This window comes from Oncorhynchus nerka, linkage group LG3 (genome assembly GCF_034236695.1).
Source record: "Oncorhynchus nerka isolate Pitt River linkage group LG3, Oner_Uvic_2.0, whole genome shotgun sequence".
NCBI lineage: Eukaryota > Metazoa > Chordata > Actinopteri > Salmoniformes > Salmonidae > Oncorhynchus > Oncorhynchus nerka.
This window is the reverse complement of record NC_088398.1, coordinates 36,602,659-36,869,251: the sequence shown is the minus strand read 5'-3', so window position 1 is coordinate 36,869,251 and position 266,593 is coordinate 36,602,659. Positions and strand designations below refer to the sequence as shown.

The window sequence follows — 266,593 nt, the reverse complement described above, 5'->3', positions numbered from 1 at the left end:
TACAAAAAAATAGTTAAATGATGTGGTTATTTGGTTTAGCCATGGAAAAAGGAAGAAACCTTCACGCTAGCAATGATTGCCTGAGATAATGGATGGGTTGGACAAGCTGAGAGATGAGTTCGGATTGGTCTGCAATGTAGCATGCTTCTGTCTATAACATGAGCTATTCAGTATGTGTAGATAGTCCTTGCTACTGTAGCTTTTTTGAAAGATATCATGGAGAACTGAAAAGGTGTTGCTACTGCTGTCAACATTGCTGCCCTAAATTTAACCTTTTAAGGATGTTGCGAATTTTCTTAGCTTTTTGTTAAAAATCGCGCAACATTTCAGCGCCCTGCTATTCATACCAGGAATATAGTACATGCATATGATTAGTGTTTGTGGATAGAAAACACTCAGATGTTTCCAAAACTGTTTAAATCACGCCTGTGGCATTTACAGAACGTGCGTTTCATCGAATAGTGCATGAAAATCTGTTCACTGAAAATGGAAAAATATATTCTTCCGCGACGACAGGCAATTGTTAAAAGCGAACAGAATTACATAGAGCTGAGTTTATTGGCTACAGCTTCCCCATGTGGTCTAGAGTCACGTCATTTGTTGCGCAATTGATTCTTGGTCTAACCGAAACAAGGGAACTCCTTTCCTACTGTCCCCGCCCAGATTTTGGTTCGACTTTTTCAAGACAGCAATTTTTCCACAGACAAGCTAATCTTTTCACATCGCCTCCTGAGGATTTTTATCGCTTATTAACGTGTACTAATACCTAAAGTTGCATTACAAAAGTATTTCGAAGTGTTTTGTGAAAGTTTATCGTCGACTTTTTGAATTTTAAAAAATGACGTTACGTTATGAAACGCTGTTTTTTTTCCGTTGATCACACAGTCTACATATAACGATATCTAGGCTATATATGGACCGATTTAATCGAAAAAAATACCCAATAGTGATTATGGGACATCTAGGAGTGCCAACAAAGAAGATGGTCAAAGGTAATGAATGTTTTCTATTTTATTGTGCGGTTTGTGTAGCGCCGAATATGCTAATTATTTTGTTTACGTCCCCTGCGGGTCTTTTGTGGTGTTACATGCTATCAGATAATAGCTTCTCATGCGTTCCCCGAAAAGCATTTTACAAATCTGACTTGGTCGATAGATTCACAACGAGTGTAGCTTTAATTCAGTATATTGTATGTCAATTTTAATGAAAGTTTGAGGTTTATCAACCTCTATGGTGGCGCTCTTGAGCATTTCTGCTGATTGTGGTCCCCACTTCGGTACCACGTCCTCAACAAGTTTTAACAGGCGCTGTCAACAAAAATCAGTGGGAAAAGTTGTGATGGACTACTTTCTGGAGAACGATCATGCCATCTGACTGAATGGGGAAATCCCTGATTTAGGTAAAAACGTTTTCATTGAACCAGACATTGTAGAATCTTCTGATGACATGGATTGGAGAAGAAATAGGGATCAGGAGTGTTATTATCACATAAAAGGTTGCCAGAGTTTTGAAATCAGTGGAATGCCCGGTGGAAGCAGAGTATGATTGCAAATGCAGACGGAGTCGAAAGGAGAACACAGAAGGCTGTTATATAAAACGCTGTCTCAGGATTACATCTTCAAAATAAGGACAACCATGGCATCCATCACAAAGAGGGAGAAGTGTTCATTCATGTATACGGTTAAGAGTCTAGCTACATTTTTCTAATTTTGTCAGAAAGTCACTCTCATTGCAAGTTAAAGCATACTGTTAGCTAACATGGAACCTAGTATGTGTATGATCTCGGTAGTAATATTATTTGGATCTAAGAAAACCATTTGCATTGCTAGTTATAGGCTAATGTTAGCTAGCTAGCTAACATGGAAACTAGTTGGTTAGCTTTAGCTACCTGCAGATGCATGTATGGTGGCTAGCTATCACAATCAGTTGGTATTATTAGTAGTATGGGTTGGGATTATGGTTAAGTGTTTAGCTAGCATGTCTAAACAAAAGACTCCACTATGCAAGTAAAACTAAGAAGATGATTGTGGACTTCAGGAAACAGCAGAGGGAACACCCCCTATCCACATTGATGGAACAGTAGTGGAGAGGGTAGTAAGTTTTAAGTTCCTCGGCGTACACATCACAGACAAACTGAATTGGTCCACCCACACAGACAGCATCGTGAAGAAGGCGCAACAGCGCCTCTTCAACCTCAGGAGGCTGAAGAAATTTGGCTTGTCACCAAAAGCACTCAAACTTCTACAGATGCACAATCGAGAGCATCCTGTCGGGCTGTATCACCGCCTGGTACGGCAACTGCTCCGCCCACAACCGTAAGGCTCTCCAGAGGGTAGTGAGGTCTGCACAACGCATCACCGGGGGCAAACTACCTGCCCTCCAGGACACCTACACGATGTCACAGGAAGGCCATAAAGATCATCAAGGACAACAACCACCCGAGCCACTGCCTGTTCACCCAGCTATCATCCAGAAGTCGAGGTCAGTACAGGTGCATCAAAGCTGGGACCGAGAGACTGAAAAACAGCTTCTATCTCAAGGCCATCAGACTGTTAAACAGCCACCACTAACATTGAGTGGCTGCTGCCAACACAGTGACTCAACACCAGCCACTTTAATAATGGGAATTGATGGGAAATGATGTAAAATATATCACTAGCCACTTTAAACAATGCTACCTAATATAATGTTTAAAAAACCCTACATTATTCATTTCATATGTATATACTGTACTCTATATCATCTACTGCATCTTTATGTAATACAAGTATCACTAGCCACTTTAACTATGCCACTTTGTTTACATACTCATCTGATATGTATATACTGCACTCAATACCATCTACTGTATCTTGCCTATGCTGCTCTGTACCATCACTCACTCATATATCTTTATGTACATATGCTTATCCCCTTACACTTGTGTCTATAAGGTAGTAATTTTGGAATTGTTAGCTAGATTACTTGTTGGTTATTACTGCATTGTCGGAACTAGAAGCACAAGCATTTCGCTACACTCGCATTAACATCTGCTAACCATGTGTATGTGACAAATAACATTTGATATGATTTGACATCTAGTGGAAGCTGTAAGAATTGCAATCTGGGAGCTGGATTTGGACATGACCCTATACGTTCCATTGGAAGAGCATGAGCTCTCAAAAAATAAAAATTCAATTCGGTTTTTCTTTGGATTTTCTCCAAATTTTAACATTTCTACGAACTTCAAAGTGTTTTCTATCCAATATAACCAATTATGTGCATATCCTGGATTCTGGGCCTGAGTAACAGGCAGTTGACTTTGGGCACGTTAGTCAGACAGGAAGTGGAGAAAAATAGACCCTAGCCTTTTGACCCCCTTCATCTTTTATCCGTACATCTCCATGTGATGTGGCAAGTCCACGAGCTAGCTGCCTGTGTTCGAGAGATGTGGAAGACATATTCCTCGTTCGTCATCTTTTCCCTGCTCCAGGGCAGCAGGCACCGCTGACTGATAAGAATGAGGCATAGGCTGCTTATTGAATAACGCAGCCATTGCTTGTGGCTAAGCACGCTTGTGATCTTTCAAATTAAATTGATGGATCATGACAGCATGTGGCAAAACTAGCGACAAGGCTGCTATTGACAGAGCCGACGTTGGATTTAACAAATGTCAGGAATGGCTGTCAGGATTAACCCTCCCCCTGCTTTACCACCATATGTGAAAAGGCAGGGATTCAGTGCAGAAATAACCTATTTTATTGCCTGCATTTGATCCTTCTTTTGGGGGAGAAGAAGATGAAACTACATATACTTGTCCATGCATTTCATAGATCAAGGAATGAAGGACATTCCAAAAATGCAGATTTTGGACATTGAGAATAAAGAGTGTGATACCTGCAATACTTAGTGTGGTACTGAATATGCTCTGAAGAATAAGAAAAAATGGATAAGAATAAGAAAAATCTGTCTAATGAGACGCAGAGACCTTCTTCTTGAACCACAGACACAAGTCTAGAGATCAATTAACTGTCATTAACAAATTATCCTCTTAGTAACCCACTGTTGAGCATTTATAAAGATTGCTACTTTTGATGAGACTTGACACATACCCTTTGAGTGTTCGTGTTTGAAAACTATTTAGGAATCTGCTTTAACCATTTTTAAGCAATACACTAAATGCTTTGCTTTGTTATAAAAGTCCTATGCAGTGAACTTTATGTTGAAGTACATATGAAAATTAAGCTTTTTCTGATACCACAGATATCTAGCACATACTTTTACTAATTCATACATTTTGTTTTTATATCATCAATTAAATACTGCAGATAATATCTAATATTAACAAATTGCCCTTCTGGCTTTGATGAATATCACCTACTAATATTGCAATTAACATTAATGAAGTCAGGGAGCGAGGCCTCATCTAATCTAATTTAGTCCATTGTTTTATGTCTCTATAATACAGTACAAATAAGGAATTATTGAACAGTGGAACTTTAAAATAAGATAATGGAGACAGAACTGTCACTAGGCACTCGTGACTATAGAAATATAATTATTAGAATGTGAATAACCAATTCAGGCCAATATGCCATAATGGGTGATGTAGCAGCCAGAAATAAAGGGAATTAAATGTATATGCTTTTGACCATTATTCCTTTAATATGCTTTGACCTCTAGGGGGCTGCAGACCTCAGGCTGAGAACCAATGATCCAGAGGTACTTTCCACAATCTATTCCTTGAAGGATGTGTCAAGTGTGTGCAAGTTATTTTCAATTACGGCATTTGGATAGATACAAAGGTAACAGCTATTTCCGAGGCCATATCATCATAACCCTATTTATATCACACACACACAGTCCTTCCTGTCACTGTACATCTTTATTTTTTTCATTACAGACACTCTGGGGAATAAACAAAGTTCAAGTATAATACTATGTGGATTGCCTACCAATACCAACAGTACATCTTGATTCACTCTTTTCTGGCAAAGTGCAGCCGGTACTTTGTAAATGGATATTTAAGTAGTCCAATTCCCAACCCTAATGAAGATGGTTTGGCACAACCTCCCTTTTAGCATCAATTGAAAGAGGGGGGTGCAGCCTTTGCTAGGACAACAGGCCTGGGAGGAAAGGAGCACCGCCGCACGTCTTTCTACTGCCTCGACACGATTAAAGGGAATGAAAAATCCATGGGCCCTCGTTAGATTGATTTACAGGTGGCTAATGAGCATATATTTAAAACTCGTCTCTCGTTATCCCTTCTGGACAGCCTCCAGGAGAGATATAGAGACGTGGGGAGCCCACCGGGATACTCCCGCCATGGCTAGTGCCAAGGGCACTCAGTATCAGCAGCAGTATGGCAGTGAGGAGGATTTATAAACATGGCACAATAAGGATGGCCACATGAACGAACACAAACGTTTACTAGAGAAAACTACATTACTTTCTATAGAATTCTGTAGTAAACTGTAGTACACTGGAGAATACTATACTACACACTGTACAGTGCCTTGCAAAAGTAAACATCCCCCCCTTGGCATTTTTCCTATTTTGTGGTCTTCTTAAAAATTAAACTCGTTTTTGACAGTATGTGGAGCAAAACATGGAGGAATTTATGAGGGAGGAACTCCCTTAAACTTGTATTCCATAGGCTGGGATCTGCACTACGCAGCTGTTGCAAGAGTACATGTTTTACTGTCTGTCCACTGGTTGCAAAAAAAAAATGATTGATAGAAATCTTAAACCTCTTCAATTCAACAATTTCTGGGATAAAATTAGGGCTGTCACCAACCCCAAAAAATAGTGGTCCACCAAGGGTCGTCTGATTGTTTAAACAAGTATTTTTCTATATAGTCACATCCTATGTGTCCTAAATGTAAATGTAAATGTAACATCCTATGTGTTTTTAATCAACTCAACTGTATGCCTTGAGCCTGTCTGATTTTTTTAGGCACACAGTTTGATTAAATAATTAAGACAGACAAATGACTAGAGAGAGTCTGACCACAATTGATTTGATTGTGCCAGGCTCAGAAATGACAGCGAGTGACTGTGTGACTAGCACCGTTTGTCTCTCTCCTCCCTGCTGCAGTAACCACCACAAAACATCAACCGTGTTTATCGCAATGTCCGTGTTGCTGAAGCTGCAACATAATAATTACAGCCATGACTGAAAAGTTCAGTTACCGAAATCCCTGATATGTTTAGGAAATCCCTTCCTTATTCCCTCAAGCCTTGCTCTCTTTACGTGACACATGTATGCATCGCATAATCACATCAATAAATTTGTAATAACCAACTCAGAAAACCATAACGCATGAGAGCAAAATGGAAAAAAGGGTGTGACAAATAAACTTGAAACGGGGGAATGTTTACTGGTTGCTCAGGAGGTAATAATACATTTGACTAGTTGTGGAAAATACTGAAGATCGGGAAAAAGGTGTGACAAACAGGTGCTGTTAGATTACTATAGATTAATATAATTTTTCTGATTGTTTGGAACAATGCAAATAACACTAAATAAATTAGAAGCATATCAGAAAGTCTTGTGACATTTTTTTGTCAACCTTTATTACAGCAAAGACTAAAAACAGTCACATTCATTGGTGAATGCAATTGCCGAAATGGAACCGTATATTTATTGTTTTTGGGATAGGGGGCAGCATTTTCACATTTGGATGAATAGCGTGCCCAGAGTGAACTGCCTCCTACTCTGTCCCAGATGCTAATATATGCAAACAATAGAACTCATATGGCAGGTGAAAACCTGAGAAAAATCCAACCAGGAAGTGGGAAATCTGAGGTTTGTAGTTTTTCAAAGCTTGGCCTACCGAATACACAGTGGGATATGGATAAAGTTGCACTTCCAACGGCTTCCAGTAGATGTCAACCGTCTTTAGAAACTGGTTTAAGGATTCTCCTATAAAGGAGGGGCTCCTGAGACCTGTTTGAGTCAGGTTTGTGATGATCACTCCCGACAGAGTTACCTCTCGTTCCAGTGCTTTTCTTCAGACATAGGAATTTTCCGGTTGAATCATTATTGATGTTTTATGTTAAAAACATCCTAAAGATTGATTCCATACATCGTTTGACTTGTTTCTACTATAACGGAACTTTTCGAGTTTGTTTCTGGACGACGTGCCTGTGCCTCATGAAGATGGATTACTGGGCTGAACATGCTAACAACAAGTGACTATTTGGACATAACTGATGGACTTTATGGAACAAATGGGAGACTTTATGGGAGTGCCTTCTGATGAAGATTAAGGGTAAGTGAATATTTATGGTGTTATTTCTAACTTCTGTTGACTCCAAAATGGCAGATATTTCTCTGGCTGGATTGGGCTCTGAGCGCTGTTCTCAGATTATGCTTTTTCCGTAAAGTTTTTTCGAAATCTGACACAGCGGTTGCATTAAGGAGATGTCTATCTTTAATTCTGTGAATAACAGTTATCTTTTATCAATGTTTATTTTGAGTATTTCTGCAAAATCACTGGATATTTTGGAGTCAAAACATTACTGCACGTAACGCGCCAATGTAAACTGAGATTTTTGGATATAATTATGCACATTATCGAACAAAACATACATGTATTGTGTAACATGATGTCCTATGAGTGTCATCTGATGAAGATCATCAAAGGTTAGTGATTCATTTTATCTATATTTCTGCTTTTTGTGACTCCTATCTTTGGCTGGAATAATTTGTGTTTTTTGGACTTGGCTATGACCTAACATAATCATATGTTGTGCTTTTGCTGTAAAGCTTTTTTGAAATCGGACACAATGGGTAGATTAACAAGATGTTTATCTTTCATTTGCTGTATTGGACTTGTTAATGTGTGAAAGTTACATATTTCAAAAAAACAATTTTGAATATCGCGCAATGCCTTTTCAGCGGAATGCTGTCGAGGGATTCCGCTATCGGAACTCCTGCCCTAGAAAGGTTAAGAGGCTCCTCTGTCCTCCACTCGTTACCTGTATTAATGGCACCTGTTTGAACTTCTTATCAGTATAAAAGACACCTGTCCACAACCTCAAACAGTCACACTCCAAACTCCACTATGGCCAAGACCAAAGACCTGTCAAAGGACACCATAAACAAAATTGTAGACCTGCACCAGGCTGGGAAGACTGAATCTGCAATAGGTAAGCAGCTTGGTTTGAAGAAATCAACTGTGGGAGCAATTATTAGGAAATGGAAGACATACAAGACCACTGATAATCTCCCTCGATCTGGGGCTCCATGCAAGATCTCACCTCGTGGGGTCAAAATGATCACAAGAACGGTGAGCAAAAATAGCAGAACCACATGGGGGGACCCAGTGAATGACCTGCAGAGAGCTGGGACCAAAGTAACAAAGCCTACCATCAGTAATACACTACGCCGCCAGGGACTCAAATCCTGCAGTGCCAGACGTGTCCCCCTGCTTAAGCCAGTACATGTCCAGGCCCGTCTGAAGTTTGCTAGAAAGCATTTGGATGATCCAGAAGAAGATTGGGAGAATGTCAGATGAAACCAAAATAGAACTTTTTGGTAAAAACTCAACTCGTCGTATTTGGAGGACAAAGAATGCTGAGTTGCATCCAAAGAACACCATACCTACTGTGAAGCATGGGGGTGGAAACATCATGCTTTGGGGCTGTTTGTCTATAAAGGGACAAGGACGACTGATCCGTGTAAAGGAAAGAATGAATGGGGCCATGTATCGTGAGATTTTGAGTGAAAACCTCCTTCCATCAGCAAGGGCATTGAAGACGAAACGTGGCTGGGTCTTTCAGCATGACAATGATCCCAAACACACCGCCCGGGCAACGGAGTGGCTTCGTAGGAAGCATTTCAAGGTCCTGGAGTGGCCTAGCCAGTCTCCAGATCTCAACCCCATAGAAAATCTTTGGAGGGAGTTGAAAGTCTGTTGCCCAGCAACAGCCCCAAAACATCACTGCTCTAGTGGAGATCTGCATGGAGGAATGGGCCAAAATACCAGCAACAGTGTGTGAAAACCTTGTGAAGACTTACAGAAAGCAGTTGACCTCTGTCATTGCCAACAAAGGGTATATAACAAAGTATTGAGAAACTTTTGTTATTGACCAAATACTTATTTTCCACCATAATTTGCCAAAAAATTCATTAAAAATCCTACAATGTGATTTTCTGGATTTGTTTCTCTCTCATTTTGTCTGTCATAGTTGAAGTGTACCTATGATGAAAATTACAGGCCTCTCATCTTTTTGCGTGGGAGAACTTGCACAATTGGTGGCTGACTAAATACTTTTTTGCCCCACTGTATATGGTGGAGTCAATTAAGGTTGGATATGAGCCAGGTACTTGGAATGTACTGAGCAAAGGAAAGGCAATCACATGGTTGTGGTCACTGATAAGGGTGGAGAGCTGTGGATTAGTGAGGAATGGAGGCCGAGGTCAGGTCACATTAAGGGAGAAGGAACAGTTTATTACCCACATCACTTGACATATTTATTGCTTTGCAAGAAGTTATGTTTAGAGGGAAGGAAGAAACTTTTGGGGTATATATATGCCATATATGCCTTCTGTTCAGCTGTCTGAACTTGGTTGGAGCTTTAATAATTGTCTGTGAGTTTTCCAATGCCTAGCAAAGAAGGACAGCTATTGGTAGATGGGTATAAATAAAAAGACAGACATTGAATATCCCTTTGAGCATGGTGAAGTTATTAATTAGACTTTGGATGGTGTATCAATACACTCAGTCACCACAAAGATACAGGCGTCCTTCCTAACTCAGTTGCGAGATGGGAAAGAAACTGCTCAGGGATTTCTCCATGAGGCAATGGTGACTTTAAAACAGTGACAGAGTTTTAATGGGTGTGATAGGAGACAACTGAGGATTGATCAACAACATCGTTTATCCACAATACTAACATAATTGACAGAGTGAAAGAAGGAAGCCTGTACAAAATAAAGATATTCCAAAACATGCATCCTGTTTGCAACAATGCAAAATTTGGCAAAGCAATTCACTTTTTGTCCTGAATACAAAGTTTTATGTTTGGGGCAAATCCAATAACAAACATTACTGAGTACACCTCTCTGTATTTTTAAGCATATTGGTGGCTGCATCATGTTATGAGTGTGCTTGTAATTGTTAAGGACTTTGGAGTTTTTCAGGATAAAAAATAAACAGAATGAAGCTAAGCACTCACAAACTCCTAGAGGAAAACCTGGTTCAGTCTGCTTTCCACCAGACACTGGACGATTAATTCACCTTTCAGCAGGTCAATAGCCTAAAACACTAGGCCAAATCTACACTGGAGTTGCTTACCAAGAAGACTGAACATTTCTGAGTGGCCGAGTTGCAGTTATTACTTAAATCTACTTGAAAATCTATGGCTAGACCTGGAAATGGTTGTCTAGCAATGATTTAGAAGAAAAAGAAACGCACACCTATTAAGACGAGGTGCTGGCTAGCGGAGTAGAAAACTTGAAAATAAAATAAAAGAGAGCCGCACACTCTAGGAACTCAGATACAAAAATGTAATTACCAACGTTTCGACAGCCAAGCTGTCTTCATCAGGGTCTAGCAATGATTAACAACCAGTTTGACAGAGTTTGAAGACTTTTGAAAATAGCCATGGGTAAAGGTTTCACAATCTAGGTGTGGAAAGCTCTTATAGACTTAAACAGAAAGACTCACAGCTGTAATCACTGCCAAAAGTGCTTGTACAAAGTATCAACTCAGGGGTGTGCATACCTATGTAAATTAGATATGTATTTTATTTTCAATAGATTTGCAAACATTTCAAAAAACATGTTTTCACTGTGTCATTATTGGGTATTGTGTGTAGATATGGGTGAGACATTTAAAAAAAAAACATTTTCAATTCGGGATGTAACACAAAATCTGGAATAAGTCAAGGGGAATGAATATCTGCACTAATTACAGTGCCTTCATAAAGTATTCATACCCCTCGACTTATTCCACCATACATTCCACCATACCAGATTTAAATACTGTCAAAAATATTGTCGGAGGGAATTATAATTGATTGTCATAGCCCCAAAAAGAAATGTTGATTACATAACTTTTTTCACATGGTGGGGTGTGATAATTTTCTGATATCAAAATGGGATCGAAGGCCTGAAAGATTTGGAACACCTATCCTAACGGCAAAGTCCAGTACAGTGTAATGACCTCTATCACCTCCTAGTTTCTCACATTTATATAGTGTAGTCCCCTCTTCATTGTTCCATATGGTGTCTGACTACATTGTGACCTCTCTCCCCTACTCTAGTTACTAGAGATGCTTCACGGCCACAGCGAAGAACATAAGCGCTGCCGGTGGGCCCACTTTGTCCTCTAGAACCTGGACCTGCTAACTGAGTTCACCATCATGCTGCTCATTTTCATCTTTGAAGACCAGATCCTTTTTGACTTTGGCTTCTAGCGGTGGAGGGTGGGAAGAAAGAGGGAAGGGAAATATGGGGTCATGTGTCAGTACTTGTGCTTCTTGGCCTTAAAAATATATATTTTTTGGTTCTGTGGTGTTCCAGTCTCCCGTATGCATGGTGATCGAGCTCTCATTCATGATCACCGTACCTCCATTCCATAAATCAGAAGCAGTGGCTTATACAATTCTCATGATCATGCAGTCAGATGATGTTTACACTTTTACTCTCCCCTCCCTCCCTGTTTGGTTTCCTTTCTCTATCCCATGCTGCTTCTGTTTCTGGTGAGCCAAACTGGGGCATGATGCAGCTTAGATGCTGTACTGAAGGGATACCTCAATGGGAGTCTCCCATCAACAAACACCTATCTAGTTGATCGTAAAACTATTGCTAAGGCCACCTTCCTTTAGGAGACTATTCTACGCAAGTAACACTTTTAATACTCTCCCCATTCCTCTGAAAACTGTCATAGGAAACGAAAAGGCATGTCACTGTCCAATTGGTCTCGAAATACATTTGTCAACAAGATAAGTTCACATATTGCCGGCTCGCATCAGTATCAGCAGATACGTCCCACTGCATTGGAGCTTCTCTCTCAGATAATGGACAGGCAGAGTTCGTCACCGGTCTGTGTAAGATAGATGAAATGGCTGACTCCCAACCTGGAGAACTCAGCCCCAGACTGCTACACACCAGCTCAGAGAGGCAGTTATCACGGCCCAGCAGCCCTATGCTCATCCATCATAACCCAGTGCAGTGTGTCATCATTGACGTCCCCCCTCCCTAATAATGTGGTGTGTCCCATTATCCAAACTTAGTGCACCTGTGCCGCCTTCCTATTGCCCCCATCAATGTCTATCGTTTCACGCCGTGGCGGGTGACAGTCTCAGGCGACTGTGGTGGCTTGCCCAAATCACACACTGTGATAGTAGAGGTGCTAACTAGTCCATAGAGTCGCAAATTGGGAACCACTGCAGCACACCGGATGTGGAGGACCTGGTCTGGCATGGTTACACGTGGTCTGTGGTTGTGAGGCCCGTTGGATGTACTATCAAATTCAATAAAACATTGGAGGCGGCTTATGGTAGAGAAATGAACATTAAATTCTGGTGGACAGTCCTGCAGTCAGCATTCCAATTGCACAATCCAATCTCTCAAAACGTGAGCCATCGTGCTCTGTGACAAAACTGCACATTCTAGTCATTTGATGGTCCCCAGCACAAGGTGCACCTGTGTAATCACCATGATGTTTAATCATCTTTTTTATATGCCACACCTGTCAGGTGAATGGATTATCTTGGTAAAGGAGAAATGCTCACTAACAGGGATGTAAACAAATTTGTGCACAAAATTTGGGAGGAATAAGTTGTTTGTGCATATGGAAAATGTGGGTTTTATTTCAGCTCATGAAACATGGGAACAACACTTTACATGTTGCGTTTATATTGTTGTTCAGTATTTGTAGTAATGTATTAGTCTAACTGTATGGTCATTATAGTACTGCATATGACAGTTAATAGCAATATTAGTACACACAGGTAGCCGTACCCAATGACTATATATACCAAAGTATGTTGGCACACCTTCAAATGACTGGATTCGGCTATTTCATCCACACCCGTTGCTAACAGGTATATACAATCGAGCACAGAGCAAGCAATCTCCATAGACAAACATTGATAGTAGAATGGCTTTACTGAAGAGTTGATAAATTGTTAAATCATTTCTGCCCTGCTAGAGCTGCCCCGGTCAACTGTAAGTGCTATTATTGTGAAGTGGAAACATCTAGGAAACAACGGCTCAGTCGCCACGTAGTAGGCCACATAAGCTCGGACTGCTGAGCAGGTAGAAATAGTTCTGCCTCTGGAAGAAACATCAGCACAATAAGTGTTTGTTGGGATCTTCATAAAATGTGTTTCCATGGCCGAGCAGCCACACACAAGCCTAAGATCACCATGCGCAATGCCAAGCGTCGGCTGGGGTGGCGTACGCATTTGACTCTACAGCAGTGGAAACGCGTTCACTGGAGTGATGAATCACGCTTCACCATCTGGCAGTCCGACGGATGAATCTGGGTTTGACGGATGCCAGGGGAACGCTACTTGCCCGAATGCATAATTCCAACAGTAAAGTTTGGTGGAGGAAGAATAATGGTCTCGGGCTGTTTTTCATGGTCCGGGCTAGGGCACTTAGTTCCAGTGAAGGGATATTTTTACGTTACAGCATACCATGACATTCTAGACGATTCTGTGCTTCCAACTTGGTGGCAACATTTTAGGGAAGGCCCTTTCTTCTTTCAGCAAGACTCTACCCCCATGCACAAAGCAAAGTCCAAACTAAATGGTTTCTCGACAATGGAGGCAGTCCATGCTGCAGTGTTCCAACATCTAGTGGAAAGCCTTCCCAGAAGAGTGGAGGCTGTTATAGCAGCAAAGGGGACCAACTCTATATTAATGCCCATGATTTTGTAATGAGATGTTCGACGAGCAGGTGTGTACATCCTTTTGGTCATGTAGTGTATGAATGGACAAAGCCATCGATTACGTGACACCATCCATTCCTATGTGAAGACACAATAGCGCATTGAAGCCAAGTTAAGTAGGTTAAGATGGTGTCTCATGAGCTGCATTTACACAGGCAACCCATTTCTGATATTAGTAAGATGGCACCGACAGAATTGGCAGCTCTGTTTCTAGTTTCTAAGCAACATTGCAGTCTTATTATTATTATTTTTTGTATCAGTTCTTACATTATTAGCACATAAAGTTTTTTGTGTTATTACATACAGCCGGAAGTAACCTTTGGATATCAGAGCGGGGGTAACTCACGAGCATTTTGAGCAGATATACGACTTTCCCGAATTGGATCCTTTGTTCAAACCGCCCAAGGCAATTGAACTTATGCCAGAGGCTGCTCCAAGACGCTGTAACGGTGGGTGAGTGATGGGTGTGGAGTCAGACGCAGAGAGCAAAAGTAAACGGTAAAAAACGCTTTAATGTCCTCTACAAAGTAACAGGTCCAAACATGGGTGAAGCCCTAAACACAGGTGCAAATAAACCCAAAACCTTAGTTACAAAACCTGGACAGCGAAAACCCAAAAGACAACAATAACCACAAACGTAACAATAACAACAAGCCCGCACAAACACCAGCGGGCTAAACGAACTTAAATAACACCCATCCCAAAACCCCAACAAGGAACAGGTGAAAACAATTAGACAAAAACAAACGAAAAAGAAAAAGGGATTGGTGGCAGCTAGTAGACCGGCGACGACGACAGCCGAGCGCCACCCGAACAGGAAGGGGAGCCACCTTCGGTGGTATTCGTGACAGACGCCGCCAGAGGAGAAGAGATATTCGGACTAGACTTCTAGTCCGACTCAAGAGAATTGCACACCATCCACCTCTTCCAAGTATATTACTCTGTGATGTTCAGTCTCTGGACAATAAAGTAGACAAGCTCAGGGCGAGGAGCTACTTCCAGAAGGACTGTAAAATACTATTTTTCACATTGTACCAGTCCATACAGCCAGCTGGGTTCTCAGTACATTGCTCAGACACGAACAAAGAACCCTCTGGGAAGAAGAAAGGCAATGGTGTATGATTCATGATTAACAACTCATGGTGTGATTGTGATAACATACAGGAACTCAAGACCTTTTGTTCACTGACCGAGAATACCTCACAATCAAATGCCGACCGTATTACCTCTTACCTCGCTTATAGTTACACCTGGGTATATTCCCCCTAAAGCATATACCACGAAGGCCCTCAAGGAACTACACTGGACTTTGTGCAAACTGGAAACCACATATTTTAATGGATTTATTGTAGCTGGAGACTTTAGCAAAGCAAATATGCGACCCGTTTCATGAAACTAGGCGTATGTCTCAGGTTTTAGTTTTTTTTTTAAATACATGTTTTTTTTTTTGCAGAAATGCCTTCTTGAACATGTCAACTTTCAGGTGCCTTAATACGGCTAGACGTTCCGCTAGCGGAACACCTCGACAACTTCTGGTGAAATTGCAGAGCACAAAATTCAATTATTAGAAATATTTAACTTTCATAAAATCACAAGTGCAATACATCAAAATAAAGCTTAACTTCTTGTTAATCCAGCTGCTGTGTCAGATTTCAAAAAGGCGTTCTGGCGAAAGCAAACCATGTGATTATCTGAGGATAGCGGCCCATCATACAAATGCATGACAAACATATTTTAACCAGGGAGGTGCGACACGAAAGTCAGAAATAGCGATATAAAAAATGCCTTACCTTTGATCTTCTTCTGTTGGCACTTCCCACATCACAAATTGGCCTTTTGTTCGATAATGTCCTTCTTTATATCCGTAAAAACTCAGTTTAGCTGGTGCGCTTCAGTTTCCCTCCGTCAAAATGCATACAAAATGAATACCAAACATTACTAATAAACTTTTCCAAGTCAAACGACGTTTATAATCAAACAAGAGGTATCCTCCTACGCAAATTAACGATAACATTTAAGACGGAGAATCGTTATTGTCTTTATCGGAGATAAACAAGAAAGAAGGCACTTTCCTCCACGCTCTTGGAAACACTACAGCCAAAATGGGAGCAACCTAGAAAAACTACAATTTCTGGCTCATTTTTCCAAAAACCATACTGAAACTCTTTCTAAAGACTGTTGACATCTAGTGGAAGCCCTAGGAACTGCAATTTGGGAGGAATTGGGCTTATAATTATAGTACTAGCCATTGAAAACAGTGGTAAGGTGAAATTATTTTTGGGGGGATGGCTTGTCCTCTGGGTTTCGCCTGCCATATCAGTTCTGTTATACTCACAGACACAATTTTAACAGTTTTAGAGTGTTTTCTATCCATATCTAACAATTATATGCATATCCTAGCTTCTGGGCCTGAATAACAGGCAGTTTACTTTGGGCATTCTTTTCATGCGGATGTGAAAATACTGCCCCCTAGCCCAAAGAGGTTAAACAAACTTGAATGAAATCTTTAAATACGAATAAAATGGTTAAATTATGAGCCTAGTCGGTTTAGCTAAAGAAAAAGTGAGCAACCTTCCTGCTAGCCATGATTGGCTGAGATAATAAGTGGGCTGGACATACTGAGAGATGAGTTTGGATTGGTCTGCTATATAGCACACTTCTATTTGAGCTGGTCAGTATGTCTAGGTAATCCCGTCTAACACAGATTTTTTTTTTTAAATGTATCGTTAACGAAAACTGCATAAGTTTTGCTCTCCACTTTTTGGAGGACAGAGTTTTGAAATCAGTGGAAATCGAGTATGATAGCTAAGGACATGGAGAAAACACTTGTCGCTGGATTACATCTTCAAACTAAGGGAAACCATGGCACCCGATAGGAGATACGGGTAAGATAGTCTACTTAGCTACATTTTCAGATATGACACATTTCTAATTTTGACAGAAAGTGGTTTCATTTCAAGTTAACCTCTTGCTCCTACCCGACACGCAGGCGTCCCATCTAGACATCTGGAAATGCAAATGCGCTACGCTAAATGCTAATAGCACTCGTTAAAACTCAAACGTTCATTAAAATACACATGCAGGGTACTGAATTAAAGCTACACTCGTTGTGAATCCAGGCAACAAGTCAGATTTTTAAAATGCTTTTCGGCGAAAGCATGAGAAGCTATTATCTGATAGCATGTAACACCCCAAAAGACCTGCAGGGGACGTAAACAAAATAATTAGCATAGTCGGCGCTACACAAAACGCACAAATAAATTATAAAACATTCATTACCTTTGACCATCTTCTTTGTTGGCACTCCTAGATGTCCCATAAACATCACTATTGGGTATTTTTTTCGATTAAATCGGTCCATATATAGCCTAGATATCGATCTATGAAGACTGTGTGATCAAGGAAAAAAATAGCGTTTTATAACGTAATGTTATTTTTTTTAATAAAAAAAGTAGACGATAAACTTTCACAAAACACTTCGAAATACTTTTGTAATGCAACTTTAGGTATTAGTAAACGTTAATAAGCGATCAAATTGATCACGAGGCGATGTATATTCTATAGCTGTACGTCTGGAAATAATGTCCGGGTAAATCTCAACCAAAATATCCGGTCAGAGACCGGAAGAAATACGCTGCCTCGTGTCCGTTTGACCAAGAAACAAATCATAGGCAAATGACAAGACTGTTGACATTGTGTGGAAGCTGTAGGTATTGCAACCTCAGCCCCATTTAATGTGGTTCACGTTTATCAATGGGTATAAGTGGCGCATGGATATATTTTCCCATTTTCAGTGATCAGATTTTCCTGCACTTTTCGAAGAAAAGCACGTTCTGTTATAGTCAGAGCTGTGATTTAACCAGTTTTATAAACGTCTGAGTGTTTTCTATCCACACATACTAATCATATGCATATACTATATTCCTGGCATGAGTAGCAGGGCGCTGAAATGTTGCGCGATTTTTAACAGAATGTTCGAAAAAGTAGGGGGTAGGAGTAACAGGTCAAAGTGTATTATTAGCTAGCTAGCTAATGTTAACTGGCTGGCTCGCTAGGTAACGCTACGTGTGTGATCTTATTATTCGTATCTCAGAGCCATTTGCTTGGCTAGCTATAGCCTAAAGTTATTTAGCTAACATTGAACCTGGTTGGTCAGCTACCTGCAGATTCATGCAGGGTAATAAAGTCATGAGTAGGGATAATGGTTTACTGTTTAGCTAGCTAGCTAATGTTAGCTGGCTGGCTCAGTAGCTAACGTTACGTGTATGATCTTATTATTCATATTTCGGAGCCATTTGCTTGGTTAGCTATAGCCTAATGTTAGCTAGCTAACATTGAACCTGGATGGTTAGCTACCTGCAGATTCATGCAGGGTAGTAACATGATGAGTTGGGATAATGGTACATTGTTTACCTAGCTAGCTAGCTAATGTAAATTCCATCTGGCCATCTACTCCGACTTTAGAACACTCTTGTCTGAGTGTATCATTGCACAGAATAACTGATGAATTTAAGAACGTACAACACACATTGAATATTGCCAGTGTCAGTAAATGTCTGCAAAGAAAGCATAATTCAAATGCTGCCAGCAGCACAGTTACAATCACCAACGCTCTGGATAACATGAAAACAGCCTATCCAGCTCTGCTAGGGTGAGTAAAATCATCAGAGTGGGGTGTTCTCTCATTTGTCTAGAAGTAGCTAGCCAATGTTAGCCAGTTAGCTTGGGTGCTTGACTGCTGTTGTGAGGTCAGAAAGTTCCGATCAACTCTACTCATCGGCCAGAGCATCCAGTGTGCGCTCCGAGAGCGAAACACTCTGAATTTACGAATGGACAATCTGACAGTACAGTTGCAGTCACCAACGCTCTGGATAACATAACAGCATACTCTGCTAGGACGAGTAATATTCAGTGAGCTGTTCTCTCATTTGTGTCTGGAAGTAGCTAGCAAGTTAGCTTGGGTGATTGACTGCTGTTAATAAATAACGCTCGAATCAACCCTTATAGAGATTCTTCTTTTTCAGTGGGGTTTATCGGCGGTTGGTCTTAAAAAAAGATAACAACATATTTGAGACTATATCTAATGACATTCTACTCAATATACACTTTAGACTAATTTCCTGTATCCCCTTCTCCCTCACACTAGATCTCAGCCTCTTTCTTTCCCTCTGATACTGCCCACACTGTAGCAATACATGCTCCACGCTCTCTGTTTCCTGACAATAATCATACTTCCATGTTGGATGCTTTCCTATCACATTTATGGACTTATTCAACTGGCTGTGTCCCACTCTTAATCTTGTAAAAATACCCTCCTCTCTTCTGTCCCTTCCTGCCGTCCTCCACTCCTCGACATTCCTCTGTACTTTAAATAAATGCCTGCCCTTATTATCCCTATTCCCCCTTAAAGAGATTGCTGGGGCTAAAGCTCAAGGTGTGAACAATGCTGAATGTGTGTAGATGAAGGTCTCTCCAGTAGCAGTACCAAAACATTCAAATGCCTTTTTCTCAAAAGTGAGTTTACAAATGTATCAACTTTCAAAGCAGAATTACTTTCCCATGGTTCCTCAACTGTAGTGCATGATATACAATTTTGTAGCTCTGAGTCTTAACTTTTATCCAATGTAAAAAAAAACACTTTACAATTTTGCAACAGACCGATTTGAGTTGATTGGTCACAGATGAGGAAAACTGAGATACTTTCCAGGTTGCCTCTGAGAATAACATTGACATATCATCTATTTATACTTCCTGATGATGTATGTTTCCACTGTGACTAGAAAAACCTAACCAAACCAAAAACCGTAGATAGATTCGCACAAAACTGAAAGTGCTAACCACCGCATTTATAACCACTGCATTTAACCACGGCAAGGTTACTGGGAATATGGTTGAATACAAACATTGCAGTTATGCCCTTCGTCAGGCAATCAAAGAGGCAAAACGTCACTACAGAGACAAAGTGGAGTCACAATTCAACGGCTCAGACACGAGACGTATATGGCAGGGACTCCAGACAATCACAGATTACAAAGGGAACACCAGTCACGCCAGACCCATATCAAACATCTCCAATCGAAAATCAAATCTAGAGTCGGCTTTCTATTCCGCAACAAAGCCTCCTTCACTCACGCTGCCAAGCTTACCCTAGTAAAACTGACTTTCCTACCGATCCTCGATTTCGGCGATGTCATCTACAAAATTGCTTCCAACACTCTTCTCAGCAAACTGGATGCAGTTTATCACAGTGCCATCCGTTTTGTCACTAAAGCACCTTATACTACCCACCACTGCGACTTGTATGCTCTAGTCGGCTGGCCCTCGCTACATATTCGTCGCCAGATCCACTGGCTCCAGGTCATCTACAAGGCCATGCTAGGCAAAGCTCCGCCTTATCTTAGCTCACTGGTCACGATGGCAACACCCATCCGTAGCACGCGCTCCAGCAGGTGTATCTCATTGATCATCCCTAAAGCCAACACCTCATTCGGCCGCCTTTCGTTCCAGTACTCTGCTGCCTGTGACTGGAACGAATTGCAAAAATCACTGAAGTTGGAGACTTTTATCTCCCTCACCAACTTCAAACATCAGCTATCTGAGCAGCTAACCGATCGCTGCAGCTGTACATAATCTATTGGTAAATAGCCCACCCATTTTCACCTACCTCATCCCCACAGTTTTTTATTTATTTACTTTTCTGCTCTTTTGCACACCAATATCTCTACCTGTACATGATCATCTGATCATTTATCACTCCAGTCTTAATCTGCAATATTGTAATTATTCGCCTACCTCCTCATGCCTTTTGCACACATTGTATATAGACTCCCCTTTTTTCTCTACTGTGTTATTGACTTGTTAATTGTTTACTCCATGTGTAACTCTGTGTTGTCTGTTCACACTGCTATGCTTTATCTTGGCCAGGTCGCAGTTGCAAATGAGAACCTGTTCTCAACTAGCCTACCTGGTTAAATAAAGGTGAAATAAAAAAAAAAAAAATGGACACCGATGTCTTGCTTCCGAACAAGCTAAACACCTAAACTTCCTGATGGGCCGACCCCAAGTGATGAAGGTAGGAAACAAGCCCAGCACTATGCTGATCCTCAACACAGGGGCCCAACAAAGGTGCGTGCTCAGCCCCGTCCTGTACTCCTTTTTCACCCATGACTGAGTGGCAACGCACGCACGCAATCATCATGTTTGCAGACAACAAAACAGTAGTAGGCCTGATTACCAACACTGATGAAACAGCCTAAACAGAGGTGAGGGCACTGGCGGAGTGGTGCCAGGAAATTAACCTCTCCCTCAACATCAACAAAATGAAGGAGCTGATCGTGGACTTCAGAGGGAGACAGCCCCCATCCACAATCGACAGGGCCACGGTGGAGAAGGTGAAAAGTTCCTCGGTGTACAATTCAATGTCAATCTGAAATGGTCAACCCACACCTTAGGAGGCTGAATAAATTTGGCCTGGCCACTAAGACCCTCACAAAATTTAACAGATTCACAATTGAGAGCATCCTGTCGGGATGTTTCATCACCTGGTACAACAACTGCACCATCCGCAACCGCAGGGCTCTCCAGAGGATGGTGGTCTGACCAACGCATCACCGGGTGCACACTGCCTGCCCTTCAGGACACCTACAGCACCCACTGTCCCAGGAAGGCCAAAAAGATAATCAAGGACATCAACCACCCAAGCCACGGCCTGTTCATCCCGCTATTATCCAGAAGGTGAGATCAGTACAGGTGCATCGAGACAGAGACTGAAAAGCTTCTATCTCAAGGCCATCAGCCTGTTAAATAGCCATCACAAGCCGGACTCTACTCAGTACTTTGCCCTGAACTTAGTCACTGTCACGCGGTTACTCAACCCTGCACCTAAAAGGCTGCTGCTGCCCTATTTACATAGACATGGTATCACTAGTCACTTTAATAATGTTTACATACTGTGTACCTACTCATTTCATATGTACTGTATATACTGTATTCTAGTCAATGCCATCCTATTCAACTATTGCTGAAAATATACCCTATTCTATCCTATGTATTCTACAGATAAAGTTGAAGTCAGAAGTTTACATACACCTTAGCCAAATACATTTAAACTCAGTTTTTCACAATTCCTGACATTTAATCTTTGTAAAAATGTCCTGTCTTAGGTCAGCTGGAATCACCACTTTATTTTAAGAATGTGAAATGTCAGAATATTAGTAGAGTGATTTATTTCAGCTTTAATTTCTTTCAGAAATTTACATAGACTCAATTAGTATTTGCTAGCATTGCCTTTAAATTGTTTAACTTGGGTCAAATGTTTCGGGTAGCCTTCCACAAGCGTCCCACAATAGGTTGGGTGAATTTTGGCCCATTCCTCCTGACAGAGCTATCAGGGCTTTGTGATGGCCACTCCAATACCTTGACTTTGTTGTCCTTAAGCCATTTTTCAACAACTTTGCAAGTATGTTTGGGGTCATTGTCAATTTGGAAGACCCATTTGCGACCAAGCTTTAACTTCCTGACTGATGTCTTGAGATGTTGCTTCAATATATCCACATCATTTTCCCTACTCATGATGCCATCTATTTTGTGAAGTGCACCAGCCCGTCCTGCAGCAAAGCACCCCCACAACATGATGCTGCCACCCCTGTGCTTCATTGTTGGGATGGTGTTCTTCGGCCTGCAAGCCTCGCCCTTTTTCCTCCAAACATCAAGATGGTCATTATGGAAAAACAATTATATTTTTGTTTCACCAGAGGACATTTCCCCAAAAAGTACGATCTTTGTCCCCATGTGTGGTTACAAACCATAGTCTGGCTTTTTTATGAAGGTTTTAGAGCAGTGGCTTCTTCCTTTCTGAGCGGCTTTCAGGTTGTCGATATAGGACTCGTTTTACTGTGGATATTGATACTCTTGTACTTGTTTTCTCCAGCCTCTTCATAAAGGTCCTTTGCTGTTGTTCTGGGATTGATTTGCATTTTTCGCACCAAAGTACGTTCATCTCTAGAACACAGAACACGTCTCCTTCCTGGGCGGTATGACGGCTGTGTGGTTCCATGGTGTTTATACTTGCGAACTATTGTTTGTACAGATGAACGTGGTACCTTCAGGCGTTTGGAAATTGCTGAACCAGACTTGTGGAGGTCTACAATTTTTTTTCTGAGGTCTTGGCTGATTTCTTTTGATTTTCCCATGATGGGAATGTGCCAGTCTTGAAGGTAAGCCTTGAAATAAATCCACCGGTACACCTCCAACTGAGGTAAACAATTGTTGGAAAAAATACTTGTGTCATGCACAAAGTAGATGTCCTAACCGACTTGCCAAAACTATAGTTTGTTTTCAATAAATTTGTGGAGTGGTTGAAAAATGAGTTTTAATGACTCCAACCTAAGTGCTTGCAAACTTCTGACTTCAACTGAATACTAAACACTATCCACATACTGTACATAATGTCTAAACATCCCATCACACATATATATATTTATATACAGTATATACAGTACCAGACAAAAATGTTGACACACCTATTCATTCAAGGGTTTTTCTTAATTTTTTATTAGCAGAACATTTACAGAAAATTAGGATCCCCCATTATAGTGAATGGAAAAATTGCAATCTTCATGTAAATATAAAATTGCAATCTTTGTGTAAATATATATTTTTTAAAATAAATAATTATGGTACCAATACTTGCTTCTAATACAACAGATGTACTGCATGTCCTTGAACTTTAAAATTGCACACAGAATAAGTTCAGGATAATTGTGTTGCTAATGGCAGCCTGCAGTACCCCATTCGACATTCAACTTGAGTAACTCAAGGAGAGGGGACAGCAATGAGCTGGTCTGCAACGTCACTTCCTGGTAGATCAAACTGCCCATGTTATGTCTCTAAGGTTGCATTTACACAGGCAGCCCAATTCAGATCTTTTTTTGAGGTAGTTACCTGGAATGCATTTCAATTAACAGGTGTGCCTTGTTAAAAGTACATTTGTGGAAATGATTTCCTTCTTAATGCATTTGAGACAATCAGTTGTGTTTTGACAAGGTAGGGGTGGTATACAGAAGATAGCCCTATTTGGTAAAAGACCAAGTCCATATTATGGCAAGAACAGCTCAAATAAGCAAAGAGAAATGACAGTCCATCATTACTTTAAGACATGAAGATCAGTCAATCCGGAACATTTCAATAACTTTTTTTTTTTTTTCAAGTGCAGTCGCAAAAACCATCAAGCGCTATGATGAAACTGACACTCATGAGGACTGCCAGAGGAAAGGAAGACCCAGAGTTACCTATGCTGCAGATAAGTTCATTAGAGTTACCAAGCCTCAGAAATTGCAGCACAAATAAATGCTTCAGAGTTCAAGTAACACACATCTCAACATCAGCTGTTCAGAGGAGATTGCGTGAATCAGACCTTCATGGTCGAAATGCTGCAAAGTAACCTCTACTAAAGGACACCAATAATAAGAAGTGACTTGCTTGGGCCAAGAAATGCAAGCAATAGACATTAGACCGATGGAAATTTGTCCTTTGGTCTGATGAGTTCAAATTTTAGATTTTTGGTTCCAACCGCTGTGTCATTGTGAGATGCAGAGTAGGTGAACGGAGGATTTCCGCATGTGTGGTTCCCACCGTTAAGCATGGAGCAGGTGGTGTGATGGTATGGGGGTGATTTGCTGGTGACACTGTCTGTGATTCATTTAGAATTCAAGGCACACTTAATCAATATGGCTACCACAGCATTTCCCATCTGGTGTGCGTTTAGTGGGACCATCATTTGTTTTTTAACAGGACAATGACCCAAAATACACCTCCAGGCTGTGTAAGGACTATTTGAACAAGCAGGAGAGTGATGGAGTGTTGGAAAAGCATTCCAAGTGAAGCTGGTTGAGAGAATGCCAAGAGTGTGCAAACTGTCATCAAGGCAAAGGGTGGCTACTTTGAAGAATCTCAAATATATTTAGATTTGTTTAACCTTGTTGGTTACTATATGATTCCATATGTGTTATTTCATAGTTTTGATGTCTTCGGTATTATTCTACAATGTAGAAAATTGTACGAATAAAGAAAAACCCTTGAATGATTAGGTGTGTCCAAACTTTTGACTGGTACTATATTATTTATACTCCGGACTCCGACATTGGTCCACCTAATATTTATATATTTCTTAATTCCATTATTTTACTTTTAGACCTGTGTGTATTGTTGTGAGTTGTTAGATATTAGTTTGACCAATCAAATCAACTTTGAAAAAGATCTGATGTGAAAAGATCTAATGTGATTGGTCAAAAGACCAATTAGTCGGAGAAAAGATCAGAATTGTGTAAATGCAACCTTAGGGACATAACATGGGCAGTTTGAGCTACCAGGAAGTGACGTTGCAAACTAGTTGCAAAATTGCTGCCACCTCTCATTGAGTTACTCAAGTCAAAGGCAGAATGGGTTACTGCAGGCTGCCATTATCTTTCTCTTGTGTGTGATTTTTAAAAGAATCAGTTCAAGGACATACAGTGCATCTGGTGCATTAGAAGCAATTATTGGTTCCATGATTGTTTTCGAAAAATTGTTTTATTTACATGAAGATTTTTCCATTCACTATAATGGGGGGATCCTATTTTCTGCTAACATCTTCTGCCATACTGAGGTCGGCTTTAAACCTTTTAGTCCCAGGGTCCTTAGATTACTGATAAGCTTTGTGGGCACTATGGTGTTGAACGCTGGGCTGTAGTCAATGAACAGCATTGGTGTTCCTTTTGTCCAGGTGGGAAAGGGCAGTGTGGAGTGCGATTGAGATTACGTCATCTGTGGATCTGTTGGGGCGGTATGCGAATTGGAGTGGGTCTAGGGTTTCCGGCATGATGGTGTTGATGTGAGCCAAGTCATTTTTTAAGATTATTACTAATTTCACGTGATTGGCGATTCATTTATGTTTGTCTCTCATTAGAATAGATAGACTAGAAATGTTTTAACAATTTCATTTTTAATGTGAAATTATCCCTGTTGCACACAACAATTTTCCCTTCATCCCTTGTCACAACGGGAGTTATGGTTGATTTACATTTTTTTTTTTTTTTTTTTTACTTCAACCCTGTTACTGTAATTGGCACCTACTATAGTATATTTTCTTAATTTAAACTCTTGAGATTGGAAAACATGTTTTTTTATGGATTTGAACTGTTTTTTTGTTACCAAATTACCTTAGCAAAAAAGGCACTCTAGTGGTGAAATGACCCATCTCTGATCACATTTGATTCTGCAGCGCTGCCCTCAGAACAAGATAGAATAAGAACAATCTGTGTTTGTATCTGTCATTGGAGAATTTGAAACAAAATTTGATTAGTTTAAAGAAGGTTTTGTTGCTCTAAAATGTTGCTCTATGTACAGATACATCATAGAAATTAAGAATTATTGTGAAAATGTAATGGGAATCATTGTTGGCAGACTAATCAAAATGTTGAAACACTCAGCTGTTGTGCAATCAGCTGTGTCGAATTTAAAGATTTTAAGGCTGATGTTCAATTATGTAATACAAGGCTATGGAAACATGCAAAGGTTCAATGTCCAGTGCTTGTGGGTATAGAGGCGCTGCATCTGAGGTTTTGGGCTCATCCTCATCACTTGTGCTTTTGTATATGCTTCCGTAGCCCATCAAAGTAAAATATCATTACAAATTATTCTCAGCAATACATTCATGAAGCACTGTGTGGGAAAAGAAAACAAGCCAGAGAACATCCTTTTCATAACTCTTCTTACATAAAACTGGATAAATAGTAGATGCAAAACAGAGCATAGGGGAAGTCTATGCATTGAGCTGGCAAAGCAGCGCCACCCCTCGTCTGATCCAGTGCTCGGCGGGCACGTCCGAGTTGAGCGCCATGGCGATTACGTAGTTGGTGGAGTGGCCAGTGGTGGAGAGTGTGCCGCGGCGCTCGCCAGTCTTGTAGACGGGGGAGAGGTAGCACATACGCTGGGGGATGTCCTGCCTTTTGATGGGTTTCAGCCACATCTGGGGTGCAGGAGAGGGAAGAATGGATGGAGGATAAGAATGGAGAGAGAGGGTACAGGCAGAGAAGGGGATGATGTCCACATGAGGATTAGGCAAGAGGACAATGACGAGGAGAAAAGACAAGGGGGATAATGGTTTTAGGAAATGGAATGGAGAATGGATGTGAGGAAGAAAGTTGGGACAACATCAGAGAATTAAACAATTAAAACAGTTGGAAATTTGGTGACATAACATTTGATACAATAGTAGTGAGAGAGTGAGTCCCTCAGGTACATTAGCAGGTCTGGTAAAACAAAAAGGGATAAACTGGAACACTCAACTTCTCACAAAAGTGAGTTTGTGAAATCCTCATCCAATTTGATAGCAGGAGCTGCTGGATAGATTTGCATTTCAAATCTGACAGTGTTGTGTTTTCCCTCACAAATAAACACATTTTTAATAAAGTTCCGCTGTTGTCAAAACAAATTTTTGATAATAAGATTTCCCTGAAATGTCTGAATATTAAAAAGAAAATGCTTGTGCATTATTCAACAGCCGGCATTGTGAGGGCAAAGAAGAAGAGGGGGGGAAAAACAACTGAGAAAACGTACAAAGCAATCAGTTATACTTTGTCTGGGAGCTTCTTGCAGGAATCTGCCACTAGCAATCTATTTTAATGTCTTACTTAATACACTATTCATACACCATATCAAGTTGTAATTAAGAACCTCGCTAGAAAACTAGGGGAGGATAAGAGAGGACAAACTTTGTTATTCCGCTTGCCATGTTTGGGCTGAAATTGATGCGGCTGGGTGAGGCCCTGAGATAGAGCTTTGAACACAAAGCTGGGAACAATCTCCTGGGTTGAACAACGGAGCAGAATTTTTTTATTCTTCCGTTTGTTGTTGATTGTACTCTCCTTGGCACCTACAGGGTATTGTAGTCTGATAAAAAGAGCTGCCTCATAGGAGGTAAGACACAGAATATAGCTAGAATCTGCTCAGTTTTACTACAGTTGGGTCCACTGATACATGGGAAGATATTATCCCTCTCTCTCTATGCCCGGTGGAATTAATGGGAAAATAATACATTAATCTTTATCCTCTGAAACCACTGTGAGGCTTACGTAAGTATAACGCTATGCATCGAGGGAAGATGGAGACATTGTCATGACATGAAATGGAAACCCAGTAGATACTGAATAATTTGGAACAAACATCATCATCAGGATCTTAACACTTAGGCCAGGATTCAAACACACTGCACTGTACCACAAAAAGCTTAACTAAATCATTCTCTCTACTATTATTCTAACATTTCACATTCTTAAAACAAAGTGGTGATCCAAACGGACCTAAGACAGGGAAGTGTTACTAGGATTAAACGTCAGGAATTGTGAAAAACTGAGTTTAAATGTATTTGGGTCAGGTGTATGTAAACTTATGACTTTAACTGTATTTTACCCTATGACAGTGTTAGTATTCAACAAATTATTGTTCATGTATACCCTTTAATCATAAATCATTAGAAAGCTTAGATTCACAGCTATCCATCAGACACATGTTCAGATCTAATTAAGTTGGTGCCGAAAGACATGGCAGCTCTGCTTCTAGTTCCTAAGCAACCTTGCAGTATTTTTTTTATTATTTTGTGTTATTTCTTACACTATTAGCCCAAAACGTTTTTTTGTGTTATTACATATAGCCGGGAAATAACTTTTTATTTTATTTTACACCCGTTTCTCCCCATTTTCGAGGGGTATCCAATTGCTTGTAGTTACTATCTTGTCTCATCGCTACAACTCCCGTACGGGCTCGGGAGAGATGAAGGTCGAAAGCCATGCGTCATCCGAAACACAACCCAACCAAGCCGTACTGCTTCTTTAACACAGTGCGCATCCAACCCGGAAGCCAGCTGCACCAATGTGTCGGAGGAAACACCGTGCACCTGGCAACCTGGTTAGCGTGCACTGCCCCCGGCCCGCCACAGAAATCGCTGGTGCGCGATGAGACAAGGATACCCCTACCTGCCAAACCCTCCCTAACCCGGACGACGCTAGGCCAATTGTGCGTCGCCCCACGGACCTCCCGGTCGCGGCCGGCTGCGACAGAGCCTGGGCGCAAATCCAGAGTCTCTGGTGGCACAGCTAGCACCTAGACCACTGAGCCACCCGGGAGGCCAAAATAACTTTTGGAAATTAGAGCGGCAGTAACTGACTAGCATTCTGACCAGGAGTATGACTTTCCTGAATTGGATCCTTTGTTCGTACCTCCCAAGGCAATTGAACTTATCCCAGAGGCTACTCTAAGATGGCTCCGTCTGAGAAGAAGTATTTGGAGTGGACTTTAAGTTTGACTCAGGAGGCGTGCACACCATCTACAGCAGGGGTGTCAAAGTCAAATGGACGGAGGGCCAAATAAAAAAATCAGCTACAAGACGAGGGCCGGACTGTTCGAATGTTCATTGAAAATTTTTAAATGACGCATATAGTCTAGTGAACCTAATTGAACCTACTGAAAACCTAACAAATATATTACAATATGATCAGATAAATAAAGCAATATTTTCTTATGGCTCTGTCAGTAATCTTTAATTTTCAACAGACACAAAAGACAAATTTCCTTTATATAAATATCCCCATAACATGAACATTAAATGAAAGAAACCGGTATTCAAGGCACCATCAGTAGACTATATTTTCTATTTTAGCAAAAGTGGGCTAAATTTACTTCAAAGAAAAAACAATAATAGCAATTTTCTATCATCCACTCAACTGAAATATTTTTAAAATATAATTGGATTGAAATACAAAAAAAAAATAAAGTGCAAAAATCTATTAATCAAAAACAACACTTTGTTTAAGGAGAAGTAACATGCAGTGAAAACAAATATTAAATTTTAACTTTTAAACTTGAACTGAGTAAAAACTCTAAATATGTGATTGCACAGTAATGTTCACTTGTTTGAGGTTGAGGGTGATACTTGGTGGTGTCCCATCTTTTCCACAAGTTCATCAATGTTCGGGGTAAGGCTCTGAGCTGAAGAAATCCTCAGAATTGAGTGGAGGTGTTCAGCAGTAAGTCGACTTCTGTGTGATGTTTTGTTCAGGTTCATCAAAGAAAACAGTTGTTCACACAGGTATGTGCTGCCAAACATAGACAACGTTTGAGCAGCCTGGATGCGCAGCTGGGGCATTGTGCCGGGAGGAAACGGGCGAACTCCGCAGCACCCACTGCCGCATATTTTGCCCTCAGTGCATCATTGCATTGGAGGTCAATCAACTCCATTTGGAGGTTTGGTGGTGAGCTTTCCACGTCAACAGCAAATGGGTTACCGAGCAGTTCCAACCTGCTTTTTTGTGCTTCAAAGTCAGCAAATCGGCGTCGAAAGTCAGCGGCAAGCATACCTATTTTATCAGCCAACTGTGTGCTCGGGAACGCACTGGTAGAGAGCTTCTCTTTCATGGTCTGGCAGCTGGGAAAGTGGCTCAAATTTTCTTTCCGCATCTGCGTCTCCCACAGAGTCAGTTTGGTTTTAAATGCCTTCACTGTACTGTACATATCAGAGATGACACGATCCCGACCCTGCAGCTGCAAGTTTATTGCATTCAGATGACTCGTAATGTCACACAGAAAAGCCATTTCACACAGAAACATTTCGTCTCGGAGTTGTGTTGTGTCTTTCCCTTTGCTGTCCAAGAACAGACAAATCTCCTCACGAAGCTCGAAACATCTTTGAAGCACCTTTCCCTGGCTTAGCCATCGCACCTCTGTGTGATAAGGCAAATCACCATGCTCCGTTTCTAACTCCGTCAGAAATGCCTTGAACTGGCGGTGATTCAAACCTTTGGCTCTGATAAAGTTAACTGTGCGCGTGATGATGCTCATTACATGCTCCATTTTCAAGGCTTTACCGCACAACGCTTCCTGGTGTATGATACAATGATAAGCTGTCAGCTCACCTGTCGCGTTTTCCTCTTGCATCTTTTCCCGTATCTTCGCCACCAGTCCGCTCCTGTGTCCACACATCGCAGGTGCTCCGTCGGTTGTCAAACCCACGAGTTTTTCCCAAGGCAGCTCATCTCATTTACACATCTTGACACCTCTTCATACAAATCATGCCCCGTAGTTGTGCCATGCATAGGACGTAAAGCCAAAAACTCCTCTGTCACGCTTTAGGTTGGAGTCCACTCCGCGGATGAAAATTGACAACTGGGCAATGTCAGAAATGTCGGTGCTCTCATCCACAGCCAAGGAATATGCAATAAAATCTTTTCCCTTTTTCACAAGCTGCTCTTTTAGATTGATGGACAACTGGTCTACTCTCTCGGCAATGGTGTTTCTGCTCAGACTCACATTTAAAAGAGTTGCCTTTTTTCTGGGCAAACTTCGTCACAAACTTTAATCATGCAGTTTTTGATGAAATCCCCTCCGTAAATGGCCGGGCTGATTTAGCGATCTCTTCTGCCAAAATAAAACTGGCCTTGACAGCAGCCTGGCCTTGTGATTTGGCTTTTTTGAACAGAGCCTGTCGAGATTTGAGGCCTCGTTTTAATTCCTCTGCCTTTTGTAGCCTTTGTTCCATGTCCATATTCTTGTTTTTGTCCGCGTGTTTCGTTTCATAATGTCGTCTCAGATTATACTCTTTCAGTACCGCCACACTTTCTCCACACAGAAGACACACAGGTTTTCCAGCTACCTTCGTGAACATATACTCCGACTCCCACCTTGTTTGAAACCCCCGGTTCTCAGTATCCACCTTCCGTTTTGCCATTTTTGATGGGTATCTGAAAGTTAATTTTACTGTGATGCTGACGACTGCTGTGCCAATAAATATTGAAATGAAGCAGCCTACTGCTCGGTGCGTCACCTTTGCATTGTGGGAAATGTAGTATTGGTGCGTGTAAAAGATCTGCGGGCTGCCGGCTTGCTGCGGGCCGGTTCTAATAATAAATCAAGATCATCCCAGGGGCCGTAAAAAACCTTCTTGCGGGCCGGATGTGGCCCGCGGGCCTTGACTCTGACATATGTGATCTACAGCTTCCGAGTATATTACTCGCTAAAGTTCAGTCCCTGGACAGTAAAGTAGACGAGCTCAGGGAGAGGATCTCCTTCCATAGAGACATCAGGGACTGTAGCATACTCTGTTCACAGAATCATGGCTCTCTCCGGATATACTGTCCCTGTCCATACAGCCAGTTGGGTACCCATTAGTACATAGCGCAGACAAGAATAAAAAACTCTCTGGGAAGAAGAAAGGCGTGGTGTATGTTTCATGATTAACTACTCGTGATTGTAATAACATACCGGAACTCAAGTCCTTTTGTTCACCCAACCTAGAAGACCTCACAATCAAATGCCGACCATAATTCCCTTGGGAGGTACTATCTTCGGTTATAGTCACAGCCGTGTATATTCCCCCTCAAGCCGATACCACAATGGACCTCAAGGAACTACACTGGACTTTGTGCAAACTGGAAACCACATATCCTGAGGCAGTATTTATTATATCTGGGGACATTAACAAAGCAAATATGAGGACAAAGCTACCCAAATTCTATAAACACATTTCCTGTAGTACTCGTGCTTCAAAAACTCTCGTACACTGTTCCTCTCCCTTCTGGGATGGCTACAGGGCCCACCCCCGCCCTCCCTTCGGGAATAAAATCACGACTCCATTCTTCACCTAACTTCCTATAGGCAAAAACTCAAACAGGAAGTACCTGTGCTAAGGTCTATTCAACATTGGTACGACCAATCGTACTCCATGCTTCAAGATGGTTTTGATCAAGCAGACTGGGATATGTTCAGGGTTGTCTCTGAGAATAACATTTACGTATACACTGACACAGTGACTGAGTTCATCAGGAAGTGAGTAGGGGATGTTGTTCCCACTGTGACAAAAAACGTGGATAGATGGCAGCATTCGCAAAAAACTGAAAGTGCAAACCACCGCATTTACCATGGCAAGGTGACTGGGAATATGGTTGAATACAATCAGTGCAGTTATACCCTCCAGAAGGCAATCAAACAGACAAAACGTAAGTACAGAGACAAAAATGAGTGCAATTCAATGGCTCAGACATATGTGGCAGGGACTCCAGAAAATCATGGATTACAAAGGGAAAGACAGCCACGTTGCGGAAAAAGCAGTCTTGCTCCCGGACAAGCTAAACACCTTTGCCCGCTTTGACGATAACTCAGTTCCACTGACGCAGGCCACTCACGAGGACGGTAGAATGTGAGTAAGGCATTTAATAAGCATGTTAACCCTCACAGGGCTGCTGGCCCAGATGGCATCCCTAGCCATGTCCTCAGAGCATGCACAGACCAGCTGGCTATCCCAGTCTGCTGTCCCCACTTGCTTCAAGAAGTCCACCATTGTTCCTGTACCCAAGAAAGCAAAGGTAACTGAACTAAATTGCCATGTAGCACTCACTTCTGTCACCATGAAGTGCTTTGAGAGAATAGTTAAGGATCATATCACCTGCACCTTACCTGACCACCCTAGACCCACTTCAATTTGCATACGGCCTCAATAGATCCACAGACGAAGCAATTGCCATAGCACTGCACACTGTCCTACCCCACCTGGACAAGAGTAATACCTACGTAAGAATGCTGTTCATTTACTACAGATCAGCCTTTAAGACCATTGTACCCTCCAAGCTGATCATTAATCACAGGGCCCTGGGTCTGAACCCTGCCCTGTACAACTGAGTCCTGGACTTCCTGACTGGCCGCCCGCAGATGGTGGCGGTAGGAAACAACATCTCCACTAGGCTGATCCTCAACACAGGGGCCCCACAATAACCTGTCAATGTCAACAAAATGAAGGAGCTGATCGTGGACTTCAGGAGATAGCAGAGGCAGCATGCCCCCATCCATATTGATGGGGCCACAGTGGACAAAGTGAAGCTTGGTCCACCCACACAGTGCCTCTTCAACTTCAGGAGGCTGAAGAATTTTGGCTTAGCTCCTAAGACCCTCACAAACTTAATTAACGACATCAACCATCCGAGACACGGCCTGTTCATCCCGCTATCATCCAGAAGGCGAGGTCAGTACAGGTGCATCAAAGCTGGTACCGAGATACTGAAAAACAGCTTCTATCTCAAGGCCATCAGACTGTTAAATAGCCCTCACTAGCCGGCCTCCACCAAGTACCCTGGCAGGTAGGAGCGTAGGGCCAGTAACCGAAAGGTTGCTGGAACGAATCCCCAAGCTGACAAGTCAAAAATCTGTAGTTCACCCCCTGAGCAAGGCAGTTAACCCACTGTTCCCCGGGCGCAGATGATGTGGATGTCGATTAAGACTGCCCCCTGCACCTCCCTGATTCAGAGGATGCGGAAGACACATTTCAGTTAAATGCATTCAGTTGTACAACTGACTAGTTATCTCCCTTTCCCCTTAACTTACTCACTGTCACTAGCCGACCACCACCCGGTTACTCAACCCTGCATCTTTGAGGCTGCTGCCCTATGTACATAGACATGGAATCACTGGTTACTTTAACAATGTTTACACACTTTTACTAATTTCATTTGTATATACTGTTTTCTAGCCAATGCCATCCTATTCAACTATTGCTGTATATATACAGATATACTAAATATTCTATCCACATCCTGTCCATAATATCTATACATCCCATCACATATATATATTCCGGACATTGCTTGTCCTAAAATGTATATATTTCTAATTTCCATTCTTTTACTTTTAGATCTGTGTGTATTGCTGTGAATTGTTAGATATTACTGCAATGCTGGAGCTAGGAACACAAGCATTTCACTACATCCACAATAACATCTGCTAAATATGTGTATGCGACCAATAAAATTTGATTTAATTCTACACATTTTCAGGTTAAGAGAACTTTCACCTTTGACCTCTTGGGTGCATATCAGAATTACCTGTATACATTACTTTAAAAAGGAAACCTAGATATATTTGAAACGTTGACAAGTGTTTCTGAAAGTTCATGAAATTACCTTTCAAATTATATATAATATGTAACTTATATATAAGGTTTTCATCAAGGATCTTGCTGTACATTATTCTGTTAATCTATCCCTCGATCCTGACTAGTCTCCCAAGTCCCGCCCGCTGAAAAACATCCCCACAGCATGATGCTGCCACCACCATGCTTCACTGTAGGGATGGTGCAAAGATTCCTCCAGATGTGACACTTGGCATTCAGGCCAAAGAATTCATCAGACCAGAGAATCTTGTTTCTCATGGTCTGAGAGTCCTTTGGGTGCCATTTGTCAAACTCCAAGCGGGCTGTCATGGACCTTTTACTGAAGAGAGGATTCCGTCTGGCCACTACCATAAAGGTCTGATTGTTGGAGTGCTGCAGAGATAGTTGAGATAACAGTCCAAATCATGTTTTTCATGAAATATGATGATATTTGGATGAAACCAGATCGAAGTATGAAAAATAACTGTTGCTTCTTCATTGATAAAGTTTTATCATAGAGTTACTGGTTCCCACTCCCATGTCAAACACTTGGATTCAGGAGGTGGGATTAATAAAGGAATAGGGTGACATCACCATACATTATAATACACCAATGGTAGCATTATATTTGCTTATTTGCTAATGTCAGAGAAGGCATGATTGCAAAAGGGCATAGTTTATATAGCTAGATAGCTACTCTACTGGTGACAAAATGTTACTGTGTCAGCAGATATCATTAAACGTTTACAATATTAATCTATGTTTCCCCTTCAATCTGTGTCTGGTGTTACTGCTTAGCAAGGTCTTCAGCCAGGTCTTCAGCCAGCATGGAACAAAAAGGGTGAAAGGGTCATTTTAAATAATTTCACCATTCAAATAATATAAAACGTAGCCACTGACTAGTGGTAGTTAGATAACCTTAGGCATTCCAAGTGTCTATCATCCCATCTGGCAGTGCCTGTCTTTACGGCATCAAGCCAGCTATGTTTGCCAGCTACCCTAGTTGAAAATATTTTGCTGCGTTCCCTGTCCTTGTCGACAACAACTCCATTCAGATTAAACAACAGCCTACCACTTTTGTTGGTCAACAATAACAACAAATGACATGCATGAAACATGTGCAGGCAAAACGGTATGTCTTTTATGTGGCACACATTATAAAAACTACATTCAAAGTTTGTTGTTTTATTAAATTAAGAATTTATAACATCATGGCATATCCCTGTGTCACGCCCTGACCTTAGAGAGACTTTTTATTCTCTATTTTGGTTAGGTCAGGGTGCCAGCTCCCTGCACTTACCGTGCTAAGGTTGTCATCTCTCCAGGAGATGTTGTGCCAGCACTATGTTCCAGACATCCAGTGCGCCTCCACAGCCCAGTACGTCCTGTGCCGGCTCCACGCACCAGGCCTCCTGTGCGTCTCCCCAGCCCGGTTCGTCCTGTGCCAGCTTCACGCTCCAGGCCTCCTGTGTGTCTCCCCAGCACGGTACGCCCTGTGCCAGCTCCACGCTCCAGGCCTCCAGCGACAGTCTGCAGTCCAGAGCCTCCAGCGACAGTCTGCAGTCCAGAGCCTCCAGCAATAGTCGGCGGTCCGGAGCCTCCAGCGACGGTTCCCAGTCCGGAGCCTCCAGCGACGGTTCCCAGTCCGGAGCCTCCAGCGATGATCCATGGCCCGGAGCCGCCAGCGATGATCCATGGCCCGGAGCCGCCAGCGACGATCCATGGGTTCCCAGTCCAGAGCCTTCTGCGAGGGTTCCCAGTCCAGAGTCTTCAGCGATGGTTCCCAATCCGGACTCCCCGGCGACGATCTACGGTCCGGTTCCTCCGGCGACGATCCACGGTCCGGTTCCACATAAGCGGAGGGATCCGTGAGCGTAGCGGGGTCTACATCCCGAACCGGAGCGCCGCCGAGGCTAGATGCCCTTCCGGACCCTCCCCTATAGAGTCAGGTTTTGCGGCCTGAGTCCGCACCTTTGGAGGGGGGATACCGTCACGCCCTGACCTTAGAGCCTTTTTATTTTTTATTTTGGTTAGGTTAGGGTGTGACTAGGGTGGGTACTCTAGTTTTTTTTATTTCTATGTTGGCCTGGTATGGTTCCCAATCAGAGGCAACTGTCTATCGTTGTCTCTGATTGGGGATCATATTTAGGCAGCCTTTTCCCACTGGGTTTTGTGGGATCTTGTCTATGTATAGTTGCCTGCGAGCAATACATTAGCTTCATGTTTCATTTTGCACTTTATTGTTTTCTGTGAGTTTCATTTAAATAAACATGTGGAACTCTACGCACGCTGCGCCTTGGTCCGACAATCTTTACATCAACGATTGTGACACCCTGCGTGTAGCAATGTCATATAGATCATTCATTTAATTGAGAGAAAGCCTTTTCATTGTTAAAATAGGCCTATGATTTCTTCTCCTAAAAAATCTATACTCTTCCAAGAATGAGAATATTAACGTCCGTTCGAATATTTGAAAAACCGTGCCCATCCCTAATGCATTTACATTAGTATAAAAGGATACGTAAAATCTGATTTTTGATTTGTCATTATGGTTCATAATGGTAATGTCTTTGATGACCCTAAAACATTTGAAGTTAATAGGCCATTGTGAAATAGATTTAAACAGGATTTAAATGAACAAGTCAAATCTGAAATCCTTGAGGCAAATTTGTTCAGCATGAAGAAATGGACATACATACAATGTTGCTATAGGTGAAACGTGGCAATAGATACAGTTGAAGTCGGAAGTTTACATACACTTAGGTTGGAGTCATTAAAACTCGTTTTTCAACCACTCCACAAAGTTCTTGTTAACAAACTATAGTTTTGGCAAGTCAGTTAGGACATCTACTTTGTGCATGACACAAGTATTTTTTCCAACAATTGTTAACAGATTATTTCACTTATAATTCACTGTATCACAATTCCAGTGGGTCAGAAGTTGACATACACTTAAATTGACTGTGCTTCTAAACAGCTTAGAAAAAAACTGAAAATGATGTCACGGCTTTTGAAGGTTCTGATAGACTAATTGACATCATTTGAGTCAATTGGAGGTGTACCTGTGGATGTATTTCAAAGCCTACCTTCAAACTCAGTGCCTCTTTGCTTGACATCATGGAAAAATCAAAAGAAATCAGCCATGACCTAAAAAAAAAGTGTAGACCTCCACAAGTCTGGTTCATCCTTGGGAGAAATTTCCAAACGCCTGAAGGTACCACGTTCATCTGCACAAACATAGTACGCAAGTATAAACACCATGGGACAACACAGCCGTCATACCGCTCAGGAAGGAGACATGTTCTGTCTCCTAGATATTAACGTACTTTGGTGCAAAAAGTGCAAATCAATCTCAGAACAACAGCAAAGGACCTTGTGAAGATGTTGGAGGAAACGGATACAAAGTATCAATATCCACAGTAAAACGAGTTCTGTATCGACATAACCTGAAAGGCCGCTCAGCAAGGAAGAAGCCACTGATCCAAAACCACCATAAAAAAGCCAGACTACGGTTTGCAACTGGACATGGGTACAAAAATCGTACTTTTTGGAGAAATGTCCTCTGGTCGGATGAAACAAAAAATAGAAGAACACCATCCCAACCGTGAAGCACGGGGGTGGCAGCATCATGTTGTGGGGGTGCTTTGCTGCAGGAGGGACTGGTGCACTTCACACAATAGATGGCTTCATGAGGCAGGAAAATTATGTGGACATATTGAAGCAACATCTCAAGACATCAGTCAGGAAGTTAAAGCTTGGTCGCAAATGGGTCTTCCAAATGGACAATGACCCCAAGCATACTTCCAAAGTTGTGGCAAAATGGCTTATGGACAACAAAGTCAAGGTATTGGAGAGGCCATCACAAAGCCTTGACCTCAATCTTATAGAAAATGTCTGGGCAGAACTGAAAAGGCGTATGTGAGCAAGGAGGCCTACAAACCAGACTCAGTTTCACCAGCTCTGTCAGGAGGAATGGGCCAAAATTCACCCAACTTATTGTGGGAAGCTTGTGGAAGGCTACCAGAAACGTTTGACCCAAGTTAAACAATTTAAAGGCAATGCCAGCAAATACTAATTGAGTGTACGTAAACTTCTGACCCACTGGGAATGTGATGAAAGAAATAAAAGCTGAAATAAATCTTTCTACTATTATTCTGACATTTCACATTCTTAAAATAAAGTGGTGATCCTAACTGACCAAAGACAGGGAATTTTTACTAGGATTAAATGTCAGGAATTGTGAAAAACGGAGTTTAAATGTATTTGACTAAGGTGTATGTAAACTTCCAACTTCAACTCTATGAGGGTTTACATTAGACTGCTTATAACACTGAACCTATAGGTCAATCGGCACTATTCTTTTTGACCAAGTTACTCATGGCCTCTAGTTTCTGTGTGCCAAATTAGAAAAAAAGTTACCAGTATATTCTTGAGTTATTTGACTGTCAAATAAAAAAAAATCTAAGAATAACAATAGGTTTTGCTTCGCTGTGAACCACTAAAAATAGTTTAAGATGATCTTTCACCCAGGAATGACAAGTCATTTGGCGGCAGGGTAGCCTAGTGGTTAGAGTGTTGGACTAGTAACCGGAAGGTTGCAAGTTCAAATCCCTGAGCTGACAAGGTACAAATCTGTCGTTCTGCCCCTGAACAGGCAGTTAACCCACTGTTCCTAGGCAGCCATTGAAAATAAGAATTTGTTCTTAACTGACTTGCCTAGTTAAATAAAGGTAAAATAAATAAATGTTTGTTGCAAATTTGCATGTCTATTGCTTAAGGTGTAAGTTGTGAGCTTGTGATGAGTCACTCACCACAGGCATGGCGTCATGTAGCACTTTGGGGTAGGACTCAGCCAAGAGCTTGGTCTTTCTGTCCCAACGTGCACAGTCAAGGTAGAGCCCATAAATGTACACACCTGAGAAACACACATACAATCAGATACATGATACCTAGCACGATACCTAGCACACCACCTGTTGACGCACGCACACACACACCAGAGTACAATTTCAGCATGATGCACAGAGTACAATTTTAATATTGTACTCGAGTGTAACTGTGTCCTCCAATCTTGAAGCCAGTAGCATCATGGCAAACTGATGAAAGAGCAGCAGGGGACTGATGGAGAGGTTGCAGTACAACATGATACAAAATGTTTTGAACACATTTCTAACAAATTCAATGGCTTATTTCACATGAATTTAAATAATTTCCTTTGAGAGGGTGATGCAGGGCTGGGGACAGAGGGGAGCGTCCCTCTTTCTCTCTCCGTATCGATTTATTTTCTCTCTTATTCTCCAATCATTACCTTCCTCCCTTTCTTTCCATACTCTCTCTCTAGTCTCTTGCTACCCACCATTCGCGCTAACCTTTACCTTTCAGACTCTCTCTCCATCACCTTTCTCTCTCCCTTCCCACTTGCTCTCTCTAAAACTGCTCTGGATGTGATCAGGACAAACTGGAAAAGCAGGATTTTGGCTCAGGAATAGGTCAGTTTCAATGAATGGAGGAGTGTGTCAGAAAAGCAGGAATTCCTGATTAATCAGGAGAAATCACATCCCTCATCTCTTTCTCTACTTCACCCTTTTACTTCTCCCCGCCCTCTCTCACCCTACCATCCCTCCACCCTCTGTCTGTCTCACCGTCTTCGGGGGGCTGGCGATACTCCTTGTCATCCAGCACCTCAAAGTCGAAGCCCAGCAAGTCGATGGGGATGGTGTGTTTGCGGGCATAGTTCTGTTGGCCTCCCGTCAGGAAGGCCTGGGTGAAGAAGAAGCCTGACATCCAGAATACTGCCGGAGTCCCGTGTTCATACCAGTCCTGCAGAGGGATGAATGGAGCACAGCACAAAGGCTTAATGCAAAGGCAAACTAAGGTCGGCGGCAATTAAAGGTTGATACTTTGCAAGTGCAGTATGAAAGTTTACCTACCCCCTCATGAGGTAAAGGTTTTCTGTAAAAAACAATAAAGGCAGACTGAAGGTCAGAAACAGCCTTGTCAACAGGAGCAACACACTATCCAACAGTCACCCCCTGCTAATAGTCAAAGTTTAAAGTACACTACTTGACCAAAAGTATGTGGACATGGACATGTGCTCGTCGAAATCTCAATCTGTCACCCTCTGATCTGTTTCACCTGTCCTTGTTCTCGTCTCCACCCCCCTCCAGGTGTTCCCCATTATCCCATGTGTATTTATATCTGTGTTTTCTGTCTCTGTTGCTAGTTATTCTTGTTTGTTCAAGCCTACCAGCATTTTGTCTCAGCTCCTAATTTTCCCTAATCTCTCTTTTTCTCGTCCTCCTGGTTTTTGACTTTTGCTTGTCTGTACCCGCCAGCATGACCTGAGCCTGCCGGCAGTCCTGTACCTTTGCTCCACCTCTGGATTACCGACCTCTGCCTGACCTGACCCTGCCTGCCGTCCTGTACCTTGGCCTCTGCTCTGGATTATCGAGCCCTGCCTGCCTTGACCTGTCGTTTGCCTGCCCCGTGGTTACAATTAACACTTGCACTTGGGTCTTACCTTGAAACCTGATACATTACCACCGTCACTGGAACTAAGGGGCCTAGCCCAAACCATGAAAAACAGCCCTAGACCATTATTCCTCCTCCACCAAACTTTACAGTATGTATTAGGACAGGTAGCATTCTCCTGGAATCCGCCAAACCCAGATTCGTCAGTCAGCCTGCCAAATGGTGACGAGTGATTTATCACTCCAGAGCATGCGTTTCCAACGCTCCAGAGTCCAATGGCAGTGAGCTTAAAACCACTCCAGCGGATGCTTGACATTGTGCATGGTGATCTTAGGCTTGTGTGCGGCTGCTCGGCCATGGACAGCTCCCGGCGAACAGTTATTGTAATGAAGTTGGGAACTCGGTAGTGAAATGCTTACTTACACGCCCTTAACCAACAATGCAGTTGGTAAGAGATAAGAGCAGCAGCAAAATAACATTAGCCGGGCTATATACAGGGGATACCGGTAGCGTCAATGTGCAGGGGCACCGGTGTTGGGGTAATATGTACATGTAGGAAGAGTTATTAAAGTGACTATGCATAGATAATAATAGAGAGTAGCAGCAGCGTAGGGGGGAGGGGGTTCATGCAAATAGTCATTTGATTAGATGTTCAGGAGTTTTATGGCTTTGGGTAGAAGCTGTTTAGAAGCCTCTTGGACCTAGACTTGTCGCTCCAGTACCGCTTGTCATGCGGTTGCAGAGAGAACAATCTATGGCTAGGGTGGCTGGAGTCTTCCTGACAATTTTTAGGGTCTTCCTCTGACACCGCCTGGTATAGAGGTCCTGGATGGCAGAAAGCTTGGCCCCAGGGAAGTACTGGGTCGTACCCACCACCCTCTGTAGTGCCTTGCGGTCGGAGGCTGAGCAGTTGCCATACCAGGCGGTGAAAAGGCGGGCAGAACACGTCCCCATTAATATTGATGGGGCTGTATTGGAGCAGGTCGAGAGTTTCAATTTCCTTGGTGTCCATATCACCAATGAACTGTCGTGGTCCAACCACACCAAGACAGTCGTGAAGAGGGCACAACAAAACCTTTTGATCCTCAAAAGGTTCTACAGCTGCACCATCAAGAGCATTGCTTCACTGCCTGATATGGCAACTGCTTGACATCTGACCGTAAGGTGCTACAGAGGGTAGTGCGAATGGCCCAGTACATCACTGGCGCAACGCTTCCTGCCATCCAGGACCTATACAATAGGCGGTGTCATGACGTTGGCCTGTTGGGGGACGTTTATGACCCCCATAAATACCTTTGCCCTTTTCTTTCTCTCTACTTTATAGAGTTGACTATTGTAAAGCCTTTGTAACGTAGAGAATCTGGTAACGTCGAAAGGTGGGAAACGTAACCATACCTCGGTAATCCAACCAATTGAAAATATGCGTTGGTACTTAATGAATATGATCTCAGATCAGTTGTTGTCTGAGACATTATGACTGATGACAGGATGACAAACTGTATCTTGGAAAGTCGTCACATTATAGTTATCAGATTCACATGGAATTGTTGTGCAATTTAAATGTTTAAATATGAAACTATTTGTGAAAAAATTAAATGTAATTTTAGCTTCTTTACATGAGAGAACGGTTTGTCATAGAGAAACTCTGCTCACTCAGAGGCCCCGCCCAAGTGAACAGACTTTGGTTGTAAACTATGAAACATACCCTTCTTTTACCACTATATGAACCCGTTGACGAAAATTAAACTTTCTGTTCCGAGGACGTGAGGACGACGGTCCTACGTTAAAAGGGCTCAGATAATAACGAAATTAGCATCGTGTTCAAAGTGACGATCGACACACCGAAAGGATGAATTTTGACCAGCCAGAATATAGCACAAGCCTAAAAGTATGACAAACTTGGTATGAACTTTGAACTCTTCACTCCAGAAGTGATACCTCCTAACCGTTGAGTTAGCAGCAGCCGCTGTAAATGTGGGCTAGGAAAGGACGGACGGCGTATCCAGTCTAACACACACAACGATACTACAACGTAACCAGTTTACCACCAGAGACTTTCTTCAGAGGACAAGAGATCCCTGCTGGGCAACCCGGCCTCTCATCTACGACCAACCTATTGAAGCGCAGCTCAGAGTAAATATTCCTTGCATTTCTTTTTCCAAATTGGCGGTTATTTAAAATGCATAAGATTCTGTATTTACGACAGCATAGCTTCTCCCTTTGTTACTCAGTCTTCCCGCTCTTTCATTCAACACCCAACCCCCTCTCTTTGTGTAACCAGCCGTCATATCTGTTCTGTCCGCTAGGGAATATTTTCCTTTATGACATAATTTGTAATCAATGTACGATCCATTCTGTGTAGATGTAATTCTGTGTGATTATTTAGGTATTTAGTAAATAAAAAATGTAACCAAATGTTGTATTGCTGATTCAACTTGTTAGTCAGGGTTCGTGAAGATAACCAAGAATTTACAACTTTCAGATGAGACTGAATAAAGTGACGATTAAATATTGACTGCTACTGATGTGAAAGATTACTAGGCCTTTAAGAGTTTGTTCGGAAGATAACAGCTCTATAAACATTATTTTGTGGTGCCCCGACATTCTAGTTAATTACATTTACCTGATTAGCTTAATCAGGTAATATTAATTACAGAGAAATTATTTTATAGAATAGCATGTCATATCACTTAATCCGGAATAGCCAAAGACATGACAGCGGTGTCAGAGGAAAGCCCATAAAATTGTCAGAGACTCCAGTCACCCAAGTTATAGACTGTTTTCTCTGCAACCACACGGCAAGCAGTACTGGAGCGCCAAGTTAAGGACCAAAAGGCTCCTCAACAGCTTCTGGCTCCTCAACCTCCAACCTCCAAGCATTAAGCCGGCTGAACAATTAATAAAATCGCCACTGGACAATTTACATTGACCCCCCCCTCCCTTTTAGTACACTGCTGCGACTTGTTGTTTATTATCTATGCATAGTCACTTCACCCCCATCTACACGCACAAATGACCTCAACTAACTTGTACCCCCGCACACTGTAGCAGTAGTAGTGCCCCTTGTATATAGCCTCGTTATTGTTATTCTTATTGAGTTACTTTTTATTATTATTTTTGTCATGAGTGAACAGGGAGTACAGGAGGGGACTGAGCTTGTACCCCTGAGGGGCCCCCGTGTTGAGGATCAGTGTGGCCGATGTGTTGTTACCTACCCTTACCACCTGGGGGCGACCCGTCAGGATGTCCAGCATCCAGTTGCAGAGGGAGGTGTTTAGTCCCAGGGTTCTTAGCTTAGTGATGAGCTTTGAGGGCACTATGGTGTTGAATGCTGAGCTGTAGTGAATGAATAGCATTCTCACATAGGTGTTCCTTTTGTCCAGGTGGGAAAGGGCAGTGTGGAGTGAAATAGAGATCGCATCATCTGTGGATCTGCTGGGGCGTTATGCGAATTGGAGTGGGTCTAGGGTTTCTGGGATAATGGTGTTGATGTGAGCCATAATCAGCCTTTCAAAGCATTTCATGGCTACAGACGTGAGTGCCTGTCGTTAGTCATTTAAGCAGGTTACCTTAGTGTTATTGGGCATAAGGACTATGGTAGTCTGCTTGAAACATATTGGTATTAAAGACACAGACAGGGAGAGGTTGAAAATGTCAGTGAAGACACTTGCCTGTTGGTCAGCGCATGCTTAGAGTACACAGCCTTGCGGCCTTGTGACTGTTGACCGGTTTAAAGGTCTTACTCACATTGGCTGCGGAGAGCGTGATCACAGTCGTCTGGAACAGCTGACGCTCTCATGCATGTTTCAGTGTTACTTGTCTTGAAGCGAGCATATAAGTTATTTAGCGCATCTGGTAGGCTCGTGTCACTGGGTAGCTCTTGGCTGTGACTCCCTTTGTGGTCTGTAATAGTTTGCAAGCCCTGCCACAACTGACGAGCGAGGGGCCATTGTAGTACGATTCGATCTTATTCCTGTATTGGAGCTTTGCCTGTTCGATAGCTTGTCAGAGGGCATAGCTGGATTTCTTATAAGCGTCCGGATTGGTGTCCCGCTCCTTGAAAGTGGCAGCTTGGTGCGGATGTTGCCTGTAATCCATGGCTTCTGGTTAGGATATGTAGGTACGGTCACTGTGGGGACAGCGTCGTCGATGCACTTATTGATGATGCCCATGACTGAGGTGGTATACTCCTCAATGACATTTGACGAATCCCGGAACATATTCAAAGGCTGTGCTAACAAAACAGTCCTATAGCGTAGCATTCATGTAATTTGACCACTTCTGTATTGAGCAAGTCACTGGTACTTCCTGCTTTAGTTTTAGCTTGTAAGCAGGAATCAGGAGGATAAAATGATGGTAAGATATGCCAAATGGAGGGTGAGGGAGAGCTTTGTATGTGTCTCTGTGTGAGGAGTAAAGGTGGTCTAGAGTTTGTAGAAATGAGGTAAAAAGGATTTAAGTTTCCCTGCATTAAAGTCCCCGGCCACTAGGAGCGCCGTTTCTTGTTTGCTCATGGCCTTATACAGCTCGTTGAGTGCGGTCTTAGTGCCAGCGTCGGTTTGTGGTGGTAAATAGACGGCTATGAAAAATATAGATGAAAAATATATTGGTAGTTAGTGTGGTCTACAGCTTAACATGAGGTACTCAAATCAAATCAAATTTTATTTGTCACATACACATGGTTAGCAGATGTTAATGCGAGTGTAGCGAAATGCTTGTGCTTCTAGTTCCGACAATGCAGTAATAACCAACGAGTAATCTAACAATTCCAAAACTACTACCTTATACACACAAGTGTAAAGGGGTAAAGAATATGTACATAAAGATATATGAATGAGTGACGGTACAGAGCGGCATAGGCAAGATGCAGTAGATGGTATTGAGTACAGTATATACATATGAGATGAGTATGTAAACAAAGTGGCATAGTTTAAAGTGGCTAGTGATACATGTATTACATAAAGATGCAGTAGATGATATAGAGTACAATATATACGTATACATATGAGATGAATAATGTAGGGTATGTAAACATTATATTAAGTAGCATTGTTTAAAGTGGCTATTGATATAGTTTACATCAATTCCCATCAATTCCCATTATTAAAGTGGCTGGAGTTGAGTCAGTGTGTTGGCAGCAGCCACTCAATGTTAGTGGTGGCTGTTTAACAGTCTGATGGCCTTGAGATAGAAGCTGTTTTTCAGACTCTCGGTCCCAGCTTTGATGCACCTGTACTGACCTCGCCTTCTGGATGATAGCGGGGTGAACAGGGGGGTGTTCCCTCTGCTGTTTCCTGAAGTCCACAATCATCTCCTTAGTTTTGTTGACGTTGAGTGTGAGGTTATTTTCCTGACACCACACTCAGGGCCCTCACCTCCTCCCTGTAGGCCGTCTCGTCGTTGTTGGTAATCAAGCCTACCACTGTTGTGCCGTCCGCAAACTTGATGATTGAGTTGGAGGCGTGCGTGGACACGCAGTCGTGGGTGAACAGGGAGTACAGGAGAGGGCTCAGAACGCACCCTTGTGGGGCCCCAGTGTTGAGGATCAGCGGGGTGGAGATGTTGTTACCTACCCTCACCACCTGGGGGCGGCCCGTCAGGAAGTCCAGTACCCAGTTGCACAGGGCGGGGTCGAGACCCAGGGTCTCGAGCTTGATGACGAGTTTGGAGGGTACTATGGTGTTAAATGCCGAGCTGTAGTCGATGAACAGCATTCTCACATAGGTATTCCTCTTGTCCAGATGGGTTAGGGCAGTGTGCAGTGTGGTTGAGATTGCATCGTCTGTGGACCTATTTGGGCGGTAAGCGAATTGGAGTGGGTCTAGGGTGTCAGGTAGGGTGGAGGTGATATGGTACTTGACAAGATATTACAGTTTTTAATGTCCCGTTGGTAGGCTGGTCTCGGATGGAGCTCATCCAAAAGTTCTGATTTCCAGAAGCTCTTTTCGGTCATAAGAGACGGTAGCATCGACATGATGTACAAAATAAGTAACAACAATGAGAGAAAAAAATAAGTGGTTAGGAGCCCTTAAAATGGCAGCCATCCCTCCGGCGCCATTCTTCACTACCTAGGGGAAACTTCACATGGAGCATGTACCTGTAGGAACTTCAGTCTATCCAGGAAGTCATTGACGTAGCTGCCCAGGGGTTTGAGGCTGGGGTAGGACTTCTTTATCCACATGCCAGGGATACGACCTTTCAGAATGCTGTTCACCACCTCCTCCAGCTCACCAGACATCACCACCAGGCCCTGACACACACACACACACACACACGAGGTATAGCAATACATTGCAGATATTTAATTTTTTATTGAACTTGGCAAGTCAGTTAAGAACAAATTCTTATTTACAATGATAGCACCGCCCTATGGGACTCCCAATCACGGCCAGTTGTGATACAGTCTGGATTCAAACCAGGGTGTCTATAGTGACACCTCTAGCACTGAGATGCCTTGCCTTAGACCGCTGCGCCACTCGGGAGTTATAATGGGCTAGCCTAAATAATACATAAATCATAATACCCATACATACCCATACATACTGTATACACAAAGCGAAACACTAATTTCTTAAAGTCCTATGTACAGTAGGTATGCTGAACAGTGAACACTATAGCCCATCTCAGATCCAGGAGGAAGAGAGTCCCAGACTGGAGTGTAGCAGCCAGGAAGAGATCCAGGCTTGTCCGTTTAGAACATCTCTCCAGAGATGTGACAGCCAAATAACGGGTACTTGAGAAAGGCTACGCAAGAGGCTCCACTCCACTCAAATCACTGTCATCTCCCGATAACCCTACTCATCATCCCGTTCCTGCTTTAACCCCACAGGACTGGAGCTTCATCTGAATAGTCGACTCGCTAAGACAGGCACTTAGTTCAAAACCCCTACCAAACAGATTATAAGGGTAACACACTCAGTGTGGGAAGTCTACAGTGACAGAACCCTAAGGAGGCTCCCTAGAGCTAGTGTTTGTCTCTGAAGCGATTACTAGGGCCCACTTAGACACAGAGGGTGCCCTCTCGAGTACCGACCTCAGTGCTGAGGCATTCACACAGAGTAGGATCTAGGCAGAGATGAGTCCAGCGCTTGAATAGAAGACTGAAGAACACTAAATGTGTTCTCTCATGGGATGTATTGGCTCCATTGTTTATATTTTTCTTGTTTACGTTTATGTTGTTGGATTAGGCTTTGAGGGTATAGATCATGGAGTATGAGAGTCGCTTTAATCTAGTGAATTTATCATTTGAGCAACTTTAGTCGACAGGAATCGAATGCTTTTGAGCCCAGCTCTGCTTTTCAGTGGGGTAAAACAGTGGCTAGCCCTTCGCATTCAAAATATACTTCTCATCAAGTCCATTTGAACCAGCGCACTTAGAACAAGCCGTATTCATGGGTTGCACCTCCATCACTCAGTCGCATCATGCCACTGTTATGAAGATTCTAAATTCCGACGTCTCTGCCATCGTGACTCCCAAAATTATTGTTTTGTCTAAATTAGTGTCTTAAAAATACGATGACATTGCTAAAGTAGACAAATAATTAGTAGGAAACATTATGATGTCGCCAAATCTATTGGCTAGCAATGCTAACATCGTTAACTAATGTTAATTAATTAGCTAGAAATGCTAAAGTTAACTAACGTTAAGTCCAGTACTCTCCCCTCACACTTAGCTAGTTAGCTAACGTTATACTACATCTAAAAGCTCTTTCTCGCAAGTCAGTTTTTTCGTCCGAATACTTCGAAAGCATGAGAATGGCCGCTGCAGCAGCGTTTGTGACGTTATGTAGATTATCCGGAAAAGTGGGGGAGAAAAAGCATCAGACTTGGTGCATCAAAATCGGAGTCTATCTTTTTCGGAATTCGGAAAAGTCAGGTTGCAAGTCACATCATCTCAGTCAAATTGAAGCTGCTTTTGTCATATGTTCGAGAATTCTAAACTCACCCTGTCATCTGCTGCGTTAGATTAATTCACTAATTATTTGTCTATCCAATCATTTGGTTATTGTCAGGGGTGCAACTGGGGACTAATCACTGGGGACGGGGAGGTCATGTCACCCCACATCCTGAAATTGCACTTTTGTACCCCCGGTTTTATCATTGCAATGTGATACAAAAAGCGTCAACGGTGCGCTTTAGGATGCAGATGCCTCAGAGTGGTTGGGTGGCTGTTTGAAGTTTTTGGCCAGATTTAGGACCATGCGGACACCACAGAGCAGGCAAACAGGCTGTGTGAAAGGCAAAGCTTCTGTAAGGCTGGCTGAACCAGCACGGGAGAGTTGAACTGATGAAGCTGTAATAATAATAATAATAATAGCTGTAATAATAGTAATAATAGCCACCTTTATATCGCTATCTAACAGCTGTTGTTTGTATGGAAATGTTTTGTAGCCTTTGTTTTGTCCAGTTTCAATAGAAGTAAATTAATCTGGCTAGCTTTCGCAAGTTGATGAACCATTAGAAAGAGAACTGGCCAAAAGTTTGCTAAAGTTAGCTTTTCGTTTTTCCTCAATCACACTAGATCTGAATGAAATGATGAAACCAGCAGCCAAAAGATATCATTTTTGTTCAGTGCAATGCGAGTTTATATTAGTCAATATAGCAATGTAACATTATTGAACTGTCAGCTTCCCTAGCTAATTACCTACTTTTCACACAAACACAGCAATAAACAGCTAATCAGGCTTCACTGTCATGGTGCACAGTCAGTACACAACACATTATGCTCATCATGTCTTAGCAGGATCAGTTGGTGACAGGTGTCTTAAAGCTACAGTCTGGGATCTGGTAATAATGGTAATTTAAATGATTGAACCACTAATTCTATTCTTTGATAATATAATGTATAAATGAACACCAAGGTCATTTTTTGTCATGCCTCATCTTAGGAGGATTAGATGGTGACAGGGGTCTCAGCAGGGTCAAGCAGCCAAGAAGGACAATTCCTGAGGTGCTGAGGTGATTTTTTGCAGATACAACAATATATTCTCTGTGCAGCAAACACTGGACAAGCCAGATGCTTCAAGATTGAAACTATTTTTAAGGTAGCCTGACAAACCTCAAGTTGATTTCCAAACTGTATCAAGATAGAGGCTTTTCCCAATATCTCAAAACATGTAAAAATCCAAATGTGAGGAAGACCTGGTAGAAGCTATTGATGACGATGAATGGATACAGATACCGTATGTTTGAATGCCCAGTCATGTTCATATAATCTCAGACATAAATTACTGCAGTTTAAGACCATCCATACAACGTACTATATGACAGGGAAACTGAATTACATGCACTCAGAAATGTAATTCCTCTGCTGGAGGTGTAAAACATAAACAGGGATATATTTGCATATGTTATGGTCTTGTGAAGGCTAGCTGAATTCTGGCAAAGAGGATCTCAGTAACTCCCTTCTCCCTTTTTTTGTTTGCTTGAAAATGTTGATATTGGAGACTTATCAGAAGAAACTGTGTAACCTAGCGTTTACAGGGGCTAAGAAATGCATTGCCATTAATTGGAAGGTTGGTTATCCTCCCACAATGTCACAATGGATGGCAGAAATGTCAAGTTAAAGTATATTTGATTTATTACAAGATTATGGCTATACTGTAACTGTCATATGGTCTTGATGCCTTATATGGAATACTGTACAACAAAAGGAGTCTGTATTGAAAACATGGCCATTTCAGGGGAGAAACCTATTTAGGCAATCCCTAGCTGCTGGGCTGCTCAGTCACTCTGGCCTTAGCCTAACACACCTGAAACCAATAATGACTGTTTGACAAAGATCCTGAAGCTGAGTGCAGTGTTTTGGTTTGGGGTGCTGCAGGGCGTTGGACCCCTAGGGGCAGGACTGGGCGTTCCAGCTACCTTATGTGCAAGTAAAAAGGGGTCAACAGTACTATTACACCTATGATATGAATTACAGTGCCCTCAGTAATATTGGGAAAGTGAAGGATTTTCTCTTCTTTTGGCTCTATACTCCAAAAGTTTGGATTTTAAAACAAACAATGACTATGAAGTTAAAGTATAGACTGCCAGCTTTCAGTTGAGGGTATTCATCCATATCAGGTGAACCGTTTAGAAATTACAGCACTTTTTGAACATTGTCCTCCATTTTAGGGGAGCAAAAGTATTGGGAAAAATTCACTTGTATGTGCATTAGGTAGTAAAAAGTATTTGGTCCCACATTCATAGCATGTAATGACTACACCAATCTTGTAACTACAAATTTGTTGGATGCATTTGCTGTTTGTTTTGATTGTGTTTCAGATTATTTTGTGCCCAATAGAAATTAATAGTAAATAATTCAGAATAATTATGAGTGAGAAAGTTAGACGCATGAATATCAAACCAAGACATGCCAACCTCTCACCATTACACTAACAGCGGAGCATTTTTTTGGGGGGGGTATGATATTTGTGCGTATATAAGTGTTCACTAATCATTACTCACGATTCATTCAGGATTATCATAATCATGGTAACATCCACATTCATGTAGAAGTGTTTACAATAAGAGTGTCCAATATTAGATTGGGTAGAAATGCTGGAAATGAGCTTTAGATGCCCAGAAATTCTGAGGGAGGACCCCCCGACAGGTTATGTCCCCCCCACTTCTAAAACCAAAGTTGCACCCTTGATTATTGTTATTGTAAAGTCAATCTGACTACATCACAATGATGACAAAGGGTTTTCCTACAAATTATTTGCTTCCTTTGAAATGTCATTGCGCTTCCAAGACACATTTATGTACTTTATCAAATTGTATTTGTCACATGCTTCGTAAACAACAGGTGTAGACGAAGAGTGAAATGCTTACTTACGTGCTCTTTCCAACAATGTAGAAAAAATATAATAAAAAAAGAATAACTTGAGGAATATATCCACAATGAGTAATGATAACTTGGCTATATACACAGGGTACCAGTACCGAGTCAATGTGCAGGGGTACGAGGTAATTGAGGGAGATATGTACATATAGGAAGGGGTAAAGTGACTGAGCAACAGGATATATATAATTAGCAGTAGTGTATGTGATGAGTCAAAATAGTTAGTGAAAAAAGGGGGTCTTTGGAGATAACCAAATAGCTACCCGGATGAACTATTTAACAGTTTTATGGATTGTGGGTAGAAGCTGTTCAGGGTTCTGTTTGTTCCAGATTTAGTGCATCGGTACCACTTGCCATGTGGTAGCAGAGAGAACAGTCTATGATTTGGATGGCTTCAGTCTTTGACAATTTTTTGGGCCTTCCTCTGACACCGCCTGGTATAGGCGTCCTGGATGAAAGGGAGCTCGGCCCCAGTGATGTACTGGGCCGTATAAATTACACTCTGTAGTGCCTTGCGGACAGATGGCAAGCAGTTGCAATGCCAAGCGGTGATGCAGCTAGTCAAGATGCTCTCAATGGTGCAGCTGTAGTTCTGTTTGAGGATTTGAGGGTCCGTGCCAAATCTTTTCAGCCCCCTGATGGGGAAGAGGCATTGTCGTGTCTTCTTCACAACTGTGTTGGTATGTGTTGTCCTTAGTGACATGGACACCGAGGAACACCGAGGAATTTGAAGCCCTCGACCCGTTGTCCTGGCACACACTGCGAGGTCACTGATCTCCTCCCTATAGGCATCAGAAAACTTAATGATGGTGTTGATTTCGTGCGGGCAATGCAGTCGTGGGTGAACAGGGATTACAGGAGGGGACTAAGCACTAATCCCTAAGGGGCCCCCATGTTAAGGGTCAGCTTGGCAGACATGTTACCTACCCTCACCACCTGGGGGTGGCCCGTCCAGGATCCAGTTATAGAGGGAGGTGTTCAGTCCCAGGGATTTGAGCTTAGTGATGAGATTGAAGGGCACTATGGTGCTGAGCTGTAGCCTAGTGGTTATGAGCATTGGGTCAGTAACTGAAAGGTCAGTGGTTTGAATCCCTGAGCCAACTAGATATAAACATCTGTTGATGTGCCCTTGAGTAATGCCAGCATCCTGGAGTCGCCTCTTCACTGTTGACGTTGAGACACGTGTTTTGCGGGTACTATATTTAATGAAGCTGCCAGTTGAGGACTTGTGAGGTGTCTGTTTCTCAAAGTAGACACTCTAATGTACTTGTCCTCTTGCTCAGTTGTGCACCGGGGCCTCCCACTCTTTCTATCCTTGTTAGAGACAGTTTGCGCTGTTCTGTGAAGGGAGTAGTACACAGCGTTGTACGAGATCTTCAGTTTCTTGGCAATTTCTCGCATGGAATAGCCTTCATTTCTCAGAAAAAGAATAGACTGACGAGTTTCAGAAGAAAGTTATTTGTTTCTGGCCATTTTGAGCCTATAATCGAACCCACAAATGATGCTCCAGATACTCAACTCGTCTAAAAAAGGACAGTTTTATTGCTTCTTTAATCAGAACAACAGTTTTCAGCTGTGCTAACATAATTGCTAAATTATTTTCTAATGATCAATTAGCCTTTAAAATGATCAACTTGGAGTAGCTAACACAACGTGCCATAGGAGCGATGGTTGCTGATAATGGGCCTCTGTACGCCTATATAGATATCAATAAAAAAATATATGTTAAAAAAATCAGCTGTTTCCAGCTACAAGTCATTTACAACATTAACCTCTCGGGTAGGGGGCAGTATTTTCACGTACGGATGAAAAGCGTGGCCAAAGTAAACTGCCTGTTACTCAGGCCCAGAAGCTAGGATATGCATTTAATTGGTAGACCTGGACAGAAAACACTCTAATGTTTCTAAAACTGTAAAAAGTATGTCTATGAGCATAACAGAACTGATATGGCAGGCGAAACCCCGTGGACAAATCACCCCCCCCCTCCCAAAAAATTCAGCCTACCACAGATTTCAATGGCTGTCACTTTTATTATCAGGTGAAATTCTCCCAGATTGCAGTTCCTAGGGATTCCACAAGAAATTTTTGTTTTTCTAGATGGCTCCAATTTTGGTTGTAGTGTTTCCAAAAACGTGGAAGCGAGCACGTTCTTTGGTATTTTTCTCCGGTAAAGACAATAACGATTATCTGTCTTGCATTTTATCGTTTATTTACATATTAGGGTACCTAAGGTTTGATTATAAACGTTGTTTGACTTGTTTGCAAAAGTTTATTAGTAACGTTCGGGATTCATTTTGTATGCATTTTGATGGAGGGAAACTGGGTGCGCCAGCTAAACTTTTTATGGATATAAATAAGGACATTATCGAACAAAAGGACCATTTGTGATGTATCTGGGACCTTTTGGAGTGCCAACAGAAGAAGAAGATCTTCAAAGGTAAGGCATTTATTATATATATATATATTATAGCGCTATTTCTGTCTTTCGTGGCGCACTTGCCTGGTTGAAATATGTTTTTCATGCTTTTGTATGCAGGAAGCTGTCCTCAGATAATCGTATGGTGTGCTTTCGCCGTAAAGCCTTTTTGAAATCTGACACAGCGGCTGGATTAACAAGAAGTTAAGCTTTATTTTGATGTATTACACAAGTTAAATATTTATCATTCTGTAGTTTGGATTTCGCACTATGCATCTGGTTTAGAGGAAAAGCATAGAGGCAAAGCCTGAAAATCGGATGCTACCGGTTTATTTTGACCCTGCTCAAGTGTTTCTTTTACGCCTGTACATTAGGTTAATGTTCTCCTTACTTTGATGGCTTTCTGGATGTTGATGCAGGAGTCTCGGATGATCCTGAGCAGGTTGTTGAAGCGGCCCATCTCCTGCACCAGCACTGTGTTCATGCTCTGGTTGTAGCTGGTGGGGAAGCGGCGCATGGATGCCTCAATGTCAAAGTCGGATGGCAGCTTGCTGAGGACGTCTGCAGCCACGTCATACACCATGTCGTCTGATGACTTGGCGTCACCCCCTGAGGAACGTGACTGACAGGAGACAGAGAAGTTAGTGTGCGCGAGTTTGGACAACAAATACAATTGTGTGCTACTTAGTGGCATGTTGAAGGTGAAAAAAAAACATTTCAATTTTTTATTTTACCAGTGTTAGTCTCTTCCCAAGGCCCTATCATGAAAATCCAACTATAACCTTCAACAACTCAAGATTATTCTGACTACACACAGGTACTGCATCAACTTATCCGTACTTACTCTTGTTTCTCCCTTAAGTCTAAGCCCTGTGCTTTACTTATCTGTAATGCTCACTGAGGTCCAAGGCCTCAGCGGTACTTACTGTTAACTCTCCCTGCAAACACAAACACACACACACAGGTTTGGTTACCAACAAGTGTCATCATGAAATTTCAAATCCCTTTCTTGCATAAGTCTGGAGTGCCAGGGAAACAAATAAAAAACAATTCCCTCAACTTTTCAAAGTAATTCATTCTAAAGAATGGTTATTTTCCCGCTTGCCATATTTACTCACTGGTAGCGCTGTCACGACCCAGCGGTAATGGATAATCATTAGATGATAGTTGGGGTTACAGTAGGAATGACAAATAGCTGCTTCATTCCACATGGAGCATCTTCCTGTTTATTGGTCATTCAGAGTAATGGTCCCGTATTCGCTGCTAATAAAGTTCACACTTGACTGCAACTATTATTAATCTTAGTGAAGACGATAAGTATGAATCAAGATTAGGCTTCATTGAGTCCTAATTGTACATTCTTTTTTTTTTTAAGTAGCGGAGCCTTGGCTGAGACCATTTTCCTAATATTTGAGTTGCATTCTCTCACTTTTGCCCTCAGAACAGCAGAACTGCATGGTGTCGAAAGGATTCGGGCCCATTTGGCTGCCTAATTTTCAGCAAAGCTAAACAATTATTATTTTTTTAACTCCAGCTGTAGATTCTAGAAATATCTCAATTTCTGTCACCCCATTGGGTTTGATGTTCACTCCTTTAGAGTTCTACTGTGAGTGGTTGTGATAGATGTAAGCTAAGCTTCTACGAGCTAGTAACTTGGGCCGACTCAAAGAGAGCTTTCATGGAGTATGAGACGTGAGTGTCACACCCTGATCTGTTTCACCTGTCCTTGTTATTGTCTCCACCCCCTCCAGGTGTCGCAGATTTTTCCCAGTGTATTTATCCCTGTGTTTCCAGTCTCTCTGTGCCAGTTCACCTTGTATGTTTCCAAGTCAACCAGCAGTTTTCCTGTTCTCCTGCTTTTTTCATTTCTCCTATTTCTAGTCCTCACAGTTTTGACCCTTGCCTGTTTCTGGACTTTGTACCCTCCTGCCTGACCATTCTGCCTGCCTTGACCACAAGCCTGTCTGCCACTCTGTACCTCCTGAACTCTGATCTGGTTTCGACCTTTTGCCTGTCCACAACCATTCTCTTGCCTACTCCTTTTGGATTAATAAACATAGTAAGACTCCAATCTTATGGCTCCTGTGTCTGCATCTGGGCCTCGCCTTGGGTCATGATAGTGGGATCACAGAGTTTCTCCAAAGCCAGTGATTGTCACACCATGTTATCATACTCCGTCAAAGGCAGACAATGCATCGCATTTACACGAAAGGGAGTTTAGTTTTTTGGAGGGAGATATCGCTGTCCAAATAACTTTTCTTTCTAATTAATATTGCATGGTACAGTTTAATGGAAGGTAATCAAATATTAAAGTCTGGCAAAGATACTGATAAAACAGGTAAGATGTGTGTGTGTGCATATGCATGCGTACATGGAAACATGCCATGATAATAAATGACGTACAAAGATTTGGGACATCTGGGATAGGTGACAAGAAGGTGTGCTTTGCTTTGGTTTATGATGTACCTCCAAATTCACTGCCAACGGAAAGAAAGGGCTGTGTTAACTTTAGCCACTGTTTCAATAGATCCCAAGCCAAAACACCCTGCTATTGAGCGTCACTCTACATATGACTTGAGTGAGTTCACAGTTGTATGGAGGTGGACCATATGGCAAGCACTTTTCTCTAAGTAGCTGTCAGAAAACCTATACTGTCATTTGAAAATGGCTGTAAGAGAGCATGGCATATAACACTGCCATGAGGATGCCATGGTAGGACATGGCAGATTAGGACAACAATCATGGCACATCTGAAAACTGGGATTCACTGTGCCAAAATGTTGGTGAGCTTACTTTGTATTCCATATCTTTGCATGCCTATAGTACAAATCAAGTGTGTGTGTATAATATGTGTGTGTGTAAAGGCACTACAATGATCTATTGTGGTGAGTTTGCTGGCCATACCTGTGTGAGCAGAATGCTATCGAAGAGAAGCTGCGTCTCGGACTGGTCCTTGGTGATATCAGCGTTGGCGTTCATACCAAAAATCTCAGGAGACGGATTCAGAGGCAGAGCCTTGGTGTAGTCTATGTAACTGTTATACTGCAGAAGGGGGGAGGGGGGTAGATTGGTGACATTTAGAATAATGACTATGTAAATGAAAGTTCATGAATAAAATATGGGGTTTAGGAAAATGCCAAATAAAATTGTGCATATATTATAATTGTTCTCACAAATAAATTAAATGACACGACTGGCAGTGGGCGCCGTGTCTCGTTAATGATTTAAAGGTACCTCCAAAAGTGAACTTTCTTGAACAAGTTAATGTTAACTACTTAAATCACCTCAACTGACTTTCTTGACTTCTCTGTCTCTTTACATCTATAGTTCGCCAGAGCTAGACCATTTAATGTGTAGTTCCATAGTATTTGATGCCTTCATGTTGACTGTTCCTCAATCTCACATCATAATATTTGTTCTTTACTCATTAACAAATATCACTTTGATTTATTTTACCTTTATTTAAAGAGGCAAATCAGTTAAGAACAAATTCTTATTTTCAATGACAGCCTAGGAACAGTGGGTTAACTGCCTTGTTCAGGAGCAGATTTTTACCTTGTGAACTCGGGGATTCGCTCTTGCAAAGTTTCAGTTACTAGTCCAACGCTCTAACCACTAGGCTACCTGCCACCCCAATGGACAAATATCATATTTAATAAGGGAAGACAAAATACATCATAACTGAAATTAATGAATACGTAATGTGTCTTCGCATTATATTAAGTGGAAGCAATGTACATGTTTCATGCACAGATGGGCATGAATAATACATATGAACATGCCTGTGTCAATTAATCCCAGAGTTATATCCGATCTTTCTCAGATCTTAAAGGTACAGTTCACCTCTACTTCAGGGCTCTCCAACACTATTCCTGGATGCTACCCTCAGTAGGTTTCATTCCAACCCTAGTTGTAACTAACCTGATTCAGATTATCAACCAGTTAATTATTAGAATCAGGTGCACTAGATTACGGTTGGAAAACCTATAGGATGGTAGCTCTCCAGGAACAGGGTTGGAGAACCCTGCTCTACTTTCAAGTAAATGTTTTGATATTGGGGTGCAACATCCCTTTAGTTTCAACCATAGAATAAACAGCTTTGCGATTTAGGCGAACAGTCCATTTCATTGGACCAGGGCTTCCCCGAGAAAGTGATTCCGATCTCAATGGGACTCACCTGGATGAATAAACTAGAAAAGGACATTTCCTAAAGAAAATGTGACGTTTAAAACTTAAAACGTTTTGGAGCTAGAGCGATTGGAATAATGGGAATAATAACTATGTGGAATTTTTTGTGTTCTTGCTTTCACAAAGTACACAAATACAGTGGGGCAAAAAAGTATTTAGTCAGCCACCAATTGTGGTGTCCTTTGACAGCTCTTTGGTCTTGGCCATAGTGGAGTTTGGAGTGTAACTGTTTGAGGTTGTGGAACAGGTCTCTTTTATACTGATAACATGTTCAAACAGGTGCCATTAATACAGGTAACGAGTGGAGGACAGAGGAGCCTCTTAACCTGTTGCGACGAGCAATCCCGTATCCGGGATCCTATTTATAGCCTCAAGCTCATTACCATAACGCAACGTTAACTATTCATGAAAATCGCAAATGAAATGAAATAAATAAATTAGCTCTCAAGCTTAGCCTTTTGTTAACAACACTCATCTCAGATTTTGAAAATATGCTTTTGAACCATAGCTAAACAAGCATTTGTGTAAGAGTATTGATAGCCTAGCATAGCATTAAGCCTGGCATTCAGAAAGCAACATTTTCACAAAAACAAGAAAAGCATTCAAATAATATAATTTACCTTTGAAGAACTTCAGAACTTCAAATGTTAAGTTTTTCCAAAAATATTATTTGTGTAGACAAATCGCTCCGTTTTGTTCATCACGTTTGGGTAAGAAAAAAAACGGAAATTAAGTCATTACAACGCAAACTTTTTTCCAAATTAACTCCATAATATCGACAGAAACATGGCAAACGTTGTTTAGAATCAATCCTCAAGGTGTTTTTCACATATCTATCGATGATAAATCATTCGTGGCAGTTTGGTTTCTCCTCTGAAGAAATGGAACGCGCATGGACCTGGAGATTACGCAATAATTTTGACGCAGGACACCGGGCGGACACCTGGTAAATGTAGTCTCTTATGGTCAATCTTCCAATGATATGCCTACAAATACGTCACAATGCTGCAGACACCTTGGGGAAACGACAGAAAGTGCAGGCTCATTCCTGGCGCATTCACAGCCATATAAAGAGACATTGGAACACAGCGCCTTCAGAATCTGGGGCATTTCCTGTATGAAACTTCATCTTGGTTTTGCCTGTAGCATTAGTTCTGGGGCACTCACAGATAATATCTATGCAGTTTTGGAAACGTCAGAGTTTTTTCTTTCCAAAGCTGTAAATTACATGCATAGTCGAGCATCTTTTCATGACAAAATATCTTGTTTAAAACGGGAACGTTTTTTATCCAAAAATTTAAAGAGCGCCCCCTATCTCGAAGAAGTTAAAGAAGTTACAGGTCTGTGAGAGCCAGAAATCTTGCTTGTTTGTAGGTGACCAAATACTTATTTTCCACCATAATTTGCAAATAAATTCATTAAACATCCTACAATGTGATTTTCTGGATTTATTTTTCTCATTTTGTCTGTCATAATTGAAGTGTACCTATGATGAGAATTACAGGCCTCTCTCATCTTTTTAAGTGGGAGAACTTGCACAATTGGTGGCTGACTAAATACTTTTTTGCCCCACTGTACATTTCAACCATATGATAAGTTGTTCCTTACGTCTCCTTCCGGTGGTGAGTAATACAGGCCGCTGGGGTCAAACTTGTAGTCAGGGTCTTGAATCTTGGGGGTGTAGAAGATCGTCAGGATGGTGCGCAGCGTCCGCCGGTCCCAGTCATCCGTCACGCGGCCACCGTAGTTACATTCACCAGTCATGTAGTGGATGGCTTCAAAGGGCACTTCCTGTGTAGGGTGGACAGAGGGAGTCATGAGCGGTCTGAAATTTAACCATATCCCCTATATAGTGCACTACTTTTGACCAGGGGATGCATATGTCTGTGTAGGGTGGGCATAGGGATTCATGAGCTACATCCAAAATGGCACCCTATCTGTTCCCTTCATAGTGCACTACTTTTGACCAAGGCCCACATAAGGACAACAGTTGTGCTCTATATATGGAATAGGGTGCCATTTCAGATGCTAACATTCATTCCCAATGGGATGACATTTAGATATGGGTCAGTGTCAACTCAATGCAGTGTGTTTGAAGGTATTTAAAGAAGCACTGAATTATTCAAATTCAGTCCCTCAATGAAAACATCTCCTTTCAGCTGGTGACAAAACAGCACTGATAAAGTGATATAGTTGCACAAGTGACAGTGGAGGTTGAATAGAACTTTAAAGTTTGGGAGAAATGTAAAGGTAGACAGGGGGAAACCACTGTCCATGGCATTGTGGATGAAAATTTCCCCTGCAACTGTTGCAGGTGGCTCTTTGGTTATAAGGGAAAATGTCAGCATATTCAAAGATGCCTCTTGATCAGTTTCTTCACAACTTGTTTTGTTGGAAGGGGGTTGAGAAGGGCAACGGAGTACTTTCTGTGGTTTTTAAATGTCAAGGGGGTTTTGAATCGGGCTGATGAGACTCGAGTGCAGCAAAAGCACTTGTAAATGTCAGTTGGTACCCACATGTACACTTACTGTAGATATAGATCATATTGGAATGAGTGAGAGAACTAAAAGTATTCTAAAATTGCTTAAAACATTTTTTCCCCCTCATCAATCTACACAAAATACCCCATAATGAAAAGCAACATTAGTTTTTTTTATTTATTTAGCCAAAAAGAAAAGAAAGGAAATATCATATTTACATAAGTATTCAGACCCTTTCCTCAGTACTTTGTTGAAGCACCTTTGGTAGCGATTACAGCTTAGAGTCTTCTTGGGTATGACGCTACAAGCTTGGTACACCTGTATTTGGGGAGTTTCTCCCATTATTCTCTGCAGATCCTCTCAAGCTCTGTCAGGTTGGATAGGGAGCATCACTGCACAGCCACTTACAGGTCTCTCCAGAGATGTTAGATAGGGTTCAAGTCTGCGCTCTGGCTGGGCCACTCAAGGACATTCAGAGACTTTTCCCAAAGCCACTCCTGCGTTGTCTTTGCTGTGTGCCTGCCTCAACACAACTCTGTTTTGGAGCTCTAAATAAAAACATCTAATCAAATAAAATTTGATTTGTCACATGCAACGAATACAACAGGTGTACCCTTACAGTGAAATGCTTACTTACAAACCCTTAACCAACAAAGTGTTAAGTATTTACTAAATAAACTGAAGTAAACAATGAATGAATAAAAATAAGGAAATAGACAAATTTAAAATAATTAAAAAGAAACAATAAAATGAAAGTAACAAGGCTATTTAAAGGGGGTATCGGTACAGAGTCAATGTGCGGGGGCACAGGTTAGTCAAGCTAATTGAGGTAATAAGTACATGTTGGTCGAGGTAAAGTGAGTATGCATAGATAATAAACAGAGAAAAGCAGCAGCGTAAAAACGCAATTAGTCCGGGTAGCCTTTTGGTTAGCTGTTCAGGAGTCTTATGCCTTGGGGGTAGAAGCTGTTAAGAAGCATTTTGGACCTAGACTTGGAGCTCTGCCATGCAGTAACAGAGAAAAGTCTATGGTGGCTGGAGTCTTTGACAATTTCTTGGGCCTTCTTGGGTCTTCTTCTGACACAGTCTGGTATAGAGGTCCTGGATGGCAGGAAGCTTGGCCCCGGTGATGTACCGGGCTGAAGCACTACCCTCTGTAGTGCCTTGCGGTCGGAGGCCAAGCAGTTGCCATACCAGGCGGTGATGCAACTAGTCAGAATGCTCTCGATGGTGCAGTTGTACAACTTTTTGAGGATCTGAGGACCCACGCCAAATCTTTTCAGTCTCCTGAGCGGGAATAGGCATTGTCGTGCCCTCTTCACGACTGTCTTGGTGTGTTTTGACCTTTCGTTGGTAATGTGGACAACAAAGAACTTGAAGCTCTCAACCTTCAGCCCAGTCGATGAAAATGGGGCGTTCTCGGCCCTCCTTTTCCTGTAGTCCATGTTCATTTCCTTTGTCTTGATCACGTTGAGGGAGAGGTTTCACCACACTGTCTGGTCTCTGGCCTCCTCCCTATAGGCTGTCTCATTGTTGTCGGTGATCAGGCCCACCACTGTTGTGTTGTCGGCAAACTTAATGATTGTGTTGGAGTCGTGTTTTGCCATGCAGTCATGGGTGAACAGGGAGTACAGGAGGGGACTGAGCATGCACCCCTGAGGGGCCCCCATGTTGAGGATCACCGTGGCAGATGTGTTGTTACTCTTACTACCTGGGGGCAGCCCATTAGGAAGTCAAGGATCCAGTTGCAGAGGGAGGTATTTAGTCCCAGGGTCCTTCACTTAATGATGAGCTTCGAGAGCACTATGGTGTTGAATTCTTTTTGTCCAGGTGGGAAAGGGTAGTGTGGAGTGTAATAGAGATTACGTCATCTGTGGATCTGTTGGGGCAGTATGCAAATTGAAGTGGGTCTAGGGTTTCTGGGATAAGGGTGTTGATGTGAGCCATGACCAGCCTTTCAAAGCACTTCATGACAACAGAGTGCTACGGGTCGGTAGTCATTTAGGCAGGTTACCTTGGTGTTCTTGGGCACTGTGACTATGGTGGTCTGTTTGAAACATGTTAGTATTACAGACAGTCAGGGACAGGTTGAAAATGTCAGTGAAGACAATTGCCAGTTGCTCAGCGTATGCTCAAAGTACACGTCCTGGTAATCCGTCTGGCCCTTTGGCCTTGTGAATGTTGACCTGTTTAAAGGTCTTATTCACATGGGCTACGGAGAGCGCGATCACGCAGTCGTCCGAAACAGCTGGTGATCTCATGCAGGCTTGCCTCGGAGGACGCATATAAGTCATTTAGCTCGATTGGTAGGCTCGTGTCACTAGGCAGCTCACGGCTGTTCTTCATTTTGTAGTCTGTAGTAGTTTGCAAGCCCTGCCACATCCGATGAGTGTCAGAGCCAGTGTAGCAGGATTCAATCTTAGTCCTGTATTGACACTTTGTCCATTTGATGGTTCATCGGAGGGCATTTCTTATAAGCGTCCGGGTTAGAGTCCCGCTCCTTGAAAGCAGTAGCTCTACCCTTTAGCTCAGTGAGGATGTTTCCTGTAATCCATGGCTTCTGGTTGGGGTATGAATGTACGGTCACTATGGGGGTGACGTCATCGATGCACTTATTGATGAAGTTAGTGACTGATGTGGTGTACTCGGAAGAACTCCCGGAACATATTCAAGACTGTTCTAGTAAAACAATCCTGTGGCTTAAAATCTGCATCATCTGACCACTTCCGTATTGAGTGAGTCACTGGTATTTCCTGCTTTAGTTTTGGCTTGTAAGCAGGAATCAGGACGATAGAGATATGGTCAGATTTCCCAAATGGAGGGCGAGGGAGAGCTTTGTATGCCTCTCTGTGTGTGGAGTAAAGGTTGTCTAGAGTTTTTTTTCTCGCTCTGGTTGCACATGTACCATGCTGGTAAAAATAAGGTCAAACTGATTTAAGTTTCCCTTCATTAAAGTCCCCGGCCACTAGGAGCGCCGCCTCTGGATGAACATTTTCATATTTGCTTATGGCCTTATACAGCTCGTTGAGTGCGGTCTTAGTGTCAGCATCGGTTTGTGGTGGTAAATAGACAGCTATGAAAAATATAGATGTAAAATCTCTTGGTAGATAGTGTGGTCTACAGCTTATCATGAGACACTCTACCTCAGGCGAGCAGAACCTTGAGACCTCATTAATATTTGATTTCGTGCACCAGCTGTTACTGACAAATATAGACAGACCACGACCCCTTGTATTACCCGGAGGCAGCTGTTCCCTCTTGCTGATGCATGGAAAACCCAGCCAGTTGTATGTCATTGTTCAGCCATGACTCGTGAAACATAAGATATTAGAGTTTTTAATGACCCGTTAGTAGGATAGTCTTGACCGGAGCTCATCCAGTTAATTATTCAATGATTGCACGTTGGCTAATAGGACTGATGGTAGAGGCGGTCACACACTCGCTGTCGGATTCTAACAAGGCACTCCGACCTACAACCCCTATATTTCTCTTCTTCATACGAATGGCAGGGATTTGAGCCTTGTCTGTTGTCTGAAGTAAATCCTTTGCATCTGACACATTAAATAAAAAAATCTTCCAGTACGAGATGAGCAATCACTGTTCTAATAGCCAGAAGCTCTTTTCAGTCATAAGAGATGGTGGCAGAAACATTACGTACAAAATAAATTCCAAATAAGGCGAAAAAACTCACACAATAGCAGAATTGGTTAGGAGTCCGTAAAATGGAAGCCATCTCTGGTACCACTCTTCCTCTACGGACAATTCCGTCGACCTCATGGCTTGGTTTTTGCTCTGACATGCACTGTCAACTGTGGGACCTTATATAGACAGGTGTGTGTCATGTCCAATCAAAAAATTTAATTTACCACAGGTGGCCTCCAATCAAGTTGTAGAAACACCTCAAGGATGATCAATGGAAACAGGGTGCACCTAAGCTCAACTTCAAGTCTCATAGCAAAGGGTCTGAATACTTATTTAAATAAGGTATTTATGTTTTTAATTTTTAATACATTTGCAAACATTTCTAAAAACCTATTTTCACTGTCATTATGGGGTATTGCGTGTAGATTGCAATTATATATTTGTTTTATACATTTTAGAATAAGGCTGTAACATAACAAAATGTGGAAAAAGTCAAGGGGTCTGAATAGTTTCCAAAGACACTGTATAAGGAATAGTAGTGACGTAGTCGAGTCACTAAACCTCGAGTCCGTGTCGAGTCCCAAGTCCCCCTGTGCTCCTGTCCGAGTCAACATCCGAGTACCCAATGGTCGAGTCACGATTCCATATGGCTGAAGTCTGAGTCCCAGTGCTCGAGTCCTGGTCCAAGTGCTTAAGTCTGATTCACAGGGTCAACATTAACTCAAAATGTAGTGATTTACCCAGTCAAATTTAGTGTAGTGGCAAGATGAATTATTTAGTCAATATGGTTCATGAATGTAAAATGCAGACCGCCAATGCACGATACAAAGAACAAAATGTAGCACAGGTAATAAGGGTTATACCTTTGAATGGTCAGGGCTAGAAACAAGCTGTTTTCTTCGTAGAAAAGAAAGAGACGTGTCAGAACCTGGCTATGGAATGCAATTGGGAAAGTGGGAGGGTTGAGCAAGACAACGTACTTAAAGACAACCTACTTTTCTAAGAGAGACAAACATAGCTATACTGTTGTTTTACGAGTAAACTCAATGGTATTGTTTTTTAATTTAGTAAAGCAGCTTGTGTTTCTTAACCAGGCAAAGGGTAGTTAAACTAAAGGCTGGTGACTGGTTAGCTACGGGAAACAAAAGCGCCGCCTTCACGACATGTATGATCAGAGGCGGAGCCGGAGCGCATCCTGCCTGCATGTCTGCCCACACTCATCGCTTGTTGCCCCGCAGCTCACCAGCTGGTGTAGGCTGTGTGTGCGAGTCCAAGAATCCGAGTCCAAGTCTGTGTCACCAACGGTCAAGAAGGCGAGTATGAGTCCAAGTCACCAACGCTCAAGTCTAAGTCGAGTCACAAGTCATGAAACGAGTCATGAAAACTGGACCTCGAGTCTGAGTCCTGGACACGAGTACTAGAACACTGGAGAATAGGGTGCCATTTGGGAAGCAGCCAATAATGTATATGAGAGAGAGACAAGAAACACAACCCACACATTAGGTTGACACTGACTATTTAATGTGGTTGACAATTACTTTTTCCACAAATATTGTGCATTTTATCAGAATCTCCCACAAGTCTTCAAATGGGTTGAGATCTGGTGACAGAGACGGCCATGGCATATGGTTTACATCATTTTCATGCTCATCAAACCATTCAATGATCACTGCCATCCTATGGGGACATAGCCATGGTAGCGAAAATAATGACCTCAAGCATGATGGGATGTTAATTGCTTAATTAAGTCTGGAACCACACCTGTGTGGAGGCACCTGCTTCCAATATACTTTGTATCCATTATTTTAGCAGTTACCTGTAGCCGGGGTCAATATGTTTTCAAAATGGACATCCGGAACTACAACAGGGAACTAACCAATATTTTAAAAAGACATAAAAATACATGCCAGGGGGTCAGCTTGATACATTTTTGCACTTTGACAATAGAGGACAGTTGTTAAACGTATTGCTAAATTCAATTCGTAGAAATAATAAATTAGGGCCAATAACACAAAAGTATGTGTGTGTGCATTACACACATGTTTATGTGTGTGCATTTTTATTGCGAGTCATGAAACTCTGTGTGTGTGTTTGTGTGGTGTATGTAGTGTATAGTATGTACCTCATACTGCTCCAGGAACATATGGAGCTGCTGGACAGAGATCCTCAGGTCGGTTTCATTGAACTCATATGGAATGTTCCAGCCCATGGGACCAAACTTCTTCCTCTCCTGGATCAACGCGTGGAAGAAGCACAGGCCATACAGCAGCCTCTTAAACACACCCTGTGAGAGACACACAAACACACATTTACATCACTAGATCATCTTTCTACATCATTATAGATTTAGAGGGGCAATCTGACATACAAATATGTACTGTAGATATATATATATACACACACACACACACACATAGGCAGACAGACACATCCACAGGCAGACACACACCGGCTTGCTGCTGCTGGAGAAGAACTCGGGGTCGGAGATGGGGTCCATGAGGAAGGAGCGGGCGATGTTGGCGCGAAGGCCTTTTGGCGCCTCATTGGTCATCTTCACCCCGTTCTGAAGCACTGCCACAGGGAAGGTGGGTGAGGGGTAGCTGGTCAGCCACAGACGGAAGTCTGGATGGGTGGTGTCAGGGTTCAGCTCCTAACAGAGGCACACAGGGTAGAGATATTGGGGTATACTAAACAGACAAATGTTTATCAGTGTATTATACCCCTTATACTGTAAAGCTATTATTGGGGACTCTGACTTAAAGAGGCAATCAGCAGTTGCTACATCAATTTTTGGATGTATGTACTCATTGATTCTTGAAGAATATAACTTAGAAAATGACTCATGAGCTTAGTTCAACAGTCGTACCCCATCAAAGCCCAAAATATAAGCTTGTTTTACTCCAATGTTTGTAAACAAAGCAAATGTAAACAAACTATTTAACCTCAAACCATGGTTAAAGCTATAATTTAGAAAGAAAAAAAAATACCTCTACAACTTCCTTCATACTGCATGCAGAATGATATCCACGAGTTCATCTGACTCTGCGTAAGTAGAAAAACGGAAAACGGAATCTCGCAGTATCCCTTTAGGATCTATGTATTTAGACAACCAGAACTGTTTTGGCATTCCAGGACCAGAGTTGCCAGTAGCACCAGTAGTAGTACACCATTGTATTTGGTGAGTATCCCCCATTTTGATATTTCACAATCTAGGGACTTTTCAAGTTGTGTTAGTTGTATTTACAGGGTACACATGGTATACACCGTCCAATGAAATACTCACTTGAAGGTTCCTTCACAACAATGCAACAACAAAAATAAATCAAATATAAGAATATGAACGTAAATGGCTCAGTAGAATAAAATAAACATTTAAGCATGATTATAATACAGGAAACCACAATTTATATTCCAAGTGTTTAAATTGTGCAGTGTTTAGCAATAACAATAAGTCTGGTAGCAGCAGTTGTAATGTGTTTGAAGGATGAATGTATTTGTGTGTGTATGAGTGAATGTCTTTTTTTTCTACCCCCTTTTCTCCCTAATTTGGTGATATCCAATTGGTAGTTACAGTCTTGTCTAGTCGCTGCAACACCCGTTGCGAAGGTCGAGGCCGTGCGTCCCCCGAAACACAACCCAACCATGCCGCACTGCTTCTTGACACAATGTCCACTTAACCCGGAAGCCAGTTGCACCAATGTGTTGAAGAAAACACTGTGCACCTGGTGACCGTGTTAGCGTGCACTGCACCTGGCCCGCCACAGGAGTCACTAGTGCGAGATGGGAAAAGGACATCCCTACCGGCCAAACCCTCCCCTTTACCCCGACGACCCTGGGCCAACTGTGCACCGCCCCATGGGTCTCCTGGTCGATGATGGCTGCGACAGAGCCTGGACTTGAATCCAGAATCTCTAGTGGCACAGCTAGCACTGCACCACTCGGGAGGCCCTGTGAGTGTATGTCTGTGTGGGTGTGTGCATGTGAGCTAATGTGCGGAGAGTCAGTGCAGGTGGTCAGTCCAGTTCAAGTGTTCAGCAGTCTGATGACTTGTTGATAGAAACGGTCTCTGAGCCTGTTGGTATCAGACCTCATGCTCTAATACCGCCTGCCCAACGGTAAGGGAGTGAACAGCTCGTAGCTTAGGTGTGTGGGGTCCTTGATGTTGCTAAGGGCTTTCTTAAGGCACTGTTTTGAGTAGATTGCCTAGATGGGTGGGATCACGGTCCCAGTGATATACTGAGCCGTCTTCACCACCTACCCTGCCTTGCAGTCGTGGATAGAGCAATTTTCTTACCAGAACATGATGCAACCGGTCAGGACACTCTCGATGGTGCAGCGGTAGTATTTGACGAGGACCGGGGGTGACATGCCGAATTTCCTTTGATGCCTTAGGAAGTAGATACGCTGTTGCGCCTTCTTGCCAAGTGTGGTGTTGTTGGTCCATGTCAAGTCCTCTGTGACATGGACACCAAGGAACTTAAAACTGCTGACTCTGTTTACTGCAGTCCTGTTTGTGTGGATCGGGTAATGTTCCCTCTTGGAGTCAATAGTCAAATCCTTTGTTTAGCTGACGTTGAGGGAGAGGTTTTTCTCCTGGCACCACAATGCCAGTTCACTTACCTCCACCCTATAGGCTGACTCATCGTTGTTGGTTGTCAGGCCTACAACTGTGGTGTCATCAGCAAACTTGATGACGGAGTTGGTGTCGTGCAAAGCTACGCAGTCGTGGGGAAACAGGGAGTACAGCAGAGTGCTGATGACACACTGCTGGGGGGCCCCAGTGTTAAGAGTCAGTGTGGAGGAGGTGTTGTTGTCAATCCTCACAGCCTACTACATCCCATCAGGAAGTCCAGTTGCAGAGGATGGTGTCTAGACCCTGAAGATGGTGTCTAGACCCTTGGCTCTGAGCTTGGGGTTGAGCTTTGAAGGAACAATAGTGTTGAATGCTAAAATGTAGTTAGGGCCGGCTCTAGCCATTTGGGGGCCCTAAGCAAGATTTGGTTGGGCTACCTAATTTTCGGGCTACCCAAGAGGAAATGCCAGCATTACAGAGGCAAGGGGGAGGGATTCTGGTGAGATTAAGACGTAGGGAAAACCGGCCATTTCTTCTCTCCATTCTACTGGCCACTTGATAACAAGAAGGATGATCTCCAATCAACACGTCTCCAACGCCACCAGAGGTGAAAAAGTCCTAGACCACTGTTATCCTACCCACAAGCAAGCATACAAGGCCCTCCCTCGTCCGCCATCGGATCATGACGCCGTACTCCTGCTTCCTATTTACAAGCTGAAACTCAAACAGGAAGTACTCGTGACTCGCTTGGTTAAGAAATGGTCACCAGAAACAAAGATTATGCTACAGGACTGCTTTGCTAGAGCTGATTTGAATATACTTTGAGACTCAGTCGTTAACATTGACGAGCTAACCACCTCCGTCACCGGCTTCATTAGAACATGTATCGGCGAGGGGGGGGGGCGCAATGTGCAATTGACGTGTTTTCCATTTGCTCCCGCAGTATTCTTAAAGTTGATTTATTTTCAAATATTAGTTTGGTGATCCCTTTCCGTAATACACAAGACTACTGTGCTTTCAAATGACAGCATGTCAACAACCAAAAACACGACTTTGAGAAAACCCGGCCTACAAGACCCATTTTTATCATCACCCTCTCCTGAGTCTGAGGGCCGGATACTAGCATTTTACCCAGAGGTGCGGCTTTACCTGGTTGCGCTGAAATGAACATTCTTGAGGCCATCAAGCTACTATGCTCTGAGATAGTTTAAATGAAAACGGAGGTAGTTGGAACGATTGAGGCCTGAATACAAGGGGTTTCTGAGACTTTAAAAGCAGATTTAACTATCCTGCGAAACAAGACAGCGCCAGCCATCACATCACTCAAAACAACAACAGAGTTACACATGATGAAGATTGCACCACTGGTGACCTCCGCCACCAGTGTCTCCGACCTGACTACCTCCCTGGAGGCTGACGTAAAACGCCTGACTGCGGATCTGAAAGAGCTGTGTGAGCTTAGAGGGATTTTCTTGCCGCAATAGTCTGAGACTGGTATCAATTCCAGAGTCAGCGGAAATGCCTCGCCGATTTCATCTGCTGAAGGATGTTCTCGCCATGGATGAGAAGCCCCTGATTGACCGTGCCCACTGGTCACTGTGCCCAAAGCCCCGGGACGGTGAGAGGCACCGTGACCTCATTCTTCGAGTGCACTTCTTCCATGAGAAGATGGAGATTCTCCAATGAGCCCGCAATACCACTCTGAGCTTTCAAGGACAGAGCTACCAGGACTTCTTCCCCACTGTGTCTTTCGTGCAGGCCAAACGACTACTATGGTACCATCCAGGTGTGAAGTATGGACTGCGATTGCCGGCCCGTCTATGACTTTCTCATGATGGAAAAGACTACACCGTTGATTCTCCAGAGGAGGGTATGGCTCACATTCAACGCCACATCAAGAAGTATTGAACTTGCTCATTGATCAGCAACTGTTGCTTGCTAACAGTGGATAGTAAGTAAGTAGCCCACCTGTGGTATAACTATCTTTAGTTATAACTGTACTCTTCCTGTATAGTTCGGGAGTTGGTGAACCCACTCAGGCTTATTTGATGTGATCAAATGTTTTGGTCACCCAGTGTGCTTGCCTTAAAAGCCTTCAGTCATTTTTATTTCCTTTTATTAATGGTTTATGTCATTCCTTTGTTTCAATGCTATCTCATTGACCTATTGAGTTTGTTTCCATATTGTCTCAATGACACAAACAATTTTGGGATATTTGTTTACCCCATCCATTTGTCTCGACCCAGTAAACAGTAAATGTTCCGAGTTTTTGGGGAGTCTTCAATTCAATGTTGAATGTTTTTAACGTCATTTATACACGGCAAACTTTCAACGTTGCACAGACATAGTTTTGTGGTCTTGACTGCACATTGCCCAACTTGTTTTGGGTCGTTTCACGACGATTTGCTTACCTCAAATGAGAGGTTTTGGCTGAGTGTCTTGATACATTTTCTCTCTCAATACCTGTTATAAGACTGGGAATATAATTTTATACATGTGGTGCTTTCCTAATTTTATTTGCACATGGGATTCACCTTTATTTTTTCCTCTTATTTTTGCTGCTTGATTCACCAAAACAGAACACTACTTTAAAGGGCGGGACTGTGGGTTTGGGTTTAACACCACAATCTCACAGATATACTGTGCGAAGAAAACTTTTAAAACAATTCTATTTAGGCTTGTACTTGGTTTGGGAAGGTATTGTCTGGGGTGGGGGGAGGAAGGAGATTGAATTGTTGAGTTCTAATGTCACTCTTTTTTGTTTTCCAAGTAAACAGCAAAAAAAGAAACGTCCCTTTTCCAGGACCCTGTCTTTCAAAGATAATTAATAAAAATACAAATAACTCCACAGATCTTCATTGTAAATGGTTTAAACACTGTTCCCATGCTTGTTCAACGAACCATAGATAATTAATGAACATGCACCTGTGGAACGTCCTTAAGACACTAACAGCTTACAGACGGTAGGCAATTAAGGTCACAGTTATGAAAACTTAGGATACTAAAGAGACCTTTCTACTGACTCTGAAAAACACCAAAAGAAAGATGTCCAAGGTCCCTGCTCATCTGCGTGAACGTGCCTTAGGCATGCTGCAAGGAGGCATTAAGACTGCAGATGTGGCCAGGGCAATAAATTGCAATGTCCGTACTGTGAGACATCTAGGACAGCGCTACAGGGAGACAGGAAGGACAGCTGATCGCCCTCGCAGTGGCAGACCACATGTAACAACACCTGCACAAGATCGGTACATCCGAACATCACACCTGCGGGACAGGTACATGATGGCAACAACAACTGCCAGAGTTACACCAGGAACGCACAATCCTTCCATCAGTGCTCAGTATGTCCGCAATAGGCTGGACTGAGGTCTTGTAGGCCTGATGTAAGGCAGGTCCTCACCAGACACCAGCGGCAACAATGTTTGCCTATGGGTACAAAAGCACCATCGCTGGACCAGACAGGACTGGCAAAAAAGTGCTCTTCACTGATGAGTCGCGGTTTTGTCTCACCCGTGGTGATGGTCGGATTCGCGTTTATCGTTGAAGGAATGAGTGTTACACCAAGGCCTGTACTCTGGAGCGGGATCAATTTGGAGGCGGAGGGTACGTCATGGTCTGGGGCGGTGTGTCACAGCATCATCGGACTGAGATTGTTGTCATTGCAGGCAATCTCAACGCTGTGCGTTACAGGGAAGACATCCTCCTCCCTCATGTGGTACCCTTCCTGCAGGCTCATCCTGACATGACCCTCCAGCATGGCAATGCCACCAGCCATACTTCTCGTTCTGTGCGTGATTTTCTGCAAGACAGGAATGTCAGTGTTCTGCCATGGCCAGCGAAGAGCACGGATCTCAATCCCACTGAGTACATCTGGGACCTGTTGGATCGGCGGGTGAGGACTAGGGCCATTCCCCCCAGAAAAGTCTGGGAACTTGCAGGTGCCTTGGTGGAAGCGTGGGGTAACATTACACAGCAAGAACCGGCAAATCTGCTGCAGTCCATGAGGAGAAGATGCACTGCAGTACTTAATGCAGCTGGTGGCCACACCAGATACTGACTGTTACTTTTGATTTTGACCACCCTTTTGTTCAGGGGCACATTATTCCATTTCTGTTAGTCACATGTCTGTGGAACCTCTTCAGTTTATGTCTCAGTTGTTGAATCTTGTTATGTTATTTACACATGTTAAGTTTGCTGAAAATAAATGCAGTTGACAGTGAGATGACGTTTCTTTTTTTGCTGAGTTTCTCTTACACAGTACATTATTACCCTGAGACAAGTTATCCTGGGTCTTTTGTGTATTCATTGCTTTTCCACTCTATGCTCTAATGACAGCGTTGTATAATGCTCAGGGTGGCCGAAATAATACCATCAAGGACGTTTTGTGGCACATCAAAGGCGCTAACAACCCTGTGAAATGTAAGAGGGCGCTGACACATTTAAAGGGTTTGAATGCAAATTTAGCATTTCTACATAAGACTCATTTGAGGACTGGTGAGTTGGTCAACTATTTCATAGTAAATCAAGAGGTGCTGCCATTTTGGTTGATAGATCTACTCCCTTTATAGCTTCTGAGGCTATTCCTGATCCTAAGGGACGATACGTCATAGGAACTGTTAAACTGTTTTCTATCCCTCTTGTTTTGGCTAGTGTTTATGCTCCCAATTGGGATGATTCAAGTTCCATTTCTACCTTTTTATCTGTTATACCCAATTTAGATTGCCATTTGTTGATTTTAGGGGGTGATTTCAACTACAATATCCCCAGTTCTTGACTAGCACTCACTACAGTCACATCTAAGTGTGCCCTGTTCAAGATTTTCTTCAGAAATATGCTGTGTGTGAGGCCTGACATTTCCTCCACCCTACAGATAGACAGTATTCCTTTTTTTATTTTTTTATTTCATCAAATGTACTCCTGCATTGATTACCTATTTTTGGACAAAAAACTTCTGCCTAACCTTCAGAGGTGTACTTATGAGAGTATTGTTATTTCTGACCATTCACCATTAGTGCTTGAGCTAGAGTTTCCCCAGCAACCTATGTGTTGTCAATGGCGTCTTAACTCCATTTTCCTCTCAGAGAAGTAGTGCGTCATTTTTATTTCTAGAAATGTATTAAACCCCACCTATGTCCTGCACTTCCACATGGGAGTCCCTCAAAGCATACCTGAGTATGCTTGGGGTCATTGTCCATTTGGAAGACAACATTTGCGACCAAGATTTAACTTCAGACTGATGTCTTGAGATGTTGCTTCAATATAGCCACATCATGATGCCATCTATTTTGTGCACTAGTCCCTCCTCCAACAAAGCACCCCCACAACATGATGCTGCCACCCCCGTGCATCATGGTTGGGATGGTGTTCAAGCCTCCCATTTTTCCTCCAAACATAACAATGGTCATTATGGCCAAACAGTTCTATTTTTGTTTCATCCAACCAGAGGACATTTCTCCAAAAAGTACGATCTTTGTCCCCATGTGCAGTTGCAAACCGTAGTCAGGCTCTTTTATGGCTGTTTTGGAGCAGTGGCTTCTTCCTTGCTGAGCGGCCTTTCAGGTTATGTCGAAAGAGGACTCGTTTTACTGTGGATATAGATACTTTTTTACCTGTTTCCTATTCATATTCACAAGGTCCTTTGCTGTTGTTCTGGGATGGATTTGCACTTTTCGCACCAAAGTACGTAAATCTCTAGGAGACAGAACGCGTTTCCTTCCTGAGCAGTATGACGGCAGCGTGGTCCCATGGTGTTTATACTTGCGTACTATTGTTTGTACAGATGAACGTGGTACCTTCAGGTGTTTGGAAATTGCTCCCAAGGATGAACCAAACTTGGTCTTGACTGATTTATTTTCATTTTCCTATGATGTCAAGCAAAGAGGCACTGAGTTTGAAGGTAGGCCTTGAAATACATCCACAGGTACTCCTCCAATTGATGCAAATTATGTCAATTAGCCTATCAGAAGCTTCTGACGCTATGACATACTTTTCTGGAATTTTCCAAGCTGTTTATAGGCATAGTCAACTTAGTGTTTGTAAACTTCTGTTCCACTGGAATTGTGATACAGTGAATTATAAGTGAAATAATCTTTCTGTAAAAAATGACTTGTGTCATGCTCAAAGTAGATGTCCTAACATACTTGCCAAAACTATAGTTTGTGAACAATAAATGTGTGGAGTGGTTGAAAAACAAGTTAATGACTCCAACCTAAGTGTATGTAAACTTCCGACTTCAACTGTAATTCACAAATGATAGGCTAATATTGTCACCCATCAGACTATTCTTGATTTAACCTCGTCTTTATATATACTAAATAATATATGTGTGAAATTTGTTTTTATTTAGAATGGACCATTATCATGCACCTGTCTCGAAACAGAGGCAGCGGGAAAAAATACATCTAATCTATTCACTTCAATAGCGAATGTCGGACGATTTTCCCATGGTTCATTTTCATGCCAGCCAGGTAGGCTATACTCCAGTTGTAAAGATAAACAAAGTGCTTAATATTAGGAAAATTGAGAAATAAATATAGTAGGCCTAGCCTATAAAAAGCTAATGGGATCCTCCTCTTTTTAGTGGAGGCCATCACTGTTTTCTAGCGAGAAATGTTGCTGTTTTAGGGTTGAGTGAATAGCGATGGAAATGGCATCTTACGTAGATCTGGTAGAGCGGTAAGTTGGTCAGCACAGACTCTGAGGAAGTGGCCAGATGTGCCATGTATGCCGGAAGCTTTATGAAGAGTCTTCCTCAAATCAGTCTAAGGTCACGAAAGCAGCTGGTCGTCCAAATTTGCGAGAGACTTCCTGGATGGTTAAGTATTGTCTGCCTCGAAGCAAGCATATAATGTGTTAAGCTTGTCTGGGAGGGAGACTTCGGTGGGCACCACACAGCTGGATTTGCCTTTGTAGTCCGTGATAGTCTGTAGTCCTTGCCACATGCGTCGAGAGTCTGAGTTGTCATTCATTGACATACATTTGAGTCTGTCTATTTTTGCCTAATGGATTCACGGAGATCGTACCTACTTGCCTTGTACGCCACCGAATCATCGCGGTTCATTGTACTAACATTGAATGCTGCAGTACGGTCTCTCAGCATGGTACGGATTTCTCCCTTCATCCATGGTCTTTGGTTGGGGTACTGTATGTCCGGATTGCTATTGTGGGTACAACATCATCAACAAATTTCCTAATGCAACCTGTGACTGACGATGTATATTCCTCAATGTTGATGTATGAGTCCTGGGTGGATAAATCGTTGAACATATTCCAATCAGTATACTCAAAACAGTCCTGCAGCATTGAAGGGAAAAACTGGTTAAGTGCCTCTGTAATCCCCACACCAAACTAACCAACTAAATGATTATTATAATATTGAGACTTGAGGTGTGTCATCACAGTGCAAGCTGCCCTCTGACCTCACACACTCTCTCCATAGTGGACATCCATGAGGTGGCCAGGTGACAGTTCTGTAGGACCACCCAGGTGCCCTCCTTCACACCCGTCTCAATCAAGCTCATGGCGATGGGGCCCTGGCCCTGGCCCAGAGACAGAGAGCTCAACTTGTTTCCACTGAAGCCCTGGGGAACACACAGAGACACACGCACACACATGCAGACAGACGCACGCACGCACGCACGCGCACACACACACACACACACACACACACACACACGTGTCAACAGGATGCTTTAAAAGGTGAATCCCAAAGATTGAGTGACAAACGTACCATTAATTGCCGGGCTCGGTAGAGACGAAGGTCGAAAGCCATGCGTCCTCCGAAACACAACCCAACCAAGCCGCACTGCTTCTTAACACAGCGCGCATTCAACCCGGGAGCCAGCCGCACCAATGTGCCGGAGGAAACACCGTGCACCTGGTGACCTGGTTAGCGTGCACTGCGGCCCGCCACAGGAGTCGCTAGTGCGCGATGAGACAAGGATATCCCTACCGGCCAAGCCCTCCCTAGGCCAATTGTGCGTCGCCCCATGGACCTCCCGGTCACGGCCGGCTGCGACAGATTCTGGGCTCGAACCCAGAGTCTCTGGTGGCACTGTGCCACCCGGGAGGCATGACTTGAAACATTTAAGGATATTTTAACCTTGTAGAAATCTACAAGCTTTATCAATCTGTGATCTATCTACTCTGCGTGTCTACTCTTGTCTTTTCTGTAAAACATCTATATCAACAAGACCAGCTAGGGACAAGCAATACCACAACAATTGTCATTTAAGCTAAACCTAGGTAAAAATGTGCCAATGGAGTGGCAATGAGTGGCATGATGGCACAAACAGACTGGTACCCAGGCTTATCCATACCTGCTCATCACCAAACTTGAGTAAGGCGGCCATGGGGTCAGAACCGGGGGAGAGGATGAAGATGAGGGGGGCGCAGCAGTGACTGTCCCCAAATGCTTTCCCCAGGTTGAAGGGGGGCGCCTCGATGAACTGACGCCCCAGACTGTCCGATACAAACTCCTGCACCATGGGAATGACCTGGGAGGCAGGGGGGTGAAGAATGTGGATTTGACTCTGTGTGTGTGTGTGTGTGTGTGTGTGTGTGTGTGTGTGTGTGCACGTGTGGTAACTCACCTTGTCTGGTCTAAGACAGCGTATAACCAGCATCTTCTGAAACTGTCCAAGGTTCTGCTGCCACTCTGCTGGGAAAGGTGTGTGGTGGGGAGTCTGCACATGAGCACATGCACACACATTATTATTAACAATATCACATACTCACTACATACAAAGATATTTGAATGATGGTTTAATAATAACTAATCCCCTTTTTTCTCTAAACTACAGCATTGAAATAAAAACTTTAAAAAGCTTGCTTCACACACTCATATTCTTCACTTTTTACCAACTAGCCTAATTCTTCTTTACAACATTAAGACAAACCAGGAAGAACTCCCTAGAACACAACTGAATTCCAACAAACCCCATGGGGCGGCAGGGTAGCCTAGTGGTTAGAGCGTTGGACTAGTAACCGAAAGGTTGCAAGTTCGAATCCCCGAGCTGACAAGGTACATATCTGTCGTTCTGCCCCTGAACAGGCAGTTAACTCACTGTTCCTAGGCCGTCATTGAAAATAAGAATTTGTTCTTAACTGACTTGCCTAGTAAAAAAAAAATATATATACTCTCTATGTCCCCTATCCTCCAGGCCGGCTCAGTCCTCCCCTCCCGCTCCGTGGCTCGACGACTCATTGCGAGCTCACAGAACATTTCCGAGCGGAAATGGAGGAAAACTCGCCTCCCTGCGGACCTGGCATCCTTTCACTCCCTCCTCTCTACATTTTCCTCTTCTGTCGCTGCTGCTAAAGCCACTTTCTACCACTCTAAATTCCAAGCATCTGCCTCTAACCCTAGGAAGCTCTTTGCCACCTTCTCCTTCCTCCTGAATCCTCCTCCCCCTCCTCCCCCCTCCTCCCTCTCTGCAGATGACTTCGTCAACCATTTTGAAAAGAAGGTCGACGACATCCGATCCTCGTTTGCTAAGTCAAACGACACCGCTGGTTCTGCTCACACTGCCCTACCCTGTGCTCTGACCTCTTTCTCCCCTCTCTCTCCAGATGAAATCTCGCGTCTTGTGACGGACGGCCGCCCAACAACCTGCCCGCTTGACCCTATCCCCTCCTCTCTTCTCCAGACCATTTCCGGAGACCTTCTCCCTTACCTCACCTCAACTCATCCCTGACCGCTGGCTACGTCCCTTCCGTCTTCAAGAGAGCGAGAGTTGCACCCCTTCTGAAAAAACCTACACTCGATCCCTCCGATGTCAACAACTACAGACCAGTATCCCTTCTTTCTTTTCTCTCCAAAACCCTTGAACGTGCCGTCCTTGGCCAGCTCTCCCGCTATCTCTCTCAGAATGACCTTCTTGATCCAAATCAGTCAGGTTTCAAGACTAGTCATTCAACTGAGACTGCTCTTCTCTGTATCACGGAGGCGCTCCGCACTGCTAAAGCTAACTCTCTCTCCTCTGCTCTCATCCTTCTAGACCTATCGGCTGCCTTCGATACTGTGAACCATCAGATCCTCCTCTCCACCCTCTCCCGAGTTGGGCATCTCCGGCGCGGCCCACGCTTGGATTGCGTCCTACCTGACAGGTCGCTCCTACCAGGTGGCGTGGCGAGAATCCGTCTCCTCACCACGTGCTCTCACCACTGGTGTCCCCCAGGGCTCTGTTCTAGGCCCTCTCCTATTCTCGCTATACACCAAGTCACTTGGCTCTGTCATAACCTCACATGGTCTCTCCTATCATTGCTATGCAGACGACACACAATTAATCTTCTCCTTTCCCCCTTCTGATGACCAGGTGGCGAATCGCATCTCTGCATGTCTGGCAGACATATCAGTGTGGATGACGGATCACCACCTCAAGCTGAACCTCGGCAAGACGGAGCTGCTCTTCCTCCCGGGGAAGGACTGCCCGTTCCATGATCTCGCCATCACGGTTGACAACTCCACTGTGTCCTCCTCCCAGAGCGCTAAGAACCTTGGCGTGATCCTGGACAACACCCTGTCGTTCTCAACTAACATCAAGGCGGTGGTCCGTTCCTGTAGGTTCATGCTCTACAACATCCGCAGAGTACGACCCTGCCTCACACAGGAAGCGGCGCAGGTTCTAATCCAGGCACTTGTCATCTCCCGTCTGGATTACTGCAACTCGCTGTTGGCTGGGCTCCCTGCCTGTGCCATTAAACCCCTACAACTCATCCAGAACGCCGCAGCCCGTCTGGTGTTCAACCTTCCCAAGTTCTCTCACGTCACCCGCTCCTCCGCTCTCTCCACTGGCTTCCAGTTGAAGCTCGCATCCGCTACAAGACCATGGTGCTTGCCTACGGAGCTGTGAGGGGAACGGCACCTCAGTACCTCCAGGCTCTGATCAGGCCCTCCACCCAAACAAGGGCACTGCGTTCATCCACCTCTGGCCTGCTCGCCTCCCTACCACTGAGGAAGTACAGTTCCCGCTCAGCCCAGTCAAAACTGTTCGCTGCTCTGGCCCCCCAATGGTGGAACAAACTCCCTCACGACGCCAGGACAGCGGAGTCAATCACCACCTTCCGGAGACACCTGAAACCCCACCTCTTTAAGGAATACCTAGGATAGGATAAAGTAATCCTTCTCACCCCCCCCCCTTAAAAGATTTAGATGCACTATTGTAAAGTGGCTGCTCCACTGGATGTCATAAGGTGAATGCACCAATTTGTAAGTCGCTCTGGATAAGAGCGTCTGCTAAATGACTTAAATGTTAAATGTATATATAAAAAATGTCCAGGGACAGCTTTGTGAAAAAAAAAGTGGGGTGTTGAAAGTGGAATTACTTACATAGTGCACTTCTTTTGAGTAGAGCTCAATGGGAGCATAGTGTTTCCTTCCAAATGTCTAAACCACAGTAGCCAAACGACGCAAGCCTCACAGGCTGTTTATATAACTAAACTTGAGCTTTAATACTCTCCTTAATAATGAGGGAATTCATGGCCATTTGCATTCATCAGACGCAAATATGGAGGGGATTGCATTTACGCGGTGCCCATAATCAGGTTATCCCCAAGTATAATGGAGACGCTTTGGCATCACATTTGTTTTAGGTACGTGGGTGTATGTTTGTGTGTGTGTGCGTGCGTGCGTGTGTGTTGGGAGTTCTTTATTGACCTGTAGCGAGATTAATCAAATGTAATTAAGTGGTAAGAGAAGCAATCTGGGATGTGCAGCGGGGCCAGCCGATGTATTTGGTTAATGCGTGGAACCGCTGCGCCGGGTAGGGAGAGAGATGGTGTGAGTGAGGAGGAATAATCCCCGGATACTTTTGAACAAATTTTACATCAGACGTCTGAGAGTTATATTGAGTAAGGATCTGTCCACAGAGGTAGGTACCTTCACTGTCTGTGGCTGAAACCTATTTAAAGTTAAAGGAAAGTTAATTGTATTGGATGTGTGTGTTTGTTTGTGTTCGTGTGTGTGCATGTGTGCTCTTGTCTGCCTACCTGTCTGTGTGTGTGTGTGTGTATCTACAGACCACATAATGAACCATAAAAATCAGATTATATTTTATTGCAATGCTACAGTAACACACCGGACTATCGTACACCTCCTTCCAGGCGTCTTTCATTCGGGACATGTCCTTGCGCAGGCCCTTGAAGCAGTCCATCTCATCGAGGCGGCAGAGCTCATCCCAAGCCTTCTTGGGGAGCCATGTGCAAGGGTTGGCGTGGGGATTGTCCAGGCCCACGCCACCTGTTAGCAGGAAGCGCCACTCGCTCTCATCCACCTGGTGTGGAGGATTGGGTGGAGAGGGGGGGGAAGACAAAGGGTCAATCTGGAGCATTGCTGGGAATGTGAGGCTTTGGGATCCTGGGAGAGCTAAGACCCATATGGTCCTGACTGGAAATATATATATATTTTTTATTTCACCTTTATTTAACCAGGTCGGCCAGTTGAGAACAAGTTCTCATTTACAACTGTGACCTTGCCGTGTGTGTGTGTGTGTGTGTGTGTGTGTGTGTGAGTATTGATGATATTAGTCAAGAGAAGTTGTTGATGGAGAAAGAAATATGTGGTTATGCATTAATAATACATTGCAGTGACGGTGTGATAATGCTATGGGAAAGCTGTGGCCATATACAGTGGGGCAAAAAAGTATTTAGTCAGCCACCAATTGTGCAAGTTCTCCCACTTAAAAAGATGAGAGAGGCCTGTAATTTTCATGATAGGTACACTTCAACTATGACAGACAAAATGAGAGAAAAAAAATTGTAGGATTTTTAATGAATTTATTTGCAAATTATGTTGGAAAATAATTATTTGGTCAATAACAAAAGTTTCTCAGTACTTTGTTATAGACCCTTTGTTGGCAATGACAGAGGTCAAACGTTTTCTGTAAGTCTTCACAAGGTTTTCACACACTGTTGCTAGTATTTTGGCCCATTCCTCCATGCAGATCTCCTCTAGAGCAGTGATGTTTTGGGGCTGTTGTTGGGCAACACAGACTTTCAACTCCCTCCAAAGATTTTCTATGGGGTTGAGATCTGGAGACTGGCTAAGCCACTCCAGGACCTTGAAATGCTTCTTACGAAGCCACTCCTTCGTTGCCCGGGCGGTGTGTGTGGGATCATTGTCATGCTGAAAGACCCAGCCACGTTTCATCTTCAATACCCTTGCTGATGGAAGGAGGTTTTCACTCAAAATTTCACGATACATGGCCCCATTCATTCTTTCCTTTACACGGATCAGTCGTCCTGGTCCCTTTGCAGAAAAACAGCCCCAAAGCATGATGTTTCCACCCCCATGCTTCACAGTAGGTATGGTGTTCTTTGGATGCAACTCAGCATTCTTTGTCCTCCAAACACGACGAGTTGAGTTTTTACCAAAAAGTTATATTTTGGTTTCATCTGACCATATGACATTCTCCCAATCTTCTTCTGGATCATCCAAATGCTCTCTAGCAAACTTCAGACGGGCCTGGACATGTACTGGCTTAAGCAGGGAGACACGTCTGGCACTGCAGGATTTGAGTCCCTGGCGGCGTAGTGTGTTACTGATGGTAGGCTTTGTTACTTTGGTCCCAGCTCTCTGCAGGTCATTCACTAGGTCCCCCCGTGTGGTTCTGGGATTTTTGCTCACCGTTCTTGTGATCATTTTGACCCCACGGGGTGAGATCTTGCGTGGAGCCCCAGATCGAGGGAGATTATCAGTGGTCTTGTATGTCTTCCATTTCCTAATAATTGCTCCCACAGTTGATGTCTTCAAACCAAGCTGCTTACCTATTGCAGATTCAGTCTTCCCAGCCTGGTGCAGGTCGCTCTGGATAAGAGCGTCTGCTAAATGACTTAAATGTAATGTAAAATGTATACAATTTTGTTTCTGGTGTCCTTTGACAGCTCTTTGGTCTTGGCCATAGTGGAGTTTGGAGTGTGACTGTTTGAGGTTGTGGACAGGTGTCTTTTATACTGATAAGAAGTTCAAACAGGTGCCATTAATACAGGTAACGAGTGGAGGACAGAGAAGCCTCTTAAAGAAGAAGTTACAGGTCTGTGAGAGGCAGAAATCTTGCTTGTTTGTAGGTGACCAAATACTTATTTTCCACCATAATTTGCAAATAAATTCATTTAAAATTCTACAATGTGATTTTCTGGATTTTTCTCCCTCATTTTGCCTGTCATAGTTGAAGTGTACCTATGATGAAAATGACAGGCCTCTCATATTTTTAAGTGGGGGAACTTGCACAATTGGTGGCTGACTAAATACTTTTTTTGCCCCACTGTACAATACATCAAACATAAACCAATTCATACACAGAGGTTCTGTGTTCATGTCTATGGTTCTGACAATATTTTGAGAACGTTGTTGTAAAGGTAACCCACCAACTTGTCGTGCATGAGCAGGTTGACATTGAGGCAGAAGGAGAAGAGCAGCTTGTCTTTCTCAAATAGCGAGCGGCACACATTGACGTAGAGAGAGTAGGTGAAATGGTCCCTCAGAATCTGCAACCTGGGGTAAAAACAATAACAAAGATTTGATTAATGCCTAGGTTTTGGTCTTTGTCGACTAAACTTTTATTGAAAGTGTTGATTTTCTTAAATGTGTTGCAAAATGTAAAATAAAGCTTAAGAAGTAAAATTTCATTCATGTTGATCTAATCACTTTGGTAATACATTATGTGACAGTAGCATAAACTACAGGCTAACAATAATAAGTGATGTAGCTTATAGAGCATTTCATTACTACCTAGAATCTAGAACCGCTTGCAAACCCCCCAAAAACAGGCACAACAACTTATAAAAAAATGGAAAGCGAATGGTGTCTAGTCAGCTTCAGGTAGAAGCAGTTTAGAAAGGCATGTCTCTGCTTTGGATTGAGCGGAGAGAGAGGAATCGATGGTTTGGCAGGGAGAAAGTCAGTCTGACAGATAGGCCAGGAGCTCTTCTTCAGGACATCTTGCCATCTATATGCACTATGGTGCAGACCTAGAATAACTATAGTTTTAACAGTAACACATTTTCCGGTTGAACAACTAGTTTAAATATTTTTTTAAAGATATATTTTACTTCTTTATTCACTTCCCCTAACCTTGACACCCCTCCCGTAATTGGTTTAAACTAATGGACAACAATACTTAGACTTCTACTTCCAGTTTATATATACTATATACATTTCTCATAGATTCTACAGATTGTAAACTAAAGATTTTTTGCTAATAGTATTATTAATTGGAACGGAAATGGCACTACACCAAACTGGAAGTCTTCTGACTAGCTTGGAACACTGCAGTATCGAAGAGCCCTCACAGCTGCTCGATCATCCTATTTTTCCAATTTAATTGAGAACATTAAGAACAATCCAAACTGTATTTTTGATAAGGTCACAAAGCTAACTAAAAAGCAGCATTCCCCAAGAGAGGATGGCTTTCAATTCAGCTGTCACACCCTGACCTTAGAGATCCTTATTTATTCTCTATGTTTGGTTAGGTCAGGGTGTGACTCAGGTGGGAAAATCTATGTTTTCTATTTCTCTGTTGTTTTGCCGATCAGTCTATCGTTGTCTTTGATTGGGGATCATATATAAGTTGTGATTTTCCGTATGGGTTTTGTGGGGTGTTATTTTCTGTTTAGTGTCTGTGCTTGACGTAACTGTTTGCTTTCGTTTTTTAAATTTGTTATTTTTGTTTGAGTGTTTCTTGAAAATAAATATCATGAACACTTTCCACGATGCGCTTTGGTTCACTCTTCCTTCCACCGACGAGAGCCGTTACATCAGCAGTGATAAATTCATGAACTTCTTTCAGGAAAAGATCATGATCATTAGAAAGAAAAGTACGGACTCTTCTTTAAATCTGCATATTCCTCCAAAACTCAGTTGTCCTGAGTCTGCACAGGACCTAGGATCAAGGGAGCCACTCAAGTGTTTTATTACTATATCTCATAACACAATGATGAAAATAATCATGGCCTCTAAACCTTCAAGCGGCATACTGGACCCTATTCCAACTAAACCACTGAAAGAGCTGCTTCCTGTGCTTGGCCCTCCTATGTTGAACATAATAAACGGCTCTCTATCCACCGGATGTGTACCAAACTCACTAAAGGTGGCAGTAATAAAGCCTATCTTGAAAAAGACAAACCTTGACCCAGAAAATATAAAAAACTAATCAGCCTATGTCGAATCTTCCCATTCCTCTCAATTTTCTTTTCTGAAGACAAACAATGTATACGAAACGCTTCAGTTTGGTTTTAGACCCCATCATAGCACTGAGACTGCACTTGTGAAGGTGGTAAATTACCTTTTAATGGCGTCAGACCGAGGCTCTGCATCTGTCCTCATGCTCCTAGACCTTAGTGCTGCTTTTGATACCATCGATCACCACATTCTTTTGGAGAGATTGGAAACCCAAATTGGTCTACATGGACAAGTTCTGGCCTGGTTTAGATCTTATCTGTCGGAAAGATATCAGTTTGTCTCTGTGGATGGTTTGGCCTCTGACAAATCAACTGTCAATTTCGGTGTTCCTCAAGGTTCCATTTTAGGACCACTATTGTTTTCACTATGTACATGTACACATACATGTCATTCAATAATTTCATCCAAACTGCCGTCAACAAGCCAGGCACTAAAATAGAACTTACATTTACATTTACATTTAAGTCATTTAGCAGACGCTCTTATCCAGAGCGACTTGGTTCTATTATTGATTGATGCTTGACGTGCTGCAAGTTCCGACTCTCCCATCTCCTCATTGTTTTTTAAGAGTATATACCCACGTAGATGATTGAAAGCTGAACCGAGGTCCTCACTCCAGTCCAGTTGGTGCTGGTAATGCACCTTGAAGTTGGTTGCCAACCGCCATATAAAGTCCACAGAAGAAGAAGACTGAAGGAGGAGATATCACTAGAAGCAAATTCAAGTAATCGCCTTTGAGTGTGAATTATATTATTATGCATACTGGATGGACTGGTTACCTTATGCTACCCTCCAACATTTCTACCCATGAATCTGGGGGAGAACATATAGGTGATACGTTAAAAGAAAAAATATGTATTAACCCCTCCCCCTCTTCAGAGAAAAACTATATTTGTTTTCCAGCTTTCCAGCTACGTATACTGTGGCAGACGGTAGGGAGAGGTGAGGGAGTGGTAATTGAGGAAAGATATCTTGCAGATAGCTGGCTCCACCCCCAAGCCTTATATGGACTTCCTGCCTCAACAAGGAAAGGCTGTGACAGGGAGTGCATGGGGATAAAGGAGGAAGCAGCCTGCACAAAAAGGCAGAGGTTGAGACGAGAGGTACGAAGAGTGAGAGAAATGGAGGGCTAAAACTGTGTGATTGCCCATTGTGACCTGGACTGTTGGATGACCGGAGTGTGAAGATTAACCCCTGGAAAACGGAACGGACAAAGAGAGCGGCTTGTGGAATGTGAGGTGATTGGTGAATTCTCCCTTCTTTCCATGTGTACGAAAATCCATAATAAACTTCCCCTTTGCATTCTATTTGTGCTACTGGTGCCTGTTTTATTGAACTTGGTGATGTGGAAACCCCACACCCATGATCTTACTACAATACATACAATTTTACATACATGATACTTTTATATAAAGGAGTCACAAAACAATCATACATTATCAAACATAAGCTCTTTATTCCCAACCCTAAGTCACTCTCAGCCCATCCCACCTATCACCACAGAACACACTCGTTTGGTTTCCATGTGCCATATATTTTTCAATTGTGCTGTGATGTTTTACATACATTTTTAACCTTTCTAATCTCATAGTATCCACAGATTGTGAGCTAAAGATGAACACCTTTCCTAGGAGTATGATTATATAATTTATTGACTGACTATGGCTTTCCAAATCGCCCAACACTGCTATTTGTAAGGGTAATTTTAAGTGCATGTTGTGGATTTTTTACTTTAAAAAATAAAATTAAAATAACATTCCTGAACCTGTGACCAGAAACAAGCTACATAGATCATTTATTCTGGTATTGCCCCTATTGGTTCTGTCTCTTCACAGCAAAATCTACAGAACTGAGATTGTTGTATACCCCATATATATATCATTCTGTTAGTGGCAATAATTTTATATAATTTAAATTGAAGTGTTGAATCAAGTGTAGTTTTTCTGTACCAGTTCATAAACCATGTGCCATGGAATTGGTAAATCAAATCTCTTCTCATTTATTTTGCAACCTGTATGGCATAGCTGTCAACATATTTCTCCTCAAATTAAACTGATTTGTCTTTTTATGCCTGTTCCTTTCAGCCAATTTGTATCTTTAATATATGTCAGGCAAACAAGTCCCCTACCGTCTCCCTTTTCCACTTGCCTGCCGCAATCAGTTGGTTGTAAATTTGGATTGAGTAGACATTCCCATATATTTTAATAGCTACATATGGGACATAACTCCTCCGTTTATATTCATATCATTAATAAATATAATTTTAAAAAGTAACTTTTTTCCATAATTTTTTTATTAATCAGTATATTTGAGTTTAACCATAGCATTTGTATATTTTCTGGAGGATAAAACTGAAATTGTAACTAGCTTTGTATGGATTGCTTAAGGGCAATACTTTAATTAAACAAAATTTCATTTTCAATTAGTCAGAAATTAGGTTGTAATCTGTAGAAAGGCAAAAATGCAATTTTTGAAGAAAGGATGAGCCTTAATAATCTACTGGAGAACCATTTTGGGTTTAAGTATAATTTATGTATGAGGTTTAACGCTTTAATATTTAATAATTTTAGGCCCCCCAAACTCATATTCATTATATACATAGGCATGCTTAATGTCTCTGGCTTAGCATTCCAAATAAAATGTAACATTTTTTGCTCATATGATTTTAAAAAATGAGTCATCTGGAGTAGGCAGTGCCATGAGTAAGTAAGTAAACTGTGATAGGACCAAAGAGTTCATCAATGTGATTTTTACATAAAAATGTACCTCTCCATGGTTGCAAAATCTTGTCTATGTTTGCTAACTTTCTATTGAAATTGATTGTGGTAAGTTCATTTATATTTTCGGAGATGTGAATACCAAGTATGTCTACTTCACCTTCCACCCATTTAACCTTTCTAGTGCAGGCGTTCCCTCTAGCGGAACCCCTCGACAACATTCCGCTGAAAAGGTGGCGCGCGAATTAAAAAAATATTTTTTAGAAATATGTAACTTTCACACATTAACAAGTCCAAATGAAAGATAAACATCTTGTTAATCTACCCATCGTGTCCGATTTCAAAATTGCTTTACAGCGAAAGCACAACATATGATTATGTTAGGTCATAGCCAAGTCCAAAATAGGAGTCACAAAATGCAGAAATATAGATCAAATGAATCACTAACCGTTGATGATCTTTATCAGATGACACTCATAGGACATCATGTTACACAATACATGTATGTTTTGTTCGATAATGTGCATATTTATATCCAAAAATCTCAGTTTACATTGGCGCATTACGTGCAGTAATGTTTTGATTCCAAAACATCCAGTGATTTTGCAGAAATACTCATAATAAACATTGATAAAAGTTATTCTGTTATTCACAGAATTAAAGATAGACTTCTCCTTAATGCAACCGTTGTGTCAGATTTTTTTTTTAAATTACGGATAAGGCATATTCTGAGAACGGCGCTCAGAGTCCAATCCAGCCAGAGAAATATCGGCGATTTTGTAGTCAACAGAAGTTAGAAACAACACTATAAATATTAACTTACCTTTGATGATCTTCATCAGAAGGCACTCCCAGGAATCTCAGTTTGACAATAAATGACTAATTTGTTCCATAAAGTCCATAGTTTATGTCCAAATAGCCACTTGTTGTTAGCATGTTCAGCACTTCGTCCAGACAAAAACTCGAAAAGGTCCGTTACAGGTCGCAGAAACAAGTCAAACGATGTATGGAATCAATCTTTAGGATGTTTTTAACATAAAATATCAATAAGCTTCCAACCGGAGAATTCCTATGTCTGAAGAAAAGCACTCACGAGCATGAGACACTCTGCCAGATCACTGACTCAAACAGGTCTCATGAGCCCCTCCTTTATAGTAGAATCCTCAAACCAGTTTCTAAAGACGGTTGACATCTAGTGGAAGCCGCGGGAAGTGCAACTTGACTCCATAGACACTGTGTATTCGGTAGGCCAAGCTTTGAAAAACTACAAACCTCAGATATCCCACTTCCATGTTGGATTTTTCTCAGGTTTTCACCTGCCATATGAGTTCTGTCATTCAAACAGTTTTAGAAACTTCATAGTGTTTTCTATCCAATACTAATAATAATATGCATATATTAGCATCTGCGACAGAGTAGGAGGCAGTTCACTCTGGGCACGCTATTCATTCAAAAGTGAAAATGCTGCCCCTCATACCAAAAAGGTTAATTGGTAAGCTAAAAGGTAGTGTAAACACTATTTTTTTACGGTCCAATACATAGTACGGTACACTTGTCATAATTAGGTTTTAATCCAGAGGCTAGAAGTGATCAAGATCTTTAATGAGAATGTGCAGCGATCCAGATTGCGGACTTAAGAGTCAAAAAATAGAGTTATCGGCATACATTGACATTTTTGTTTTTATCCCCTGGATTTCTATCACATTGATGGTCTCGTTGGATCGAATTATAATAGCTAGCATTTCAATGGCCATAATACATAGACATGGAAACAACGGACAGCTTTGTTTAACTCCTCACAAAAGCTAAATACTTTCTGAGAATTAACGATTATTTATTGTTTTACATCTGGGGTTGCTGTACATAACTTTAACCCATTGTATGACTCACCAAAATGAAAGTAATCCAGGCATTTATATATCAATTCTAGTCATACTTTATCAAAAGCCTTTTAAAAATCTGCTATGAAGACCAGGCCTGGTATCTTTGATGTTTCATAATGTTCAATTGTTTTAAGTAACTGTCGTATATTATCTTCAATATATCAAAGTAAGAAACCTGTCTGATCAGGATGAACAATATCTGGTAAAACCTTTTTTATTCTATGTTCTACGCATTTTGGCAGGTTTTCGCATCACAACATTGAAATGTAAGAGGCCTCCACTTTATACATACCACCTGGGTCCTGTTTTAGTAGTAATGAAATAAGAACTTCTTGTGGAGTACCTGAAAGTCTACCATTTGTATAATAGCAATTAAAACATGCTAATAATTGATCTTTGAGTACATCAAAAAAGGTCTGATACACCTCTACTGGTATACCGTCAAGCCCTGGTGTTTTTCCAGACTGAACATTTTTTAATGCATCAAAAAGTTCCTCTTCTGTAAATTGGCCTTCACACGGGTCTTTCTGTAAATGTCTTAATTTTACATTATTATTATTACTATTAGGAAAGAAATCCTAACATTTAACATCATTCAGTGGAAATGGAGGAGACTGAAAATAAAACATGATTAAAATATTTTGCTTTCAAAATATAATTTGGGGAACCATGGATGACTCCATCATTTGTAACGAGTTTCTGTAAATTATGAGCTTTGGTTGCGAATGGTATGCACTTTGAACTCTTATTCACGACAGAAGTGATACCTCCTAGCCATTGAGTTAGCGACCGCAGCTGCAAACGCAGGTTAGGAAGGAAAAGACAGAGTATCCCATCTACCACACAACGACGTTACTACAACTTATCCAAGTGACCACCAGAGACATTCTTCAAAAGGACAGAGAACTTGGTTTGGCAACACGGCCTTCCATCTACCACCAACCTACTGAAGCGCAGCTCAGAATAAATATTTATTGCATTTTCCTTTTCCAAATGGGCGGTAATTTAGAATGCATAATATAATGTATTCCCACTCTTTCACTCAAACCCCGCCCAGCATCGAATTTCAATGTGAAGGTGACGACCTACACTCCGGAAGGATGCATTTCGACTATACCAGCCAGAATATAGCATGAGCATATAGCATGGCAACTTGGTATGAACTTTGAACCCTTATTCACTAACATGCTGACCAGACCAGACACGTCGCGTGCGCGAGCGTTGCAAATTAAATTTAGAAATCGATGTTATTCAATTATTGCACCCACTGCTCGTGCGCGCCAATGAGTGTCTGCGACACCAAGGACTAAAATAGAACTCATTCCTATTTCTGACGCAGATCGCGCTGAAAGTCCTGCCTCTCCCATCTCCTCATTGGTTTATAGAAGTAGATACCCACGTGCCATCTCCTAATTGGTTATACCCACGAGGGTGACTGAAAGACAAACTGTTTTGCCGGTAGTTGTGAAAGTACAATGAAAGTTTAGATGCGATCACCATATAAGTTAAACGATGAAAAAGCCTTGAAGGAGGAGAGATGACTAGAAACGATTCGGTTGGCCATTTTATGTGTAGATTAATTGTCGGAGTAGTGCATGGTCCTTGTGCATTTCAGGTAAAATAACAACTCAATGTTTATATCCCAGGACAACTTAGCTAACAACAGCAAGCCAGCTAAATAGGACAAATTAACGTTAGCTAGCAAGTGCAAGCTAACTAGCTAAATTGCCATTCATGTTTAATGATTTTCGACAAATTAATGTCATTGGTTCAGAGTTTGTTTTATATTTTAACCTGCATGTCGTGATTGCGTTTGGTGTGGGGGGGGGCAAAATATATTTATGCACGATAGCGCACAATGGCGCATGTGTGCAGCAGTGTGGGTGCAATAGTTGAATAACATGGATTTCTAAATTTAATTTGCGACGCTCGCGCACGCAACGTGTCCGGTCTGGTCAGCATGTAAGACCATCAGACCATCTTCCTGACTCACGATGCACTTTTGTGTCCAAAAGCAAACCCTTGGCCGCCAATTAGCGTTGGCCAGAGGGAAATATGGGCAGTCCCATGATAACATAAATATCTATGCGCATACTTTTTAAGATAACTAATCAAATAACATGGAAGACAGTCAGAAAAAAATATAATAGTAACAATAACAGAAAATATTAATAGAAATAACAACAGCACAATTTTATATATGCATGCTCATATTTAGAAAGGCCTAGCAAGACTATAAGCATGTCAGCCCAACATGCTCACTTCATTTGATTCAATTGTTCGAACATTTTTGAAAAAATGAAGAGAAAACAACCTAAATATATCACAAGACCAGTCCTTTTTTATGTCCATTACATGCTAGACATATTTCATGTAGTCCTTACTATATCCTGTTGTATTCCGGCAAAAAAAGGAAGAAGGAAAAAGGAATATAGATTCTAACGGCCTCAAATTTTTACTTGCAGTCATTAGTCTTAGGCATCACACTGTCCATAAAGGAATACAACTTACAATCGACTCTGACATAGCCATGCAAAAGATGGCCAAGAATACATGCAGTACTGACAATCCAGAGCAAGTAAACCTATAAAACCAACCCTCTCTCCACCCAGGGTCGTTGCTCTATCACCTTGGCTGTTTTACACCTTGGCTATATCATTAAGATCAAGAATATAAAATACAGCATAAATAGCTTATATAGAAATATATAACATACCTCTCTCTCGCATAGAGAAGTGCTTCCAGAAGCCAGTTATTGTGTTGGTTCTACCGTTAACTTTAATCAGTTTATCCCAGTGTTGACAAAACCTAATTAATTTGCTGGTGTGTTTCAGAAAAATAATCATTGTTTACATTTTTATATTGAGATTTATTTTTTAAATGTAAAAGGGTAATGGCACCAATTATTTTAGGATCTATAGGCCTATTTCAATAGAGAACCTAGGCAGGTTTTTAATTCTATAATCCTTTATCCTAAACTAAAAACAACCTTGGTATTTATAATGTACAATCTTGAAATTAAATAAATAAACATTCATAAAGAAAAAACGTCACCCATCTTTTCCTTCCCCTAAATAAAAACTTGAGATTATTTAAGTCCATATAGTCCAAAGTTCCATATTGCTTGAATAGAAACAGGATAAGTTCATCATACCCATCACGCATTACCATTATTTTAAGTTCACATAGTCTACTGTTCCTTACTGCAGTAAACAAATATATAATAAAAAGTCCATTATGCCCAAAAAATGTTTTTGTAAAAAACAAATGAATCCATATTTGTACTGCGTAAGGCGGTGCAAATATGTATCGGGGACTACTTCAAATGGAGGTAACTATCACTCACAGCCATGTTGTAATCTTTGAGTCCTTGAACATTTAGTTGTTTACATATAATTTATCGACCACAAGACGATTCTGCTTCCCTGCTCAGAGCTTTTTGAAAGTGGGGTACAGGTCACGTCGTCTCTCCACTATTTCATGGGGAAATTGTTCATGAATAGAGAATGGGGTGTTCTTCAATTGCCAACCCTGTTTTAACAAGGCAACTTTCATTTTGCAGTGGCTTAGCATAGCAACGATCAGACGGGGTCTTCCCTCTGCTCTGCCACCGAAACGGTGAGCCCTTTGAAAATCAATAGTTTCCACCTGTTTGTCCGTCATCTTAAGATTACTGTCACACCCTGATCTGTTTCACCTGTCTTTGTGATTATCTCCACCCCCCTCCAGGTGTCGCCCATCTTCCCCATTATCCCCGGTGTATTTATACCTGTGTTCTCGGTTTGTCTTTTGCCAGATCGTCTTGTTTGTCAAGCCAACCAGCGTTTTTGTCAGCTCCTGCTTTTTCCCAGTCTCTCTTTTCTGGTCCTCCTGGTTTTTGATGCTTGCCTGCTCTGACACTGTACCCACCCGCCTGACCACTCTGCCTGCCGTCCTGTACCTTTGCCCGTCCTATACCTTTGCCCCACCTCTGGATTACCGACCTAAGTCTGAGCTGACCCTGAGCATGTCTGCTGTTCTCTACCTTTGCCCCTGTTGCTGTAATAATCATTCTTACTTTGACACAGTCTGCATCTGGGTATTACCTTGATACCTGATAATTAATCATGAACACCTTGACTTGTCCTCCGTTGACTGATACTTTTCATTTATATCCTCCTTTATTCACATTTTTTCATACTTCTGCACTTTAGAGCAAGTAATTTGGCCTTCATTGTTTTAATATCACAACGTAGCCTCTCTGTAGTGCCTTTTAGGGAGTCCATGGTAGTTGTCAATATCTTATTTTCCCCTCGTATTTCTTCCATCAATGTATTACTATAATCCATTACTGTTTTTAAGGCCTCAGCCACCCCCAGTAGCCCAGGCAATAGATCCAGCTTTTTTCAACTACTCACTCATGCTTGTAAGCAATGTTCTATATTCTGGAGACATAGTTTTAAAAACATCGCCCTCCAATGTTGCATTTTGAATTTTAGAAGGCGGCTTCCCTTCCGTTTCACTTGCAATACTCGACGAAAGGTCTTCTCATGTTCACTTCGATGTATCTGTTTGTTTGTCAAGCATATCAAAATGCGAATCAATAAATAGTTCCATATTCTCTATATTATCCAGAATGTTTATTTCTCAGTTATCAGCTAATCCTAAATTTTTATGAATAATTCATGGGACAAGCGTGCCTACCACACTGCCACCTGCCATGTCATCAATGCTCCTTCCCCAAGATTTTTCCACTAGGCGATGCTGTTGGTTCATTGATTGTGCAGGGCGGTTTACAGTTAGCCTACAATTATAGTGAAATTGTATTTGATTTTCAATAGCCTAGTAATAGGGAATTGTTTATATTTTCATAGTTAATTGGGTGACATACAGTATTACCTTTAGCTATACTGAATAATATTTTAAATGAAATTGATTGGACATGATTTGGAAAGGCACACACCTGTCTATATAAGGTCCCACAGCTTACAGTGCATATCAGAACAAAAACCAAGCCATGAGGTCGAAGGGACTGTCCATATAGCCGCAGAGACAGGATTGTGTCGAGGTACAGATGTCTGCAGCATTGAAGGTCCCCAAGAACACCGTGGCCTCCATCATTCTTAAAAGGAAGACGTTTGGAACCACCAAGACTCTTCCTCAGGCCTTTATGGTGGAGTGGACAGACAGAAGCCACTCAGTAAAATGCATATTACAAACCACTTGGAGTTTGCCAAAAGGCACCTAAAGACTCTCAGACCATGAGAAACAAGATTCTCTGGTCTGATGAAACCAAGATTGAGCTCTTTGGCCTGAATGCCAAGAGTCATGTCTGGAGGAAACCTGGCACCATCTCTACGGTGAAGCATGGTGGTGGCAACATCATGCTGTGGGGATGTTTTCACCAGAGCGATCAGGGCATCAGACTGGGGTGAAGGTTCACCTTCCAACAGGACTCCAACCCTAAGCACACAGCCAAGACAATGCAGGAGTGGCTTCGGGACAAGTCTCTGAATGTCCTTGAGTAGCCCAGCCAGAGCTCGGACTTGAACCTGATCGAACATTTCTGGAGAGACCTAAAAATAGCTGTGCAGCAACGCTCCCCATCCTCGCTGACAGAGCTTGAGAGGATCTGAAGAGAAGTTTTTTTATTTTTAATACACTTGCAAACATTTTTTAAAAAGTTTTTGATTTGTCATTATGGGTATTGTTGTGTAGATTGATGAACAAAAAAATGATTTAATATATTTTAGAATAAGGCTATAACGTAACAAATTTTGGAAAAAGTCAAGGGGTCGGAATACTTTCCGAAGGCACTGTATGTTGGGTTGCGAAAAATTGTTACTATCGATGTTCCCGAACAGATTTCACTTGGTTTCCAAAAAAAAGCACTGGGTAGCTACAGGAACAGGGTTGTAGAGCCCATGGCATACAGAGTTTGGCCGGAATATCACCTGCCATGCAGCGAGAGCATGCTCCTCAGACAGTGGTTGATGCCTGGAGTTCTTATATGTAAACTCAGCAAAAAAAGAAAAGTTCCTTTTTCAGGACCCTGTCAAAGATAATTAGTAAAAATACAAATAAATTCACAGATCTTCATTGTAAAGGGTTTAAATACTCCTTACATTGCTTGTTCAACGAACCATAAACAATTAATGAACATGCACCTGTGGAACGGTCCTTAAGACACTAACAGCTTACAGACGGTAGGCAAGGTCATAGTTATGAAAACTTAGGACATTATAAAGAGGCCTTTCTACTGACTCTGACAAACACCAAAAGAAAGATGCCCAGGGTCCCTAAACACATGCGTGTACGTGCATTAGGCATGCTGCAAGGAGGCATGGCCACCTGCAGACCTGCAGATTGCCCTGGCCACCTGCAGATGTGGCCAGGGCAATAAATTGCAATGTCCGTACCGTGAGATGCGTAAGATAGCGCTTCAGGGAGACAGGATGGACAGCTGAACGTCCTCGCAGTGGCAGACTACGTGTAACAACACCTGCACAGGATCGGTACATTCGAACATAACACCTGCGGTTTTGTATCACCAGGGGTGATGATCGGATTTGCGTTTATCGTCAAAGGAATGAGCGTTACACAGAGGCCTGTACTCTGGAGCAGGAACGATTTGGAGGTGGAGGGTCCGTCATGGTCTGGGGCGGTGTGTCACTGCATCATCGGACTCAGCTTGTTGTCATTGCAGACAATCTCAACGCTGTGCGTTACAGGGAAGACATCCTACTCCCTCATGTGGTAGCCTTCCTGCAGGCTCATCCTGACATGACCCTCCAGCATGACAATGCCAACCAGCCATACTGCTCATTCTATGCGTGATTTCCTGCAAGACAGGAATGTCAGTGTTCTGCCTTGGCCAGCGAAGAGCCCGGATCTCAATTCCATTGAGCACGTCTGGGACCTGTTGGATCGGAGGGTGAGGGCTAGGGCCATCCCCCCCCAGAAATGTCAGGTGGAAGAGTGGGGTAACATCTCACAGCAAGAACTGTCAAATCTGGCGCAGTCCATGAGGAGGAGATGCACTGCAGTACTTAATGTAGTCACCCGATACTGACTGTTACTTTTGATTTTCACCCCCCCCCCCACTTTGTTCAGGGACACATTATTCAATTTCTGTTCGTTACATGTCTGTGGAACTTGTTCAGTTTATGTCTCAGTTGTTGAGTCTTGTCCATACAAATGTTTACACATGTTTAGTTTGCTGAAAATAAACGCAGTTGGCAGTGAGAGGATGTTTCTTTTTTTGCTGAGTTTATTTCTCAGCTGGTCATATTAAGCACATGCTCTGCTATAAAAAAACGTAGTAGCCTACCCGGCATCATTGAAAAACGGATTGGCGAGAAAGTGTGGAGGATCCATTTGCTATTCGAGTGCATGCAGATGACATGTATTTCTTCCCCTGCTCTTGTTCCTGCCCATTGAATAATGGGCCATTCTAAATCAAAACCAATTTTAGATATTATTAAAGACAATATTCACACTCGCTCCAGGAATGGGAAAAATATCCTTTCTGTTTTATTGAGCTAAGTACAATTATATTCTTCATAATATAAAATAATGGCACGGGACTTCTTAGCATATCTTGACAGCTAAATGAACAAGCCTACAGCCTATGGCATGGTGCATAACCAGATAACATACAGTTGACCAATTCATATTCTGTTCTTCTGAAATACGTTTTCTTCATGCTGTATCATGTTTATTTAGACCTTCCTAAAATAAATATTGGATTTATTATGATGGTGTATATTACATTTATTTATTAGACTTTTTTAAATGTAGAGTGCGGCTTGTATGTAGCTTGTGTCGTGTCTTTGGCTTTGCCGGATTAAGTGATATGACATGCTATTCTATAAAATAATTTCTCTGTAACTAATATTACCTGATAAAGCTAAATCAGGTCAATGTAATTAACTAGAAAATCGGGGCACCACGAAATAATGTTTATCGAGCTGTTATCTTTAGAATAAATTCTTAAAGACCTAGTAATCTTTTACATCAGTAGCAGTCATTATTTAATCATCACTTTATTCAGTCACATCTGAAGGTTGTAAATTCTTGGTTATCTTCACGAACCCTGGCGAACATGTTGAATCAGCAAATCAACATTTGGTTTAATTATTCAGTTACTAAATACCTAAATAATCAGACAGAATTACATCTACACAGAATGGACCATACATTGATTACAAATTATGTCATAAAGGAAAACGTCCCTTGCGGACGGAACAGATATGATGGCTGGTTACACAAAGAAAGAGGGTAGGATTTTTAATGAAAGAGCGGGAAGACTGAGGAACAAAAAATATTTTGTGTGTCTATCGGGCCGTAGGCAGCTATGCTATCGTAAATACAGTATCTTATGCATTCTAAATAACCGCCCATTTGGAAAAGGAAAGTGCAAGGAATATTTACTCTTAGCTGTGCTTTAATAGGTTGGTCGTAGATGGAAGGTCGGGTTGGCCAGCAGGGATCTCTTGTCCTCTGAAGAATGTCTCTGGTGGTAAACTTGATACATTGTAGTATCGTTGTGTGTGTTAGACTGGGTACGTCGTCCGTTCTTTCCTAGCCCACGTTTACAGCTGCTGCTGCTAACTCAACAAACGGCTAGGAGGTAAGAGTTCAAAGTTCATACCAAGTTGCCATACTTTTAAGCTCGTGCTATATTCTGGCTGGTTTAGTCGAAATTCATCCTTTCGGCATGTCAATAGTCACCTTCACATTGAACACGATGCTAATTTCGTTATTATCTGAGCCCTTTTAACGTAGGACCGTCGTCCTCACATCCTCGGAACAGAAAGTAGAATTTTCATCAACGGGTTTATATAGTGGTGAAAGGAGGGCGTGTTTCATAGTTTACAACCAAAGTCTGTTCACTTGGGCGGGCCTCTGAGTGATCAGAGTTTTTCTATGACAAACCATCCTCTCATTTAAGAAGCTAAAATTACATGAAATCTTTTCACAAATAGTTTCATATTTAAACATTTAAATTGCACAACAATTCCATGTGAATCTGATAACTAGAATGTGTCGACTTTCCAAGATACAGTTTCTGTCATCCTGTCATTAGTAGTAATGTCTCAGACAACAACTGATCTGAGATCATATTCATTAAGTACCAACACGTATTTTCAACTGGTTGGATTACCGAAATATGGTTCTGTTTCCCACCTTTCGATGTTACCAGACTCGCTATGTTACAAAGGCTTTACAAAATTTAACTCTATAGAGGAGAGAGAGAGAAAATGGGAAAGGTATTTATGGGGGTCATAAACCTCCCCAACAGGCCAACATCATGACACTTGTATGCTTGGAGGCCTAGGATGCTAAATGTATTTATGTTAACATAATCAACTCAAACCAATTAACCAATTATATTTTGAAAGTTTGAATAAGTTGTGACGCTCAACTACTATATGACTCTTCTAACATGCCACTGAAAAGGTCGAAAGCTGCAATTAATTGTATGATGCCTGAAAATACTGCAGAGTAATTCAAAGCCATTTGCAAACATTGCAAACAGCAAGTTGGATAGATAGCAAAAACTACTTTGAACCTCTTTGTTCATCTAAGGCTGTGCTCTTGTTTACTCAGAATACACGTTAACATGATTTTACACCTACCATGGTTGTAGTTGATTCAATAAGGCAGTTTCGGGATATTTCGTTTCCTAATAGCAATATTTTGTTACTGTTAGCATTCTCAGTAACACAACATTAAACTGTTGTTATGCATGTGTAATAAAACTGTATATACTTTTTGAGCAACATTTTATGAGCATGTTGTTACATAATACTTTGGTAATTACATTTTGCAACTACTGTACACAGAAGGAATAGTCACTGTTCCTTATTCCACTGTAATAATGTAATAACTCTGTTATTATGCAATTAAATCAATTTCCTAAGTCGTATATAACAACAATGTTGCTATTGCATTAAGCAAAGTTACTAAATATGTATAGGGACTTCATGTGAAGTGTTACCTTATGTCTCACTCATAATGAAAATGTATGTGTTAGTCATTTTGAAGCTGCAAAAGTGGTCTACTCTAATGTTGAGGTTATTCACGTCCATCATGTATTTAATTCTAGCTAGGCTATATTAATATTCAAGAGCCCTCCAAACCTTATGCTTATAATATATTTAGACTGATTCAACTAACTGTATTTTGGTTCTTCATAAAATATTTGGCAGCCATCAGATAAATATTTGTTTTGCTTTCAAATAACTTGCATATATTCAAATACTTTAAAATATTATTTGTTTTTCTGGGACCTGTATTTGAATATCGAAGGAAAACGTTGCCAATAGTTGACTCACCTCCAGTATTCGAAAAGTTGGTATTTTAAAATAGACTACAAAATACAACTATGTTCTGCAAAGGTCTGCTATGGTTCAACACTTCTGACGGTTCGTTACAATATGTCAATGTAGCCTACTTGTATCTGTCCCTACAAAAAAATCAATCATTCAAAGTGGCTACAGTACCAAAAACCCATCATTTGGCAAGAGCTAAAACATTGCCCATGCAAATTATGGAGTGCAAACTCTGACAGCAGACATGCAACAAGTAATGTATTAGTTAGGCTACATGCTGCATTGACAGTTATTCTGATCTGCCATGACTTCTACTCATTATGCAGAGAATATATTTAGTGGGTTATGATGGAACCCCCTCCCCCCTACTGTATTTATCTTATGAAGTGGCCATTAAATCTCAGTGATGCCACTGCATTAAATCAAACATACTTGTTGATTAGGGCTGCCAAGACTCTAGGACTGTAGCCTGTTCTGCAGTCTGCTTCGACCTAGTGTGTTTTGATGTGTCTGTCAATGCATTAGGCGTCCATTTTGGATTCAGTGTTTACACTTAGGTTAAAGGAGCAAGCAGTATTCACAACTTTTAAAGGCTGTCACATAAACACACTGCCAGGCCGGACAGTAATGTGTCAATAAGCTACAGCTATGTAACAGCAATGTCTTTGTCTGTGACAACAGACAACCGATTATTTACCGTAAGGATAGGAAGGGGTGGGGAGCTCACTCACTTGAATGAGTAGTTTATCTACTTTTTATTTCCTTTTTCACCACTCTTTGGGGCCATATTTATGCAGGGTATATGAATGTACTGACATTCAAGCTTATTTGTCCTATGCTAGACAATGTTAAAAATGTCAATTGACTTCAATGGAACACTTCCGCTTACTAACTTTCAGCATCCACATGACACGCTAAAAATGTGTGGAAATCAAAAACACACTATCTGCAATATTTGTATTCTGCCAAAAATATTTTCATCACAATTTGCTAATTAGCTAGCTACCTCTGGTCCAGGATGTCACTCTTGTCCGAGTTGTCGATGGAAGCGATGAAGAGGTTGATGAACCAGGTGAGCGAGTACTGGTACATGGGCTCGATGTTGGCCAAGTCTGCGATGGAGAAGAAGAGGATGGCAGAGTGCACAGCAATGGGAGTGTAACCCATGCGTGTCTCGTCGATCTTCACCTCCGTCACCTCGGCGATGGCCTGCTTCTCCGAGATCTCGTTGGCCAGAACCTTAGACGAGGAGAGGATCTTGACGGCCGTCTCATCCTCCAGGATGTTGCCCTCTGAAGAGGACAGCACCTCCAGGATCTTGTCCTCGATCTCCTGCAGCTGCCTGGGGGGAGGGGGTGAAAAGGTCATGTGATTAGTACCAGAGTCTACTGTGCTACCTGTTCCTTTGTTTGAACAGACTGAATGATTGGAACTCCCCCATTTGTTGATCATGATTTCCTTTTTAAAATTTATTTATTTATTGGTATTGCTTAAATCAAACGTCTCTGGTGATCATGTGACGTAGCCTATGACATTAACTTTTGGCAATGCAGATTTCTATCAAACAAAAACAAATCTTTACATGTGCTCTCTCTCTCTCTAAGACACATGTTAGTAAGGAACTCTCCTCACCTGGTTGTCTAGGTCTTAATTGAAAGAAAAAACTCAAAACTAACAGACACTAGGCCCTCCATGGAATAAGCTTGACAACCCTGCACTAAGCCATTACCTCTTGTTCTCGGCCCCCTGCAATATGAGGGCCTGTTTCTCCTCCTCCAGGTCAGGCCTCTCCCTGGCCACCACGATGCCCAGCAGCTGGTCCTGCATGCCCTCGGGGGTGATCATAAAGTTCAGCAGGGTCACCTACAGTGCAAACAAACACAATACATCAACCTTCACAAATGACAAACATCCACTATAGAGTTTACAGTAGTGTGTGGGGTGGCAGTTAGCCTAACAGTTAAGAGGCCGCTGGTTCGAATCCCCGAGTCGACAAGGTGAACAACCCTAATTGCTCATGCGGATAAGAGCGTCTGCTAACATGAGTGAGAAAAAAATATCTCCTTTAGGTGTGCTCATTTAATGGTTCGCACTTCACTACTATCCAATCCCACAGTGGTAACTTTTACCTTAAGCTACTGTAATAGCCTTTTTTAAAAGCTACAGGAATAGCCTTTTTCCTCTATCACAAGTGAAAGAAGTGAGCACATCTCAACCCACACATCCAGTCCTTAGGGCCTACTATCCTAGAGGTTAATAGCCTATATCTGGTATCTACTCCCCACTCTAATAAATGAGTGCACTTCTCCAGGCATCTAATTAAATTTATATTAATGCTAAGGCCTGCTCAGCTGGTGGTAAAGACTCTCAAAGCCTGTATAAATCCCGGAGCTGCCATTTTCAAATCATTTTCAAATCTGTGCTCCCTGCAGTTCCTTTGGCCTGGCTTAAAAGGTGTATATGAAACATTTTAGCAGGGCAAACAACTGTTACAAAACAACTCAACAACCACCCAGTAGCCTATTCACAACAAATAGTAATCTAATTTCACCCCTAAAACTACTTTTTATGTGCATTTGAAGAGACATCACTGGGGGAACCACTGAGTGCGCACTGGCACTGCAAACATTGTGCACATGTAGCTATCCTATGAAATTATTTTGCAACAAAATGTTCTGACACAATTTTTATTTAAAAAATTCTGACACAATATACCAGCACACAAATTAGATGTTACAATGTTTTGGATAAATAATTTACAGATCCACAGTCCATGTCAATAGAGATGAATAGGTGACAAGGTGATTTGCAAAGCCTATTCATCACTGAAATGTGCCGATCACAACAGCTGTAAAATCATAATAATAACACAGTAATTTTACAACAAAAAATAAAAAAAACATAGGGATGGATTGATCATTCATTCAATAAAAAAACTGTTATCTGTCCAACTCAATGCCTATCCACGGGAGTAGCCTACCCATACATCCAAAAGACTACTGACTGGGAACGTACAGTGCATTCGGAAAGTATTCAGACCCCTTGACTTTTTCCACATTTTGTTACCGCTCGCTCCGGGTTGGAGCGAGCGGTCGCATCTGCACTCGGTCCGCAGGTAGTATTACATTTCATTACATTTCATTATAGTACAACGGTTTGATTTGTCTAATCTTAGCAATTTCTTCCTAGCTAGCTACACAGCCGTCTTTGTATCATAGATAATTGCGTAATTATCGTATTTCGTCGTCCTAACGCAGTCTACACTGCCCTGCAGCTAGCCAGCTAGCTAACGTCCACCGTTAGCTAGTCCACCGTCTACCGATTAGCAGCACAACTATTACACTCAACTGAACGACTTGATTAGTGTAGTGTTAGCTAGCTACATAGTTGTCTTTGCTGTCTTCGTACCCAAGATAATTGTGTAGTTAGAGTGTGTAGTTTTATGTCGTCCTTAACATAGGAGACTCTGCTAGCTAGCCAACAGCTAGCCAACGTCTACCGAACAGAACTTCTGCACTCAACAATCCGGTCGCATTTCGCTTCGCTCCACAGGTAGTATCACATTTTTCATTTCATTTCATTACAGTACAACGGCTTGATTTGTTTGATCGTAGCTAGCTACCTAGCTAGCTACATAGCCGTCTTTGTATCAAAGATAATTGTGTAGTCTAGAGCGATTTCCTAGGTTAGCTAGCCAGCTATTGTCGTTCTTTTAACGCAACGTAACGTAATCAACACTGCTAGCTAGCCAGCTAGCCCCGAATAGCAGCACAGTAGAAACTATTACACTCAACGGAACGACTTGATTAGTGTAGTGTCAACAACGCAGCCAATGCCAGCTAGCCTACTTAGTCAACAACGCAGCCTCTGCCAGCTAGCCTACTTCAGCAGTACTGTATCATTTGAATCATTTTAGTCAATAAGATTCTTGCTACGTAAGCTTAACTCTCTGAACACTCGTGACGTGTAGTCCACTTGTCATTCCAATCTCCTTTGCATTAGCGTAGCCTCTTGTGTAGCCTGTCAACTATGTGTCTGTCTATCCCTGTTCTCTCCTCTCTGCACAGACCATACAAACGCTCCACACCGCGTGGCCGCGGCCACCTAATCTGGTGGTCCCAGCGCGCACGACCCACGTGGAGTTCCAGGTCTCCGGTAGCCTCTGGAACTGCCGATCTGCGGCCAACAAGGCAGAGTTCATCTCCGCCTATGTCTCCCTCCAGTCCCTCGACTTCTTGGCACTGACGGAAACATGGATCACCACAGACAACACTGCTACTCCTACTGCTCTCTCTTCGTCTGCCCACGTGTTCTCGCACACCCGAGAGCTTCTGGTCAGCGGGGTGGTGGCACCGGGATCCTCATCTCTCCCAAGTGGTCATTCTCTCTTTCTCCCCTTACCCATCTGTCTATCGCCTCCTTTGAATTCCATGCTGTCACAGTTACCAGCCCTTTCAAGCTTAACATCCTTATCATTTATCGCCCTCCAGGTTCCCTCGGAGAGTTCATCAATGAGCTTGATGCCTTGATAAGCTCCTTTCCTGAGGACGGCTCACCTCTCACAGTTCTGGGCGACTTTAACCTCCCCACGCCTACCTTTGACTCATTCCTCTCTGCCTCCTTCTTTCCACTCCTCTCCTCTTTTGACCTCACCCTCTCACCTTCCCCCTACTCACAAGGCAGGAAATACGCTCGACCTCATCTTTACTAGATGCTGTTCTTCCACTAACCTCGTTGCAACTCCCCTCCAAGTCTCCGACCACTACCTTGTATCCTTCTCCCTCTCGCTCTCATCCAACACTTCCCACACTGCCCCTACTCGGATGGTATCGCGCCGTCCCAACCTTCGCTCTCTCTCCCCCGCTACTCTCTCCTCTTCCATCCTATCATCTCTTCCCTCTGCTCAAACCTTCTCCAACCTATCTCCTGATTCTGCCTCCTCAACCCTCCTCTCCTCCCTTTCTGCATCCTTTGACTCTCTATGTCCCCTATCCTCCAGGCCGGCTCGGTCCTCCCCTCCCGCTCCGTGGCTCGGGACGACTCATTGCGAGCTCACAGAACAGGGCTCCGGGCAGCCGAGCGGAAATGGAGGAAAACTCGCCTCCCTGCGGACCTGACATCCTTTCACTCCCTCCTCTCTACATTTTCCTCTTCTCTCTCTGCTGCTAAAGCCACTTTCTACCACTCTAAATTCCAAGCATCTGCCTCTAACCCTAGGAAGCTCTTTGCAACCTTCTCCTCCCTCCTGAATCCTCCTCCCCCTCCCCCCCTCCTCCCCTCTCTGCAGATGACTTCGTCAACCATTTTGAAAAGAAGGTCGACGACATCCGATCCTCGTTTGCTAAGTCAAACGACACCGCTGGTTCTGCTCACACTGCCCTACCCTGTGCTCTGACCTCTTTCTCCCCTCTCTCTCCAGATGAAATCTCGCGTCTTGTGACGGCCGGCCGCCCTACAACCTGCCCGCTTGACCCTATCCCCTCCTCTCTTCTCCAGACCATTTCCGGAGACCTCCTCCCTTACCTCACCTCGCTCATCAACTCATCCCTGACCGCTGGCTACGTCCCTTCCGTCTTCAAGAGAGCGAGAGTTGCACCCTTCTGAAAAAACCTACACTCGATCCCTCCGATGTCAACAACTACAGACCAGTATCCCTTCTTTCTTTTCTCTCCAAAACTCTTGAACGTGCCGTCCTTGGCCAGCTCTCCCGCTATCTCTCTCAGAATGACCTTCTTGATCCAAATCAGTCAGGTTTCAAGACTAGTCATTCAACTGAGACTGCTCTTCTCTGTATCACGGAGGCGCTCCGCACTGCTAAAGCTAACTCTCTCTCCTCTGCTCTCATCCTTCTAGACCTATCGGCTGCCTTCGATACTGTGAACCATCAGATCCTCCTCTCCACCCTCTCCGAGTTGGGCATCTCCGGCGCGGCCCACGCTTGGATTGCGTCCTACCTGACAGGTCGCTCCTACCAGGTGGCGTGGCGAGAATCCGTCTCCACACCACGTGCTCTCACCACTGGTGTCCCCAGGGCTCTGTTCTAGGCCCTCTCCTATTCTCGCTATACACCAAGTCACTTGGCTCTGTCATAACCTCACATGGTCTCTCCTATCATTGCTATGCAGACGACACACAATTAATCTTCTCCTTTCCCCCTTCTGATGACCAGGTGGCGAATCGCATCTCTGCATGTCTGGCAGACATATCCGTGTGGATGACGGATCACCACCTCAAGCTGAACCTCGGCAAGACGGAGCTGCTCTTCCTCCCGGGAAGGACTGCCCGTTCCATGATCTCGCCATCACGGTTGACAACTCCATTGTGTCCTCCTCCCAGAGCGCTAAGAACCTTGGCGTGATCCTGGACAACACCCTGTCGTTCTCAACTAACATCAAGGCGGTGGCCCGTTCCTGTAGGTTCATGCTCTACAACATCCGCAGAGTACGACCCTGCCTCACACAGGAAGCGGCGCAGGTCCTAATCCAGGCACTTGTCATCTCCCGTCTGGATTACTGCAACTCGCTGTTGGCTGGGCTCCCTGCCTGTGCCATTAAACCCCTACAACTCATCCAGAACGCCGCAGCCCGTCTGGTGTTCAACCTTCCCAAGTTCTCTCACGTCACCCCGCTCCTCCGCTCCCTCCACTGGCTTCCAGTTGAAGCTCGCATCCGCTACAAGACCATGGTGCTTGCCTACGGAGCTGTGAGGGGAACGGCACCTCAGTACCTCCAGGCTCTGATCAGGCCCTACACCCAAACAAGGGCACTGCGTTCATCCACCTCTGGCCTGCTCGCCTCCCTACCACTGAGGAAGTACAGTTCCCGCTCAGCCCAGTCAAAACTGTTCGCTGCTCTGGCCCCCCAATGGTGGAACAAACTCCCTCACGACGCCAGGACAGCGGAGTCAATCACCACCTTCCGGAGACACCTGAAACCCCACCTCTTTAAGGAATACCTAGGATAGGTTAAAGTAATCCCTCTCACCCCCCCTCCCCCTGAAAAGATTTAGATGCACTACTGTTCCACTGGAGGTCATAAGGTGAATGCACCAATTTGTAAGTCGCTCTGGATAAGAGCGTCTGCTAAATGACTTAAATGTAAAATGTAAATGTACCATTAGTCTTATTCTAAAATGTATTAAACTGTTGTTTTTTTCCTCATTAATCTACACACAATACCCCATAATGACAAAACAAAATGTTTTTATTTTAATGTTTGCTAATTTATAGAAAATAAAAAACAAGAAATATCACATTTACCACAAGTATCATAAGTATTCAGACCATTTACTCAGTACTTTGTTGAAGAACCCTTGGCAATGATTACAGCCTCAAGACTTCTTGGGTATGACGCTACAAGCTTGGCACACCTGTATTTGAGGAGTTTATGCCATTATTCTCTGCAGATCCTCTCAAGGTCTGTCAGGTTGGATGGGGAGCGTTGCTGCACAGCTATTTTCAGGTCTCTCCAGAGATGTTCGATTGGGTTCATTCTGGTTTCTGGCTGGTCCACTCAAGGTCATTCAGAGACTTGTCCCGAAGCCACTCCTGCATTGTTTTGTCTGCGTGGTTAGGGTCATTGTCCTGTTGGAAGGTGAAACTTCTCCCAGTCTGAGGTCCTGAGTGCTCTGGAGCAGGTTTTCATCAAGGATCTCTCTGTACATCTTTGCCTCGATCCTGATTAGTCTCCCAGTCTCTGCCGCTGAAAAATATCCCCACAGCATGATGCTGCCACCACCATGCTTCACTGTAGGGATGGTGCCAGGTTTCACCAGACTGACGCTTGGCATTCAGGCCAAAGTGTTCAATCTTTGTTTCATCAAACCAGAGAATCTTGTACCTTTTACTGAAGAGTGGTTTCCGTCTGGCCACTCTACCATAAAAGGCCTGATTGGTGGAGTGCTGCATAGATGGGATAACTTTCCAGAAGGACAACCAACTCTAGAGCCCTGTCAGAGTGACCATCAGGTTCCTTGTCACCTCCCTGACCGAGGCCCTTCTCCCCCGATTGCTCAGTTTGACTGGGGGGAGCTCTAGGAAGAGTCTTGGTGGTTCCAAACTTCTTCATTTTAAAATAAGGCCGTAATGTAGCAAAATGTGGAAAAAGTCAAGAGGTCTGGATACTTCCCGAATGCTAGCTCCCATGGTCTCATCTTAGAAAACATGCCATGGTCTATGCTAAGGTCATTTCAATAAATCAATGAAGTAGTTCAAAAAGAGGTAGCCTACCTTTGACTGGCTGTCATGTTCCAGTAGGCCTAAATGAGTTTATGATGATTTTTTTTCCAACTGCGATTATTATCCAACCAAGTAGGCAGGCCTAATTATTGTGTATTCATTGTTTCATTGTGTGAATTGTTTGCCCTTTGGTTGTTTATTTTTTTAAATCAATTCTCCATTACCTAGGTCACCAGTAGGCCTAGTACATATACTGTTAATCCCCCGTCGTTTGGTTACATTAATTTCTGTTAATGCATGTATTAAAACGTCTTATGGCTTGGGGGCAGTATTTCGACATCTAGATGAGAAGCATGCCCAAAGTATACTGCCTGTTACTCAGGCCCAGAAGCTAGGATATGCATATAATTGGTAGATTTGGATAGGAAACACTCTAAAGTTTTCGAAACGGTTAAATTATGTCTGTGAGTATAACAGAACTGATATGGCAGGCAAAAACCTGAGGAAAATCCATCCAGGAAGTAGGATTTTTTTGATTTGGGTATTTTCAAATGAATGCCTATAGAGTATCTATTGGGTTAGGACCCAGATTGCAGTTCCTATGGCTTCCACTAGATGTCAAGTCTTTAGACATTTTTTCAGGCTTGTTTTCTGAAAAAGGAAGAAGAATGAGACCTTTCTCTCAGTGGGCTGAGGAAGAACGCAGAGCTGGTTTGCACGCATGACCGAATGCACGCCCTTCGTTGTTTTTCCTTTCTATTGAATACGCTATTGTCCGGTTTAAATAGTCGATTATTTAGACAATTGACAACCTGAGGAATTATTAATTATAAACATTGTTTGACATGTTTCGGCGAACTATACTTTATTAGGATATATTCTACTGCGTGAATTGACCGCCTTGGAGCCAGTGGATTACTGAACAAAACGCGCCAACAAAACAGAGTTTTTAGGATATAAAGAGGGACTTTATCGAACAAAACAAACATGTATTGTGTAGCTGGGACTCTTGTGACTGTAACCATATGAAGATCTTCAAAGGTAAGTGATTATTTTTATCACTATTTCTAACTTTTGTAATTCCTTTACTTGGTTGTAAAATGTTTGTATGCTTTTGTAAGTGGAACGGTGTCCTCAGATAATCGCATGGTATGCTTTTGCCGTAAAGCCTTTTTGAAATCTGACAAATCGGCTGGATTAATAAGAAGTTCATCTTTAAACTAATGTATAACACTTGTATTTTTTATGTATGTTCATTATGACTATTTCTGTATTTTGAATTTGGCGCGCTGCAATTTCACCGGATGTTGTCGAGGTGGGTCGCTAGCGGAACGCCTGCGCCAGAAAGGTTAATTACAGTGATTTACCATTCTCATTCTCGGATTGGAAACATTGTTTGCGGAGATCACAACATGCCACACTTGCGAGAAACAAGTTTTGGTTAATTTCATAACCATTACGAGTTTCTGACATTTTTTTCATTGTCTTTTGTTTGGAGTACTCCATGAGAGCAATGAGCATGTGTCTGGTTTCTCTTTCCTAATAATGTTGAGGGAGCACACAGCAGTAGACCTACCTGGTCTTCTGCGTGCAAAAGTAGGAAAGTGCTCATTTGGCAATGTTCAAATTCTGATGGTCATAACTCACAATGTCCACCACTAATAAGCTGAGCTGAGCTTCATTTTTTCTTCACCTCACACAGTAAGTCAACAACGTCTGTTTTTTTTAACAGCCATTGGGAATGTTAGTTCCTCAGAATTTGAAAGCTCTTTCCAACATCGAAACAACTCATGAACAACAGCATGTTACAATCTCTGATGTATCTCTGGAAGGCAACCCTTGCTCGAATTTCATCTACCTTGTTGTCAAGAGACTGGTCATTGGCGAGAAGTATACTCGGGAAAAGTGAGCGATGTGCCCGTCTACGTACCCTGACCAGAAGACCGCTGCGTCTGCCCCTTCTGCGGCTCCGGTGTTTTGGGTGGCCTACTGAGTCCAAACAGAGGATCCTCTTCGGGAAAATCATATTCCTGGTCGTAATATTGACGTTGCTATTAAATCCAACAGTTCTTCCCGGTTGTATGTAATAAGACTTAATATTTCCTGGGTTAACAGTGTAAGAAATAAAAACAAAATACTGCATAGTTTCCTTAGAACACAAAGCGAGGCGCCCATCTCTGTCGGCGCCATGTAGCTAGAGGTGAATTGACTATGCAGAGATAATAAAAAGCGAGTTGCAGCAGTGTACAAAAGGGAGGGAGGTTCAATGTAAATTGTTCAGTGGCGATTTTATTAATTGTTCAGAAGTCTTATGGCTAAGGGGTAGAAGCTGTTGAGGAGCCTTTTGATCCTAGACTTGGTGCTCTGGTACCTCTTGCCTTCCGGTAGCAGAGAAAACTGTCTATAACTTGGGTGACTGGAGTCTGACAATTTTATGGGCTTTCATCTGACACTGCCTATTGTATAGGTCCTTGATGGCAGGAAGCTTGGCCCCAGTGATGTACTGGGCCGTACACACAACACTCTGTAGCGCCTTATGGTCAGATGCTGAGCAGTTGCCATAGGGGGTGATGCAACCTGTCAGGATGCTCTCCATGGTGCAGCTGTAGAACCTTTTGAGGATCAGGGTCTCCTGAGGGGGAAAAGTTTTGTTGTGCATTCTTCACGACTGTCTTGGTATGTTTGGACCATGATAGTTTGTTGGTAATGTGGACACCAAGGAACTTGAAACTCTCGACCTGCTCTACTACAGCCCCGTCGATGTTAATGGGGGCATATTCGGCCTGCCTTTTCCTGTAGTCCACTATCAGTTCCTTTGTCTTGCTCACGTTGAGGGACAGGTTGTTGTCCTGGCACCACACTTCCAGTTCTCTGACCTCCTCCCTATAAGCCGTTTCATCGCTCTTACCTTTAGCTCGATACGGATCTTGCCTGTATGTAATCCATGGCTTCTGGTTGGAATATGTACGTACAGTCACTGTGGGGACGACGTCGTCGGTGCACTTATTGAGGTGGTGTCATCTGCGTCATCTGACCACTTCCATATTGAGCGAGTCACTGGTACTTCCTGCTTTAGTTTTTTGATTGTAAGCAGGAATAAGGAGGATATAATTATGGTCAGATTTGCCAAATAGAGGGCGGGAGAGAGCTTTGTATGCATCTCTGTGTGTGGAGTAAAGGTGGTCTAGGATTTATTTTTCTCTGGTTGCACATGTGACATGCTGGTAAATATGTGGTAAAAATGATTTAAGTTTGCCTGCATTAAAGTCCCCGGGACTAGGAGCGCCACTTCTGGGTGAGCATTTTCTTCTTTGCTTATGGCCTTATAGAGTTTGTTGAGAGTGGTCTTAGTGCCAGCTTCGTTCTGTGGTGGTAAATAGACGGCTACAAATAATATAGATGAGAACTCTCTTGGTAGTGTGGTCTACAGCTTATCATAAGGTACTCTAACTCAGGCGAGCAATACCTTGAGACTTCTTTAATATCAGACAGCGTGCACCAGCTGTTACTGACAAATATACACACACCCCTTGTCTTAACTTGCGGTAGCGTTTCTGTTCCGCCAGTGCACGGAAAACCCCGCTAGCTCTATATTGTCCGCATCGTTGTTCAGCCACGTCTCTGTGAAACATAAGATGCTACAGTTTTTGAGGTCCCGTTGGTAGAACAATCTTAATTGTAGGTCATCAATTTCATTTTCCAATGATTGCACGTTAGCAAAAATAATAGATGGCAGTGGGAGTTTACTCGCTCGCCTACGGATTCTCAGAAGGCAGCCTGATCTGCGGCCCCTTTTCCTGCATCTTTTCTTCACGCAAAAGGCGTGGATCTGGGCCTGGTCCAGTGAAAGCAGGATATCCTTCTTGTTGGACTCATTAAAGGAAAAGGTTTATTTCAGTCTGCAGTGAGTAATCGCTGTTCTGATATCCAGAAGTTATTTTTGGTCAGAAGAGATGTACACAATAAGTGAAAAAATAAGTTACACAAAACGCAAAAAAATGAACAAAATAGCACAGTTGGTTGGGAGAATGTAAAACGTCAGCCATGTACTTCGGTGCCATCTTCTTCTTTATCAAGCCTTGGTGTGAAAGAGCAAAACATCATGATCTGATCTCCCTATATCCAGTGAAAACATCATAAAGAAAACTGCTGTTTGTCCCTAGCTCACTGGTACGTGAATAGGCTATTTGATACAATGTTGCAAGTTTGCTGGCTACAGCTTCAGGCCGAAACAGTTGATGATTTGATACAATGTTGTGCTTCACTAGCAATAGCTCAAGTCAAGACAGAAAGAAAGGGAGGCAGACAGGCGGAGTAGAGAGATGATTGTGAAATATTTTCTACTGTTTTTACTTGTCGGCTGTAGGCCTATGTATTTTACTTAGTTGATGATTAAGTTATAGCGTTACTCCTGCATTTGCCTATAGGCTATCACTGAGTTCTATGCGCTCGTTTCTTTAGCTGCCAATGGATAATCGTGTATCAATGTGTCCAAATGGCAGAGGCTAGTGCTCTCGCCATAGTTGCATTTTTACTTTTAGCATTGTATCGTTTTACTTCAGATTTTTATGATTAACCATTTTTTTGTTGTTTTGTTGTTTTTTTTGTTTGAATTTTACCCCCTTTTCTCCCCAATTTTGTGGTATCCATTTGTTTTAGTAGCTACTATCTTGTCTCATTGCTACAACTCCCGTACGGGCTCGGGAGAGACGAAGGTTGAAAGTCATGCGTCCTCCAATATTCAACCCAACCAAGCCGCACTGCTTCTTAACACAGCGCGCATCCAACCCGGAAGCCAGCCTCAACAATGTGTCGGAGGAAACACCGTGCACCCGGCAACCTTGGTTAGCGCGCACTGAGCCCGGTCCGCCACAGGAGTCGCTGGTGCGCAATGAGACAAGGACATCCCTACCGGCCAATCCGGCCCTAACCCGGACGACGCTAGGCCAATTGTGCGTCGCCCCACGGACCTCCCAGTCGCGGCCGGTTACGACAGAGCCTGGGTGCGAACCCAGGGTCTCTGATGGCACAGCTGGCGCTGCAGTACAGCACCCTTAACCACTGCGCGACCCGGGAGGCCTTATGATTAACCATTTGACAATGATTTTGAGAAACTAAAATGTTATTATTGAAATGAAACTTGCACGCAGATTGGTAGTAATGGTAGGATAAATTGAAAGCTTCCCCAACTTGAAACTCACAAGCTGCCTATGCCACGCAAGCGCGTACACACATGTGGAGTTCCCGTGAAAAAAACGTGCCTGCTTATGGAAAACAAAGGCCCATCGAACTGATCAGTTCTGGCACCGGAGCTGGGCCTGCTCCGATTGGAGGTATTGTGCTTCAGATATGGCTTGATGGGAAGAATGAGAGCCTATCATGAGAGTGTACTGTAGGCTGTCAGGAAAAAGTGTGCTCGTAAAAAACGAGCTGAATCTATTTAATGGGGGCCTATAAAAAACAGGCGGGTGGCCCTGCAAATAGATGCTTGAAATGCGAACCTTGGTAATGCCTTTTTTTCTCCCTAATGCAATTCACTTTATATGTGCATTTTCTGAAAATTGCTTTTTCTGGGGGCCTGCCCGAGGACACACACACTCACTTGCTTGTATTGGTGTTGCTTTGTTAAATGGGACAATATTGAGTGATTGGCTGATGTGTTTTGGGAGGTAAATGCATCTTTGCTCAAGTGCTGTGACCCTGAAACTGCAGTGCGTAACTCGCTGTAATCTTCACTCCCTTCCCTCTTTGAGAGAGATATCATACTTTCGCAGCAGCTGTCTGAAACTCTGTCTGAAAAGCACTGCAATTATTAAGTAGAGTGGATCTGGTGCACAGTTTTGTTCTAAGAGCAGTACCATATTTGATGTGTAGAACATCATTTCAAAGTCTGAATGTTACAATTTTCATTTTTAAATAAGAGGCCTATTATAATCATAGACTATGCTCCAATGCTACGACGATGCTCAGCCATTTTGTATGGAGCAGATACAGTTTCTAAAGACTACATGGGGAGGAGAAAGGTATAGCCAGACTCCCCTATAATTCTGCATTGTATCATTTTCACTTCACTTAGCACAGACAGCAAACGATTGTGCATCTGCATGCCAGTGAGCTCCGGGAAGCGTGAATGAGCAGTAAAGGCTCATTAGAAGAAACTTACACCTGCCTCAGGCACATGTGCTGCTCGGCTATGGATAGCAACACACATACTGTAAAGTCACATATGGGGAAGAACAGAGTCTATGCAGAAGTCTTGTGCTGCAAAAGGTGTCGATGTTCTAAGGAGGTAGAAGTGTTAGCGAGGCCTCGCTTTGAAATTAAGCCTTGCAAGTTGTGTTGTTGAAGCCTTGCAACTGTTGTGTTGTATTTCATTGTATTAAAAAAGGGATGAATTATCCTAATTACAAATATTATCAAATACAGTTGCATTTTACAATGGAGAGCAGAATGATCTGTTTCCTCTTTTAAAAAATTGTTGAATGAAAACATATACATTTCAGTTTTTAATGTTTTTTTGGGGTCCTGTGCAGTTGAAAATCAAACAAATACATGTGAACACCAAACATTTCTTATTATATTAACTTATTTTATAAGAAATACTGAATTGTGCTAGGGTGCCAATACTGTATATTTGACAGCATCTGTAATTAAGAATTATTTTGCAATGCATCAAACTTCAACAATAAAGTATAACGGAGGTATGTTACAAATCAGTTTGTGTGTGTGAGTGTTTGCGTGTGTGTGAGTGTGCATATGTTCCTCCCTCCTCTCTGTGTGTGTCCTGTGTGGGTTGCGCGTATGTGTGTGTGTGTGTGTGCATTCTATGGTAGTCTAACCTTAACAGAAGTTTCGGGCAGGTAGTGGGGGTTGCGGAGCTTGGTGGTGATGTAGAAACGGAAGTCCGGGGCATACTCGATAGTGGAGTCTCCCAGACGGATGCAGATGGCACCGCCCTGCTTGAAGGTCTGCTTCAGCAGCAGGGGCTCCAGAATGGCATCCAGCTCCTCACCAATGTTCTCCAGGAGCACTGAGAAACAGCAGGGCTTTGTTAAAAAATACTGAGCAGATAAATGAGTGCAAAACTGATTAGAACAAAATATGTAAAAACATACCAATTTTACCTTCTGGGAAGAGTGTTGTGTTTGCAACTTTTAGTTGTAAAACGGTTTATTTCCAGGTTAGACCACACTTGGCAAATTATAGACCACTCTTTAATACATCTGCTTTGAGCTGATACCCCTGAAATAACATAATAAGAATAGGCAACTTTGACCCCCCTTCCAACATCCTCTGGTTAGCTCTGTGACACTCCATTATAGGACCCTCAAGGACCATGGTACTACGCTTCCTAGCAGACAATTACTAGTCATTAGTTATGTCAAACAGAAACTTTTGTTCCTATGTCTTCATCATTCCACTGGGGATGCCTATTTGTTTTCTGCACTTTGCCTTTGGATAGGCTATCGTGGATGTGATTAAGAGTCAAAATGCATTTTCTCATAATAATGAGTTGAATAGAGAGATATAGAATGGGCATTTACAGTGAAATACATATATGAAAAGCAATATATCGGGGGAGCAAACAGGAGGCGAACATAACACACAGTTCTGTTTCTCTCTAGACTATTTATCCTATTTGTACCCTTTGAATTGATATGTAGGCCACGTGTGTTTTTTAAATTGATGTAGTTTTGTCCTCGAGCCATTCTTGTCTATTAAAGTTCTGTATTATGTCATGTTTCATGTGGACCCCAGGAAGAGTAGCTGCTGCTTTTGCAACAGCTAATGGGGATCCAAATAAAATACCAAAAAAGATCAATACCAAATACAAGGACACAGCACGTGTAAATGCTGTTCCTGTTGTCTGCAAGTACATATTGACCTGACAGATAACCCGAGTTGGGCTTTGTTTTTATATTTATGCTTTGTATCGCTTTCACAGCCTATGCCGCTACAAGAGCTACTGGATTGGTAAAAGCTTGTTTGTTTGTTATTGTGAACAATTGAATCAAACAGATGAAAAACCACACGAATCATTATAAAAAGTATGAGGGAAAAAAATGACATTTGATGTGGTATACACATCCACCCCAATTTAAAAAACAATATTTAACAATATTAGCATTTTTTTTAAAGCGCATATCGTTCTTCGTTGCAAGGGTTACATTTTCTACGCAGTTTTGTAAAACTAATAAATACTGAGGGCACAACAGTCAAGTCTATACGATGGAGGTGGAAATTGAGGCAATGCAAAAACTAAAGGTCCTTAAGGGACCTCTTAGAGAGAACAACACAAACAACCAACCAAACATGTTAGTCTAATAAAGATTGCCTCCATCTACCCACAAAGATGATAGTCAGCTTCCCTCTTCCCGCAAAGAGACATGGATTTAACCAAGGGTTCAACCAACACAGTTAGTTGAACACACATCTAATTTGTTATGTACAGTAGCGCATATAAATGTAATCTATTTCTATGCAGTAGACTGTGTTTACTCCATCCCAAGGGTCCTGGGGGTGTAGATGTAAATGTATCTAAAACTGTAAGTATCATTAAAACTCTCGCCCTTAAGAATAGAAGAATAGAATAGATTACTCGTTGGTTATTACTGCATTGTCGGAACTAGAAGCACAAGCATTTCGCTACACTCGCATTAACATCTGCTAACCATGTGTATGTGACAAATATATTTTATTTTATTTTATTTGACATCACATTTCTGTGTTCTCTGATCCTGAATACAGATTCACATCTGTATCTGTTATTGTGGTGAAGGGAGACTCCTTCAGGTGACCAGAAGTACTGCACCAACCAGAGGCTAGTAGTTGGCATCCAGTCTGGCATCCAAACTCATGTGCTCAGTTTAACCATAGTTCCACTTCACAATATAGTTTAGATTCTAGGCTATGGGAGTTCACCTGGTGTGCCAAACTGGATGCAGTTCTCCAGGGTGCGCACAAAGTCTCCGTCGCTCAGTTTGATGATGTGCAGACAGTTAGCCTTCTCCATGTTCTTTACCCACTTGTTTGCCTGGCCCTGGGGGTCGATCATCAGGGGCCACCTTCGGGCATTGCTGCGCGCACACACACACACACACACACACACACACACACACACACACACACACAAAGAGAACAGTAAGGCACAATTGATACATGACACACACGGCAGGCACACACACACTCACACTGGGAGGACAGTGTGGCCAGGGCTCAAAATTAAAGGAGTCCCGTCATTCTGGGGACGATAAAAATTATGCCTGGGATGGTTCAAAACAGATGTTGGGACAGATGAGGGACGATAAGCCAGAAAAATATATAACAGTGGTTCGATACTAAAATTTTTAAACACAGAGACAAGGTTGAAACAGATCACAACATTTACAGTTGAAGTCAGAAGTTAAATACACTTAGGTTGAAGTCATTAAAACAAATTTTCCAACCACTCCACAAATTTCTTGTTAACAAACTATAACAAAGTATAGTTTGGCAAGTCGGTTAGGACATCTACTTGTGCATGACACAAGTCATATTTCCAACAATTGTTTACAGACAGATTATTTCATATATAATTGACTGTATCACAATTCCAGTGGGTCAGACGTTTACATACACTAAGTTGCCTATGCCTTAAACAGCATGGAAAATTCCAGAAATTATGTCATGGTTTTAGAAGCTTCTGATAGGCTAATTGACATCATTTGAGTCAATTGGAGGTGTACCTGTGGATGTATTTCAAGGCCTACCTTCAAACTCAGTGGCTCTTTGCTTGACATCATGGGAAAATCTAAAGAAATCAGCCAAGACCTCAGAAGAAAAATTGTAAACCTCCACAAGTCTGGTTCATCCTTGGGAGCAGTTTCCAAACGCCTGAAGGTACCACGTTCATCTGTACAAACAATAGTACGCAAGTTTCAACACGATGGGACCACGCAGCCGTCATACCGCTCAGGAGGGAGACACGTTCTCTCTCCTAGAGATGAACGTACTTTGGTGTGAAAAGTGCATATCAATCCAAGAACAACAGCAAAAGACCTTGTGAAGATGCTGGAGGAAACAGGTACAGAAGTATCTATATCCACAGTAAAACCTGTCCTATATCGACATAACCTGAATGGCCGCTCAGCAAGGAAGAAGCCACTGCTCCAAAACCGCCATAAAAAAGCTACAGTTTGAAAAGACTACGGTTTGCAACTGCACATGGGGACAAAGATCGTACTTTTTGGAGAAATATCCTCTGGTCTGATGAAACAAAAATAGAACTGATTGGCCATAATGACCATTGTTATGTTTGGAGAAAAAAAGGGGAGGCTTGCAAGCCAAAGAACACCATCCCAACCTTGAAGCACGGGGGTGGCAGCATCATGTTGTGGGGGTGCTTTGTTGCAGGAGAGACTGGTGCACTTCACAAAATCACGAGGAAGGAAAATGATGTGGATATATTGAAGCAATATTTCAAGACATCAGTCAGGAAGTTAAAGCTTGGTCGCAAATGGTTTTTCCAAATGGACCTTGACCCCAAGCATACTTCTAAAGTTGTGACAAAATGGCTTAAAGACAACAAAGTCAAGGTATTGGAGTGGCCATCACAAAGTCCTGACCTAAATCCTATAGACAATGTGGACATAACTGAAAAAGTGTGTGAGAGCAAGGAGGCCTACAAACCTGACTCAGTTACAGCAGCTCTGTCAGGAGGAATGGGCCAGAATTCACCCAACTTATTGTGGGAAGCTTGTGGAAGGCTACCCGAAACATTTGACCCAATTTAAAGGGAATGCTACCAAATACTAATTGAGTGTACGTAAACTTCTGACCCACTGGGAACTTGATGAAAGATATAAAAGCTGAAATAAATAATTTTCTACGATTATTCTGACATTTCACATTCTTAAAATAAAGTGGTCATCCTAACTGACCTAAGACAGGGATTTTTTACTAGAATAAATGTCTGTAATTGTGAAAAACTGAGTTTAAACGTATTTGGCTAAGGTGTATGTAAACCTCCGACTTCAACTGTAGCTTAAAAGTTGATAAACTATGAATAATTCACATTACAAGCGCAGCAATGTGTTCACTCGTCTCGGCCATATGCGTGAATGTTCCAAAATGCTATTACTGGAGAACACCATTCTCAAACGCACATCTGATGCCAGCGTTTCTTATAATACGACAGAGACTGATATTCAGCCTAATGGTATAGACTTAGAAAGAAGGAATATCTGAAGATGCAACAATAGGATTTTGCCTTACTGCCTTTGGACAGATTAAATGCTGGTTTCAGTGGCATACAGTACAAGGAAATCTTAGCTTCTTGTCTATGGTCGGATTTTGGCTGTAGGCTATTAAAAGCAAGGTAAGAGAGGCTATGTAAAATGTCCAGGTATCAAACAATGATATTGCTGGCTAGGCATTGCATATGTAATTATTTAGGTTATGGAAATGTATAATATCAGAATTTCATTCCAATGTTGGGCAAATAGGCCTATTAGAATGCACATTTTACTCTCTCCCAGCCTGTCTGCGGTCTGCCGGCCAGGAATTGAGTTTTCTTGTGTCGGGAGTTGCTGTGGCATTTGCATTATCTGTAGGCTATGGCTAGCTACTATGGTATTCAAGAGAATATGGTTGTCTCCCTGACCTGCACCAAATGCATACTGTAAAACGTGCAAAGTATTTCTGCCTCGCGCTGCTTGGCTTGGGGCTGTGCGTGCTCACATTATTTTTTATTTTACCTTTATTTAACTAGGCAAGTCAGTTAAGAATAAATTCTTATTTTCAATGACGGCCTAGGAACAGTGGGTTAACTGCCTGTTCAGGGGCAGAACAACAGATTTGTACCTTGTCAGCTCGGGGGTTTGAACTTGCAACCTTCCGGTTACTAGTCCAACGCTCTAACCACTAGGCTACCCTGCCGCATGAAGAGCTGAAACGAAAGGCTACGGAACTGAGACTTTGTCCTTGTGTTCTTTAGCTATTTACATATTTTTGTTCACAAGCTAGGTTGTTTGTAAATGTTTGACTTCCAACTGCTAGGGAAGAGAAACAATACTACGATACTACGATACTAGTCAGACTCTCAATCTCACAGGCACAAACATGACTGAAGTCGCATTACCTGTCACGCCCTGGTCGAAGTATGTATGTTTGTCTTCATTTATTTGGTCAGGCCAGGGTGTGACATGGGTATTTGTGGTGCGTTTTTGTCATGGGGTTTTTGTGGGGTGTCTAGCATAGTCTATGGCTGCCTGAGGCGGTTCTCAATCAGAGTCAGGTGATTATCGTTGTCTCTGATTGGGAACCATATTTAGGCAGCCATATTATTTGAGTATGTCGTGGGTGATTGTTCTTGTCTCTGTGTTAGTGTTCACTAGATAGGCTGTATAGGTTTTCACATTCCTTTTGTTGTTTGAGCTTCCTCTCAGTGCTGAGCTTCCTCTCAGTGCTGAGCTTCCCCTCAGTGCTAAGCTTCCCCTCAGTGCTAAGCTACCCCTCAGTGCTAAGCTTCCCCTCAGTCCCGAGCTGCCCCTCAGTCCCGAGCTGCCCCTCAGTCCCGAGCTGCCCCTCAGTCCGAGCTGCCCCTCAGTCCAGTGGGGTTCTGGGGGAGGACTACTAGGCCATGGTCGGCGGCGAGGGTGGACTATCCTAGGACGCGAGGGGGAGGAACTAAGACATTGATGGAGTGGGGTCCACGTCCCGAGCCGGAGCCGCCACCATGGACAGACGCCCACCCGGACCCTCCCTATTGTTTTGATGTGCGTCCGGGAGTCCGCACCTTAGGGGGGGGTTCTGTCATGCCCTGGTCGAAGTATGTATGTTTGTCTTCATTTATTTGGTCGGGCCAGGGTGTGACATGGGTATTTGTGGTGCGTTTTTGTCATGGGGTTTTTGTGGGGTGTCTAGCATAGTCTATGGCTGCCTGAGGCGGTTCTCAATCAGAGTCAGGTGATTATCGTTGTCTCTGATTGGGAACCATATTTAGGCAGCCATATTCTTTGAGTATGTCGTGGGTGATTGTTCCTGTCTCTGTGTCAGTGTTCACTAGATAGGCTGTATAGGTTTTCACATTCCGTTTGTTGTTTTTTTGTATTTGTTCGTGTTTTTTCGTCTATTAAGATGTATCGAACTAACCACGCTGCATTTTGGTCCGACTTTCTTTCGACGGAAGAAAACCGTAACATTACCACGGTAACCTCCCACCCTTAAAGGGGAAGGTGAAAATGTCTGTCTCATCTGTAATATTTTGGTTAAAAGACTCCGGTTACAAAAAATGTAGTGAAACAATAAACCACAATACATTTTACTAGTAATAGATTTATAGTTATTGAAACATTACAAAGCACGCTCATCCGTTCATCCGAGGAAAAAAGTTAGTTGCGAGCCCCGAGTGTGGCTCTACCTAGGCAGTCAGCAGGAGAGACTTCCTATGGTTCTTGCATTAGGTAACAGAACATGGTGAGTGGGATTGAAACGTAACCTAAACGTAACCTAGTGGTTAAGAGCGTTGGGCCAGTAACTGAAAGGTTGCTGGTTCGAATCCCCAAGCCAACTAGGTGAAAAATCTGTCAATGTGCTATTGAGCAAGGCTGTTGGCATACAATGGCTGCCATGTATCACCAGAGGGGGTTGCTAAAAGTAATCTAAGTGGTGGCTGAGGTAATATGTTCGTTTAGGTTGTGGACTTACGAGATGATGATGCCATTGTCTACAGAAAAGCTGTCCGATGGCAGCCCGGCGATGGTCCAACTGCGGATCTTGACTGGCTCGCCCAGCGAGTTCATCAGGGACATATTGCTGGAGCACGGGATGTCTCTGCTCTTACACAGCTCCATCCACTCCTCGGTCTGAGCCTGGAATGCACATACAAATAGACATGGGAGCACACCATCCCACGAGCATAGATCAAAAAGTAATAATTTCATATCTTCAGCTCATGAAAAAAAATATATTTTAATCACAAACATTTCCCACAATCGCAACAATGTTTTGATCAGTGTCATCTATTTTTCATGACGGCTCGTGTTTGTTGTTAAAAATACTTGCGTGAGAGGATGCGGGGGTAGCAATACTAACGCATTTTGAGGGAGACTCTTTAATGCAGTTCCTTTTGAGCATCATAGAAAAGCATACAAGTTAAATATTGAAACTATCTGGCGTCCTCTCGTCTTTGTCACATCAAAGCTCTTAAGTGTTGACTGAGGCCAACTGCATCAAAACACACACAGGCAAACATGCACATAGACATAAACACTCTCTCAAGTGCTCACTGACATGCAAACTGATTCTATGTCCCTGTATGTACCTTTTTTAATTCGTACAGTATCTACCTCTGCTGTATACTGTATTTCTTTATGTCCCTCTATGTGGCAGCATGTTCATATACGCACCTTTATATCCATTTATGTCTGAGTTTTTCCTGTATGTGACTGTAACTCTATGTCCAAGTACGACCTGTTGCACATTGGCACCGGGGATCCAATATCACCCTTTACATTATTGTATTTCATTGTTGGAGTCAATTCTATTTAATATCCTGGCAGTTGAAAAGAACATGGCATTTCTCTCCAGGAATTATTTTCAATTCCTGTATTGACTGGATAATGTCATGAAAGAGGATATCCTTTGTATGTCTCTACCTTGTATTTACCTACTTTAACCAGTATGTATATTCTGAGCCAGTATATTTGTGTGTGTACCTACAGTATGGACCAGTCTTTCATGATGCATCTGTGTACCACCACTGTGTACCTACCTGTCTATAGCTGGAGGTGAATGCCCCCAGGTAGGCTACGATGGCTGACGAAATGAGGATGTCCCCTGTCAGGTTGGTGTAGAGGTCCCCAAGGTTAAAGGCTGTCTCGCTCCAGCGAGTCTTCTCGCCACCCAGCCCACCAATCAGCTGCTCAGCTCTCTCCAGCTTCTTGCTACACAATTTCACCTAGAGGTCGAGAAGGGAAGGACAGGGCTGAGGATTTGTAAAATTACCCGTCCGTGTCGCGTTCAGTAGTCACTAAATGGGAAAACGTTTTGAAATAGTTCGGGTAGAACTACTTCACTGTTTCAAAACGGCTCGTTTCATCTTTACTGAACATGAACATGGCCCTGTTTAAAGCAGAGGCTACTACATAAAAATACAATTATCATCTTGTTTTGATTGAATGATTGAAGGCAGGCTTTACCAACAATTTACTTAATAAGGACACTCAACAATGACACTCAGTATCATTCCAAACATTTGTTCATAGGAGTTACTTTTGGAAGAGATTTGAAAAATAACAGTTCAATCTTAAATAGAACAGAAATTATTGTCGATTGATGGCTATTTAATTCTCCCGTTTTAGCTTAGTATGGTTACTTTTCATGTTGAGAAAGTTTAAATGAAAATAGATAAAACTATATTAGAGTACTTGCATCTACTCCGATCGCCTGGGATAGCCCCTATATGATTGTTGGTCTTTTGGTGTTCAAGAGGTACCTTTCCCCAAATTGTGTCTAGGCACAGATCCTGTCTCGGAGCTCTACGGACAATTCCTTTGACCTCATGGCTTGGTTTCTGCTCTGACATGCACTGTTAACTGTGGGACCTTATATAGACAGGTGTGTGTGTACCTTTCCAAATCATGTCTAGTCAATTGAATTTACCACAGGTGGACTCCAACCAAGATGTAATAACATTTGAAGGATGATCAATGGAAACAGGATGCACTTGAGCTACATTTAGAGACTCATAGCAAAGGGTCTAAATACTTATGTAATTACAAAAATACAAAAAATATAAACCGTTTTTTCGCTTTGTCATTATGGGGAATTGTGTGTAGATGGATGAGGAATTGCTTTAATTGAATCCATATTGAAATAAGGCTGTAAGCAACAAAATGTGGAAAAAGCCGAGGGATCTGAATACTTTCCAAATGCACTGTATAAGCTCTTAAAGCAAATGTTAAAATCGGGAAGAATTATTGCCAAAAATTCTGCCAATAAGTCGAGCTACCACAAATCGTGTTAAGCAAGTGCCAACAGGGAGAGAGCTATAGAACTCATTTGAAAATTACACTTTAAAACAATTCAGGGGCCTCCCGAGTGACACAGCAGTCTAATGCACTGCATCGCAGTGCTTGAGGTGTCACTACAGACCCAGGTTCGATTCCAGGCTGTGTCGCAGCCGCCTGCAACCAGGAGACCCATGAGGCAGCGCACTATTGACCTAGCATCGTCCGGGTTAATGAAGGGCTTGGCTGGCCCGGGATGTCCTTGTCCTGCCGCGCTCTAGCGACTCCATGTGGCGGGCCAGGTGCATGCACGCTGACTTCGGTCGCCAGCTGTATGGTGTTTCCTCCGACACACTGGTGTGGCTGGCTTCCGGGTTAAGCGAGCAGTGTGTCAAGAAGCAGTGCCGCTTGGTAGGGTCGTTTTTCGGAGGACGCATGGCCTTCGCCCTTCACTTCTCCCGAGTCCGTATGGGAGTTGCAGGGATGGGACAAGACTGTAACTACCAACTGGATATAACGAAAAAGGAGTAATAAACTACCAAAATATTATATAGATATATACAGTACCAGTCAAAAGTTGGGATACGGGCCTGCCGAGTGGCGTGGTGGTCTAAGGCACTGCATCGCAGTGCTAGCTGTGCCACTAGAGATTCTGGGTTCGAGTCCAGGCTCTGTCGAGGCCGGCCTGACAGGGAGACCCATGGGGCGGCGCTCACAATTGGCCAAGCATCGTCCGGGTTAGGGGAGGGTTTGGCCGGCAGTGATGTCCTTGTTCCATCGCGCACTAGCGACTCCTGTGGCGGGCTTAGCGTAGTGCACACTGACAACATCGCCATGTGTACGGTGTTTCCTCCGACACAGTGGTACGGTTGGCTTCCGGGTTAAGTAGGCATTGTGTCAAGAAGCAGTGAGGCTTGGTTAGGTTGTGTTTCGGAGGAGGCACGGCTCTTGACGATCGCCTCTCCTGAGTCCGTACGGGAGTTGCTTTGAGGAGACAAGACTGTTGAACCAATTGGATACCACAAAATTGGGGAGGAAAAGGTGTAAAAAAATATTACAAGTTTGGATACACCTACTTCTTTTTACTATTTTCTACATTGTACATATGGAATCATGTAGCAACCAAAAAAGGTGTTAAACAAAACAAAATATATTTTAGATTCTTCAAAGTAGCCATCCTTTGCCTTGATGACAGCTTTGCACACTCTTGGCATTCTCCAACCAGCTTCAACTGGAATGGTTTCACAAAAGTCTTGAATGAGTTCCCACATATGCTGAGCACTAGTTGGCTGTTTTTCATTCACACTGCGGTCCAACTCATCCCAAACCATCACATTTGGGTTGAGGTTGGGTGATTGTGGAGGCCAGGTCATCTGTCTCCATCGCTCTTCTTCTTGGTCAAATAGCCCCTACACAGCCCTGAGGTGTGTTGGGTCATTGTCCTTTTGAAAAACAAATGATAGTCCCACTAGGCACAAACCAGATGGGATGGCGTATCACCGGCAGTGTCACCAGCAAAGCACCATCACATCACCTACTCCATGCTTCACGGTGGGAACCACATATGCAGAGATCATAACATTCACCTATTCTGCGTCTCACAAAGACACGGTGGTTGGAACCAAAAATCTTACATTTGGACTCAGCAGACCAAAGGACAGATTTCCACCGGTCTAATATCCATTTCTCATGTTTCTTGACCCAAGCAAGTGTCTTCTTCTCATTGGTGTGCTTTAGTAGTGTTTTTTTGTTGTTGCAACAATTCGACCATGAAGGCCTGATTCATGCAGTCTCCTCTGAATGGTTGATGTTGAGATATGTGTTACTTGAACTCTGTGAAGCATTTATTTGGGCTGCAATTTCTGAGGCTGGTAACTCTAATGAACGTATCCTCTGCAGCAGAGGTAACTCTGGGTCTTCCTTTCCTTTGGCGGTCCTCATGAGAGCCAGTTTCATCATTGCGCGTGATGATTTTTGCAACTGAACTTGAACAAACTTTCAAAGTTCTTGAAATGTTCTGCATTGACTGGCCTTCATGTCTTAAAGTAATGATGGACTGTTGTTTCTCTTTGCTTATTTGAGCTGTTCTTGCCAAAAAATGGACTTGGTATTTTACCAAATATGCCTATCTCCAAGGTGACTCAAATTAAATGAAATCAAATTAAATGTTATTGGTCACATACACATGGTTAGCAGATGTTAATGCAAATGTACTGAAATGCTTGTGCTTCTAGTTCTGACCGTGCAGTAATATCTAACAAGTAATCTAACAATATGAGGTGCCTACCTCAAGGGTGGCTATAATAAAACATATTTTTATTTGTTTAACACTTTTTTGGTTATTTCACTCTAGATGTAGAATGTCCAATGTAAAAAATAGTAAAAATAAAGAAAAACCCTGGAATGACTGAGTCAGGTTTGTAAGGCCTCCTTGCTCGCACATGCTTTTTCAGTTCTGCCCACAAATGTTCTATAGGATTGAGGTCAGGGCTTTGTGATGGCCACTCCAAAACCTTGACTTTGTTGTCCTTAAGCCATTTTGCAACAACTTTGCAAATATGCTTGGGGTCTTTGTCCATTTGGAAGACCCATTTTTAACTTCCAGACTGATGCCTTGAGATGTTGCTTCAATATATCCAAATAATTTTCCTTACTCATGATGCCATTTATTTTGTGAAGTGCACCAGTCCATCCTGCAGCACAGCACCCCACAACATGATGCTGCCACCCCCGTGCTTCATGGTTGGGATGGTGTTCTTCGGCTTGCAAGCCTCCCCCTTTTTCCTCCAAATATAACGATGGTCATTATGGCCAAACAGTTCTATTTTTATTTTATTAGACCAGAGGACATTTCTCCAAAAAGTATGATCTTTGTCCCCATGTGGAGTTGCAAACCGTAGCTTGGCTATTTTATGTCGGTTTTGGAGCAGTGGCTGAGCGGCCTTTCGGTTTATGTTGATATAGGACTTGTTTTACAGTGGATATAGCATTTTTTTGTACCCGTTTCCTCCAGCATCTTCACAAGGTTCTTTGCTGTTTTTCTGGGATTGATTTGCACTTTTCACACTAAAGTACGTTCATCCTGAGCAGAATGACGGCTGCGTGGTCCCATGGTGTATATCAAATCAAATCTTATTTGTCACATACACATGCTTAGCAGATGTTAGTGCGAGTGTAGCGAAATGCTTGTGCTTCTAGTTCCGACAATGCAGTAATAACCAACAAGTAATCTAGCTAACAATTCCAAAACTACTACCTTATAGACACAAGTGTAAGGGGATAAAGAATATGTACATAAAGATATATGAATGAGTGATGGTACAGAGCGGCATAGGCAAGATACAGTAGATGGTATTGAGTGCAGTATATACATATGAGATGCGTATGTAAACAAAGTGGCATAGTTAAAGTGGCTAGTGATACATGTATTACATAAGGATGCAGTAGATGATATAGAGTACAGTATATATACGTATACATATGAGATAAATAAAGTAGGGTATGTAAACATTATATTAGGTAGCATTGTTTAAAGTGGCTAGTGATATATTTTACATCATTTCCCATCAATTCCCATTATTAAAGTGGCTGGAGTTGAGTCAGTGTGTTGGCAGCAGCCACTCAATGTTAGTGGTGGCTGTTTAACAGTCTGATGGCCTTGAGATAGAAGCTGTTTTTCAGTCTCTCGGTCCCAGCTTTGATGCACCTGTACTGACCTCGCCTTCTGGATGATAGCGGGGTGAACAGGCAGTGGCTCGGGTGGTTGTTGTCCTTGATGATCTTTATGGCCAGGTAGTTTGCCCCCGGTGATGCGTTGTGCAGACCTCACTACCCTCTGGAGAGCCTTACGGTTGTGGGCGGAGCAGTTGCCTTAACAGGCGGTGATACAGCCTGACAGGATGCTCTCGATTGTGCATCTGTAGAAGTTTGTGAGTGCTTTTGGTGACAAGCCGAATTTCTTCAGCCTCCTGAGGTTGAAGAGGCGCTGCTGCACCTTCTTCACGATGCTGTCTGTATGGGTGGACCAATTCAGTTTGTCTGTGATGTGTACGCCGAGGAACTTAAAACTTACTACCCTCTCCACTACTGTTCCATCGATGTGGATAGGGGGGTGTTCCCTCTGCTGTTTCCTGAAGTCCACAATCATCTCCTTAGTTTTGTTGACGTTGAGTGTGAGGTTATTTTCCTGACACCACACTCCGAGGGCCCTCACCTCCTCCCTGTAGGCCGTCTCGTCGTTGTTGGTAATCAAGCCTACCACTGTTGTGTCGTCCGCAAACTTGATGATTGAGTTGGAGGCGTACTTGCGTACTATTGTTTGTACAGATGAACGTGGTACCTTCAGGTGTTTGGAAATTGCTCGCGAAGATGAACCAGACTTGCGGAGGTCTACAATTTTTTTTCTGAGGTCTTGGCTGATTTCTTTAGATTTTCCCATTATATCAAGCCAAGAGGCACTGAGTTTGAAGGTAGGCCTTGAAATACATCCACAGGACTCAAATGATGTCAATAAGCCTATCAGAAGCTTCTAAAGCCATGACATCATTTTCTGGAATTTTCCAAGCTGTTTAAAGGCACAGTCAACTTAGTGTCTGATCCACTGGAATTGTGATATAGTGAATTATAAGTGAAATAATCTGTCTGTAAGCAATTGTTGGAAAAATGACTTGTGTCATACACAAAGTAGATGTCCTAACCGACTTGCCAAAACTATAGTTTGTTTACAAGAAATTTGTGGAGTTGTTGAAAAAGGAGTTTTAATGACTCCAACCTAAGTGTATGTAAACCTCCGACTTCAACTATATATTCCATTAGATTAATGGATGTAATACTAAAACAAATACTGATGCATTTGTATTTTGGTCTTAAACCATTATGTACATATTTGAAAGGAAGTGGATAGCTGCTAACCAGAGCTGGCTGGTGTGTTGAAGGAGATGATGGTTCACCTCTGTAATTTGCGCCTAACCCCACTGACCTGATTCTCTAGTTCAGCCTTCTTGTTCTTGTTGGCCTCCAGTGTCTGCTGCAGCTTTGCCAGTTTGTCCTGGACCTCTTTGAGGGCAGCCTGTTTTTTACGCAGGCTCTCCATGGCCACCTTCAGCTCCCCCTCTGCCTGAGATAGCTTCTCCTTCTTAGGGGCCACCACTTTGGCCACTCTGAGCGATAGGAGGAGAGAATATATAGGTTGGGGTTCCATTCAGGAAATGTAACTTAACATTTTCTAATAATAACCACCAAGGCTTATTTCAATGTCCTTCAATAAAACAACTCAGTATCCTTGTGAGATTCAAGAATAGACTATATTGTAATGTACTATTCAATGTGATCACAATTCTTCTTACACAGCTCTACACGTTACTCACTTGTCGTAGGATTCCATGGCGCGCACCCACTTGCACAGCCCCTCGGCGGCCGTGGAGGCGGTACGGATCTTCTCTGGGACAAAGTCTGGGTTGGTGATGTACTGTTTGCGGATAATGGCGATGAGGTGGGGTGGGATGTTTTCCTTGTCATACTCGTGAAGGCTCTGAAGAAACTTCATGTCTCCAAGGAGCTTCTTGGCCGGGCCCCAGAAGTCCTCCACCTTCTTGCCGGAGCCCGAGGGGTCAGGGATGCGGTCCGGCTTCAGGCCCTTCAAGATGCAGATGGCCTCCATCACCAGCTTGACCGCCGGTGGAGGGCTCTTCATGGACTTGACCACTGTGATGTCCTAGACAAAGGGGCAAACAATCACAGTCACCTAGGGCTGAACTTTGTTTGTGCATGTGCACATTTTTGGGTGCTTTTAATGTTTATGAGAGATTTAGGCTATGCACATGATTCTCAAGTTAGGATTTGGTCCATTCAGCATCATCTTTATATAAAGTTATACATTGACTTAGCTGCATCCCAGATCTCTATATGCTATAGCAAACTCTTCTGACTGGTTTGACAAAGATTGAATACAACAGAGATAAATTGGCTGAACCACAAACTTATCTGGAGACAGGCTATCATTGATTGGGCCTAACATTTATATACAACGAAGAAGAAATATACTGAATATAGTTAAATGGCAATTGGAAAAATATCCTGCATTATTTTGGAAGGGGGGTGGGCAAAGTCTGAATTCTGAGAGGGGTTGGGATAAAGCAGAAGACAAGTCCATTGGAGATTGCTTTACATTGACTTTATAGTCCAATCTCCCAATCGTTTTCAAACCTGGTTGGTTAGTGTGTCCAGGGCGGACAGGGCTGACTCCAGGATGGGCATGGCGATGGCCAGGTCGGCGTCGCACTCGTCTTTGATGGCCTTGGCCGCCATGGCCTGTTCGTTGGCCACCGCCTCATCCACCTTCACCACCTTCTCCGTCTTGGCAACCTCCACCGACTCGTGCTCAATCACCACCATCATCTCATCCACCTCCTTGCTGGCCACACGCAGCTGCGGCTGCAGGGCCTCCAGTTCCACCTGCATGGTGGCTACCTGGGCGGCTGCAGACTCGAGCTTCTCCAAGCCCACTTCATAGCGGCGCTTCAGCTTCATTACTTCTCTGTGGATGCAGAGAGTGTTGGGTGTTTCAGCTTAATAATGTCAGTTTAATGGGTAGTAATATATTCATAACCACTGGCATAATATCAAAATCTCTTGCATCTATATTAAAAATGACTAACATTGACTCAGATCTGTTTAGTGCTCTCTTGCCGACAACCACAGGTGTTGGCTACACAACCCAAATAGATCAGGGACCAGGCTATAAATGAATGTAAAAGCCACATATTTTGGGGGTAAAGATGTCGACTGTTTCTCAATCCAAAGGCAGCTGCCTGTTGGCTACCTGCCTCAAAGGGAAGCGTCCTTGTGGATTGAGAAACAGCCTTCTTGTTTTGACTGTTTCTTACGCTCTCTTCTTCTCCAACAGGGCCTTGAAGGTGGAGATGAGCTCCAGGTAGGAGGTGGGCGTAACATAGTTATGGCGCTGCAGCTCGGACAGGAAACAGGCCGACAGCTCGATGGTGGATGTGTGGAAGCTCTTGCACATGTTAATGCAGCCCATCCGTGACTCGTCTGTCATCTCGATGTCCTCCAGGAACCGTGAGGCCACCGCCTGCAGCGCGTCCTCCGGCCAGCTCTGGGAGGAGAGAGGAGAGGGTATAGGGTGAAGTTGCCCCCAGAGAAGCTGATCTTGCATTAGTTTTGCAAGGTTAGGATTGGGGAGGGGAAGCTGATCCTAGATCAGAGTAAATGAAAAGCCTGACTGAGTTCCATAATTATATACAGTACCAGTCAAGAGTTTGGACACACCTACTCAATCCATGGTTTTTCTTTATTTTTTACATTGTAAAATAATAGTGAAGACAACAAAACTATGAAATAACACATATGGAATCATGTAGTAAGCAAAAAAGTGTTAAACAAATCAAAATAACTATGTTTAATTGTTACCCAATTAAAATAATAATGTAACAATTAACTCATTAGTAATTTGGGCACCACGGAAGAAAATGTTTAACGAGTTACCATCTCCCAAATTAAACTCTGTAAGATAAGTTACATATCAATAACAGTCACTTATTAATCATTACCTCATGTCAGTCTCAATCTGAACAGTCGTAACCCTCTTGGATCTGCAAGAACCCCAACATTTGCTAATCATTCAGTACCACACAAATTTATTTAATTATTTATTGACTTAGTCTTTATTTAATAAGTAACTAAATAATAACAGAGTATACACATAAACACTTACATGAGACAAAAGTCTCCAGTGGAGTGACAAGCTATGACGGCTTATTACACAAAGACGGAGAAGGGGATGGGGAAAACAGAGACATTTATCGTGGATATATTCTAGGACTGTCTTCACATTAATCATATAAACCCAGCAAAAAAAGAAACGTCCCTTTTTCAGGACCTTGTCTTTCAAAGATAGTAAAAATCCAAATAACTTCACAGATCTTCATTGTAAAGGCTTTAAACACGGTTTCCCATGCTTGTTCAATGAACCATAAACAATTAAAAACATCCTAAAGATTGATTCTATACTTCGTTTGAATATGTTTCTACGGACTGTATTATGACTTTTCGTCTCAACTTTTGCCTGGACCTGCCCGCGCGTCGTGAGTTTAGATTGTGTACTGAACGCGCGAACCAAAAGGAGATATTTGGACATAAATTATGGACTTTATGGAACAAATCAAACATTTATTGTGGAACTGGGATTCCTGGGAGTGCATTCTGATGAAGATCATCAAAGGTAAGTGAATATTTATAATGCTATTTCTGATTTGTGTTGACTCCAACATGGCGGATATCTTTTGGTGATCTGTGAATAACACTTGTATCTTTTATCAATGTTTATTATGAGTATTTCTATAAATATATGTGGCTCTGTGCAAATTCATGGGATGTTTTGGAGGCAAAGCCAAATGTAAACTGAGGTTTTTGGATATAAATATGAATTTGATCGAACAAAACATACATGTATTGTGTAACATGTTGTCACGGGAGTGTCATCTGATGAAGAATATCAAAGATTAGTGATTACGTTTATCTCTATTTCTGCTTTTTGTGACTCCTCTCATTGGTTGGAAAATCGCTGTATGCTTTCTGTGACTAGTTGCTGACCTAACATAATGATATGTTCTGCTTTCGCCCCAATTTTTTTAATGCCTAAGACAGCGCTACAGGGAGACAGGACGGACAGCTGATCGTCCTCCAAGTGGCAGACCACGTGTGACCACCGGCACAGGATCTGTACATCCAAACATCACACCTGCGGAACAGGTACAGGATAGCAACAACAACTGCCCAAGTTACACCAGGAACGCACAATCCCTCCATCAGTGCTCAGACTGTCCACAATAGGCTGAGAGAGGCTGGACTGGGGGCTTGTAGGCCTGTTGTAATGCAGGTCCTCGCCAGACATCACCTGCAACAACGTCGCCTATGGGCACAAAACCACCGTTGCTAGGCCAAACAGGACCGGCAAAAAGTGTTCTTCACAGGCCTGTACTCTGGAACGAGATCGATTTGGAGGTGGAGGGCCCGTCATGGTCTGGGGCGGTGTGTCACAGCATCATTGGACTGAGCTTGTTGTCATTGCAGTCAATCTCAACACGTTACAGGGAAGACATCCTCCTCCCTCATGTTGTACCCTTCCAGCAGGCTCCAGACATGACCCTCCATCCAGCATGACAATGCCACCAGACATACTGCTCGTTCTGTGTGCGATTTCCTGCAAGACAGGAACGTCAGTGTTTCTGCAATGGCCAGCGAAGAGCCTGGATCTCAATCCCAGTGAGCACGTCTGGGACCTGTTGGAATGGAGAGTGAGGGCTAGGGCCATTCCCCCCAGAAATGTCCGGGAACTTGCAGGTGCCTTGGTGGAAGGGTGGGGTAACATCTAAAGCAAGAACTAGCAAAACTGGTCCAGTTCATGAGGAGGAGATGCACTGCAGAACTTAATGCAGCTGGTGACCACACCAAATACTGACTGTTACACCCCCCCCCTCCTTGTTCAGGGACACATTATTCAATTTCTGTTAGTCACATGTCCGTGGAACTTGATCAGTTTATGTCTCAGTTGTTGGATCGTGTTATGTTCATACAAATATTTAAACATGTTAAGTTTGCTGAAAATAAACACAGTTGACAGTGAGAGGACATTTTTTTTTTTTTAGATAACCTTGCACACTAACCGCTGCACGTTTTGGTAAGAAATAATGAATGTATTTATGTGTTGAATGTCTTCCTTTCATCGTGCATCTCTGTTGGACCCAGGCCTCCGTGAAAAGGGTTCCGTTGGGCCTTCTTCCAAATTAGGTGTAAGGCTCTGATTGTCCACCAGAGGTCACAATGTCCTTATTCGTCTGTGGCTTCAATGCTTTGTCCTGTAGCCTTAACTTCTTCGATATAGGGGGCGCTCTTTTAATTTTTGGATAAAAAAACGTTCCCGTTTTAAACAAGATATTTTGTCACGAAAAGATGCGACTATGCATATAATTGACAGCTTTGGAAAGAAAACACTCTGACGTTTCCAAAACTGCAAAGATATTATCTGTGAGTGCCACAGACCTGATGCTACAGGCGAAACCAAGATGAAATTTCAAACAGGAAATGCCCCAGATTTTGAAGGCGCTGTGTTCCAATGTCTCCTTATATGGCTGTGAATGCGCCAGGAATGAGCTTACACTTTCTGTCGTTTCCCCAAGGTGTCTGCAGCATTGTGACATATTTGTAGGCATATCATTGCAAGATTGACCATTTTACAATACATCTACCAGGTGCTCGCTTGGTGTCCTCCGTCGCAATTATTGCGTAATCTCCAGCTGCGTGTATTTTTCCATTTGCTTCCGAGGAGAAACCCAACTGCCACGAATGATTTATCATCGAATAGATATGTGAAAAACACCTTGAGGATGATTCTAAACAACGTTTGCCAAGTTTCTGTCGATATTATGGAGTTAATTTGGCCAAACGTGATGAACAAAACGGAGCGATTTGTCCTACACAAATAATATTTTTGGAAAAACTGAACATTTGCTATCTAACTGAGAGTCTCCTCATTGAAAACATCCGAAGTTCTTCAAAGGTAAATGATTTTATTTGAATGCTTTTCTTGTTTTTGTGAAAATGTTGCCTGTTGAATGCTAGGCTTAATACTATGCTAGCTATCAATACTCTTACACAAATGCTTGTGTAGCTATGGTTGAAAAGCATATTTTGAAAATCTGAGATGATAGTGTTGTTAACAAAAGGCTAAGCTTGTGAGTGAATATATTTCTTTCATTTCATTTGCGTTTTCATGAATAGTTAACGTTGCGTTATGGTAATGAGCTTGAGGCTATGATTACGCTCCTGGATACGGGATTGCTCGACGCAAGAAGTTAAACAGAACTAACAGGAAGGTGTTTTACTTTCACCTGTTCTAGAAGAGTGGTCTTCTGAATACAACTAATCAGCCGTGTCGATGATCCCCAGTTGGGTGGCGAGAGCAGTGTAGTCGATGATGGTTTGATGAGAGTAACAGGATGGTCCCACTTAAATTCACTTAGTTACAATACATAGAACAGCTACTCAGCCGTAACATGATTGTTAGAGAGGCTACTTTGTCGTCTTCACCTCGTGTTGATTATCAGGGTCGTAACCAATGGAGACCTACGCTGCAGGTTGAGTCCATCTGGTCAGTGAATTTATCTTCTTCACCTCATGTTGAGATGAAACATTTCAACCATTTAAGACATGTCACTCTCGCCTTCCTTCCGAAGTTACAGTATTTGGTTCCTACAGTTTTTAATAACTTCACAAAATAAAAAGCAAAATTACGATAGTCCATATTATGGCAAGAACAGCTCAAATAAGCAAAGAGAAACGACAGTCCATCATTACTTTAAGACATGAAGGTCAATCAATCAGGAATATTTCAAGAGCTTTCAAAGTTTATTCAAGTGCGGTCGCAAAAACCATCAAGCTGTCACACACTGATCTGTTTCACCTGTCTTCGTGCTTGTCTACATTCCCCTCCATGTGTTGCCTATCTTCCCCATTATCCCCAGTGTATTTATAACGGTCTGTTTTTCTGTTGCCAGTTTGTTTTGTTTCGTCAAGCCTACCAGCGGTTTTCCCGTGCTTCTGTCTTTCTCTAGTTCCTCTTTTCTAGTTTTCCCAGTTTTGACTATTCTGCCTGCCCTGATCCTGAGCCTGCCTGCTGTTCTGTACCTTTCAGACTCTGCTCTGGAGTACTGATCTCTGCCTGCCCTTGACCTGTCGTTTGCCTACCTCTCACTCAAATATAGCGTACCTGATCACACTGATGCCCGGGAGGGCTCTCCCCTGCACTACAGCCATGTGCGAGTTGGGCCTGCGGAACGCCTACCACATGGTGCTGATGCAAGAAGGGGACGAGTGGAAGACTGCCTTTAACACGGCCAGCGGTCACAATGGATACCTGGCCATGCCAGTTGGCTTTACCAACGCCCCAGCTGCGTTCCAGGCCCTGGCAACATGCTGAACCGGTTCGTCTTCGTTCGGTGGTGAATTGGCCCCAGTCTACGTCCAGAGTGCAGCTGCAACGTTTCCTGGGATTTGCCTACTTTTATTGCCACTTTATCTGAGGTTAAAGCATCCTGGCTTCCCCCCTGTCTGCACTCAGCTCTCCCAAGATTCCATTCACGTAGTCACCAGCTGCTGACCGGGCGTTCCGGCACCTCAAGCACCGCTTCACCACTGCTCCCATATTGATTTATCCTGACCCGTCCCATCAGTTTGTGGTGGAGGCCAATGCTTCGGATGTCGGAGTGGGGGCTGTCCTGTACCAGCGTTCCACCCTGGACCTCAAGTTACATCCCTGCGCCTTCTTCTCCCATCGCCTCAATGCCACGGAGAGGAATTACGATGTGGGGAATAGTCAGCTTCTCGCGGTGAAGATGGCATTGGAGGAGTGGAGACACTGCTTGGAGCGGACGGAACATCTGTTCATTGTGTGGACGGATCACAAGAACCTGGAATATCTTCATACCTCAAGCTAGGTAGGCCCTGATTTTCACCCGGTTTAACTTCTCCCTCTCCTACTGATTGGGATCCAAGAATATCAAGCCGGATGCTCTGTCACGCCGCTATAGCCCTGCGGCTACACCCTCGGACCCCGAGACCATCCTTCCCACCTCGTGCCTGGCGACAGCACTCAGCTGGGGAATAGGGAAGCAGGTCCATGTGACTATGCAGCATTCCCAGCCGAACCCTGGGGGGTTCACCCGGTTTAACTCCTCCACGATCCAGGAAATCTTAAATATACAGCATACAATTACATTCTAGATGATTATGTGCTTCCAAATTTGTGGCAACAGTTTGGGGAAGGACCTTTCCTGTTTCAGTATGACAATGCCCCTGTGCACAAAGCGAGGTCCATACAGAAATGATTTGTCGAGAAAGGTGTGGAAGAACTTGACTGGGCTGCACAGAGCCCTGACCTCAGCCCCATTGAACACCTTTGGGATGAATTGGAACGCTGACTGAGAGCCAGGCCTAATCGCCCAATATCAGTGCCGACCTCACTAATGGTCTTGAGGCTGATTGGAAGCAAGTCCCTGCAGCAATGTTCCAACATCTATTGGAAAGCCTTCTGAGAAGAAAGCCTTCCCAGAAGAATAGCAGCAAATGGTGGACCAACTCCATATTAATGCCCATGATTTTGATGAGCAGGTAACAACATACTTTTGGTCATTTAGTGTATATTACCTGGAACCAGTCGATGGTGCAACAGTTGATGAGGGCAGGGAAGCGTCTCAGGCGGCTCCGGAAGGTGTCTCCAATAGGGCTCATGGCCAGCACCACGTGCAGCTGCGAGCGGCAGCGCTCCAGGAACATGTTGAAGAGCGATAGCGGGCTGCCATCCGTCTGCTTGTCGCGCTCCCTTTGACGATCAAGCACACGCATGCGCTCGCAGATCTCTGCTTTCTCGTCAGTCGCAAACAGGTTGGGTACCTGGCGTGAGGAAGGGGGAAAAGGAATGGAATGAGGATTTTTTCATGACACTGTAGCCATTTTGGGGGGGATTATTATAAAACATTTTAAACCACCTAAATGTTTGCATTTATGTATTTCGTAAATTGAGATATGGGTGTGTATCATGAATGTTCATGCAAACCATTAATTAATTCATGCAATATTAACATGATTTAACAAAAGTTCAAGAAAGGCAAATTACAGAAATCACAAAATGTATACGACTAGTCTGTGTCTTTGTCTCTGTTGTTGTGTCTGTGACCCTGAAATTCTATATAGGGGATAAAGAAAAGTGTCTGTGTCTGTCCATCCATCCATCACCTCTCCAGTGTTGAGCAGGTTGCTGACGTCCTCCAGGAAGGACTCCATCTTGATCTGTGTGTCAGTGAAGAGGAAGACACCATGCGTGTCGCCCTGCGTGGACTTGCGCATGATCAGCTTGAGGTCGTCACGCCACTCCGTCATGCCGTAGCTCTTTGCAATCTCCACCTGTTCAAAAAGTATATTGTGATTGTTATTGAGAGTTTGTAATTTTATACAAAATACAATTGTTAATGAAAAAAAAGTTTCTCCACCTGGAAGAGCTCAGCCTCTGCCATGTGGGCGGCCAACCTGGTAACAGACTGTCTCCCACTCCCGCCCACCCCTACCAGCAAGGCATGGCCGCGCGGCTGCTTGAGCACGCGCGAGATACGGCACACATGCTCGATGGCGAAGCGGAAGAGCACCAGGTTCATGGGCGCCTTGCTGACGTTGTTGTACTCATCCAGGTGCGACTCAACCACCTGCCGCAGCTGGTCCAGGTTGTTCACCTCGCGGTAGTTGCGGTCCTCGCCCTTGGGGTCGTGGAAGTCGCAGAACATGAGGCTGCGGAGGTCATCCTCCGTCACGCACCCGTCCTGGTCCTGGTCTAGGTGCTGGAAGAGCTGGTGGAAGTCCTCTTTGAGGAAGGACTGGGACACCTCCTGGAGGTAGCCCACCATCCAGGCCCGGTCTGAGTCGTGCACTAGACGGTCGTAGTACACCCTCTGGACCTGTGAGAGTGAATGAAGTAGCAATTTGTCAGCATGAGAATTGAACACCTAGGGCCGGTTGCACCAGTTGGGCATAAATGCTAGGTCGGGCATAGCTACGTCTGACTTTGGGATCATAATTTACACCTGTTGCACCAACCAAAAGTATGACTAGTCATAGCTAAGTTTGAAGAATGCAATGCTGGCATAGCTATGTCATGAGATTTGATGCTTCATAATGATGGTTGCTAGGCACCGCACATTACAAGGCTGTTACCATCCTAGTGGCAGTTCGAAACTTTGCGAGGCATGTCCCATCACTTCGCAAAGCCCGCCACTATGCATGCACGTTTTCTTAACCACAACTGGCTGGATCAATCAATAATTACTGTGGAAATGTATATCACTAACTTACAAAAATATTGTAATTAAGTAGGATAATGCCATTGAAGGCATTTACCATATTGTTGCTTACTGAAACTCCCAAAGTCATCCAACTGTTTAATCAGTGTTTGGTCACTATAATTTCAGCACTGTTATGATTGGGACAGCGTTATTGCACTGCTTTGAGATAAGCGTCAGATTTTTGATTTCACAGAATCCCCATTTGGATATTTGGTTACAATTAGGCTGGGAAAATGTTAGCCAAATTGAAGTGAGTGTTCATGATGGTAATATTTAGTCTAGTTTTCTCATCTAACAGTGTAATCAGATTTTTTTTTTTTACATATTATGTAGCCTACACTAGCCAAGTATAACAGGTGGATTATTTTACTCTTCAGTCACGTAGTAGGCTAGGCTATATCCTGACTTAATGCCCTTGACTTGTATCTGTATATTTGGTTAATTGAGCTCTGGCTGGGCAAATAGGTGGAGGTGGCAGCTCATTTATTAGTTTGCTAATATCTGATCAGACATATTTAGCATGCTATAATGTAGCATATAAATCAAGTGTATTATGTTGCTATTGACTCACGCATAGGCAACTCAAAAAGAGGTTGTGAAATGTAGACTCACATCCTGAAAAAAATATCTATATTCTATTATTTTCTGTGCATATCATGAAAAAGACAGTCCCAATTAAACACCCTACACCTGCTCCCTAGTAGGCATAGAATCTACGTCCACGCGTAGCTCATAGAAGGGCTAACACCCAGGTGGGAGCAACAGGTATCATTTTTGGCCCGGAGTAGAGCACATTTTACGCTGGAAATAGAGTTATGACCCACTTAAGACCAACTGGTGCAACGGGCCCCTGAATATTATTATTACAATTTACACGTCATGATTTGTTAGAACCTTGAGAAAATAGACTCATGGGACAGTTTATTAAGTTACTGTTCGATTGAACGTCAGAATGGGCAAAACAAGTGACCTAAGCGTCTTTGATCGTACTATGATCGTCGGTGCCAGGCGAGCCAGATCCAGTAACTCAGAAATCTCCACCGCGCTGGGATTTTCACCCACGACTTTGTCTAGGGTTCACCGAAGATGGTGCGACAAACAAAAAAACATCCAGTCAGCGGACAACTCTTCGATCCTGGTCACCGATGGATGACTGCAGCAGATGACCACCCCGGGTTCCACTCCCATCAGCTAAAAACAAGAAGAAGTGGCTCCAGTGAGCACGCGATCAACAACACTGGACAATTGTGGAGTGAAAAGCATTGCCTGGAATACAACAGCGAATTCAGTTTACTTGAGAGGCCTGCACAGTCCCCAGACCTCAATCCAATAGAGTATACAGTATTTGGGATGAGATGGAACGGGCTATTCGCAGCATGAATGTTCCCGCCATCCAATCTGCAGCAGCTACATGATGCCACCGCATCAGCTTAGACAAACATCCCTGTGGAAAGTTTCCGACACCTTGTAAAATGCCACAATTAATTCAGGCTGTTCTGGAGGCAAAGGGGGGTCCGACCCGGTACTAGATGGGTGTAACTAATAAACTGGCCGGTGAGTGTAGATTCATAAGGGCTTGACAATAACCTTTTTAACGCCACTTGATCTTCGGACAAGTAGGATAGATTTTTGACTTCATACCTAAAGCTCAAGTCACTTGTCCAAAAATACAAATAAATGTCTATCACCATGGGCTAAAAAGGTGACTGAAATTTGTTTTGGTGTTGTATGATGCAACGAACCATTTCACAAAATAAAATGCATTATTATTATTACACACAAGCCTAAGAGCACAATGCGCATTGCCAAGCGTCAGTTGAAGTGGTGTAAAGCTCGCCGCTATTGGGCTCTGGAGCAGTGGAAACACATTCTCTGGAGTGATGAATTACGCTTCACCATCTGGCAGTCTGACCGACGAATCCGGGTTTGGCGGATGCCAGGAGAATACTACCTGCCAAAATGCATAGTGCCAACTATAAAGTTTGGTGGAGAAGGAATAATGGTCTGGGACCGTTATTCATGGTTTGGGCTAGGCCCTTAGTTCCAGTGAAGGAAAATCTTAACCCTACAACATTCTACACGATTCTGTGCTTCCAAATTTGTGGCAACTATTTGGGAAAAGGCCATTTCCTGTTCCAGCATGACAATGCACCAGTGCACAAAGCGAGGTCCATACAGAAATGATTTGTAGAGATCGGTGTGGAAGAACTTAACTGGCCTGCACAGAGCCCTGACCTCAACCCCATCAAACACCTTTGGGAAAAAATGGAATGCTGACTGCGAGCCAGGCCTAATCGCCCAACATCAGAGCCCGACCTCACTAATGGTCTTGTCCCTGAATGGAAGCAAGTTCCTACAGCAATGTTCCAGCATCTAGTGGAAAGCAATCCCAGAAGAGTGGAGGCTATAGCAGAAAAGGGGAGGACCAACTCCATCTTAATGCCCATAATTTTGGAATGAGATGTTTGAGGAGAAGGTGTGCACACTTTTGGTTAGGTAGTGAACAACACTGCCCCTTTAAGACATAAAAAACTTTTCAAAGATAGCTGGAAATGTGCAAGTTTTGTACTCTTGTTGGAAGCAATCAGTCTTCCATCACAACCACATGTGATCGAAAGACCGTTTGTGCCTTTCAATGGTTTCTACTCCGATGCGCTGTGCCTAACACAAGATTAACGCCTGTCTTGCAAAGTTAGATTTGTTTTGTTGCATTAATGTTAATACAATTACAATTAATTTGCCACTCAACTTAATGAATTTGTCCCAATATTTGTACTTCCCAAATGGATAGATAACACCACGGTAATGCAAGTGCAGAGTTTGGGAGATGAAAGTCCGCAACACATCGACACTTTGATCCAATTCTGATAGGATAAAATATTTGATATTGTGATTTTTGTGACTTTTCTACTTTACATCTATGTTCTGCTTGTCTGAATTATATATTTTTTACCTGTCCCGGGCAAGCGTGAATACTGAGCCCTGTATACATACCTCATGCACCCAGAGGCGCTTGATGGCGCTGGGGTTCTCAGCTGTTTCAGGTCGGGACAGACAGATGCCCTGGATGACGCGGGAGAAGTCTCGCAGGTTAAAAAGGTAGTGGGACTTGGCCGGGGTTGGCAGCAGGTTCTTGGTGGCCTCCTGATACACAGACATTGTGCCATTTATGATCTGAGCGGTCAGCGTTGCAAATGGCTTGGGGAAAGCAAACCTGGTGAGGAAGAGGTGAGGAGTCATAAATGATATTATATACACACATTAACAATTGTGCCAACGTTCCACATACGCGCACACACACACACTCACACACACACACTATAGCCTCAGCCGTGTTAGCAATTTATGATATTCTTCAACAACACAGACCCTAAAGCAAATCAAGGGAGAGAAATATATTTATTAAAAGAGAACAAATCATAGTTGTTATGCTGGAAAGTGGATGGTTGATCTTCATTCTTCTCTGTTCTCATTGTTTCTCCACTGAACAAAGAGACAGGATGTAGTTTAAACAAAAATCTAACCTGTGGTTGACCAATTAGAATTCATTGCAGCAAAATTGGGCCAATGGTGAAAATACAAAGTATCACGTCAGCTTCAATGTGTAGATCATTTGGACCAATGACAACTTGCCACATATAGCTACAGTTGAAGTCGGAAGTTTAAATAAACTTAGGTTGGAGTCATTAAAACTCGTGTTTCAACCACTACACAAATTTCTTGTTATCAAACTATAGTTTTGGCAAGTCGGTAAGGACATATACTTAGCGCATGAAACAAGTAATTTTTCTAACAATTGTTATAGGCAGATTATTTCACTTATAATTCACTGTATCACAATTCCAGTGGGTCAGAAGTTTACATACACTAAGTTGAATGTGCCTTTAAACAGCTTGGAAAATTCCAGAAAATTATGTCATGGCTTTAGAAGCTTCTGATAGGCATTTAAGACAATTGGAGGTGTACCTGTGGATGTATTTCAAGGCCTACCTTCAAACTCAGTGCCTCTTTACTTCAAAATAAAAATAAATCAGCCAAGACCTCAGAATAAAATTGTAGTTCTGGTTCATCCTTGGGAGCAATTTCCAAATACCTGAAGGTTCATCTGTACAAATAATAGTATGCAAGTATAAACACCATAGGACCACGCAGCCGTCATACCGCTCAGGAAGGAGACATGTTCTGTCTCCTAGAGATGAACGTACTTTGGTGCGAAAAGTGCAAATCAATCCCAGAACAACAGCAAAGGACCATGTGAAGATGTTTGAGGAAACAGGTACAAAAGAATTCCAAAGCCATGACCTCAATCCTATAGAACATTTGTGGGCAGAACTGAAAAAGCGTGTACGAGCAAGGCAGCCGTCAAACCTGACTCAGTTACACTAGCTCTGTCAGGTAGAATGGGAAGCTTGTTGACTGTGGGAAGCTTGTGGAAGGCTACCCAAAACGTTTGACCCAAGTTAAACAATTTAAAGGCAATGTTACCCAATACTAATTGAGGGTATGTAAACTTTTGACCCACTGAGAATGTGATGAAAGAAATAAAAGCTGAAATAAATCATTCTCTCTACTATTATTCTGACATTTCACATTCTTAATTACAACAAAGTGGTGATCTTAACTGACCAAAAACAGGGAATTTTTACGAGGATTAAATGTCAGGACTTGTGAAAAAGTGAGTTTAAATGTATTTGGCTAAGGTGTATGTAAACTACCAACTTCAGCAGGCTATCCCCATTGAGAACTCGACCTAGTTTGGGCGAAACTAAACATGGCGATAGTTTAGTGACCATATCCCCTGCGCATCCCGCAAAGGCGAAGGTGTTGCTAACATGTATGATAGGACATTTCAATTGACAAAAAAACATTTTTTTTTTGTCTTTTGAGCTTTTAGTCATAAAAGCTATGCAGCGTACTCAATCACTATGTATAGCTACTGTTTACAGGCCTCCTGGGCCATATACAGCGTTCCTCACGGAGTTCCCTGAATTCCTACCAGACCTTGTAGTCATGGCAGATAATATTCCCATTTTTGGTGACTTTAATATTCCCATGGAAAAGTCCACAGACCCACTCCAAAAGGCTTTCGGAGCCATCATCGACTCAGTGGGTGTTGTACAACATGTCTCCGGACCTACTCACTACCACAGTCATATTCTGGACCTAGTTTTGTCTGGGTTTGTGCCCCCCTTGGGTTTTACCATGGCGGAAATCTATTGTGGGCTATACTCAGCTTTGTCTCAAGATGGTAAGTTGGTGGTTGAAGATATCCCTCTAGTGGTGTGGGGGCTGTGCTTTGGCAAAGTGGGTGGGGTTATATCCTGCCTGTTTGGCCCTGTCCGTGGGTATCGTCGGATGGGGCCACAGTGTCTCCCGACCCCTCCTGTCTCATCCTCCAGTATTTATGCTGCAGTAGTTCATGTGTCGGGGGGCTAGGGTCAGTCTGTTATATCTGGAGTTTTTCTCCTGTCTTATCCGGTGTACTGTGTAAATTTAAGTATGCTCTCACTAATTCTCTCTTTCCCTCTCTCTTTCTTTATTTTTCTCTATCAGAGGACCTGAGCCATAGGACCATGCCTCAGGACTACCTGGCCTGATGACTCCTTGCTGTCCCCAGTCCTCCTGTCCGTGCTGCTGCTCCAGTTTCAACTGTTCTCCCTGTGGCTATGGAACCCTGACCTGTTCACCGGACGTGCTACCTGTCCCAGACCTGCTGTTTTCAACTCTCTAGAGACAGCAGGAGTGGTAGAGATACTCTGAATGATCGGCTATGAAAAGCCAACTGACATTTACTCCTGAGGTGCTGACCTGTTGCACCCTCGACAACCACTGTGATTATTATTATTTGACCCTGCTGGTCATCTATGAACATTTGAACATCTTGGCCATGTTCTGTTAAAATCTCCACCCGGCACAGCCAGAAGAGGACTGGCCACCCCTCATAGCCTGGTTTCTCTCTAGGTTTCTTTCTAGGTTCTGGCTTTTCATGGGAGTTTTTCCTAGCCATCGTGCTTCTACACCTACATTGCTTGCCGTTTGGGGTTTTAGGCTGGATTTCTGTGCAGCACTTTGAGATATCAGCTGATGTAAGAAGGGCTTTATAAATACATTTGATTTGATTTTTAACTGTATGAGTCCCGGACTGGAACCCCTACACAGATTCTAAACAGTTGTTGAGCTGAAAAACAACCAAAGTCCCTGACCCATTAATCTTCAATTCCCCATTAAAGAAAAACAACTAGTTCCATTGATCTTTAGTTCTCTGCATTGTATATTTATATTTTAATATTCTTACAGCTGTCTGTCAATACTATCAACAGAATCCTTTGACAAAACCTGGAAATAAAAGTGTCATATAGTAATTTGAGAAGATGTAGCCAGGCTTTGATCCTCATTACCTTCAATCATGCAGGTTTGTTTTAACAATTTACATGACAATTTACTCGTTAAAACATGCGTGTTGAAAGATGGGAGTAATGTTAATATGTGAATACGAGAATATAGGAGTGTCACGCCCTGACCATAGAGAGCTGTTTATTCTCTATGTTGGTTAGGTCGGGTTGTGAGTAAGGGTGCGTTATCTATGGGAATTGAATATCTATGTTGGCCTGGTATGGTTCCCAATCAGAGGCAGCTGTTTATCATTGTCTCTGATTGGGGATCATATTTAGGTAGCCATTTCCCCATTGTGCTTTGTGGGATCTTGTCTATGTATAGTTGCCTGTGAGCATTATTATAGCTTCACGTTTCGTTTGTTCGCTTTGTTGTTTTGTTCTTTGAAGTTTTCTATTCCAAAATAAAGGATGGGAACTCACCACGCTGCATCTTGGTCTACTCCTTATGACGAACGTGACAAGGAGTGTACTTGACAAAGCACAGAACATTGCAAAATACATACCACTTCATAAAAACTGTGTGTATATGCCATGTTATAACCTCTTATAGGTACAGAGTTGGGCTAACTATCCTCCATATGGCACCAACTGTTCTGTGACAATAGTGTTTCCCCTAGGATTTTTTTCAGCAGCGGTTTGTAAGTCGCTCTGGATAAGAGCGTCTGCTAAATGACTTAAATGTAATGTAATGTGTGGGGGGTCCGTGGGTGGCTTTTGGCCATTTTATTTGAATTCCTCATTGTTTGAAGTTTTTTCCAAATCGGATGTTAGGTACTATATTTATTGAATATTATATGAATCCTATTAATTACAACGGCCTATTTGATCTCAGAGATCATATTATATTTCAATAAAATAATTGCAGGTATGCAAATGTTACCGGTAACTAAACTACAGAAACGATTTCAGAACAATCTGAAATGGTGGATATCGAAATTCTCTTTCTTGTGCTATTTAAGGTGGAACGACCCGAAAGGGTTTATTTGTCTAGGAGGTTAGGTCTAGGCCTAAATATGTACTGTATATCTAGGCTGAACTATCTATCTATGTTGCTGAAAAGAGGGCTAACTTCTCAGCAACACTATATTGTTACCTGATAGTGAGGTGCCAGTCCATGATTCTGGAGAAAATTGTGTACATGGTCTTCTCGTCAAAGTCGTTGATGGTGACTGTGTTTAAGTGGCGTAGGTAGCGAGCTGTGATTGGGTTTCTCCCACCACCTGAGGGCAGAAATCCAATGCTTTGAAAATGGCTTTCGGTAGAAGGTGCCCTTAGGCTCAGATCTAAGACCAGCTCACCCTCCCCAAATCCTCAAATCAGTTTCCATAGGGGTACAGAGTTAGAAAACGTAGAAAGCGCACTTGGGACAAATGACTGTGATAGCATGTAAACCTTTTAAACGCATCTTTCAATGCCCCCCTAAGAAAGATTAATAATAATAAATTGAATAAAAATGGGTCTTTAAATAAACAGCAACTGCTGAATAGTGTTGTGAAAAAAAGTGTGAGCAAATAAACTCAGTAAAGGGACAGCTGAGCTGTACGTGCTAGACTCACCGGGCGGTCCCATGGCACACATGATCTGGATGTCCACCAGCTTGATCATGGAGCAGTCCTTCATGTCGTACCAGTTCCAGTGGTCCAGCCACTGACGCAGCAGCTCCACGGGGGGCTGGGCCCCGTACGTCTCCCTGGCCGGCATGTTCACGTCGTCCACAAACACCACCTGGACAAATAAAGAACTTATTAAACTACAATGTCTTTCACTCTGCTGCAATACTACTTTTCAATGTCAGCACAACACTACATCGAGGGCTTATCAACACCATTATTATTATTCAAGAATTAAACACATACACGCATGACAATGTCAGTCACGGATGCACGCACGCATCCATGTACACACACACACAGCCTGGCAAACCTACCGTCCTCTTGCCCATGGGCGGGCCGTACACCCCTTTGCGGCGCTTATCCAGCTTTGACATGATGATGTTCTGTGTCTGGGCGGCTGTGGTCTGTGCTGAGAAGTTAATCATCAGGGGGCAATATACATCCTTATTCAGACGGTTCAACAGAAAGTCCTGCAGAGAGTTTGTGGGAAGTTAGGGTTGTTTCACACTACTGAGCTGTTGGTTAAACATTCATCATAGTAGCTAGAACCGTCCTGCAGAGGACTGTTGAAAAGTTGAAAAGAAAATATATGAGCCAGCACAGATCGGTTCGTATTGGCACTGTAGTGTAAAAAGTGTTTTTCCTTTGTGACTATAACAGCTGTTTCAGATGGTTCTTTGAGAATCATGGTCCTTTGCACCAATTCCTTACAGACAGTTTTAAGTGGGGGGTTGAGGGGATGGTCTAAACTACAGTCTCTAAATATGAGTTTGTGGTAATGTAATCAAATAGCCTAGCCATACATTGTGAGTTGACTTATTACTATTATTTTGATTGTATGATCACAGAAGATTTCGGATATTATGTATCGTAACTGGAAAATAAGAACACTAATTACGCAACACTCTTCTGTTTTGCTCGTCTCAAGCTGGTATTTTGAGTCCCTCTTGTAAGTGTTCTAGGATTGGATTTTAAAAAATGATGCTTTTACAATGAGCTTTTTCTTGCACCTACTACAGTAAGCAGTTTCTCAGTACTCACTGAAGAAAACATAGGGTGAGTTATTTTCTAAAATCATTGAACGTTCAAGTTCTGAATTGGCCTGCAGAAGTGACACAGTTTTCTGTTGTTCTTTTGGCTCTGTACTCCAGCATTTTGTATTGGAAATAATACCATGACAATGAGGTTACAGTTCTGACTGTCAGCTTTAATTTTAGGGTATTTTATCCATATCGGGTGAACCATTTCGAAATTACAGCACTTTTTGTACATAGTCCCTCCCATTTTAGGACAAATGTACTTATATGTGCATTAAAGTATTAAAAAAAGTTAAGTATTTGGTCCAATATTCAAAACACGCTATGACTCATAAAGGTTGTGACTCTACACATTTGTTAGATGCATTTGATATTTGTTTTGGTTGTATTACAGATTAATTTGTGCCCAATAGGAATTTATGGTAAATAATATATTGTGTCATTTTGGAGTAGCTGTCAGGACTTCCACCGAAGTCGTTTCCTCCCCTTGTTCGGGCGGTGTTCGGCGGTCGGCGTCACCAGTCTTCTAGCCATCGTCGATCCACTTTTCATTTTCCATTTGTTTTGTCTTGTTTTCCCACACACCTGGTTTCCATTTCCCTCATTAAGTGTTGTGTATTTAACCCTCTGTTCCCCCCAAGTCCTTGTGTGGAATTGTATGTTTGTAAGTGCTTGTGCACTATGATACTGGTGCGGGTCGGGTTTTGTACCATGTAGATTTTTGTTTTTTTATTGCCTTTGCTTTTGAAATAAACTGCTCTGGCTATTACCTATTTCTGTTCTCCTGAGTCTGACTTCACTTCCACCAGTTCCGCAACCCTTACAGTAACTTGTATTGTAAATAAGAATATAATATGTTTCTTATCACTTCTAAATTAATGTGGATGCTTCCAAGATTATGAATAATCCTGAATGAATAGAGAATAATGATGAGTGAGAAAGTTACAGACGCACAAATATCATACCCCCAAGACATGCTAAACTCTCACAATTACAATAACAGGGGACGTTAGCACTTTTGGAGGGGTATGATATGAGACTGTAACGTTCTCACTCATCATTATTCACGATTCATTCATAAACATTACTGAAACAACATATTTGATGCTTAAAAAGCGACTGCCTTTAAAAAGCAACGCATCCCTTTGAAAACGGCCTATGCTGCATCGATATTAGTCAGAAACAGTTTTGCTAGTGTAAAAATAGACTACAAAGTGTAAATACGATAATTTTGCTCATGAACTCAGTTTAGTCTAAAACGGAGTTTGGGAAATCCATGTGTCACACAATAGATGTAAAATTGCACGACAAAAACGTCTTATGCTTAGTGGAACCCCCCCAATGCGGAATCGGTCAGGAAACAAGAATGAAATCCATATATTTTTTAAACAGACTTGCAGTAAAGCCGCTCAACATCTACATCACATTCAGTCATCTAACAGACTCCCATCCAGAGCGACCCATGGTCAAAGCCCCGCTCAAGGGCTTGTCGACAGATCTCCCACAAGGTCAAACACGGGGACCCGAACCAGAGACCCATCAGCATCCAGCCCAAGCTCCCAACCGCCAGGCCACCAGCCCTCCAAGATCCCCCCCCCCCCCACACAGTTCCCCAAGAGCTGCCCCTCAACCATCCGAGACCCCCTACACAGTGCCCCCATAATGTTTTTTAATATAATAATTCCAGTGCAGCATTTGTAGAACGTTGGTGTGTAACGAGCTAGAGAATGGATGGAGGCTGTTAACATGATGGATCGGGAGGCCTGCGCTGTCACACCTCTCTCCCCCTCAGAGCCGAAAATAGGAAGCGCAGCTGGCGTGAGAGCTTGGCAGTGACGGCAGCATGTACAATGTATCTGTCGGCAGGGCGTGCCCACTGTCGAGCCCAGGCCGGGTGCTCGTTTATCACCCCTGGCACGCCGGAGATGCCCTGCTCTGCCAGGCATGGTTACGGGCAGTCGGTTCTGCTCTGTCAGACAGAGCACAGCTGGGCTAGATGGGGAGAGGAAGCCCCAGTGAGCAGTATTAGAGTAGCTGGTGTCTGATCTACAAGATAATGTTTCTACACGAAGACCAGGCAAACAGGTGATGTACCTAAGGTGCTATGGGGCTGCTAGGGTTGCCTAAGGGGAGGCTAACTTCTACCTGCAACTTTTAGTGGTGTCTGGTTGATTCAATATGTTTGATTATGCCGTTGGTGGTAGAGTAAGAGTGCTTATATACATACTGTGAAGGTAATGTGTTTAAGGCAAGTGACCTCAAACATTGAGGGAATTATTACAGGCTCATCACTTAAATGCACATAGACATATAGGGTCAGATAATCAGTACAGAAAATCTGATCGATCGATTAGCTGGACTGGAGGATCAATGGGAGGATGGAAAAGGCTTTTACAAGGAACATTAAAACCAAGCCAAGTAAGAACTTCCAAGCCCATTATTGAAACCCATTGTTGAGACTGGTGTAAAATCAGACACTGATTGGTTGATTGAAATAATTGGTGTAAAATGAGACACAGCTGAGTGGCTGATTGAGATAATTGATAAATAATGTTCTGATCGGTTGACTGAGATAAGAGGCCACTCACAATGATGTAGACACTTTTGCCAGTGCCTGTGGGGCCGATAAAGATGGTGGGCTTCTGGTGGGTGATAAGCAGCTCCATTAGAGCTGTGTAGCGCACTGTGTTCTCCGTGGGAACAATGATCTGGTTGAAATGCACATCCTTGGGGATAGGGGGCGCCATCTTCAACTCGTCTGTCCACAACTCCCACCTCCCTGGGCCCTGTAGAAGAATACATTATTTTATTTAAAAAAGAAATTACCACAAACTGTTAATTTATTTAGCCTTATAGTGATCGCTTACTCATTTCATGTCTGAGAGCAACTCGATATCCACTCACTGGAAACACAATTCAATTAAGCTCATTGGAAGTTGCCTTACTGTGATAGTGATATAGCAAATGGATGTTGGCAAGTGGCACAGTATTTTATTACTGGGTGCAGTACTCACTCCTTAAGACTTACAGTTGACCTCTGCAGATAAGGTGCTACTTTGCATCTTAGGGCTACCGTACAAACCAGAGAACTACTGCCCCTCTCATTGAAACCATGGAAGTTCAAGGACGACCACGGTACTTGTTATGTTCTGTTAATTACTGATGTCCCCTTTAAGAATGGAGAACCCTTGGTCATGCGCAGTGTTGTTCTATAATATTCTGGTACTAACTCGTTTTAGTAAATGTGAAGCTCCACTTTTAATTCCTTGTATTCAGAGTCTTTCTTAATATATAAATAAGTAATAAGTGCCAAGTCACTACAGTACTGAAGGCATTCTTAGCAGAAAACAGGATCCCCCATTATAGTAAATAGAAAAATTAAAATCTTCATGGTCAATCTTCGTGTAAATAAAATACAGAAATCGAAGACAATCATGGGACCAATAATTGCTTCTAATACACCAGATGTATGTCCTTGATCCAATTATTTTAAAATCACACACAGAAAAAGTTATTAGGATAATTTAATTGCTAATGGCAAACTGCACTAAGCGGTCGGCCTTCAACTTGAGTCACTTCCTTGAGAAGCTCAAACTGCGCAAATGATGTCTCCATGAGACTGTGTCTTAACCGACTTAATTTGGCTTCATTGCGCTATTGAGTCTTATTTACAGTCAAACTCACAGTTGGCTCTTCAACAATCAACAGAAACGTGAGACTCACTCTGTGGAGCTTATTGTAGGCCTTACCTGGTCCTGACCAATCTCACCTCTTTAATGAAGCGATACTCATAGAGTGTGCCCTCCGTGGGCAGAGGCACAGTCAGCTGCTTGGCAGGAGACTCCACATGCTCTAGGATGCCATGGCGTGCCCGTGTCTCTTCGCTCAAGGCACCCTCCATCATCTCCCGAACCAGGCTGTCAAACTTCACCCGTCCGGACTCCGTACAGCTGGCACCCACCGACCACACCAGGCAGAAGATGAAGATGCCCTGTGGTGCCAAGATAGAAAGATTGTCAGAATCACAATAAAGATTTATCAGGTGATAAAACACAAATGGAATGCAGGAAGGATTCCATTACACAGATTTTTATTTTTATCACTCGAGCATGGCTGACAATGTCAGGTAAGCAAGGAGTATAAATCAACATAGAGATATTCTTTCTGTAGCAGTTCCAAGAGACCGCCACAAACTCAGTAAAGCGCAATAAGGTAGAACAGAAAACCAGCAGGCTCCGGACCTAGTAGAGTAAGAGTTGAATAACCCTGACTACAGAATATAATTTTTTACAATATTCATATATATATATTTTTTAACCAACAAGTGATTTGTGTAAATAATATTTATGTCTTGATTAGCAAGCAGCTCCATAGCGTAGGCCTCAGTAAACCTTTATTTGCTAATAATGACAATGCTGTGTAGGATGTCTGATATGAAAAAATAATGAAAAGCAGGTGGAGGACTTTATTCTGTGATTGTGGAATGCGTGTGCTGATGTTAAACTTTGAATTGATTGGCTTCCCATCTCCACAGACAGGGACTACGTAAAAACATTTCACTTTGATATAAGTGCATTTTCGTAGCAGGTTATGAGAGCATTTTAGCTAACCTTAACCTAATTATCCTAACCTGCTACAAAAAAGTCATAGCTGTATCGAAGTGACGTGTTTTTAGGGAATTTCCCACGGAGGTGGGTTTGGCGTGAGTATTCAGGACTTGGCCTACTGAGGCGAGGCTCACTCAAGACGGAGAGGGAAGGCTTTGACATTTTTGCCTCCGCTAGGAAACCGAATGCTGGTTGATAAGTGTGAGGTATCAGAAGATTGTGAAAGATTAAATACAAATGCAGATGTTGCCGGGTAAGGGGGAAGGCCTGAATGTCGAGCCCTGACACACATACAAGCACTGTCCTTGACACAAACTGTTCGCACCTCTCTTCTTGGCAGTGAGAACATTATGTATTTTTAAAGATAATTTCCTGCAATTGTACCCGCGGTCGTATTGACACCGTTCTGGGTCCAGATCCAGACCACGGTCTGCCTATTGAGAATGGCTGGCCTACGATAAACCCTACAACAAAAATAAACCATACAGCAAAAATGGTTATTAATTCAATGCTTTGATAAGAAGACTAGCTGAAACTAGCTGAAAGCAAAGAGGATATCATCAGTATAGTATGCCACAGGAAGAATAATACCAAATATGTTTTATAACTAAACCAAGATAGACCACAGCCGGTCGTTTCCAATAGAAACAAATTAGTCATAGTGGGCAGAACAGGCAAGGAGGTGGGCAGAGCCAAGCACGAGCTAGCCAGATCCTATTGGCCCATTCTAGCCCGCATCTGCATATTTCCATTAGAGAACACTTACTTGGTGAAGTGTGCGTGTGTAATAACTACATTTGCCTTTGCACAGCTTTTTTACAACTTTGGCAAGGGGTAAAGTCTACAAAACTTAGTCCACTCTGTTCAAAGCAGATTCTAGTTTTGACAACAAAAAACTATTGAGATTAAAATGTTTCATCAATGAGAAAACTGTGGGTTGGACTGTGGGTGAGGTTTATGACCTCCGCATAAATAACTTTCTCCCTTTCCTCTCTCTTGAATCTACAGAAGGACTCTTGAAAAGCCTTTGTTAAACATAGAGAGTCTGGGAACATCAAAAGGTGTGGGGAAAGGAACCACATTTCGGTAATCCAACCAGCTGAAAATATGCGTTGGTACTTAAAGAATATGATGACAGATCAGTTGTCATCTGAGACATTATCACTAATGATAGGATGACAAACTGTATTTTGGAAAGTCTACACATTATAGTTAATGTCAGATTCAGATGGAATTGTTGTGCAATTTAAATGTTTAAATATGAAACTATTTGTGAAAAGATTACATGTAATTTTAGCTTCCAAATGAGAGAATTGGATTTTCATGAGTGAACTATGCTCAACTCAGTGGCCCTGCCCATGTGAACAAACATTGGTTATAAAATATGAAACACGCCCTCCTCTCCCCTTCTATATTATATAGAAGCCCTTGACGAAAATGTAACTTTCTGTTCCGAGGACGTTAAGGCGACAGTCCCACGTTAAAAGGGCTCAGATAATAAGCTGTTCCAAGGACGTGTGGACTTGAGGTCCCCACGTTGAAAGGACAAAGACCACCTACAGAACTAAGCCAACCTCAGCAAGAATCTAACGAAATTAGGTGACGACCTACAAGCCAGAAGGATGAATTTCGACTAAACCAGCCAGAATATAGCACGAGCTTAAAAGTATGGCAACTTGGTATGAACTTTGAACTCTTATTCACTCCAGAAGTGATACCTCCTAGCCGTTGAGTTAGCAGCAGTCGCTAAACGTGGGCTAGAAGAGGATGGACAGAGTATCCAATCTACCACGCTCCAGTTCACCACTAGACATTCTTCAGAGGACCAGAGATCCACAAACGACAAACCGGCCTTCCATCGACGAACAATCTATCAAAGCGCAGCTCAGAGTAAATATTTATTGCATTCTCCTTTTCCAAATGGGCGGTTATTTAGAATGCATAAGATTCTGTATTTACGATAGCATAGCTTCTCCCTTTGTTACTCAGTCTTCCCGCTCTTTCACTCAAACCCAACCCCCTCTCTTTGTGTAACCAGCCGTCGTATCTGTTCCGTCCACCAGGGATGTTTTCTTTATGACATAATTTTTAATCAATGTATGATCAATTCTGTGTGATTATTTAGGTATTTAGTAAATAAATAATTAAACCAAATGTTCTATTGCTGATTCAACTTGTTAGCCAGGGTTCGTGAAGATAATTTATCACTTTCAGATGAGACTAAACAAGGTGACGATTAAAAATTGACCGCTGTTGATGTAAAATATTACTAGGTCTATTTATTTATTCAGAAGATAACAGCTCTATAAACATTATTTTGTGGTTAATTAAGAAATTATTTTATGGAATTAGCATGCCATATCACTTAATCCGGCATAGCCAAAGACACGACAAAATCCATATTTTCCCACTGCCAGCCACTGGGCTTCCTCTTACAATCATATTTGGTAGTGAGTGGAAACGCCAAGTGGATGCTTCACGTTTAACGTTTATTAGGCACAGAACAGAATAAAACAGGAACCTCTCATACTTGTCCAATAAGAAACATTCATGTTCAGTTTCCATAGCAGAGCGTTTTAAATGTTTTCCATTCCATGCCCTAATGATCACGACCCTCGCCACAGGGCCTCTCCCACCCCTCACCTCTAGCCAGGAGCAGATGTCCCTCTCATTCATGCCCTTCATCTTGACCTCCTCGCTGTATTCGTCCATCATGCAATCCATCAAGTTCATCAGCGAGTTCACCAGGTTTGTGTCTGATGTCGGGGAGAGCTCCTGGAACAGGTACACAACCAATATACAGCTTCAGGAAAAAGTATGTGAACCCTTTCGAAATACCTGAATTTCTGCATAAATTCGTCATAAATTTGATCTGATCTTCATCTAGGTCACAACAATATACAAACACAGTCTGCTTAAGCTAATAACACACAAACAAATATACGTTTTTATGTCTTTATTGAACATTCACAAAGCAGGGTGGGAAAAGTATGTGAACCCTTGGATTTAATAACTGTTTGACCCTCCTTTGACAGCAATAACCTCAACCAAACGTTTTCTGTAGTTGCGGATCAGACCTGCACAACAGTCAGGAGGAATTTTGGACCATTCCTCTTCCTACAAAACTGTTTCAATTCTGCAATATTATTGGGATTGTCACACCCTGATCAGTTTCACCTGTCCTCGTTATTGTCTCCACCCCCTCCAGGTGTCGCTTGTTTTCCTCAGCGTATTTATCCTTGTGTTTCCTGTCTCTCTGTGCCAGTTCGTCTGTATGTTTCTAAGTCAACCAGTGTTTTTCCCCGTTCTCCTGCGTTTTGCATTCTCCTTTTTCTAGTCCTCCTAGTTTTGACCCTTACCTGTTTCTGGACTTTGTACCATTCTGCCTGCCTTGACCACGAGCCTGTCTGCCACTCTGTACCTCCTGGACTCTGATCTGGTTTTGACCTTTTTGCCTATCCCTTTGGATTAATAAACATTTTAAGACTCCAACCATCTGCCTCCTGTGGCTCCATTTGGCTCTCGCCTTAATAGGGATGTCTGGTGTGAACTGCTCTCTTGAGGTCATGCCACAGCATCTCATTCGGGTTGAGGTCAGGACTCTGACTGGGCAATTCCAGAAGGTGTATTTTCTTCTGTTGAAGCCATTCTCTGTTTTGGGTCATTGTCCTGTTGCATCACCCAACTTCTGTTGAGCTTCAAATGGCGGACAGATAGCCTAACATTCTCCTGCAAAACGTCTGGATAAACTTGGGAATTAATTTTTCTGTCGACGATAGCAAGCTGTCCAAGCCCTGAGGCAGCAAAGCAGCCCCAAACCACGATGCTCCTTCCACCATACATTACAGTTGGGATGGGTTTTTGATGTTGGTGTGCTGTGCATTTTTTTTCTCCACATGTTGTATGTTCCAAACAACTCAACTGTATGTTCACCTGTCCACAGAATATTTTTACAATAGCGCTGTGGAACACCCAGCTGCACTTTTGCAAATTTCAGATGTGCTGCAATGGTTTTTTTGGACAGCAGTGGCTTCTTCCATGGTGTCCTCCCATGAACACGATTCTTGTTTAGTGTTTTACGTATCATAGACTGGTCAACAGCGATGTTCGCATGTTCCAGAGATTTCTGTAAGTATTTAGCTGACACTCTAGGATTCTTCTTAACCTCATTAAGCATTCTGCGTTGTGCTCTTGCAGTCATCTTTGCAGGACGGCCACTCCTAGGGAGAATAGCAACAGAGCTGAACTTTCTCCATTTATAGACAATTTGTCTTACCGTGGACTGATGAACATCACGGCTCTTAAGAGATACTTTTGTAACTCTTTCCAGCTTTATGCAAGTCAACCATTCTTAATCTTGGGTCTTCTGAGATCTATTTTGTATGAGGCATTGTTCACATCAGGCAACGCTTCTTGTGAATAGCAAACTCACATTTGTGTGAGTGTTTTTTATAGGGCAAGGCAGCTCCAACCAACCTCTCCAGGTTAGCTGACTCCTGACTACAATTAGCTTTTGGAGAAGTAATTTGCCTAGTGGTTCACATACTTTTTCCAACCTACACTGTGAATGTTTACATGATGTATTCAACAGACAAGAAAAATACAATAATTTGTGTGTTATAGTGTATTTAAACTGTTTGTCTGTTGTGACTTAGATGAAGATCAGATCAAATTTGATGACCAACTTATGCAGAAATCCAGGTAATTCCAAAGGGTTAATCTAGAGGCGAAAGAAACGCACACCTATTTAGGCGAGGTACTGGCTAGCAGCGTAAAACACCTAAAATTAAGGGAGAGCCGCACTCTAGGTGCTCAGATGCAATAAATTGATAAACAACGTTTTGACAGATAAGCTGTCTTCATCAGGGTATAATGACAAACACTGCGGGGTGACTAGTTTATATATCGTCAAAGGAATTGACCAATGATTTCAATTGCAAAGGGTTCGCATACATAATTTCTTCCCACTGTAATTCTAATCAAATCCAATCGTATTTCTCACATGCCCCGAATACAACAGGTTACCATGAAATTCAGTTTTAAGAATAGAGTTTATGAAATAAACTAATTTTAAAAAGTGTGTGTGTGTGTGTGTGTGTGTGTGTGTATATATGGGCAGGGCTACAGGTTAGTCGAGGTAATGTGTACACTAGGTAGGGGTAAATTGACTATGAATATATAATAAACAGTGAGTAGCAGAATGCAAGTAGTCCAGGTGGCCACTTGATTAATTGTTCAGCAGTCTTATGGCTTGAGGGTAGTAGCTGTTAGGGAGCCTTTGGACTTATACTTGACGCTCCGGTACTGCTTGCCGTGCAGTAGCAGAGAGAACAGTCTATGACCTGGGTGACTGGAGTCTTTGACAATTTTTTGGGCCTTCCTCTGACACTGCCTAGTATATAGTGATATAGTGACCGTTCTCTCTGCTACCCGCAAGCTTGGCCCCAGTGATGTCCTGGGCTGTACGCACTACTCTCTGTAGCACCTTACGGTCGGATGCCGAGCAGTTGCCATACCAATGGCGCAGCTGTAGAACTTTTTGATGATCTGGGGACCCATGCCAAATCTTTTCAGTCTCCAGAGGGGGGAAAAGGTGTTGTGCCTTCTTCACGACTTTGTTGGTGTGTTAGGATTATGACAGTGTGTTGGTGATGTGGACACCAAGGAACTTAAAACTTTCAACCAACTCCACATCAGCCCCAGCCTGTTCGGCCCTCCTTTTCCTGTAGTCCACGATCATCTTCTTTGTCTTGCTCACATTGAGGGAGAGGTTACCAGGTCTCTGACCACACTGCCAGGTCTCTGACCTCCTCCCTATAGGCTGACTCATCGTTGTCAGTGATCAGGGCTAACACTGTTGTGTCGTCAGCAAACTTAATGATGGTTTTGGAGTCGTGCTTGGCCAGGAAGTCGTGGGTGAACAGGGTGTACAGGAGGGGACTAAACGCGCCCCCTTGAGGGGCCCCCATGTTGAGTACCAGCGTGGCAGATGTGTTGTCTACCCTTTCCACCTGGGGGCGGCCCGTCAGGAAGTCCATGATCCAGTTGCAGAGGTAGGTGTTTAGTCCCAGCGTCCTGAGCTTAGTGATGAGCTTTGTGTACCACTCCTTGAAAGCGGCAGCTCTAGCCTTAAACTTGGTGCAGACGTTGCCTGTAATCCATGGCTTCTGGTTGGGCTATGTACGTTAAGGTCACAGTGGGGACGACGTCGTGAATGTACTTATTGATGAAGCCGGTGACTGAGGTGGTACACTGCTCACTGCCATTGGATGATTCTGGAACATATTCCAGTCTGTGATAGCAAAACAGTCCTGTAGCGTAGCATCCACGTCTTCTGACCACTTCCGTATTGAGTGTGTCACTGGTAGTTTTTACTTGTGAGCAGGAATCAGGAGGATAGAATTATGTTCCGATTTACCAAATGGGCGAGGGCGAGCTTTGTACACATCTCTGTGTGTGGAGTAAAGGTGGTCTAGAGATGTTTTTCCCCTCCGGTTGCACATGTGACATTCTGGTAGAAATTAGGTAAAACGGATTTAAGTTTGCAGCTAGGAGTGCCGCTTCTGGATGATCATTTTCTTGTTTGTTTATGGCCTTATACAGCTCGTTGAGTGCGGTCTTAGTGCCAGCGTCGGTTTGCGGTAAATAGACAGCTACGAAAAACATTGACACTTCCTCAATATTAGACATCGCGCACCAGCTGTTATTGACAATAATACAGACCCCCACCCCTCGTCTTACCAGACGTAGCTGTTCTGTCTTGCCGATGCATGGGAAATCCAGCCAACTGTGTATTATCCGTGTCGTCGTTCAGCCACGACTTGGTGAAACATAATTATGGTTTTGGGACTTGCCTGGGAGCAGCATTATATCCTTTGCGCCTGACTCATTAAAGAAAACATATTTGTCCAGTTCAAGGTGAGTAATCGCTGTTCTGATATCCATATATTCTAGCCTATTCTGAATTCACTATACAACTTCAATGATTGCCAGGTCAAAAAACGCATACAACTGTAAATACACTAGTCACTAATTTGAATGAAAACCAGAAGAGACAGTAGTCCTGGAGGACTGGAGTTGAGAAACCATTGGATAACATGGTGTGCATGATGTTTAATATAAATATATTTATGGGAATGTCCAATATAGAATGACTACATCTTTGAATTGTACCTGGGTAGCCTTGCGTATCAGCTGGAGGCAGGCCGGCAGCATCCGGTCAAAGAGACCAGTGATGAGGTCCTTGTGCATGGCGTTGACTGTGGTGGGCAGTGTGTTGAGCCAGGACAACATGAGGGGCCGCCAGCCCAGCATGTGAGGCTCCATGTAGATCATGCCACAGCGAGACACCTGTTAAAAAAAACACAAACAAGTTATATACAAACAAGGTATTTTCGGCTATAGAAGGTTGTAAGCTCAGCCACTGAATGTCATAGAAATGAACCAAAAGATATCCTTACAGCTTGTTTAGAGCAAAGAACATTGTGGACCGAAGCACCGTTATAGATCACTTTATATTAATCAGATCTGTCATAGTGCATGGTGGGTGGAGGAATTGGCCATCAAATCTATGGATAGCAGCCTATAGCCTAGTTTGGTCTGCCAAACAGGTAGACCTACCTCTTATTTATTAAATAGGAAGAAATATACTCCAACACAAAGCCCTCTTGTTGTTAGTATAGTTAAATTAAAATGAAGGTTGAAACTATTTCCGACTGATTGTGCCGCGGCTGCTGCTTCAAATTTCAGCACCACAATGTAAGTTACTCGAATCTGGCTTATTGTGAGGTCAATAATTGTGATAAATAGCTTCCTCATTGGCAAGAAACATTGCTTTTATTAAAATCAATTAAAGTAGTAGAAAGCTATCAAAGCTGTCCAAGGCCATTAAAGTATTCATACCCCTTGACGTATTCCATGTGTTGTTGGGTTACAGCCTGAATTCAAAATTGATTAAATATACTGTATATGTTTTACACATCTACACACAATACCCCATAATGACAAAGTGAAACCATGTTTTTAGACATTTTTGAAATACAAAAATATATTTTACATAAGTATTCACACCTCTGAGTGAATACATGTTAGAATCATCTTTGGCAGCTATTACAGCTGTGAGTCTTTCTGGGTAAGTCTTCCCGAGAGCTTTGCACAACTGAATTGTGCAATGTATGCACATTATTCTTAAAAAAATAAATAATAATAATTCAAGCTTCAAGTTGGTTGTTGATCATTGCTAGACAGACTTAAAAATGAATTGCCATTGATTTTCAAGCCAATTTAAGTCAAAAAGGTAACTTGGCCACTCAGGAACATTCAATGCCGTCTTAGTAAGCAACTCCACTGTATATTTGGCCTGTTTTAGGTAATTGTCCTGATAAAAGGTGAATTTGTCTCCCAGTGTCTGTTGGAAAGCAGAATGAACCAGGTTTTCCTCTAGGATTCTGCCTGTGCTTAGCTCTATTCCATTTTCTTTACGATGAAAACCCCCTTGTCCTTGCCGATGACAAGCATACCCATAACATAATGTGGCCACCACCATGCTTGAAAATATGAAGAGTGGTACTCAGTGATGTGTTGTGTTGGATTTCCCCCCAAAATAATGCTTTGTATTCAGGACATTAAGTTAATTCCTGACCATAACATGACCTTACCAGAAAAAAAGTATTACGTGGATTATAATTCATGGAAACACTTTTCGTTAGGGCAAATCAAGTCTGACATTTTAAAGTGGAAAGTACAACTTTAGAAGCCTTTTTAAACCTTGAATACACAAGTTTGCATTTCCTGCTGTGCATGAAAATTCCTGCAACAACAGGATGATCAAATTAAGATACGTTATTTGTACAGTTTTAGCCCTACCCCTATAAGAGCCCCAAGTTGTTCTTAGTCAGGTTATGTGGTAAGAGAAAACGCTGGACACTACATATGATGAACTTTGTGTACAGGACTACTGCATCAATGAAACAGTCCTTGTCATACTTAATGTGTTCACAGAAAATCCAAGTGGACTGTATTATATAATTACCAACATGCACAAACTCTGCGACACATACATAGAGTGCCATTGGTCCTTCTGGTGTCAATTTGTCTGTAATTGTGACTGTAATTATGCGCTAAGAGGATTGGTCTCTCCCTTTAGTGACCCGCATTGTGACAGTGTGGAGGCTGATGCCGTTACACAATACTGTACAAGAAGTCTGCCCCAGTTATGCTACTGCATATCTGACTTCTTTCTCTAAGACATCAGAGAGAATGTTTACCTGATGCTTGTTTTGTTTGGGCCATTAAATCTCATGAAATCCCCCTGATGTTTCCTGACATAACACAGTGCAGATAATAAATGCATAATTGATAGTGACTTTAAGTTGGTTAAAAGATTTGTGATCTGTAATAGTCGGGATTGAATGAGGCCATGAGTTATGCATCAAGATGTGACGAATATAATGATATTGCTTGCTGATAATACTTCAATTAGCCCTTACAGAACTTATTCTACCACCATTATCAGTGCTGTATGTATTTGAGAACTAAAAATTGCCTCAATAGAACTACAACTCCCAGTCTCACCGTGGCTGGGGAGGCCACCTCCAGGTCCATAGGTTCGAATATGAGGCTCATCTGCGGGGACATCTGAATGATCTCTCCGCTCATCAGGCACAGCTTCTTATTGTCGTCCAGCACCGTGTTCATGTTCTCGATCCACACAGCATCCACCGGCCCGTCAAAGATCAGCCACTTCCTGTCCGGACTCTAAGGATGGAAAGAGGTATGTACTTTCTAACTATCACACACTATCAGTTTTCAAGTAGCACAAAAGAGGAGTGGACCCATGTGCACCCAGATGATTACGTGGCTGTGTAGGTGCTAACAAGTGAAGCCTCCCACTCTCTCAATCTTTCTTTGCTGTCACCACAGGTTATGGTCATGCCAGTTTCAGTCTTAAATAAAATAGCTAATGTAATAGGAAAACTACAGCAAAGGGAGATCCTGCAGTGCTTAAGGTTTTTTGAAGGATTGGGGAGACATTAGTGGAGCTCCAAGTTTCTGAAAGGCTTAAAAGTATTTTAAGAAATTCTTAGGTAAATCAAAGTTGATTTAAAGATGGCCCATATAGATTAACCAATAATCATATGCACATATTCATACTTTCCCTGACACTATTCACCTCAAGTCCAACTTTGAAGGTCATAACAGGCCTCAAATACAAATGTAGCGTTCCAGAACTGATGTAAATTAACACATACACATGCATAATGGAGGTTGACATCAAGCATCAATTCTCCAATGAGAAAGCTGGCAGGAGTTCTGGTTAAATTGATTTGTTATAATATAAACAACTCGAGATGCGATCGGCTTGGGCCATCTGGTGCTCGAGAAAGCATAATGTAATCATCTGACAGAAAACATTACTTAAAAAGATCTCCCTGAACCGGGGCGGGGGGATCACAAAGTATGCAGATTTTTCCTGTGTCAAAGCTAATGATTTCAAATTAAAGTGCCAAGAATTTACTGGATTTAGTGTGTTAAATAACAAGCAGGAATTAAAGTATTCTAGCCTAGTGAAGCCAGGCATCGTTCGATGGTACGCACTTTATTGCTTTAATACATAAACTGTCAAAACATATTGAAAATACCTATGTACTTCAATACCTCATGTTGATAAGTGAAATATTTTGGGGAAAAAACAACATGCTCCTGAAGAGAAGTATGATCAAAAGGTGTCAAAGCTACCCGTTGTTTCTGTCAATTACAATTGTTGACTGAGAAATAAATAGTTTAATAGGGAAATGAAGATATTTTACTCTCATTCTGTCATTTCTAACAGCCTCCTAGACGAAGGTCTCACAGCATTTGACCCACTGCAGTGACACCAAGTTAATTCCCTTGAGTTATTGATCTCTGTGAACATCTTAATCTCATTTTAAAAGGTTATAATCCACAGATTGTCACTAAAATCCCTGTTTCCATGGAAACAGTACATGGCAGCAGAACCTTATAATTAAGGCCCAAGGAGGTGTGGTATATGGCTAATATACCACGGCTAAGGGCTGTTCTTAAGCTCCACACAATGCGGAGTGCCTGGACACAGCCCTTAGCCGTTGTATATCGGACATATATCACAAACCCCAGAGTAGCCTTATTGCTATTATAAACTGGTTACCAATGTAATTAGAGCAGTACAATTAAATATTGTGTCATACCCGTGGTATACGGTCTGATATACCAATCAGAATTCATGGCTCAAACCACACAGTTTATAATTAGTTTTGTCATTTCGGTTTCTGTCGGAATGTTCTGAGTGCCACTTTCTCCAGTTTTTTTCTGTTTTTGGAGTTGACCGTGGATGACCATTTTACCTGAGAGCAGGCGAAGGCCCTGTAGCTGACCGCCAGGATGCCGTCCGACCACTCGTGAGAGACTGGGTCAAACTGACCGTACAGCTGGCCCATGGTGATGGACTTGGGATTTATAACCGTGATTTGGACCCGGTTTTCATCCATTAAACCCTACAGTACATAGACCACACACACAGACACACACACACAAAATTAGCTGATTAGCAACATTATCTGTGGACAATAGAAACCAGTTACTTATAATAGATAACAGATCCAAGCCCATCTGAAAGCACCAGAAAAAAAACAAAGACAGCTAGAACACAATGTAGATTAGGCTAGCACCTCATTTGACCACACTTCCTCTGCCAAGGCATAAATCGCCTCCGAGATCAATGTCTCCATGATAAAAAGCTTCTCCAAACAAAGGAGAGCCAAAACCACAGCGAGTGGCATTTCTGAGTGGAGCTGTCAGACGGTGTTAAAAAGGAAGCGGAAGCATGCGGAAATGAGAGGAGGATGGACATGACGGGCCGTCTAGAGTTGCCGGGGATGATGATAAATGTGACATCATTCAGCATTCCATCATTCGCCATTCTGTCTCCTCCCAGGGAACGCTAGAAGGCCTCTCAGGCATGTAAACACCTAACTGCTGTGCTGTGCTTGTCTGGGAAACAGTGATGTCTAGTAAACAGTGCAGAAGCGGACCAACTACAGGGAAAGGATGTACTAACTAGACAAAGTTCTGCCAAAGAAGAAGACCAGAGGAGCAAAACCAGCAAGACCAAGAAAAAGTTCAGACTCAGAAATTAAGGTAGCCAAATAGCAGCATAAAGTCAGGCTAGAGCAGTAGTTCTCCAACAACGACTGTCCGTATGTCTGGAAAGGACTAAAACTACAAACCAAAATCCTCGACGGCAGACAACCCCTCAATGCCGAATAAACTAACCATATTTACTGCAGATTTGACTCACAAAGGCCGCTAAATCACCAGGTGCAGTCACAAGAACCTGGAATTTAGCACAGACGTTTTGTCTGGAGATGGTGGTTGACTTTAGAAAACGCCTCCACCATCTATCCCCTTCGAGATTGGTGGCTCAGCTGTTAGCATGGCTGAATCATTCAAATTCCTGGGGACTATCATCTCCCACAACCTCAAGTGGGAGGATACCACCATAGTGGTCACCAAGAAGGCACACCAGCAGATGTACTAAACTCAGCTGAAAAACTAAAAATCCCCCAGTCATTCCTGATCATTTTTATTTATTTATTTTTACCTTTATTTAACTAGGCAAGTCAGTTAAGAACAAATTCCTATTTTCAATGATGGCCTAGGTTAACTGCCTTGTTCAGGGGCAGAACGACAGATTTATTTTACCTTGTCAGCTCAGGGATTCAATCTTGCAACCTTTCAGTTACTAGTCCAACACTCTAACCACTAGGCTACCTGCCACCCCCTTTAAAGAATCAATCATTGAGTCCTTTCCTCACATCCCCCAGCACTCTCTGGTTTGGGTCTGCATCTGCCTGCTCCAAGGGCAGGCTGCAACACATTGTCCGGTCTGCAGAGAAGGTCATCAGCTGCCACCTATTTTTTTTTATTTTTTATTTATTTCACCTTTATTTAACCAGGTAGGCTAGTTGTGAACAAGTTCTCATTTGCAACTGCGACCTGGCCAAGATAAAGCATAGCAGTGTGAACAGACAACAACACGGAGTTACACATGGAGTAAACAATTAACAAGTAGAAAAAATAGAAAAAAAAGAGAGTCTATATACATTGTGTGCAAAAGGCATGAGGTGGTAGGCGAATAATTACAATTTTGCAGATTAACACTGGAGTGATAAATGATCATGTACAGGTAGAGATATTGGTGTGCAAAAAAGCAGAAAAGTAAATAAATATAAACAGTATGGGGAAGAGGTAGGTAAAATTGGGTGGGCTATTTAACGACAGACTATGTACAGCTGCAGCGATCGGTTAGCTGCTCAGATAGCAGATGTTTGAAGTTGGTGAGGGAGATAAGTCTCCAACTTCAGCGATTTTTGCAATTCGTTCCAGTCACAGGCAGCAGAGAACTGGAACGAAAGGCGGCCAAATGAGGTGTTGGCTTTAGGGATGATCAGTGAGATACACCTGCTGGAGCGTGTGCTACGGGTGGGTGTTGCCATCGTGACCAGTGAACTGAGATAAGGCGGAGCTTTACCTAGCATGGACTTGTAGATGACCTGGAGCCAGTGGGTCTGGCGACGAATATGTAGCGAGGGCCAGCCGACTAGAGCATACAGGTCGCAGTGGTGGGTGGTATAAGGTGCTTTAGTAACAAAACGGATGGCACTGTGATAAACTGCGAAGTGTTGGACGCTATTTTGTAGATGACATCGCCGAAGTCGAGGATCGGTAGGATAGTCAGTTTTACTAGGGTAAGTTTGGCGGCGTGAGTGAAGGAGCCTTTGTTTTGCGGAATAGAAAGGCGACTCTAGATTTGATTTTAGATTGGAGATGTTTGATATGAGTCTGGAAGGAGAGTTTAGTCTAGCCAGACACCTAGGTACTTATAGATGTCGACATATTCTAGGTCAGAACCATCCAGGGTGGTGATGCTAGTCGGGCGTGCGGGTGCAGGCAGCGAACGTTTGAAAAGCATGCATTTGGTTTTACTAGCGTTTAAGAGCAGTTGGAGGCCACGGAAGGAGTGTTGTATGGCATTGAAGCTCGTTTGGAGGTTAGATAGCACAGTGTCCAAGGACGGGCCGGAAGTATACAGAATGGTGTCATCTGCGTAGAGGTGGATCAGGGAATCGCCCGCAGCAAGAGCAACATCATTGATATATACAGAGAAAAGAGTCGGCCCGAGAATTGAACCCTGTGGCACCCCCATAGAGACTGCCAGAGGACCGGACAGCATGCCCTCCGATTTGACACACTGAACTCTGTCTGCAAAGTAGGTGGTGAACCAGGCAAGGCAGTCATCAGAAAAACCGAGGCTACTGAGTCTGCCGATAAGAATTTGGTGATTGACAGAGTCGAAAGCCTTGGCAAGGTCGATGAAGACGGCTGCACAGTACTGTCTTTTATTGATGGCGGTTATGCTATCGTTTAGTACCTTGAGCGTGGCTGAGGTGCACCCGTGACCGGCTCGGAAACCAGATTGCACAGCGGAGAAGGTACGGTGGGATTCGAGATGGTCAGTGACCTGTTTGTTGACTTGGCTTTCGAAGACCTTAGATAGGCAGGGCAGGATGGATATAGGTCTGTAACAGTTTGGGTACAGGGTGTCTCCCCCTTTGAAGAGGGGGATGACTGCGGCAGCTTTCCAATCCTTGGGGATCTCAGGCGATATGAAAGAGGTAATAGGAGTTGCGACAATGGCGGCGGAGAGTTTCAGGAATAGAGGGTCCACGACAACGCTAAGAGTTGAGAAGAAAGTTCAGGGAGTGAATGTTTTAATAAATAAATGAAACAAACACGTAACACAAACAATGCACCGACATGAAAACAGAGTCAATAACACCTGAGGAAAGAACCAAGGGGAGTGACAGATATAGGGAAGATAATCAAGGAGGTGATTAAATCCAGGTGAGTGTCATGAGGCGCTGGTGCCATTGACGATGGTGACAGTTGTGCGGAATACTCAGCTACCTGATGACCTAGAGGTCGGAGAGGGAGTATATGTGACAGACGCACCGGTTTGAGTGTGTCAAGAACTGCAACACTGCTGGGTTTTTCACACTCAACAGTTTCCTGTGTGTATCAAGAATGGTCCACCACCCAAAGGTCATCCAGCCAACTTTACACAACTGTGGGAAGCATTGTAGTCAACATCGGCCAGCATCACTGTGGAATGCTTTCCACGCCTTGTACAGTCCACGAATTGAGGCTGTTCTGAGGGCAAAATGGGATGCAACTGAATATTAGGACAGGTATGCCTAATGTTTTGTACACTCATACGGCAAAATTGCACATCCATCAAGGGAAGGATTTATACACGTTAACTTTCTCCACATTTTGTTAGGTTACAACATTATTCTAAAATTGATTCAGTTGTTTTTCCCCCCTCATCAATGTTTACACAATACCCCATAATGACAAAGCAGGCTATGGCGAAAAGCTGTTTGGTTCAGCTGTCGCAACTCGCGGAGAGGAAGAACTTTGCTGGTGTTTCTGATTAATAAACAATGCCATGCTGGTGGATGGTAACATTCAAATGAATCCCAGCCCTGAAAAGAAATGTAGACTAAAAAGTATTAGCACGTTATCACAGAGGAAACACATGCAATTGACACAGAAAATATCGAAGTTACCAGTTCGGCTTTCCCACTTCAAGCCCAAATATATCATACTTTGACTAAGAATATAACTTATTGACTTAAATCATTGTGCAACTTCATAGGTAAGCTATTGGCATCATCTTTCAGTTGAAAAAAAGTGGGCCTTTAATAACTTCTTAGGGCTGAAATCCCGTTAATGGGATCGATATGACAACAGCCAGTGAAAGTGCAGGGCGCCAAATTCAAAACAGAAATCTCATAATTTAAATTCCTCAAACATACTTATACCATTTTAAATTTTAAAAGGTAATCTTGTTGTTAATCCCACCACAGTGTTCGATTTCAAATAGGCTTTACAGCGAAAGCACCACAAACAATTATGTTAGGTCAGAGCCAAGCCACAGAAAAACCCAGCCATTTTTTCAGCAAAAGAGAGGAGTCACAGAAAGCAGAAAAAGAGATAAAATGAATCACTAACCTTTGATGATCTTCATCAGATTACACTCATAGGACTTCATGTTACACAATACATGTATGTTTTGTTTGATAAAGTTCATATTTATATAAAAAAATCTCAGTATACATTGGCGCGTTATGTTCAGTAGTTCCAAAAACATCCGGTGATTTTGTAGAGAGCCACATCAATTTACAGAAATACTCATTATAAATGTTGATGAAAATACAAGTTCTATGCATTAAACTTTAGATACACTTCTCCTTAATGCAACCGCTGTGTCAGATTTCAAAAAAGCTTTACGGAAAAAGCAAATAATCTGAGTACGGCGCTCAGACAACAAATAAATATATCCGCCATGTTCGAGTCAACAGAAGTCAGAAATAACATCATTCAAACAGTTTTAGAAACTTCAGAGTTTCTATGCAAATATACTAATAATATGCATATATTAGCAACTGGGACTGAGGAGCAGGCAGGTTACTCTGGGCACCTAATTCATCCAAGCTACTCAATACTGTCCCCCAGCCAAAGCCTTTAAAGGGGTTTTAGACACAGAATTGAACTAAAATGCCATATCTTAATTCGATCCAGTTTCACACAGCAGGAAAATTATCCTGCAGCAGCAGGATGATCAAAAGAAGATATGGCATCTGTATGTAAGAAGTGAAAGTTACCTTCTCACAGATGTCTTGTAGGGCTGCTGCCAGCACCCGGTAGGCGCACGTCTTCCCACCAAAGGGCTCCCCCACCAGCATAAAGCCGTGGCGCACGATCATCATCTCAAAGATCTGCAGGATCTTCTCTGCGAAGAAGTCTGTCACCTGCAGGTTCATCTTATCGCTGTTCTCTTTGATGGCCTCCAGCAGGAGACGATAGTCCGGTTTGGGGAGTTTGACCCCGGGGAACAGATCAGAGGTGATGCCCTGGGAAGATGCACACGTATAGGGGTGGGTTAACATCTCACAGCAAGAACTAGCAAATCTGGTGCAGTCCATGAGGAGGTGATGCACTACAGTACTTAATGCAGCTGGTGGCCACACCAGGCTGTTACTTTTGATTTTAACCCCCGCCCTTTGTTCAGGGACACATTATTCAATTTCTGTTAGTCCCATTCAGTTTATGTCTCAGTTGTTGAATCTTGTTATGTTCATACAATTATTAACACATGTTAAGTTTGCTGAAAATAAACGCAGTTGACAGTGAGAGGATGATAGTTTTTTTGCTGAGTTTATATTGTCAGGAAGTGACTTTGCAAACTATCTCACCCCAAAGAGCGGTAGATCATGAGCCAGGAACTTGGGCAGGTTGACGTCAATGATGGACCTAAGCAACAGGATGTCTTCATTTTCATCAGGATACTTCAGCTGTGACACGTGAGAGAGAGAGAGAGAGAGAGAGAGAGAGAGAGAGAGAGAGAGAGAGAGAGAGAGAGAGAGATAATGGTGTGAAGAGGTAGATACATAATGAGAGGGAGACACATTTGGGCCTTGTGGGGAAAGGCATCATTCAGGAGCCTTTGAGTGCACTGACACGCGTTCTCTTTCAGACGAGGGAGTCTTCAGTGGTATTTGCCGCTTTAGCTCAGGGGCTAAATGCAAGCCACTATTTTCCAAAAGTAATTTTGAAAGAGGCGACAGGGTAAAGTCCTGGAGGCGGCAGTGCTGAAATTGATGTAAAAATTACATTAATGCATTGCGGCGCACCGAAAACAACACTTAGAGCCTGGGAAAGAATATGTTCTATTTATATGGGGAACCTGGTTCTGGGTTCAGATCTTTATCTTTGAAAGTCGATCTTCCAGGTTCTGTCTTCATTGTACTCTGCTATGTCATTGCGTGTTAGGAACGAACGCCCCAATTTCTCATTGTCATCACAATGTCAAAAGAAACTATTTCAATCTAATGTGGCTGCAAAGAGTAATGTTCAACTTCATATTCAACTTCAGACAATGACAACCTGGTTTGAGAGGACAAATTGTCCCATTACTAACAACAAGTGTTATTAATAATGTCCCCTTTTGTCTAATTGATCTAGCAATATAAAAAAAACATCACATTCGTGAAAGTGAGAGGAAAGGAGCAAAGGATAAATGTGGGTACATTGTGGGGCCTGTAGGTATGTATGTTCTTTTTTTTGCCCTAGCACTACACACCTGATTCCACATATTAAAGGTTTAATGATGAGTTGATTAGTGGAAGCAGTTGTGTAGTCTTTTGGGTTCACAGGAACAGGATTAAGAAACACTGCCGTAGAGGTGAACATTGTGGGAACTTAGAGGCCAGAGGTAATCACTTATTGTGGGTACACTGTAGGGACCTGAATGACATGGGCAAAGAGTCAATGTGATGACTTGTGACAGGTACCTTCAGGTTCCCGGCGGCGGTCAGGACAGACTTGACGGCCCTCATGCCGTAGTCGTAGTGGTGCTGCATGGACAGCTGTTCTGAACACAGCCTGTAGGTAGCTACGATCTTCACCGACAGTGGCCGGGCAGTCACAAACCCACAAGAGTAGAGCACAATCTCAGATATCATGGCGTAGTCCGGGACCATCATGGCCACCGTCCTGAAGAGAGCCTAGAGAAAGGAAACAACCCACCAAAATTGTGCCTGCCTCCCAAATGATACCTTACTCCGTACATAGTGCATTACAACCCTATGGGCTCTGGTCAAACAAAAGTAGTACACTATGTAGGGAATAGGGTGCCACTTGGGATGTAACCTATGTCATGAGTGCCATCATGTGATCCCGTACAACCAGATGGCTCTTGGGTACAGTCACTGAGGCTTGTGCTAATGTGATCTCAGATAATAATAGCATGTACGTCTGTGATGCCAGTGCATTTAGCACGGGTACCTTTAGGTTGTCTGGCAGTTCAGAGCGACCGGCGTATCCTGGGTTCATGGTGATGAACACAGCACAGGAGGGGTTTAGCTTTAGCTCCGTCCCCTCAAACAGCAGCATTTCAGCATGGGAAGTAATACCTAAGAGAGAAAATGTATGCATTGTAACGTAATGGATTGTAATGTATGCACGCTTGACTGCCAGTCACTTTGGATAAAAGTGCCTGCTAAATGGCATATACCATTATTATTATATTACAGAGACCGGGACTACATTTGATCAGTGCCATTGACTGACCATGCTAGCGACAAGTAAGAACATGTGGCCAAATGCGCAATAGTTGAAGTACTAACAGTTGAACTATACACCTAAACACCTCTTTGTATGGTGTGAGAATGCGTATTATGGCGTCTCACACACACACAACTCTCTGTATGTTGAGAATCTGTCTTTAATGGACACACACAGCTGTATGGTGTGTGAATGTGTAAATTATGGGGAATTTCTCTCTCTCTCACACACACACACACACACACACACTATGGGACTCTCTAACACACACCTCTCTGTATGGTGAGAATCTGCTGGGCTACCACTGATAGAACCTCCAGGTCAATGCGGTTGAACTCGTCGAAGCAGGCCCAGGCTCCACAGGACAGCAAACCCTGCCAAGCAACAAGAGATATGACTAGAGAAGCAAGCACATCCACCTCAAATAGAGAATTACATTTGAAACAAGTAAGTAAAATGTTATTATTTTAGTAAACTCATTTATGCACATCTAGGAAATGTATACTAAACATATGTCAATCAGGATTTAGACAGGGACATAGTACCATCTCAGCTGCATCCCTTAGTCAATGTTATTGTATGCTCTCTAAAAAGCAACGTTTAACTTCTTTGGGATAGGGGGCAGCATTTTCACTTTTGGATGAATAGCATGCCCAGAGTGAACTGCCTCCTACTCAGTCCCAGATGCTAATATATGCATATTATTATTGGTATTGGATAGAAAACACTCTGAAGTTTGTAAAACTGTTTGAATGATGTCTGTGAGTATAACAGAACTCATATGGCAGGCAAAAACCTGAGAAAAAATCCAAACAGGAAGTGGGAAATCTGAAGTTTTTGAACTCAGCCCCTAATGAATTCACAGTTGGATATGTGTTATTTTGCACTTCCTAAGGCTTCCACTAGATGTCAACCGTCTTTACAACGTTGTTTCAGGCTTCTCCTGTGAAGGGGGGCTGGATGGGAGCTGTTTGACTAAGGGGTCTGCCAGCAGCCTCTATCTCAGTCATGCGCATTTCACATGAGAGGTATCTCTCGTTCCATTGCTTTTCTACAGACAATGGAATTCTCCGGCTGGAACATTATTGAACATTTATGATAAAAACATCCTAAAGATTGATTCTATACTTAGTTTGACAAGTTTCTTTGACCTGTAATATAACTTTTTGAACCTTTCATCCGACTGGACCTGAATGCGCTGTTGGATTTGTTTACCAAACGCCCTAACAAAAGAAGCTATTTGGACATAAATGGACATAAATTATGGACATTATCGAACAAAACAAACATTTATTGTGGAACTGCGATTCCTGGGAGTGCATTCTGATGAAGATCATCAAATGTAAGTGAATATTTATAATGCTATTGATGACTAATGTTGACTGCGCAAGATGGCGGATATTTATTTTTTCTGGTTTGGGCTCTGAGCGCCGTTCTCAGATTATGCTTTTTCCGTAAATCTGACACAGCGGTTGGATTAAGGAGAAGTGTATCTAAAGTTCCATGCATAACACTTGAATTTTCATCAATGTTTATAATGAGTATTTCTGTGAATTCATATGGCTCTCTGCAATATCATTGCATGTTTTGGAACTACTGAACATAACAAGCCAATGTAAAATAAGATTTTTGGATATAAATATGAACTTTACCGAACTAAACATACATGTATTGTGTAACATGAAGTCCTATGAGTGTCATCTGATGAATATCATCAAAGGTTAGTGATTCATTTTATCTCTATTTGTACTTTTTGTGACTCCTCTCTTTGGCTGGATAAATGGCTGGGTTTTTCTGTGTTGGTGGTGACCTAACATAATTGTTTGTGGAGCTTTCGCTGTAAAGCATTTTTTAAATCAGACACTGTGGCTGGATGGATGAATGAGAATTTTATCTTTAAAATGGTGCCTAATACTTGTATGTTTGAGAAATGTGATTTATGAAATTTCTATTGATTTGTATTTGGCGCCCTACAATTTCATTGGCTGTTGGCGAGGGGTTCCGCTAGCGGAACGGGGTTCCCAGTCCTAGACAGGTTAAAGATCTAAAGCCTTTGATACTTTGGATCACTCACATTTGTTGCCTTGGTTGTCCTCTGTCGGACTTTATCAAAATGCCTGCAACTGGTTCAATAATGACCTAACTGATAGATCTCAATGTATAGTTGCTGAAATGATTCCTCAAGGTCACAAAATGAGTACCTCAGGGGTCTATTCTAGGGCCAGTACTACTCACATTGTATATTAACGATATTGGTTCCTAAGTGAAGAACTGTATACCTTTATGCTGATGACACTGTGCTGATCTACAAACTGCTTTTAAATGTCATACAAAACTCACTTATTGACCTGAAACAGGTACTGAATGCAGATAAAACTAAATATATGTTTTTTTCTAAAGCCCACAGCACTGGCATCACAGACGTACATATTTGCACTTTGAATGGAGCACAAATTAAGTGACTCCACTCATATAAATACCTTGGCATTTGTAATTTAAAGGAGTTATATGTAAAATGAAGCCCCCTTGTGGAAACTAGGCAATTTGCAACAACACAGCCTCAATTCAAACAACTGTCCCCCCTTCCCTCAAGTTTAGTGTTTGAGTCTTTTGCTTTCGGTTTTGTCCACCAGCTTCAAATTGAAACAGCTGAAACAGACACATACACACAGCGTAACTTGGACCACTTGTGGTTGCCAAGGCATCGTTGTGATATCCATCTTGCTTCCGCACAAGTTCTTTAGGAGGTTCAGTAGTAGCCTATGTCTTAGTACCCATCATGGACAACAGGAGAGCACTCAACCTTGGGAATGTTAGCTATCAGTTAAATGTTTCCCCAAAATCTTTAACTCAAGGCTAAAAGTCTCAATGTGCAGGCCACCCAAAACACAATATCTGTATTGTACTGCATGGCTCCATCAGTATTGTTCGAACAATGTGTCAAGTGTGGATATTAAGAATTTGTCGGTCCAAATTCATGTGGGCAGAGAAGTGTTGAGTTAAAACTTGAATTAAATTAAAGAGGAAAAACCAAAAGGACCCTCTTAAAAATCATCTAAGCTCTTATATAAGTGGCCTGAATCACAATGTCCTGCATTGGGTCAAAAAAAAGTATACAATTCTGTTAAGCAGTTTTTATAAAATGTTATCATCATATTTGAGTAAATAACTGCCTCACGGAATGCCTATAAAGCCCGGTACAGATCTAACAGCCAAGACAAGATGGTTTTATGAAGTTTGCTTGATCTAAACGATGTAGTTTCAGAAAGTCTCATGTCAGCTGCTGGAGTTTCCAAGATGTAACATGCCAAAAGAGACAGATTTGTTTAGCCAATCAAAGAACAGTGTGCTGATGTTCTGTATTTAGCCAAGCAGCTAGCTAGCTAGCCGTTACACATGTGCCCTGTTTGTGGTGCATGTATTTCAAGATACTGGTTTGCTGCAAAGTTTCATCACACCATTCCAAAAAGTGTCACTGTTACCATGGAAACGGTATCAGCCCTGCATCTCATATCTTTAATCAGCTGTTCTACAATACAAGATTTTAAAACTGGAACGTTTATCATCATTTAAAAACTGTATTGATGAGCATAGGCCATTCATCAATAGAGCCATGCCAACTAGAAGCTGAGCCCTACAGTAAGAGTGGGTGTGAGGGATCTTAGCCTGGTTAAACATGACTGAACGCTGCACACACCATTGTTTCACTTCACTTATCAATGGTGAGTGTCTGGTTCACTCAGGTTTTACCACGCTAGAGGGATATGCCCACCTTGAAGAACTTCCCCAGGGCGATGTAATCCAAGCCGTCGGAGCAGTTGAAGACAACACATTGCTTGGCCACAGCCTTGGCCAGATCCTTGGTGGTCTCAGTCTTCCCTGTACCTGCGGGACCTTCAGGGGCCCCTCCCAAGTATAAGTGCAGGGCCCCAAACAGTGTTCTGTAGGAGAAGCGGCAGAGCTGTGTTCAAATGCTATTTGAAATCATTTCAAATACTTTATCTATGCATGATTGTGCCTGCCTGGCACAATGGAACCAATAGAATTGTCACAAGAAGTGCAAACCCCGCACCCTTGGCACTCTAATCCTTCTAGACCAAGTCGCGTGAAAGATTTCATATAGATTTCACATAGTACTTAGGTCTGATTTGAGGGCATTGCATTACAATCGCAGCACATCAGCATGTCGAGGGTCCTGACTTGCCAATGAGTGCGGTGAGTATTAGTGGTCCATACCTGTAGCAGCGGTCAGTAAGTGGAGTGATGACCAGGCGTGGTGTGTTCCCCAGATACTCGTAACCATAAGCAAGGCCGGCGTTGATCATCTTAGTCTGGAGACGGTCTTCCTGTATATATAGAGGTCAAGTCAACACAAACCTGGTCAGTTAGTACTTAATGGAGCCAAAGGTAAAATACATAAGACACAAAACATGCATGCATGCACACATACACACCCCAAAAAAACACATGCACACACACTTACCACCCAGTAGTAGCGTAGCTGACTGAGCCACTCAAAGTCAGTCTCGTCCCTGATGCCTTTCTGGACCAGTGTGGCTAGCACATCTCGGGCGTGGACGTCCTGTACCACCAGAGCACCCAGGGTGACCCGGTTCTGCTTGGACAGTTTCCCGCGCACCAGCATCACAATGTCATCGATCTGACTGTTGTTCTGCTGCAGGTAGACATCCAGGGCCTGCAAAACAAAAGGGAGACATCACTGGTTTGACAGGGAAATATATGTCAATCATAGGGTCATATGATGACCCATGCACTCTCAGTAATCTGTGCAGGCTTTTACACACACGCGCGCACGCACACACACACACACACACACACACACACACACACACACACACACACACACACACACACACACACACACACACACACACACACACACACACACACACACACACACACACACCAGGTTTTTCTTAACATGGTCCAGTGCTCGTCAAGTGGTTCTTCCTCAGTTAGGTGTGAGATAGCACTTAATTTGTTCTGCAGCATGACAGCAGCCTATATTTCCATATTTCTGTATTTATTTGACAGTGATAATGCACATCAATAAAATGTGCCAGATTAAGCCAGCTAGCTAGTTTTCATCTGCAGATATTATATTATATAATATAAGGTAAACTCTTTCCAATGTAGTTTGGCCTTGTACCTTCTGCCCTGAGACGATGGCCGCGTGAATGTCTTTGGTCCAGTACACCTGGGAAACACACAGCACCGTCTGGCCGGGCCAGGTGCGCACCCAGTTGATCCTCAGGTCCTTGGGGTATGCCTCAATGGCCTCCCCAATCACCTGGGGCACACAACCATTGGATATGAAAATAATTATCAAAACAACACTGTAATTAGGAGAGAATGTGTATTTTATTTTACCTTTATTTAACTAGGCAAGTCAGTTAAGAACAAATTATTATTTTCAGCTTGGGATTTGATCTTGGAACCATTTGGTTACTAGTCCAACGCTCTAACCACTAGGCTACCTGCCGCCCCTCGTATTGCCACGAGTAAAGGCCTATCAAAGTAGATTTTCTGCATAACATTTCTCAAAAATAAAATAAATACATTTTAACGATTCATATGAATATTATGAATATATATATAGCTGTAGCCTTCCTTTTGGATTATGTGGCTGCACACTGCTCTTGATAGTATTACTGATATTTAATAAGCTTACATATCGGCCTCATGGCCTTCGTCAGAGCTTTTGTGAATTTTTTTCAAATTTGCACCCTTATGTAGACCTAGCCCCTCCCACATCCGTTCTACACATCGAATGGGGTTGAAGGCAAAGGGAAAAACATAAGTGCTACCAAATATATCAATATGCATTTCATAAATATTACAAAAGTGTATAAATAAGACGTATGAAACACCTTTGTAAAATCACAATGAGGACATAGCAAGTTTTCATTAGTCATTGGGTACATCGTACGAAAAACAGAGAAATCTTAAATAGGCAAATAATTGTATTTAAAAAAATTGTGTTTCATTTGTATTCTCTCGCTCGCCTCACTTTTCCAAAAATGTAATCCATTAAAGAGTAAATAAAGTTTGTATGGCCTAGGTAAGAAGCCTATATCCCGTTTCTGTAGTGTGAGGCAAATGTTATGTCCAAGTACAAGGATCCTATCACAGGGCCTTACCCCCAATCTATCTCCTTAATGCTGAGTGCCAAGAAGAGACCCATCGGGTCCTACTTTTTACAATCTTTGGTATGACTCAGGCTGGGATCGAACTCCCAACCTTCCAATCTCAGGGCGGACACTAACTACAAGGCCACTGAGTTGTGAAAAATATTTTTCAACTTATTTTCTTTTTACAAAAAAAATGGGAGAAAATTGTTCTTGAAAAATAAGTCTCTTCAAATAATTTGCACCAAAATCTACTGTATTCACTTAGATCTGAATCCTTTATATGGCAAAAATAGTTAAATCTTCAGGTTTAATTTGATCAAGAGTAATTCCCCAAGTACTTTTTACTTCTAATAATTTCTGACGGCTTAAGAAAATTCTGTCTCCGTAGATTCCATCTCGTCCAACTGATTCCCTAGCCAGTCCATGGTACACTGTATTGTGGGTGTTAATGATACTGTACATTATCTCTCAAAATACTTGTCCAGGGTCAGATATCCAATTTACCTAATAAATCATATTTTTAAGCAGACCTTAGACACTGATATTAGATCTCTTGTTTGACGATCAATGGAGTTGCCATAAGTACTGTTACTGTACCTTATGCAGGGAGCTGATCATACCCATCTCTAGCTCTAGGAGCCATTTCTCCACCTGGCCGCGGGCCTTGGAGGTGGAGATTATATCTAGGAGCTCCACCACCTCTCCCTCGCTGCTCTTCATGTGGGTAATGTCCAGCACTTCTGTGAACACCACGTCGTTGATGCCCTCGAAACACTTCTTCAGATGAGGTTGAACCCTAAAGAAAGAAGGGGAAAATAATGGATTGCATTTATGCAGCGTTTTTCACTGGGATGTGTGTGGGTAAACTCTTCTCACATTACAAGCACACATTTGTAACACCCTTTTGGGACACAAAGTAGTAAAAAAATATGGGCTTAGTTCACCCCAAAAACAAAGTTTGTCAGGAGCACATACGGTGCATTTGGAAAGTATTCAGACCCCTTGACTTTTTCTACATTTTGTTGCGTTACAGCCTTATTCTAAAATTGATTAAATAAATGTTTTTCCTCATCAATCTACACACAATAGCCCATAATGACAAAGCGAAAACAAAATTATTACAAATTAAACACAGGAAAACCTTATTTACATAAGTATTCAGACCCTTTGCGAAGAGACTCGAAATTGAGTTCAGGTGCATCCTGTTTTCATTGATCATCCTTGAAATGTCTCTACAACTTAGAGTCCACCTGTGGTAAATTCATTTGAATAGACGTGATTTGGGAAGGCACACACCTGTCTATATAAGGTTCCACAGTTAACAGTGCATGTCAGAGCAAAACCAAGCCATGATGTCAAAGGAATTGTCCGTATATCTCCGAGACAGTATTGTGTCGAGGCACAGATCTGGGGAAGGGTACCAAAAAATGTGTGCAGCATTGAAGGTCCCCAAGAACACAGTGGCCTCCATCATTCTCAAAAATGGAGGAAGTTTGGAACCACAACGACTCTTCCTAGAGCTGACCGCCCGGCCAAACTGAGCAATCGGGGGAGAAGGGCCTTCTTCAGGGAGGTGACCATAAACCTGACGGTCAGTCTGACAGGGCACCAGAGTTCCTCTGTGGAGATGGGAGAACCTTCCAGAAGGACAACCATCTCTGCAGCACTCCACAAATTAGAACTTTATGGTAGAGTGGCCAGATGGAAACCACTTCTCAGTAAAAGGCACATGACAGCTCGCTTGGAGTTTGCCCAAATACTCTCAGACCATGAGAAACCAAGATTGAACTTTTTGGCCTGAATGTCAAATGTTATGTCTGGAGGAAACCTGGCACCATCCCTACGGTGAAGCATGGTGGTGGCAGCAAAATACTGTGGGATGTTTTTCAGCGGCAAGGACTGGAGGACTAATTAGGATTGAGGGAAAGATGAACGGAGAAAAGTAGGGCCTTGTTCAGGGAGATCCTTGACAAGAACCTGCTCTAGAGTGCTTAGGACCTCAGACTGGGGCGAAGGTTCAACTACCAACAGGGCAATGATCCAACATCTCGAGAGACCTGAAAATAGCTGTGCAGCGACGCTCCCCATCCAACCTGACAGAGCTTGAGAGGATCTGCAGAGAAGAATGGGAGAAACTCCCCAAATACTAAATATGAATATGTAAATGTGAAATTTCAGTTTTTTAATTGTAATAAAGTAGCAAAAATGTCTAATCCACCTGTTTTTGCATTGTTATTATGGGGTATTGTGTGTAAATTGATGAGGGGAAAAACCAATTAAATAAATTTTAGAATAAGACTGTAATGTAACAAAATGTGGAAAAAGTCAAGGGGTCTGAATACTTTCCGAATGTACTGTAGACCTACAGCCAGACACACAACACATATTGCATGGAACATGGACACTGATTTCAGACCCCTTTATACACTTTTTAAGTATCAAAACTGCCAAACATGTTTTTTTGATGTTGATTGGATAGGATAGATACAGAGGAAAGATAGAGGAGAGAATGTGCTAAAATAGCAGTGGGATGTAAACAAACCCATGCAGCGGTATATATATGCTTACACTGCTTGATCATCCTAGGCCACAAAACTAACAAACTTGAGATTTTAGGAATAATCATAGAAGGCATAATCCAAATGTGAGCAGGTAGCCTATTTATCTTGGCCCTCCTGGGTGGCAAAGTCCTTGCTTTCCATGCATCACTTCCCACAATTAGATGTCCTTCCCTATCTGTATAACACTGCCACAGTAGGAGCATCTCGTTTAGGCTTACTTCTTGTGATTTATTATATTGCATGCAAGGGTTTGCCTGGAAAATCAACAAAATGTTTGTTATTCACACCGCACGCAAAACTATTACATCTGGCCTAATCCTGATGATAATCAGCTATTGATTATCCTCTAACCACCAGTCGGGGAACACAAAAGAGACTAATCAAATCTCAAATACGACACACGCGCTTAAGCGTTTTGTTGTGCTTTCTGTGACAAATTACTTTGCAATACATTATTTTGTGTTGGATTGAAGGCGAACACTAAAGATAAAATAAAAACATTTCTGAAAAAAAGGACCGTCGTTAAATTAAAAAATATTAATGAATCATAAAGCAACCAAGCAGCGTTGGAGAAAATGTGTGGCTGCATGAAATGGTTGTGTGGGTTGACTGGGTTGGTCTGGCGAAACTTCGATACAGAAAGAACTGCGGTAAAGCTCTACAGATGGGAGAATGGCACATCCTTGCTCAAAAGGGCATTAAAGACGGCACACTAGGTCCTATTCAGCCTCGCAACAGATTCATCGCCTTGCCAAAATCAAACTATGTTTGGAAAATTCTGTCTTTTCAGAAAAGTCAGTGACTGCACGAGGCGACATGAGGCTAATGAAATTCATGGCAGTAGTGGATGAGAAGGGGAAAAAAGAAACAGAAGAGTAAAGGGCTGAGCCTCCTTTGTCTGAAATCACATTCATTATAAACCACATACCTTTGGTGAAATAAGACAAGGCATGCATATCAGCCTTTCGCCTACTCAGGGAGCCACAGTGGAGTAAGTAGGGCAGAGTGTCGTGAGGAGAAGACATTATATAATTAAATTCCCACAGTAAGTACAGGATTTTCATTTTCGAAGCCTCAACTTTTTCTCTTCTTCTCCTGATTCCCATCTCTTTTGAGCCGTCTTGATGAGGTGGTTCGGAGCATTTCTTTTTTGCTGAATGAAGTGTATGTAGTGGCCAAGTTTGTGTGTTCTGATCATATTATACTTTGGTAGGTTATTCTCTGAGCAGGAGTTGGAGTTGTGAAAAACACCATGTAAATATTCACATATACATCACTACGGAAGGAACTCAAATGCCATCACTACTTTAAAGCCTCTGTATGACCAACCGCTACAATGCATCTATCTATTGTATAAATAACCCTAACATCTGATACACAATAAGAGACATGGCACCGTACTGTATGTCTTCCGTCTTTTGCGTGCTCCAACTCGACTTTGCTATTTTGTGATTATTTTGGCATTTATCTTTACTTTTTTTGCTCGAAATGTGCCTGCTATTATTTCTTATGATTAACAAAAACTTTTGAACATCGGCAGTTAATAAACAAAATTCCGGCATCAACTTCGATTCATCTACCTGGGCTTCGATTCATCTCCTCTGACCAAATCTTCGGGCTACAAAAGAGGAAACACAGTCGAAAAAAAGGCGTCCTGGTAAGACTAAGGAGAGGAGAAAACCGGCAACCACTTCCCTCAAAGAGACTCTTGTAAATGCAATATTCTGTTTTTCTGAAACATGGCTTTCTGACAAGATACCCCCGATGGCTAGGGTGTAACGGTTCAGTAGGTATTGCGGTTTTGGGGTCATGGCACGGTTCGGTTTCAGTTCAGAGGGAAACTGAAATGCCAACAGTTACTGTAGTTATTTTTTGTTTATTTAAGAAAATACAAAGTGTTGTTATTTCTGACTCCATATACAGCGTCTTCAGAAGGTATTCATACTCCTTGACTTGTTGCACATTTTGTTGTGTTACAGCCTAAATTTGAAATGGATTACATTTATATTTTGTGTCATTGGATGACACAAAATACCCCATAATGTCAAAGTGGAAATGTGTTTTAAAAATGTTTACAACTTCATTAATAATGAAAATCTGACATGTCTTGAATCAATAAGTTATTCACCACTTTGTTATGGCAACACTAAAGTTCAAGAGTAAAAATGTACTTAACAAGTCACTTAAGTTGAATGAACTCACTCTTTGTGCAATATTAGCGTTTTAACATGATTTTATAATGACTACCTCATCTCTGTACCCCACACATACAATTATCTGTAAGGTCCCTCAGTCGAGCTGTGAATTTCAAACACAAAGACCAGGGAGGTTTTCCAATGCCTCGCAAAGAAGGGCACCTATTGGTAGATTGGTAAAAACAAAAAGTAGACAATAATTATCCCTTTGAGCATGGTGAAGTTATTAATTACACTTTGGATGGTGTATCAATACACCCAGTCACTACAAAGATACAGGTGTCCTTCCTAACTCAGTTGCAGGGGAGGAAGGAAACTGCTCAGGGATTTCACAATGAGGCCAATATTGACATTAAAACAGTTAGAGTGTAATGGCTGTGATAGGAGAAAACTGAGGATGGATCAACAACATTGTACTTACTCCACAATAAATCAAATCAAATTTGTCACATGTGCCGAATACAACAGGTGAAGACCTTACAGTGAAATGCTTACTTAACTAACAATGCAGCTATAAGAAAAATAAGTGTTAAGTAAAAAAATAGATAAGTATAATAAATTAATAATTTATTAATTAGGCCTTTCATTAGCAGCAGTAAAATAACAGTAGCAAGGCTATATACAGGGGGTACCGATACAGAGTCAATGTGCGGGGGCACAGGTTAGTTGAGGTAATTGAGGTAATATGTACATGTAGGTAAAAATTCAAGTGACTATGGAAACATAATAAACAGAGAGCAGCAGCAGCTTAAAAGAGGGGGTGTGGGGTGGGGGGGCATTTGATTAGCTGTTCAGGAGTCTTATCGGGGGTAGAAGCTGTACTAACCTAAACGACAGAGTGAAAAGAAGGAAGCCTGTATAGAATACAAATATTCCAAAACATGCATCCTGTTTGCAATAAGGCACTAAAGTAAATCTGCCAAAAATGTGGCAAAAAAATGTATGTCCAGAATATAAAATGCGTTATGTTTTGGGCAAATCCAACTGAACACATCACTGAGGACCACTCTTCATATTTTTAAGCATGGTGGTGGGTGCATCACGTTATAGGTATGCTTGTCATTGGCAAGGACCAGGGAGTGTTTTTAGGATGAAAATAAACAGAATAGAGCAAAGCACAAGCAAAATCCTAGAGGAAAACCTGTATATACAATACCTGTATATACAATACATGACCAAAAGTGTGTAGACACCCCTTCAAATTAGTGGATTCGGCTATTTCAGCCACAACCGTTGCTGACAGGTGTATAAAATTGAGCGCACAGCCATGAAATCTCCATAGACAAACATGGACAGCAGAACAGCCTTACTGAAGAGCTCAGTGACTTTCAAAGTGGCACAGTCATAGCATGCCACCTTTCCAAGAAGTCAGTTCGTCAAATGTCTGCCCTGCTAGACCTGCCCCAGTGAACTTTAAGTGCTGTTATTGTGAAGTGGAAACATCTAAGAGCAACAACGGCTCAGCCGCGAAGTGGTAGGCCACACAAGCTCACAGAACAAGACCGCCGAGTGCTGAAGCGTGTAAAGCGTAAAAAATAGCCTGTCCTTGGTTGCAACACTCACTACCAAGTTCCAAACTGCCTCTGGAAGCAACGTCGGCATAATAACTGTTTGTCGGGAGCTTCATGAAATGGGTTTCCACGGCCGAGCAGCCACACACAAGCCTAAGCTCACCAATGCGCAATGCTAAGCGTCGGCTGGAGTGGTGGAAAGCTCGCCGCCATTGGACTCTGGCGCAGTGGAAACGCATTCTCTGGAGTGATGAATCACGCTTCACCATCTGTCAGTCCGACGGATGAATCTTGGTTTGGCAGATGCCAGAAGAACGCTACCTGTCCCAATGCAAAGTGCCAACTGTAAAGTTTGGTGGAGGAGGAAAGGCTGTTTTTCATGGTTTGGGCTAGGCCCCTTAGTTCCATTCTAATCCATTCTAGACAATGCTTTGCTTCCAACTTTGCGGCAACAGTTTGGGGAAGGCCCTTTCCTGTTTCAGCATGACAATGCCCACAGGCACAAAGCGAGGTCGAAACAGAAATGTTTTGTCGAGATCAGTGTGGAAGAACTTGACTGGCTTGCACAGAGCCCTGACCTCAACCCCATCGAACACCTTTGGGATGAATTGGAACGCCGATTGTGAGCCAGGCCTAATTGCTCAACATCAGTGCCCAGTCTCACCAATGCTTTTGTTCCAACGTCTAGAGGAAAGCCTTCCCAGAAGAGTGGAGGCTGTTATATCAGCAAAGGGGTGACCAACTCCATATTAATGCCCAGGATTTTGGAATGAGATTTAGCTTCCTGTAGCATAGCTTCCAGTCTTATTTCTGATTTCTCATGTTTTTTATTAGTTAAACTATTTTGATATTGAATACTACTGCAATGTTGGGCTTTCAAGTTAAGCATTATAAAGCACTTGAGAGAAATAAAAATGGAAAGATATCACATATACAATGCAACCAAAGGTGATGTCCAACACTTAACCTAACTAACTGACAGATAGCTATACCATGACTGATATAGCTAAGATCATACCCACACAAATACTGAAATATACACTGAACTAAAAAATATACCAAACATGCAACAATTTCAAAGATTTTACTGAGTTACAGTTCATATAAGGAAATCAGTCAAATTAAATAAATTCATTAGGCCCTAATCTATGGATTTCACATGACAGGGAATACAGATGTTTCTATTGGTCACAGAAAACTTAAAAAAACGGTAGGGGTGTAGATCAGAAAACCATTCAGTATCGGTTCTGACCACCATTGGCCTCCTTCACATGGAGTTGATCAGGCTGTTGATTGTGGCCTGTGGAATGTTGTCCCACTCCTCTTCAATGGCTATGTGAAGTTGCTGGATATTGGCGGGTCTGGAACACGCTGTCATACACGTCGATCCAAAGCATCCCAAACATAATCAATGGTTGACATGTCTTGTGATGCAGGCCATAAAAGACCCTGGGACATTTTCAGCTTCCAGGATTGTGTACAGATCCGTGCGACATGGGGTTGTGCATTATCATGCAAACATGTGATGGCGGTAGATGAATGGCACAACAATGGATCTCAGGATCTCGTCACAGTATCTCTGTGCATTCAAATTTCCATAGATAAAATGCAATTGTGTTCGTTGTCCATAGCTTATTCTTACCCATAACATCACCCCACCTTCACCATGTGGCACATTTTTCACAATAGGGCTGGGCGATGTGGCCAAAATGTCATATCATGGTATTTTTCTAATTTTGGACAGTATGACGGTATTTGGCGGTATTTTATGTTTTTGATTAATAAAAGTTCTACATTTTCTTCATGAGTAGTGCGTGACCCTAGGGTGGCAACACATATATTCAAAATTATTTAAATGGGTCTTTCACCATTCGGATTGTTTTAAACTGTTCAATTCAACTTCAACCGAAAATCATTTCCTGCATTTCCACCAATTTCTGCATTTCCTGCACTCATTTGAGATCATTTTCACACTGCCACGATATGGGCAAAAATACTAGGCCTTATGTTTAACCAAATATTGCAATTGTGATTTAGATAAAAAAAAACACTTGGGTAAACTTTTGGAATCATGGAAATATAATGTTTATTATAATTATATAGTTAGAATATAAGTAAGTGGGCACTTTGAATACAGTGTTGTTTGACATGACAACAAATTAAAATGCAATGGACGAGTTATTGTGACAGGTTAGGAACCAAAGTGATGTTCCGTGTTTCCTATGGGACCCTATAACCTTTAGCTACATTAAAACTTTATTCATATAGCCAACATATTAATGCTTCGCCTGTTCCTCTTTGATTTAGAAGATGCTGTTGCACAAACAACATGCTGATTTAGGCCTCAGTACTTTTAGCCAGTTAACTAGTGATTAGCATTAGGGGCTAACACGAGTTAGCATAACTTGCAAAGAAAATACAAACTAGCTGTTTGCAGATGTAAGAAACACAAACTAATATTACAATTATAAAATGATTGTGGATTTATATTAAGATCAAAGTGGAAACAACATCGTTGTCATCAACATTGTTGCATGTTCTGCATTGATCATGGAAACTGAACGAAAGCGTCTAGTGGTCAAGCAACAACAAATGCGCTCCTTGAGTGACTGGGGGTGGGACTAGGTCTGTGAGGAAAGCAGCATGGAGAGAGAGAGAGAGAGAGCAGAGAGGGATGACTCAAGTAGCGGAGTCAACAAATAAAACAATCAAATACTGTTATAGAAGGTAAAGTAAAAACCCAAACCGGTATGTGCATCAATACCAGTATATAGTAAAATACAGTATACCGCCCAGCCCTAGTTCACAATGTTGACATCAGCAAACCGCTCGCCCACACGACGCCAAACAATCCATCTGCCATCTGCCCGGTCCAGTTGAAACAGGGATTAATCCGTGAAGAGCACACTTCTCCAGCGTGCCAGTGGCTGTCAAATGTGAGCATTTGCCCACTGAAGTCGGTTACGTGCAGAAAATCTTAGGTTGTGCAAACCCACACTTTCATCAGCTATCTGGGTGGCTGGTCTCAGACTTTCCCACAGGTGATGCCGGATGTGGGGTCCTGGGCTGGCGTGGTTAAACACGGTCTGCGCTTGTGAGGCCAGTTGGACAAACTACCAAATTCTCTAAAAGGATGTTGGAGGCGGCTTACGGTGGAGAAATTAACATGACATTTTCTGGTAACAGCTCTGGTGGACATTAATGCAGTCAGGCATGCCAATTGAACCTTCCCTCAAACATCTGTGGCATTGTGTTGTGTGACAAAATTGCACACTTTAGAATAGCCTTTAATTTTTCCCAGCACAAGGTGCACCTGTTTAATGATCATGCTGTTTAATCAGCTTCTTGATATGCCACATATGTCATGTGAGGATTATGTTGGCAGAGGAAATGTTCACTAACAGGGATGTAAACAAATTTGTGCACAAAATTAGAAAGAAATAAGCTTTTTATGCATATGGAACATTTCTGGGATCTTTAATTTTAGCTCACAAAACATGGGACCAACAGTTTACATGTTGCGTTTATATTTTTGTTCAGTGTTTTTCAGTTCTTCCTAACAAGTGGTTAGTGTGTCCCTGAAGTCTTACAGCAAAGGCTTGAGCTGTGATTTTTCAAGAGCAATCTATTTAATTTCAGCAGTGTCACAATCAAGCTAGTGATTGCCTGCCTCAGTTGAGCTACACTCTAGGACCTTGGGCAAGAAACACTTTATCCACAAAAATAACCCACTTTTACGGCTTAAAGGGATAGATTTACAAAGAGTTTACATTGCTGCAAAGCTTGGGCACCTCTCATAGTCGGGAGGGAATACAAATCATACTGTTTACTTCCATTTACCCACCTATCAATGCTACAATACAACGCATAATTTACACTGTAACGCACTCGTGAAACAGGGTTAATCCCACACGGATAGGACTGTAACAGTTATTTTAGCGTTTGCTTTACCCTACCTGGAGTGCCAGATGGACAGAGTTTTCTATTTTAAGGCTATTCCATTGGTTCCATTGTGCTAGGCAAGTTCATTCAAGCCCAATTAAGTATTTACAATTATTTCAAATAGTATTTGAACCCAGGTCTGAACGGGTATAAGGTTAATGCCAGTGCCCTTACCTTGTGGGGTCTTTGGTTTCAGACAGGATCTCCAGCAGCTCGTCGTTGGACAGGAAGAAGAATCGTGGAAAGTAGAGGCGCTTCTTCTCCAAGTATTCATTGAGGCCCTTCAGGATCAACTCCAGGAACTCGTTTGACTTCTTCAGCTTCTCCAGCATCTGGTCGATGGCCACCACGGCCAGCACGTGCTTGTCCTGTCAGGAATAGAGGGAAATTGAATATTTCCAATAATCTGGGCCTGACCTGTATTTAAAGGAGCAATCTGCAGTTGCAACATCAATTTTTGGACTTAAATTAGTAATAACTAGAAAAGGACATGTACTGAAGTAAATGTGGTGTGCTTGCTAGTCTTGAAGTATTTATGGTTGTGAAATAGTAGTAGTAATGGCAGTGATGGCAATAGTATTAATGGTAGTAATACGGTTTTCATAGGTTATGTGTTAGTTATAGTGACCCATTTCGGGGTGGTTTGCAGAGTCGGAAATTAACACCCGCCACCCACCAAATGTGGGTAGAATTTGGCATTGGTGGGTAAGAATATCTATTTCACCAGGCACGTTGGCGGGTGGTCACACAGAGCATTTGGGAACAGGCCACAAGTAGAAGTTGGAATTGACAAGAAAGGCTACTAAAGTGTGACTTTGTCATTCTGTTTCTTGGCCAGACATTGTTTTCTTCACACACTAAGTTGTTTGCTCCAACTGTCTGCTGCTACGAAGACATCGCCGTCTGAGTTTTTTCCATCACAGACAAGCAAGTGTCCAACTTACCACGGTAACGGCACGTCCCTTAAAGGGGCAGCTGAACATTTTTATCTCACCTAATGATTGTGCTTAATTGAGCATGGATCACTCCTAAAAATGTATATTCATGAAATATTGGTAATTTCCTATCATTAAAACACTCATTATACTTTCATTGTTCTCCTATATCAGTGGTCACCAACCAGTCGATCGCAATCTAATGATAAAGCTTTGCGTTCCTATTTCTTTCATGTTTTTCCCGCTGTTGGCGGTAAGTGAACTTTATTCAGCAGCCCTAGCGCCGGGAAGGCAAAGTGTTCCCATTTTTAGCCATTTCATGTGTAGAGCAAGTCAGGTTCACTTATAGGACCTACCGCTGGCCAATCCATCCGATAGCTCAGATCACCGTGTCTGCAGTTTCCTCGAACCATAGACTGCAAAAAGAAACCTCAAACGCACAGCAACGTTGATACTATGAGATCAGTGGCGATCGGTGCCATTTAAGATGAGGGAGGATGATAATTTATTTTTATGAGCATGGCCTTATTTCTATTACAGCTCAATGCTAACACTGATAGGTTTAGGCTACTACATGATACTCATAATTTCCATATACCCATCATGAGGTTGCTACAAATTAGCCTATGAATGAAAGTTTACAACGTAGGTGCACAGGTCAAGATACATTTGAGCAATCAAGGTGTAATGACATTGACACATTCAATACTATCTTCCACAATCTTGCCTGCATCTAGCTGATCTATTAGTCCAACAGTTGCAAACAAACAGTTTTGATCCGTTTAAGAAACGTTTTCTACAGAATCGGCGGAATGAATTCACCCCTGAATTCACCCCTGATCCCACTTAAAAAGATGAGAGAGGCCTGTAATTTCCATCATAGGTACACTTCAACTATAACAGACAAAATGAAGAAAAAAATCCAGAAAATCACATTGTAGGATTTTTAATGAATTTATTTGCAAATTATGGTGGAAAATAAGTGTTTGGTCACCTACAAACAAGCAAGATTTCTGGCTCTCACAGACCTGTAACTTCTTCTTTAAGAGGCTCCTCTGTCCTCCACTCGTTACCTGTATTAATGGCACCTGTTTGAACTTGTTATCAGTATAAAAGACACCTGTCCACAACCTCAAACAGACACACTCCAAACTCCACTATGGCCAAGACCAAAGAGCTGTCAAAGGACACCAGAAACAAAATTGTAGACCTGCACCAGGCTGGGAAGACTGAATCTGCAATAGGTAAGCAGCTTGGCATGAAGAAATCAACTGTGGGAGCAATTATTAGGAAATGGAAGACATACAAGACCACTGATAATCTCCCTCGATCTGGGGCTCCACACAAGATCTATTGACTGACATGCAGAGAGCTGGGACCAAAGTAACAAAGCCTACCATCAGTAACACACTACGCCGCCAGGGACTCAAATCCTGCAGTGCCAGACGTGTCCCCCTGCTTAAGCCAGGAAATGTCCAGGCCCGTCTGAAGTTTGCTAGAGAGCATTTGGATGATCCAGAAGAAGATTGGGAGAATGTCATATGGTCAGATGAAAGCAAAATATAACGTTTTGGTAAAAACTCAACTCGTCGTGTTTGGAGGACAAAGAATGCTGAGTTGCATCCAAAGAACATCATACCTACTGTGAAGCATGGGGGTGGAAACATCATGCTTTGGGGCTGTTTTCTGCAAAGGGACCAGGACGACTGATCCGTGTAAAGGAAATAATTAATGGGGCCATGTATCGTGAGATTTTGAGTGAAAACCTCCTTCCATCAGAAAGGGCATTGAAGATGAAACGTGGCTGGGTCTTTCAGCATGACAATGATCCCAAACACACCGCCCGGGCAACGAAGGAGTGGCTTCGTAAGAGTGGCCTGGAGTGGCCTAGCCAGTCCTGGAGTGGCCTAGCCAGTCTCCAAATCTCAACCCCATAGAATATCTTTGGAGGGAGTTGAAAGTCAGTGTTGCCCAGCAACAACCCCAAAACATCACTGCTCTAGAGGAGATCTGCATGGAGGAATGGGCCAAAATACCATCAAGTGTGTGAAAACCTTGTGAAGACTTACAGAAAACGTTTGACCTCTGTCATTGCCAAGAAAGGGTATATAAGTATTGAGATAAACTTTTGTTATTGACCAAATACTTATTTTCTACCATAATTTGCAAATAAATTCATAAAAAATCCTACAATGTGATTTTCTGGATTTCTTTGTTAATTTTGTCTGTCATAGTTGAAGTGTACCTATGATGAAAATTACAGGCCTCTCTCATCTTTTTAAGTGGGAGAACTTGCACAATTTGTGGCTGACTAAATACTTTTTTGCCCCACTTGTATTCCATTAAAAAAATATGCCGTTTCCACCTACAATAGTCATTTACAACATTAACAATGTCTACACTGTATTTTTGATCAATTTTATGTTATTTTAAGGGACCTTTTTTTTTTTTAAACAAGGACATACCCTATTACACAAACATCATTGCTAAAGAACTCTTTAATTGGTTAATGTTAATGTCTTTAATTGGTTAATGTTGCTTACGTTTGTTAAGTCATGTTTAATAAAGAATCTGAGTCGTAGACTTGCATTTTGACTCAAAAAGTGACCGTGACTCTTCTACATTGCTACTTAGGAGCACATCATTTAGTCCTTGTAAAAAATAGAGCCGTGAACTGTAATAATGAATATGCCATATCACTCTATCTTTTGTGGCAGGGCACTTTGTTGATTCTTGATGTTCAGTTGTTTGTTTGTTTGTATGTAAACGTTTTTTTTAAATCCCCAATTTTGTCATATCCAATTACAATCTTGTCTTATCGATGCAAATCAAATCAAATCAAATTTATTTATATAGCCCTTCGTACATCAGCTGATATCTCAAAGTGCTGTACAGAAACCCAGCCTAAAACCCCAAACAGCAAACAATGCAGGTGTAAAAGCACGGTGGCTAGGAAAAACTCCCTAGAAAGGCCAAAACCTAGGAAGAAACCTAGAGAGGAACCAGGCTATGTGGATGCAACTCCTCAACAGGCTCGGGAGAGACAAAGGTCGAGTTATACGTCCCCCGAAACATGACCCGCCAAATTGCGCTCCTTAACACCCGCCCACTTTAACACGAGAAGCCAGCCGCACCAATGTGTCAGACGAAACACTGTTCAACTGACTACCGTGGCATGCAGGTGCTCTGCCCGTCACAAGGAGTTGCTAGAGCAGCCAACTAAAGCCCCCCGGCCAAATTCTCCCCTAACCTGGACGAAGCTGGGCCAATTGTGCGCCAGACACGGCCTGTTATTACGCAGCCTGGGATCGAACCCGGGTCTGTAGTGACACCTCAAGCACTGCAATGCCGCCTTAGACCGCTGCGCCACTTGGGAGGCCTTAAATTATTTATTTCAAACATTGGTTGAAAGACACAGGTCACAAAAATGAAATGAAATTAAGCAATATACCCCATTACTTCTTACTAGTAATATATTTCCTGTTTTAGAAAAATAGAAAGCACACATCTGTTTTTGTTTTTAGTGTAATTATGGCAAAATAATATATTTTTGCTGGTAGAAAATCTGAGTGGCTGGTAGATTTTTTGTATCCAACTGTCAGTGGCTGGACCAAAAAGTCAATTGATGGTGGTTTGTAGGTGTAGAGTTATTATAGTGAATTATAGTGGCCTAGTATATTAGGCTAGAGAGATCACTATACCATCAAAAGCCATATCATGTGCTTTTAAGTTCTCAAAATCCTCTAGTTTAAACATTCTGAAAGTTTTGTGCCAGTGGATTTCAGTTTAGAATGTTGAAGCCTGCATTCCACCATTGAAATGAATGTGGATTCAACCAGCTTTATAGTTTATGAAGTATGAATAGTAGTAAAAAGCTGTGTTGAAGCCATCTAAGTTGAGTCAGTTTGCACATGTCAACATTTGGGTGGTGTTTTTAGCTGAAACAGATCTAGAGCAGTGTGTATTCAAATGTTGCCTTTGAAGTCTATGGAGTTATAGTTGCAAAAGTATATATAGTATCAAGAGGCTTTTGACAAGCAATCTAATTTTAGTCAGTCTTCGCATTTCAATGTTGGTTTCATGTTTGTAGCATAAATGGTTCAAGAGCAGTGGTGAATCCAAAAAATGTACCATTGAAGCATATGGAGCTTTTATACACATTTAAAAATGGTTATAGTTCAAAAAGTATAAATGGTTTCAAAAAGCTATTCGAGACCAGTCTGCACGTTTTCTTAGTTTGAATGGTGTTTCTATCTTAAATGGTTGCAAATTAGTAGCAAACAGAATTCGTCCCATTCAAGTCTATCCCCGAAATGCATTGGGATTCATGCAACTATGGTTGTAGTGTGAATAGTACAAGTATCATCAAAAAATGTGTTTTCGTGCAACAGTACCAGTGACAGTCTGCACATGTTAAAGTTGTTTTGGTGTTGGTATCTTTAACTGTTCAAGAGCAGTTGCGAATGCAAATGGGATTGAGGTGGTAGGTAGACTAGCGGCTAGAGCGTTGGGCCAGCAACTGAATGGTCACTGGTTCGAATACTCGAGCCGACAAGGTGAAAAATCTGTTGATGTGCCCTTGACTGAGGCACCTAACCCTAATTTGCTCCACAGGCGCAGTACTTCTATGGCCGACTCTGTAAATCAACACATTTCACTGCACTCATCTGGTGTATGTGACTTTTTTATTTTCAAGTATACCCATTTAAAACATTGTTCAGAAAGTATAGATGGTATCAAAAAGCTGTATACAAGCAACCTATTCCAGACCGGTCAGCAGTTTTAAAGTTTCTATCTTACACCCTTGAAAATAAGTAGCGACCTGAATTTTTCCCATTTAAGTATATGGCCACTGAAATGCATTGGGATCTCTTGCAAATATGGTTATGTGAATAGTAATACCCCTTTCCACTCACAGGTATGGGTTGAAAATGGCAGATTTTGTAATTGAAAAGCACCTAAATTGGAACGTAGTGGATGTACATTAACATGCTACTGTATACATGACGTCAGAGCTCTGGTTTCCTGCTTCACAGCTCTGTATGGGTATTGACTGCAGCCGTTATAAACTTGAGCACCACGCATATCAAGAAGATGACCCATCCCTCTCATTACTTGGGATACTTTTCATTTTTTTTGTCAGAGTGAGGGAAATGCTGTAAATCGAGAGGATATCATACATGCTTTGATATCATACAAACAAACCCCACACCTGAGTTCAAATGTGCACCTCACATTTCCACATGTGAAAACTCATCATTTACAGTATCAACGTTTATGATCGCTTTGTTTCATCCACATTTACAAGGATGACATGTGTTATACCCTGGGTTGTCCTGAACAGAATGAGCCTGTTTGTTGTATTGTGAAGAAAATTAACATCGGAACACGCGCATGAATGCACTCATGACTCCATTCTATTTTTTCTATACCAAAATTACAATTTGTATGTCTGAAGTGACTTTTGAAAGCGTAAACATCCTAAGATTGTATTTATTACTTAGCTAGTCATGTTGGCAATAGAATAAGCTTTCAAATGATGCCCACCTGACCCAGATTGTGATTTATAATTGAACATTTTGGGATAGCGTAAACAACAACAGTAATTGTGTGATGGTGGGGATGTTCCAAACAAAAAACTACAAGTGTGCTTAATTCAGTTCCTCAATGGCAAAGCTATGAGAGGTCAAAATATCACCTTATAGTTGAAAACGCTTTCATTAAGTCATGAAAGTGCATTGAAATTACTTAGTAACTGTGCACAGTTGGAGACGTGTGTGGCCACTTAGAGACAGCAGTTGGATCTCTCACTCAAACCCTTGTAATTGTTTTTTATTTATCTTGTACCTACTCCAAAATGTTTATATTATGTTACTGAATGTATCCAGAGCATTTTCAGATTGTATTATCCATATAAGCACATTTCCATGAGTGTAAGGGTGTCCATGAGGGTAGCACTATTTGTTTGTATTTATTTTAAGCACACTGTGGACAAACACTAAATAACCTCAAAACATGGTTAATTAAAACTATAATTTTGATGAGATGGATGGTCAGTCCTTGCATCCATAGCTATGTCTATACATTTGAGAGTGGTTACATTTCTCCTGCCCCATCCCTTTTTACATAAACAGGGGTGGTGATAATGCTTTGTCATTGTTTCAACTGCTGATTGCCGCTTTAAGAGTCTCCGAATAGGAGTGCTGATATAGGATCAGTTTTGCCTTTTAGATCATAATAAGGATTACAATGACAGGGGGGACCTGATCGTAGATCAGCACTTCTAGTTACCCAGCTACATGGTGTCTTATGTCAGAATATGGCCCTGACTGTGATAGAGCAGTCATTCTTATTCTATTTGCCACACTTCTACGGTATGATATTCACTTAGAGATTAATCATTACTTATGATATGCTTGTGAAATGTAAACTTTAGTGCAAATCTAGCATTGACCTGCGCAAAAGTCACAGTGTGTCTTAAGTTGTTATTCTGCAATTTGTCTCCATCCATATTTATAGCATCCATGCTCTGAGTTTACTACAATATCTTCATTCAAGCCTCCAGCCAAACATAAAACTAGGATTTAAAAAAGTCTTGAGGCCCACAGTACAATTCAGGTCTGATCTGATCTCAGCTGTCAACTAATTTAACATGTTGGCTCTAGACATCCCTGGAAGGCCTAAAGTCTATCTAATCTTCCAAGGTTAGATGGGGAATGCATGATCACGGCTCTGAGGGATACTACCGTGCTGATATAATATGAAGAGCACAGACAGAGATAATGCAGAGAAACATAACTCATAACTAAACTTGGAGTTATAAAGTGTCTTCTTAACGACAAGGAAAAGTTTTAAATGTATCCATTTTACTGATAAGAGAGACTAAACCATTTTGTTGTTGCTATGATCAACTGTGTGCTTTTCCTTTTTGAGGGAAATGTTAATAAAAGTTCTAAACAAACACGTAACACCAAAATGGATATCTATCTCTGTGTGTACTAAATTACAACTAAACCACATACCGTAGACCAACTACCTGCAGTCTCCCCTTCTTCATAAAATGAGAGAGCAAAGTTAATACAGTACAGGGAGTCCTAATGGAACATGAATTCTACATTATTCACATTATCGGCTGAAGGCTTTAGAGATTACTCTAGTCTAGCTTTTTTGTAATGTACACAGTAGTTGTACAGTACAGAGCAATTCCCACAAAGATACTATTAATTGAGTTCTAAATGTAAATCCATGGCAATTCCTATCCATGTAAATGGAAAAAAATAGGCATAGAAGAGTACGTGATGTATTTGATCTAGTATCGCACATTGTTCTAAGGGTTGCACTGGAAAAGTCTAAGTTCTTGAAGTAAGGAGGGGAGTTATAATGGAGGATGGGGGGGATTTAAAAACATGCTTTTATTATTTTATCCTCTCTTTCTGCCCTCCCACAAAGTAAAGAACCCACACAGCATCTAGTAAGAGGTAATAATTGCCTTTCTTCTCTTACTCTGATTGCTATTGATTTATTTGAGGCAGTGGCTGGAAATTTTACTTTAATGATGTCTCTCATTCCAAAATAAACTTTTTCTGAAGACTGACTCTAAAAGCATGTAATAAAGAAGTGGTAATAAGCACCCCATCTCACGAAGCCTTCTTTAAATCACCTTTTGTAACCGTGAAAATTAGTAATTTGATGATCCTACTGCGAGAAACGGGAGACTGCATTTTCTAAGATTAAATCCCTTTTTTGTTGGATTTTACGGGTGACAGTCTCCCTTCTCGAGATTACATTATTAGCGACATTCCGGCTACTGTAACCAACTCACGATAACAGGCTAAATCAAATCATCAACCTCATTTGGCAAGCAAACAGTGAAATAAAAAGCTGATTTGATGAGTTTGAATTGGGTGATTGTGCTAAATTGTTCGCTCCTTCTTCAGGACAGATGATTTAGCCATTGTAAGATTCAGAAAAATGGCAACTCTCACATCAGACTCAGTTTTCTTGCACATCTCTTGGTATAATACAAGATAATGAAAGGGACATTTCTATTTAGTCTGTGAACAGAAAGGCTTTGTGAGGAGTGAGACACTGAATAGGTCCTCTCCTGAGTGTAAGCACATTTTCTTTTTTTATCTACGTTCGTTTCTCTGAAAATCCCCCTTCTCTCTGTACACATAGCAAGGCGCATGCCCCACCCACCTCAGAAATCTTCCCTTTCCAGTCGTTATTTCCCTGTTTTTGTGGGGTGGAAATTAACTTAAGCTGCCACATACAGTAATTGTCACTGGATCTATTTATGAAAAGCAACGCACACTCACTGTTGCTTGTACAAAGCGCATTTTCCTATGCGTTTTTCCCTCAAACGTCTGTTAAGAACGTGTGACATGCAAGTCCCCTTCAAAATGTCAACAATGGAACGTGGTTTTTGATTTGCATCTATTTCAAAGGCGACGCTTGGACAGGGATTAAACGCACCAAGGTAATATTTATGGATGACATTGCCATAATGTATGTTTAATGTGTCATTGTAGACTTTATTGGCCAAACAGATTAAATCCTTCAGCATGGGAGTTGAATTGACACGACCAAGAGTTATAGTACAGTATGTATAGTACAGTAAGATTGGTAATGCAGTACCTTAACTAAAAACTTTGTCATTTATAACCTTGTCCCCCACACACACACACAGGCACACAGTACCCCACCCCTCTCCTCCACCTCCTCATCAACCTCCTCAATTTACACCTCCATTCCTCCATGCACATCTCCGTTGTAATGCTCTAATTACAAGTGTGTGGTGTCAAAGCATTTTACCTTGAGAAGGAAGGAAGGAGAAGGAGGGGGGCGGAAGTAAGAGACTTCACAGACAGACACACTCTTTCTCTCTGCTTGGCATACCTGACAGCTCAATCATGACTTGTTTTAGTTCAGGACATGACCCCACCCCCGCCCCTAACTGGGAGAAATACTGACTGTGAAAAAACATAAGAAAGAAAACATGAACAATTTTCACTCCCATCTGCATCTGAGGACAAGCTGACACATTAATTGACACATTAAAGTGGAGAGTAAATAATGACTTGCGGGATGAGGCTAGTGTGAGCTTCACGGATCTGGAGCGCACCCCTGTGGTTGAAGATAAAAATAAATCACATAAAACGCACACACGCACACACACACACACACACACACACACACACACACACACACACACACACACAAATCTGGGAATTAGATTTTATTTAAGTAAAAATGCTCCAAAATGCTTTGTGTGACCACCCGCCAATGTGGCTGTGAAGAATAGACATTCTACCAGCCAATGCCAAAATCTACAGTACCAGCATTTGGCTAGTGGCTGGTGTTAATTTCCTACTTCACTACCGTGTACACAATATTCTGGGATGATATAAGAGACAGAGGAGAATGCGATCATTGCACAAGTGTGTGTTGATTTTTCTTAATACAGTTTAATACATTAATTTGAAATGTTTACCAAGTACCTCAAGCAGCTTCCAAAAATTAACAACAAAATGTCGTAGATAAGGGCTTTGATCTTGCACACATTGTAAACTATTTGTGTGTTGCTATATTCTATAGAAGGGTGTTAATATTAGGAAAAGTATACCCACCTGTTTTATAAACATATTCTTCACATAATGTTATATGCCCAGAGAATTTGACAAAAACAATCATGAATATGAGTGAAATTCATCATGATCAGGTACAGTAGAATGTGAGATTGTAATGGGGTGGTACCTTAGAAAGATGCAGGTTGGATAGAGTAAATACCATGCAAAAACAACAACAAAAAGTATGCCCTGTGTATATGCAAATGGGCCAAACGTTTTCATTCTAAAACATTTATCCAAGCAACAAAACACAAAAATAGGCCATGGTTTTCAAATGGTGGCATGTGTTGTTTCAAAGAAGAAAAGTATATGAATATTGAACAGAATTCAATTGAATACATACATTCCTACCAAATTGAATACAGAAATTCCTACCAAAATGAATGTTGTCAGTTTTTTGTTTGTTTATGTGCTTCAGCCTAATTCAGTCAATATTTGGTGGATTTTTTTTTACAATAAGGTTTGAGAATCTTACTTAATTATTAATCTTACAGTTGCAAGTAGGCCTACACATAACATCACACCACATGGACCCACACATCCCACAAAAAATACATTAAGACAGACTATAGGCCCTCTGTCCCTTTGCAACCTCATTTTCTATGAGACTCCACCTGGCCCGCTCTTTCCAGACAAAATCCATAATTTCTATTTGATGGCGCAGCCAGCCGAGTTTCTGGAGGACGCTGGGCTGATATTGATGTGTCTCATTTCGGGTCTGCTGGGGACACCAATTACCCTTTCGAGAGTCTCTAGGAAAGGGCTACTGGTGTACGTGTTTGTGTGTGACCGTCTGTGTGTGTGTGTGTGTGTGTGTGTGTGTGTGTGTGTGTGTGTGTGTGTGTGTGTGTGTTGGTTCTTCTATCCATGTGGGGACCAAGAGTCTGCATGGCTAGTAAAATAAGGAAAATGATCCCTCGCATGGACATTTACCATGTCCACATGAGCACAAAGCTTAGGGGTTGGGTTTAAAATTAAGGTTAGGGTTACAAATAATCAGCTAATCAAATGGCTACCCGTGTCACACCCTGACCATAGTTTGCTTTGTATGTTTCTATGTTTTATTTGGTCAGGGTGTGATTTGAGTGGGCATTCTATGTTGTGTGTCTAGTTTGTCTGTTTCTGTGTTTGGCCTGATATGGTTCTCAATCAGAGGCAGGTGTTAGTCATTGTCTCTGATTGGGAACCATATTTAGGTAGCCTGTTTGGTGTTGGGGTTTGTGGGTGATTGTTCCTGTCTCTGTGTTTGTTTGCACCAGATAGGCTGTTTAGGTTTTTTCACGTTTATTGTTTTTGTATACTGTTCGTGTTTTCATCTTTCATCTATACAAATAACCACGCTGTATTTTGGTCCTCCTCTCCTTCGACACAAGAAAACCGTTACAACCCGGATAATTTGCATTGACACCCCCCCCCTTTTTTTTACGCTGCTGCCACTCGCTGTTTATTATCTATGCATAGTCATTATACGCCTACCTACATATACAGTATAATGTTTGGACACACCTACACATTCCAGGGTTGTTCTTTATTTCTACTATTTTCTACTTTGTAGAATAATAGTGAAGACATCAAAACTATGAAATAACACATATGGAATCATATAGTAACCAAAAAAAATAGTTAAACATAACAAAATATATTTCATATTTGACATTCTTCAAAGTAGCCACCCTTTGCCTTGATGACAACTTTGCACACTATTGGAATTCTCTCAACCAGCTTCATGAGGTAGCCTGGAATGCATTTCAATTAACAGGTGTGCCTTGTTAAAAGTTCATTTGTGGATTTCTTTCCTTTCTTGATGTGTTATACAGAAGATAACCCTATTTGGTAAAAGACCAAGTCCAAATTATGGCAAGAACAGCTCAAATAAGCAAAGAGAAATGACAGTAAATCATTACTTTAGGACACACTGAAAGTTTCTTAAAGTGCAGTCGCAAAAACCATCAAGCGCTATGAAACTGGCTCCCATGAAGACCGCCACAGGAAAGGAAGACCCAGAGTTACTTCTGCTGCAGAGGATAAGTTACCAGCCTCAAATTGCAGCCCAAATAAATACTTTGAAGAGTTTAAGTAACAGACATATCTCAACATCAACTGTTCAGAGGAGACTGCATGAATCAGGCCTTCGTGGTCAAATTGCTGCAAAATAACCACTACTAAAGGACACCAATAAGAAGAGGAGACTTGCTTGGGCCAATGAAAATTACCAAAATACACGAGCAATGGACATCTGTCCAACCGCTGTGTCTTTGGGAGACGCAGAGTAGGTAAACGGATGATCTCCACATGGGTAGTTACCACCGTGAGCATGGGGGAGGTGGTGTGGGGGTGCTTTAATGGTGACACTGTCGGTGATTTACTTAGAATTCAAGGCACACTTAACCAGCATGGCTACCACAGCATACTGCTGCGATACGCCATCCCATCTGGTTTGCGCTTAGTGGGACTATCATTTGTTTTTCAACAGGACAATGACCCAACCCACCCCAGGCTGTGTAAGGGCTATTTGACCAAGAAGGAGAGTGTTGGAGTGCTGCATCAGATGACCTGGTCTACACAATCACCCGACCTCAACCCAATTGAGATGGTTTGGGATGAGTTGGACCGCAGAGGAAAAGCAGCCAACAAGTGCTCAGCATTTGTGGGAACTCCTTCAAGATAGTCGGAAAAGCATTCCAGGTGAAGCTGGTTGAGAGAATGCCACGAAACTTCATCAGCCGGTGATTGTCAAGCAAATAACTGTCGATCTCACATTAATCTGAGCAGCTAACCGATCGCTGCAGCTGTACATAGTCTATCGGTTAATAGCCCACCCAATTTTACCTACCTCATCCCCATACTGTTTATATTTATTTACTTTTCTGCTCTTTTGCACACCAGTATCTCTACCTGTACATGACCATCTGATCATTTATCACTCCAGTGTTAATCTGCAAAATTGTAATTATTTGCCTACCTCCTCATGCCTTTTGCACACAATGTATATAGACCCTCTTTTTTCTACTGTGTTATTGACTTGTTAATTGTTTACTCCATGTGTAACTCTGTGTTGTCTGTTCACACTGCTATGCTTTATCTTGGCCAGGTCACAGTTGTAAATGAGAACTTGTTCTCAACTAGCCTACCTGGTTAAATCAAATCAAATCAAATTTTATTTGTCACATACACATGGTTAGCAGATGTTAATGCGAGTGTAGCGAAATGCTTGTGCTTCTAGTTCCGACAATGCAGTGATAACCAACAAGTAATCTAACTAACAATTCCAAAACTACTGTCTTATACAAGGGGATAAGGAATATGTACATAAGGATATATGAATGAGTGATGGTACAGAGCAGCATACAGTAGATGGTATCGAGTACAGTATATACATATGAGATGAGTATGTAGACAAAGTAAACAAAGTGGCATAGTTAAAGTGGCTAGTGATACATGTATTACATAAGGATGCAGTCGATGATGTAGAGTACAGTATATACGTATGCATATGAGATGAATAATGTAGGGTAAGTAACATTATATAAGGTAGCATTGTTTAAAGTGGCTAGTGATATATTTACATCATTTCCCATCAATTCCCATTATTAAAGTGGCTGGAGTTGGGTCAGTGTCAATGACAGTGTGTTGGCAGCAGCCACTCAATGTTAGTGGTGGCTGTTTAACAGTCTGATGGCCTTGAGATAGAAGCTGTTTTTCAGTCTCTCGGTCCCAGCTTTGATGCACCTGTACTGACCTCGCCTTCTGGATGATAGCGGGGTGAACAGGCAGTGGTTCGGGTGGTTGATGTCCTTGATGATCTTTATGGCCTTCCTGTAACATCGGGTGGTGTAGGTGTCCTGGAGGGCAGGTAGTTTGCCCCGGTGATGCGTTGTGCAGACCTCACTACCCTCTGGAGAGCCTTACGGTTGAGGCGGAGCAGTTGCCGTACCAGGCGGTGATACAGCCCGCCAGGATGCTCTCGATTGTGCATCTGTAGAAGTTTGTGAGTGCTTTTGGTGACAAGCCAAATTTCTTCAGCCTCCTGAGGTTGAAGAGGCGCTGCTGCGCCTTCTTCACGACGCTGTCAGTGTGAGTGGACCAATTCAGTTTGTCTGTGATGTGTATGCCGAGGAACTTAAAACTTGCTACCCTCTCCACTACTGTTCCATCGATGTGGATAGGGGTGTTCCCTCTGCTGTTTCCTGAAGTCCACAATCATCTCCTTAGTTTTGTTGACGTTGAGTGTGAGGTTATTTTCCTGACACCACACTCCGAGGGCCCTCACCTCCTCCCTGTAGGCCGTCTCGTCGTTGTTGGTAATCAAGCCTACCACTGTTGTGTCGTCCGCAAACTTGATGATTGAGTTGGAGCGTGCGTGGCCACGCAGTCGTGGGTGAACAGGGAGTACAGGAGAGGGCTCAGAACGCACCCTTGTGGGGCCCCCGTGTTGAGGATCAGCGGGGAGGAGATGTTGTTGCCTACCCTCACCACCTGGGGGCGGCCCGTCAGGAAGTCCAGTACCCAGTTGCACAGGGCGGGGTCGAGACCCAGGGTCTCGAGCTTGATGACGAGCTTGGAGGGTACTATGGTGTTGAATGCCGAGCTGTAGTCGATGAACAGCATTCTCACATAGGTATTCCTCTTGTCCAGGTGGGTTAGGGCAGTGTGCAGTGTGGTTGAGATTGCATCGTCTGTGGACCTATTTGGGCGGTAAGCAAATTGGAGTGGGTCTCTAAACAATGAGGTAGTGTGCACATGCAGCTATTCTGTGATGGGCGGTTAACAAAGAAAAAGGTACTCCTTTATGCTTAATTTAGAGTTCTTAATGTAACTTCAGTTGTTCTACATTGGGCTTTATGTTTTGATTATTAATACATTGAAAGGCTGCATGATGCAACTCTAATGCCTAGAATTTCACGGCGGCATCCCCTTTGTGTGGGCCAGTGGCTGTTGTGCCCTTCTCCGAGTGCTGCGCACTCCATCAAGTGATCCGGTCTTACTCACAAGCTACAAATGAAGACAGACACATCGGAGAAGCAACTCCCCACATCCTTATCCAATTCCGAGGTGCATATTGAAGATATTGGAAGAACTGTCCACCTTTACTTTTCGTCAGCCAACAAGATGAGTAGGTCTAACAAACAGCAAAAGCACTAGCCTATGTCAATCTACTATCCCGCATGGTACAAAGTTTGACCTATTATTTTCTGTGCGAGAAATACTTATTCAAAACATAGTCTGGGACAGTTGTGGGATGTGATAGATCCCAAATTAATAAAACTACTAGCATTAAAAAAACTTTTTTACGCAATGTGGCTGACGGAACAGATCAGAATGTTTCGCTTAAGATGTTTATTCACATTATAAGCGCACATGGTAGTAAGCTATAAGCGCGAATGTTCCAATAGAAGAAAACCCCATTATCAAAAGTGAACGGAGCTGCAATTATGCATGTAACGGTTTTATTATAAAGGTACATTTTTATGGTGAAAATTATCTTCCCCAAACTTGAAACTCACACGCTGCTTATGTATGCCAGTTAGGCTCAACACCCATTGTAAAGTGTATTAATTTGCTTAATTTTAAGAAGTTATTTGGTCACTTTAGTTGTAATACAAACCTAGACATATATAAACCTAGGCATTTATGTCTATGGGCTAGGCTAGATGAGGTGTGGGACTATGATTTGAAAAGGTTGGGGAAAAAAGGCATTGTTTCTTATGCTAGGCATCATTCACAAGTGATAATTTATAATTCACAAGTGATAGGCTAATATTGTCATCCATCAAGCTATTCTTGATTTAATATTGTCTTTACATATACTAAATAATATGTGTGTGAAATGTGTTTTGATTTAGAATGGACCATTATCAGGCACCTGTAGCAAAACAGGGGCAGCGGGAAAAAATACATGTAATCTATGCACTTACATAGTGAATGAAGGATGATTTCCCCATGGTTTATTGTCTTGCCAGCCAGGTAGGCTGTACTCCAGTTGTAAAGATAAGCAATGTGCTTAATATTAGGAAATTTTAAAATAAATATAGTAGGTCTAGCCAATAGAAAGCTGATTCTCCACTTTTTAGTAGAGGCCATAACTCTGTTTTCTTGAGCAATTGCATAGCCTATACCAGGCAGTTAGCAAGTTTGGTAGGCTACTAATGACCATCAGCAGCATCAGAGCTTGGAGAAGTCTAATTACCATGACTAAACGGTCACGTGGAATTTGACTGCCTTCATGAACGTTGATCGCCGGTGTGGAGGTAATATGGTCAGCACAACAGCCCTATTTACATGGACTCTCTGCAATAATGGTGTTTAACATGATTTTGAATGACTACGCCATCTCTTTCCCACACACATACAATTATCTGTAAGGTCCCTGAGTCGAGCAGTGAATTTCAAGCACAGATTCAACGACAAAGACCAGGGAGGTTTTCCAATGACTAACAAAGAAGGGCACCTATTGGTAGATGGCTAAACATTAAAAAATGCAAAAACTGAATATCCTTATGAGCTATTAATTACTTACACTTTGGATGGTGTATCAATACACCCAGTCACTAAAAAGATACAGGTGTCCTTCTAACACAGTTGATGGAGAGGAAGGAAACCACTCAGGGATTTCACAATGAGGCCAATGGTGATTTTAAACCAGTTAGAGTTAAATGGCTGTGGAGAAAACTGATGGACGAATTACACTGTAGTTACTCCACAATACTGAGTTAAATGAGTGAAAAGAAGGAAGCCTGTACAGAATAAAACATCTTTGAAAACATGCATCCTGTTTGCATTAAGGCACAAAAGTAAAAAAGTTTAAAAAATGTGGCAAATAAATTAACTTCATGTCTTGAATACAAAGTGTAATGTTTGGGGCAAATCTAACACAACACATCACAGAGTCACACTATTTTCAAGCATGATGGTGACTGCATCATGTTATGGGCATGCTTGTCATCAGTAAGAACTAGGCAGTTTTTTTGGATAAAAAGAAAAGGAATAGAGCTAAGCACAGGCAAAATCCTAGAGGAAACCCTGGTTCAGTCTGCTTTCCAACAGACACTGGGAGACAAATTCACTTTTCAGCAGGACAATAGCCTAAAACACAAGGCCAAATATACACTGGAGATTTTAGGATACAATTAAAAGGAATAGAGCTAAACACAGACACAGTTTTGACTTAAATCGGCATGAAAATCTATGGCAAGATTTGAAAATGTCTGTCTAGCAATGATCAACAACCAACTTCACAGAGCTTGAAGAATTGTAAAAATAATAATATTGTACAATCCAGGTTTGCAAAACTCTTAAACTTTGCAAACCTGGATTTACAGTTGGAATCACCTTTGACAGCGATTACAACATGTATTGACTCAGGGGGGTTGAATACTAATCTAAATCAAAATCACATTTTTCTTCCACTTTGACAAAGTATTTTGTGTAGATTGTTGTTAAAAAAATGAAAATGAAATCTATTTTAATCCCACTTTGTTACACAAACAATGTGGAAAAAGTAGAGGGATTGGAATAATTTCTGAAGGCACGATATGCCGATATCATAGCTGTACGTAATTAAGCAGCTAAGAAGAACATGAAATTGCTAGACTGCCTGTTTGTGTCGTGCTTATGTTTGCAATACTGACAACAACGTTTGTACAAACATGTTGATAATGTATTTTGTGTAAAACATGTAAATAACTGCATGTAGCCTACTCCCCTCCTTTTTTAAATGAAAAATAACATGAAATTGTGCTTATGCTTACTGAAGCATGGAATGCAATAGAACAGTTTTGTGTACAACATGAAGTTTGTAGGAAATTGTGCTTATGCATAATAGCCTATTGAGATAATGCAATAGTTTATTAAACAGTTTTGTGTACAACATGAAGTTTTTAGGCTACACCAGTGACTAGACAAAGGCGATAAAGGAAGGGGGAGCAGCAGTGGAACACTCAGCACAGCAGCTACGCAGGCAGCGGAGTCGGCACTCAGCTAATTAAAAAGTCAAATCCTGCACAATGTCCATATCTTTTGCCTGGGCAAATTGATATACAAACACGCTGTATCCGAGGCCACCATCACATAGCTCTAGTTCTTTAGACAGTCAAAAGTCCAAAACAGGTAAACCCACACCCATGTAGGCACAGATCAGGGTACCAAGGGCCCTGAATTCATATGTCTGTAGTCGAAATTGAGTTACCCGCCTTACATTATGTGCCAACTGGAAAAACACTATAAATTCAATCCCTTAATAACTGATGTATGAGTGTGTGTTTGTTACTACTTACCAGAGAGACATGCTTCATGGTGTCCCTCCAGGTCTTGTCGACGGCAGTGAAGCGGCGTCCCTCCTCTGGCATTTGGGCCATGATGTCTGGGGAGCTGAATATGGGCTCTAGGTAGAGCCAGGTGGACTGCACCTTCAGCCACTCGTCCAGGATCTCCTGCAGAAGCAGAAGCTTGCCTTCCCAGTCCCTGGGGATGGATGGATGGATGAATTAATTAATTAATACATCAGGGTCATATTCATTAGGGCACACCGTATCAAATAATTATTTGGGATTTGAGATCCAATGTTTTATATTTGGTGAAAGTACAGAAGGTTACCTTTTATTTGAGGGTATTTTCATATCTGTTTTACCGTTTAGAAATTAAAGCACGTTATGTATCTAGTCCATTTGAAGGTGTCATAAGTACAGTGTGTCAAGGCTCTGGGGGCACGGCTGTTGCATCCAGCAGTGTGTGTGACGTTTGGTGTGATGTTCTTTGTTGTTTTTACACTTTGTTTGTAAACCATCTGTCAATGATTGCTTTACAGTGACGGGGTGTTAGACTGATCTTGTTGATCGTGTACATACCCTCTACAAACGGATTAAGTTTTGAAAACGCTGCTCACAGCGGAATCCAACACGGTAAAGAGACCATACTACAATGCAACTCACACACAAATGCAATAGATATCCCAATGGCCCATCTAATCTCCTATTTTCGGCGAGTGGATTACAAACCCAAATGCAAAAGCGGAAAACGCGGGGCAATCAGACATAGACTTAAAAAAATGAAGAACAAACTTCCCTTACACACCACCTTGCTGAGGGGGAAAGAGGATGCGCTGTCAGCAGCAACATGAATACCGGGAGGCCTGTTTGCTGGTGTTTACTGAGACTTGGCTGGATGACAGAGTCCTGGACAGGGAAGTGAGGCCGGCCGGGTTCACACTGGTCAGAGTGGACCGTGATCTGACCATCACAGGGAAACATCACGGAGGGGGCGCCTGCCTGCTTGTCAGGGACCAGTGGTGTAAATCGATCCTGGTAAGAGAGAGACTCTGTACCCCTGACATTGAACTGCTTTTAAGTCACTGCAACCCTACTATCTGCCCCATGAGTTCCCCCAATTGTTTGTTACCGTTGTGTATATTCAACGAAAAGCTAATATAACAAAGGCATCAAATATTATCTATAATCCGTCACAAAACACTGGAATCCATTTTCCCCGACGCACCCAAATTTATTTTAGGGTATTTTAACTGCACTTTGACAAGGTCGCGCGCACGTACCACCTGTATGTGAAATGTCACGCTACGAAAAATAAGACTCTTGATTTGTGCAATGAGACAATACCAAATGATTTCCCTGCCACCACCAGACCTTCCTAGAAACATCAGACCACAATGTTGTCTACCTCCAGCCAACCTACTGTCAGCTCCTGGAGAGGGAGAAACCTACAGTTAAAACTGTCCAGATCTGGAACGACAATAGTATCACTCATCTCCAAGGGTGTTTTGACTGTACTATGTGGGAGGTATTTGAGGACAGCAGCTCTGTTCTTTTTTTTTAAGAGGGTAGATCAGCTTTAATATTGCGGTTAGATTGTTGCTCCCATCAATGTAATTGTCTGCATAATTTCCAATCCCCCATATATTTTGGGGATAAATATATGTATATACATACACATACCAATATACATTTACACTATCGTTCAAAAGTTTGGGGTCGTTCAGAAATGTCCTTGTTTGTGAAAGAAAAGCAATTTTTTTGACCATTAAAATAACATCAAATTGATCAGAAATACAGTGTAGACATTGTTAATGTTGTAAATGACTATTGTAGCTGGAAATGGCAGATGTTTTATGGAATATCTATATAGGCATACAGAGGTCCATTATAGGCAACCATCACTCCTGTGTTCCAATGGCACCTTGTGTTAGCTAATCAAAGTTTACTATTTTAAAAGGCTAATTGATCATTAGAAATCACTTTTTCAATTATGTTAGCACAGCTGAAAACTTGTTCTGATTAAAGAAGCAATAAAACTGGCCATCTTTAGACTAGTTGAGTATCTGGAGCATCAGCATTTGTGGGTTCGATTACAGGCTCAAAATGGCCAGAAACAAATAACTTTCTTCTGAAACTCATCAGTCTATTCTTGTTCTGAGAAATCAAGGCTATTCAATGAGAGAAATTGCCAAGAAACTGAAGATCTCGTACAACGCTGTGTACTACTTCCTTCACAGAACAGAGCACTCTGTTTCTAACCAGAATAGAAAGAGGAGTGGGAGGCCCCGGTGCACAACTGAGCAAGAGGACAAGTACATTAGAGTGTCTAGTTTGAGAAACAGACGCCTCACAAGTACCCAACTGGCAGCTTAATTAAATAGTACCCGCAAAACACTAGTCTCAACGTCAACAGTGAATAGGCAAATCCGGGATGCTGGCCTTCTAGGCAGAGTTGAAAAGAAAAAGCCATATCTCTGTCCAGTGTCTGTGTACTTTTGCCCATCTTTAATCTTTTCTTTTTATTGGCCAGTCTGAGATATAGCTTTTTCTTCGCAACTCTAGAAGGCCAGTATCCCGGGGTCGCCTCTTCACTGTTGACGTCGAGACTGGTGTTTTGCGGGTACTAGTTAATTAAGCTGCCAGTTGAGGACTTGTGACATTTACAGTTGAAGTCAAATACATTTAAATGCAGTTTTCAACAAGTCCTGACGTTTAATCCAACTAAAAATTGATTTATGGTTTCAATTTCAACTTTTATTTATTTCATCACATTCCCAGTGGGACAGAAGTTTAGTATTTGGTAGCATTGCCTTTAAATTGTTTAACTTGTGTCAAATGTTTTGGGTAGCCTTCAACAAGCTTGCCACAATAAGTTGGTGAATTGTGGCACATTCCTCCTGACAGAGCTGGTGTAAGTGAGTCAGGTTTGTAGGCCTCCATGCTCGCACACGCTTTTTCAGTTCTGCACACACATTTTCTATGGGATTGAGGTCAGGGCTTTGTGATGGCCACTCCAATACCTTGACTTTGTTGTCCTTAAGCCATTTTCCTCATGATGCCATCTATTTTGTGAAGTGCACCAGTCCCTCCTGCAGCAAAGCACCCCAACAACATGATGCTTCACGGTTGGGATGGTGTTCTTCGGCTTGCAAGCCACCCCCTTTTTCCTCCAAACATAACGATGGTCATTATGGCCAAACAGTTCTATTTTTGTTTCATCAGACCAGAGGACATTTCTCCAAAAAGTGCGATCTTTGTCCCTATGTGGAGTTGCAAACTGTAGTCTGGCTTTTTAGTGGCGGTTTTGGAGCAGTGGCTTCTTCCTTGCTGAGCGGCCTTTCAGGTTATGTCGATAGAGGACTCGTTTTACTGTGGATATAGAAACTTTGAACCTGTTTCCTCCAGCATCTTCACAAGGTCCTTTGCTGCTGTTCTGGGATTGATTTGCACTTTTCGCACCAAAGTACGTTCATCTCTAGGAAACAGAACGCGTCTCCTTCCTGAGCGGTATGACGGCTGCGTGGTCCCATGGTGTTTATAATTGCGTACTATTGTTTGTACAGATGAACGTGGTACATTCAGGCTTTTGGAAATTGTTCCCAAGGATGAACCAGACTTGTGGAGGTCAAAAAAAAAATCTGAGGTCTTGGCTAATTTCTTTTCATTTTCCCATGATGTCAAGCAAAGAGGTACCGAGTTTGAAGGTAGGCTTTGAAATACATCCACAGGTACACCTCCAATTGACTCAGGCTAATTGACATAATTTATCAGAAGCTTCTAAAGCCATGACATTTTCTGGAATATTCTAAGCTGTTTAAAGGCACAGTCAACTTAGTGTATGTAAACTTCTGACCCACTGGAATTCTGATACAGTGAATTATAAGTGAAATAATCTGTCTGTAAACAATTGTTGAAAAAATGACTTGTGTCATGCTCGAAGTAGATGTCCTAACCGACTTGCCAAAACTTTAGTTTGTTTACAAGACATTTGTGGAGTGGTTGAAAAACTAGTTTAATGACTCCAACCTATCTGTATGCAAACTTCCGACTTCAGGCATTCCTGGACCTGTGACCAAAAACATGCTACGTATGGACAGTATCAAAATAAATTATCTAATGACTTTCCTCCTCACAAAACAATACGCAGAGCTGGGAAGATTGTATCCCCTATATACATTACATTCTATTGGTTGCAAGAATTTTGAATAATAATTTTAAATGGAAAATTTGAAGTTTTGTATCCTGTGTCGTTTTGCGTGTCAATTCATAAACTATCGAAAATCTCTTCCCAACTGTTTTGCAATTTATATGACACAGCTGTACATTTTTTGGTCCTTAAATGAAAATTTTATGTATTTTTATTTATCCCATTTTTCCTTAACCATTTTTGGTCTTTAATGCAGGGCCGACAGACATGTTCCTTACTTGTTCCCCCTTCCATTTACATTACATTTAAGTCATTTAGCAGACGCTCTTATCCAGAGCGACTTACAAATTGGTGCATTCACCTTATGACATCCAGTGGAGCAGCCACTTTACAATAGTGCATCTAAATCTTTTAAGGGGGGTGAGAAGGATTACTTTATCCTATCCTAGGTATTCCTTAAAGAGGTGGGGTTTCAGGTGTCTCCGGAAGGTGGTGATTGACTCCGCTGTCCTGGCGTCGTGAGGGAGTTTGTTCCACCATTGGGGGGCCAGAGCAGCGAACAGTTTTGACTGGGCTGAGCGGGAACTGTACTTCCTCAGTGGTAGGGAGGCGAGCAGGCCAGAGGTGGATGAACGCAGTGCCCTTGTTTGGGTGTAGGGCCTGATCAGAGCCTGGAGGTACTGAGGTGCCGTTCCCCTCACAGCTCCGTAGGCAAGCACCATGGTCTTGTAGCGGATGCGAGCTTCAACTGGAAGCCAGTGGAGAGAGTGGAGGAGCGGGGTGACGTGAGAGAACTTGGGAAGGTTGAACACCAGACGGGCTGCGGCGTTCTGGATGAGTTGTAGGGGTTTAATGGCACAGGCAGGGAGCCCAGCCAACAGCGAGTTGCAGTAATCCAGACGGGAGATGACAAGTGCCTGGATTAGGACCTGCGCCGCTTCCTGTGTGAGGCAGGGTCGTACTCTGCGGATGTTGTAGAGCATGAACCTACAGGAACGGGCCACCGCCTTGATGTTAGTTGAGAACGACAGGGTGTTGTCCAGGATCACGCCAAGGTTCTTAGCGCTCTGGGAGGAGGACACAGTGGAGTTGTCAACCGTGATGGCGAGATCATGGAACGGGCAGTCCTTCCCGGGAGGAAGAGCAGCTCCGTCTTGCCGAGGTTCAGCTTGAGGTGGTGATCCGTCATCCACACTGATATGTCTACCAGACATGCAGAGATGCGATTCGCCACCTGGTCATCAGAAGGGGGAAAGGAGAAGATTAATTGTGTGTCGTCTGCATAGCAATGATAGGAGAGACCATGTGAGGTTATGACAGAGCCAAGTGACTTGGTGTATAGCGAGAATAGGAGAGGGCCTAGAACAGAGCCCTGGGGACACCAGTGGTGAGAGCACGTGGTGAGGAGACGGATTCTCGCCACGCCACCTGGTAGGAGCGACCTGTCAGGTAGGACGCAATCCAAGCGTGGGCCGCGCCGAGATGCCCAACTCGGAGAAGGTGGAGAGGAGGATCTGATGGTTCACAGTATCGAAGGCAGCCGATAGGTCTAGAAGGATGAGAGCAGAGGAGAGAGAGTTAGCTTTAGCAGTGCGGAGCGCCTCCGTGATACAGAGAAGAGCAGTCTCAGTTGAATGACTAGTCTTGAAACCTGACTGATTTGAATCAAGAAGGTCATTCTGAGAGAGATAGCGGGAGAGCTGGCCAAGGACGGCACGTTCAAGGGTTTTGGAGAGAAAAGAAAGAAGGGATACTGGTCTGTAGTTGTTGACATCGGAGGGATCGAGTGTAGGTTTTTTTTCAGAAGGGGTGCAACTCTCGCTCTCTTGAAGACGGAAGGGACGTAGCCAGCGGTCAGGGATGAGTTGATGAGCGAGGTGAGGTAAGGGAGAAGGTCTCCGGAAATGGTCTGGAGAAGAGAGGAGGGGATAGGGTCAAGCGGGCAGGTTGTTGGGCGGCCGGCCGTCACAAGACGCGAGATTTCATCTGGAGAGAGAGGGGAGAAAGAGGTCAGAGCACAGGGTAGGGCAGTGTGAGCAGAACCAGCGGTGTCGTTTGACTTAGCAAACGAGGATCGGATGTCGTCGACCTTCTTTTCAAAATGGTTGACGAAGTCATCTGCAGAGAGGGAGGAGGGGGGGGAGGGGGAGGAGGATTCAGGAGGGAGGAGAAGGTGGCAAAGAGCTTCCTAGGGTTAGAGGCAGATGCTTGGAATTTAGAGTGGTAGAAAGTGACTTTAGCAGCAGCGACAGAAGAGGAAAATGTAGAGAGGAGGGAGTGAAAGGATGCCAGGTCCGCAGGGAGGCGAGTTTTCCTCCATTTCCGCTCGGCTGCCCGGAGCAGCCAATTAGTTGGTTGTAATTTTGGGTAGAGCAGACATTTCTATATGTCTGTTAGCTGCACGTGTGACATAATTCCACCAGTCCTGTTGTGAATGGACAAAATCAACATGGGTGCGATTGCGCATGCACGTGCCTGGTCTAGTCAGCATGTAAGGGACTTCGTAGATGGGGGGGCTGGTTTTGTGGCTGTTGGACTTCCTGAGGCAGAGGTCACAGCAGGTCAAGGTGGGTCCCCACGTCTCGGACATACGCACCACCAACATAGGCTCCCCACACGGATGTGTTTTATGCCCACTCCTGTACCACTTGTATACTAATAGATGGGATATTTTAATGTTGACTTTACTATACTGACTCTGTTTTACAAATCTTTCATTGAGAGTATTTTGACTTTTTGAATTGTTTGTTGGTTTGGCAATTCCACTGTCAGTCAGAAAAATATGCTGAGAAGGATTATAATCACAGCAAGTAAGGTATTGGGAGTCAAACAGACCTTTAAGGTCAGGGCCCCCCAGCAAAGCTCACAAAATTATTTGAGACACAAGCCACCCCCTGTACCCGGACTTTGAGCTACTCCCCTCTGGGTGCAGCTATAGGGCACCCCCCAGCAGGAAACACAGGAACTACACAATAATTTGTGCTAGGTGTGATATCCCTCCTAAACAGCTCAGGCTAATGTTCCTATCGACCCAGTAAGGCCAGCAGGCTAGCCTCTTTTTATTAGTATGTACTCTAACTGTTATACTGTCAATTTGGTTTCTACTGTATTTAAACGCCACTTTAAACGTGTACATGACACTGCCACAAAATGTCCCCATACGGACAATAAAGTGAGTAAAGTATTCATACCTAGTGCTGTTACAGTGACCGTATTACCGCCACACCAGCAGTCACGAGTCATGACTGCAGTCAAATTCTATGTGACCGTTTAGTCATGGTAACTAATAATCTTCCAAGTTTTTCCCCCTGTTCTGAGACAGGTGCGTGATAATGGTCCATTCTAAATCAAAACTAATTTCACACATATTTATTTAGTATATGTAAAGACAAGATAAAATCATGAATAGTTTGATGAGTGACAATATTAGCCTATCATTTGTGAATTATATTGAATTATATATTATCACAGTAAGCAAAGAAACAGTGCATGCCTTTTTTTGCAGCATTTTCAAACCCCCTCATGTAGCCTAGCCCATTGGCCTATATGTTTTGATAAGGTTTGTATTACAACTCAAGTAGCCAAATAACTTATTAAAATTAAGCACATTAATCTGCTTTACAGCCGCTGTAAAGCCTGCCTAACTGGCATTCACAGGCAGCGCGTGAATTTCAAGCTTGGGGAAGATCATTTTCAGCATAAAAATGCACCTTTATAATAAAGCATTACATCCATAATCGCATTTGTGGTCACTTTTGAGAATGGTGTTTTCCCGTTAATTGATTGCATTTCGGAACATTCCCGCTTATAGTCTACTCCCGTGTGAGCATTGCTGCGCTTACAATGTGAAAAATAGCCTAATAGTTTATCAACATTTTAATCTAAATGTTCTGATCTGTTGCATAAGCCTCATTCACTCAAAATTGATGAGAGTGGTTGTCTTCATTTGGGATCTATCGCAACCCACAACTGTTCCAGACAATGTTTAGAATATTGATTTATTGCACAGAATAGAATAGTTCAATTATTGTACTATGGGGGATGGTAGATTTACTTGGCAAGTGCTTTTGCTGTTCATTAGGCCTACTCCTCTTTTTGGCTGATGAAAAGTAAAAGTAGACAGTTCTTCTAGCATCTTCAATATGTGCCTCGGAAAGACAGACACCGATGTGTCTGTGTTCACTTGTAGCCTACCTCAGAGCTGAAATAGATGCCTGTGAGAAGAACCCGATCAAATGACGGGCATTGGCTAATAAGAATTGAGATATATCTGAGAGAGCCATGTGAGTGAGAGGTGCTTCGGAACATGCAGCCGGGAGAAGGGAATTCTGATTATTAAATTCAGCCCAAGAGTACAACGGCCACTAAAGGCATGGATTTGTTTAGGGACCATTACGGACACACTAGGGGGATGCTGCCGGGATATTAGAGGCATTATCAAGTGCTTGTCAAATTGTGAATGAGAGACTGATGAAGTGTGTGCAGCCTGTTCAAGAAACAAAGAAGAGCTCATGCCTTTCATGCAACTTTTTTTCAAATAATCAATCGAGTCGCATCATGCACCAACACCCCATAATGACAAAGTGAAAACATGTTAACACATTTATTGAAAGTGAAATATAGAAATATCTAACTTACATAAGTATTCACACCCATGAGACAATATATGTTAGAATCACCTTTTGGAGCGATTACAGCTGTGAGTCTTTCTAGGCAAGTCTCTAAGAGCTTTGTACACCTGGATTATACAATATTTGCACATTATTCATTTTAAAATTCTTCAAGCTCTGTCAAGTTGGTTGTTGACCATTGCAACACAGTCATTTTCCAGTCATGCCATAGATTTTCAAGTCAATTTAAGTCAAAACTGTAACTAGGCCACTCAGGAACATTCAATGTTGTCTTGGTAAGCAACTCCAGTGTATATTTGGCCTTATGTTTTAGGCTATTGTCCTGCTGAAAGATGAATTTATCTCCCAGTGTCTTTTGGAAAGCAGACAGAACCAGGTTTTCCTCTAGGATTTTGCCTGTGCTTATTCCTTTTTTTTTTATCCTAAAAAAACTCCCTGGTCCTTGCTGATGACAAGCATACCCATAACATGATGGAGCCACTACCATGCTGGAAATTATGAAGAGTGGTACTCAGTGAGGTGTTGGATTTGCCCCAAACATAACACTTTGTATTCAGGGCATAACGTTAATTTCTTTACCACACTTTTTGCAGTTTAACTTTAGTTCCTTGCAAACAGGATGCATGTTTTGAAATATTTGTATTCTGTACAAGCTTCCTTCTTTTCACTTTGTCACTTAGGTTAGAGTAACTACAATGTTATTGATCCATCCTCAGTTCTCTCTGATCACAGCCATTAAACTCTGTAACTGTTTTAATGTCACCATTGGCCTCATTGTGAAATACATGAGTGGATTCCTTCCTCTCCTGCAACTGAGTTGGGAAGATGCCCAATAGATGCCCTTCTTTGCTAGGCATTGGAAAAGCTCCCTGGTCTTTGTGGTTGAATATATGTTAGAAATGCACTGCTCGACTAAGTGACCTTAAAGCTAATTGTATGTGTGGGGCACAGAGATGAGGACGTCTTTCAAAAATTATGTTAAACATTATTATTGAGTCCATTATGTGACTTGTTAAGCAAATGTTTACTCCTGAACTTATTTAGGCTTGCCATAACATTTAAGCTTTTCATTTTGTTTCATTTGTTGTAAACCTTTCTAAAAACATAATTCCACGTTGACATTATGGGGTACTGTGTGTAGGCCAGTGACACAAAATCTAAATTGAATACATTTTAAATTCAGACTAACATAACAAAATGTGGAAAAAGTCATGGCGTATGTTAGGACCTTGACAACAGTTGGGTTGTTCCACGAAATGGGTGCATTTTGGGCATGTAAACTTTTAAGAAGTTAACTGTCAAATATTTGTTCTTTCAACATTCAGCTGCATGAAGGATATGTTTAGCCTATGGAAAAACACCTTTCCCATCTCAGGGATTAAAATCCTATGAACTAAGAGCATTTTATCTGCACTTGTACCACACTGTCTGTCAACCCTGTTACGGACACTTATGTAGCTAACTACCTAACTATTATTTAAAAGCATGTTTGAGATAAATCCAAAATGTTCTCATTGATCAAATATCCCTTGTACAAATAAACTCACATTTAATATCAAACTAATAAAGTTAACATTGGGCCTCTAACAAGGTTGACGATTTACAGGGTTGAGGTTTTAGTTGAAGAGCATGGGACTACAAGGTATTCATGAAATTAGTAATTATACATATGTTCCACACATAATGAAAGTTTAATCAAATTCCAGGTTTCCTAAAGTGAATTGAGCGAACAGGCTTGACGTGTTGAGCTCGAGCATCTCAGTCAAAGATGATAAAACAATTATTAATAGACCAAAAAGAGAGAGAAGACTTCTATGCTATTCAGAGGCCCCAAACAATGTCTCCTGGTGTGAATAATTTAACTTGGTGGAATGGTCCATTATTTTAAAGGGGTATATTGTTTGCTTAACGGGGTTGGCCTTAAAATGAGGGACAAACGTAAATACATCACTAATCACATGAATATAAATAATAATCTTCAGAAATGACTTTGCCAAAGCAGCAAAATAACGGGGCCTTTACAATGATGGTGAAACTTGGAAGTAATGTTGGGATTAAGTGGGTTGAAATATTCCTAGAAGACACAGGGTTTATGAAGGGCCTTTATTCATATTAAAAATCAAATGTATTAATTTCTCCATCGTTGTCAATAAAGGTGGTAATTGGGAGAATATTCAGTGTGCACACAGTATCCCCCCCAAAAATAAACAATTATACAGAAAACAAAAACAAGCACTTCTTATTGAAACTTCCGGTTTCAGTAAATGTTCTACCGTTTAGTGCCAAATGAATATGACCCAGACAAGTACTGTGTACTGCCATATGTGTATGATTCAATTGGAGAATATTGTACAAAATGCACAGTATTTTTTAACTGTAATTTAAACTCCTCACCTGCTCACCTAATTTTATACCGTGCCCCTTCTCACCTGATCTCAGCCTCAAAGGGCTTGATGAAGGGCGATCCCCGCATGGTCTGCGTCTTGACAATGTGGTCGTCCAGCAGCATCTGCACTTCGTCCACCGATGACAGGATGGACGTGCCAGTCTCGCGGTAGGGCAGCAGGGCAAAGTCCATGTCGCCCCACTCCAGGGCCATCTTCTCCATGGCCTTTTCCAGCGAGTGCTCCTTGCTGGCCGCTTCGCTGACGCCCTCAAAGCTGGCCAGGTGGGCCTCCAGGCGCAGTGGAATGAAGCGGGCCACGCAGGCACCTTCCTCGGCTGGACGCAGCGGGAAGCCCACCACCTCCGACATGGTGTTCCAGTGGCGGTCACGTAGCCCCGGGTTACACAGCACCTTAGTTGGAGGGGATTTGGTTTATTGTTAGTCTCTTGTGTCATATACTGTGCCTACATCCGAATTGACCAGAGCCCATAGCTACAGTAGTAGTGCACTACATAGGGAATAGGTTGCCATTTGGGAAGCATCCAGTATGCAGTGTCTTGGCTAAGTGTGGGGTCAATGAGCCTTGGGTTACACAGCACCTAGGGTTGCACAGCAACAGGTTGTTGTATTGTGTACTGTATCCTCATATTACTGGGAAATGTATGATGGTAATTCTTATACTGTTGAACTACTTATACTCTTGAACTAGCTGTAAAAGACTAGTGTGGGTTACATGAGTTGGCCGTTGCAATACAAGGTAAAAGTTGTTTGAGATCTAGTGGAAAGTGCTACATGAATACAATCAATTAATCCAGTGTCAGTAAGACAGAATAATAGTAAATCAGTGCATAAATCATGAGGGTCGGTGTGATGTGAAAGGGCCCTGTTTCCCGATAGCGATGGAACTTGGCTAAAAGTAAAATAATTTTAAAATATATAAATATTAGGATGAGCAATGTCGGAGTCCGGAGTGTATATATCATGATGTGTGTTTTGTCCTATATATATATTTTTTTTTAAATCCCAGCCTTTGCCCTTTGACAGGTAATGTGTTCATAACTGACTTGCCTAGTTAAATAAAGGTTAAATAAAATAAATATACAAACCCAGTCAAAAGTTTGGACTTTTCTACATTGTAAAATAATAGTAGAGATCGAAACTATGAAATAACACATATGGAATCATGTTGGAATCATGTTGTAACCTAAAAAGTGTTAAACAAATCAAAATATATTTAAAATGTTAGATTCTTCAAAGTAGCCACGCTTTGCCTTGATGACAGTTTTGCACACTCTTGAAATTCTCTCAACCAGCTTCACCTGGAATGCTTTTCCAACAGTCTTGAAGGAGTTATGCTGAGCACTTGTTGGCTGCTTTTTCAACTCATCCCAAACCATCTCAATTGGGTTGAGGTTGGGTGATTGTGGAGGACATGTCATCTGGTGCAGCACTCCATCATTCTCTTTCTTGGTCAAATAGGCCAAACAGCCTGGAGGTGTGTTGGGTCATTGTCCTGTTGAAAAACAAATGATAGTCCTACTAAGCGCAAACCAGATGGGATGGCGTATCGCTGCAGAATGCTGTGGTATAGATGCTGGTTAAGTGTGCCTTGAAATCTAAATAAATCACTGTCAGTGTCACCAGCAAAGGAACCCCACAACGGTCACATCTTCTTCATGCTTCACAGTGGGAACTACACATGCAGAGATCATCCGTTCACTATCTCAAATTTGGAGATGGTTGTCCTTCTGGAAGGTTCTCCCATCTCCTAAAAGGAACTCTAGAGCTCTGTCAAAGTGACCATCGGGTCCTTGGTTACCTCCCTGAACAAGGCCCTTCTCCCCCGATGGTCAGTTTGGTCAGGTGGCCAACACTGGGGAAGAGTATTGGTGGTTCCAAACTTCTTCCATTAAAAATTATGGAGGCCACTGTGTTCTTCGGGACCTTCAATGCTGCAGACATCTTTTGGTACCCTTCCCCAGGTCTGTGGCTCGACACAATCCTGTCTCGGTGCTCTATGGACAATTCTTTCGAATCTCATGACTTGGTTTTTGCTCTTACATGCACTGGTAACTGTGGGACCTTAAATAGGCAGGTGTGTGCCTTTCCAAATCATGTCCAATCAATTGAATTTACCAAAGGTGGACTCCAATCGAGTTGTAGAAACATCTCAAGGATGATCAATGGAAATGCACCTGAGCTCAATTTCGAGTCTCATAGCAAAGGGTCTGAATGCTAATGTAAATAAAGTATCAGTTATTTTTGTTAAATACATTTGCAAAAATGTCTAAAAAACAGTTTTTGCTTTGTCATTATGGGGTATTGTTTGTAGATTGCTGATGATTTTTTAAAGTCCATTTTAGAATAAGGCTGTAATATAACAAAATGTGCAAAAAGTCAAGGGGTCTGAAATACTTTCTGAAGACACTGTATGTGCGTGTGATGGGATGTATAGACATTATGGACGGTATGCGGATAGAATGTTTAGTATATCTGTAGAATACGTAGGATAGAATAGTATATATACAGCAGTAGTTTAATAGGGTGGCATTGACTAGAACCCTGTTTATACATATGAAATGAGTATAACGCTATGTAAACTTTATTAAAGTGACCAGTGTTCTATTATTAAAGTGATTCCATGTCTATGTACATAGGGCAGCAGCCTCTAAGGTGCAGGGTTAGTCCTCTTGTCCAGATGGGATAGAGGAGTACGAAGCCAATTGCTTCGTCCGTGGATCTATTGAGACGATATGCAAATTGAAGTGGGTCTAGGTGTTATGTAAGGTTGAGGTGATATGATTCTTAACTAGCCTCTCAAAGCAATTAATGAAGATAGAAGTGGGTGCTACGGGGTGATCGTCATTTAGTTCAGTTACCTTTGCTTTTGTGGGTAGGAGTAATGGTGGACATCTTAAAGCAAGTGGGCACAACAGACTGGGATAGGGAGAGATTGAATATGTCTGTAAACACTCCAGCCAGCTAGTCTGCACCTGCTCTGAGGACGCGGCTAAGGATGCTGTCTGGGCCGGAAAACTTGCAAGGGATAACATGCTTAAATGCCGTACTCATGTTGACAACGGAGAACGAGAGCCCGCAGTCCTTGAGAGCAGCCCGCGTCGAAGGCACTGTGTTATCCTCAAAGCAGGCGAAGAAGGTGTTTAGCTTGTCAGGGAGCAAGACGTCAGTGTCCTGGTTTTAGCTGGTAGCTGGTTTTCCCTTTGTAATCCGTGATTTTCTAGACTCCCTGTCATATACGTCTTGTGTCTGAGCCATTGATATGCAACTCCACTTTGTCTCTGTACTTGTTTGATTGCCTTATGGAGGGCATAACTGCAGTGTTTGTATTCAACCATATTCCCAGTCACCTTGCCGTGGTTAAATTCAGTTATTCGTGCTTTGAGTTTTCCGCGAAAGCTGCCATCGATCCATGTTTTTTGTTTTGGGTAGGTCATAATAGTCACAGTGGGAACAACATCCCCTATACACTTCCTGATGAACTCAGTCTGTGTGTCAGTGTATACGTCAATGTTATTCTCATAGGCAACCAGGAACATATCCCAGTCCACATGATCAAAACAATCTTGAAGCATGGATTGGGGCGTACTCCCTCTGCTGTCTCCTGAAGTCCACAATCAGCTCCTTAATTTTGTTAATGTTGAGGGAGAGATAATATACCTGGCACCACTCCGTCAGTGTCATGGCTCCACCTGTCACCAGAGGGCAGCAGAGACCATCCTAGAGACATTAATGACAGTCAGGTGTGTCCTATTTACTCAATATGATTTCCCTAAAAGAGGTGTGTTTTCTGTTGACTTTTGCTTAAGCTTGAATTGTGTGCCGTGTGCGTTGGTCTCCTGAGTGAGTTTGAGAATTGGTGTTTGTTGTTTTCCCAGTGTTACTGTGAGCCTTCCGTTACCATTTCTCAGTAAAATATTATGTTTATCCTTAACCACTAATTCCTCGTCTGGTCTCTTCTCTGCACCTGGGTGCAACCTCACCATGTCACAGCCAGGGCCCTCACCTCCCTGTAGGCTGTCTTGTCATTGATGGTAATCAGTTCTACTACTGTTGTGTCGTTTGCAAACGCAAAACGATCTTGAAGCATGGATTACGATTGGTCAGACCAGCATTGAATAGACCTTAGCACAGGAACATCCTGTTTGAGTTTCTGCCTATAGGAAGGGAGAATGGAGTCGTTATCTGATTTGCCGAAGAGATGACGGAGGAGGTCCTTGTAGCCTTCCTGGAAGGGAGAGTAACAATGGTTGAGTTATTGATGCGCGAGTACTACAAGCAATGTGTTGATAGAACCTCGTCAGCGTTTACCTCAGATTTAATTTGTTAAAGTTCCCAGCTACAATAAATGCGGCCTCAGGATATGCGGTTTCCAGTTTGCAAAAAGTCAAGTGTAGTTCCTTGAGGGTCATTGTGGTATCCGCTTGAGGAGGAATATACATGGCTGTGATGATAACCGAAGAGAATTCACTTGAGAGGTAATACAGTCAGCATTCCATTGTGAGATATTCTAGGATGGGTGAACAAAACGACTTGAGTTCCTGTACGTTACCACAATCACACCATGAGTAGTTAATTATGAAACATAGATCTCCACCTTTCTTCTTCCTGGAGAGTTCATTCTTATCTGCATGATATAGCCAGCATGTACTGAGAACCCAGCTGGCTATATGGACGGGGACAGTATATCCGGAGAGAGCCATGATTCCGTGAAACAGAGCATGTTACACTCCCTGATGTCTCTATGGAAGGAGATCCTCACCCTGAGCTGGTATACTTTATTGTTAAGAGATTGAACCTTAGCGAGTAATATACTCAGAAGCGGTGGATGGTGTGCATTCCTCCTGAGTCAGACTAGAAGTTCACTCTGAATACCTCTTCTCCGCCGGTGGCGTCTTGGAGCAGCCTCTGGGACAAGTTCAATTGCCTTGGGGGTATGAATAAAGGATCTTTCAGGTTGTATGTAATAACACATAACACAAAAAAAACGTTCTGGGCCACTAATGATGAAAGAAATAACAATACAAAAAAAAAAATACTGCAAAGTTGCTTAGGAGCTATAAACAGAGCTGCCTTTGAACGGGATATGGTAGTAGGTGCCAGGTGCACTGGTTTGAGTTTTTCAAGAACTGCAACGTTACTGGGTTTTTCACGCTCAACAGTTTACCGTGTGTATCAAGAATGGTCCACCAAAAACAAACAAAAGATATCTGATGTAAAATATACTGTCCGTGAAATGTATGTAGTGTGGATAAGCTAGAAGTGGAAGCCTATGTATTGTTGTCCATTAGTTTACCCCAATTAGGGGAGGGGTGGTATGGTTAGGGGAAAACAATAAACAAGGAAATTATATTTAAAAATTATATATCTTTAAATTAATATACATATTTACAACAACAAAATATTTATGGGGGGTTGGAAATGATGTAGCCAATTACAATGATGGAAGCCGCAATATTAAAGCTGATCCACCCCCCCAAAAAATAAGAATGGTCCACCACCCAAAGGACATCCAGCCATCTTGACGCAACTCTGGGAAGCATTGGATTCAACCTTTTGACACCCAACGAATTGAGGATGTTCTAAGGGAAAAAGTGGGTGCAACTCAACATTAGGAAGGTGTTCCTAATATTTTGTACACAGTGTTTATTTGAATGCACTCACCTTGGTTTTCATTTGAATCATAATTTTATACATTGCTTGTTTGTATCAATTGCAAAGACATTGGCAACTTTGTAATCGTAGTCAACTGTGTTCAGAAGTTATCGGCGGTCACAGTGAGACGGATAAGTTTAGAGGAGATCTTCTGTGTTTAAGTGCCGCTGGTGGGCAAAAAAAAGCATTAACACCACACTTAGCTGTTCTATGAGTGGTCTGAGGCAGGTGTTAGATTAAGTTTTCAAGTGCAAAGATTTTCAATCAATCGCTACATACCTGTACGAGGGGGATGTGCTCCTTAAAGGCCTCCACCTCAGCCTTAACACGGCTAGCAATGTGCAGAGCCTTGGGCGTATCCCCGAAACCCTTCTCCAGCTTGTAAAGGGCACGCCAATAGTTGCCCACATCGCCCTCCACCTTGTCTGGGTTGACCGCGGACAGTGGCCCGTGAACCCATTTATGGTGCTGGTTCTGGAACTCTGCAGCCGTCTCGTAGAGGCGGAGGAAGGGGAGCAGGCGGTCCTGGACCTTCTTGCGCTGTGGGTACTGGGACACGGGCCAGTTGAAGGCCTCTTCCTCCTGGTTGAAGCCTTCGATCTGTAGGGGGAAGGGAGGTGGAGACAGATGTCAAGGCAAAGTGGACTGCCATGGGCAATTACAGTGGTAACATAAGAAAGCCATCATTAATTAATTGTCAAAGAAATTACTCAGTGTGAAACAGTTTTTTTAAATACATGAGGGTGTGTGTTATTGGAGATACTGAACCTGCACACCATATGTAAACACAAACACACATCATCACTTTATTATACTGTCTCTGCTGCCCTCTACAGTCATTTCAGAGAAGAACAATAATATTTTATTGTCCACTGTTATTTTCAGATCAACCCCTTTCAGCAAGCATGCTAATTGCATAGAGCCCTGGCGAAAAGCTGAGGTTCCCAATCCTCCTCACCTTCTCCATGGCGGTGTCCAGTTTGGAGTTAAGGGTCTGTGCCTTTTTCAGGTACTTGCTGAGCTCGGACAGGTCCCCGAAGGTGACAAACTCCTCCACCTGCTTGGCATAGCTCTCTAGCTCCTCCACAAACCTCTCACACCGCAGCTAAAGAGGAAATACAGTGGGAGAGATACACATTTGGAGATAATTGTGCGTATGCACTATCAAAGTAGGTGAGTCAGTGGACTTGTACTTAAAGTGGGCAAGTCTAAATATATGTTGCTCTCTAACTCTCACAAAAACAATCCAGATGGACAACATACTTTTAATTACATACATTTATTAATTGGATGGTTCTCCCATCGATCGGGTTCCCACCTATAAATATCTGGGCATGGATTGACAAAGACTTAATGTTTAAACATAATATATATGACTGAGCTAGTTGAAAAGCAAAGATTTAAAGTCTTTTTTTTTTTCTTTTTTTTTTATATAGATCTTGCCTCACCCTAAATAGCAGGAAGCAGATTGTACAGTCAACTTTCCTGACAGTTCTTGACTATGGTGACACCATTTACCAGTTTGCAGCAGCCACTACTCTTAAAACTTTGGATGCTGTCTACGGTAGTGCCCTTCGCTTTATCACAGGTGACAGTTTTAATACTAACCCCTACATCCTGTATCAAAAGGTTTGCTGGTCCTCATTAAAGTCCCAAAGATCACTTAATTATACTTTTTTTTGTTTACAAAGCTCTTCTACACAAGCTTCCAATTTACCTATTGTGTTGCTAACGGATAAAAGAATGAGCTACCAAATCCGCTCGCAGAATTGGTTAACTCTTGAGGTCCCTCGGGTCTTGACCAATTTAGGTAAATCCTCCTTTAGTTTTAGTGACAACATTGTTGGAATAACCTACTAAATTCCTTGCATCTTGTTCCCTGGTGCCACTTGGGGAGTTTAGGACTCGGGTGTTGAATGAATAGAGGATTGCAGTTGTTTTGATTGATGGTAGTGGTTTATTTGTTGACATTGTGGTGTTGAGGTTGTGCCTTGTGGTTATTAATATTCTTCTGGTTTTATTTGTAAGGTACATTTTTCTTCCTGTTTGTGAGACAATGTTTGTACTCAGGGCACCATTGGGAATGAGACTGTGGTCTCAATTGGGCTACCCTGAATAAATAGAGTTAATAAATGGTCTGGATATGACACCTTTTTAAATTAATGGTGATCTGTAGTGATTTATGCTGTAGTTTTGTTGCAAGGTCATTTTAATACAAAGTACTGTATGTCATTGATGTGAGGTGGAGGATAATTGGTTGTTTTAGGTTATTGTGAGGGTTTGGTGTACTGTTAACTTTCAAGAGTGGCTTAGACAGATTATCAGGGTCATGTTCATCAGGCACCAAACTGACGAAAACAGAATGAAACAGGGAGGGACTACCTGGACCTGGTCCAATAATAAACACTAATTTTTGTTTTCAGTTGCAGTGTTTTACTACAATGAGCACTAATGAATACACCCAATATGTTTTTGTTTTTTAAACTTTCACTCTCCCTCCCTCTGCTGTCTAACTGACCTTAAGGCCACCCTGGTACTGCTCTGTCTTCTCCCTGGTGATCTGCCGGTGCTCCTCGAAGATGGAGGGCATTCGTGTGTGCCACTGGAAGGTCTGCCGGTTGAGGCGCATGTCCAGAGGGGAGAAGGTGACATAGTCCACTAGGAAACACAGACGGGTCTTGGACTCTGACAGCTTGGTCTCCAGGAGGGGCATCTCCGTGGCCTCCACCTTGTCCACAAACGCCTGGTAAAGTGGGATAGAATGTGGTAAATTCTGGGAATAGGAAACTAGGTCATAGTAATGCTTACTTTATTTACAGATGTGTTTGCTGGCATTTGGCTGGCAAAGGGTGGCTACTTTGAAGAATCTCTAATATAAAATAAATGTTGATTTGTTCAACACTTTTTTGGTTACTACATGATTCCAAATGTTTTATTTTATAGTTTTGATGTCTTTACTTTTATTCTACAAAGTAGAACATTGAAAAAAATAAAGAAAAACCCTGGAATGAGAAGGTGTGTCCAAACTTTTCACTGGTACTGTACATGTAAGTAGGGGTAAAGTGACTATGCAATGCACAGTAAAAAGCAGCGAGTGGCAACAGTGTAAAAAAAGATTGTTCAGCAGTCTTATGGCTTGGGGGTAGAAGCTGTTAAGAAGCCTTCTGGATTCACCATCTTTCTCTGGATTTTTAGACTTGAAAAATATACATTTTTTACATGGCTTTCCCACGATTCAAATTCAGTAGGGAGAAGACTAGACTAGGCTACGTGACATGATTACGTAGGGACCTCTTCACTAGCTGACCACCACTACCAAGATCTGTGTCAAGATCAGTTACTTACCCCACTGGCACTTCCCATAACCTCTATGTACAAATAAGAGAGTAGGTCTGGAATCAGTGTGGCAGGATAGGATGATTACATAGAAGGATCACCATGCTTTTACATGATGGTCTTTCTGGTGGGTGGGAGAAATAACGAGGAGGCAACTTTATTTAATGCTGATCGCTATTATTAGAATGTCTACAGTGCGAATAGCGAAATAATTAATAAATCATGCTGCGAAAGGTACCGGATCTGGGCAAATGGGTGCAGGAACAAACAAAGTCAAATTTGAGAGGTGCCGGATCCTGTTCAAATTAAACACTGCACTGGTGGATGACTAACAGATAGTCAACGGTAGGAAGGCTATAGCCTATGCATCCGAATGGAGAATGGGAGGCGCGCTTTACGAGAAGAGAGTTATGAATAAAAATAGCTCATTTTTAATCGTGGCCACCAAGTTTCACTCCAGTAGCCCACAGGCTTTTTGAGGAGATACTTTCACTGTCTGACAGGTGGTAGGCTATTCCGCTCCTCAAACTGGACTGTATGCTGTGCGCGTGTGAAAAATAAAATTCCACAAAATTATGCAAATTAACCTATACTGATAAGCATCACCGGTCAAATGTATTTTTGCTGTCTAAACAATTAACGGTTAAACGTAAACATCCCTATTATTGAAAATATTTGTCTATTGTCTATTGAAGGCAATAAAACCAATTACAGCCCTCCTTTTACTTGTATCACTGGACACCCTGCATCTCACCAGCAGAGGGTGATTTTTTAAGAAGGTGGTGCTGCTGAGTATGGCCGGGGGTAGGCCCGGAGGCGGGCAGTGCCCCTTTGGACTCAAGATTGTTTTGAACACCAGTAACTGCCATTTCCAGCAATCTAAAGAAACATGTTGCCTTGTATGATAACAAATAAATACGATGACAACAAAAATGGTATTTTTTTCTCTTCTTTTTCTTACATAGTGGCACAACCAGTCCACAATGTGGCGAACCACCTCTCTAATTTTTTTGGTGGAGAAACCTGAAACCATTTACTCTGTTGGTAATGTTTACAAATTGGATCCTAACTCTAAAAGCAGCAGAGATCCAACTCTGGAACTTTGATACGCCACCGTAGAGCAGGGGCTACCAAACCTTTTTGTCCCGCGACCCCATTTCAATATAAAATACCATGTAAAAAAAGGGATGTAATCAACAGCCAATGTTTACTTTTTTAATTGGGACGATGATTGTCTATTAACAAATCAGTCTGACAGTACTTTTGGCCATATTTCAATATGAAGGAAGATTAGTTTGAAGTGACTAAAATCCATCAGAAAGGTATTAGGAAGTTCTGAAAATCATCAGGCAATAATTTTGTATGACCTTCTGTGTAGAAGAGAACATCATGACTGATGTTCTTATTCCACCAGTCTGATTTAGTGCCTACACTTCTGCACTCTGTTCAAATAAGGCTTATGGACATTTATATTTTCTTTCAGTGATGGGGTCATAATATTTTGTTGCTTAAATCGTTCACATTTTTTTACACATTTGTTTTACTATGTCAGTATGTATTTGTTGTCAATGTTTTGGTGTCAAACTAGTGGCAGTTGTGAAAAAAGTAAATAGTTGGAGAGGCGCAGAGGTTATGCCATTGTTAATTAGATGCTTTTTTCATCAATTAGGATATTTTCTCTTCAACCATATGTTCTATCTACTAGACACTCATGAACAATATGGAGACATATATAAACAATGTATACTACAATTGAAAATACATATTATACGTACAGTCGTGGCCAAAGGTTTTGAGAATGACACAAATATTAATTTTAACAAAGTCTGCTGCCTCAGTTTGTATGATGGCAATTTGCATATACTCCAGAATGTTATGAAGAGTGATCAGATCAATTGCAAAGTCCCTCTTTGCCATGCAAATGAACTGAATCCCCAACAGACATTTCCACTGCATTTCAGCCCTGCCACACATGTCAGTGATTCTCTCATTAACAAAGGTGTGAGTGTTGACGAGGACAAGGCTGGAGATCACACTGTCATGCTGATTGAGTTTGAATAACAGACTGGAAGCTTCAAAAGGAGGGTGGTGCTTGGAATCATTGTTCTTCCTCTGTAAACCATGGTTACCTGCAAGGAAACACATGCCGTCATCATTGCTTTGCGCAAAAAGGGCTTCACAGGCAAGGATATTGCTGCCAGTAAGATTGCACCTAAATCAACCAATTATCGGATCATCAAAAACTTCAAGGAGAGCGGTTCAATTATTGTGAAGAAGGCTTCAGGGTGCCCAAGAAAGTCCAGCAAGCACCAGGACCGTCTCCTAAAGTTCATTCAGCTGCGGGATCGGTTACCACCAGTACAGAGCTTGCTCAGGAATGGCAGCATGAGTACATCTGCACGCACAGTTAGGGGAAGACTTTTGGAGGATGGCCTGGTGTCAAGAAGGGCCGCAAAGAAGCCACTTCTCTCCAGGAAAAACATCAGGGACAGACTGATATTCTGAAAAAGGTACAGGGATTGGACTGCTGAGGGCTGGGGTAAAGTCATTTTCTCGGAAAAATCCCCTTTCCGATTGTTTGGGGCATCCGGAAAAAAGCTTGTCCGGAGAAGACAAGGTGAGCGCTACCATCAGTCCTGTGTCATGCCAATAGTAAAGCATCCTGAGACCATTCATGTGTGGGGTTGCTTCTCAGCCAAGGGAGTGGCCTCACTCACAATTTTTCCTAAGAACACAGCCATGAATAAAGAATGGTACCAACACATTCTCAGAGAGCAACTTCTCCCAACCATCCAGGAACAGTTTGGTGACGAACAATGGCTTTTCCAGCATGATGGAGCACCTTGCCATAAGGCAAAAGTGATAACTAAGTGCCTCGGGGAACAAAACATCAATATTTTGGGTCCATGGCCAGGAAACTTCCCAGACCTTAATCCCATTGAGATCTTGTGGTCAATCCTCAAAAGGAGGATGGAAAAACAAAAACCAACAAATTCTGAAAAACTCCAAGCATTGATTATGCAAGAAGGGGCTGCCATCAGTCAGGATGTGGCCCAGAAGTTAATTGACAGCATGCCAGGGCAGATTGCAGAGGTCTTGAAAAAGAAGGGTCAACAATGCAAATATTGACTCTTTGCATCAACTTCAAGAAATTGTCAATAGCAGCCTTTGACACTTGTGAAATGCTTGTAATTATACTTCAGTATTCCACAATAACATCTGACAAAAATATCTAAAGACACTGAAGCAGAAAACTTTGTGGTAATTAATGTGTCAAAAACTTTTGGCCACGACTGTATATACAATCATAAATTACCAAAGATATGATACAAGCAGTTGAAGTCGGAAGTTTACATACACTTAGGTTAGAGACATTAAAACTCGTTTTTCAACAACTCCACACATTTCTTGTTAACAAACAATAGTTTTGGCAAGTCGGTTAGGTGTGAGTGATTATATCACAAGTAATTTTTCCAAAGAATGTTTACACAGATTATTTCAATTATAATTCACTGTATCACAATTCCAGTGGGTCAGAAGTTTACATACACTAAGTTGACTGTGCCTTGGAAAATTCCAGAAAATTATGTCATGGCTTTAAAAGCTTCTGATAGGCTAATTAACATAATTTGAGTCAATTGGAGGTGTACCTGTGGATGTATTTCAAGGCCAACCTTCAAACTCAGTGCCTCTTTGCTTGACATCATAGGAAAATCAAAAGAAATCAGCCAAGACCTCAGAACAAAAATTGTAGACCTCCACAAGTCTGGTTCATCCATGGGAGCAATTTCCAAACGCCTGAAGATACCATGTTCATCTGTACAAACAATAATAAGCAAGCATAAACACCATGGGACCACGCAGCCGTCATATCGCTCAGGAAGGAAACGCATTCTGTCTCCTAGAGATGAACGTACGTTGTTGCAAAAAGTGTAAATCAATCACAGGACAACAGCAAAGAACCTTGTGAAGATGCTGGAGGAAACAGGTACAAAAGTATCTATATCCACAGTAACACGAGTCCTATATCAACATAACCTGAAAGGCCGCACAGCAAAGAAGAAGCCAATGCTCCAAAACCGCCACAAAAAAAGCCAGACTAGGGTTTGCAACTGCACATGGGGACAAAGATCATACTTTTTGGAGAAATGTCTTCTGTCTGATGAAACAAATATAGAACTGCTTGGCCATAATGAACATTGTTATGTTTGGAGGAAAAAGGGGGATGCTTGCAAGCCGAAGAACACCATCCCAACCGTGAAGCACAGGGGTGGCAGCATCATGTTGTGGGGGTGCTTTGCTGCAGGAGGGACTGGTGCACTTCACAAAATAGGTGGCATCATGAGGAAAGAAAATGATGTGGATATATTGAAGCAACATCTCAAGACATCAAGTTAAAAGCTTGGTCGTAAATGGGTCTTCCAAATGGACAATGACTCCAAGCATACTTAAGGACAACAAAGTCAAGGTATTGGAGTGGCCATCACAAATCCCTGACCTCAATCCCATAGAAAATGTGTGTGCAGAACTGAAAAAGCATGTGCGAGCATGGAGGCCTACAAACCTGACTCACTTACACCAGCTCTGTCAGGAGCTGGGAAGCTTGTGGAAGGCTACCCGAAACATTTCATCCAAGTTAAACATTTTAAAGACAATGCTACCAAATACTAATTGAGTGTATGTAAACTTCTGACCCACTGGGAATGTGAGGAAAGAAATCAAATCTGAAATAAATAATTCTCTCTACTATTTCACATTCTTAAAATAAAGTGGTGATCCTAACTGACCTAAAACAGGAAATTATTACCAGGATTAAATGTCAGGAATGGTGAAAAAATTGAGTTGAAATGTATTTGGCAAAGGTGTATGTAAATTTCCGAATTCAACTGTAGATACAGTTGAGTCAATGGAGTCAATGGAGTGCAGATCATCCCATTGAGCATATTGGTGCACATTCAAACAATTTGATATAACAAAGAGGATATTCGTCAAATCCTTCAAGATGTATGTATTACAACAGGCACTTAAGTCCGATTTTCATATATTTGACTGTTTTCGGTGCAAAACATTTAGATGTTGTCCCTTTTCAGGTTTAGAAGAAGTGTCTGCTAAATGCTAACTAACATTCCTATAAATGGGTTGGCTGACAACGTGACGAAAACAATGTGCGCGTTCCATGGGGCAGAAGTCTGCCTGTTGTTGTGATTCTGTATGGCCAGAATCCTAGCAAGAATGACAAGAAACTGTAATGTGGGGAATCGTAAGTGGCTTGCGTCAAAATTGTTATCAAATCAAGTCAAATGAAATTTTATGTCACATGCACCGAATACAACAGGTGAAATGCTTACTTTTACAATCCCTTAGCATAGTTAATAAACAGAGAGTAGCAGCAGTGTAAAAACAAAGGGGGGGTATTAATGTAAATAGTGGGGGGTGGCCATTTGAATAATTGTTCAGCACTCTTACGTCTTGGGAATAGAAGCTGTTAAGGAGCCTCTTGGACCTAGAATTGGCGCTACGGTACCGCTTGCCGTGCAGTAGCAGAGAGAACAGTCTAGGACTTGGAGTTACTGGAGTCTTTGACCATTTTTTGGGCCTTCCTCTGACACCGCCTAATATGTAGGTCCTAGATGGCAGGAAGCTTGGCACCAGTGGTGTACTGGGCCGTACACACTACCCTGTGTAGCGCCTTACGGTTGGATTCCGAGCTGTTGCCATACCAGGCGGTGATGCAACGGGTCAGGATTATCTTGATGGTGCATTTTGAGGATCTGGAGACCCATGCCAAAACTTTTCAGTCTCCTGGGGGAGAAAATATGTTGTCGTGCCCTGTTCACAACTTTAGACCATGATAGTTTGTTGGTGATGTGGACACCAAGGAACTTGAAAATCTCGACCCGCCCCACTACAACCCCATCCATGTGAATGGGGGAGTGTTCGACCCTCCTTTTCCTGTAGTCCACGATTGAGATCATGTCTTGTTTTGAGGTGTTTTGACTGATTTCATGTCAATGCTAATATGCCTAAAATTCGCTAGCTAACCAACAACTAACAAAGTATTTGAGAAACAACGAGTGGTCATTCTGCAAATGTATTTGTCTTTTCGATAAACATTGGAGATGAAATATAGCTTACATGTTGTCAACAATCTAAGCCAACCCCATCTGTTGTGTCCCATGGTTGTGCGCATGCTTTTATTGCTAAACAACCAACCTGTCAATAAGCTGGTTAGCATAGCTAGCATACAGAAATCGTTGGTGGTAGTCAAAGTCGTTTTTAACCATAATGCAGTTGATTGGTGACGATGACATGAACATGCGTTGGGGTTGACATCCATACAATCATTTTACTCCGATTTTTACGTCAACATGGTGTGAAATTCACACATAAACAATAGCCTAAATGTAGGCTACTTTTTCTGGGGGGCAATGAGGAGATTCAGGATCTTTCCCCCACGACCCTTTCCCCCACGTGTTTCCATGGCAATTCCATTGTTTTGGTCGAGTTCGATTGACCTCTTTACCGCAACTATTGCTATAGATATTCTGTTAATTACCAAAATTACTCAAGATTCCAGTAAGTTTGGTATTATTATTTTTAGATTATTCTTTTAGATTGCCAGGTCGCAATTGTAAATGAGAACTTGTTCTCAACTTGCCTACCTGGTTAAATAAAGGTGAAATAAAATAAATAAATAAAAAAGATACAAATGTCAAATCTGTCAACAATCATTCCTCCAAAGGACTGTTCTATAGTTTACATTCTATGGAAATCCCCCAAATCATGGTATTTTATGTCTGGGTTTCGAATCACTCCTGATACACACTACAGCAGCGAGTGTAACGGGGGACCTTACCTTGAGCTCCATCAGTTCCTGTGTGTTGGGAGGGGTGCTCAGTGCATTATCTGCGATCTTCTCAAATTCATCACAGAGCCTGCAGTTACACACACACAGGCACACACAGGACACACAAACACACATGCGATCTGGTAATTCATTACAGAGCCTGCAGTCAGACCATATTAGAGCGAACTCAGAGTCATGGCAGCACAGCCAGGCCAGAGCATGAAAGTCTGACTAGTGAATGATAGCACTTTACAGGGCGCTCTGAATGGTATTGGGATTTGAAGGTCAATAATGTAGCGCTATAACACTTGTTTTTGTAAAAATAAAAAAAAGAACTTTTTCACGAAGTGGGGTCAGCTAAGGTCCTGCGCTCTATTTGGTATTGGTCAAAAGTAGTGATATGACATTTTGGCCCGATACCGATATCCGATATTTTCATTGCCAATAACCGAAATTTAATTTTTTTGCTGCCTTTTAAGCTTTAACACACACACATGGACGCAGCGGTCTAAGGCACTGCATCTCAGTGCGAGAGGCGTCACTAAAGTCCCTGGTTCGAATCCAGGCTGTATCACATCCGGCCGTGATTGGGAGTCCCACAGGGCGGCCCACAATTGGCCGAGCATCGCCCGGATTGGCCGGGGGTAGGCCGTCATTGTAAATAAGAATGTGTTATTAAGTGACTTGCCTAGTTAAATAAAGGTTACACACACACACACCAAAAAGTTATTTTGTTGGCATTTAGGTATGTCGCCATTACCAGTAAAACATAATCAAAACCTATTTCTTTCACTTACTTGCTGTGATGATTCCTCATTTGTTCAGTCATTTCATTCTCAACCAGGATTTCTATGGAACGCAGTTTGGGTCTTTGCGTGTCAAAAAACATACTATTTAACACTATTTGACGTGTCAAATAAGCTTGTTGACCAATCAGGACCTGAATATGACTGCACGTCACATAATAATTTAAAGCATTCATACATTTTTTACGTAGTTATTACACATTGATTACACTATCACTCGTATTTCATATGTCACAACGATTCATCGAAACGAATGCTATGATGCTGTTAAAGTTGTCTCGCGGACCTACAGTGCTGCTCATTAAAAAAAGCTAGCTAGCTCATGGATGCAAACAATGTTCTTCCTCAAAGACATAGCAAATGAAAGAATCTGTTTCAGTAGCTATAGTTAACTAGTTAACTATATAGCTAGGTGTCATCATCTAAAATAACCCTAATTTAAAATACAGTTCTTATTGGATTAATGGTGGTCCCACCCATCTATGTGAAGCTAGCCACAATAAGGATTAGCCACAATAGTGGACTTTGCGGTTAGCCTTCATAAAAGTATGGCATAATTCTACTATTTGTATTCATTTGCAACACTGTCAATGACATACTTTTATTTTGAAGACAAACCGAAAATTCCACTATTGTGCCTAATTCTTATTGTGGCTATCTTACGAACACATAACCCGGTCCGGTCGAGCCTCACTAGCCAGATGAAGCTAGCTGGCTGCTTATAACGTTAGCTTTGGGCAACAGGGTTAAGTAGCTGGCTAGCTATTTATTTTCATGACCTGAAGTTCAATTTCAATAGGCGAACAACAAGTGGCAACCCAGCTAATACTTACTCACAAGGATTCCAAAATTATTGCTAAGAATAATGAAAATGACTGCAGTTTTTACTGGTCATTGTTGTCAGACTGGTTGTATTGGTGCTAGCTAGGTACCAAGCTAAAGCTAGCTACCCCAGGAGTTGTGGTCGAACAAATTATGCTTTATCACCAACGCGGTATTGTAAACACATCATTCGTGGCCGAAGTTTGCTTGTTTGCTGACTTTTTTGTACAGCTTTGACAGTGCTACTGTATCTTTTTTGACACGCAAAGATCCAAACGGCGTTCCATAGTATGTATGTTGTGAAGCTAATAGCAGTGATGCTATTACTGTGTAACTCCGGTAGGACAACATCGGAATAATAGCGCACTTGGTAGTGTTAACTGGTGCTCGACAAGTCGGAAAGAAATAATATCACCTACAACAGAGAACGGTTGATTGTCAAGGGCAATGAATTCCATTATCTTGGCTATAATGGATTTCGCCTTTGAGTTGTCTCATTAAAATGTTGTTACTCTTTCAAATGACTGCTTGATCCTCACAGCAGACATTGTGGGCTAGTTAGGAATGCTGTGTTGCACGTATAGCGCAACATTTTACGTGGCGTCATTACGTCACGTACCTTCGTTATATAGGTATGAACATCAGCTTTGACATCGGTTTTTCACATCAGGCGCTAAACTAGACATTGGCCGATACCGATGATGGCATTTTTAGCTAATATTGTCCGATTCCGATATGTTCACCGATATATCGTCCATCCCTAGTCAAAAGTGAGAAGTTTGATTGCAGAACGTATTTTTATGCCCAAGGTATTACTTGAGGAGAACCTTCACTCTGACAGAGGACTTTCTGCAATGGCAACAGGGATGATTTTTGTGTGTGCTTTGTTTAGACCTAAGGTTCATTCTGAGAGAATGGGAATCTTCACAGGGTAGAAAAGTGACTCACTTCTTGTTCATTTCCTGGTGGTTTTCCAACATATGTGTGACCAGATGTTGCCGCAGTCCCTCGGCACGCTTCACCAGGGCACGGACCAGTTCGTGGCAGTGCACTTCAAACATACCCAGGCGCACCACCTGTTGTGCACAATATGGCAGGGAAGAGAAGACAATGAAAAAAAAATCTCTATTGCAAACTATGTTTGAATGACCAAAGCTTGTTAACAATGCTGCTTGAAACTAGTGTTGTAATCCTAAATCCTAGCAACACTTTATCAAGCTCAATACCAACAGTGGTTGCAATAGCCTATCACTGCTCAAAATGACTGCAGTGAAGCATATCCTCCAAACAAATCCAAACAGTCCATACCCTCAGGCACCCAGTATCTATTGAGTATATCCCCATTTTGTATATTTATCATTTCCCAGGCCTAAATGTCCTCAATAAAGATAAAAATGTGTTTCACCTTCCTTAGTTTAATTTACTTTTGAATGTAGGTGTACTTATTTTACGTAACTCTGTTAATAAAGAGGCGTATGGTGGGATGGGGGAGGCCAAAATGAGCAATTCAACTTCCATGGGGTATCTTTAAAATGGACTAAAATGTAGCATTCGGTATAAACTAGATCCACACCTTGCTGGAGCTGTACTGGATCTCATCTGCCAGCTGTTGGTAACGGGTGACCTCTATCATGATCTCTGGGAAGGAATGCTGCTCGCGGAGGAACTGCTCCACGTCATCCTGGGCCTGCTGGGACACCAGGGGAGCGTACTTGTCGTAGAGTCGCACATGGTCCAGAGGCCCGGCGCTCTCCTCCCAGATTACCCTCCTCACCTCCTCCTGCTGGGCCTGCATGATCTCCGGGAGGACGATGGGCTTGAGTGTGCCCCCGCTCTGGCAGCCCGGCTTGGGAAGAGTGTTGTAGGATGGAAGGTGGATGAGGTGATATGGTGGGTGTTAAAGTCTTATACTCGTGCAGTAAATTGTGAGGGTAAGTGACAGACACACAAACACAGTAGGATGTCTACTTCTCGAATTCAAGCCAAAGAGATACACAGTGGCACTGTCATCCCAACACACACACACACATATATATATTACCCATTCTGAGTAGAGCTTGGTCTCCACGCGCGGCACCAAGCTGATGGATTTCAGCATGATGTCGTAGACGTTGAGAAGGATGACCTCAAAGTCTTTGAAGTCAGGCTCAAACTTGATGTCATTCTCATCCAGGATCAGACGCAGGACAAAGCCAGGGTGCTCATAGGCCCTCACCGAGTACTGGGAGATAGGACCCCAAAATCAAAATGACTGGCATACACTGAGCGTGTGTGTGTGTGTGTGTGTGTATTGTAGTTACCGGGTCCTGGGAAATGAGGTGTGTGTAATCCTGGATGGACTCCAGTGCTAGACTCTGGAGCTGTGAGGCCATCAGGGCAGCCACACAGTTGAAGAAGGACTGCAGTTTGGCTGCGTTGGTGTTGCTGGGGACCAGCTTGCGTTTGTTCCCCTGGTAGTAAATGTGCTGAACTTCGGGAAACCACCTGTTCATAAGCACAAAGTTAGGGTATAGGTTAGAAATGGAAGACAAGAAACAGCCCGGCTAAGATGCTACTTTTCACTGACATGCCACCTCGGAAGCCTGCTACAGTTATTTTTAGTGTTTGGTTGTATCAAGCACAGGAGGTTGGTGGCACCTTAATTGGGGAAGACGGGCTCATGGTAATGGTTGGAGCGGAATAAGTGGAACGGTATCAAATACATCAAGCACATGGGGTGTTTCTCAATATGCATTCTACTGTGCTCCACACTCTCATGCTCTGAGTGTAATCTCCGACGATGCTCTCTTGTGTAAATTCTTGTGAGGACGTGAGTGTGGATGCATAAAACATTACATTTCAGAAGCACTCGCACTCCCCCTACTGTATTACCTCACGTTTCACCTCCCCATTCACTGAACCTTCTTCCAGCCAGGAGAATGGCAACAATAGACCAAACAAGATATACACAAAGCAACCGTTTTACTTCAAAACTATCAGCTAGCTATATGTGAATCGTAAAAATCTATCCGACCTTGAATATGTGGACATCTATAAGTACCTAGGTGTCTGGCTAGACTGCAAACTCTCCTTCCAGACTCATATCAAACATCTCCAATCGAAAATCAAATCAAGAGTCGGCTTTCTATTCCGCAACAAAGCCTCCTTCACTCACGCCGCCAAGCTTACCCTAGTAAAACTGACTATCCTACCGATCCTCGACTTCGGCGATGTCATCTACAAAATGGCTTCCAACACTCTACTCAGCAAACTGGATGCAGTCTATCACAGTGCCATCCGTTTTGTCACTAAAGCACCTTATACCACCCACCACTACGACTTGTATGCTCTGAACGACTTGATTAGTGTAGTGTTAGCTAGCTACATAGTTGTCTTTGCTGTCTTCGTATCCAAGATAATTGTGTAGTTTAGAGTGTGTAGTTTTAGAGTGATTATCTTAATTTACCGAGGTTAGCTAGCCAGCTATTTTTTGTCCTTAACGTAGGAGACACTGCTAGCTAGCCAACAGCTAGCCAACGTCCACCGAACAGAACTTCCGCACTCAACAACCCGGTCGCATTTCGCTTCGCTCCACAGGTAGTATCACATTTTTCATTTCATTTCATTACAGTACAACGGCTTGATTTGTTTGATCGTAGCTAGCTACATAGCTAGCTACATAGCCGTCTTTGTATCAAAGATAATTGTGTAGTCTAGAGCGATTTCCTAGGTTAACTAGCCAGCTATTGTCGTTCTTTTAACGCAACGTAACGTAATCAACACTGCTAGCTAGCCAGCTAGCCCCGAATAGCAGCACAGTAGAAACTATTACACTCAACGGAACGACTTGATTAGTGTAGTGTCAACAACGCAGCCACTGCCAGCTAGCCTACATAGTCAACAACGCAGCCTCTGCCAGCTAGCCTACTTCAGCAGTACTGTATCATTTTAATCATTTTAGTCAATAAGATTCTTGCTACGTAAGCTTAACTTTCTGAACTCTCGAGACGTGTAGTCCACTTGTCATTCCAATCTCCTTTGCATTAGCGTAGCCTCTTGTGTAGCCTGTCAACTATGTGTCTGTCTATCCCTGTTCTCTCCTCTCTGCACAGACCATACAACGCTCCACACCGCGTGGCCGCGGCCACCCTAATCTGGTGGTCCCAGCGCGCCCGACCCACGTGGAGTTCCAGGTCTCCGGTAGCCTCTGGAACTGCCGATCTGCGGCCAACAAGGCAGAGTTCATCTCAGCCTATGCCTCCCTCCAGTCCCTCGACTTCTTGGCACTGACGGAAACATGGATCACCACAGACAACACTGCTACTCCTACTGCTCTCTCTTCGTCTGCCCACGTGTTCTCGCACACCCCGAGAGCTTCTGGTCAGCGGGGTGGTGGCACCGGGATCCTCACCTCTCCCAAGTGGTCATTCTCTCTTTCTCCCCTTACCCATCTGTCTATCGCCTCCTTTGAATTCCATGCTGTCACAGTTACCAGCCCTTTCAAGCTTAACATCCTTATCATTTATCGCCCTCCAGGTTCCCTCAGAGAGTTCATCAATGAGCTTGATGCCTTGATAAGCTCCTTTCCTGAGGACGGCTCACCTCTCACAGTTCTGGGCGACTTTAACCTCCCCACGTCTACCTTTGACTCATTCCTCTCTGCCTCCTTCTTTCCACTCCTCTCCTCTTTTGACCTCACCCTCTCACCTTCCCCCCCTACTCACAAGGCAGGAAATACGCTCGACCTCATCTTTACTAGATGCTGTTCTTCCACTAACCTCATTGCAACTCCCCTCCAAGTCTCCGACCACTACCTTGTATCCTTTTCCCTCTCGCTCTCATCCAACACTTCCCACACTGCCCCTAATCGGATGGTATCGCGCCGTCCCAAACTTCGCTCTCTCTCCCCCGCTACTCTCTCCTCTTCCATCCTATCATCTCTTCCCTCTGCTCAAACCTTCTCCAACCTATCTCCTGATTCTGCCTCCTCAACCCTCCTCTCCTCCCTTTCTGCATCCTTTGACTCTCTATGTCCCCTATCCTCCAGGCCGGCTCGGTCCTCCCCTCCCGCTCCGTGGCTCGACGACTCATTGCGAGCTCACAGAACAGGGCTCCGGGCAGCCGAGCGGAAATGGAGGAAAACTCGCCTCCCTGCGGACCTGGCATCCCTTCACTCCCTCCTCTCTACATTTTCCTCTTCGATCTCTGCTGCTAAAGCCACTTTCTACCACTCTAAATTCCAAGCATCTGCCTCTAACCCTAGGAAGCTCTTTGCCACCTTCTCCTCCCTCCTGAATCCTCCCCCCCTCCCTCTCTGCAGATGACTTCGTCAACCATTTTGAAAAGAAGGTCGACGACATCTGATCCTCGTTTGCTCCCTCCGATGTCAACAACTACAGACCAGTATCCCTTCTTTCTTTTCTCTCCAAAACTCTTGAACGTGCCGTCCTTGGCCAGCTCTCCCGCTATCTCTCTCAGAATGACCTTCTTGATCCAAATCAGTCAGGTTTCAAGACTAGTCATTCAACTGAGACTGCTCTTCTCTGTATCACGGAGGCCCTCCGCACTGCTAAAGCTAACTCTCTCTCCTCTGCTCTCATCCTTCTAGACCTATCGGCTGCCTTCGATACTGTGAACCATCAGATCCTCCTCTCCACCCTCTCCGAGTTGGGCATCTCCGGCGCGGCCCACGCTTGGATTGCGTCCTACCTGACAGGTCACTCCTACCAGGTGGCGTGGCGAGAATCTGTCTCCTCACCACGCGCTCTCACCACTGGCGTCCCCCAGGGCTCTGTTCTAGGCCCTCTCCTACTCTCGCTATACACCAAGTCACTTGGCTCTGTCATAACCTCACATGGTCTCTCCTATCATTGCTATGCAGACGACACACAATTAATCTTCTCCTTTCCCCCTTCTGATGACCAGGTGGCGAATCGCATCTCTGCATGTCTGGCAGACATATCAGTGTGGATGACGGATCACCACCTCAAGCTGAACCTCGGCAAGACGGAGCTGCTCTTCCTCCCGGGGAAGGACTGCCCGTTCCATGATCTCGCCATCACGGTTGACAACTCCATTGTGTCCTCCTCCCAGAGCGCTAAGAACCTTGGCGTGATCCTGGACAACACCCTATCGTTCTCAACTAACATCAAGGCGGTGGCCCGTTCCTGTAGGTTCATGCTCTACAACATCCGCAGAGTACGACCCTGCCTCACACAGAAAGCGGCGCAGGTCCTAATCCAGGCACTTGTCATCTCCCGTCTGGATTACTGCAACTCGCTGTTGGCTGGGCTCCCTGCCTGTGCCATTAAACCCCTACAACTCATCCAGAACGCCGCAGCCCGTCTGGTGTTCAACCTTCCCAAGCTCTCTCACGTCACCCCGCTCCTCCGCTCTCTCCACTGGCTTCCAGTTGAAGCTCGCATCCGCTACAAGACCATGGTGCTTGCCTACGGAGCTGTGAGGGGAACGGCACCTCAGTACCTCCAGGCTCTGATCAGGCCCTACACCCAAACAAGGGCACTGCGTTCATCCACCTCTGGCCTGCTCGCCTCCCTACCACTGAGGAAGTACAGTTCCCGCTCAGCCCAGTCAAAACTGTTCGCTGCTCTGGCCCCCCAATGGTGGAACAAACTCCCTCACGACGCCAGGACAGCGGAGTCAATCACCACCTTCCGGAGACACCTGAAACTCCACCTCTTTAAGGAATACCTAGGATAGGATAAAGTAATCCCTCTCACCCCCCTTAAAAGATTTAGATGCACTACTGTTCCACTGGATGTCATAAGGTGAATGCACCAATTTGTAAGTCGCTCTGGATAAGAGCGTCTGCTAAATGACTTAAATGTAAATGTAAATGTAGTCGGCTGGCCCTCGCTACATATTCGTCGCCAGACCCACTGGCTCCAGGTCATCTACAAGTCCATGCTAGGTAAAGCTCTGCCTTATCTCAGTTCACTGGTCACGATGGCAACACCCATCCGTAGCACGCGCTCCAGCAGGTGTATCTCACTGATCATCCCTAAAGCCAACACCTCATTTGGCCACCTTTCGTTCCAGTACTCTGCTGCCTGTGACTGGAACGAATTGCAAAAATCGCTGAAGTTGGAGAATTTTATCTCCCTCACCAACTTCAAACATCAGCTATCTGAGCAGCTAACCGATCACTGCAGCTGTACATAGTCTATTGGTAAATAGCCCACCCATTTTCACCTACCTCATCCCCATACTGTTTTTATTTATTTACTTTTCTGCTCTTTTGCACACCAATATCTCTACCTGTACACGACCATCTGATCATTTATCACTCCAGTGTTAATCTGCAAAATTGTAATTATTGGCCTACCTCCTCATGCCTTTTGCACACATTGTATATAGACTCCCCCTTTTTTTTCTACTGTGTTATTTACTTGTTAATTGTTTACTCCATGTGTAACTCTGTGTTGTCTGTTCACACTGCTATGCTTTATCTTGGCCAGGTCGCAGTTGCAAATGAGAACTTGTTCTCAACTAGCCTACCTGGTTAAATAAAGGTGAAATAAAAAATAAAAAATAAAAAATCTAGTCAGGTTGTTTAACAAGTAAAAATGAACAAAAAAACAAATATTATGCAAGATAGATTTCAATTCTTCTTGGGTAGCTACCTAACAATTCTTTGTGGCTTTCTAGCTAGCTAACAGTAGTAGCTAGACAGTTAGCCCTATTGACTCATGGCCTTGCGATCTATAGTACGTAGGCAGGTAAACATGCCAAAACTAACACAGCATGTAGTTATTAACGTATCAAGATAAAATAGTGTTGTCAGGCAACATATGACATGTGAATAGTCAGCATTTCATTATCGCTTCAGCTCATATAATGTCCGCCATTGATTTCAAGAAATCGTGCGTCATTTTTTACTTTGCTGCGTCATATTTCTTTGCATACTTTCCGTTGAAGCTTGCAATGTTTACAAACGAAGTACGCTTCTCGAATGCGTGCTCCATTTCACATACCTTGATTTTTACTCATACTCTGACCCTGCCATGCCCCAATTTGCGTGCTCAGAGCACGGTAGTATGCATTTTGAGAAACACCTATGGTTTCCATGATGCCATTCAATTTGCTCTGTTCCAGCCATTATAATGAGCTGTCCTTCCCTCAGCAGCCTACACTGGTATCAAGTGTTGGATTATAGCATGAAATATGCTTTTTCATGTTACCATATTAAAAATGTGAACTTATTTGTTTGCTGTATAATGAATGTATATGTTGAGGTCAATGGAGGGATAACAACTAGGTGTATGGAAAGTTACTGAGTGAGGAAGGAGGAGTGCAGAGAGCTTACATTCTGTTAGAACATGTTATTGTTAAATCTCAAGGATCCTATAGGGAGAGGAAAATGGTAACCGTCTGGTTTCAGTAAAAGATAAGGTAGGACAGCCGTGATTTAAGAAGTTGTGATGATTTGGGCCGAGGTCAGGTCAGATGAAGAGAGACGGAACAGTCACCACTTAAGGTCTTGCCTAGCAAAAGAGATGCATTGGCTGTCTAGAGTTGCAAGGAGTGGACTCCGCCTAGGAGGGTATAAATATATGTGCTTGAGTAAACATGTCTTTGCAGCCTTTTGACCCAGTGGGTGAATAAACATGGTTTGAGCTTTGACTACTTGTCTGTTAGTTTTTCATTGTCAGAACCTAACAAAAGTCCATGTGGAATCGCTTGCTAGTAGTAGTATTCATCCTGCAAGTGACATCAATCCTCCTGAGACCTGAAGTAGTTGTTTCCTTTTTCAGCAAGGGACATGGCTTTTGTGGGGCGACAGGAAATGTAAGTGTAAAGTGTTAATATGCAGGTCACTGGTTCTAGCCCAGTGGGGACCTACTCTATTACATGTACTCATACTTTTTGAGGAGGATGTCCTTGGCACACTCAATGTGTCTGGTGACTAGATGCTGGAAGATGGAGAGCTCCATAGACTCATGCCTGTTCTGGAACTCCTCAACATCGATGAGACGCATCTTCCTACAAGGAGAACGCAGGGGGTGAGAGATTAAAGAAAAAGAGAGGCAGACATAGAGCAGAAAAGATGGCAATACTGAATATAAAGGCTTGGGACAGTGAAAGAGAAGAAAATTATAGAAAGAAATAAGACTATAAGAATAGGATAGAAGGATAGAAGTGTTCTCACTTGAAAGACACATGCCACAGGTCCAGCACTGATAGCATAGTGGGGTTGATGGAATGCAACTTGTCTCTCATCCTCTTTTGGGCATGAAGGAATGATTTGTTCCATGGTTTAGGGACCACCTCCATTCTTAAATGATGTACAGCAAGGAAAAGAGGATGAGAAGATGTTTAATGTTTTTAAGAGGAATACAATTTGACAAAAAAGGCTACTTAGAACATTTCAACCAACATGGTCTTCGTCAAGTAACTGAAGACCATGACGGTCAAAATGTTGCTTTATTAAACAACCAAGTTCGGGAGCAACAAAACACTAAGGAAACATTCCTTTTTTTCTATAGGCAATTAATCTGAGCCCATGTGGTTTCTGTCCATGTAATAGGACCAAGTGTGTTTCAAAGTACTGCACACATTGTCACATTCTCTCCATTTTATGGGACTTACTCAACTCTGTGAGGAGGAACATATTTGACCTTGTCTTCATCGTTTTCCCTCGGGTCCCGAAGTACGAAATCCACTGCAAACAGAGGCAACAAAACAACATGACTAATTAAAAAGCAAGACTGTGCAGCAAAAGACTAATAATATATATGCACATTTAGAACAGAATCTAGAGAAAAATCTCAGTCTACAGACAGATATGTCTTAATGATAACTTAAAGAACACAGATGGATTTGTGTTGGGTTAGGTACCGATGGCTTTCTTCACACTGAGCAGGTAGTCCTCCTTCATCTCGTCTGATAGCAGCTCTATGGTCCTAGTCAGCCTCTTCAGGTGAGTGGGCACCAGGTCCAGAACATTCTCCAGCCAGGAGTCCTCCATGGCTGCCACATGTTCTGTGTCGATCCCATTGCGAATGTAATAGTAATATCTCTGACAAGGTGGACATAAAAAGATAAGACACATTAAAGAGCTAATCCACAGTTGCTACATACATTTTTGGACCTATTAATTAACAATATATACCAAAATGTCACCTTCCCTTACCAGGATATCCTTCTCTGTAGCTGTGGGGGACCCACAGGTAGGGGGCTGACTGTCCTCCAAAATGGTTTTGCCACTGGCAGATTCATGCTGCCTGAAACACGGGGTAATTTAGTGAAAGGAGAATGTTGTATGTTGAAAAGTGCTACCGAACGTCGGGTGAGTCGGTATGTGGATGCTTGGATGGAAGGGGATGAATAGGCAATATATGGATTGATTGAATATTTGATTGGACTCACAGGATTATGCCGACCAGGGCACTGCGGAACTGCTCCCGGTCTTTTTTGGGCTGAGTGTGGCTACTGCTGCGATGTTTGGAGGACTCTGATGACAGGCCGGCCTCTCTGCTCTGGGAGTCCTCCAGGCCTCTGCTCAGGCTCTGGTAACGCCTGGTTCCCGACCCTCCACCCAGCACATCTCCTACAGTGGACAGTGGAGACACGTCATTATAGGTCACATAAGACACTTATAGGGGGGATTATAAAGCATAGTATTGCCTTCTCCACACAGTTACAGGGGATGGACTTTATCATATAGGTCACAAAGAAACATATGGGGCATTGGGATGAAGGGATTATATTCCACGCAGTTACAGTATGTGAGGCTAAGAAAAAAACATGGTGAGGGAAGTCAGTTACAAAATCCATAATTTTTTTACCACTCAATTTACAGTTTGTGGAGGGTGTGTGTATGTTCAAAAAGTATTGTTGTTTTTGTAAGGAGCTATGTCTACTCATTGATTGCAACATATATGCTGTTCCCCATTTTAGTCACCTTTGGTTAATTATGTTTTAAAAACTATAACGAAGTTGAAACTATGTCCTATTTGCTACTAGCCTATATCAGTGAGAACACTTACTGGACAGTCTAACTGCCGCCCCAAAGCCATGGGACTCTCCTCTGACTGGCGGCTGCAGGACAAAGGCAGGAGCTGTCTCCTGCCACTGGGGTTTGGAGCGGATCTTTGAAGACAGATATAAATGAATAGTTTAGTGCAAAACGAGAGAGTATGGGACTAATAAATAAATAAATAATTGGAAATGTAACAATTAGATGGTTAGTTATTTGAGTTACACCACCCACACTTTCTATGAAGCAAAACCAAGACATTATGCTTAGCCTATATTGGACAAACTCGTCTGTTACATAGGCTTACTGGTTAGCAATTGCCAAAGCCTGGGAGACTGATGTTAGGCAGCGTACCTGTGGAAGTTGTGGTAGGAGGCGGTTTGGACTGTCAGGGATCTTGGGCAGCTTCTTATTATGTAAACACTTCTGTGAAGAGAACGTTGAACATTGTCATTCAGACCTAGGTGGCTAGCTGGACATGACAAATGTCACTGAGTAACAATCGGAAATTATTCAGACCCCTTGACTTTTCCCACATTTTGTTAGATCCTTTTTCTAAAATTGATTAAATTAAATGTTCCCCTATCAATCTATACACAATAGCCCAGAATGACAAAGTGAAAACATGTTCTTCAAAAAAAAAATGAATGGACTAAAAATAAGAAACAGAAATCCCTTATTTACATAAGTATACAGACCCTTTGCTATGAGACTTGAAATTGAGCACAGGACTCGCAGACCATGAGAAACAAGATTCTCTGGTCTGATGAAACCAAGATTGAACTCGGTTTCCTGAATGCAAAGCGTCACGTTTGGAGGAAACCTTGCACCATCCCTATGGTGAAGCATGGTGGGGGAAGCATCATACTGTGGGGATGTTTTTCAGAGGCAGGGACTGGGAGCCTAGTCAGGATCGAGGGAAAGATGAACAGAGAAAAGTAGAGAGAGATCATTGAGGAAAACCTGCTCCAGAGTGCTCAGGACCTCAGACTGGGGCGAAGGTTCACCTTCCAACAGGACAACGACCCTAAGCACACAGCCAAGACAATGCAGGAGTGGCTTCAGGACATGTCTCGGAATGTCCTTGAGAGTACCAACCATAGCCCGGACTTGAACCCGATCGAATATCTCTGGACAGACCTGAAAATAGCTGTACAGCGACGCTCCCAATCCAACCTGACAAAGCTTGAGAGGATCTGCAGAGAAAAATGGGAGAGACTTCCCAAATACAGGCGTGCCAAGCTTGTAGTGTCATACCCAAGAAGACTCAAGACTGTAATCTCTGCCAAAGTTTCTTCAACAAAGTACTGACGAAAGGGTCTGAAACCTGTTTTTGCTTTGTCATAATGGGGTATAGTGCATAGATTGATGAAATGTTAACAATTGTTTTAACACATTTTAGAATAAGGCTGTAATGTAACAAAATGTGGACAAAGTCAAGGAGTCTGAATACTTTCCAAAAGCACTATATATACAGCTGACGTCGGGAGTTTACATACACTTAGGTTGGAGTCATTAACATTTGTTTATCAACCAATCCACAAGTGTCTTGTTAGCAAACTATAGTTTTGGCAAGTCGGTGAGGACATCAACTTTGTGAATGTAATTTTTACAACAATTGTTTACAGACAGATTATTTCACTTATAATTCACTGTATCACAATTCCAGTGGGTCAGAAGTTTACATACACTAAATTGACTGTGCTTTTAAACAGCTTGGAATATTCCAGAAAATGATGTCATGACTTTAGAAGCTTCTGGTAGGCTAATTGACATTATTTGAGTCAATTGGAGGTTTACCTGTGGATGTAGTTCACAGCCTACCTTCAAACTCAGTGCCTCTTTGCTTGACATTATGGGAAGATTTTCTTTACATTGTAGAATAATAATGAAGACATCAAAACTACGAAATAACACATATAGAATCATGTAGTAACCAAAAAAGCTTTGCACACTCTTGGCAATCTCTCAACCCGCTTCATAAGTTAGTCACCTAGAATGCATTTCAATTAACAGGTCTGAACAGTTAAAAGTCCATTTGTGGAATTTCTTTCCTTCTTAATGCGTTTGAGCCAATCAGTTGTGTTGTTTTACCAAATAAACCTATTTGGTAAAAGACCAAGTCCATATTATGGCAAGAACAGTTCAAATAAGCGAAGAGAAATGACAGTCCATAACTACTTTAAGAAATTAAGGTCAGTCAATACAGAACATTTCAAGAACTTTGAACATTTCTTGAAGTGCAGTGACAAAAACCATTAAGCGCTATGATGAAACTGGCTCTCATGAGGACCACCACAGCAAAGGAAGACCCAGAGTTACCTATGCTGCAGAGGATAAGTTCATTAGCGTTGCCAGCCTCAGAAATTGCAGCCAAAATAAATGCTTCACAGAGTTCAAGTAACAGATACATCTCAACATCAACTGTTCAGAGGAGACTGCGTTAATGCTTCATGCTCGAATTGCTGCAAAGAAACCACTACGAAAGGACACCAATAATAAGAAGAGACTTGCTTGGGCCAAGAAACACGAGTAATGGACATTAGACAGCTGAAAATCTGTCCAATTTTAGATTTTTGGTTCCAACCGCAGTGTCTTTGTGAGATGCAGAGAAGGTGAATGGATGATCTCCGCAGGTGTGGATCCCGCCGTGAAGCATGGAGAAGATGTGATGGTGTGGTGGTGCTTTGCTGGTGACGCTGTCAGTGATTTATTTAGAATTAAAGGCACACTTAACCAGCATGGCTACCACAGCATTCTACAGCGTGCGCTTAGTGGGACTATCATTTGTTTTTTAACAGGACAATGACCCAACCCACCCCCAGGCTGTGTAAGGGCTATTTGACCAAGAAGGAGAGTGTTGGAGTGCTGCATCAGATGACCTGGTCTACACAATCACCCGACCTCAAACCAATTGAGATGGTTTGGGATGAGTTGGACCGCAGAGTAAAGGAAAAGCAGCCAACAAGTGTTCAGCATATTATGTGGGAACTCCTTCAAGACTGTTGGAAAAGCATTCCAGTTGAAGCTGGTTGAGAGATTGCCAAGAGTGTGCAAAGCTCTAATCAAGGCAAAGGGTGGCTGCTTTGAAGAATTTAAAATATATTTAGTTTTGTCACTTTTTTTGGTTACTACATGATTCCATATTTGTTATTTCATAGTTGATGTCTTCACTATTATTCTAAAATATATTAAATAGTAGAAATATAAAAAAAACCTGGATGTGTCCAAACTTTTGACTAGCACAGTGGGGAGAACAAGTATTTGATAACCTGCTAAATCGGCAGTGTTTCCTACTTACAAAGCATGTAGAGGTCTGTAATTTTTATCATAGGTACACTTCAAATGTGAGAATCTAAAACAAAAATCCAGAAAATCACATTGTATGATTTTTAATAAGCAATTAATTAGCATTTTATTGCATGACATACGTATTGGATCACCTACCAACCAGTAAGAATTCCGGCTCTCACAGACCTGTTAGTTTTTCTTTAACGGTCAATCACGTGGGCATGAATAATCTAAGGGCCTCGGATAGGTATTTTGATAGTGGCATGATGTGTTATTACATTCCCATATGGTTAAAACCAACCAGACTAAGTTACTCTAATGATTTTCTAATCATTTGCACCTGTTTTGGTGCACCTGATTCTAATTTTAGCCATTTTATGTGATGGTAAAGGTAGGGGTCTATTACATTTTTCCACATAAGGAAATTGCAGTTTTGTTTATTTTAATTGCATAACATTTTCAACGTTTTTTTTTGTTTTTGTGATTTGTTAAATTGGGTTACCTTTATCGATGAATGTGGTTCGAATTTAGCTCAAATATCCATGTGTCCAAATGTGTTAAAAATGTGTTAAAAACAAATAATAATTACTTTTTAAATACACCAGGGGGTGTATTTACTTTTTCAAATGACTGTATATCCATTGATTGCTGAAGAATGTAATTACAGCCTAGGTACCAAGGTACTGTATAGGGAACATAACAATATTATGCAAAACGTTTGTTTTTGTTGTAATTTCTATCTTTGTAAACAAATAATGTAGCTTCAAAATGTATTTTAAGCCACAGTCTGTCCTGCTGTTCCTTAGCTGAAAATGGACAAAGAGAGCCTAACGTTACTCCTCATAGTCCAAGGACCATACATGTTCTGTTTAGAGGCTAATTGGCTATGGCTGCCAAAACAACCAAATACTAAACTCAGCAAAAAAAGACACGTCCCTTTTTCAGGACCCTGTCTTTCAGAAATAATTTGTAAAAATCCAAATAACTTCACAGATCTTCATTGTAAAGGGTTTAAACACTTTAAACACTGTTTCCCATGCTTGTTCAATTAATGAACAGGCACCTGTGGAACGGTCGTTAAGACACTGTCAGCTTACAGACGGTAGGCAATTATAGTCACAGTTATGAAAACTTAGGACAACTAAAGAGACCTTTCTACTGACTCTGAAAAACACCAAAAGAAAGATGCCCAGGGTCCCTGCTCAACTGCGTGAACGTGCCTTAGGCATGCTGCAAGGAGGTATGATGACTGCAGATGTGGCCAGGTCAATAAATTGCAATGTCCATACTGTGAGATGCCCAAAACAGCGCTACAGGGAGACAGGATGGACAGCTGATCGTCCTCGCAGGGGCAAACCACGTGTAACAACACCTGCACAGGATCGGTACATCCAAACATAACACCTGAGGGACAGGTACAGGATGGCAACAACAACTGCCCGCGTTACACCAGGAATGCACAATCCCTCCATCAGTGCTCAGATTGTCCGCAATGTACTCTGGAACGTGGAGGGTCCGTCATGGTCTGGGGCGGTGTGTCACTGCATCATCGTATTGAGCTTGTTGTCATTGCAGGCGATCTCAACGCTGTACGTTACAGGGAAGACATCCTCCTCCCTCATGTGGTACCCTTCCTACAGGCTCATCCTGACATGACCCTCCCGCATGACAATGCCACCAGCCATACTGCTCGTTCTGTGCGTGTTTTCATGCAAGACAGGAATGTCAGTGTTCTGCCTTGGCCAGCGATGAGCCCGGGTCTCATTCCCATTGAGCACGTCCGGGACCTGTTGGATCGGAGGGTGAAGGCTAGTGCCATTCCCCTCTGGAATGTCTGGGAACTTGCAGGTGCCTTGGTGGAAGAGTGGGGTAACATCTCACAGCAAGAACTGGCAAATATGATGCAGACCATGAGGAGGAGATGCACTGCAGTACTTAATACAGCTGGTGGCCACACCATATACTGACTGTTACTTTTGATTTCGACCCCCCTTTGTTCAGTTCACATTATTCTATAAAGGTAAATTTGACCTTTTATTTTCAAAAACTATTTCTCGCTGATATGAAAGATACGTTCTGACCTTATATTTCCAAAACGGTACCACAAGTGATGCATGTTAGTGCACTTAACTAAACTCCCCCAGCCAGAAGATGTCAATTGTTTTCAGGATTCAATTTCAACCACAGGATTATGTCATCATGGTAACCAAATTTTAACATAGACAAACCTTGTATAAAATATGTTTAATTTATACCTTTAAGACAACGTCAGATCTTCAACTATCAGAAAAAAATAAACAATAGGCTAGAGGCACTTCTAACTGGAGAATGTGTCTATCTAAAGCTACCTTTTGGTCTCCCATACATGGTTTTAACCAAGCCCAGCCCAGCCCTGCTTAGCTATGATATTTTCCAATGAATATTACCAATGTGAGAATGATTGTTGAGTCATGTGCAGCAAATTAATAACCAGGCCAGATGCTATTTACAAAGTCATCAAAAGCTATTGTTACAATTTAACACAGGATTCAACCCCCCCCCCCCTCCAAAAAAAAAGAAAAACGGCATCGTGGTTTCAAGCACAGGTTGATTTAAAATGTAAAGATATTTAGTGAATTTTAATTATGTTTGGTTGTCAACACAAACAAATATCAACATTTGAAGGAGTTGGATGTGTCTTCTACTTGGACAGTTCCATCTGTGCCACTGACTTAGTCTGGCTTTAATTCCAGTTTGTCTATAAATGAATAATTGATATGTTAGATTTCCGTCTCAAACAACTTTTTCTGTTCAGGTTCCATCTCAACCAACTTTAGTAACTTAGCTAACATTATGTGGGTCATGTTAGAGCAAACTTACCTGAGTTTCCATGTTGAAGAATGTAAAGAAATGTTTACCTCTACATACTAGTTACTGCGCTATTTAAACAAATGTAACTTTGTAACCGTTTCAAGAACTGGTCGAAGTCAGCTAACGTTAGTTAGAGGAGGTAACGTAGCAACGTTAGCAGCACTTAAAATAATGTCACCACAACTTTCGCAAAACGCTACAACTAAGAAACCTGCATGTCCCTTCTTTACAAAGCTTGCTAATAACTATTTATTTTAACAAGTATCTAGCAATTGTTTGCCCATCAAATGTGGCGTAATCTGGTTTCTTTCATAGCTAAAATCAGCCAGTAAGTATATTTCTCGACGGCGAGGTGTTGCCACTTGCCATTTTGGTTGCTAAGGAAGCGACGCGACATGCCTCATCCTCTCAACCACGCCCATGCCTGTACAGAAGGCTTCAGTGCAATTCCATAGTAACGGAATTACGCGAGACTCAGATGTTTCACTTTAAAATGTATGTAAAACATAAACGAATGATTGCTTATTTACACAACCCATACAACTCTATGCACAAGGACTACTTTTAACAATTTCCGCCAAATTGCATTTCCTTGAAGAACAGTGTAGACTGCCAGCCCATTCCTATTAAACCAATGAGGTTGATTGTATGGCTGCCGATACAGGACGAGACTTGCATTCTATTTTAGTTGCTTCTTGATTGCTTCATGAAACACCAACACCCTCTTGCAACTAATAAGTAACTAATCTGCAACTTTGTTGCATTCAATTGAAACTTTTCAACTCTGTGCAACTAGTTGCAGCAACAGCCAATAAAAACAAGATGTATGCAAATTTGTGTACATGGTTTAACAGTCAATACATGTAATTTCGAGGAGAACACAAATCTCTGTTACAATAACCAAACGGTTGGATAAACAAATAATTTGTGAAACCACGACGTAATGCAACAGATGACATGGGGCGAGTTTGGAACTCTCAAACACACAGCTTCAATTTGTTTGCCAGTTGCATGCCATTTTAATGGCGTTTGAGTTGCTTCATGTAACAGCAAAGTTGCTTGAGAGGATGTCACCAACTAAAATTGCGTTAAAGTTGCTTTGTGTAACCTTAGCCTGAGTGCTTCTAGTACAGGCTCTCCAAGCCTATTATTAGAGAGCTAACAATAGACTCCTTTCTGTGTTTACAAACATTGCCGCAAGAGAGCAATGCGCTCAAGTTGTTGGCAGAACAAGGGGGAGTTCTTATCGAACGCCAGCAAAAAAAGTATATACAATGCTCAAAAAAATACTAAAATAACACATCCTAGATATGAATGAATGAAATATTCTTATTAAATACTTTTTTCTTTACATAGTTGAATGTGCTGACGACAAAATCACACAAAATGTATCAATGGAAATCAAATGCATCAACCCATGGAGGTCTGGATTTGGAGTCACACTCAAAATTAAAGTGGAAAACCACACTACAGGCTGATCCAACTTTGATGTAATGTCCTTAAAACAAGTCAAAATGAGGCTCAGTAGTGTGTGTGGCCTCCACGTGCCTGTATGACCTCCCTACAACGCCTGGGCATGCTCCTGATGAGGTGGCGGATGGTCTCCTGAGGGATCTCCTCCCAGACCTGGACTAAAGCATCTGCCAACTCCTGGACAGTCTGTGGTGCAACAGATGGTGGATGGAGCGAGACATGATGTCCCAGATGTGCTCAATTGGATTCAGGTCTGGGGAACGGGCGGACCAGTCCATATCATCAATGCCTTCCTCTTGCAGGAACTGCTGACACAGTCCAGCCACATGAGGTCTAGCATTGTCTTGCATTAGGAGGAACCCAGGGCCAACCGCACCAGCATATGGTCTCACAAGGGGTCTAAGGATCTCATCTCGGTACCTAATGGCAGTCAGGCTACCTTTGGCGAGCACATGGAGGGCTGTGCGGCCCCCCAAAGAAATGCCACCCCACACCATGACTGACCCACCGCCAAACCGGTCATGCTGGAGGATGTTGCAGGCAGCAGAACGTTCTCCACGGCGTCTCCAGACTCTGTCACGTCTGTCACGTGCTCAGTGTGAACCTGCTTTCATCTGTGAAGAGCACAGGGCGCCAGTGGGGAATTTGCCAATCTTGGTGTTCTCTGGCAAATGCCAAACATCCTGCACGGTGTTGGGCTGTAAGCACAACCCCCACCTGTGGACATCGGGCCCTCATAACACCCTCATGGAGTCTGTTATTGACCGTTTGAGCAGACACATGCACATTTGTGGCCTGCTGGAGGTCATTTTGCAGGGCTCTGGCAGTGCTCCTCCTTGCACAAAGGTGGAGGTAGCGGTCCTGCTGCTAGGTTATTGCCCTCCTAGGGCCTCCTCCACGTCTCCTGATGTACTGGCCTGTCTCCTGGTAGCGCCTCCATGCTCTGGACACTACGCTGACAGACACAGCAAACCTTCTTGCCACAGCTCGCATTGATTTTCCATCCTGGATGAGCTGCACTACCTGAGCCACTTGTGTGGGTTGTAGACTCTGTCTCATGCTACCACTAGAGTGAAAGCACCACCAGCATTCAAAAGTGACCAAAACATCAGCCAGGAAGCATAGGAACTGAGAAGTGGTCTGTGGTCCCCACCTGCAGAACCGCTTCTTTATTGGGGGTGTCTTGCTAATTGCCTATAATTTCCACCTGTTGTCTATTCCATTTGCACAACAGCATGTGAAATTTATTGTCAATCAGTGTTGCTTCCTAAGTGGACAGTTTGATTTCACATAAGTGTGATTGACTTGGAGTTACATTGTGTTGTTTAAGTGTTCCCTTTATTTTTTTGAGCAGTGTATTTAGCTTAATACGTTTGCGGGTCTAGGGCGCTTTACTTGAGCCGGAGCATCCAGGAGCGATATATATGTGGCCAATTTTACACCATATGTATTACATTTAAAATAAAATCAATTGTAAACATTAAATATAAAGTTGAAAATGTAAACATGATATTTTCGAGGAAGGGGGAAATAATGGATGTTTAAGTCAAAAACCAAACAATCGAAAGCAAAATGTATAGAATTGTAAACAAAAACAATCATATAAAAAGCAAAACCCCAAAACTTGCAAGCAAATAATTTTATGCTAAAATAATTTTCAGTTCAACTTTCCCAAAAATCAGTTATATTGAATCCATTTGCCTACGCTCTTGCCTGCATTTACTACCTTTTGGTTTAAACTACTCATATCTTTGCTTTTTTTCAGTGAAGGGTGGGGATTAGAAGGAGGCGTAGACAATGAGTCTCCATTGGTCCACTAGTTTTAGAGTGACGGTTCAACTTAACCCAATCAATGAACATGATAGACAGGTTTTTTTTTCTATTGGCTACTTAAACAGATGGTCTGACGTCACCACTACACGCCAACTAGCCAGTTACAAACAACTCCCCAGAACCTTGGTTAAGACGTAATTTATATGTTTACCTAAGTAATTACATGGTTTGTCATTAAATGTATTAAATCACCATTTTGAAGTACGTTTGTTGGCCAAATGGAATGACTCGCAAGAAGCCATGCCTGTAACGTTACAGCTAGCTACTGCCAGCTGTAGGGAAAGGTTTGCCCTGAGTGAGTGAGTGAATGAATGCGTGTGAGATAAAACAGCAACAACCCTAAAAAGCTATTCCCATAACGATACCCGAAGCTTAGACCCAATCTCGCTCGATACCATGAAAGGTATTGTATAAAGATACTGGATAAAAATATAAACACAACACGTAACAATTTCAAAGATGTCTACTGAGTTACAATAGGGGAAATCGTTCAATTGAAATAAATTAGGCCCTAATCTATGGATTTCACATGACTGGAAATACAGATATGCATCTGTTGGTCACCTTTATAAAAATGGGACTCAGTATCTCGTCATGGTATTTCTGTGCATTCAAATTGCCATCGATAAAATGCAACTGTGTTCGTTGTCCCTAAAATATGCCTGTCCATACCATTACCCCACCGCCATAATGTGGCACTGTTCCCAATGTTGACATCAGCAAAAAGTTCACCCACACAACCTCATACACGTGATCTGCTGTTGTGAGACCGGTTGGACGGACTGCCAATTTTTTTTAAACAACGTTGGTGGCGGCTTCTGGTAGAAAAATGAACATTACATTCTCTGGCAACATCTCTGGGGGACATTCCTGCAGTCACCATGTCAATTGCACGCTCCCTCAACTTGAGACATCTGTGGCGTGTGACAAAACTACACATTTTAGAGTGGTCTTTTATTGTCCCCAGCACAAGCTGCACCTGTGTAATGATCATGTTGTTTAATCAGCTTCTTGATATGCCACACCTGTCAGGTGGATGAATTATCTTGGCAAAGGAGAAATGCTCACTAACAAGGATGTAAACACACTTCTGTGAAATAAGAGAGAAATAAGCTTTTTGTGCACATGGAACATTTCTGGGATCTTTTTTTATTTCAGCTCATGAAACATATGACCTTTTTACATTTTACGTTTAGATTTTTATTCAGTGTATATTGACCTATGACAATATTGAAGTAGGTTCTGCGCTTAATTTGAAAATTGGGAGGTCCCGGAACACATAGTGAGTGCAGGGGGGGAGAGTCCGTGTGAGAGAGATATTACAAACTTGTTCTGTAATGTGAAGGTAAAGGACCAACCTTAGTTTTCAAAACCTCCCACAAAGACTCCCCATGTCTAGTCCATTTAACTCCTGAGATTCAACTTCTATCTCAAAGCCATGAGCGGGCATGTGGATGTGATGTTTAGCCTTCTAAGGCTGTTCTGAAGACTCTGGCTGTAGTGTCTATTTATTTTCTCATCTTGAGTGTTAACCTGGGTGTCCTCTTTAGCCTTGTCTAGAAGGCTTGCTGCCACCAAATGCGCCTTGGTTCAGGCATGTTCCAAAAACTTTTTTTCTGAGGATCTTTTTTTTTTTTTTTTTTTACATCTGTAGCTGATGTGAAATGGCTAGCTAGTTAGCGGTGGTACGCGCTAATAGCGTTTCAATCGGTGACGTCACTTGCTCTGAGACGTTGAAGTAGTGGTTCCGCTTGCTCTGCAAGGGCCGTGGCTTTTGTGGAGCGATGGGTAACGATGCTTCGAGGGTGACTGTTGACGTGTGCAGAGCGTCCCTGGTTCGCACCCAGGTCGGGGCGAGGGGACAGGCGTAAAGTCTATACTGTTACATTTTTTATTTTTTTATTTCACTTTTATTTAACCAGGTAGGCTAGTTGAGAACAAGTTCTCATTTGCAACTGCGGCCAAGATAAAGCATAGCAGTGTGAGCAGACAACATAGAGTTACACATGGAGTAAACAATTAACAAGTCAATAACACAGTAGGAAAAAAAAGGGGAGTCTATATACATTGTGTGCAAAAGGCATGAGGTAGGCGAATAATTACAATTTCAGATGGTCATGTAGAGATATTGGTGTGCAAAAGAGCAGAAAAGTAAATAAATAAAAACAGTATGGGGATGAGGTAGGTAAAAATGGGTGGGCTATTTGCCGATAGACTATGTACAGCTGCAGCGATCGGTTAGCTGCTCAGATAGCAGATGTTTGAAGTTGGTGAGGGAGATAAAAGTCTCCAACTTCAGCGATTTTTGCAATTCGTTCCAATCACAGGCAGCAGAGAACTGGAACGAAAGGCGGCCAAATGAGGTGTTGGCTTTAGGGATGATCAGTGAGATACACCTGCTGGAGCGTGTGCTACGGATGGGTGTTGCCATCGTGACCAGTGAACTGAGATAAGGCGGAGCTTTACCTAGCATGGACTTGTAGATGACCTGGAGCCAGTGGGTCTGGCGACGAATATGTAGCGAGGGCCAGGCGACTAGAGCGTACAAGTCGCAGTGGTGTTTGGTATAAGGTGCTTTAATGACAAAACGGATGGCACTGTGATAAACTGCATCCAGTTTGCTGAGTAGAGTGTTGGAAGCTATTTTGTAGATGACATCGCCGAAGTCGAGGATCGGTAGGATAGTCAGTTTTACTAGGGTAAGTTTGGCGGCGTGAGTGAAGGAGCCTTTGTTGCGGAATAGAAAGCCGATTCTAGATTTTGTTGGACGCAAGCGTCCCCTATACCATAGTAAGTTAACAGTGTCCAAAGAAGGGCCAGATGTATACAGAATGGTGTCATCTGTATAGAGGTGGATCAGGGAATCACCCGCAGCAAGAGCGACATCGTTGATATATACAGACAAATGAGTCGGCCCGAGAATTGAACCCTGTGGCACCCCCATAGAGACTGCCAGAGGTCCGGACAGCAGACCCTCCGATTTGACACACTGAACTCTATCAGAGAAATAGTTGGTGAACCAGGCGAGGCAATCATTTGAGAAACCAAGGCTGTCGAGTCTGCCGATGAGGATGTGGTGATTGACCGAGTCGAAAGCCTTGGCAAGGTCGATGAAGACGGCTGCACAGTACTGTCTTTTATCGATGGCGGTTAGGATATCGTTTAGTACCTTGAGCGTGGCTGAGGTGCACCCGTGACCGGCTCGGAAACCAGATTGCACAGCGGAGAAGGTACGGTGGGATTCGAGATGGTCAGTGACCTGTTTGTTGACTTGGCTTTCGAAGACCTTAGATAGGCAGGGCATGATGGATATAGGTCTGTAACAGTTTGGGTCCAGGGTGTCTCCCCCTTTGAAGAGGGGGATGACTGCGGCAGCTTTCCAGTCCTTGGGGATCTCAGACGATATGAAAGAGAGGTTGAACAGGCTGGTAATAGGGGTTGCGACAATGGCGGCGGATAGTTTCAGAAATAGAGGGTCCAGATTGTCAAGCCCAGCTGATTTGTACGGGTCCAGGTTTTGCAGCTCTTTCAGAACATCTGCTACATTGCTCACCCCCCTTTTGACCATTACTTCAAGGTCTCAAAGCGAGTGACGTCACCCATTGAAATGCTATTAGCGCGCATCACCACTAACTAGCTAGCCATTTCACATCCGTTACACATAGGATGTTAATTTACTATACATTCCACCCACTCGTTTGCTAGTTCAATCCCTCCAGTCGTTTCTAGACCAAAACTCCCTACATTTTTGCATGTTGTACAGCCCAACTTTGAATTCTGCATGACAAGCCAGGGGTTATATGTTTGCTTGTTCTTGAACTGCAAATTGCACCTGCTCCAAGCACTTTGTCGGAGGAGGCACTGCCCCCCTGCACCCAAGCTCCCTGTCTCCCTCTCCCGCTGAGTCTAACTTGCTAGTGGAGGTGCCGGTGGTGATGCTGAACTGCTAGGTAACATTACATGTATCCACCATGACAAAACACTCTTACATCATGATATTTAAATAACATTTTTCCCTTTATGGACAGCTACTTGGTTTACTGAAAGCATACGTTCAAACTAGTCATACATATCTGATTGTATCTCAATTACCGTAAGCAAAATGTTTCTGGACTAGCTGGTGACAGAATTTTGGGTGAGCTGTAGGCATACAGTACCAATTAGTAGTTTGGACACACCTACTCATTCAAGGTTCTTCTTTATTTCTACTGTTTTCTACATTGTAGAATAATAGTTTAGAAATCAAAATGATGAAATAACACAAACGGACTCATGTAGTAACCAAAAAAGTGTTAAACAAATCAAAATATATTTGATATTCTTCAAAGTAGCCACCCTTTGCCTTGATGACAGCTTGGCACACTCTTGGCATTCTCTCAAACAGCTTCACCTGGAATGCTTTTCCAACAGTCTTGAAGGAGTTCCCACATATGCTGAGCACTTGCTGGCTGCTTTTCCTTTACTCTGCGGTCCAACTCATCCCAAACCATCTCAATTGGGTTGAAGTCGGGTAATTGTGAAGGCCAGGTCATCTGATGCAGCACTCAATCACTCCCCTTCTTGGTCAAATATCCCTCACACATCCCTGAGGTGTGTTGGGTCATTGTCCTGTTGAAAAACAAATGATAGTCCCACTCACTAAGCACAAACCAGATGGGATGGCGTATTGCTGCAGAATGCTGTGGTAGCCATGCTGGTTAATTGTGTCTTGAATTCTAAATAGATCACTGACAGTGTCACTGGCAAAGCACTCCCACACCATCACGCTTCACGGTGGGAACCACACATGCGGAGATCATCCGTTCAACTCTGCGTCTCACAAAGACACGGCGGTTGGAACCAAAAATCGGAAATTTGGACTCATCAGACCAAATCACAGATTTCCACCGGTCTAATGTCCATTGCTCGTGTTTCTTGGCCCAAGCAAGTCTCTTCTTCTTATTGGTGTCCTTTAGTAGTGGTTTCTTTTCAGCAATTCAACCATGAAGGCCTGATTCACTCAGTCTCCTCTGAACAGTTGATGTTGAGTTGTGTCCGTTACTTGAACTCTGTGAAGCATTTATGTGGGCTGCAATTGCTGAGGCTGGCAACGCTAATGAACTTATCCTCTGCAGCAGAGGTAACTCTGGGTCTTTTTCTCTGTGGCGGTCCTCATGGGAGCCAGTTTCATCATAGCGTTTGATGGTTTTTGCGACTGCACTTGGAAGAACCCGGGACATTTTCAGCTTCTAGGAATTGTGTACAGATCCTTGTGACATGGGGCTTTAAAAGTTTCTTCATGGCCTGCATACCAGACATGTTCCCCATTGAGAATATTTAGGACGCTCTGGATCGACATGTACGACATCGTGTTCCAATTCCCGAAAATATCCAGCAACTTCGCACATTCATTGAAGAGGATTGGGACAACATTCCACAGGCCACAATCAACAGCCTTATCAACTATATACGAAGGAGATGTGTTGCGATGCATGTGGAAAATGGTGGCACACCATTTGTTTTAACTGACTGATTTTCTGATCCACACCCCTACCTTTTTTAAGGTATCAAATTATATTAGTCGCATGCGCCGGACACAACAGTGAAATGCTTACTTACAAGCCCTTAAACAACAATGCAGTTTTAAGAAAATACAAAAAAAATGTAAGAGATAAGAACAACAAAAAATGAAAGAGCAGCAGTAAATAACAATAGTGGGGCTATATACAGGGAGTACCGGTACAGAGTCAATGTGCTGGGGCACAGGTGCAGAGGTAATTGTGGTAATATATAATGTAGGTAGAGTTATTAAAGTGACTTTGCATAGATAATGACAGGGAGTAGCAGCTGTGTAGAAGAGGGAGGTGGTGGTGGTGTGGGGGGGTGCAAATAATCTGGGTAGCCATTTGATTAGCTGTTCAGGAGTCTTATGGCTTGGGGTTAGAAGCTGTTCAGGAGTCTTATGGCTTGGGGTAAAAGCTGTTTAGAAGCCTCTTGGACCTAGACTTGGCTCTCCGGGTACCGCTTGTCGTGCGGTAGCAGAGAGAACAGTCTATGACTAGGGTGGCTGGAGTCTTTGAAATTTTTTAGGGCCTTCCTCTGACACCGCCTGGTATAGAGGTCCTGGATGGCAGGAAGCTTGGCCCTGGTGATGTACTGGGCCTTACGCACTACCCTCTGTAGTGCCATGCGGTCGGAGGCCAGGCAGTGATGCAACCCGTCAGGATGTTCTGATGGTGTAGTTGTAAAGCCTTTTGAGGATCTGAGGACCCATGCCAAATCTTTTCAGTCTCCTGAGGGAGAATAGGGCTTGTCGTGCCCTCTTCATGACTCTTGGTGTTGGACCATGTTAGTTTGCTGGTGATGTGGACGCCAAGGAACTTGAAGCTCTCAACCTGCTCCACTACAGCCCCGTCGATGAGAATGGGGGAGTGCTCGGTCCTCCTTTTCCTGTAGTCCACAATCATCTCCTTTGTCTTGATCACGTTGAGGGAGCGGTTATTGTCCTTGCACCACACGGTCAGGTCTCTGATCTCCCCCCTATAGGCTGTCTCATCATTGTCGTTGATCAGGCCTACCACTATTGTGTCATCTGCAAACTTAATGATGGGGTTGGAGTCGTGCCTGGCTGTGCAGTCATGAGTGTACAGGAAGTACAGGAGGGGAGTAAGCACACACCCCTGAGGGGCCCCCGTGTTAAGGATCAGTGTGGCGGATGTTGTTCCCTACCCTTACCACTTGGGGGGTGGCTCGTCAAGAAGTCCAGGATCCAGTTGCAGAGGGAGGTGTTTAGTTCCAGGGTCCTTAGCTTAGTGAAGAACTTTGAGGGCACTATGGTGTTGTACGCTGAGCTGTAGCCAATGAATAGCATTCTCACATAGGTGTTCCTTTAGTCCAGGTGTGGAGTGCAATAGAGATTGCATCATCTGTGGATCTGTTGGTGCGGTATGCAAATTGGAGTGGGTCTAGGGTTTCTGTGATAATGGTGTTGTGAGCCCTGACCAGCGTTTCAAAGCATTTCATGGCTACAGACGTGAGTGCTACGGGTTGGTAGTCATTTAGGCAGGTTACCTTAGTGTTCTTATCCAGTGACTATCCTACCGATCCTCGACTTCGGCGATGTCATCTACAAAATGGCTTCCAACACTCTACTCAGCAAACTGGATGCAGTCTATCACAGTGCCATCCGTTTTGTCACCTTATACCACCCACCACTGCGACTTGTATGCTCTAGTCGGCTGGCCCTCGCTACATATTCGTCGCCAGACCCACTGGCTCCAGGTCATCTACAAGTCCATGCTAGGTAAAGCTCCGCCTTATCTCAGTTCACTGGTCACGATGGCAACACCCATCCGTAGCACGCGCTCCAGCAGGTGTATCTCACTGATCATCCCTAAAGCCAACACCTCATTTGGCCGCCTTTCGTTCCAGTACTCTGCTGCCTGTGACTGGAACGAACTGCAAAAATCGCTGAAGTTGGAGACTTTTATCTCCCTCACCAACTTCAAACATCAGCTATCCGAGCAGCTAACCGATCGCTGCAGCTGTACATAGTCTATTGGTAAATAGCCCACCCATTTTCACCTACCTCATTCCCATACTGTTTTTATACTGTTTTTTTCTTCTTTTTTTTTTTTTACTTTTCTGCTCTTTTGCACACCAATATCTCTACCTGTACATGACCATCTGATCATTTATCACTCCAGTGTTAATCTGCAAAATTGTATTATTTGCCTACCTCCTCATGCCTTTTGCACACATTGTATATAGACTGCCCATTTTTTTTCTACTGTGTTATTGACTTGTTAATTGTTTACTCCATGTGTAACTCTGTGTTGTCTGTTCACACTGCTATGCTTTATCTTGGCCCGGTCGCAGTTGCAAATGAGAACTTGTTCTCAACTAGCCTACCTGGTTAAATAAAGGTGAAATAAAAAAAAATAAAAAAAAATAAAATGGTCTGCTTGTTGGTATTACAGACTCAGACAGGGAGAGATTAAAAAAATGTCAGTAAAGACACTTGCCATTTGCTCGGAGTACATGTCCTGGTAATCGGTCTGGCCCTGCGGCCTTGTGAATGTTGACCTGTTTAAAGGTATTTTCTCATTTTGGCGGTGGAGGGCGTGATCACACAGTCGTCCGTTACTTGCCTCGAAGAGAGCATATAAGTTATTTAGCTCGTCTGGTAGGCTCGTGTCACTGGACAGCTCTCGACTTTGCTTACCTTTGTAGTCTGTAATAGTTTGCAAGCCCTGCCACATCCGACGAGCATCGGAGCCAGTGTAGTACGATTCAGTCAAGCTGGATTTCCAGGTTAGAGTCTCGCTTCTTGAGCCACAGCTCTACTCTTTAGCTCAGTGCGAATGTTGCCTGTAATCCTTCTGGTTGGGGTATGTACGTATAGTCTGTGACCAACAGATGCATATCTGTATTCAGTCATATGAAATCCATAGATTTAGGCCTAATGAATCTATTTCAATTGACTGATTTCCTTATATGAATTGTAACTGAATTGTAAAAATGTTGCGTGTTTTGTTTATTTTTGTATATTTATATCGTCTGGATTACTGCAACTCGCTGTTGGCTGGGCTCCCTGCCTGTGCCATTAAACCCCTACAACTCATCCAGAACGCCGCAGCCCGTCTGGTGTTCAACCTTCCCAAGTTCTCTCACGTCACCCCGCTCCTCCGCTCTCTCCACTGGCTTCCAGTTGAAGCTCGCATCCGCTACAAGACCATGGTGCTTGCCTACGGAGCTGTGAGGGGAACGGCACCTCAGTACCTCCAGGCTCTGATCAGGCCCTACACCCAAACAAGGGCACTGCGTTCATCCACCTCTGGCCTGCTCGCCTCCCTACCACTGAGGAAGTACAGTTCCCGCGCATCCCAGTCAAAACTGTTCGCTGCTCTGGCCCCCCAATGGTGGAACAAACTCCCTCACGACGCCAGGACAGCGGAGTCAATCACCACCTTCCGGAGACACCTGAAACCCCACCTCTTTCAGGAATACCTAGGATAGGATAAAGTAATCCTTCTCACCCCCCTTAAAAGATTTAGATGCACTATTGTAAAGTGGCTGTTCCACTGGATGTCTTAAGGTGAACGCACCAATTTGTAAGTCGCTCTGGATAAGAGCGTCTGCTAAATGACTTAAATGTAAATGTAATATCAATTTCAATCTGTCAGTGCCACTGACTGGCTAACTTGCTAGCTAGCTAATCGCTATCTCTTAGCTATCATATTTTATCACAAGTATTGTGATAGCAAACAAATTATTGCTGAATATTTTAAAGTAATTTTTTTGGTGATGACATTGCGTGTCTTTTAATACCAATGTGTATGGCAATATAGTAGCGTCACTGTTAGTAAGCACAACAGCTAAGGTAGAAACAATATGACTTGGCTTCAAAGCAAAACTTCACTTTTGCAGATGAATACCCTTCCCCTACCCATGGTGTTTGAAGAGGCTGCATTGGGAAGAGGATGCCTCAACACCCTGAAAAGATGTTTGTGGTGCACACACTATTCACACTTTTTTTGAGTGATAAATAAGTGTATCATCTTCAAGCTTGAAAAGGTTGTCATGTTATTCTCATAAATGTAGCCAATACATTCATTCTTTGTAACAATTAGAAATGTCATTGCTTTAAACTAGCAGCGAGTTCATGATCATGTGTTGTTTCTAGAAAGAAAGAGATAAGGAACAATCACATTTCAACAACAAAAATGTTGTCCTCCCCTGATTCAGAATATAGCGTATTCATAGTCATGGACACTTTAAAACCTCTTTGGGATAGGGGGCAGCATTTTCACGTCCGGATGAAAAGCGTGCCCAAAGTAAACTGCCTGCTACTCAGGCCCAGAAGCATACAGGATATGCATATAATTGGTATATTTGGA

At 42.5% G+C, this 266,593-nt stretch overlaps 1 protein-coding gene across 1 annotated transcript; it reads right to left on the bottom strand.

Moving 5' to 3' along the window:
• Positions 1–23,417: 23,417 nt before the first annotated feature.
• Positions 23,418–253,762, bottom strand: dnah7 (dynein, axonemal, heavy chain 7). Its single transcript, XM_029630984.2, has 67 exons — positions 253,419–253,762; positions 247,623–247,694; positions 247,279–247,381; positions 246,659–246,839; positions 246,423–246,513; positions 246,128–246,308; positions 245,879–245,951; positions 245,439–245,564; positions 245,153–245,272; positions 238,591–238,774; positions 238,332–238,511; positions 237,864–238,136; positions 237,239–237,366; positions 234,672–234,750; positions 226,998–227,222; positions 225,438–225,584; positions 224,759–225,079; positions 218,850–219,217; positions 207,652–207,838; positions 188,989–189,182; positions 179,203–179,401; positions 177,624–177,764; positions 176,937–177,149; positions 176,690–176,799; positions 176,226–176,394; positions 172,725–172,827; positions 172,175–172,302; positions 171,682–171,894; positions 170,584–170,682; positions 169,993–170,241; positions 164,611–164,760; positions 162,821–163,003; positions 160,421–160,597; positions 155,891–156,022; positions 152,410–152,631; positions 151,229–151,426; positions 147,918–148,073; positions 147,547–147,715; positions 147,084–147,210; positions 142,590–142,809; positions 138,753–139,211; positions 138,499–138,666; positions 137,911–138,156; positions 131,574–131,803; positions 130,894–131,224; positions 130,056–130,402; positions 129,668–129,848; positions 123,453–123,638; positions 122,387–122,550; positions 117,623–117,777; positions 115,540–115,730; positions 102,254–102,387; positions 101,531–101,866; positions 83,796–83,922; positions 81,509–81,703; positions 78,023–78,115; positions 77,750–77,926; positions 76,850–77,011; positions 67,308–67,508; positions 66,981–67,142; positions 60,345–60,527; positions 57,453–57,590; positions 54,940–55,170; positions 47,405–47,557; positions 40,479–40,656; positions 39,648–39,751; positions 23,418–26,895 (listed from the first exon to the last, which is right to left on the bottom strand). Exons 1-67 carry the CDS (start codon positions 253,428–253,430, stop codon positions 26,689–26,691), a joined length of 12,042 nt encoding a protein of 4,013 aa, XP_029486844.2. The 5' UTR covers positions 253,431–253,762; the 3' UTR covers positions 23,418–26,688.
• Positions 253,763–266,593: the final 12,831 nt, after the last annotated feature.

Bases quoted from the DNA above. Each gene is read 5' to 3' on its own strand.
- dnah7 (XM_029630984.2), bottom strand. The intron at 171,895-172,174 runs GTACCCGTGCTA...TCCTTTCTCTAG, and splicing joins AACTGCCAGACAACCTAAAG to GCTCTCTTCAGGACGGTGGC. The intron at 156,023-160,420 runs GTACAATTCAAA...TACCTGTTCCAG, and splicing joins TGATACGCAAGGCTACCCAG to GAGCTCTCCCCGACATCAGA.